Genomic DNA, 288,358 nt, shown 5'->3' with positions numbered 1-288,358 from the left:
CCAACTTAGAACCATTTTGGGAATCTATGTTGAGATCGTAACTAGATTCTGGTCTCGGTGAGACAGAATCTAATTACTACCTTTTTTATTGCGCTAACACTTTGTTTTGCAGGGTAATATAATTTACATTTATCTCGAACTAACATTTTCTTGTAGGAAATTGAGTTGTTGACAAATGGTGGTCCGGCGCCCGGAACGCAAATTCTATCCCGGCGCAATGTGGAGTGTGCTGATTGGCAAGGCCAACATCGCGCTCCAAGCGCTCAAAAGGGATTTGAGCGCTCGAAGCTTCCTATATAAGGAGGCCATCACCTGGAGCAAGAAACAACAACTTTTGCTACGATTGCTCTCGTGCGCGCTGCTTCCAAGACGCTCTTGCTATGCTGTAAAGATTCTCAGACAACTAACGATTTAGTCTTTACTTTCTGTTGTCGATAATTTCATTTTGCAAGTTCCTGTACTCATTTTGTAAACATCTTTTCAAATTATTAGTGATTGTCCAACGAAAGCACTCAATGAGTGCGGGCCTTGGAGTAAGAGTCGACGAATGCTCTGAACCTAGTAAAATTGGTTTGTGTTGACATTGTGTCTTTCATATTTCCACTGCGTACTCGACTCGATTTAATTATGAATTTTTTAGAATGCTATTCACCCCCTCTAGCATTTTCACGATCCAACAAATGGTATCAGAGCAGGTACTGCTCTGAATTGGTGTAACCACCAATCGAGCAAGGGGGGTTCTTTTTAAAAGAAAAATAGATATTATTTGTATTTAAAATGATTTTGAAATAATTGGGTACCACTCTGAATTTATTTTTTCCCTCCAAAATTATTTTTCAAAAATTCATTGTCATCTTTTCACCGTTGGTTAGTATTAGGAAAATATCACATTTACCAAAATTTAAAATAATATTTTATTATTATTTTATAATTTTTTTGAAATTAATGAAATACTATATTTTTTTCTCCAACACTGCTAATCCAAGACCAAGTCTTGGCACCTCTTTTTAGTTTTCAATCTTTAGTGCTTAATGGCTCAAGTCGAAGGATGAAGCATTCACGAACTACCTCCATATAAGATGTACAAGAGACATGAATTCAATCTATGGAGGATGCAGATGGAAACTTTTATTCTCATGAATGACTTCGATGGTGGCATGACACTGAGAAGATCAACACAAAGCTCGGAAGCAAACCAAAAGATAATAAAGTTAGTTTCAAATTTATTACCTAACAAAGTTAGGTGCAGGATAAGAAAGGTTAAGGATGCCCACGAGTTTTGGACCTGCCTGACCAACCTTCACGATGAGCTGTTGGAGTTAGACGATCAAGTCAAAATCGAATCCGGACTCGAGTAAGATCTAACGGAGAAGCCTACTGAATTAGGGATAGCGCTCAAGGTTAGTAATATTTATCAAAATACCTCTGCTAGTAGCAGTTTAAAAAATATACATATTAATTTGGATATTTCTGAAAATATATGTGAAAATAATGTATTTGAAAATACATGCAAAAAATACCCTATGATATTATCTGATAAAATAAATCTAATTAATTTAGAAAATTCAGAAAAAACTAAAAATAATTAATAATCCTAAAAATTCAAATGATAACCAAATCAATTTGAATGACTCTACCTCTAATAAAAAATTCAACTAATAATATTAAAAATATTACTTTACACAAAAATTTAAACAAATTAACAAATTCATAAATTTTAAATATTAAAAATTTAAATATAAACTTAAATAAATCTGAAAATTCATATGATAATGATGACAAGGTCAATATTGATCTAGATAAAATTAATAAATTTATTAATAAATTATTTAATAATCTAGACAATATCAATCTAGAAAATTCTATCCAAACCCAAGATAATTTAATTAACAAAAAAATAAATTTTAAAGATAAGACTAATCTAATAAATTCAACTAATCATATCAACTTAAAAGGTAAAAAAATATAAGGATAAAATCACGATAAAATCAAACACTTTGATAAAATCAAAACTAAAGTTAACAAACTTAAAATTAAATGTTAAAGATAATGTATTAAACAAAGATAATATAAAAATTTTAAAATTAACAATTAATAAAAGGTAAAAGATAAACTTTTAAAGAAATATAATTCAAACAATTCAATTAATTCAAATTTAAAAACTTAAACACTAAAAATCTTAACTTAATAAAATTAAAATTGAAAGAAAAATTAAATATTAAATATGCTCCTTTAAAGAAAGAAAATTTGACCAATTTAATTAATTCTAAATTTAAAATTTAAATTTAAATTAAAAATTAAAAATCTTAAAAGGAAAATCAATAATTTAGGGGAGGCTCTAAACTAGTTGGCACCTCCAAAAATAACCTACCCGGTAGGTAATGTCACGCCCCAAAGGAGTCACTGCCAGACAAAAATCTGGCAGAGTCTCCCCTGTACTAGTGACAATATGAAGCATCACTACAAGCAAAATACATCAGCCACATGCGGCTGGAATATTTATATACACAACCACGCAGTTATAATAACAGCCCACACAGCTGGAATGAAACAATCACAACCACGCAGTTATATATAAAACAGCCCACACGGCTGTACCAAAAACCAACACAGCGGAAAAACGAAAACGAAAAGCCTACACAAGACAAATAGATACAATGCATGCCGGCACGGCTTAAACACAAATACAACACCAAAAGAATAAGATAGTCACATGGCTAAACACAAATACAATGCCACGAATAAGAAAAGAATATACAATAGAAAATGAACACAATCTTCGGATGTGACGTAGGACCCGGCAGACAGGATACTCCGAGCGACACTCCAACCATCTACCTGAAAACATAAATGTATACATGCGGTGGTGAGTATAGGTAACTCAGCGGGTAATAGACAAGATAGTGCATGGTCAATAAACAAACATGGAGATCACAAGTATACAGTCTCAGTAGGGAATGAAGAACATGATCATACTATCATAATCAATGCATCTGAACATACCTGACATAATAACCTGACATAAACTGTACAAACCACAACTAACATAATGACAGATACATACCCAATCTGGAATCGACACATGGTACAATGATCAGTAAACTCACCGGATCTGCAACAGATATACCCGTGACACCTGTGCAATATAAGTACGACTGCATATACATGTAAAATAAATGACATGTATGCAGCATGGCAACCAAATGCAACAATCATATCGCAAACAAATGCAACATACCACAAACACATGCAACTAGTATCTAGTAGGCATGTATGCAAATATAACCCCCAGATGCACCGTGCATCATATGCAAGAGTGCATGCATGCTCCATGGTCACCCCCGCCACCTCTCCGAACACCACGACCCCTGTATGGCCGAGAGGCTTGGGTCTGTGACGACTGTACTACCCTCCAGCCCACTATATAGTGGTCGAGGCGGACAGTCCGCTAATAGCTATCTAGCTAAATAGCATCAGGGTCCCTGACTGCTCACAACGCCGGATCTCACTAAACCTCGTGACCGGGTGGCACGACAGGACTAGCAGCAACTGCTCCAACTACCACTACCCATGAGTGGCCGAGTGTGCGGTGCTAAACCAAACCAACTGATGACTCTCTCACCACAAGGGAGACAATGGTCATCAGATGCAATGAATGATGAACATGATATATATATATATAATCATCATCCATGCAATAACTCCAAACCTCATAAATACCTCCAACATGAGTATAATCGTCATGATACCTCCACGTATCCCACCAAACATATGTACACGCTACACATGTATAATCAACCAAAAATCTCCAAAAATCTCACCAGACACAGGTACACAAAAGATAAGTACAATCAACATGTATCCTCCAATAACAATACAACAGACATGTGTATATACTCTAAACATACAATCAACACAACTCCTCCAAAAGTACATGACAAATACGTATGTACACACCACATGTAAATGTACGGTCAACAAGATAACTCCTATGACACATACCCATCTATGTACAGTCCACATCATACACCCAATCAGCATGGTAATACCAACAACCCGACAATCCCTACAAGGCATACTCTACACGTGTAATCACAACAGAGTAGATATCAAGAGTAGAGACTGTATATGAATTAAATAGATCATCTCTAAGCTCAAGCAAAAGAAACAAGCAGGAAAAACAGCAACTGAACACGATATAGGGTAAAGTAACCTAATTCATCCAATAATAACCATGCACTAAGTATAAGAAAATCTACATAGAGGTCAAGGAAGAAATACCCGCCTTAAAATGTAGATCATGCCAAGTAATCTCTCGTCGAGACTCTCGTCCCGAATCCAAGTCCTGTGATCACATAGTATATTTAGCTAATTACATAGAAAGTAATTAACTAAACTACTTTCCCCCACCTAATTAGAATAATCCTAATCAAACATGATTATGGATTGATCCCCCAACTAAACTTAACCATAATACAACCTAATTAGATTAGGTTATATATGATATATCTCCAAAACTCCTCTAAAACAACACATTTAATCCAATAATAAATCTATTCTCTTAATTACCAACCCACCACATAATGATATCAACCACAAAACCTATCATAAGCTCAAATCTCCATCATAAATCCACATCAACCAAACAACCAAATCATCAACCCACCTCATCTGATAATTCAATCAACAACCAATCCAATGCTCCTAAAAATGATCACATAATAATCTATATCAACCAAAACAATACTTACCACTAGAGGCAAAACTTTAACCCTCAATCCACAATATCAACCAATCCACATCACACCACTCATAAACTAAGCAAGCACAAAACCCTATAACCCATTAGAAAAACTTAATTTAGCAACCTACAAATAAGTAACCCAGCAATACATCACTGTAAGGCATTTACCTTGACATAGGGCAGCAATCCAGTAGCTAACATCCATCCATCCACTATCCGGGAGCTACAACAGAATACCTACTCCAATTCTTCCAAAATTCAATCCATAAATCCAATCATATAGCAAAGGATTTATTGAAACCCTAACTCACAGTACCAAACTCACCTCAACAAATCCCTAACTCTTCAGCCGAGACCTCCACAACTCCAAGAAATGGAATTGCCAGTGATCGGCAACAGGAAACGTCCGGAACACACTGATTCGATCCTCCCTCTAATCTAGAACAGGAAGATCATCACAAAGGAAACCAATTAGGCAAAATCTTTGAAGCTTGCCTACCTTGATCGAATGCCTCAAGAGGGTGTCGTCTGATCCAATCCAGCAGGTGTGGAGTTGCCGGTCAAACTCCAACGAACAGATAAAGGAGGAGAACTAAGAGAGCTTGGTCTGCCGAGAGAGATGCAAATCAAATCCCCCTTCCCTTGCCATGCCCTAGCTCTGTCGTGTCCTAGAAGCCGAACAACCTCCGATCGCGAGCAAGAACAGCCACCGAGACGCCTGCTTAGTCGGCGATGATCGATACCCTTCAAGCTCCAGCGGCCCTTCTTCAGGCAACTTGGCGACGCCACGATCGCAGTGGAGGATGTGCACAGTCAGCGTCGGGTGCGTCGGATCGCCCGGGAGAGAGAGATCGAGAGAGGGAAATGAGAGGAGAGGAAGAAAGATCGGCTATTGGTTTCCCCCTCAAAACTCCGATGGTTGCTTTGCGCCGGCGACACCGAGAGAGGAAGGGGATCGCCAGTCGCTGGTCATGAGGAACGGAGGTGCGAAGAAGAGAAGAATCGGGGACGCGAACAGGGGAGGAGAAATTTAGAATTAAAGATTAGGTTTTTTTTTTTATTTAAATACTTAGGTTTAAGTTAATTAATCTTAAGTTAAATCCCTAATCAACTCCCATTTAAATGGGTATTCCAAACAGACTTTCTCTATACCCCGAATTCATCCTCTCAAAACGGGTCATACGGACTCCGTTTAAATCCCGAAAAATTTCTAAAAATTCCAGAAAAATCCAATAAGATTTTTCGTCCAATAATTTTTTATTATTTAATTTTTCCGATATCTTACATTCTCCCCCACTAATAAAAATTTGGTCCCCAAATTTACTGGTCAACTCAGGGATCCTCATCCAAGGATAACATCCAAATCACATATATATATACCACTCACTCCAAGCATAACAACCAACCATCATCCTCATCTACTACTCCAGCCTAGTATCCTAAACATATCTCCAAACATGACAATCCACCTCCAAGTGACTAGCAACAACTCTGTGAGCTATGAACTCACCCTCCTACTACTCCAACTCTGCAATCTAATCAACTACGGAATAAATCAACTACCTCTAAAATCCAAAATCTACCATCAACAGATCCTCAATTATCTGTATAGGACGCTCAAACTATCCATCAGTCTGAGTTGAAAATCGATACTAAGGTGAAACTCCTAATCCAAAGTCTGTTGTAACCACAGTCAAAACCATGATGTGAAATCGCCGATCTCCATCCAAAACCATACTCAGGGATACATCATCCAGTCCGATAATCCCTCTAGAGTATAATCCTACTACTCAATCCAAAAGAATTTATCCTACAAATCCATAGCTAGGAAGCAAGTCATCACCCAACCATGATTACCCAAACCATCATATCCCCTCCGAGGCTTGGGTAATCCCACAACAAGATCCATCATAACATACTCCCACTCCACTCCAGTATCCAAATCAACGGAGGCAATCCTACTAATCTCTGATGTTCCGCCTCCACTTACTGACATAATAGACATCAAGCTACAAAATCCGCGATGTCTTTCTTAATGTCATTCCACCAATAAGAACGCTCCAAATCTCCATACATTAGGTGTTAACCAAATGTATCACAAATCCATATCAATATGTTTCCTGCAGTAACTCCTCCCAGATAAGAAGTGACTCGGAAACACACATGATCTCCCACGAAAATAAAGAATCTCATTCTCACTACACGAGAATTCTCACTACTAGCACGAGACTACCCTGCTCATGCTATATCGGAACTGCACCGACTCCAAGTACGATACATCTGTGTAGAGTACAAATCCGTCTACACTAGAAAGCATAACTAAGACGGTGCAGTTAACACTTCTCGTTTCAACTCCTGGAACTGATCTCATAAGCGTTTATCCAGGAAAATTTCATACTCATCCTGAACAGTCCCGTCAACGACATAAATACTGGAGAAAACCCTCAACTAATCTCCGATAATATCCATCCTGACCACGAAAGGAACAGCGAATCCCCGGTATAGACTACGCCTACTCCCAACTGATAACAGCCTCTATCTCCTATGGATCCACCGATATCCTCTACTACACACAACGTGTCCCAGAAACTCGTAAAAGGACAATCACAATATGTACTACTAACTTCACATATAGACGTTCCCGTCGAAACATCCCTAGAACTATACGAAGCTAGTGTACGTGATCCACCTCGGATCGGGAATCGATCACAACATCACCAATAAAGACAATGAAAACTCATCCAAACACCCTAATGATACCAAGTACATCGAGTCCATAAAAAAAAACATCTAGGGTACTGTAAGCCTAAACGATAAAATCACAGACTCATAATATCCGTACAACAAACACTCTCAACCATAAGATCCCCAACAAATCTGTGATCTGATCACTAACTACAAATCACCAAATCCATAAATATCACACAAGTGCTACTCCTCATGTCTCTATCAACCTCAAACACCAAATAGTAGACCATCAAACCAAATATCCACCAATAGGTCATCAACAAATAACATATCATCACACCTGATCTCCTAATATCTATCAATCTCCAATCATCCTCAATATCAATCAATCATACCAGATAGTCTCCTAAATAATGATAGAGAAAAACGAAAGCATCCAACCCTCAACACCTACTGCCAACAAACTAACTGTATCCCAAAAGTCTGTCAAATCTCATCATCTCATCCTTTCTGATAATTAAATATCCATAGTAAAAGAATGTCAAACCAAAGTCAAATGGTCACACTACCTGCTGACTAAGAGTCTACCCATCAAGAAAGTATTTCCACAACTCACATCAACATCCTATATATGTCCCTCGACAAATACCGATGAAAGGTTAGACCCTCTAATATGAGATATAGACTACAAGATCTGATAAAATGATCACGTGGTCAAGGTCTTGAGCCACCTGATAGGGACAATGTTAGTTGAATCGTCTAACCATTGTCTTGTACCCCATCATACTGTGATTGCTCCACCCTAAGGTTCTGTAACCTCCAGTGTCGAGCAATGAACCCAAAGATAAAGGAATGCTACAACTAAATAGCTTATCAAAATGTCCTTCAATCAACGCTCTGCACCTCAAAGATCATCATCTGAAATTATACCTAGTTACGATCGGACCTCCTAGGTATTACTCAACTAACACCATTCCTCCACACCATTGCGGGGTATACATCACTAAGTACATCATGGATATCTAATCGTATCCAATAGTCCCCCATGAGTTAGGATCTCCCATGGGGCAACGATAGGCGAGTCTACTAGTCATCGCCGAAAGAGGTAGAGAACTACTCTCTCTCCAAAACACCTCAAATAAATCACTAAGTGATGACCGGATCTCCAAAAAGCATTCCCTGCTTCTTCCTTCACGTGGTACTGGGTCACGTAAAGGTTAAGCAGCTAACTTCAACTCTCTCCCGTCAGTACAAATCATATATCTAAATGTACTCTCCAACTCATACGCCCTAGCAATGGATGTATCTCATAAGTGTTAAGCACGTAGCTTTACACTTTTCCACACCGTGCGATATCCTATCTGAACGTACCTTCTAAGCCCCCCAACCAGGTACAGACAATCCATAGTCAAAGTCCCCATGGAATAGGATATGTCGATGCTCTATAGACTGACTAAGCCGATAATGGTATATGGCCAATTCAGTCCTTTCTACACCGGTACAAGTCAAAATATCTAACCAAGTAACATCCCAAAGATAGGAATCTCTAAAGATAGAGTAAGTCAGTCCCCTACTGGTCGGACCAACAACATAAATCGATCAACACTATCTGATCCAACAAGAGTAAATCAATCATCCACTGATGAAACTAACTAAGGTAAATCGATACCCAGCCACCAAAATCAACCTGGGTAAATCAATCCTCTACAGACAGAACTGAAAGAATCCAAATAAGTACTCTGCTGATCGAACTAACAGGAACACGGAACCAACTAAAATAAGTCAATCCTCAACTATCCAAGTCAACAAGGGTAATAAGTCAAACCATAACTACACAAGTCAACCAAGTAAATCAACCCTAAACTGACCAAACCAATAAGAGTAAACCAATACTCTACTAACTGGGTCAACATGAGTATATGGATATCATCCACTACCCCACTAATAGTAACAGACACTGGTATGTGACTCTAAATCTCAACCAACTAGTAGTAGCAGTAACTAACACAACTGGTAGTATGATATGGAGAATCCCTTGAGACTGTAATCCTTGATCTCCATTAGGTCAACCGTGATCAGTGATTGACCCAACACATGAAATGTATGGTACAAACAAATAGGCAAGTACTAACAAGAGAACACTAACACACATCATAACTATATATGGGCAACAATACATACACCAACAGAAATGCATGATAACAATATGCAAACATACCTCCTATAGCCTGGAGATGTCCTGCTGCTGCCTGGTCCCAAAACCCGAAAAGTCACATCAAGAAAACCGAAATACGAAATCCAAAACACGAATAACAGGCATCGTACCTGCTCTGATACCAAAAATTGGTATCAGATAAATCTCAAAAATCCAAAACAAAAACAAAACAGGCATAGTACCCACTCTGATACCAAAAATTGTCACGCCCCAAAGGAGTCCCTGCCAGACAAAAATCCGGCAGAGTCTCCCCTGTACTAGTGACAATATGAAGCATCACTACAAGCAAAATACATCAGCCACATGCGACTGGAATATTTATATACACAACCACGCAGTTATAATAACAGCCCACACAGCTGGAATGAAACAATCACAACCACGCAGTTATATATAAAACAGCCCACACGGCTGTACCAAAAACCAACACAGCGGAAAAATGAAAACGGAAAGCCCACACAAGACAAATAGATACAATGCATGCCGGCACGGCTTAAACACAAATACAACACCAAAAGAATAAGATAGCCACATGGCTAAACACAAATACAATGCCACGAATAAGAAAAGAATATACAATAGAAAATGAACACAATCTTCGGATGTGACGTAGGACCCGGCAGACAGGATACTCCGAGCGACACTCCAACCATCTACCTGAAAACATAAATGTATACATGCGGTGGTGAGTATAGGTAACTCAGCGGGTAATAGACAAGATAGTGCATGGTCAATAAACAAACATGGAGATCACAAGTATACAGTCTCAGTAGGGAATGAAGAACATGATCATACTATCATAATCAATGCATCTGAACATACCTGACATAATAACCTGACATAAACTGTACAAACCACAACTAAAATAATGACAGATACATACCCAATCTGGAATCGACACATGGTACAATGATCAGTAAACTCACCGGATCTGCAACAGATATACCCGTGACACCTGTGCAATATAAGTACGACTGCATATACATGTAAAATAAATGACATGTAAGCAGCATGGCAACCAAATGCAACAATCATATCGCAAACAAATGCAACATACCACAAACACATGCAACTAGTATCTAGTAGGCATGTATGCAAATATAACCCCAAGATGCACCGTGCATCATATGCAAAAGTGCATGCATGCTCCATGGTCACCCCCGCCACCTCTCCGAACACCACGACCCCTGTATGGCCGAGAGGCTTGGGTCTGTGACGACTGTACTACCCTCCAGCCCACTATATAGTGGTCGAGGCGGACAGTCCGCTAATAGCTATCTAGCTAAATAGCATCAGGGTCCCTGACTGCTCACAACGCCGGATCTCACTAAACCTCGTGACCGGGTGGCACGACAGGACTAGCAGCAACTGCTCCAACTACCACTACCCATGAGTGGCCGAGTGTGCGGTGCTAAACCAAACCAACTGATGACTCTCTCACCACAAGGGAGACAATGGTCATCAGATGCAATGAATGATGAACATGATATATATATATATAATCATCATCCATGCAATAACTCCAAACCTCATAAATACCTCCAACATGAGTATAATCGTCATGATACCTCCACGTATCCCACCAAACATATGTACACGCTACACATGTATAATCAACCAAAAATCTCTAAAAATCCCACCAGACACAGGTACACAAAAGATAAGTACAATCAACATGTATCCTCCAATAACAATACAACAGACATGTGTATATACTCTAAACATACAATCAACACAACTCCTCCAAAAGTACATGACAAATACGTATGTACACACCACATGTAAATGTACGGTCAACAAGATAACTCCTATGACACATACCCATCTATGTACAGTCCACATCATACACCCAATCAGCATGGTAATACCAACAACCCGACAATCCCTACAAGGCATACTCTACACGTGTAATCACAACAGAGTAGATATCAAGAGTAGAGACTGTATATGAATTAAATAGATCATCTCTAAGCTCAAGCAAAAGAAACAAGCAGGAAAAACAGCAACTGAACACGATATAGGGTAAAGTAACCTAATTCATCCAATAATAACCATGCACTAAGTATAAGAAAATCTACATAGAGGTCAAGGAAGAAATACCCGCCTTAAAATGTAGATCATGCCAAGTAATCTCTCGTCGAGACGCTCGTCCCGAATCCAAGTCCTGTGATCACATAGTATATTTAGCTAATTACATAGAAAGTAATTAACTAAACTACTTTCCCCCACCTAATTAGAATAATCCTAATCAAACATGATTATGGATTGATCCCCCAACTAAACTTAACCATAATACAACCTAATTAGATTAGGTTATATATGATATATCTCCAAAACTCCTCTAAAACAACACATTTAATCCAATAATAAATCTATTCTCTTAATTACCAACCCACCACATAATGATATCAACCACAAAACCTATCATAAGCTCAAATCTCCATCATAAATCCACATCAACCAAACAACCAAATCATCAACCCACCTCATCTGATAATTCAATCAACAACCAATCCAATGCTCCTAAAAATGATCACATAATAATCTATATCAACCAAAACAATACTTACCACTAGAGGCAAAACTTTAACCCTCAATCCACAATATCAACCAATCCACATCACACCACTCATAAACTAAGCAAGCACAAAACCCTATAACCCATTAGAAAAACTTAATTTAGCAACCTACAAATAAGTAACCCAGCAATACATCACTGTAAGGCATTTACCTTGACATAGGCAGCAATCCAGTAGCTAACATCCATCCATCCACTATCCGGGAGCTACAACAGAATACCTACTCCAATTCTTCCAAAATTCAATCCATAAATCCAATCATATAGCAAAGGATTTATTGAAACCCTAACTCACAGTACCAAACTCACCTCAACAAATCCCTAACTCTTCAGCCGAGACCTCCACAACTCCAAGAAATGGAATTGCCAGTGATCGGCAACAGGAAACGTCCGGAACACACTGATTCGATCCTCCCTCTAATCTAGAACAGGAAGATCATCACAAAGGAAACCAATTAGGCAAAATCTTTGAAGCTTGCCTACCTTGATCGAATGCCTCAAGAGGGTGTCGTCTGATCCAATCCAGCAGGTGTGGAGTTGCCGGTCAAACTCCAACGAACAGATAAAGGAGGAGAACTAAGAGAGCTTGGTCTGCCGAGAGAGATGCAAATCAAATCCCCCTTCCCTTGCCATGCCCTAGCTCTGTCGTGTCCTAGAAGCCGAACAACCTCCGATCGTGAGCAAGAACAGCCACCGAGACGCCTGCTTAGTCGGCGATGATCGATACCCTTCAAGCTCCAGCGGCCCTTCTTCAGGCAACTTGGCGACGCCGCGATCGCAGTGGAGGATGTGCACAGTTAGCGTCGGGTGCGTCGGATCGCCCGGGAGAGAGAGATCGAGAGAGGGAAATGAGAGGAGAGGAAGAAAGATCGACTATTGGTTTCCCCCTCAAAACTCCGATGGTTGCTTTGCGCCGGCGACACCGAGAGAGGAAGGGGATCGCCAGTCGCTGGTCATGAGGAACGGAGGTGCGAAGAAGAGAAGAATCGGGGACGCGAACAGGGGAGGAGAAATCGAGAATTAAAGATTAGGTTTTTTTTATTTAAATACTTAGGTTTAAGTTAATTAATCTTAAGTTAAATCCCTAATCAACTCCCATTTAAATGGGTATTCCAAACAGGCTTTCTCTATACCCCGAATTCATCCTCTCAAAACGGGTCATACGGACTCCGTTTAAATCCCGAAAAATTTCTAAAAATTCCAGAAAAATCCAATAAGATTTTTCGTCCAATAATTTTTTATTATTTAATTTTTTTTCGATATCTTACAGGTAATTAGGATTAGATTAAAAAGGGACAAAAGTTTAACTTAATATACAGTACTGGTGAAGTTTTGGATGATAATAGGCTAGGGAAGCTCAGTCTATGCATGTCTAAAAAGATATGACTTCGACTTGGTGCATTTGACTGAGTGGAACTAACTGAAGCTACCTCTTACAGATCCTAACAAGTTAGACCTAGATTTTGTACTAAGTTTAATGAATAGGACTATTTGGAAAATCTCAAAAGCATGGTTACTCTAATGATGTCCATGCGACTCGCCATAGCGCAGAAGTTTATCCAAAAAATGTCTGTTTATTAGGCCCAAAACTAAACCTAAATCTAACACAAAGTTAAACCAAACTCTAAAAATTGAACTTAACTTCATCTCACAAAAATTATATGATTCCCTGATTGAAAACATAGATCGGGTAAGATGATTAAAGATTTTAAATTAAATTAAATTTAAATTAAATTGAAACTAAAATTAAATTAAAACTAAGTTAAAAATTAAACACATATCTCGATGCGTTCCTCTTCCCCATCTCGATAAGTGGATAGCTCGGCTCGTACAACATCTGCTTCAGCCTTCGCGGTGTTTAGTTCAGCCCGTAAGAACTCTAGTTGTGTAAAATACAACACCTAAATAATATTTAAACAATAAGGTTATTGGACAAATAATCTTATTGGATTTTTCAAGAATTTTTAGAAATTTTCTGAGAATTTTTCGGAGTCCGTTTGGCGTAGTTTAAAGGGATCATTTATAGGCTAAGTGAAAGCCCGTTTAAAATACCTAAAAGTGGGAGTTGATTGAGGAAACCAACTTAGGGTTTAATTTATTGAACCTAAGTTAAAAAACCTCACCGTGCCCTAATCTCACGCCGACCACTCCATTTCCCTTCCTCCCTCTTGCTCTTTGTCGCCGAGACCTCACCACCGCCTCTCCCTCGCCCAGCTGCCCTTCATCGCCGACGACCACCCCCAGCTCCGATTCACTCCACCGCCGCACACCTCCTCCTATCCTCTATCTTGTGCCCTCTCCGCCAAACGTCGACGGCCAAAGCTGTGCCGATTGCTGCGAGCCTCATCGTCAACGTCATCCAACCCACTACCGACCCCAATTAAGCCACCTTTGCCTCTCCTTTGTCGAAGATTTGGAACCAAGAAGGCCGAAGCTAGCATCCTCCCATGCCCTAGTCTCGCGTCCACATCGCCGTCCACTCGACTGCTACCCGACGCCGCCTTATCATCGGGTGTCGCTGCCACCAGAAAGGGGGGGATGTGCTAGGGTTAACTTCTCCTCTATTTCGATTCTTTTGTTGCCATGTTCCATCGCCGCCCTCTGCCCTAAACCGAGCACGTTTCCTTTCTCTGCACAGGAGTCACCGCTGGTTTCTTGATAGCCATGAGCGAGGTCATCAAATTGTCGTCGAATGTTAAGAGATATCAGATTTGGCTTGAGGGTAAGTTACTCTTAGTGTTAGAGTTGTGTGGATTCGATTGCATACTCTGCTTGGGATGTTGAGTTCGGTTGTGTGATCGATTATTACAAATGTCGGGTTTCTTCGTTTGTTTTTAGGTACGTCTATATGATGGTGGGGAATTTCTGTACTGGTGTGGTTCTCGGTGAGTTCTGGAACTTTGTTTTGGATATGTGAGTTGGTGATGTTTTCTTGGATTTTCTTTGAACAGATGGGAGGTTTTCTATTTTTTCTGTCCCTGAGAAATATTTGGATGATGGGGTAAGCTATGTGTAGAATATAGGTTTTGTTGCTGGAATTGAGTGTTGTCAAGCCACTTATGAATGGAGATTGGTTATCATATTGGGGTGGTTAACGAGAATGGTTAACTAATTGAACTGGATTAATCCATAAGGAGATTAGTTGTGAAAGAAATGTTGGATCATTAAATGATATTAAATGTGAATTCTTAATCGGATTAGGATTGTTTTAGTTATTTAGCTATGATACAACTTAGCTATACTGTACATCGTGTGATTTGCAGGATTTTGATTCCAGATGAGCGTCTCGACGTGAGATCGTTTGGCAATATCGACATATAAAGGCAGGTACTTCTTGCTTTATCTCTTTAGTATTTTGATCCTAGTGCATGAGCTTTATGTTCCGATAGTTGCTGTATCTATCTTGACTCCACTCTTATTTTTCCTACGTTTGATACTTCCACTCAATCTTTGAGCTACTCGTTTCTGTATCTATACAGTCTCTCATTGCTATCGATGATATTTAGCAGATACTATATTACTAGGTATTAGATACCAGATACTTGATGCCAGACATTAGATATTAGGTATTGGATATATATAGACACCTGATACCATGTTTACATGCTTTGGTTGCTGTTTATTTACACACCTTACATAGCATGCTGGCTTCATGTAGCTTACCTGTTTCTGTTTATATATATATGATGATTGTTGCATTGTTCGCATCATGTCATTGCATGCATTGCCGATGATCCTGTCTCCCTTGTGGTTGAGGCGGTTGTTGGCCAGGGCCGCACGCTCGGCCACTCATGGGTAGTGGTAGCTGGAGTGTGCCGCTTGTCCTGTCGTGCCCCCACTCGCACACTCATGGGTAGTGATAGCTGGAGTCGCGGACAGCAGGGACCCCCGTCGCAGACGTAGCTATTCAGCTACTATGCACCTGTCCATCCGGTCACTCGAGAGTAGTGGCGGCCTTTGGGTGGTACAATTGTTATCGATCCGGCCTCTCGACCATACAGGGGGTCGTGGTGCAGAGAGGTGGCGGGGTGACCATCCGTACATACGCTGTTGTTATTATATCTACTGGTTGTTTATTTATGCTATTGTTGCTTATCTATGCTGCTGTTACTAGATTATGCTCTTGTTGTTTATTTATGCTGTTATGCTTACATAGGTTGAGATTTATACCTGTGATATGTGTTTAGACACTGACTTACTTACTGTTGACATGTATATACCTCACACGATACCATGTAGTTATGAGCAGTACTGTAGCAGGACATTGCTACACTTTACCTTTTACTACTAGCCTAAGATATTGTTTCAGGAATGGACACTTATTATGATATCACTATAGTATCTGCTATTTCCATACAAGACTGTATACCTTTGCATCTCTAGTTCTTTACTATACTCATGCACTATCTGTCTATTACCCGCTGAGTCTTTATACTCACCACCCCGTATATTGGTAATTTCACTAGGTAGCAGGTAAAGGATTTATGGAGTCGCCTGGAGATCCTGTCCGCCAATTCCACGTTACATTCGAGGACGACCTTACGATTTTGGTATTTCTTACGCTATTTGTATTTTGGGTTTTGTACTTGTTTATATATTTGAGTTCTCTTGTATTTGGTTTGATATTATTGTGTCAAGCCGAGCCGGCTCGCAGTGAGTTGCTTTGTGTTTTGTGATCGTTGTTTGTGCTTTCCGCTGTGTTGATGTTAGTACAGCCGTGTGAGCTGATTAATATATTTATATAACTGCGTGGTTGTGTTTATTTTTGTTCCAGCTGAGTGGGTTGATTATATAACTGCGTGGTTGTGTAGATATATTCCAGCCGTATGTGGCTGATGTATATTGTATGTATGTATGCCTCAGATTGTCACCTATACAGGGGAGATGCTGCCGAAATTTTTCGGTAAGGACTCCTCTGGGGGCGTGACAATTTATTGGTATCAGAGCCAGGTTTTATGAGGCCTATTTCCTGTATTTTGGTTTTTCGTGATTTGGTTTCTCGATGTGATTTTTCGGGTTTTGGGACCAGGCAGCGACAGGATTCTCCAAGCTATAGGAGGTATGTTTGCATATTGTTATCTTACATTTCTGTTAGTGCATGCATAGTTTTTATGTTAGTTATGTTATGTATTAGTATGCTTTTGTTAGTACCTGTCCAGTTGTTTGTAGCATACATCAAATGTGTTGGGTCAATCACTGATCACGGTTGACCCTACTAGAGGTCAAGGAATACAGTCTCATAGGACTTCTTTTACCATACCCCTAGTGTTAGTAATTTTTGTTATCACTAGTTTAGTAGTGGTTAGTATCTGCTAAATATCATATTGCTTCGGTTCGTGGAGAACCAATTTACTCGTATAGCCTTGGTTCGTAGAGAACCAATTTACTCTTATTGGCTTGGATAGTAGAGGATTAATTTATCCTAGTTGGTTCGGGTTGTAGAGGACCAGTTTACTCTTGTTGCTTCGGTTAGTAGAGGATCGATGTACCCTTGTTGACTTGCTTAGTAGGGTTGATTTACTCTTGTTGTTGTGGTTAGTAGAGGACCAATCTACCTTTGTTGACTTGATCAGTAGAAGATTGATCCGTTCTTGTCAGTGTAGATTGTAGAGTACTGAGTTAATTTTATTAGTTCGGTTGTAGGAGACCGACTCACTCTATTTTATAGAGATTCTGATCCTCGAGTTATGTGTGCTGGTTAGATAACCTAAAAGTTACATTTGAGTTCATGACTTGTACCGACGGAGAATTGACTGAGTTAGCTGCATACCATTGCTGGCTTGACTAGTCTGTAGAGGATCGATGCACCCTATTCTATGGAGACTTTAACCATAGACTATATGTACCTGGTAGGATGACCTTGAGGGTACATTTGGATAGATGACCCCCACTGACGTGGAAAAGTGTGGAGCTAGTTGCTTAACACTTATGAGATACTTTATATCTGTGGGAGGTTAGATGTGATCCTGAGTCACTTCTTATCCGGAAGGAATTTTTGTAGGAAAACACCTCGATATAGATTTGTGATACATACGGGTGACACCCGATGTATAGGGACTTAGAGCGTTTCTATTGGTTGAATGACATGAAAAAGACATCGCGGACTTTGTAGTTTGATGTCTAGTATGTCAGCAAGTGGAGGCTAAACATCGAAGGTTAGTAAGATTATTTCAGTAAATTCGGATACTGGAATGGAGTTGAGCGCAAGTTATAATGGACTTTATTGTGGGATTACCAAGAAACAAAGAGGATACGAAGCGTTGGGAAATCAGTGATTGGTTGATGAATTTGCTCTCTAGCTATTGATTTGTAGGATGGATTCTTTAGATCGAGTAGCAGGATTATATGGTAGAGAGATTACCGGATCTCAGGGTATATCTCTGAGTATTGAATTGGATGGAGATTCATGATTCACATCACGATAGTGGCAGTTTTACAGCAGACCATGAGTATAAAATTCTATTTTAGAACCGCTTTACATCTTTAGATAGATGAACCGACTGAGAACTTAATGTGGATGTTAGGGGTTTGCTGATAGTATGGGTTATAGATTTTGGAGGCAGTTGGTTTACCCACAGTTGACTAGATAGAAGTGTGGGCGTAGCGGAAGCAAAGTGAGCTCATAACCCACAGAGTCACCTCTTACGAATGGAGATTTGTTCTTGATACTCGGATGGAGTGATATATGAGTATGTTATTTGGTTGTTACCCTTGAATGATGATCCTTGAGTTGAGTAGTAAATTTGGGGACCAAATTTTTATTAGTAGGGGAGAATGTAAAATACATCACCCAAATAATATTTAAATAATAAGGTTATAGGACAAATAATCTTATAGGATTTTTCAGGAATTTTTATGAATTTTCTGGGAATTTTTCGGAGTCCGTTTGGCGTAGTTTAAAGGGATCATTTATAGGCTAAGTGGAAGTCCGTTTAAAATACCTAAAAGTGGGAGTTGATTGAGGAAACCAACTTAGGGTTTAATTTATTGAACCTAAGTTTAAAAACCTCACCCAACCTCACCGTGCCCTAATCTCATGCCGACCACTCCATTTCCCTTCCTCCCTCTTGCTCTTTGTCGCCGAGACCTCACCGCCGCCTCTCCCTCGCCCAGCTGCCCTTCATCGCCGACGACCACCCCCAGCCCCGATTCACTCCACTGCCGCACACCTCCTCCTATCCTCTATCTTGTGCCCTCTCCGCCAAACGTCGACGGCCAAAGCTGTGCCGATTATTGCGAGCCTTATCGTCAACGTCATCCAACCCACTACCGACCCCAATTAAGCCACCTTTGCCTCTCCTTTGTCGAAGATTTGGAACCAAGAAGGCCGAAGCTGGCCTCCTCCCATGCCCTAGTCTCGCGTCCACATCGCCGTCCACTCGACTGCTACCCGACTCTGCCTTATCATCGGGTGCCGCTGCCACCGGAAAGGGGGGGGGATGTGCTAGGGTTAAGTTCTCCTCTATTTCGATTCTTTTGTTGCCATGTTCCATTGCCACCCTCTGCCCTAACCCGAGCACGTTTCCTTTCTCTGCATAGGAGTCACCGCTGGTTTCTTGATAGCCATGAGCTAGGTCATCAAATTGTCGTTGAATGTTAAGAGATATCAGATTTGGCTTGAGGGTAAGTTACTCTTAGTGTTAGAGTTGTGTGGATTCGATTGCATACTCTGCTTGGGATGTTGAGTTCGTTTGTGTGATCGATTATTACAACTGTCGGGTTTCTTCGTTTGTTTTTAGGTACGTCTATATGATGGTGGGGAATTTCTATACTGGTGTGGTTCTCGATGAGTTCTGGAACTTTGTTTTGGATATGTGAGTTGGTGATGTTTTCTTGGATTTTTTTGAACAGATGGGAGGTTTTCTATTTTTTCTGTCCCTGAGAAATATTTGGATGATGGGGTAAGCTATGTGTAGAATATAGGTTTTGTTGCTGGAATTGAGTGTTGTCAATCCACTTATGAATGGAGATTGGTTATCATATTGGGGTGGTTAACGAGAATGGTTAACTAATTGAACTGGATTAATCCATAAGGAGATTAGTTGTGAAAGAAATGTTGGATCATTAAATGATATTAGAATGTGAATTCTTAATCGGATTAGGATTGTTTTAGTTATTTAGCTATGATACAACTTAGCTATACTGTACATCGTGTGATTTGCAGGATTTTAATTCGAGATGAGCGTCTCGACGTGAGATCGTTTGGCAAGATCGACATATAAAGGCGGGTGCTTCTTGCTTTATCTCTTTAGTATTTTGATCCTAGTGCATGAGCTTTATGTTCAGATAGTTGCTGTATCTATCTTGACTCCACTCTTATTTTTCCTGCGTTTGATACTTCCACTCAATCTTTGAGCTACTCGTTACTGTATCTATACAATCTCTCGTTGCTATCGATGATATTTAGCAGATACTATATTACTAGGTCTTATATACCAGATACCAGATGCCAGACATTAGATATTAGGTATTGGATATATATAGACACCTGATACCATGTTTACATGCTTTGGTTGCTGTTTATTTACACACCTTACATAGCATGCTGGCTTCATGTAGCTTACATGTTTCTGTTTATATATATATGATGACTGTTGCATTGTTCGCATCATGTCATTGCATGCATTGCCGACGATCCTGTCTCCCTTATGGTTGAGGCGGTTGTTGGCCAGGGCCGCACGCTCGGCCACTCATGGGTAGTGGTAGCTGGAGTGTGCCGCTTGTCCTGTTGTGCCCCCACTCGCACACTCATGGGTAGTGATAGCTGGAGTCGCGGGCAGCAGGGACCCCCATCGCAGACGTAGCTATTCAGCTACTATGCACCTGTCCATCCGGTCACTCGAGAGTAGTGGCGGCCTTTGGGTGGTATAGTTGTCATCGATCTGGCCTCTCGACCATACAGGGGTCGTGGTGCAGAGAGGTGGCGGGGTGACCATCCGTACATACGCTGTTGTTATTATATCTACTGGTTGTTTACTTATGCTGTTGTTGCTTATCTATGCTGCTGTTACTAGCTTATGCTGTTGTTGTTTATTTATGCTGTTATGCTTACATAGGTTGAGATTTATACCTGTGATATGTGTTTAGATACTGACTTACTTACTGTTGACATGTATATACCTCACACGATACCATGTAGTTATGAGCAGTACTGTAGCAGGACATTGCTACACTTTACCTTTTACTACTAGCTTAGGATATGGTTTCAGGAATGGACACTTATTATGATATCACTGTAGTATCTGCTATTTCCATACAAGACTGTATACCTTTGCATCTCTAGTTCTTTACTATACTCATGCACTATTTGTCTATTACCCGCTGAGTCTTTATACTCACCACCCCGTATATTGGTAATTTCACCAGGTAGCAGGTAAAGGATTTATGGAGTCGCCTGGAGATCCTGTCCGCCAGTTCCACGTCACATTCGAGGACGACCTTACGATTTTGGTATTTCTTACGCTATTTGTATTTTGGGTTTTGTACTTGTTTATGTATTTGAGTTCTCTTGTATTTGGTTTGATATTATTGTGTCAAGACGAGCCGGCTCGCAGTTAGTTGCTTTGTGTTTTGTGATCGTTGTTTGTGCTTTTCGCTGTGTTGATGTTAGTACAGCCGTGTGGGCTAATTAATATATTTATATAACTGCGTGGTTGTGTTTATTTCTGTTCCAGCCGAGTGGGCTGATTATATAACTGCTGTTGGTTAATCCTAGGAAAACGTACCGGTTCCACTGTACAAAAATTTTTGTACAAGTGTCGAACCTTTCCTTAAATAACCTATTGTGTTCTTTAGAAGTTAAATTAGGAATCGCAGACGGAACTTAACATCATTGATTCCAAATTTAACTTATCTGTTCTTAATGGTTTAGATTTGAATCGCAAGCGGAACTTAACACTATTGATTCAAACCTACCTAGATTATTAATTCCATAAATATTAATTTCCAAAATTGGCTTCCAGGACTGCATGGCGAGGCACATGGCCTTCTTGGATATGGGAGCAACCACCACCGCCTAGGCAAAGCCTTTTAAGGAAAGCTAATATTTATTTCCTTAAATAACTCTAGGTCAACCAAAAAGAACAATCAAAACACAAGTTCAAAAAAGAAGAAAACACAAACTCGAAAAACTATTTCGAAAAACTAGATCTAATTGCCTCTTGTATTTAGAATTCTTACAAAAAGAAAACTAGCATGATGCGGAAAACAATTGCTAATTATACCTTCTTTTTGTATGCTAATGACCTCAAGATCTTCTGCCGTATTCCTCGCCTCGCCTTGGACGTCGTGTGGGCGACGAACCTCCAAGATGAACACCACCCAAAAGAGTCCTTCTCCTCCTTGCAATATTCGGCCACCACCACCTCTAATAGAAAAGAGAGCAAAGGGAGAAGAGAAGGGAGAGGGCCGGCCACCAAGAGATCACCCAAGCAATGGAATAAGAGTTGTGTCTCATGAAGCCCCCCTTACCCCTTCTTTTATATTACTTGCCCAAGGCAAATAAGGAAAGATTTTAATAATTTTCCTTTTCCCTTTTTATTTTCCTTTTTCCTTCCTCTTGATTGAATTAATCATCAATCAATGGTTGAGATCAATCCTATTTGTTTTAGGATTGGGATTGAATCCTATTGGCCGGCCCTTGCTTGGGCACCAAGCAAGGTGGCCGGCCACATTAAAAGGCAAGGAAAAAAAAATTTTTATATAAAATTTTACAAGATAAACTCTTATAAAATTTTACAAGCTCTCTTTCCTAAAGTAGGAGTTAAAAAAGGAAAGTTTCTAAAATTAAAACCATGTTTTAAAATTTAAAAACTTTCTTATAAAATTTCTTTTTTTAACATGATGATAGAAAATTTTAATTTTAAAACTTATCTCCTTTTTTTCTTAAACCATGAGGATGGTTAAAAAAGGAAAGTTTTAAAACTTTTAAAACTCTCTATTAAAACATGTGGCCAAATTCAAATTAGGAAAGTTTTAAAAATTAAAATCTCTCTTTTAAAACTTATAGTTTTCTACAAAGAGAAGATTTTAAAAATTCAAAACAACCCTCCCTTTTTGAATTATTATGGCCGGCCCCTACAAGCTTGGTCACCAAGCTATAGGGGTCGGCTCCTTCAAGAGGATGTGGCCGGCCATTGCTTGGTCACCAAGCAATGGTCCGGCCCCCTTCTTGGACACCAAGAAGAGCCTTACATTTGGATGGATTTGAGGCTATAATGAGGCTACGACAGGGATCTAGAGGAGAAATTGGTTTTGGCCTTCCGATGAGCTTGAGTATCCCGTGTTCGCCCCGAACACACAACTCAAATTCATCGATAACAACTCATTCCACTAAAGAGTTATTACCGCACTACCGCACCAATCCCAAATTACATTATGGGCTCCTTCTTATCATGAGTGTGTTAGTATCCCTGTGTTTAAGATTATGAATGTCCACTAGTTAAGTAAGTTACTGACAACTCACTTAATTAATATCTAACTCCAAGAGTAGTACCACTCAACTTCATTGTCATGTCGGACTAAGTCCACCTGCAGGGTTTAACATGACAATCCTTATGAGCTCCTCTTGGGGACATTCTCAACCTAGATAACTAGGACACAGATTCCTTCTATAATCAACAACACACACTATAAGTAATATCATTTCTCAACTTATCGGGCATATTGATTTATCGAGCTAAACCTCACCCTTTGATAAATCAAAGAAATAAATATTAAATATATGTGCTTGTTATTATATTAGGATTAAGAGTACACACTTTCATAATAACTAAGGTTTAGTTCTTTTACTAAGTCAGTACAAAAAGAATTTACCTAAATGATCCTACTCAATACACTTAAAGTATATCAGTGTAATTTATTAGTTAAGATAAACTAATACTTAATTACACTACGACTATACTGATAGTTTGTTCCTTTCTATCTTAGTCGCGAGCAACTGTTTATAATTTATAAGGTACTGATAACATGATCCTCTGTGTGTGACACCACACACCATGTTATCTACAATATAAATTAATTGAACATCTACATTTGGTATATACAAATGTAGACACTTGACCAATGTGATTCTTATAAATGTATATACAAAAGCTAGGCTTTTAGTATACACTCCAACAATCTCCCACTTATACTAAAAGACTATGCTGCCATAAATGTTGCCATACATCTGATTCCCAACCCTTCAACATGCCCATCAAAAACTCTTGCCTTAAGGACCTTAGTGAAAGGGTCTATAGGTCATCACCTGATACAATCTAGGCAGCAACAACTTCTCCTTGTTTATACGATTTCTCGTATTGGGTGGTACTTGCGCTCTATTGTGTTTACTTGCCTTATAGACTTATGGTTTCTTCGAATTTGCTACTGCACCATTATTATTACAATAAATTGTAATAATCTTTGGACAAACCAGAAATCATATCTAAGTCTATCTTGAACTATCTGAGCCATACAGCTTCTATAGCTGCCTCTGAGGCTGCCATATACTTAGCTTCCATAGTGGAGTCTGAAAAAGTACCAATGCTTAACACTCCTCATATTTATGGCTTTACCTCCTAAAGTAAACACAAAACCCCGAGGTCGACTTACTATTGTCCCTATCCGATTGGAAGTCAAAATCTATGCAACCCACAAGGACCAAATTAACTGCCTTATAAACTAGCATATAATCTCAAGTGCCTCTAAGGTACTAATATATGCTTTACTGCAGTTCAATGTCCTTGTCCAGGGTTACTTAGATATCTGCTAACTATGCCCTCGACAAAATAGATCTCTGATCTCGTGCATAGCATACATTAGGCTTCTGACAGCCGAAGCGTAAGGAACTACCTTCATGTCCTTTATCTCCTTTGATATCTTCGGAGATATCTCTTTAGATAAAGTCGCTCCATGTCTAAAAGATAGAAAAACCTTTCTTGGAGTTTTGCATGCTAAAACGAGCTCATTGTATGAAGCTTGGGATAAGTACAACATTCTTTTCTTTGCGATCCTTGATCCCAAGAATATGTGCTCGTTCTCCTAAGTCCTTCATAGCAAATTGCTTGGACAACCATACCCTTACTTCCGATAACACCTTGATATTGTTTCCATCTACCAAAAATGTCATCTACATATAGTACAAGAAATACCACCATGCTTCTATCACAGTTCTTGTATACACAAGACTTATCCAGTAATATAATAAATCCATAGGTCTGGATTACTTTATTAAACCGGATATACCAAGACCTTGAAACTTTACTTCAGTCTATAGACTGTTTTGAGATTACACACAAGATGCTCTTTGCTCTTTGCAATGAACTATTCTGGTTACTTTATATGGATATTTTCTTCAAGACTTCCATTGTCTTGACATCCACTTACCAAATCTCATAGTCCATATAGATAAAAGAATCCGGATAGACTTAAGCATGACTACCAGCGAAAAAGTTTCCTTTTTCAACAAGCCTTGCTATGAAAGTTTCCACCTTCCTGTCTATCCTTCTTTTCCTATTGTGGACCTATTTACACCAAATGGATTTTACATCATTTGGTGGTTCTATAAGCTCCCAGATTTTATTAGAATAATGTATTCTAATTCTGTATTCATTGCTCTTTACAAAGATGTTGTATCTTTATCTTGGAGTGCTTTGTCATATATCTGGGAATCAGGTTCATGTTCACAAGGGATCAGGTCCAAAGACTCTCCCAAAACATGAATCTCTTAGGTTGCTTAACAACCCTCCCACTACGACGAGACACTTTCTATAACTTTGTATCATTTGTGATACGTGTTGCAGTTTCTTGTGATATTTCATCTTGTATAGTTGGTACTAGATTAAACGTGTCCTTTATTATTTCCTTAAGAACAAATTTACTTATGGGCTCGTGGTTTATTACATAGTCCTTTTCTAAAAATTGGTCATTTATGCTAATAATGACCTTCTGATTTTTAGGACTATAAACATACTTTCATTTCTCTAGGATAACCTACAAACAAGTGAATTCCTATCCAACTTATCATTGTCTCTCTTCAGCATATGTGCTGGACTACCCGAATCCGAATATGCTTCAAAATAAGCATACGCCTATTCAGCAATTCTATATGAGTAGAGAGTTCTGACTTTGGAAGGTACTATGTTGACTTCCGTTTCCAGAGTATATCCTTAAAATGAATTTGGTAATTTTCTGAATAACTCATCATCAATCTACTCATTTCCTTAAGAGTCTTATACCTTCTACTACACCATTCTGTTGGGGTGTACTAGGTGTAGTTAGTTTGGATTAAATCCTGACTTCTGATAAGTGACTCCTAAACTATCCTAAGAGGTACTTGTTACTACGATTTCACCGCAGTATCTTGATACTTTTACTTTGACGTTATTCCACATCAGCCTAGTATTCTTTGAACTAATCAAAGTACTAAGACTTGTGGCAAGTCAAGTAAATGTATCCTTATCTCGAATAATTGTCTATAAAAGAGATAAAATATTCGATACTACCTCTTGTCTAGATAGTCTTAGGATCACACAAATCAGAAGGAACCAATTCCAACATATCTTTGGCTCCATACCCCTTAGACTTAAAAGCTTCTTAGTTATTTTTCCTTCCAAGTAAGACTCGCAGGTTGGAAAGATTTCCACTACCAATGAACCCAAGAGTTCATTGGTTATTTTCCTTTGAATCCTACTCAAGTTAATATAACCTAGCCTTAAATGCCAAAGATATAATTGGTTCATTTCCGAAGGTTGCTTTCTCTTAAAGTTAGAAGATGTGTTATTTAATTTCCATTTATTGCATTATGGGAGTTATTGGATTTATAAATTGCCATCTAACGTACCAGAATAGATATCTTTCCTATTTTCTCGATAACAACTTTGTTATCAAAATAGACACAATATTTACTCTTTAAATAGTTTAGAAACTGAAATAAATTTCTTTCTAAACTTGGTACTTAAAAGCAATTTCTTAAAATCCATGTTTTATTCCTATCAAAGGATAAACATCTCCCACTGCAACAGCTACTATTTTTACAGCAATGCCCATGTGGACGGTGATTTATATAGTTGTCGGATTTTCTGGAACCCCTGCAATGAATTGCAGACATAATCAGTGGTTCCTGTATCTACACTCCAGGTACCGATAGATAACACCACTAAATATGTTTCAACGACTAACAAAATACACCATTATTGTTCTCAGTTCTGAGAGGACAGTCTACCTTAATGTCCAAGTTTTCCAATCATTACAATTGGAACTACTAAGTCTATTCTATAGTATAACAACTAGGGGATTGACTAACATTTGAAATCCTAAGAATCACAAAAAAATATTTGGTCAAGACCAACATCTCAAAAATCCCTGTGAATTTTATATGCCACGTTAGTGTGGACGTATACAAATTCTAAAAGAAGATTTTATCCATTAATTTTATTATCTTGTCAACCTATGACAAATAAAATTAATGGTTGGTCTGTCTTTGATCAAATATTTGGTCAAGACTCTAAATTTAAGATAATATTGATTCCTCAAACAATACTATTTAAATTTACCAACACCTCAAAACACCGTGATTTTTGCATGCCACGTTAGTGTGGACGTATACAAAATCAACATTTGTAAGAGGAGGGTTTTACCCATTGGCTGTCTTGTCAATATAACTTTTTGACAAATAAAATTACCTCAAACACCATGAATCTTGTATGTCACGTTAGTGTGGACGTATACAATTCAAACATTTGTAAGAGGGGTTTATTAATTTTATTTTCTTGCCAATTTAGTTTTATGACAAATCAATAGTTGGTTTCCCTTTGGTCACACAAGTGATAGTAGTGACTCCGTTGGGGAGGATACTATTAAATGTGTCTAAGTGTACATCATTACTTGATACTAAGTCCATTAAATAGAATTGTGCCCCTTCAGTTGGAGAAGATCACACACATCCTAAATAACTTTCTATAACCATCCATTAAGGAAGTTTGATCTAGTGATCCGCAAACAAACTCATCCGTTATGGAGGGAGGCACTCAGAGCCAACACGCAAGCTTGTTGCATCACTTACAAACCAGTAATGGAGACCGTGGGATTAATATACTAATCCCTCACCCACTTAGTTATTTAAAATTGAGGATTTTAACCTATGCTAGCATACATCACATGCATATAAATATCACAGCAATAAATTTGGAAATTAATTTTCCAACTATTATGGCCTTTTCCTTCACTGTCTTCGGTATGCTCCAACCCTAGCTGCTGCCATCTTTAGCCATCGGGTCGAGTTGTCGCATCCATCTTGCTTCTTATTCCGCTGCGCCTCTGGTGCTCCAAATGTACCACGCCTCGCAAGAATCCGATTCGCGACAAGAAAAGAATTTTACATATATCGATCCTATATTCCTCGAGGGAATGTACATGTAATCTAGATCGAAAAATAAAATTCTAAAAATAATACAGCTCCTGCTGTATTTTATACATACAATCATGCACACAAATAATGCCCTTGACATGTCCAAGGGTCCAATCACACATAATAACAATAAGCCATAATAGTTGGAGCCTACAACCAAAGAGTTAGCACATCCTACTATTTTCCTCCCTAAATTATGCATGACATGTGCATAACCTATTTGAATTCTAAAATTACACAGAGGCAAACCCTAGCTCTGATACCAATTGTTGGTTAATCCTAGGAAAACGTACCGGTTCCACTGTACAAAAATTTTTGTACAAAAATTTTTGTATAAGTGTCGAACATTTCCTTAAATAATCTATTGTGTTCTTTAGAAGTTAAATTAGGAATCGCAGACGGAACTTAACATCATTGATTCCAAATTTAACTTATCTGTTCTTAATGGTTTAGATTTGAATCGCAAGCGGAACTTAACACTATTGATTCAAACCTACCTAGATTATTAATTCCATAAATATTAATTTCCAAAATTGGCTTCCAGGACTGCATGGCGAGGCACATGGCCTTCTTGGATATGGGAGCAACCACCACTGCCTAGGCAAAGCCTTTTAAGGAAAGCTAATATTTATTTCCTTAAATAACTCTAGGTCAACCAAAAAGAACAATCAAAACACAAGTTCAAAAAAGAAGAAAACACAAACTCGAAAAACTATTTCGAAAAACTAGATCTAATTGCCTCTTGTATTTAGAATTCTTACAAAAAGAAAACTAGCATGATGCGGAAAACAATTGCTAATTATACCTTCTTTTTGTATGCTAATGACCTCAAGATCTTTGTCGTATTCCTCGCCTCACCTTGGACGTCGTGTGGGCGACGAACCTCCAAGATGAACACCACCCAAAAGAGTCCTTCTCCTCCTTGCAATATTCGGCCACCACCACCTCTAATAGAAAAGAGAGCAAAGGGAGAAGAGAAGGGAGAGGGCCGACCACCAAGAGATCACCCAAGCAATGGAATAAGAGTTGTGTCTCATGAAGCCCCCCTTACCCCTTCTTTTATATTACTTGCCCAAGGTAAATAAGGAAAGATTTTAATAATTTTCCTTTTCCCTTTTTATTTTCCTTTTTCCTTCCTCTTGATTGAATTAATCATCAATCAATGGTTGAGATCAATCCTATTTGTTTTAGGATTGGGATTGAATCCTATTGGCCGGCCCTTGCTTGGGCACCAAGCAAGGTGGCCGGCCACATTAAAAGGCAAGGAAAAATTTTTTTTTATATAAAATTTTACAAGATAAACTCTTATAAAATTTTACAAGCTCTCTTTCCTAAAGTAGGAGTTAAAAAAGGAAAGTTTCTAAAATTAAAACCATGTTTTAAAATTTAAAAACTTTCCTATAAAATTTCTTTTTTTAACATGATGATAGAAAATTTTAATTTTAAAACTTATTTCCTTTTTTTCTTAAACCATGAGGATGGTTAAAAAAGGAAAGTTTTAAAACTTTTAAAACTCTCTATTAAAACATGTGGCCAAATTCAAATTAGGAAAATTTTAAAATTTAAAATCTTTCTTTTAAAACTTATAGTTTTCTACAAAGAGAAGATTTTAAAAATTCAAAACAATCCTCCCTTTTTGAATTATTGTGGCCGGCCCCTACAAGCTTGGTCACCAAGCTATAGGGTCGGCCCCTTCAAGAGGATGTGGCCGGCCATTGCTTGGTCACCAAGCAATGGTCCGGCCCCCTTCTTGGATACCAAGAAGAGCCTTACATTTGGATGGACTTGAGGCTATAATGAGGCTACGACAGGGATCTAGAGGAGAAATTGGTTTTGGCATTCCGATGAGCTTGAGTATCCCGTGTTCGCCCCGAACACACAACTCAAATTCATCGATAACAACTCATTCCACTAAAGAGTTATTACCGCACTACCGCACCAATCCCAAATTACATTATGGGCTCCTTCTTATCATGAGTGTGTTAGTCTCCCTGTGTTTAAGATTATGAATGTCCACTAGTTAAGTAAGTTACTGACAACTCACTTAATTAATATCTAACTCCAAGAGTAGTACCACTCAACTTCATTGTCATGTCGGACTAAGTCCACCTGCAGGGTTTAACATGGCAATCCTTATGAGCTCCTCTTGGGGACATTCTCAACCTAGATAACTAGGACACAGATTCCTTCTATAATCAACAACACACACTATAAGTAATATCATTTCTCAACTTATCGGGCATATTGATTTATCGAGCTAAACCTCACCCTTTGATAAATCAAAGAAATAAATATTAAATATATGTGCTTGTTATTATATTAGGATTAAGAGTACACACTTCCATAATAACTAAGGTTTAGTTCTTTTACTAAGTCAGTACAAAAAAAATTTACCTAAATGATCCTACTCAATACACTTAAAGTATATCAGTGTAATTTATTAGTTAAGATAAACTAATACTTAATTACACTATGACTATACTGATAGTTTGTTCCTTTCTATCTTAGTCGCGAGCAACTGTTTATAATTTATAAGGTACTGATAACATGATCCTCTGTGTGTGACACCACACATCATGTTATCTACAATATAAATTAATTGAACATCTACATTTGGTATATACAAATGTAGACACTTGACCAATGTGATTCTTATAAATGTATATACAAAAGCTAGGCTTTTAGTATACACTCCAACAACTGCGTGGTTATGTAGATATATTCCAGCCATATGTGGCTGATGTATATTGTATGTATGTATGCCTCAGATTATCACTCATACAGGGGAGATGTTGCCAAAATTTTTCAGTAAGGACTCCTCTGGGGGCGTGACAAGTTGGGTCTCTCGACCATTTAGTTCTTCTTGTTGCTTTAATAACAAGAAATTCTTAGTGGAAAGTTCTTGAGTCAATTCAGGAGACCTAGAAGTATGTGAAACTCTCAACTCTTGTAATAAAGTACTCTTATGAGCCAGGTTTGAGAGGGTTTTGTCTTTCAGGGCTCTCTCCACTTGGAGCTTAGATTCGCTGCCATCTAACAAGAGCTCCAAATTTTTCTTGTCCATTTCTTGAGTCAACAGTAATTGGTGGCAGTCTTGTAAAGTTTTGTTCATACCCAAAATAGGTTCAGCCTGTGCCTCTATTTTTCCTTGTAATTGGGTCATCTCATTGGCAGGAATAGTGGAAGCAGCCTCCAGTTCCCCCACCCAATCCTTCAATACTTTATTGACCCTTTCCAGATCCTCAACCAGTTGGCCCATATGTAGGCTCGATGCATAAAACTGGATAGAATATTACTAAAGTTATATTTCACAATAGTAATCTAAGAAAACTCAATCATGAACTTACCACAATGGCATATCGATTGTATTCGTCAGCATACTTTGAAATTGTAGTCTTTTTGGCTTGTACGTGCACTTGTACCTAGGATTCAACTAACAAACCTTTCAATTTTAGTATCCCATAGGGTAGGGAAGAAGCAGGGTCCACACCTTATTGAGACGGTAACCCATGAGATTGCTTGAACGAGCAGAGAGATCTGGTTGAAGGTGTAGGCCTTGAAGGGAAAACAACAGGGAGCTCGGGCGATGGTAAATGAACAGCAGCTGATTGGACGGGTAGGGATGTTGATGCTTGATTAACTGGCTCAAGATTTTGCTCTAGCATTGGTCCTTCAGACACCCGAGTAGTTGATCTCCTACAAGGGGTTCACCTCGAGTGAGTGATAGCCGAAGGAATGATTAAAGTTTGTGTTAAAATTGGTTGAGTAGGTAGAAGAGCGGTCATTGTCTCGGGGGGCTGGATAACTGGGGAAATCGCATGAGACATAGGAATAAGAAGGCCTAGCCTCATCATAGCAATTTCAAAAAGAGAATGACTATGTTTTTGAGACCCCGGCTCTTTACCTCGGTCAAAAGAAATCTCGACCAGGGCAAGAGAAGGTTGTTGAGCAAGGGGTTGTTCAGAAATATCCGGGCTTGATGTTTCTTCTCATGGAATTTTGCACTGAACAACTAGAGGCATCTCCGAGTTCGAGGAGCTGGAAGAGGATTCTAGGATAGGCTCTGTGGGAAGGAGTAAATCGGCAAACGTAGAAGTCTGCTCAAATTGATGCTCCTTAAATAAATCTTCCCTAGCTTGTTTAAGACCGATCTGGTTAGCCGAGCATTTTTGTAAAGGAAGGTTGGAAGAATAGCCTTTGCTACAAAAATAAGCAAATGTTAGGATTTCATGTAATAAATGGTCAAGGAATCATAAAAGAAGGTAAGATATTTGCTCACCAAAGGTGACACTAAATTTTAAATTGATTGGAGTGAGCCAGAAAACATACAATAAGCCTTCTATAGTCAAGGTGGGTAAATTAAACTTGGCACCCCTTAACTTTTCTAGGGTTTCACGCAGGGTCGAATCTATGGAAATGTTACCCAAAGTAGGAAAAGGGGCAGATCTTATTGCCATGCCACAAAAGTAATGTGGAATAGACGAGGGGATGGGGGAACAATGAGTAAATGAAAAACAATGACAACACCACTTAGGATTCTAAGATAAGGGAACAAATTAATGTAACAGAATGTTAAAATATCGGCTAACATTAGTGAAGAAGGGATGAAGAGGGAGATGAAATCCTGACAGAACTTGTTCCCTAAAGATAGAAATACTCCCTAGTGGGGGACGATCAGGACGTTCCTCTGCAGTAGGAATAACTATGTGGGAAGGGATGCCACAGTTAAGGGTGAGGTCATAGGCTTCGTCAAGGGTGAAGTTGGAGGAACAATGCTCATACCATTCACCACCCTTCGCCATATTTGAAGAAGAATAGGTCACTAAAGCCAACAAAGAAAAGACACAGAAAGTTGAAGAAAAACCATTGAAGACGAAGGTGAAAAGAAGGCCTTAGTGTTTTTCCATAGAACCTTTATAATGATCCTGTGAAAAGATTTTCTAGATAGGAGTGTTAGATCATAACAATAAAAAAGGCGAGATCAATGGTGAGTCGTCGGATAGTTAGACAAAGCGGTGAGTATATAAAAGATCATACACCCTTTATCACACACACACACACACACACACGTGTCACCAATAAAAAATCCTCTGTAAACAATGAAGTGATGGGCACTTAGCTCAAAGCGTTACTATTTTTATTGAAGCCGGTTATCAAAGCAACCATGGTTTTTTATGTACATTCCTTAGGAAGCACTGTTTGTCATAAAGATTTTATGGTTTGATCAAAGAAATGATAGGGGTGTGTTCGTATGGGTTCTCGTTCGTTCAAGACTTGAGTCTAGACGGAAATAAGCATGAACAAGTTTTAATCTCGGTCGGTCATAAGTGTTGGTGCGGGAAGCATCCGACGATCGTGTTGGGTTTTAAAACCCAAGGCCAACGGATCCGTGCAAGGAAAAACAAAAAATAAATACGAGTACGAATTTGAAAAACCCTTTTAGATCTACTCCTAGATCTATGTGTTAAGAATATACCTTGAAGCGTGCCCTTTCGCATTCCCGCTCGTCCAAGAAGTTGCCGGATCTCTAGACCGTCAAGCGTCGGTCCTCTAGAAGTATCCACACGAACAATTCTTGATGGAGAAAACCTATACAAAGGTGTGCTAGCACCTTGATAGGTCACGGCAAGGAAGAGGAGGGAGAGCAAGGAGAGAACACAAGGAAGAAGAAGGAGTTACACCACTTGAATGGAAAAATGAATTCCCACTCCAACACAAAGTGGCCGGCCACTCTCAAAAAACTCCCAAATTAATTGCATTAATTGCAATTAATATGAAGCCATTAAAGAGAATGGCTTTGTAACTTCCATGAGGTGGCACCCATGATGATGTGGAACATCATTATTGGTCCACCTAATGCCAACTCACCAATGAGGTGGCAAAAGGTCAAGTCAAAATTGACCTTTGGTCTTCCTTCTCAAGTCAAGTCAAACTTGACCCAATCTCTACCATGGTTGATCTAATCTAACCATTTGATTCGAGCCAACTTAATATAATGAATCTAATTCATTAAATTAAATCGATTCAATGAGTCAAAATCTAAATTAGACTCATTGAACACATGAATCAACTTGAGTCAAACTCAAGTTAGCTCAATTAGGATTACTCTTAATCCAATTTGATTCATCAAATGAATCTAATCCTCTTGGTTCATCATATGAACCTAATCTCCATCTAATTGTCCTAAGTGTGTGACCCTATAGGTTCTTGTAATGTTGGCAATGCCCTAAACCCATTTAGGAGCATAAGTAATGAGTGGTATCTAGCAACACATCATTACTACCCAAGTTACAAGAATGTCGAGATCCGACATCACCTTGTGACTACTAATTGTGACTCCTCACAATATATGAGACATTGTCCTTCTATCCTAGATATCTAGATTGATCAATATGAGGCATAGACCGTGTCATCCTCTAATCAATCTAAATCTTGAACTCCAAGTAGACTCACTCGATCAAATGAGCTCAACATCTAATGTTGACTCATTTGGGCATGACCATGCACTTAGTGGTCTCACTCTATCAAGAATACCGATGTCGCTCCCGTCATATGGGAGGGATAGATCCCATCTACATCACTCACATCCCTCTACATAATTCGTTATATACCCAGTAATCGCCTTTATAGTCCACCCAGTTACGGGTGACGTTTGACGAAACCAAAGTACATAACTCCTTATGTAGGGATCCATGGTGACTTCAGGTCTAAGGACTAATAGTCATACTAATAGCCACATGAGAAAGTATATGACACTCATATAACGATCCATGATACTTTCTCATGGCGGGTCATTCAGTATACATTCTCCAATGTATACCCATGTGTCAGCTTGATATCTCTATATCCATGACTTGTGAGATCAAGTCATCGAGCTGACCTACATGCTAGTCTTATTGCATTAACATTGTCCCTGAATGTTAATACTCGACTAGGAATGATTTAGAGTAGTGTTCCCTATATCATCTCACTATCGATTCAACTAATCGATTGATATAGGTATGAACCTTCTACTCAAGGACGCTATTATACTTAGTCTATTTGGCACTAATACAAATAAGTATAATAACCAAACAAATGCATTTATTAATATACAAGAATATGATACACTGAGTCCATACAATCATCAAATGATTGGCTCTAGGGCTCTAACTAACAATCTCCCACTAGCACTAGTGCCAATCAGTATAGGCTCTAAGGACTAATGACCTAGTGTGACCATCATGCTTTCTCTGTGCCAAAGCCTTGGTCAAGGGATCTGCGATGTTAGCCTCTGTAGGTACTCTGCAAATCTTCACATCTCCTCTATCGATAATCTCTCGAATGAGATGGAAGCGCCGTAGTATGTGCTTGGTCCGCTGGTGTGAGCGAGGTTCCTTTGCCTGTGCTATAGCTCTATTGTTGTCACAATAGAGCTCAATGGGGTCAGCAATGCTAGGAACCACCCCAAGTTCAGTGATGAACTTGCGGATCCAAACTGCCTCCTTTGCTGCCTCTGATGCAGCAATGTACTCGGCTTCTGTTGTAGAATCAGCTACTGTATCCTGCTTCGAACTCTTCCAGCTGACAGCACCACCATTAACGCAAAATACGAACCCCGACTGCGATCTATAGTCATCCTGGTCGGTCTGGAAGCTAGTATCACTGTAACCCTTTACAGCTAGCTCATCATTGCCTCCATATATCAAGAAATATTCTTTAGTCCTTCTCAAGTACTTAAGAATATTCTTGACCGCTATCCAGTGACTTTCACCTGGATCTGACTGGTATCTACTCGTCATGCTCAAAGCATACGAGACATCAGGTTGAGTACATAGCATAGCGTACATGATCGATCCTATGGCTGAGGCATAAGGGATCTGATCCATGCGGTCTCTCTCCTCTCTAGAAGAAGGACCTTGAGTCTTCGAAAGACTCACGCCATGTGACATCGACAGAAATCCCTTCTTGGAATTCTGCATGGCAAACCGAAGGAGTACCTTGTCAATGTATGCACTCTGACTTAGGCCAAGTAATCTCTTAGATCTATCTCTATAGATCTGTATCCCTAGAATACGGGATGCCTCACCTAAGTCCTTCATTGAGAAGCAACTCCCTAGCCAAGTCTTGACAGACTGAAGCATAGGGATGTCCTTCCCAATGAGTAGTATGTCATCCACATACAATATGAGGAAGACAACTATGTCTCCTACAACCTTCTTGTAGACACAAGGTTCATCTTCGTTCTTGATGAAACCAAATTATTTGATTGCATCATCGAATCGAAGATTCCAGCTCCGAGAAGCTTGCTTTAGTCCATAAATGGACCTATGCAGCTTGCATACTCTGCTAGTATGCTGTGGATCTACAAAACCCTCAGGTTATGTCATGTACACATCCTCGAGTAGGTTTCCATTCAGAAACACGGTTTTGACATCCATCTGCCATATCTCATAGTCATGGTAGGCTGCAATAGCAAGCATGATCCGAATGGACTTAAACATTGCTACTGGAGAAAAGGTTTCATCATAGTCAATATCATGAATCTGCTTGAAACCTTTAGCTACCGAGCGACCCTTATAGATAAGTCCATCCATGTCAGTCTTTCTCTTAAAGACCCACTTGCACCCTATGGGTTTTACCCCTTCAGGTGGATCAACCAAAGTCCATACTTGGTTGGTGTACATGGATTCCATCTGGGATCTCATGGCTTCTAGCCATTTCTCGAAATCTGGTCTCATCACAGCTTCCTGATAGGTGGTAGGCTCATCCTCTATGAGCACAATGTCATCATGGTCAGATAAGAGAAATGAGTATCTCTCAGGCTGACGACGTACCCTATCAGACCTGAGAAGAGGTATGTCTACATGAACTGGTTGTTGTTCCTCAACTCCATCCACAACACTTTGTGGTTCCAGTTCAATTTCCATCGAAGCATCAGTGCTATTGTTCGCATCTTGAACTTCTTCAAGATCGAACGCGCTCCCACTAGTCTTTCTAGAAACAAAGTCCCTTTCTAGAAAGACCCCAGTCTTTGCCACAACTACCTTGTGCTGACTGGGAATGTAGAAATAATATCCCTTAGTTTCCTTGGGATATCCAATGAAATAGCACTTGTCAGATTTGGGTCCTAATTTGTCTGAGACTTGACGTCGTACGTAAGCCTCACAGCCCCAAATCCTCATGAAAGACACCTGGGCATCTCTCCCAGTCCATATCTTATATGGTGTCTTTATCACGGCCTTGGATGGAACTCGGTTGAGAATGAAAGCTGTCGTGTCTAGAGCATATCCCCATAGATATGTCGAAAGATCTATGTGACTCATCATAGATCGTACCATATCTAATAAGGTACGATTCCTCCTTTCGAATACACCATTCCACTGTGGTGTTCCAGGAGGAGTGAGTTGAGATAAAATCCCACACTCAGCTAAGTAGTCACGGAACTCATGGCTTAAGTATTCACCACCTCGATCTGATCGAAGTATTTTAATACTCTTGCCAAGCTGGTTCTGTACTTCATTCTTGAATTCTTTGAACTTTTCAAAGGATTCGGACTTATGTGTCATCAAGTACACATAACCGTATCTACTGAAGTCATCAGTAAACGTGATGAAGTACCTATAACCGCCTCTAGCAGCGACATTGAAAGGGCCACATACATCACTATGTATGAGTCCTATCAAATCAGTCGCTCTCTCGCTGTGCCCACTAAAAGGAGTCTTGGTCATCTTGCCTCGTAGGCATGACTCGCATATCTCATATGATTCAAAATCAAATGAGTCCAGCAAACCATCCTTATGGAGCTGGGATAAGCGCTTGTCATTTATATGACCTAAGCGACAGTGCCAGAGATAGGTGTGGTTCATATCGTTCGATTTGAACCTCTTGGTACTAACGTTATAGATAGGGCTCTCTAGATCTAGAATATAGAGTCCGTTTATCATAGGTGCACTACAATAGAACATATCGTTTAAATAGACAGAACAACATTTGTTCTTTATTATAAACGAGAATCCTTTCTTGTCCAAACAAGAAACTGATATAATGTTCTTAGTCAAGGCAGGCACATAACAACAATCATCTAATTCTTGTACAAGCCTAGAGGGAAGAGATAGATGATAAGTTCCTACAACAATAGCAACAACTCGTGCTCCATTGCCTACTAGTAGGTCTATCTCACCCTTCATCAATGCCCTGCTATTCCTCGGCACTTGTACATTAGTACAAATGTGCGAAGCACATCCGGTATCTAATACCCATGATGAAGAAATAGAGAGGTTGACTTCTATAATATGTATACCTGAAGTAGAAATCTTATTTCTCTTCTTCTTAAGATCTTCCAGGTATTCTTCGGAGTTCCTCTTCCAGTGCCTTGCTTGTCCTTGATATAGGTGACAAAGATGTTCAACCATATCGTAAGCGCCCATCAACTCATGTTGCTTCTGAAGCTCAGAGTTCATGGTCGCGAGCATAAGACAGGACACATCTAATGCGTCATCTTGATGCTTCTTGTAAGCATCCCGGTCAGCTCGCGTGGCAGTGGCAGGAGGAGCCTCCGGAATGGGCTGCTCCAGAACGTATAGTTTACGTTCCTGAGTGAGAACTATTCTCAGGTTCCTGTACCAGTCCAGGAAATTTGCTCCGTTGAGCTTGTCCTTCTTAAGGACAGAACGCAGGGAGAAAGAGTTCGTATTCGACGTCATGGTTATCTACAACATAAAATTTGCAGAAATAAATATCATATTCTTTTAAAATCATTTAATTAGGCCTTTAACTAAATGATGCTCCCACTGAATACTATAATTCTTGTGGGACAAGATCCACATCATACTAACCCTTGAGTTAGCTTTGGCTAATACGCCCAAGGCTTAGTATGATCGGTAGGTAACGATTACCAATTACATCTCTATGCAACTCTTGTTTATAGGATCAAGATCCATATTTATATTAAAATTCGAGTTAGCTTTGGCTAATACGCCCGAGAGTTAATATAAACGTGATTTTGTCCTATCTTTCCAACTATTGGAAGAATGCCTATAGTTGACTCGATCCAACCGAGTAACTAGGAATACTCAATCTAATTGAGTTTGTATTCACCCATGCATTGATAGGCGGGACCAAGATTGTCCCTCCGTACCCTACCAAGATAATATGTATTGCTCTGCTTTGGCAGATTCAACAATACATGTGATCGAGGTAGTGATAGGTATCACGGCACGGTTAGGCATTTAGAGTTGGTTCGATCTAGATCTAATCTAATCGAGAAGGATGCATCTTGTGCACGACTTAGATCTAATCTAATCGCAAGGGTGCATCATGTACACGACTTAGATCTAATTTAATCGTTAAGGCACTAATTAATTAATTAATTATTAAACATGCATCAGATACATAACAATTAATTAATTAATCTATTTGTGATTTAGTCATGGCCCTACTACGATCTTCTCAAGCCAATGAGAAGATCGAATGGTCAACCTAGGGTCAACAGCTTCTCCAAGCTCCTCCCTTTGACCACCTTGTGTTGCTCGTGCCCGCCTCGGAACTCCGTCTCGTGTGGACCCTCCACCGCTCCAATTTGTACATTACAATTTGAAACTCGAGTTACATTCGAGTCTAAATCTAATTTACAACCAGAATAAGAGAAAGGCACGACGCGCAGGCCGTGGAAAAAATAAAAATACAGCACACACAATCATATGACGGCACGCAGGCCATATTATGAATTACAACACAAATCCAATCTTATTGGGTATTTTGGGCCATGACTATCACAAATTAATATATAATTCAAAATTATATATTTTTCATAATTTTTCTGTAATTTTAAAAATAATTTTTACAATTTTTATGAGTAAAATTTCCCGGCGGTCCCGTTTAGCGGTTTCGGGCGCAATCGCGGAACGGATCCCCTTGCGGGGCCCAGGGGCAGCGCCCCTACCCGCGATCTAACCATCGCGAGGGTTCCTTTGCGATCCAATAGCGCCTAAACCCGCTGTCCCAAAACGATTTGGGTCGAGACATTGCCGTTTCGGAAAAATCTTCCCGGCGGATTCGTTTTTAGCGATTTCGGGTGCAATCGCGGAGCAAATTCCCTTGCGGGGTTAGGGGCAATGCCCCTACCCATGATCTAACCATCGTGAGTTGCTCCTTTGAGATCTAATGGCACCCGACCCCGCTGTCCCAAACGGATTTGGGGCAAAACGAAGCCGTTTAAAAGAAAACTTTCCGGTAGCCGAAGCCTACAAGTGCCGAGACACTTGTGCTTCGCTTCTACGGAAAAATTACTCATAAAAACTCTAAAAACTCAATTTTTACAGAAAATCACAGAAGGTATATTTTTCATAAAAATACAAACGAACTCGTACAAGTCTTTGCACGTGCCTCTGATACCATTGTTGGATTTTTCGGGCCGCGAAAACCGCTTTTCGCGTCGCGGAAACCCCGAATCACCCAAGGCCAACGGATCCGTGCAAGGAAAAACAAAAAATAAATACGAGTACGAATTTGAAAAACCCTTTTAGATCTACTCCTAGATCTATGTGTTAAGAATATACCTTGAAGCGTGCCCTTTCGCGTTCCCGCTCGTCCAAGAAGTTGCCGGATCTCTAGACCGTCAAGCGTCGGTCCTCTAGAAGTATCCACACGAACAATTCTTGATGGAGAAAACCTATACAAAGGTGTGCTAGCACCTTGATAGGTCACGGCAAGGAAGAGGAGGGAGAGCAAGGAGAGAACACAAGGAAGAAGAAGGAGTTACACCACTTGAATGGAAAAATGAATTCCCACTCCAACACAAAGTGGCCGGCCACTCTCAAAAAACTCCCAAATTAATTGCATTAATTGCAATTAATATGAAGCCATTAAAGAGAATGGCTTTGTAACTTCCATGAGGTGGCACCCATGATGATGTGGAACATCATTATTGGTCCACCTAATGCCAACTCACCAATGATGTGGCAAAAGGTCAAGTCAAAATTGACCTTTGGTCTTCCTTCTCAAGTCAAGTCAAACTTGACCCAATCTCTACCATGGTTGATCTAATCTAACCATTTGATTCGAGCCAACTTAATATAATGAATCTAATTCATTAAATTAAATCGATTCAATGAGTCAAAATCTAAATTAGACTCATTGAACACATGAATCAACTTGAGTCAAACTCAAGTTAGCTCAATTAGGATTACTCTTAATCCAATTTGATTCATCAAATGAATCTAATCCTCTTGGTTCATCATATGAACCTAATCTCCATCTAATTGTCCTAAGTGTGTGACCCTATAGGTTCTTGTAATGTTGGCAATGCCCTAAACCCATTTAGGAGCATAAGTAATGAGTGGTATCTAGCAACACATCATTACTACCCAAGTTACAAGAATGTCGAGATCCGACATCACCTTGTGACTACTAATTGTGACTCCTCACAATATATGAGACATTGTCCTTCTATCCTAGACATCTAGATTGATCAATATGAGGCATAGACCATGTCATCCTCTAATCAATCTAAATCTTGAACTCCAAGTAGACTCACTCGATCAAATGAGCTCAACATCTAATGTTGACTCATTTGGGCATGGCCATGCACTTAGTGGTCTCACTCTATCAAGAATACCGATGTCGCTCCCGTCATATGGGAGGGATAGATCCCATCTACATCACTCACATCCCTCTACGTAATTCGTTATATACCCAGTAATCGCCTTTATAGTCCACCCAGTTACGGGTGACGTTTGACGAAACCAAAGTACATAACTCCTTATGTAGGGATCCATGGTGACTTCAGGTCTAAGGACTAATAGTCATACTAATAGCCACATGAGAAAGTCTATGACACTCATATAACGATCCATGATACTTTCTCATGGCGGGTCATTCAGTATACATTCTCCAATGTATACCCATGTGTCAGCTTGATATCTCTATATCCATGACTTGTGAGATCAAGTCATCGAGCTAACCTACATGCTAGTCTTATTGCATTAACATTGTCCCTGAATGTTAATACTCGACTAGGAATGATTTAGTGTAGTGTTCCCTATATCATCTCACTATCGATTCAACTAATAGATTGATATAGGTATGAACCTTCTACTCAAGGACGCTATTATACTTAGTCTATTTGGCACTAATACAAATAAGTATAATAACCAAACAAATGCCTTTATTAATATACAAGAATATGATACACTTAGTCCATACAATCATCAAATGATTGGCTCTAGGGCTCTAACTAACAGATCGAACCTGAGTTTTGATAATGGCAAAGGATTCAAAGTTAAGGTGTGTTGTGAACTAACGTGCTTGATTGAGTGTTTCAGGTAAGTCTTAACTGTGGTTAGGCAAGGTAAAAACCCTAGGGGGTGGTAACCCTAGGTCATAGGGAGTGGTAACCCTATGCGGAAAGTCTTGGTGGGTCGAGAGCTTCAGGCAGAAGTTCTAGGGGGTGGTAACCCTAGGTGGAAAATCCTGGTGTCGCGAACCAGGTGGAAGACTGGACGGGTCGGGAAGCGGGCGTCCAGCAGAAAGACCGGAGGCATCGAACACCGAGCAAAAGTCCAGTCGATCTGGAGGATCACACTGGCAAAAGGTAAAATCTACTGAGTGGAGTAGGTGAGGACGCGTTCCCCGTAGAGGGAACAGTAGGCGTCGGGTCGACCTAGGGTTTCCGGTCAGAAACTCGAAGTCAGACCCGGTCAGTCCGATGACTGACAATTTTATTTATCATATTATCTTTTTGTTCTAACTCTGTTTTGCAGGAAACTAATATTTTCGTGCAGGGTTAAATATTTTCAACTTAAATATTTTTTTAAAATTAACTTAAAAATTTTCAACTTAAATATTTTTTAAATTAACTTAAATATTTTTTAAAATTAACTTAAATATTTTCAACTTAAATATTTTCAACTTAAATATTTTAAAAATTAATTTAAATATTTTCAAAATTAAAATCAACTTAAATATTTTTAAAATTAAGTTAAATATTTTTAAAATTAATTTAAATATTTTCAAAATTAAAATCAACTTAAATATTTTTAAAATTAACTTAAATATTTACAACTTAAATATTTTTAAAATCAACTTAAATATTTTTAAAATCAACTTAAATATTTTCAACTTAAATATTTTTTAAATTAACTTAAATATTTTCAACTTAAATATTTTTTAAAATCAACTTAAATATTTTCAACTTAAATATTTTTTTAAAATTAACTTAAATATTTACAACATAAATATTTTAAAAATTAATTTAAATATTTTCAAAATTAAAATCAACTTAAATATTTTCAACTTAAATATTTTTAAAATCAACTTAAATATTTTCAACTTAAATATTTTTTTAAAATTAACTTAAATATTTTCAACTTAAATATTTTTTAAATTAACTTAAATATTTTCAACTTAAATATTTTCAACTTAAATATTTTTTAAAATTAACTTAAATATTTTCAACTTAAATATTTTTTAAAATTAACTTAAATATTTTCAACATAAATATTTTCAAAATTAAAATCAACTTAAATATTTTTAAAATTAACTTAAATATTTTTAAAATTAACTTAAATATTTTCAACTTAAATATTTTTAAAATTAACTTAAATATTTTCAACTTAAATATTTTTAAAATCAACTTAAATATTTTTAAAATCAACTTAAATATTTTCAACTTAAATTAACTTAAATATTTTTAAAATTAACTTAAATATTTTCAAAATTAAAATCAACTTAAATATTTTTAAAATTAACTTAAATATTTTTAAAATTAACTTAAATATTTTCAAAATTAAAATCAACTTAAATATTTTTGAAATTAACTTTAATATTTTTCAAAAATTCTTCAATTAAACGACAAACCACCATACAAACACCCATAGAATTAACTAATTGTTAACTCAGATTGGGTAAGATGCAAAATTAAGGACTTACTTCAATCAAACTGTCTTTTGATCCATCAACTACTTTATGTGTAGGAATTTGATCAATGGATGTTGGACAGTGGATGCTCCAGACATATGACTGGAGATAGGTTGAGGTTCACTAAGCTAAAACTAAAGAACCTAGGATCAGTTGCATTCGACAACGATGGAAAACTGAAAGTAATCAGAAAAGGTAATATCGAACTTAACTCCGATTTTATTATTCGAAAAGTATTATTAATTGAAAATTTTAATTTCAATTTATTAAGTATAAGCCAATTATGCGATACTGGTTACTCAGTTAATTTTACCAAGTCCGAATGTATAGTCAAACATATTTATAACACAAAAATCATACTTAAGGGGACTAGGAAAGATAATGTCTATACCATTTATCTACCAACACCCTCTATAAAGTGTTTTCTAACACAACAAGAGGAAACTGAGTTGTGGCACAGGAGACTGGGTCACACTCACATGAGACTCATTTAAAAAATGAGTCAAAATGGACTAATCAGAGGGTTGCCCAAATTAAAAGTTATTGAAAATTCAATCTGTAATGCGTGTTAACAAGGAAAACAAACCAAGTCAACTTACAAGTCAATCAATCTAGAAAGAACTACTTGTTTACTTGAGCTCCTTCATCTAGACCTATTTGATTCACACGGAGTCAAGTCTCTAAGCAAGAACCAGTATTGCTTAGTCATAATAGATGACTTCTCCAGGTTCACCTGGGTAAAATTTCTAAAAACAAAAGATGAAACCTTTGAAATATTTAGTAATTTTTGCAAATTAACAGAAAACGAAAAAGATACTAAAATTAAAAGAATAAGAAGTGACCATGGAGGAGAATTTGAGAATCACAACTTTACTGAATTCTGTGAAATAAATGGATACAAACATGAATACTCCTGCCCTAGGACCCCTCAACAAAATGGTTTAGTAGAACGTAAAAACAGAACCCTACAAGAAGCTGCTAGAACCATGTTAAACGAATATAAACTATCTAATCAATTCTGGGTTGAGGCAGTTAGTACAGCATGTTACATTCAAAATAGGATATTAATTAACAAATTTCAAAATAAAATACCCTATGAAATTTATTATAATAAAATTTCCAACTTAAACTATTTAAAAGTATTTGGGTGTAAAGTCTTCATTTTGAACACTAAAGACTACTTAGAGAAATTTACATAAAAAATAACCCCAGAAATATTTTTAGGGTATTCAATAACCAGTAGAGCACATAGAGTGTATAACAAAAATACCCTAAAAGTAGAAGAAACAATAAATATAATATTTGATGAAGAAAATAAATTACCCAACACAATAAATGAAAATGAAAATACAGAAAATATTAACCCAATAAACAGAGAAGATGATGAAATTCAACCTGAACCTATTGAATCTGAAGAACAAATCACTAACTCAAATGGTATTCGACCAACTAGAACAAGCACAAATCACCCATCTGACCAAATTTTGGGTGACCCAACTGTAGGAGTCAGAACTAGATCATCTTATAGAAACCAGAGCCAAATAGCCTTGATTTCAAAAATCGAACCCAAAACCATAGAAGAAGCCCTACCAGACCCGAATTGGACTCTAGCAATGCAAGAAGAATTGGCCCAATTTGAAAGAAATCAGGTCTGGGAATTAGTGCCTAAAGCCGTTAATAAATCCATAATTGACACTAAATGAATTTTTAGAAACAAATTAAACGATCAAGGTGAAATAGTTAGAAAGAAAGCTAGGTTAGTAGCTAAAGGATTCAATCAAGTAGAAGGATTAGACTATGACGAAACCTATGCCCCAGTAGCAAGACTTGAATCCATTAGGATGTTGCTGGCCTATGCAGCACACAAAGGATTCAAGCTATTTCAAATGGACGTAAAATCCGTATTTTTAAACGGATTCATTAAAGAAGAAGTATATGTAGGTCAACCCTCAGGATTTGAGGACTTAGAATAACTAAATTTTGTCTTTAAATTAAAAAAGACCCTATACGGACTAAAACAAGCACCTAGGGCTTGGTATGAACGTCTGTCCAATTACTTAATATCAAAAGGATTTAACCAAGGTCAAATAGACCCAACCCTCTTCGTAAAAACCTTAGAAAATGACATTTTTATAGCCCAAATTTACGTTGATGATATTATTTTCGGTTCCATAAACTCAAAATTTCTAAAAGAATTTACCAAACTAATGGAAAATGAATTTGAAATGAGTCTAGTAGGAGAACTTAATTTCTTCTTAGGTTTACAGATTAAGCAAACTAAAGATGGAATTTACATTTATCAAATTAAATATGCTAAGGAATTAGTTAGAAAATTTGGCATGGAATAATCAATACACCAATGGCTATAAATGCTAAAATTGACTCAGACTTAAAAGGTAAATCAATAGACTTGAAGTACTATAGAAGTACGATAGGAAGTCTACTGTACCTAACTGCGAGTCGACCAGACATTATTTTTGCAGTAGGTATGTGTGCACGATACCAATCTTGTGCAAAAGAGTCTCACTTAACCGTTGTTAAAAGAATCCTTAGGTATATTAAGGGAACCCTAAATGTAAGACTATGGTACCCTAGATCTGGCACCCTTGACCTAAACGGCTACTCTGACTCAGACTATGCCGGATGCAAGCTAGATAGAAAAAGCACAAGTGGTAGCTGTCAATTTCTAGGACAATGCCTAGTAAGTTGGTCAAGTAGAAAGCAACACTGTGTTGCTTTATCTACCACTGAAGCTGAATATATAGCCTTAGGTGAATGCATATCTCAGTTGCTATGGATGATGCATACCCTTAAAGACTATCAACTGGAGTATCATAAAACTAAAATCTCAATTGATAATATAAGCTCAATAAATCTGACAAAAAACTCAATTCATCACTCAAGGACTAAACATATAGAAGTGAAACACCACTTTGTAAGGGATCACGTAGCTAAAGGTGATATTAAACTCAACTATGTTGAGTCTAAATCAAACCTAGCTGACATCTTCACAAAGCCCTTACCTGAACTTGAGTTCAGCGCACTTAGAAGGCAAATAGGAATGTGCTGGGTAGAATAGATATTAATATTCAAAATTCACTGTCTTACTTCAAAACTCATTCTTTTATTCTTTTCAAAATCTAGGAAAAATAATGATTTTAAAATCCCATTTTCTTAGAATTTTCAAAAATATGACTTAGCCTAGACTCTACCCTAGAAATCTTGTTCCCCTAGATTTAAGCCAGAGCATCTCACAAACACCTAGGTATACCTTGCTTGTGTTTGTAAAACATAGAATGGTGTGAGATGCATAGGGTACAGCCTAGACTCAAGAATGGTTATTTCTGTGCATTAGTATGAGTCTGGGCGTTAAATACTTTATTAACAGTAATCAAGTTAAGTTTTCCAGCCTTAGTCAAATCTAACTGGACTAAATGACTTTACTTGACTAACCAAGTGAAAGCTGTTGCCCTCTAGGCAATCAGCAAGTAACTAACGGTTAGACAGTTGGTGAAGGAAATGTTAAGCTTGAGCATGCTTATACTTTAGGGTTCTGATTCCTGATCAAAACAATTTAAATAATTTAACAACTATTTAACTTGACTCATGCTTGGACTTAAGGACCAACTGAATAAATAACCTAAATTAAATTTTAGTCATCCCAAAATTTCATAAAGTCTTCAAATTTTTTAAGTACCTTTTTCAAACTGAAACTAAATTTTCAAAATTTAATGTTTGCAAAAGGCTTAACTAAGTGGCACAGATAGCAACCTTCAAAATTAAACGCATTCTATACTTAGCTAAAGCTATTAAACACATATTTCTTTACTTGCAAAATTTAACTTATGATTTTCAAAATTTTTGCTAAGTAAAAAACTTAAAACTTGCTTTCAACTAGCTTATTTTTGATATATGACAAAGGGGGAGAGTAGGAAATTCAAAAGTAAAAGTAAAAATTCAATTAAAACTGCTTTTATTAAGGGGGAGAGTAGGAAATTCAAAAGTAAAAGGAAGTCCTGTATTAAGGGGGAGCTTCACAAAGTTGAAGTGTTAGTTTAAGTGATGCTTTTATTTTAATTTATATACTTAAGCTTGCTCACTTAAAATTTGTTAATATAGTTGTTTTACTTAACTTTGAATTTGGGTTGCCATAATCAAGAAGGGAGAGATTGTTGGTGGCGGAAGCATCCGACGATCGAACCTGAGTTTTGATAATGGCAAAGGATTTAAAGTTAAGGTGTGTTGTGAACTAACGTGCTTGATTGAGTGTTTCAGGTAAGTCCTAACTGTGGTTAGGCAAGGTAAAAACCCTAGGGGGTGGTAACCCTAGGTCATAGGGAGTGGTAACCCTATGCGGAAAGTCTTGGTGGGTCGAGAGCTTCAGGCAGAAGTCCTAGGGGGTGGTAACCCTAGGTGAAAATCCTGGTGTCGTGAACCAGGTGGAAGACTGGACGGGTCGGGAAGCGGGCGTCTAGCAGAAAGACCGGAGGCATCGAACACCGAGCAAAAGTCCAGTCGATCTGGAGGATTGCACTGGCAAAAGGTAAAATCTCCTGAGTGGAGTAGGTGAGGACGCGTTCCCCGTAGAGGGAACAGTAGGCGTCGGGTTGACCTAGGATTTCCGGTCGGAAACCCGAAGTCAGACCCGGTCAGTCCGATGACTGACAATTTTATTTATCGTATTATCTTTTTGTTCTAACTCTGTTTTGCAGGAAACTAATATTTTCGTGCAGGGTTAGAACTGACCGGGATCGGTCAACCGAACCTTGGATTCTGTCGACCGAACCTCCAATCTACCAGATCAGATCTCCAGAAGTTGGACCGGGCTCGACCAGGGATCGGTCGACCGGACCTCGGGATCGGTCGACCGAACCTTGGATAGGTATCGACTGGATCAAGCCGAGGTGTGCGGGTCAGAGGAGACTGATCGGTCAACCGGACCTAGGATCAGTCGACCGAACGTAGGGATAGAGTTTGACCAGATCGAAGCGGAGTGACAGATCGACGGATCAGATGCGGTGGAGATCATCTGATCGATCGACCGAACGTGAGGATCGGTCGACTGATCCGCTTCGGGTCAAAGCTGATCCCGAGACTTGGGGATCTGGATCAGACCTTGCAGAGCTATAAAAGGAGGTCTCGAGGTGCAACTCAGATCATCGAATTCGAACAAGAAAACTGCGCTCTTCCGTGTGCTGCTGCTAAAACGCCTCAACAACGCTCTGCTACTCCAACGAATCAACCCCAAAGTTCTCTATTCTTCTTTTCGTTGGTATAATTTCTTTATTGCACTAATTGTACTCTAGCTTGTAATAATTCCGATATTATAGTTGTTGCCCACCGAAAGCGGTCAAGGACCGTGGGCCTTCGAGTAGGAGTCGCTATAGGCTCCGAACGAAGTAAAACACTTGCGTCTCTGTGTGTTTACTTTCCTCTGCGTTTCTACTCTATGTTTTAAATCGATAAAATAGCCACGAGCGCTATTCCCCCCCCCCCCCCCCCCCCCTAGCGCTTTCGATCCATCAATAAGAATTGACAATTTTAGCCAAATAAAGGTTATGGAGGTAGTTCACCCGGCTTGCCTGGATGACCTTAAGTAGCTTTGTCCTCGCTCACCCGAACTTTTTCCCGGACGAAATTAGATTGCCTTTAATATATCACATACATATTAAAAACCGGGATGCCCCTACAATTAGGCTCTACAAAGGAAACATTAGGAGAGTTTAACTAAAAATTTAAGTATAGAATACAAATATAATAGAAAGTTAAAACCAATTCATTAATTGAACAGATAGCGAAGAACAATACACATTATAATAGCTTCGAGAGCAGGTTAGACGTGGAAGCACGAGCTATCTTCTTATGGTCCAGGAAACTAGCAAGGGGATCAGAAGCTAAAAATCTTCCTTCTTTTAGTTTCATTGCCCCATCTGCCTCGAGAAAAATTACTATGGAAATGGAGTTGGCAATTGGTACATTGAACTCGCGGGTGTTGAAAAGGGATATATTCCTCTTCTCAAACTGCTCATCTTCTTGTGCTTGGTAAGCAACCAACTCCAATCGAAGTGCTAATGATTCAATCTGAGTAGTCATTAGATCGAATAGCAGGGAATCCCGCTCAGAAGTTTGGGCTCTTAACTTAGACTTTTTGGAGATCAATTTAGCAGCATGTTTAGTCAACAATTCTTGTAGTTGGGCAGACAGTTGTGTATAGACCTATTCTCTCTCCAACTCCACGGGTACTCGGGAGTCGTGATATCAATCTTATTATTCTCTCCAGACTCAAACATAATTGCAGATCAAGTTATTCTCTCTCTGACTCCAGGGATACTTGTGAATCGCGGGATCAAGCTTATTATTTTCTGTCAACTTGAACATAGTCGCAAATTGACTCATTCGCTTCCAACTCGGACATAGTCACGAATTGAGCTGTTCTCTCTTCGATACCATGAGTACTCAAGTGTCGTGAGATCAAGCGCACTATTCTCCAGACTAGGATTTAATCGTGGATTTGTTTCTCTCCTAAGCTTCGACTAACTTCGACTCAATGTCTTCACACCAGGTCTAATCATATGCATTCCATTTTTGAATATATTTTGTAGTCCTCCCTTTCAGTTCTACCTTGAGGTACTCAGCCACATGGATCTGGATGATCATTGAACATAATACTTGTCTAGTCAGTCGACATACACCCTCCTTCGACTAAACTTGAAGGGGATGAAAAGATTAACTAGATGGAACTATTCTTGACACTTTCTTTCTTATTTATGTGCCCGGTGTGTCACAGCTAAGATTTCATCCTTTGATGCCTAGTTAACTACTTAAAAAACCTAACCGCTACACCATTATCACTGGGACAAATTCTTATGACTTTCTAACATATTGGGCCAAGGATCATGTTTGAAATCTTTGGCCCCTTAAGAATGACTTGTGGAACTCCTAGTGAAGCATAAACATATTGCATTATTATTTCAGAATCCATGATGGTAAGCTATTAATGAAGGAAATGAATTATATCTCTGCACATTATCTAAATAACCATTCGAATTTTAAAGTTACGTTGGGTTAATTTAGAATTTTATTTTATTTTAAAAACAATTTCAATATTTTGGTTTATTTGATTCAATCATGATTTTAAAATTCAGAAATTGATTAAACCAAATCGATATCAATCATTTTTATATCTTAAGTATTCAATTGATATACCTGAACTACTATCTGAAAGAAAATCTCTAAATTACGACTCGACTCTTGATCAGTGAGTCGTGGTTCGACTGTCCAATAGCAGTCATAGAATATGCAACATAAGTTGGCTGATATGAAAAGTTTCATTAATTTAATAATCGACTAAATGAATCAATTTTATATCGGATCAATTTGTTCAATTTTATTGACAAAGTTCGATCATTTTGATTTATCAAAAAAATTGATTAGATTGGTTTCGATTTGTTTAATTTGATTTTAAATTGATTGCTCACCCCAATAGTAACAAAGGATTAACATGTTATTCACACAGAATAACTAAGAAAATCTAAAAAAAATTAATAAACCCCACATCCAAATAAAAATATCAAACCACTCAGAAACTTTTAATGAAGTTAATGAAGCAAATAACCTCACACAGAAAGATTAAATTAAAGGTTATATAGGTGGCGTTTGGTTCTTTCTTAGGAATCAGAATGAGAATGAGAATCATAGTTGTTGGGATCTAGCGCGCTAAACACGCGGAAGCGCAACGGAAAAATATTAGATCCTCTTATCCAATGGATCCATGCGAAGGGAAGAAACATTTTCTGAAAATAATCTATACTAAGCTACATGATAGGATTATACCCTTGATGCGTGCACACGATCTCCCGACAACTTGGATCTCAGCACGATCACACGTCCGCACCTCTATGGTATCCACAGGAACAAGCCTTGTCTTTGCTTGTCTCACAAACAAAGCAAGATGGAGAAGAAATCACAAGGTTGTGCTAGCAACCATAATGGTGATTTTGGCCAAGAGGGGGAAGGAGGAAGAAGAAGAATGCCAAGGGTCTCAACACATGAAAACTCTCTTCAAAACTTATGAAAAAATATCATTCAAAATGATATTTATAACCATCCCATGGTATACTAAGAGTCTCCACCCTTTCATCTTCTAATCTAATGGCTCAAAATTAACCATTCAATCCAATGGTTCAATTTTAACCATTCAACTTTCTTGGCAAACTCAAGTTCACCCAATGAATCCAACCCATTGATTCTCAAGCAACTCGACTCAATCCAACAATTGGATTCCTTTGAGTCTAACTTAATTAGTCAAATTCGGATTACACTTAATCCATTGATTCATCACATGAACTCATCTCCATATCAACTTATTCTTTGTGTGTGACCCTATAGGTTCTCATAACGTTGGCAATGTACTCAAATCAACATTTACGATACATAAACAATGAGTGACATCTAGCAAGGCATCATTGCTACACAAGTGACAAGAAAGTCGAGATCTGACCTAACCTACGCTTGGCTATTATCTTGTATGACTTAGTCCCTCTATCCTTGATATCTAGATTGATCAATGAGGCATAGACCGTGTCATCCTCTTATCAATCTTTGTGTTTCTTAATCTCCAAGTAGACACACTCAAACAAATGAGCTCAATATCTCATATTGACTCATTTACGCATGGTCATGCTTTCTTGTGTCCTACTAATCAAGGGGCCCACAGATATCGCTTCTGTCATATGGAAGGGATAGATCCCATCTACATCACTCACATCCCTCCGCATAATTCATTGTATACCAAGTGATCGACTTTATAGTCCACCCTGTTATGGGTGGCGTTTGACGATATCAAAGTATACAACTAGTTATGTAGGGAATCTAGTGACTTTAGGTCTAAGGACTATTCATACCAATAGTCACATGAAAATATTTATGACACTCATACGACGATCCATGAAACATTCTCATGGCAAGTCATTCAGTATATATTCTCTAATATATACCCATGTGTCAACCTGATATCTCATATCCATGACTTGTGAGATCAAGTCATCCGTTGACCTACATGCTAGTCTCAACGCATTAATATTGTCCTTGTATATTAATGCTCGACTAGGAATAGTTAAGAGTAATATTCTCTACACTATCTCACTATCAATTCAACCAATTGATATATTGTAGATAAGAACCTACTACCCAAGGATAGTATTATACTTATTCAATTGGCACTGAACTGAAATAAATATAATAACCAACTTTGTCTTTTATTAGTAATGATATATGATACAAAATGAGCCCTTTACACTCATCTCATAATCGATACTAGAGCTAATACTAACAATAGTATTATGGAATAAAAATGAGTATGAGTATGGATATCACTCTTAAAAATAATATTTAGTCTGTTGAATATTTTCTATCAGAATAATTTAAAATTTCCTTTATACCTTTAGAGGGAAATAAGAAAAAAAATTTGATGTTAGAGAAAGTTGAATGTGAGAGAAAAATATGATGAGAGAGAAAGTGTGATGAGAGAGAAAATGAGGAAAATAAGAGAAAAAAATTGATGTTACAGAAAGTTGAATGTGAGAGAAAAATATGATGAGAGAGAATGATAAGAGAGAAAGTGTGATGAGAGAGAAAATATTATGGGAAAAAATGAAATGAGGGAAAGTCTGATGAGAGAAAATAAGGAAAGAGAGTGTGATAAGAAAGACCATTATGAGAGAGGATGAGGAGAGAGAAAATATGATGAGAGAGAAAGTGTGATGGAAGAGAATAAAGAGAGAGAATGTGTGATGGGAGAGAATGAATAGAGAGAAAGTGTAACGAGAGAAAATGAGGAGAGAGAGTGTATGTGATGGGAGAGATTGAGGAAAGTAAAAGTATGCTGAGAGAGAAAGTACGATGAGAAAGAAAGTTTGATGAGAGAAAAAGCATGATGAGAGAGAAAGTGTGATGACGAAAAATGAGGAAAGAGAGTGTGGTGGGAGAGAAAGCATGATGAGAGAGGATAAGGAGAGAGAAAGTATGATGGGAGAAATGAAGAGAGAGAAATTATGATAAGAGAACATGAAAAGAGAAAGTGTGATGGGAGAGATTGAGGATAAAGAAACTATGATGAGATAGAAAGTGTAATGAGAGAGATAACGTGATGAGAAAAAATAAGGAAAGAGAGTATAATGGAAGAGAAAGCATGATGAGAGAGGATGAGGAGAGACAAAAGCGTGATGAGAGAGAAAATGTAATGGGAGAGAATGAAGAGAGAAAGTGCGATGAAAAAAAAATGGGGAGAGAGAGTGTATGATGGAAGAAAATAAGGAGAGAGAAAGTATGATGATACAATAACAAGAGAGGAAACATGATGACATAGAACAATGAGAGAAAAAGTGATATGAAAAAAAATTGAATAAATATATTAAAGGTATTTACATCAGAGCCGTAACTTCCATAAGGCCAGAGAGGCAACCGCCTCAGGGCCCAGCCCAATGAAGGACCCATTTTTTTAATTATACCTAAAACAAAATGAGAGACATGGACCCTAAATGACCGCTAAACCTATTCTCACGGCTTCAAGGCACATACCGATGCACGACTTTTCTTTGAATGTAATTTCTTCTCTAATGTTGTTCTTCTTTGCACGTGATTTCTTCTCCAGCGTTCTTTTCTACCAATGCATAGATTCACTGAACAAGAGGTAATCCTAATTTTCTTCTTTGATCGTCTTCTTCGTCTTACAACACGCGACACCAACTGTATCATAATCATGCAACAACGACTGTTTGTGCGACCTAATCACGTCGATTCTCACAGTGGCTATCTCATGCAATACAGGCTGGTGGTTGGTCTTTGCTCGTGTGACCTAATTGTACGACGCGGTGACTATCGCACGCTACCCCGGTCGCTTGTGCGAACGACAATCTAATTGTATAGTGGTTACTGCTTGTCGTCTTGCTACTACTTGCACCCACCGCATTGGTCTCAATGTTACAGGATATACTAAATGAGCCATCAATGTTATAGATTGAGAAAGAAACAGTTGACAATTGGATTATTAAGATTTTATAAATTTTTTACCTCTAAAATAGCTAGACAAGTAGTGTTTATAATAATATATTATTTTTGATTTATTTATGTATTTAGTATATATATATTATTTGTAAATTAAACTTTATCATTATTTAGCAGAGTAAAAGAGTATTTTTTTAATATGCGCTTCAGGTCCTGTCGAATACAGGTACGACTCTGATTTTCATCCAAAACTTAATTTTCATTCTCATTCCCATCAAAATCCAAAGGAGGATGTGGATTTCTTCAATACCCAAATTTTTGGATTTCATTCCAAAATTTTAATTCTATTTCTATCAATCAAATACAAGATTTAGAATAAATCTATTTTTTTATTTCCGAATCCCTACACTGAATACCACCTTAATTTCAAAATATCTAAAATACAAGACAATATACTTTTTCTATAGACTCTGATAATAAATATAGGAATAAATATTTTCAATAAAATATACTATTGATAATAGATATTATAATTATTTATTATTAAAATAAAAATATTAATCATATATAAATTATTTTTTAAATTAATTATAATCTTATTTTTAAAAATTACATTTTTTTATTTATCATGTATAAATTTATTAATATATATTTTTTTTATTTATTTCTTTTCATCTATTGCCAGATTAAATTTTGCTTTTAAAATTTAACTCCGTCGTTTTGTCACAAGTGCATCATCTATAAATAAAAACATATCTATTTATAATAGATATTATAATTATTTTTATTTATTATTTAAATAAAAATATTAATTGTCGTATCATATGATATAAATTAATTTTTAATTAATTATAATATTTTTAAAAATATATATATATTTTTTATTTATCATGTATAGAATTTATGAGTTGTTTATTTCAAGAATAGGATGGATCCATCCATCTGCACTTATGGTTTTTATAAGGGATAGGGGAAATAGTAAAAAGTGCACAATCTCGATGAATTTCTTCTGAATAAATTAAGAAATTAAATGTAAGAACCATAGCATTTTGTGATTTATTGGTAAATCCACTTTGATTCTCTATCATCCAATAATGCGAGACCTTTAACATGGTTAAAGCTAAATTGTTTAAAGTCCGGACAAAACATGGTATTCTTTCTACCACTACGTTAGTAACCAAATATTATTTGATAATTTTTATTTTGTTTGGACGCATCAAGTTTCAACTCTAAGATCTCATGTGATAATATCTCATGTCTCAATTATCGTAACACTCCGAGAGGACTAAGCTATCATGGTACATCCTTGAAGAGTTTTTCATTCAAATGCAATCTTTAAACATGACTAATTATAATAATAAATTTTATATATTGTGAGAATTTCAAAAATATAACAATCTAAAGTTTTTTATTTTTCTTTTGTATAAAAAAAAGTAAGTGTAATATATATAACTAATTATATAAATTCTATATAGTTATATGATTCATATTAATATTTAATTCAATTAGGAAGGTATCATAAATTGGATAAATTTTTTTCCTTGACTATTTAGTAAAGCCATTATTTGACTTTTTTGTGAATATTTTATAATAATAGATTTATCAGGATATTCTTATAGCATTTATGGGTTACTCAATCTATAATTTATTTAAATATTAATGTATAATTACTATTTGCATCTTTGTCTCTGCCTTCAGCCTTCCCAATACACAGATGATAGAGCTGTCGGGTTCTAGAATTTGTTTAAATATTAATGTATAATTATTATTTGCATCTTTGGGTTATATTTATGTAATTATTATTTAGAATTTTTATTTATATATTAAATATCAGATTAATTATAATGAGTAGTTTCAAAACTTGGCACGTTCTTTGAATGACATTCTTTTCTAATTTTCCTTTCTCATTTACTCCGACTAGAAATAGATAATGTAATAAGACTTTCTTTTCTTAATTATTTGCCTTTCTGTTTTTTCCTCCCTCTCCAAGTAGCGCTATATAAACCTTCTTCGAGCATTTTAAATCCATTAGCAATTTCGATCCAACAACAATGACAAACGTAGTGAGGAAGGCCATAAGTCTACTTCTTTTATCCTGGTTCCTCCTCCCATGCCTAATGAATGGCTGGGTGAGATTCTCTCTCATAAATGCAAATTTATGTTATTTTTTTCAATCTTTTGCCAGATAAATAATTATCACTTGATTATTTGATCAAAGTTGAAACCACTTAGAATTTTTTCTTCGATATTTTCAACTCTATGTCTTGTCATCAAGATTGATCTAATTGATGAATAAATTAATGAATGTGACAGGCAGCGTTGGCGGCGAGACCGTGGTGCCTGTCCAAGCCGGGAACGACAACGGAGAAACTCATAGCGAATATCAACTATGCCTGTAGGAGCGGCTTAGCGGATTGCAGAGCGATACAGAAAGACGGCCCGTGCTACTCCACAGACATCATCAAAGTGGCAAACTACGCCATGAACGCCTACTACTACGGCGCTGGCCATAGGGACACCAACTGCTACTTCAATGGTTCCGGCCTCATAGTCTACGACGACCCCAGTAAGTCGACAATCAATTCTTTGATTACAACCACTAATTAATTAATTCGACGAATTTGCTCGCCCTCAGTGTTCTTGATTCTGATGCTTAGTTCACCTCTCACTATGGCAGCTTACGGGCACTGCATATATCCTTAATGAAGCAAATTGGATCCTTCATGAAGCAAGTTGGATTGCTGGAGGATATGATGGAGTTTGAGGTTTAGTTTTGTCTCACCAAAAATAAAACGAGCAAATAAATATAACTTTGCTTACTTGTTTCCATGTATTAAATTGATTAATAAAGCGATCGTTTATCTCATTTTTTTAAAAATTTTCATGCATCCATGGGATAAATATAAGTATATATAAGGTTAAACATATTAAAAATAATATCAGAGAGTACATATTTTTTTCTCTTAATACAAAAATCAAATCTAAAAACTCCACACACGTCTCCTATGTTAGAAATAAAAAATAATTTCGAAACCATTTTTATTGTATCCGACAATTGTAGAAATTTTGAAAAGGAATAAAATTTTTTATGGTTACTATTGTAAACTTCAATCTTGATGTTTTTTACTTTAGTTGTAGATAAGGCCATGTATTTTATTTTACTTTTTTGTAATTTTGACCGGCAAGAAACCGTTTGACTTGCAAAAGTAATGTAAGAAATATCAAGATCTATCGTTTTACGACTTATTACGTTTCCCTGGGATACGAGAGAAATCTACATGCAACTCCAACTGTCAAGATCTTTGTGAGTTAGGAGGGATGAAAAACTTTGATCGTTTCATCTGAATTGCAGACTCGTCATTTGAATGCATAGCAAAAACTGACGCTACATACATTACACAACTCCTTAGTTTTACTTGGTATGTGCCTCTTAAGGCAACAAATCCAAAGCCTAATCTTAATGATCTTCCTCTACTAAAATTGTTTCATTCTCGGATACCTTCCGGAGATAGAGGAGTATTTTACAACCTTTGATTACAACAATATAATAAGAATACAAGGGATGAAACTAAACACAATGAGCATGAATAATTTTATATGAATCTTGCTTTGGACGTTTTCTTGTTATTTGAATTGTCTTTTGTTGGTTCGGAAATGCAACAATACTTTACTCCAAAACCTCCAAGAACTGGAAGCCTCGATTTTACTTGAAACCATCTTTTAAATGTTGTCGCTCGATTGATTTTTCACCTACCTGTTGATTTATAGACTTCACTAACAACTTCTATGTTGGATCCGACTATTTAAACTTACATAACGACTCTTTTTTAGATCAATCAATTGCTTAGCAATGGGAAGATGAGGAGAGGGTGAGAGGGGAGAGCATACCGCTTGTTAGAGAAGAGAGATGCGCTGGATAGGAGAGGAGAGATCTCTAGGGAAGAGATCAGGCACATGGGAAGAAAATCCCAAAATCAAAACCCTAATGTTATCATAAATTAGAGATGAGATACAAATTCAGTCACTAATCTAGCAATTGAGATTAATTTCTGTCGCTAATCTAGAGACGGAGATTACATTCTGTCACTAATCTCTTCGGATTAACTATGGGTTTTTTTATTACTAATGACTGTTTTTGTGACGGATTTATATTTCACGTTGCTAATTAGCAGTGGAACTATATTTCCGTTGCTAGTTAATGATGAAAAGATAGTATCGTTGCTAACTAGTGACAGAAACTATAAATTAGTCACTAAATTAGTGATGGAAATATAGTTTCATCGCTAATTCCATCACTAATGAAAGAATTTTTTTGTAGTGAATGTACCCTCAAATTCTGCTTTTAAATCTATTCATTCTTGAGAATTGTTTGGGTCTCAACTTGACAACATCATGGTGAGTTAACTAACCTTTCAATTAAGGTTGGCACAACCAATACCCATTTAGTGTGAAAAGATCACACTTTTAGAAACTCAATATCTATTAGAGCTCCTTAGGTATACTAGATACTTAATATGGATAATCTCCCTAGATTTCTTTCTAATGACTCTCCTAGGATTCTTAAAAGCTTTAGTCATACTAGTCTCATCAAGATCAACACTAGGGATAGTCTCCCTTATAACCTTGACTTAACTCCTAGACCTAGAGTATTCTTCATATCTATATAGAACTATATGGTATGAGGTCATGCTTTTCTTGGATTTAGGTTCGTATCCCAAACTTTTCTTGTCCTTAGATGATTCTTGCCTATCTGATGCTAGATCTTGCTCCTTTGACCATTTAAATACATTTTTCATCTTCGACTTTTGACCTCAAAATTTCAAGTTTTAACCTCAAAACTTCAAGTTTGAACCTCAAAACTTGATTTTTAATTCTCAAATCCTCAAATTTTGATTTTTTTAATTGACTTTAATATTTTTCTTTCTAGACATATATTTAAAATTCTTATGGATACTGCCTAAGTTGCTTCTTCCTTTCTATCCTTAGGTAGAATTGTTCCGTGATATGATCTAAATTTATTCTATCCACAAGGAGAGTTGCAGAGAGAGCAAGGCAAATGGAGAGGAGGAGCTGAGAAAAAAAAAAGGAGGAAGGGATTTACTTCTATATTATCATGTAGTGGCCATTATATTTATATATCTTTTTAATTCATAGTGTTTGGTTGGTAAAGAGAGGTAGAGAGATTCCTTAGCCTTGCCTTTAAGCTTTTAAGGGTGGCATGCCATTACCATAAAGGGTAGAGATACTGTTCATGCAGGATAAGGAGGGGAGTGTGTTCATGTTGAAGGGTATCCTAAGGATTGTGAGGATAATTGTATGACACTTCACAGAAGATATATAATTGTAATCCTTGTCGACATGAATAGATAACATGTTTTGAAAGTTAACTCTCATCATCAAAGAAGTAATGTGTTTCATGTTTCGTGTTTCATGTTTCGTGTTTCAGTACATTTGGGTCGGGAAGTTTTTAAAATTCGCATAATGATATTATTTAATAGGGTTTAATTTTACCTCCTAACTTTTGTTAGGAATTAGAAAAATAGTCACACTTAATGTTATATGAAAATAATTTGTAGTTAAAGCTTAAAAAAAACACGTGGATGATCTAAGATAGAGATTCCTCCATATAAATTAAAAAGTACTCATAAAACTTTATCCAAATGATTACCATTCTTAAAAGGAACAATCCCCTACAATACTCAAAATTCAAATATTAGATTTCTAAATACATATTTCCACTATCAATAAAGTGTTCTATTTGCAAGATCTCCATGTTATTTTAATGTACTGAATATATTTATATTGCTTTTAAGGATGTGCATTAATTGATTCAAACCAAAATTTATGTCAAACGTACATAGGAGAATTCAACGAGTACAGGAGAAATTAGAGCTTACGTGCATTGTCTATTATATTATCTAAGTAGATTATTTCAATTAAATTTACAGTCATTTTAGATAAATATCCTATAATAAGAGAAACGATATGCACACTAAAAAATTTTAGAGAAAAGCTGATACATAATTTTTTTTTTATTTTTCATGATTGTCATTTTATATATTTATCCCTGAACATTTCTCTAGAATGTTTTCCTTATGGATATTATTTTTCCTATAATAATATACGTTTGCTCATAAAATATGAAACGACAGATTAGATAAAACAAAAACAAATTGAGAATGAATCTTGAACATTTATTTAAACCTCAAATGGGATCATAATAAAATAGTTCATTTTAATTTCATTCTATATGGTGGCATTTGCAGCTTTAAATGATTTCTATCCGATGACACAGCCGGTATTGAGCAGTCAATGTCTAGGACCCACAAAGAGGCCCCACGCGTCAATGACGAGGGCTGACCGGCGGTGTCGCCCGACAGCATCGCGTCCGTCGCGGGTGCTTAGTCGTACGAACGTGCGGCAAGGATGGTCACCTGGTGACGGGACCACCTAGCTGACGGCCGAGATGCACTGGGAAAGCAACTCCGTCTCTTTTCCCCATTTCTTTCGTCGTTGCTAGACCGGCCACCGGTTTAGTTAACATCTCGTACGGTAAATCGATGATTTACCCAGAAAAATTCAATCCAAAATTCTGGTATTATTCTGAATGTTTAAATAGAAATAAACAAACCATAACTTAGTTATCCGTTTGTTTTTGTTCGCAGGCTACTAGCCAATTCAGGTCATCACACGCTGCTTCAGAAAAGAAGCTTCTTTAAATAATCTATGGATTATATACTCTATGGGTTATATATTTCTTTAAATAATCTAGTCTAGTAAATCAATTAGTACAAGACTAAAGAAGTATCTATTATAATTGTAACAAGACCCAATAGTAATCATAATACTAATATCATTAACGATATTAATATCAAATGTGGATATGTAGTACAATAATGACACGAAATATGATCTATAAGTGTCTATTCTCAATAAGTCTACTTTATCACCCAAATCGGGTTGAAATTATATTTACCAAAACCTTATGCTAAACCATAGTGGTAAATCATGATTCTATTGGTGCACTTTGCACTAATAATAAAACTCAAATTTTGATGTATGACAAACATTAAAATTAGACTTGTGTTTTCTAACCTATTTACTAAGTGTGCAAGATTGACATACTTGATGAGACCTGACACCAGATTGAAGTACAATTAGAAACTGGTCGGAATACCGGATAAGTTGATATCTGGCAGGAAGTACAATTGGATCTACATGACCTAACAACTGACTGAAATCCAAATGGGAAATATGTAGGAAGACCTGGTGGGATAAAAGATCAAGGTTGAGAAAGTTTATAATGGTAAGTAAGGTAAGAATTTGTGGAGAGATCCAGTAAAGACGTATTCCCGGTTGAGGGAACAATAGGCATCGGTTGAACCTAAAGTTTCAGCGAAATCTAAAGTCAGGATCAGATAGTCCTGAGATTGTCAAAATATTTCTTTTTCATGTTATTGCATATTTTCCTAACTCTGTGGTGCAAGAAATCAAAGATAAAAGTTTGCTGGAAAAATGTGGTCCGGGCGCCCCAGAAGGGTCTAGGCGCCTAGAGGTTCGGGCGCCCCAAGTGGGTCCAGGCACCTGCATTGGATCAAACCCAGGCAAGCTTGCAGATTGAGTTGGCACTCTTCGATTGGCAGACACACATCAGTGTTCAGACACCTGGGAATGGATAAAGTCTACCAGATAGAGTTTGCCGAGGTGCAACCATATCACCAGTTCAAGCGACCGGAGTTGGATAACTCAACGTCGAAGAAGGATCGAATAGGCACAAGTGGAGGCGTCCGATGGTGGTCCAGGTGTCTAGAAAGGCCTATAAAAGAAGTTTCAACCAGCAGCATCAGAACACAAATTGCTGCAACTTTCGTACTCAAACATTGCTCCAAAAAGCTCTCTACGATGACGAACGCCACTCCGACGACTACACCCAAGCTTTAACACAAAGTCGTCGGCATATTTGTATTTACTTACTTACACTTTAATTTTCTATATCGTTGTAATTATTCGAGCTTGTAGTGGATTTTCCAACGAAAGCATTCAGCGGCGTGGACCTTAGAGTATGAGTTATTGAAAGCTCTGAACTAAGTAAAAAAAACTTGTGTTAGTCTGTTCTTTTTGTGTAATTCTTTTCCACAGCTTTCTCTAGTGATTTTATGAAAAAGTGACTCGCGCAATTCACCCTCTAGTACTTTGCGATCCTATAGATTCAACCTTATGACTCCAAACGAAGTCCACGTCATATTTATAACAATCAAATACAAAAATGCAACAGTAGATATGATATCCATATGTTAGAGAAAGATAAAATTATGCACACAAATAGAAAATCTACAATATATATAATAAGCCAAAATATGTGTTTATGAATATAGAGTATCACACAAAAAAAAGATTCCTACATAATGGATACTGTAGGACCGTTGGGTCGGCTAGAAGGGGGGTTGAATAGCCCTGAATAAAACACAACCCTTTCTCGAACAATTAAGCTAACACTTGAAACATAGATTAAGAAAAAAAAATAAAGCATAAAAACGAGGTACCGGATTTGACTTGGTTACAACCGGGGAGGTTGTTAATCCAAGGAAGATGGTTGCACTAAGAACTCCTTCAGGCGGAGAAGCCTCGTTTACAGCAGTGTAGGCACAAAAAGAAAGAAGTTAATCAAAGCAGTGGAAGCACACAAGTGTTGTTACAATTTCTGAACTGATGAAAAGCTTCTGGACCAAGGCTATATTTATAGCCTTGGTCGGGGCGCCTGGAAGGGTTCCGAGCGCCCTGGGGGGGATAAAATTTATCCCCCAACGGTTGGATCGAGTTAAAGCTCGATCCTGTGAAAAAGTCACTTCCGGGCGCCCCGGACAGTTCCGGGCGCCCCGGAGCCAAAAGTCAACCCAGTTGACTTTTGGTCCGTGCTCTCTTCTCCGGTTCAACTCGCCTCTCGTCCGGGTCTTTCTGCTCCGGCTCCGCTTGCTTGGGTGATCTTTGACATCCGGAATATGGCTCACCCGAACCCATCTTCCGGTCTTCTCGAGCATGCTTCCCTCCGGCTTCTCGTCCCTCGGAATTGCCGCGTGTCCCTTCTCGTCCACCAGCGTACTCATCCGCAGACTTCGTCCCTCGGTCGCACCCCGTGCCGACCTTCGCGCTAGCTGCGTCTCTTGCTCCCCGAGCAATCTTCCGCTCCGGCTTTCGTACCTCGGAACTACCGCGCGCACTTCCTTCTCGTCCGCCGGTGTACTCTTCCGCAGCACCTCGTCCCATGGACTATCGTCCTTCTCGCTAGCTGCGTCTTCCGCTCGACTACCTGTGTTCCTAAGCTCCTGCACACTTAGACACAAGGTTAGAAACACACAGGACCTAACTTAACTTGTTGATCACACCAAAACAACCTTGGGGTTCCAACAATCTCCCCCTTTTTGGTGTGATCAACCCAAGTTAAGCTAGGGTAAAATAGACTTTAAATAAAATTAAGTAACTTAACTTAATTTGTAATTTAAGTACAAAAAGATAGGAAAAAAATAACTCTATCTACCTCAGTAAAAATGATAGACAAAAAGTATAAATCTATCTACCTCCCCCTACACTTATACTTATCCTTCTCCCCCTTTGATCACAAAAAAAATGGGGTTCCAAGAGAAACAATCTAAGTCAATATTTAAAAAAATATTTCTAACTTAAAGAAAATTTCTAAGTAATTTGAGCATAAATTTCTAATTTCAGAAAATCTTTTAACTTAAGAAAGAAGGATTTTTGAGAATTTTTAAGCACATAAATGACTTAGTCAATTAAAAATTTCTAAGTAAGTAAATTTCTAAATTGAAATAAAATGTTTTGAATAACCATTTTTAAAGCACTAATTAATTCTTGTATTAATGCTTCATTAGTAAGTTAATTAAATATTTATTTCAATATTTTGGCTTCCAGGTCGTGGCGAGGCACGAGACCTTCTTGGTTATTGGAGCAACAACCACTTCCTTGACAAAACCTCATAAAGAAATTCTTTGTTTAATTTTCTCACTTAAAGCGCTAAATTTAATTTTAAAATTCAGTTTAAGCATGATTTAGGAACCCAATATAGGTTCCAACCTACTGGATTAACTAAAACATTTTTAGGAATATATTTTCTTGAAATGTTCCTAATTTGTCCAGGATGATATTTAAAGTACCAATTTAAATTATTAAATCTTCTACCATTGGTTTTAAATGAACATACATGGTTTTTCAAATTATCTACTTGAATTTTCAAGTCATTATTTTCAAGTTTCAATTTTTCATTTTCCAATTTTGATTTATCTAATTCTTCTAGAGGGCAAGACTTAGCTAAAATTATTTTTAAATTTTTTATTTCTTTTTCTAATTTACAGCAGTCTTTAGTTAATAACTTAACAAATTTATAAAGTTTATCGGGAGGAAGAGAACGTACCTGACTTACCTTATCGAGTTCGTTTTCCGTGTCTCCCCCTGAACTGCTGCTTTCTTCTGACGACGCTCCCCCTTCATCGATGCTCTCGATGCTTATTTCGGAAGAGCTTGACTCGTAGTCGTCGTTTTGATGACTTGCCATTAGAGCAAGTCCGGAGAATGCCTCGACTTCCGACTCCGACGACGTATCATCCCACGTCACCTTTAGGGCTTTTCGCTTTTCGATAGGCTTCTTATCCTTTTCCTTGTTCTTGCTCTTCAGCTTGGGGCAATTGTCCTTGACGTGCCCTTCTTCGTCGCAATGGTAGCAGCGGATCGTCCTTTTCTTCTTCCCCTGCGGATGGTTAGTAGATCTGGATTTACAAAGTTTCTTGAATCTTCTTACCATCATTACCATTTCCTCGTCGTCGAGAGAAGATTCCGACTCAGGTTCGTCTCTAGAAGCTTTGAGGGCGACGTTGTTCTTGGGCTCCTTCATTCCTGCACATCTTGTCTCATGCACTTCAAATGTTGAAAAAAATTCTTCTAATGAAATTTTTTCTAAGTCCTTCGGAATGTAAAAAGCATCGATGCCCATTTTGAATTTCTTGGAAATGAATTTAAGGCGTACCTGAGCGAATCTCGGTTACTTACCTTTTCTCCGAGATTCGTGAGTCTGGTGATGTTTTCTTTTATTCTGGAGTGCAGATGTGCGACTGTCTCGTCTTCCCCAAGTCGCAGGCTCGTGAGCTGATTGCGAAGCAGATCTCGTCTAGCGAGTTTGGCTTCGGACGTACCTTCGTGCAGCTCGAGGAACTTCTCCCAAAGTTCCTTTGCGGAGTTGTATTTACCGAGCCTGTTGACTTCTTGAGGCGGAAGAACGCTTAGCAGATGGTACTATGCTTTGTCGTTCGCCACGAAGTCATCCTGCTCCTTTTTTTGTCCATTTATCTATTTCCTTGTCCTCTGAAGCTTCAAAGTCAAATTTCATTGTTAAAAATAGTTCAATATATGTTGTAAGAAATACCTGCATCAGTTTTTTCTACGTAGAGAAGTCCCCTTCATATTTCGGCGGATGGATGCTTGGTCCGGCCATGACGTTGCTTTGTTCGGCGGTTAGTCCTCCTGAAGCGCCTCGGCTCTGATACCACTTGTAGGACCGTTGGGCCGGCTAGAAGGGGGGGTTGAATAGCCCTGAATAAAACACAACCCTTTCTCGAACAATTAAGCTAACACTTGAAACATAGATTAAGCAAAAAAAAAAATAAAGCATAAAAACGAGGCACCAGATTTGACTTGGTTACAACCGGGGAGGTTGTTAATCCAAGGAAGATGGTTGCACTAAGAACTCCTTCAGGCGGAGAAGCCTCGTTTACAGCAGTGTAGGAACAAAAAGAAAGAAGTTAATCAAAGCAGTGGAAGCACACAAGTGTTGTTACAATTTCTGAACTGATGAAAAGCTTCTGGACCAAGGCTATATTTATAGCCTTGGTCGGGGCGCCTGGAAGGGTTCCGGGCACCCTGGGGGGGATAAAATTTATCCCCCAACGGTTGGATCGAGTCAAAGCTCGATCCTGTGGAAAAGTCACTTCCGGGCGCCCCGGACAGCTCCGGGCGCCCCGGACAGTTCCGGGCGCCCCGGAGCCAAAAGTCAACCCAGTTGACTTTTGGTCCGTGCTCTCTTCTCCGGTTCAGCTCGCCTCTGGTCCGGGTCTTTCTGCTCCGGCTCCTCTTGCTTGGGTGATCTCTGACATCTGGAATAGGGCTCACCCGAACCCATCTTCCGGTCTTCTCGAGCATGCTTCCCTCCGACTTCTCTGTCACGCCCCCAAAAGAGTCCCTGTCCGAGAAAATTTCGACAGCATCTCCCCTGTACGGCGGACAATCAAAATTTTCTACAAGCACTAAATACTCAGCCACAGGCGGCTGGAATCATAACAATAATAAAAATCAATCACCACGCAGTTTATATATATATTCAGCCTCTAGCTGACACAACCACGCAGTAATAATACTCTGACTCAAAAACCACCCTACTCAACTACACTCGTAAAGCCCAAATCCGATTTTTCTTACCTCTTCTGCCGTCCAAGCAGGCATGTAGTAGAGTAAATCCAAATCATACTAAAAGTCCATCCAACGGAAAGATTCCATACAATATCCATATGTAAGTCCAAAACAAACTAAAACAAAGTCTGATAGCGAAAAGCTAAAATGAAACAACAACTCAAAAACCAGCAGCGGAGTAGTACTACGTGCAGTGGGGACTAGCGACTGGAACTCCCTCCTGACAGCATCAACCTGAAAATAACAACAATGGAGGCGGGGTGAGTCCAACACTCAGCAGGTACAGTTGATATGCAAAGTAAAGAAACAACACCTAGCACTAATCATGCGTACAGTCTCCTGATAAGAAAGATAAGAATGCATCTGAAATAAGCAGGAGAATACTGTACTAACCAGGTCCTGAGTATAAGGTCAAACAGTCCGAGGGATATAGGACTGTATGCATGTCAAACATAGGTATCCAAACAATATGCAGCATATAAATGCAGGAAACACAAACACAAGCAATAAATGCATCATGCATATGATGCCAATGATGCGTCTGGTCACCGACGCCAGCCGATCATCTCACACACAATAGTGAGGCCGAGTGGGTAGGGTTATGACAACTCTGTCGTCACTACTCCCGATGAGTGACCGAGTGGACGGGATCTTGTCGGAGTACACCTATCCTCCTACCCCAAATCATAGATGGGGAGCGTAATGCTCTCAACTCCCGGTACTCAAAGAGGAATCCCTGCCGGATAACACGTTGTGTCACACTACCCATGAGCGGACCAGCGGTGCCTAACGAGTCCCTGCTGCAACACACGGCCTGAATCGACCACTAACCCATGAGTGGTGGTGTGTGCGGATCCATGTAATCGGCGATGTGCTCAACAATAATGGAGCGGACTATCGCACAACATGCAATCATGCAAATGGTGCATGGCACTAACCACAAGAATATCCTGACCTAATCCACATATATATAAAAATGCATCAAAGGTCAACGAATCCAAAACAATCCAAAGGTATACAGAAGGTATAAAACCTAGGTCCTGAACATGGTCAAGCATGACATATCACTACCCCTATAAGCATGTATAAACAGGTAAAATATACCTGAGATGCAAAACCAATCAATTAATCAAGCATGTAAGATTTGGGTAGTGATTAACCGAAAACAGATAAGAAACACAATTAATGCAACATGTTAATTTAATTACTAAGCATATCAAATGACATAAGTCAAAAGTACCCGCCTCCGAAAATAGAATGGTCCAATCCGGTCCGAACACGACGTCGAGATACCCGTCTCATGTCAAAGTCCTGTATCACCAATACATATACATTTTTATTCAGCTAATTCCTATAAATAGCTAAATAAAAATCTCATACACAAATTTAGAGACAAAACCCTAATTAACACAATAGCATAAACCTTACCTTTCACTGATAACTAGGTTAACAATTATTGCTAATACAGTTTAGAAATCGAATTACCAAAATATATCAACTCCTACACCTCACCTTATGCAGTAATTAACTTAACACAAACCTTACCCAAATTTTCCGATGGCTCAACACTACTCAAATCCTGGAGAACTTACTGCCGAGATCCGGAGAAGCTGCTGCGAGAAATCAGTGACAAATACCACTGTAATCAGCCAACAAGTCCAACATAGGATCCCAAATCAACAATCTAAATACCTAACATGCCTTACCTACTCAATACCCCCCTTGTTTCCTCTCTGCCGGCGACTGGTGCGAAGAAGGAAGACCCGCCAGTGGAGTCTGAAACACGACAGATGGTTGCTGGACCCTGGCGTCGGCAGTGAACGTTGGGGCAGAAGGTAGAGGAAGAAAGGAAGGCTCAACTGCTAGGGCTGAGGAGAAACTGGTCGGCCGACACTGCTCAGAGATCAGTGCTAGGGTTCGGCTCCGGCGCTCGAAAGAGGAAGAAGAAGATAGCCGGCACTAGGTTTCCCATGGCCGGAGCTGCCTCGGAAAGGAGAGGGAAGGCCGACGCGAGGGCTGAAGAGCAACACCCGGCGATGTTAAGTCACAGGCGACGGCGGTCGGCGCTCGGAAGAGAGAAACCGCCGACCGGCGGTTAGGGCAGAGAGGAGGAGAATCGGCGGCGTCGGGGAGAAAGGCTCGGGCTCGCGGAAGAGGAAAAAGAAACGGAAATAAAAAGAAATTAAGAAAAGGAAATGTAAATATAAACATTTCCTCGCTTAAACGGGTCGCCTAAACAGGCTTTTCCGGATCCCGTTTTTATCCCCGTCAACTCGTCCGTACGAGCTCTGAAAAATTCCCGAAAAATTCTGAAAAATTCCTTTATTCATATCCGCCTATTTCCGGTATTTTACATTCTCCCCCACTAATAAAAATTTGGTCCCCCAAATTTCGTTATCTACCATCAGCAAGTACTACAACAGATATAGAAAGTATAAATGCTGAACGGTAAATAAATCACACACCTCAAGTGAAAAGATGGGGATATCGAGCTCGGATTGTATCCTCGAGCTCCCAAGTAGCCTCCTCGTCCGAATGATGCTGCCATCCGACTTTAACCAGCCGGATGGTCTTGTTCCGCAACTGACGCTCCTTCCGGTCGAGAATCCGTACCGGAACCTCCTCATATGTAATGAACTGGAACTGGAATATCTGCCAGCACATGCATCGGATCAAGTACGTATCTCCCCAGCATCGATACGTGGAATACATCATGAACGCCTGACAGGGACGGTGGTAGTGCCAGTCGGTAAGCTACTACTCCGATCCTCTCCAATATCTCGAAAGGACCAATATACCGCGGAGCTAACTTACCCCTGAGGCCAAATCTCTTCACCCCTTTCGTGGGTGAAACTCATAGAAATACATGGTCGCCAACAGAGAACTCTAGTGGTCTACGTCTCCGATCTGCATAACTCTTCTGGCGGTCCTGTGCCTCTGACATCCTCCGTCTGATAGTACGGACTAACTCTGCGTCCTGCTGAGCTCTCTGAGGTCCCAACAGCTGGGCCTCTCCAACCTCATCCCAAAGGACGGGTGTCTGACAAGGTCTACCATACAACGCCTCAAACGGTGCCATCTGGATAGCCGAATGAAAGCTGTTGTTGTAGTCAAACTCTACCAATGGCAGATGGTCCTCCCAACTGCCTCCGAAATCCATAACACATGATCTCAGCAGGTCCTCTAAAGTCTGAATAGTCCGCTCTGACTGTCCATCTGTCTGTGGATGGAAGGCTGTACTGAAACGGAGCTGTGTACCCAAGGCCTGCTGCAGACTCTGCCAGAAACGAGACGTGAACCGTGGATCTCTATCCGAAATGATACTCAACGGAACACCATGTAATCTGATAATCTCTCGACAATACAAATCTGCTAATCGATCCAGGGGATCAGTCCTCCGAATCGCTAAGAAATGCGCTGATTTGGTTAATCGATCAACGATTACCCAAATCGCATCATGGCCTCGTCGTGTCCTCGGCAACCCTACCACAAAGTCCATGGTAATGTGATCCCACTTCCACTCAGGAATAGGAATCCGCTGAAGTAATCCTGCAGGTCTTTGGTGTTCAGCCTTCACCTGCTGACAAACAAGACATCTAACTATGAAATCCGCGATGTCCTTCTTCATGTCGTTCCACCAATAGGAACGCCTCAAGTCTCGATACATACGGGTTCCGCCTGGATGGATCGCAAACCGAGAACGGTGTGCCTCCTGTAATAGCTCCTGTAAGACCGGATGAGACTGAGGTACGCATAATCTGCCTCGAAAGTATATAACACCCTCCTCGTCTCGTGTGAACTCGATGGTCACGCCCGTGGCTATCTCGATGATGAACGCAAATGCCGATCACCACCAGGCTCCTCTCGGATCCTCGTCTTGATCGACGACTGAGCAACCATGGTAACAATAATACCCTGCTTGGTCCTGCTCCTCAAGATCTAACTCCGAGAAACTCGAATCAAGTCCGTGATCGAATCCGGCAAGCTAAAGTCCTCTCGACTTCTGCCGAGTATTCGCAACCACATTAGCTTTCTCCGGTGATAGCTAATGGTACAATCGTAGTCCTTCAGAACTCCATCCATCTCCTCTGTCGGAGATTAAGATCCTTCTGAGTGAAAATATATTTGAGACTCTTATGATCAGTGAGAATCTCAAATGTGATATCGTATAAATGATGACGCCAAAGCTTCAGAGCAAAGATGATGGCAGCTAATTCCAAGTCATGAACAGGGTAGTTCTTCTCATGCTCCTTCAGGTGACGAGAAGCATAAGAGATTACTCTGCCGTGCTGCATCAGAACAGCGCCCAAACCCTGTAGAGACGCGTCGGTGTAGAGTACAAATCCATCCTCTCCACAAGGTAAAACCAAAACTGGAGCCGACACTAATCTCCGCTTCAGCTCCTGAAAGCTGGTCTCGCAATCCTCGGACCATATGAACTTCACGCCTTTCCGTGTAAGACGTGTCAGTGGCATAGCAATACGCGAGAAGCCCTCGACAAAACGTCGGTAATATCCGGCCAATCCCAGAAAACTGCGGATCTCCTGAACTGACTTCGGCTGCTCCCAACCGGTGACAGCCTCGATCTTCTGAGGATCAACTGAAATACCTCCAGAAAACCGATTGAGGATAACCAGAATGCACACTTGCTGAACTTCGCGTACAGCTGATGTCGTCGAAGAATCTCCAAGACTGTGCGAAGATGCTGTGCATGCTCCTCCTCGGAACGAGAGTAGACCAATATGTCATCAATGAAAACGATAACAAACTGATCCAGATACTCTAGAAAGATGCGGTTCATCAAGTCCATAAACACTGCTGGAGCATTGGTAAACGGGTCGCCTAAACAGGCTTTTCCGGATCCCGTTTTTATCCCCGTCAACTCGTCCGTACGAGCTCTGAAAAATTCCCGAAAAATTTCCAAAAATTCTGAAAAATTCCTTTATTCATATCCGCCTATTTCCGGTATTTTACATTCTCCTACACTAATGAAAATTTGGTCCCCCAAATTTCGTTATCTACCATCAGCAAGTACTACAACAGATATAGAAAGTATAAATGCTGAATGGTAAATAAATCACACACCTCAAGTGAAAAGATGGGGATATCGAGCTCGGATCGTATCCTCGAGCTCCCAAGTAGCCTCCTCGTCCGAATGATGCTGCCATCCGACTTTAACCAGCCGGATGGTCTTGTTCCGCAACTGACGCTCCTTCCGGTCGAGAATCCGTACCGGAACCTCCTCATATGTAATGTCAGGCTGAACTGGAACTGGAATATCTGCCAGCACATGCATCGGATCAAGTACGTATCTCCTCAGCATCGATACGTGGAATACATCATGAACGCCTGACAGGGACGGTGGTAGTGCCAGTCGGTAAGCTACTACTCCGATCCTCTCCAATATCTCGAAAGGACCAATATACCGCGGAGCTAACTTACCCCTGAGGCCAAATCTCTTCACCCCTTTCGTGGGTGAAACTCGTAGAAATACATGGTCGCCAACAGAGAACTCTAGTGGTCTACGTCTCCGATCTGCATAACTCTTCTGACGGTCCTGTGCCTCTGACATCCTCCGTCTGATAGTACGGACTAACTCTGCATCCTGCTGAGCTCTCTGAGGTCCCAACAGCTGGGCCTCTCCAACCTCATCCCAAAGGACGGGTGTCCGACAAGGTCTACCATACAACGCCTCAAACGGTGCCATCTGGATAGCCGAATGAAAGCTGTTGTTGTAGTCAAACTCTACCAATGGCAGATGGTCCTCCCAACTGCCTCCGAAATCCATAACACATGATCTCAGCAGGTCCTCTAAAGTCTGAATAGTCCGCTCTGACTGTCCATCTGTCTGTGGATGGAAGGCTGTACTGAAACGGAGCTGTGTACCCAAGGCCTGCTGCAGACTCTGCCAGAAACGAGACGTGAACCGTGGATCTCTATCCGAAATGATACTCGACGGAACACCATGTAATCTGATAATCTCTCGACAATACAAATCTGCTAATCGATCCAGGGGATCAGTCCTCCGAATCGCTAAGAAATGCGCTGATTTGGTTAATCGATCAACGATTACCCAAATCGCGTCATGGCCTCGTCGTGTCCTCGGCAACCCTACCATAAAGTCCATGGTAATGTGATCCCACTTCCACTCAGGAATAGGAATCCGCTGAAGTAATCCAGCAGGTCTCTGGTGTTCAGCCTTCACCTGCTGACAAACAAGACATCTAACTACGAAATCCATGATGTCCTTCTTCATGCCGTTCCACCAATAGGAACGCCTCAAGTCTCGATACATACGGGTTCCGCCTGGATGGATCGCAAACTGAGAACGGTGTGCCTCCTGTAATAGCTCCTGTAAGACCGGATGAGACTGAGGTACGCATAATCTGCCTCGAAAGTATATAACACCCTCCTCGTCTCGTGTGAACTCGGTCTGCTGCCCAGAAGCTATCTGACTGCTGATGAACTGCAAATGCTGATCACCAGCCTGTGCCTCTCGGATCCTCGTCTTGATCGACAACTGAGCAACCATGGTAACAATAATACCCTGCTCTGTCGGTCCCTGCTCCTCAATATCTAACTCCGAGAAACTCTGAATCAAGTCCGTGACTGAAATCCGGTGGCAAGCTAAAGTCCCTCTGGACTTCCTGCTGAGTGCATCTGCAACCACATTAGCTTTCTCCGGGTGATAGCTAATGGTACAATCGTAGTCCTTCAGGAACTCCATCCATCTCCTCTGTCGGAGATTAAGCTCCTTCTGAGTAAAAATATATTTGAGACTCTTATGATCAGTGAGAATCTCAAATGTGACACCGTATAAATGATGACGCCAAAGCTTCAGAGCAAAGATGATGGCAGCTAACTCCAAGTCATGAACTGGGTAGTTCTTCTCATGCTCCTTCAGCTGACGAGAAGCATAAGAGACTACTCTGCCGTGCTGCATCAGAACAGCTCCCAAACCCTGAAGAGATGCGTCGGTGTAAAGTATAAATCCATCCTCTCCAGAAGGTAAAACCAAAACTGGAGCCGACACTAATCTCCGCTTCAGCTCCTGAAAGCTGGTCTCGCAATCCTCGGACCATATGAACTTCACGCCTTTCCGTGTAAGATGTGTCAGTGGCATAGCAATACGCGAGAAGCTCTCGACAAAATGTCGGTAATATCCGGCCAATCCCAGAAAACTGCGGATCTCCTGAACTTACTTCGGCTGCTCCCAACCGGTGACAGCCCCGATCTTCTGAGGATCAACTGAAATACCTCTGCTAGAAACCACGTGTCCCAGAAAACCAACTGAGGATAACCAGAATGCACACTTGCTGAACTTCGCGTACAGCTGATGTCGTCGAAGAATCTCCAAGACTGTGCGAAGATGCTGTGCATGCTCCTCCTCGGAACGAGAGTAGACCAATATGTCATCAATGAAAACGATAACAAACTGATCCAGATACTCCAGAAAGATGCGGTTCATCAAGTCCATAAACACCGCTGGAGCATTGGTAAACGGGTCGCCTAAACAGGCTTTTCCGGATCCCGTTTTTATCCCCGTCAACTCGTCCGTACGAGCTCTGAAAAATTCCCGAAAAATTTCCAAAAATTCCGGAAAATTCCTTTATTCATATCCGCCTATTTCCGGTATTTTACATTCTCCCCCACTAATAAAAATTTGGTCCCCCAAATTTCGTTATCTACCATCAGCAAGTACTACAACAGATATAGAAAGTATAAATGCTGAATGGTAAATAAATCACACACCTCAAGTGAAAAGATGGGGATATCGAGCTCGGATCGTATCCTCGAGCTCCCAAGTAGCCTCCTCGTCTGAATGATGCTGCCATTCGACTTTAACCAGCCGGATGGTCTTGTTCCGCAACTGACGCTCCTTCCGGTCGAGAATCCGTACCGGAACCTCCTCATATGTAATGTCAGGCTGAACTGGAACTGGAATATCTACCAGCACATGCGTCGGATCAGGTACGTATCTCCTCAGCATCGATACGTGGAATACATCATGAACGCCTGACAGGGACGGTGGTAGTGCCAGTCGGTAAGCTACTACTCCGATCCTCTCCAATATCTCGAAAGGACCAATATACCGCGGAGCTAACTTACCCCTGAGGCCAAATCTCTTCACCCCTTTCGTGGGTGAAACTCGTAGAAATACATGGTCGCCAACAGAGAACTCTAGTAGTCTACGTCTCCGATCTGCATAACTCTTCTGGTGGTCCTGTGCCTCTGACATCCTCCGTCTGATAGTACGGACTAACTCTGCGTCCTGCTGAGCTCTCTGAGGTCCCAACAGCTGGGCCTCTCCAACCTCATCCCAAAGGACGGGTGTCCGACAAGGTCTACCATACAACGCCTCAAACGGTGCCATCTGGATAGCCGAATGAAAGCTGTTGTTGTAGGCAAACTCTACCAATAGCAGATGGTCCTCCCAACTGCCTCCGAAATCCATAACACATGATCTCAGCAGGTCCTCTAAAGTCTGAATAGTCCGCTCTGACTGTCCATCTGTCTGTGGATGGAAGGCTGTACTGAAACGGAGCTGTGTACCCAAGGCCTGCTGCAGACTCTGCCAGAAACGAGACGTGAACCGTGGATCTCTATCCGAAATGATACTCAACGGAACACCATGTAATCTGATAATCTCTCGACAATACAAATCTGCTAATCGATCCAGGGGATCAGTCCTCCGAATCGCTAAGAAATGCGCAGATTTGGTTAATCGATCAACGATTACCCAAATCGCGTCATGGCCTCGTCATGTCCTCGGCAACCCTGCCACAAAGTCCATGGTAATGTGATTCCACTTCCACTCAGGAATAGGAATCCGCTGAAGTAATCCTGCAGGTCTCTGGTGTTCAGCCTTCACCTGCTGACAAACAAGACATCTAACTACGAAATCCGCGATGTCCTTCTTCATGTCGTTCCACCAATAGGAACGCCTCAAGTCTCGATACATACGGGTTCCGCCTGGATGGATCGCAAACCGAGAACGGTGTGCCTCCTGTAATAGCTCCTGTAAGACCGGATGAGACTGAGGTACGCATAATCTGCCTCGAAAGTATATAACACCCTCCTCGTCTCGTGTGAACTCGGCCCACGCCTGTTATCTCGATCGCCGATGAACCGCAAATGCCGATCACCACTGCCTCTCGGATCCTCGTCTCGATCGACGATCGAGCAACCATGGTAACAATAATACCCTGCTCTGTCTGTCGCCTAACTCAGAAAAACTCGAATCAAGTCCGTGAGTGAATCCGTGGCAAGCTAAAGTCCCTCCGGACTTCCTGAGTGCATCTGCAACCACATTAGCTTTCCCGTGATAGCTAATGGTACAATCGTAGTCCTTCAGAACTCCATCCATCTCCTCTATCGGAGATTAAGCTCCTTCGAGTAAAAATATATTTGAGACTCTTATGATCGGTGAGAATCTCAAATGTGACACCGTATAAATGATGACGCCAAAGCTTCAAAGCAAAGATGATGGCAACTAACTCCAAGTCATGAACTGGTAGTTCTTCTCATGCTCCTTCACCGACGAGAAGCATAAGAGACTACTCGTCGCATCGTAGCACGCCCAAACCTCAAGAGATGCATCGGTAAAGTACAACCATCCTCTCCGTAAGGTAAACCAAAACCGAGCCGACACTAATCTCCGCCTCAGCTCCTGTCTCGCAATCCTCGGACCATATGAACTTCACGCCTTTCCGTAAGACGTGTCAGTGGCATAGCATTATGCGAGAAGCCCTCGACAAAACGCCGGTAATATCCGCCAATCCTCGAAAATCATGATCTCCGAATCGACTTCTACGCTCCCAACCGGTGATGACCGATCTTCCGAGGATCAATCAAATACCTCGCTAGAAACCACGTGTCCTGAAAACCAATCGAGGATAACCGACGCACACTTGTCAACTTCACAGACAATTGATGTCGTCGAAGAATCTCCAAGATCGTGCGAAGATGCTGTGCATGCTCCTCCTCGGAACGAGAGTAGACCAATATGTCATCAATGAAAACGATAACAAACTAATCCAGATACTCCAGAAAGATGCGGTTCATCAAGTCCATAAACATCGCTGGAGCATTGGTAAGCCCAAATGACATTACCAAAAACTCATAATGACTGTATCTCGTACGAAAAGCTGTCTTCTAGATATCTGAGTCTCTGACCCTCAACTGATGATATCCGAACCGCAGATCAATCTTAGAATACACTGATGTACCTCTGAGCTGATTAAACAAATCCTCGATCCATGGTAAAGGATATTTATTTCGATAACACTGAATTCACCTGCTGTAGTCAATACATAACCTCATGGTGCCGTCTTTCTTCTTGACAAACAGAATGGAGAACCCCATGGTGAAACACTAGGGCGAATAAATCCCTTGTCTAAAAGCTCCTGGAGTTGAACCTTCACTCGTTCAACTCTTTTGGTGCCATACGATACGGAGCTTTCGATGTCGGTGCGGTTCCGGAATCAGCTCAATAGCGAACTCCACCGGCCTTCGGGAGGCAAACCTGGCAGCTCCTCGGAAATACATCTGGGTATTCCGGACAACAGGAACGTCGGAGAGCTGACAGCCATGTGACAACAGCTTCTGAGCCTGAATCGCCGAAATAATCGAGATGCCGTCGTCTCTAATGCTAGTGAAACTCCACGAGGGTTGGTTCGGAGGCGGAAGGTGACCACCCTCGTCTGGCAATCAACGGTAGCATGATAAACTGATAGCCAATCCATGCCAAGAATAATATCGAACTCGACCATCTCCAATACTAGAAGATCTACCGTAAGTATCATGTTACCAAAATCTAACGGGCAACCTCTGATCTCCTGGGTGACGTCTAAAGTATCACCGGACGGTAGGGAGACAGTCAATCGTCGCAACCTAACAGTAGGTAATCTACCAATCTCCCGCATAAAGGTACGGGATATAAAAGAATGCGAACTACCAGTATCAATCAAAATATCAGCAGTAAATGCATAAATAGAAATCGTACCGCGGAAAACGGATCCGTCGGCCCGCTGAGCATCCTCTCTGGTAATCGCATGAACACGACCGCCTCCGGAGGAGGAGGTGGTACCGCCAATGGCCGCTACGGGCACCGAGGCGCCGACTATGTGCGATAAGACCGAGAGGATGGTGACCGACATCGGCCGGGACCGAGTCTCGACATCGCCTCGAGTCGGATAATAAAGTCCTCGAGCAAAACTGGGTGCTATGTAGCACCGGAGTACTCTGCCCAAGCATGCCAAATGCCGCCGCGGAGGGAGCCGCCTCGCCGACGCTGGAAGATTGGGCCGCCTCCTCGATATGCCTGCCTCGACTAGACTGCCCCTCTGACCGACCTCCGGCTGCAGGCCGAGCCTTCACCGACAATCTCGCTCAGGCCCGCTTGCAATAAAAGCAACCGACTGTCCCAGAGCAAGCCGGGTGAGGTGATCTCGGATCCACATCTCAAACAATGAGTATCACCGAAGGTGGTTGTTTGCTCACGAGAAACCGGAACGCCTCAAGAAGACCGCCGATTTCGAGGCCTACGAGACGCCCTGTAAGAACTCGACTGACTGCTCATGACTACTACCGAGGCCGCCCTGCCGCCGAGTCTGCTGGACTCGCCTCGATGTCGACCCAGATGCTTTTTCCGTCCGGATATGCCGCTCGAGCTAACTCTATCATCAAAGCTCGATTCAATGCATCAGAGTAGGATGTAATCCCTAATCCAGCAAGCTGTACATGCAGATAACCGTCCAATCCCTGTATAAACTGCATCATGCGAGTTCTGTCCTCCACAACTAACTCTGGACAAAACTGAGCCAACCGGAGGAATTCTGTATTATACTCGGTCACTGAGCGATTATTCTGCCTCAGACTCATAAAATCCTGTCGGCGAGCCTTCTGATAGGACAGTGGAAAGAAACGGCTCTCAAAAGCCTCTCTGAACCTGGTCCATGTGACGTTGCGCTCACCAATAATAGAACGCTGAGTAACCCACCAGGCATTAGCTTCATCCCGTAAATGGTAAGCAGCCAGCTCTGCTTTCTCCCACTCGGAGCAAGCCATATAAAAGAAAGTCTGCTCCATAGTCTCTATCCATGACAGAGCCATACTCGGATCGAGATCTCCGCGGAAAAGAGTGAAACGAGTCTTCATCGACTCAGCCAGTGCTGGAATCCTAGCTCGTGCAACGACAATATCAGTGATCTGTGTCGGGACGGCTACACTGGAGCTGATACTACAGGTGGTACCGCGGAATAAACCGGAGGAAGAACTCCGGGTGCTGCTGTATATACCGGAGCATAAGCCGTCGGTGGTACTGCCTGGGGAATAAAAGTGGTGGCAACTGGAGGTACAGTAGGAAAAGATACCGTATGTGGAGCAGCTGCTGCTACTGTAGGCACTGGGGGTACAGGTGCCACTGGTATAGGATAAACTGTAGATCCAAGTGGTGGTGGCACTGAATACGCCGTAGGCTGCGCTGGAGCAGATGTCGGGTACACCAATGGTACCCCTGATGGTACTGTATGTTAGGACCAAAAGTAGCTAGAGGGGGGGGGGGGTGAATAGCTCGTCGCGTTCGCTCGGTGCTCAGCGTTGCTTGTTCCTTCAAAGATGTGCAGCGGAAAATACAGAAACAAACACACAACGCTAACACGGTTGGTTTTACTTGGTATCCACCTCACAAGAGGTGACTAATCCAAGGATCCACACCAACACACACACCCTCCACTAAATAAAACTCTCCTTTATGGTAACTACCAAGGGCGGAGAAGCCCTACAAGACTCAATACAAGAAGAGAGGGAAAGGATACAAGAAATACAAGCTTACAAGCTTACAATGAGTACAAAACCCTAACCCTAGCTTCTCTTCTTGGCTTTGATCCGCCTCTTGACTTGGAGGGCTTCCAAGATCCTTCAAGAACTGGCGATCTGAGCTTTGTGAGCGCTGTGGAGGAGTTGGCGAGAGCTCTGGAGTGAATCGAGAAAGCAATCGTGCGCCTGCAGCCTTTATCGATGTCAACGGTCGGATCCCGATCGATTCGAATGTTCCCAATCGATCGGGAGGCTTTGGATCGATCCACGGATCGATCCGACCATTCTGGGACGTTCGGATCGATCCACGGATCGATCCAACGCTTATCGCGCGAAGCGACCCCCAATCGATCCATCGATCGATTGACCTCCGGATCGATCCACGGATCGATCCGGAGGCTCTCGATCCAGACAGATCCGGATCGATCCACCGATCGATCTGGATGATCCATCGATCGATCCAGCACTTGATTTTTGTCCAAAACCAAGTCCCAAACCTCCCAAACCAACATCCGGTCAACCTTGACCTGTTGGTATGTCATGCCTAGCATCTAGTCACTCCCTTGACCTGCTAGGACTCCCTTACCAAGTGTCCGGTCAATCCCTTTGACCCACTTGGACTTTTCTCTGTGCCAAGTATCCGGTCAATCCCTTTGACCTACTTGGACTTTTCTCTGTGCCAAGTATCCGGTCAATCCCTTTGACCTACTTGGACTTTTCTTTCATGCCAAGTATCCAGTCAATCCTTTGACCTACTTGGACTTCCCAGCACCAGATGTCCGATCATCCTTGATCCATCTGGATTTTCCCTTGCCTGGCTTCACTCACCAGGACTTTCACCTAGCTTCACTCACTAGGGTTTTCCATCTGCCTAGCTTCACTCACTAGGACTTTCACCTGGCTTCACTCACCAGGATTTCCATCTGCCTAGCTTCACTCACTAGGACTTTCACCTGGCTTCACTCACCAGGATTTCCATCTGCTTCCATCTGCCTAGCTTCACTCACTAGGTCTTTCATTTTGCCTAACATCCCAGTTAGGACTTCCCAGTCAAGTATCCAGTCAACCGTGACCTACTTGACTCTTCTTCAATCAATATCTTATTGTCAAACATCTAAACCTAAACCAAGACTCAGCTTGGTTACCCAGGTCAACCTTGACCTGAGGGATATTGCACCAACAATCTCCCCCTTTTTGATGTTTGACAATACCACAATAACACTTACAATCCCATATGTAAGTTAGGCTAATCCCATAGCCTCCTTCTTCATGCCACTAGGTAATGAAAGCATAAATTAAGCTCTTCATTCTCCCCCTAAGAGGGCAAACTCCCTCTAGGTAATGGAAGCCTAACTTACTCCCTTTCATGAGTCCTTTCATTCTCCCCCTATGACCTTCCCATAGGTAATGAAAGCCTAAACTTAACCATACATTCTCCCCCTATTGGCACACATCAACCCATCGTTGGACACGCATCAACCTATGCTCCAATTCTGGGCACACTTCAACAAATCCATTTGTTGAAGACTCTCCCCCTGAAGAGTTGCTCATCGTTGTTCACAACATCACTTGTTGTGATCAACACGATAATGAAGGTCCCATACCCTTCATTTATCCTTAACTTCTCCCTCAATGTAGACAACTACCCAACCTTGAGCCTTATCTAACACTTGAGTGTCCACTTGAAATAATGAGGATATCCACTCCCCATTTCTCCCCATTTCAAGTTTAAATGCTCAACCTTGAGCAAGTTCACAACAGAAGGTTAACCACCTTCCAAGGTTCATGAAAAAATAATTTTCATGTCTTTAAAGAGTCCCTCCCCCTAAAGACATGGTGGTAACTTTTGTCATTGCACCAACAATGACTTGGAATCCCTAAACCATTAGGAAACCCAAATTTAGAAGTTTTGAGGTTCAAATATTCAAAATTTGAAACAACCTCAACCTAAACTTCTACTTAGTCTTCGTTAACCAATCCATCCTTGTTTTCAACATGAAAACACCCTTTGTATGTATACAAATGTATTTAAGGGGTTTGGAATGGTTACCTAGACTCAAAGAGGTTCAAAGATGCTGAAATCAAGCCTTCCCAGCCAAAATCAGCAACTTGGATCGATTGGAGTTGGGTTCCAATCGATTGAACCTTTCTGAATCGATCCACTGATCGATTCAGACTCCCTGGATCGATCGGCTGATCGATCCAGCGAGCTTCTGCTCACGGGAATTGCCGTTTGAATCGATCCATGGATCGATTCAGAAACTCCAATCGATCCATGGATCGATCGGAGCTCTGATAGTTGCTGAAATTCCATTTCAGTCAACTTCAGAAACCCCTAGAAAATTCTACAAAAATCCAAAAATTATGAAATTTCGTGTAGACATTATTTAGGGCATACTTAATCATGGAAAAATAGTTTTCTATGAAAATACATCATATTTTCAAAGATTGACACAAACTTGAGAACTTACAAAAACTTTAGTGTTTTTCTTCAAGTTTGTGTCTAACTATTCAATGGTGATTACTATCAAAAGATAGCCTTCACCAAGGTTTTCCAAAAACATTTTTAAAACATTTTCAAAACCAATATCCCATCATGTTCCTTGGGCTTAATGCACATGATTTGTACATTAGCTTTCCCAATGATGGGAAAACACATAACTATGTGTTTTGATGAACCTAAAACTCAAACGAATGCACTAAATCAACATCTTGAGTTTTGTTCATCATCCTAACATCTCACTTGTATATAATATGCACTAAAACACATACAAGTCACCTTATAGTCTTTGTGAGATGTAGATTTTGGTTTTTGCCCTATTCTAGGGATCATGCATATCTATCTAGGCATTTTAGAGATATTAGACATCCACCCAGGATGTCACTTGTCAATAAGTGTCGTTAAATGCCATTCGTCCTTAATTACAAGGAATTAAACTTAATGCATGATTATGTTATGGCATACATCAAAAGAAAATAATTTTCAAAAGAAAATATCCTCTTACTACATGATGTATGAATGTCATGACATGGTATTTTTGGATTTTTCATAATAAAACATGAATGCAAAACTAGACATGATGTCATGGCATATTATGGGCAAACAATCATGGCAAGATTTAGCATAAATAAAATATACCTAGATTAACTATCTAAGTATCCTTAAAGTCTTAGCTAAACTTACACCTCAAACCTAGATTGCCTTAAAGTGCTTCAAGAGAATGCCAAAACCTAAATTGACATTTCTAATTTCCTTGATTTAATGTATGCCAATTGAAAATAAACATGTCCTCAAATGTTGGCATATTCCATGTTTCCTCAAGAGTAGCACTTTTAAATTTAAGGCCCGGTTGCCTTAAATTGCCTAAGAACATACCAAAATCCCAACTTGATAGTTCTTATGGTTTTCCCAGTTTGTGCCATTTTAAGATAAAAACAATTTTCACCATTTGGCACATTTTACTCTTTCAAGGAGTAATCAATAGGTCCATTTCATTTTCAAAGGTTAACTAAAACCTTGAAAATGCTCCTTGAGTGTCAATTTCCTCAAAGTTGGGTTAACTACCCTTTTAATCGGAGTTGACACTCTCTAACCCATCTATGGGGTAGAGAAGATGCTCCTAGGAACCCAACACCTATTGGTGCTCCTTGGATGCTCTAGGTACTCACTAGGGATAACTTCCCTAGATACCTTCCTAGTGACCTTGTTGGGCTTCTTAGAAGCCTTGGTCACATTTTCTAGGTCAACTCTAGGAATAGCCTCCCTTGTGACCTTGTTAGTGACTTTCTTACACTTCTTAGAAGTCTTAGTCACTGTGGTTGCAAAGATACTTTTAGGGATGACTTCCCTAGTATTTTTGGCTTGACCACTAGACCTAGGGTTTGTTCCATAACTATATGGAACTCTATGGTAAGAGGGCACATCCTTCTTAGCCTTTGGTTTGTATCCCAAACCTCTATGGCCATTGGATGGCTTTTGTACCCCTAAACCTAGGTTATGCTCATTTTGCCCTAATAGGATATTTTCCATCATTTTTAGGGTCTTTTCCATTTTATCAAGTCTTGACCTCAAGACTTGATTTTCTATCACTAAGTCCTTAGTTTTAGATTTTTCATTTGATTCATGAGCATATTTATTTTTGGGCTTGTATCTAAAATCTTTAGAGTTATTGCCCAAGTGTCTATCTACCTTCCTAACCTTAGGTTGGGTAGTTTTGGCATGTAGGGCCACATGTTTTTCCTTAAGGCCCTCATGCTTCCTATTCTTATGGTAAATCGCATTAAAATGATAAAAATTTGACCTAGCATGCTTTTTACCATTTTGCAAGGGAATAGGCTCAATGAAAGTTACCTTCCTTTTTACCTTGGAGGCTCCCCCTTGACTAGTGCCTCCTTGAGCCTTGACCATCTTCTTCCCCTTGGGGCATTGACTTCGGTAATGCCCTTTTTGTTGACACAAGAAGCACACAATGTGCTCCTTGCTCTTCTTTGTCCCGGGTGTTGAGTTTCTCCTTGCCCTTTTGTGCCACTGGCCTTCTTGGCCAAATTTAGGGCATTTGCTCTTGTAGTGCCCATGTTCCCTACACTCAAAACATATTATATGATTTTTATTATTAATTGAAACATTTATACCTTCTTGTATAGGGATGGCACTTGCTCCTCCATTTGATATTTCTTGAATTTCGGAGGTGGCACAATCTTCTTCTTCTTCACTTGACCCGGATGTAGAAGCTTCTCCTTCTTCTTGATCCGGCGTCACCAAGAATTGCTCCCCCTCAATCCTAGAGGTGGAGGCTTCATCATTTTGAATGTGAAACAAGGAGTATGCTCCCTCCTTGTTCCCTTCGGTGCATTCCCTTGAGGATGAAGCTTCTTGGATTTCCTCTTCTTCGGAGGTTGAGCATCTCTCAACCTCGGAGTCCTCCTCTTGGTCTTGATCCAATGAGTCGCCCTCTTTGGATTCTCCTTGATTTGATACAGTGGAGGGGATCTCATGAATTCTTGCCAATTTGCTCCAAAGCTCCTTGGCATCTTCAAACTCTCCAATTTGTTCCAAGATGTTGCTTGGCAATAAGTTGACCAAAAGCTTGGTCACTTTGTCATTGGCCTCACATCTTTGGATTTGGTCTTTGCTTCACTTGCTCCTTTTGAGTACTTTGCCCTTGGAATTTGTGGGAGCTTCAAAACCTTCCATGAGAGCAAACCATTGCTCTATCTCCATCATAAGAAAATTTTCGATTCTTGATTTCCAAGAATCGAAGCTTGTAGATGAATATGGTGGAGCCACCCTTGTGTCAAATCCAAGTCCATCTTGGAATTGCATCTTGAAGTTGAGCTTGATAAAGTCTTGAACTTGAAGAATTTGCTCCAACTTCTTCACCCTCTAGCTTTTCTTGATATGCTTGACCCTTCCGGCGATGATTCCGGTGAAGAGCGGCCTCGCTCTGATACCACTTGTTAGGACCAAAAGTAGCTAGAGGGGGCGTTAGCTCGGTGCTCGGCGTTGCTTGTTCCTTCAAAGATGTGCAGCGGAAAATACAGAAACAAACACACAACGCTAACACGGTTGGTTTTACTTGGTATCCACCTCACAAGAGGTGACTAATCCAAGGATCCACACCAACACACACACCCTCCACTAAATAAAACTCTCCTTTATGGTAACTACCAAGGGCGGAGAAGCCCTACAAGACTCAATACAAGAAGAGAGGGAAAGGATACAAGAAATACAAGCTTACAAGCTTACAATGAGTACAAAACCCTAACCCTAGCTTCTCTTCTTGGCTTTGATCCGCCTCTTGACTTGGAGGGCTTCCAAGATCCTTCAAGAACTGGCGATCTGAGCTTTGTGAGCGCTGTGGAGGAGTTGGCGAGAGCTCTGGGGTGAATACGTGAAGCAATACCGCAGCCATTGAACGCCTGCAGCTATAAACGACGCCAACGGTCGGATCCCGATCGATTCGAATGTTCCCAATCGATCGGGGAGGCTTTGGATCGATCCACGGATCGATCCGGAGTGCTACAGCTAGCCGCTGATCGATCCACGGATCGATCCAATGCTTATCGCTGGCACCCCCCAATCGATCCATCGATCGATTGGACCTCGATCGATCTACGGATCGATCCGGAGGCTCTCCAGACAGATCCGGATCGATCCACCGATCGATCCGATCCTGGATCGATCCATCGATCGATCCAAAGACTTGATTTTTGTCCAAAACCAAGTCCCAAACCTCCCAAACCAACATCCGGTCAACCTTGACCTGTTGGTATGTCATGCCTAGCATCTAGTCACTCCTTGACCTGCTAGGACTCCCTTACCAAGTGTCCGGTCAATCCCTTTGACCCACTTGGACTTTTCTCTGTGCCAAGTATCCGGTCATACTTGACCTTTCTCTCCAAGTATCCGGTCAATCCCTTTGACCTACTTGGACTTTTCTTTCATGCCAAGTATCCAGTCAATCCTTTGACCTACTTGGACTTCCCAGCACCAGATGTCCGATCATCCTTGATCCATCTGGATTTTCCCTTGCCTGGCTTCACTCACCAGGACTTTCACCTAGCTTCACTCACTAGGGTTTTCCATCTGCCTAGCTTCACTCACTAGGACTTTCACCTGGCTTCACTCACCAGGATTTCCATCTGCCTAGCTTCACTCACTAGGACTTTCACCTGGCTTCACTCACCAGGATTTCCATCTGCTTCCATCTGCCTAGCTTCACTCACTAGATCTTTCATTTTGCCTAACATCCCAGTTAGGACTTCCCAGTCAAGTATCCAGTCAACCGTGACCTACTTGACTCTTCTTCAATCAATATCTTATTGTCAAACATCTAAACCTAAACCAAGACTCAGCTTGGTTACCCAGGTCAACCTTGACCTGAGGGATATTGCACCAACACTGTAAACAGGGTAGGCGTGGATACCGTCGGTGTGGCTAAAGTAGGTATCTCTACAGGAGCTATCGGGATTTGAGAGCCCGATGCTCCCGCTGCATCCTGAGTCTGTCCCTGACTAACAGGCTCACTAACAGTGGGCATCTCTGGCATATCCAGAGATCCCGTGGTCCTCGCACGTGGTCGACCAGCACCACGTCTCGCAGCAATACGAGTAGATCGTCTCATATCTGTTAAATTAAATTACAGATATCAATACCAATATAACCAACATAAAATAACAACATACCTATTGGCCGTCTGGAGATGTTCCGTCGCTGTCCAGTCCCCAATTTGACCTCAAAATTCCGAACGAGAATATCGCCGGAAATCCAAATAAATCCGAAACGGAAATCCGAAACATAACCATATCGAAAATCCGAAAACTGCCCAGTTTGACTCGCAAACCTGGCTAACCCAAATATCCAGAATACCAACAACAGGTATCCGATAAATCTCCAGAACACCAAAAGCAGGTATCATAACCTGCTCTGATACCAAATAAATTGGTATCAGATAAATCCCGGAAATCCAAAATACGAAACAAAAGATCGTAAAACTGTGCTCTGATACCACTAAACTGTCACGCCCCCAGAAGAGTCCCTGTCCGAGAAAATTTCGACAGCATCTCCCCTGTACAGCGGACAATCAAAATTTTCTACAAGCACTAAATACTCAGCCACAGGCGGCTGGAATCATAACAATAATAAAAATCAATCACCACGCAGTTTATATATATATTCAGCCTCTGGCTGACACAATCACGCAGTAATAATACTCTGACTCAAAAACCACCCTACTCAACTACACTCGTAAAGCCCAAATCCGATTTTTCTTACCTCTTCTGCCGTCCAAGCAGGCATGTAGTAGAGTAAATCCAAATCATACTAAAAGTCCATCCAACGGAAAGATTCCATACAATATCCATATGTAAGTCCAAAACAAACTAAAACAAAGTCTGATAGCGAAAAGCTAAAATGAAACAACAACTCAAAAACCAGCAGCAGAGTAGTACTACGTGCAGTGGGGACTAGCGACTAGAACTCCCTCCTGACAGCATCAACCTGAAAATAACAACAATGGAGGCGGGGTGAGTCCAACACTCAGCAGGTACAGTTGATATGCAAAGTAAAGAAACAACACCTAGCACTAATCATGCGTACAGTCTCCTGATAAGAAAGATAAGAATGCATCTGAAATAAACAGGAGAATACTGTACTAACCAGGTCCTGAGTATAAGGTCAAACAGTCCGAGGGATATAGGAATCCTGTATGCATGTCAAACATAGGTATCCAAACAATATGCAGCATATAAATGCAGCAAACACAAACACAAGCAATAAATGCATCATGCATATGATGCCAATGATGCGTCCTGGTCACCCCTGACGCCAGTCGATCATCTCACACACAATAGTGAGGCCGAGTGGGTAGGGCTGTGACAACCGTGCACTCTGTCGTCACTACTCCTGATGAGTGACCGAGTGGACGGAATGTCGGAGTACACCTATCCTCCTACCCCAAATCATAGATGGGGGAGCACAATGCTCTCAACTCCCGGTACTCAAAGACGGGGAGGAATCCCTGCCGGATAACACGTTGTGTCACACTACCCATGAGCGGACCAACGGTGCCTAACAGAGTCCCTGCTGCAACACACTCAGCCTGAATCGACCACTAACCCATGAGTGGTGGTGTGTGCAGATCCATGTAACTGGCGATGTGCTCAACAATAATGGAGCGGACTATCGCACAGCATGCAATCATGCAAATGGTGCATGGCACTAACCACAAGAATATCCTGACCTAATCCACATATATATAAAAATGCATCAAAGGTCAACGAATCCAAAACAATCCAAAGGTATACAGAAGGTATAAAACCTAGGTCCTGAACATGGTGAAACATGGTATATCACTACCCCTATAAGCATGTATAAACAGGTAAAATATACCCGAGATGCAAAACCAATCAATCAATCAAGCATGTAAGATTTGGGTAGTGATTAACCGAAAACAGATAAGAAACACAATTAATGCAACATGTTAATTTAATTACTAAGCATATCAAATGACATAAGTCAAAAGTACCCGCCTCCGAAAATAGAATGGTCCAATCCGGTCCGAACACGACGTCGAGATACCCGTCTCGCGTCAAAGTCCTGTATCACCAATACATATACATTTTTATTCAGCTAATTCCTATAAATAGCTAAATAAAAATCTCATACACAAATTTAGAGACAAAACCCTAATTAACACAATAGCATAAACCTTACCTTTCACTGATAACTAGGTTAACAATTATTGCTAATACAGTTTAGAAATCGAATTACCAAAATATATCAACTCCTACACCTCACCTTATGCAGTAATTAACTTAACACAAACCTTACCCAAATTTTCCGATGGCTCAACACTACTCAAATCCTGGAGAACTTACTGCCGAGATCCGGAGAAGCTGCTGCGAGAAATCAGTGACAAATACCACTGTAATCAGCCAACAAGTCCAACATAGGATCCCAAATCAACAATCTAAATACCTAACATGCCTTACCTACTCAATACCCCCCCTTGTTTCCTCTCTGCCAGCGACTGGTGCGAAGAAGGAAGACCCGCCAGTGGAGTCTGAAACACGACAGATGGTTGCTGGACCCTGGCGTCGGCAGTGAACGTTGGGGCAGAAGGTAGAGGAAGAAAGGAAGGCTCAACTGCTAGGGCTGAGGAGAAACTGGTCGGCCGACACTGCTCAGAGATCAGTGCTAGGGTTCGGCTCCGGCGCTCGAAAGAGGAAGAAGAAGATAGCCGGCACTAGGTTTCCCGTGGCCGGCGCTGCCTCGGAAAGGAGAGGGAAGGCCGACGCGAGGGCTGAAGAGCAACACCCGGCGATGTTAAGTCACAGGCGACGGCGGTCGGCGCTCGGAAGAGAGAAACCGCCGACCGGCGGTTAGGGCAGAGAGGAGGAGAATCGGCGGCGTCGGGGAGAAGGGCTCGGGCTCGCGGAAGAGGAAAAAGAAACGGAAATAAAAAGAAATTAAGAAAAGGAAATGTAAATATAAACATTTCCTCGCTTAAACGGGTCGCCTAAACAGGCTTTTCCGGATCCCGTTTTTATCCCCGTCAACTCGTCCGTACGAGCTCTGAAAAATTCCCGAAAAATTTCCAAAAATTCCGGAAAATTCCTTTATTCATATCCGCCTATTTCCGGTATTTTACATTCTCGTCCCTCGGAATTGCCGCGTGTCCCTTCTCGTCCATCAGCGTACTCATCCGTAGACTTCGTCCCTCGGTCGCACCCCATTCCGACCTTCGCGCTAGCTGCGTCTCTTGCTCCCCGAGCAATCTTCCGCTCCGGCTTTCGTACCTCGGAACTACCGCGCGCACTTCCTTCTCGTCCGCCGGTGTACTCTTCCGCAGCACCTCGTCCCTCGGACTGTCGTCCTTCTCGCTAGCTACGTCTTCCGCTCGACTACCTGTGTTCCTAAGCTCCTGCACACTTAGACACAAGGTTAGAAACACACAGGACCTAACTTAACTTGTTGATCACACCAAAACAACCTTGGGGTTCCAACAGATACTTCATCAAAAGGAAGAACCCCCATGTTTAACACATGCTGATGAAACACCTTCGATGATAAGCCCTTGGTGAGTGGATCCACTAACATGAAATCTATCCTTATATGCTTTATTATTATTTGACCATTCTGAGCTATTTTTTTAACCACCAAAAACTCTATGTCATTGTATAGAGCTGTCAATTTAGGTTAGACCCGTCGGGTTGGCCCACCCTACTAAATAATTTAAGCGGGTTAGGTTGAATTTTTATCAACTCAAGCCAACTATGAGCCGACCCACCTAGGCCCGCGACTTGTACGAGTCGGCCCGTGATGGGCTTGGGTTGACCTGTAGGTTAAGAAACACATGTAAGCAAAGTTTTATGTCAATTTATTATCTTTTTTGTTATAATTTTGAAATAAAAATAGTACTTTTCATTAAACATGAACACTCGTTATGTCCATTTACATTTAAAATATATGTTTCTAGATACATTTGATTAATGAAACCTTTTTAAAATAAAGCATTGAAGATATGAAATATTTTTTAAAATTTTTGATGGGTCTGTGGGTTGACCCGTCTGAGCCGCAACTTGCCTTGAATTGGGTTGAATTGGGGATTTCCCAACTTGCCAAGATAATGGGTTGGCCCATCCCACCCTGCCAAATGGGTGGCCCACCACAGGCTAACCCGCCCTGCTTCAAGTTGACCCATTTGACAGCTCTATCAATGCTTTTAGACTTTAACAAACTGTAGTTATTCTTGGAATATAATTCTGTAGCTTTATTATCACATCAATGGTCTATTAATGCCCTCAATGATCTGTAAACCTGTGATAAGGTTTCACATCCATATCCCGTGGTTGGAAGTTTCATAACAGGCTATAAACTCTGCCTCCATAGTGAAAGTGACTATTAGTGTCTGTTTGACACTTTTCTGTGATATAGCCCCTTCTGCCATCATAAAGGTATATCCTGAGGTGGACCTTCTGTATCTAAGCATCCAGCAAAATCAGAGTTTGAATATCCAATGATTTCCAAATGACCTAATTTCCGATATATGAGCATATAATCTCTCATTTATTTTAAATACTAGATAACTCTCTTTACAGCTTTCCAATGCTCTAGTCCGGGATTACACAAATATCTACCCAATATTCCATAATGTACACAAGACCGAATGCGCACATAATTGAATATATATCAAACTCCCTACTCCTGATGCATAGGGTAATTACAATATTTCCTTAATCTCAAGTTTATGACGTGAACATTGTTGCAAGCTAAGTTCATCATCCTTTATCATCGGAGTGTCAGCGAGAGCACAATTCTGCATGCCATATCGAATGAACACCTTTTCTATACAGGCCTTTGTGATAATCCAAGTGTGTGTCTTAAAGGATCATGTACAATCTATATGTCTAAGATAAAGAATGCATCACTAAGATCCTTCATTTTAAATTCACCAGATAGAAATGACTTAGTTTCTAGTAACAAATTCTGATCATTGTTTGCCAACAATGTATCATTCACATATAAAACAAGTATAATAAATTTGCTCCCACTGAACTTGATATACAAACATTGATCAATTGGATTCTCTTTAAAATTGTATGAAGAAACCACTTGATCAAACTTCTGGTACCATTGATGAGGTGTCTGCTTTAAACCATAAATGGACTTTCTTAGTTTACATACTAGGTGCCTTGAATCTCCTAACATAAAGTTCTCCATTTACACCATATATATAGTTTCTCAATGTTGACATTGAGAAGCGCAGTTTTAACATCTATTTGGTGTAGCTCTCGGTCATAATGAGCTATAAATACCATGATTATCCTAAGGAAGTCTTTCGTCGAAATCGACGAAAATGTATCCTTGTAATCAATGTCCTCTTTTTGAGTGAATCCCTCAGCGACTAGTCATGCCTTATACTTTTCTACATTGTTATATGAATCATGTTTGATTTTAAATTTCTATTTATAGCTAACAGATTTTATACCTTCAGGCAATTTGACAAGTTCCTAAATGTCATTTTCCACCATAGACTTCATCTCTTCCTTCGTGACTTCAATCTATTTTTTTGGATGAGGGTATTGTTTAACTTCTTGGAAGGATGTGGCATCATCTTTCAACCCAATGTCAAACTCATTCTCTTGAAGATAACATAATCATGAGACATCATTGATCTCCTTTCTCTAATAGATCTTCTTAGTGGCACTTGATCTTGAGATGGTTGGGAGTCATTCTTAACAGTAAGAGGAAATTCCTCTATTTGAGATGACGTACCTTCCAATTGAATTGGAGAGGACATGAAAATATTGTGGTCAACTACCCCTTCCAGTTGTACAACTTCAACTTGTTTGTGGAATGATAATCATTTTACTATTAACTATATCGGTAGTTACCATATTAGAATCATTCATGTTCTCCTTACATGATATTTCCCTAACTTTATCACTCCTACCATCTTCAATAAATTTGATATTTTTCATCTCGAAAAAGGATTTACTCAATAGGTTAAAAACTTGAAACCTCTTGAGTTTTCAGAGTATTCTACAAAATAATAGCTAACGGTTCTTGAGTCTAATTTCCTTTTGTTAGACCTATAGGGTCTAGCCTCAGCTAGACAACCCCAGAAGTGTAGGTGCCTAAAACTAGGTGTTCTACCTGTCCATAACTCATATAGGGTTTTTATTACCATTTTATTAGGGACTCTATTAAGTAGGTAAACCACAGTCTTGAGTACCTCACTCTATAAAGACTCCGATAGAGAAGAAATATAATCATACTTCTCACCATATGTTTTAGGATTTGGTTTCATCGCTCTACTACACTATTCTGTTGAGGGGTCCCAAGCATGGTATATTGCGATACGATTCTACACTTCGCAAGGTAATCCGCAAATGGCCTAGGATGTTATTCACCTGATCTGTTAGATCTACCATAGTATTCACCATCACAATCTGATCTTACGACTTTAAACTTCTTACCAAGTTGATTTCCAACTTTATCTTTGAAAGTTTTGACCATGTCCAGAGATTGTCACTTCTCATGAATAAGATACAAATATCTGTATTGGGAATAGTTATCTATAAAGCTTATAAAGTATGCTTGGCCATTCTAAGAAACCTTAGGGAATGATCCACATATATCCATATATATAAGCTCTAAGACACCATTACTCTGCCTTAAACTCTTATTACTTTTGCTAGTCATTTTGCCCTTAATACACTCAATTCAGATTCTAAAATTTGATATATCAAGAGAATTGAGAATTGCTAGTGATATTAACCCTTCTAGGTGTTGTTTAGAGATGTGCTTTAAATGCATATGTCACAATAAGGATGAATTCTCATTTATCACACCGCACTTCATACCTATACTATACATCACAATATTATTCGTATAAGTTTTAGTGTTTAGTCTATATAGTTTTTCAATTAAGGAACTAGTACCACATAAGATAGAATTTTAAAAAATACTAAACTTTTTATTTCCAAATAAACAAGTGTATCCAGATTTTGTTGATGTGGGAAGCATTTAGCGATTGAACCTATGTTTTGATTATGTCAAAGGGTCCTAAGTTAAGTTATTTTGTTATCTAATAAGGTTCATTGAGCTTGTAGGAAAGTTCTAAGTTGTCATAGGTAAAAGTCCTAGTGAATTTTAGGCAGGGGGAAAACCCTAGGGGGTGGTAACTGTTGGAACCCAAGGTGTTTTGATGTGATCAAACAAGTTAAGTTAAGTCCTGTTTGGTTTAACCCTTGTGTCTAAGTGTGCAGAAGCTTAGGAGCACAGGAAGTCAAGCGGAAGACGCGGCTAGCGAGAAGGATGGCACGAGAAGAGAGCCGACGGACTCGGTACGTCTGAGGGACGAGGTGCCATGGAAGAGTACACCGGTGGACAAGAAGAACATACATGACGTTCAAGGGACAAGAAACTGGGGAGAAAGGATGCTCAAGGAGAAGGTCGGAACTTGGGTTCGGGAGAGCTCTATTCCAGATGGTCGAGATCACCCAAGCAAGTGGAGCCGGAGCGGAAAACCGGGACCGAGGAGAGCTGAACCGGAGCAGAGGGCCCGGATAAAAAAAAGTCAACTCTATTGACTTTCTTGGTCTGGGCGCCCGAAACCATTCCAGGTGCTCGGAACCCTTTCAGGCGCCCGGACCTGAATATTATCCAGATCACGGTTAAACGCGATCTATACGAGAAGGGATAAAGTTTTATCCCCTCCCAGGTGCCTGAAACCCTTCCAGGCGCCCCGACCAAGGCTATAAATATAGCCTTGGTCTAAGAAGTTAAACAACAACTTGTAATCCATATATATTTTGTTCTACTTTTCTTTGTGTACTGTTAACGTTGTAAGAGGCTACTCCGCCCGAAGGAAATCTTCATATAGTGAGCTTCATTCTCCTTGGATTAGCAATCTTTTGATTGCAAACCAGGTAACTCCTTTGTGTCTATTTCTTGTTTAATTAGTCTCTTTATTTTTAATTACAAGTATTCTTAATTTAGTTATAAGTCGAGAAATGGTTGATTTATTTTTTTAGGGCAATTCACCCCTCCCCTCTTGTCGACCTCCAAAGGGACCAACAGTAACCCTAGGTCCTAGGGAATGGTAACTCTAGGTGGTGGAAAATCTTAGCTGCGATTAGGCAGGTGGAAAACCCTAGAGGATGGTAACCCTAGGTCCTAGGAGGTGGTAACCCTAGGTGGAAAGTCTTGATGAGTCGAAGGCTTTGGGCAAAAACCCTAGAGTCAGTGTAAAATACCGGAAAATAGGCGAATATTAATAAGGGAATTTTCCAGAATTTTTGGAAATTTTTCGGAAATTTTTCGGAGCTCGTACGGACGAGTTGACGGGGATAAAAATGGGGTCCGGAAAAGCCTGTTTAGGCTACCCCATTTAAATGAGGAAAAGTTTATATATTTAATTTTCTTTTCTTTTTCCTTATTTATTTTCTTTTCCTCGTTACTGTGCCGTTCCCTTCTTCCTTCCCCGCGCGCCGATGCTCTCCTCCTTGCCCTAATAGCCGAGCCCTATGTGCCGACGTCCTCTCCTCTGCCGACGCCGACGACGCCGCCGCCGCCGCCGCCGCCGCCGCCGCCGCCGCCGCCGCCGCCGCCGCCGCCTCGGCCGCCACCACAGCGACGCCGTGCCCTAATTGGGTTGTGCCGCCGCCGAGAATTTCTTCACCGCCACCTACCTAGTGCTGCCGCCGGCCTTCCTCCGCCCTACAGCCGACTTCCACTGGTGTCTTGGCCACCCGCCGCGTGCCCTAGGCGACACCTTCTTCCCTTCACCGACGCCGATCCAGCCGAGCCCTAGGGTCGGCTGCCACCACTGTGCTGAGCCTTGGTTGGCTGTGGAGGTAAGTTGTGTGGTGTGGAATTTGGGTTATGGCTTGATCTGTGTTCATAATCTCAGTTCTTGATCTTGCTTGGACCAGTTGGTGGATTTCTTCTCTCTGTGTTGCTGCTGTGCCCTTGTTCACCACTGCCGGTGTCACTCTGTTCTTTACAGCAGAGTGGTGATCTTAGAGGTAAGGGGAATAGGGAGGACTTGCTGTGGTTTTCTTGGTTACGGCAGAAATTCCAACTAGTAGCACTCCTGTTCCAGCAATCAACAGGGTTGTGACTTCAAGGTATGTTGTAGGAATTTAGCTACGTGTGGTAGTTATATAATGAATTATGTGTTGATGGGTTATGTGAATCTGGAATTCGTTAATGTTAACAAGAGGTGCTGATTTAGTGGATTAACTGTGTTTAGTTGTAGATCAAGAATTAAATTGGATATTATGGTTAGTTGTTATTTATGGTTGGGTTATCTGGTGGTAAGTTGAAGACTGAATTGCCACTAGAATTGATTTAAGTATAGACTTAGATTTAAATGGAATTGATACTCTAGCTTCCTAATCGGATTAGGATTTAGTTTAGCTATTTTTGTTTATAATAAAAATTAGCTAAATTGTACGATTTATCACAGGACTTTGACGCGAGACGAGTATCTCGACGTCGTATTCGGACCAGATTGGACTTTTCGATTGGAGGCGGGTACTTTTGACTTATGTCATTTGATATACATAGTAGTGAATTTAACAAGTTGCATTAATTATGTCCTTTATTTGTTTCGGTTAGTCACTACCCAATATCTTATACAGGAATGATTGATTGCTTGATTTGCATCCCATGTATACTTTATTTGTTTATACATGCTTATTGGGGGTAGTGATATATCATGCTTCACCACGTTCAGGACCTAGGTTTTATACCTTCTGTGTACCTTTGATTCGATATGATTCGTTGACCTAGGGTGCACTTTTCTATATATATGGATTAGGTCAGGATGTTTTTATGGTTATTGCCATGCACCATTTGCATGATTGCATGCTGTGCGATAGTCCGCTCCATTATTGTTGAGCACATCGCCAGTTACATGGATCTGCACACACCACCACTCATGGGTTAGTGGTCGATTCAGGCAGAGTGTGTTGCAGCAGGGACTCTGTTAGGCACCGTTGGTCTGCTCATGGGTAGTGTGACACAACGTGTTATCCGGCAGGGATTCCTTCCCGTCACTGTGTACCGGGAGATGAGAGCATTGCGCTCCCCCATTTATGATTTGGGGTAGGAGGATAGGTGTACTCCGACAGCATCCCGTCCACTCTGTCACTCATCAGGAGTAGTGACCCGGCTTCACTATTGTGTACTAGTGTGCGTGTTATCCGACAGCTCTACCCACTCGGCTTCACTATTGTGTGTGAGATGATCGACTGGCGTCAGGGGTGACCAGGACGCATCATTGGCATCATATGCATGATGCATTTATTGCTTGTGTTTGTGTTTGCTGCATTTATATGATGCATATTGTTTGGATACCTATGTTTGACATGCATACAGGATTCCTATACCACTTGGACTGTTTGACCTTATACTCAGGTCCTGGTTAGTACAATTTCTCTCCTGTTTACTTCAGATGCATATTTTTATCTTTCTTATATCAGGAGACTGTACGCATGATTAGTGCTAGGTGTTATTTCCCTACCTTGTATATCAATTGTACCTGCTGAGTGTTGGACTCACCCCGCCTCCATTGTTGATATTTTCAGGTTGATGCTGTTAGGAGAGAGTTCCAGTTGCTGGTCCCTACAGACCTCGAGGATATGATTGGTTTTCTTTTGGTTTCTTTTCTGTTCTAGACTGTTTTGAACTTGTTATGTTTTGGATTATTCTACTTATGGACATTGTATGGATTTTATTATGTCGATGGATTTAGATTTGGATTTATTCTACTACATGCCTGCCTGGACGGCAGAAGAGGTGAGTTCATCTGATTAGAGCTTTACGAGTGTAGTGGAGTAGGGTTGATTTCGAGTCAGGGTATTATCTTTCTGTTTACTTATATAAACTGCGTGGTGATGGTTTATTTTGTTGTTATTATTCCAGCCGCATGTGGCTGAGGTATTTAGTGCTTGTAGAAAAGTTTCAGATTGTCCACCGTACAGGGGAGATGCTGCCGAAATTTTCTCGGACAGGGACTCCTCTGGGGCGTGACAATTTAGTGGTATCAGAGCACAGGTATACGATCTTTTGTTTTCGTATTTTTGATGTTTGGGATAACCTGATACCAATTTATTTACTTGGTATCAGAGCGCCAAGTTTGGCGATACTTGTTGGATTTTCGAGATTTATCTGATACCAATTTATTGGTATCAGAGCAGGTTATGGATACCTGCTTTTGGTGTTCTGGATTTTTGGATGTCTATTTCGGTTTGTACGGATTTCCATTATGGTTATGTTTCGGACTTCCGTTTCGGATTTATATGGATTTCCGGTGATTTTCTCGTTCAGAATTTTGAAGTCAGAAGTTGGGGACTGGACAGCGATGGAACATCTCCAGACGGCAAACAGGTATGATGTTTATTTTATGATAGTTAGGACATCTATTAGCACTTTATCTTTATTACCTGTCTGGTTGTTGTAGCCATATTACATGTGATGGGTTAGCCATTGAGCAGGGTTGACCTTAATAGAGATCAAAGATTATAGTCTCTGGTGACTTTTCATATCATACCATCAGTAGTTTTAGCTTCTGTTACTACTAGTAGGAGATGGAGGCACATACCAGCCTCTGCTATTGCTAGTTGGCTAATGGATGATACCTACATATTCCTTTTGACTTAGCCAGTAGAGTTTTTATACTCATATCTTTTGGATATTAGGGTATCCGATACGATGAAAATTGATCATTTGGGGAGTTATCATGTTTGATCATTGTTGAGAATGATTTGAGGTTGAGGAATATTGTGAGATCAGATATTTTGATGTGTTGCTTTCTAATGATTTATGAGAGTAAATGTTATGTGTTTGTCTGATGATCTATTACTAGATATTTGTTTTGATGATCTATTAGTGGATAATTATTTTGATGATCTATTATTTGGGTTGTCGTTGATAGTGACATAGTGAGTGTCATGCATGATATTCACAGGTTTGATGATTATAGTTGGTGATCAGATATAGATCGGGTGCTAGAGAGTTTACGGTTGAGTGTGCTTATGAATTTTAATAAATCTGGTTAGTTGTGGTTAGTTAACAGGATGATAAAATTGATATTTGCTTCTTCTGATATTGGACTATGTGGATAAATAATGATTTGATGTTGTGAATGCTAACTTGCTCTCATGGGGAGTAGAGATTTATTCATCTGATAATATGTGGGCTGATATTTTTGAGGATAAAAATGAGAGTGTCTTGATGATCTTGAATTCTGACTTTCTCTTTTGGGTCGTACACATTTATACATATGATATTATGTGGGCTTGCATTTTCTAGTTTGAGTTGAGGTAATTACTGTTGAATTGACCCATGAACTGATTTAGTTATTTGCCAATTTATTTGGGGTCAAGTTGTTATTTGCTCTGGTGTCTATAAGGGTGGATTCCTTCGAATAGTTCTGTATGGATTATGGATAAATGAACTGGTAGGATTTTTGTTGTGCTGCCTTTGGTTGTCATAGTTGAAAATTTTTCTGGGTCGGCTGAGTGGATACATGTATGGAACATGATATCTGGTTGATTATGATTGGATTGGTTGTGAATTCTGGCAAAAAAAAAATTTTTTTTGATCATATAACTCCATATGAAAGATTAGTAATGGTTTCAGATATTGAGGATTAGTAAGGTTGGATGAAAATGGTTGAGTATTGTGTTGGAGTTGGATAACATAGAAGGTAAAATATGGAATGTCAGGTTGATTGGATTAAATATGCTGATTAGGTGTATCTATGTGGTGTATACTTGATCAGTTATGATTATTGTGGGTGTCTAGTAGATTATACCTTAGTGGTTAGGCATTCATGTCTGATTGTTTATTGGAGGTATTTGTCAGTTAAAAACTATGTTGTGGAATGTGCACATATGTTTGAGTGTTTTATTGGATGTATCTTATCGATTTAATCTGAGTTGTGATATGTGCAGATGTATTCGGTTTAATATTTGAGGTATCTTATTGATTATATTTGATTTGTGGATGCGCTTGTGTCTATTAGGTTTTGTTGGAAGTATTACGTTGATTATACTCTTGGTATAGGTGTATATATGCCGTGTGAGGTTATTTGAGGTGTATTGTCGATTATACCTATGTTGATATATGCACGGGTTTGGTATGCATTGTTGGAGGTATCACGATGAATTATATCTATGTTATGAGTGTGTTTGGTGTGTACAAATTGGAGGATTATGTCAATTATACATATGTTGTGTGTGCATGTGTACCAGGTGTATGGTGGGTAGCATCATGATGATTCTACCTATGTTGAATGTAGAATACTGAGTGTCTACATTATGTTATTGGTTGTATAACTCTGTCAACTAATTCTCCTATTAGTGGGTGACCAACCCACTAGGATGATGATAGAGTTGATTATGGATTTGATTTGTTTACTAGGACTGTTATACCGTTGGCTGCCACAGTTATATGTGGTTGAGTGATCTCGTGCAGCCTCTAGTTGGATAGTTAGGTGCCCTGGACACTTAAGGATCATTTGTGGTGGAGCGGAGCTCCCACATATTATTGTTGGTTTGTGATAGAGCGTTGCTCTTACATATTTTGGATTGTTGTGGTGGAACATTACTCCCACCTATTACGGATTGTTTGTGGTAGAGCGTTGCTCCCACATATGTGGTATTGCGTGTGATGGAGTGTTGCTCTCATACTGGAGGATCTATTTTTTTTTTTTTTGGTGATTTATATCGTTGGTGATCAGATCTGTTTATTGTCGAGGATCTTATGGATTGGGAATGTCTGTGATACGGACATTATGTGTATTGATTTTACCATTAGGGCTTGCGGAGCCTTAGATGTTTTCATGGACTAGATGATTTGGGTATCCCTAGGATATTGGATCAGAATTCGTTATCGTTATTGACGACATGGTGTTTTATTCCTGATCTAAGGTGTATCACGCACATCATCTTTGCATAGTTCTAGAGATGTTTCGATGGAAACGTCTAGATGTGAAGATCAGTAGTGCGTATTTTGATTGTCTTCTGTGAGATGATTGAGACACACGGTCACCAGTAGGAGTATACCGTGGTTCCACAGGAGATCGAGGTTGTTACCGTTGGAAGTAGACGGAGTCTATAGAAGAGGCTCGCAACTTCCTTTGTTTGGTTCGATATTTCCGGAGATACGTTGAGGGTTTCTCTCGGATAGCTATGTCACTGACACGCCTTACCTGGAAAGGCGTGATGTTCACTTGGACTGAGGATGACAAGACCAGCTTCTAGGAGCTGAAGCGGAGACTAGTGTCGGCTCCGATTTTGGTTTTACCATATGAAGAGGACGGATTCGTGCTCTATACCGACGCATCTCTACAGGATTTGTGCACTGTTTTGATGCAGCACGGCAGGGTAGTCTTCTACTTCTCGGCAGTTGAAGGAGCATGAGGAGAACTACCCAGTACATGACTTGTGGCTGGCTGCCATTATTTTGCCTTGAAGATTTGGTAGCAGCATCTGTTCGGTATTACATTTGAGATTCTCACTGACCATAAGAGTCTCAAATATATATTTTTACCCAGAAGGAATTTAATCTCCGACAGAGGAGATGGATGGAGTTCCTGAAGGATTATGACTGTACGATTGACTATTACCGCGGGGAAAACTAATATGTTTGCCGACACACTCAGCTTGAAGTCTAGAGAGATTTTAGCTTGCTACCGAGTTGTGGTCACAGACTTGATTTAAGGTTCCACCGATTTGGGCCTTGAGGGGTAAGGAAAGACAGAGCAGGGTACTCTGGTTATCATGGTTGCTTAGTCGTTGATTAGGACGAGGATACGATAGCCCTAGGCTGCTGATCAGTATTTGTAATTTATTTGCAGCCATATAGCTTCCGGGCAGCATACCGAGTTCACACGAGACGAGGAGAGTGTTACACTTCCGAGGAAGATTATGCGTACTTCAGTCTCATCCGATCTTATAGGAGTTACTTCCGGAGACTCATCGCTCATGATTTGCTTTCCACCAGGCGGTACCCGTATGTGCCAAGATTTGAGGTGTTTCTATTGGTGGAACGACATGAATGACGACATGAAGTAAGACATCACGGATTTTGTAGCTAGATGTCTTGTTTGTCAGCAAGTGAAGGCCGAGCACCAAAGACCTGCTAGATTACTTTAGTGGATTCCTATTTCCGAGTGGAAATGGGAACATATTACTATGGACCTGGTGGTGGGTTTGCCGAGGACACGACGAGGCCATGATGCGATTTGGGTAATCGTTGATCGATTAACCAAATCCGTGCACTCGTTAGCGATCCGGAAGACTGATTTCCTGGTTCGATTGACAGATCTGTATTGCCGGGAGATTATCAGATTTCATGGTGTCCCTTTGACTAGTATTTAGGATAGAGACCCCGGTTCACGTCTCGTGTCTGGCAGAGTCTGCAGCAGGCCTTGCGAACGCAGCTCTGTTTCAGTACAACTTTCCATCCGCAGACAGATGGACAGTCAGTGCGGACCATACAGATTCTAGAGGATTTGTTGAGGTCATGTATATTGGATTTTTAGAGGCAGTTGGGAGGACCATTTGCCATTAGTAGTGTTCGCCTACAACAACGGTTTGCATTTGGCTATCCAGATGACACCGTTTGAAGCGTTGTATGGTAGGCCTTGTCGGACACCCACCCTCTGGGATGAGGTTGGGGAGGCCCAGTTGTTGGGACCTCATAGAGCTCAGCATGAGGCAGAGTTGGTCCGTACTATCAGACAGAGGATGTCAGAGGGATAAGACTGCAAGAAGAGTTATGATGACCGGAGTCGGAGACTCTTAGAGTTCTCTATTTGCGACCATGTATTTCTGCGAGTTTCACCTGCGAAAGGAGTGAAGAGATTTGACTTCAGAGGTAAGCTAGCTCCACGATACATTGGACCTTTCTAGATCTCGGAAAGGATTGGAGCGGTAGCTTACCGGTTGGCACTACCACTGTCCTTGGCAGGAGTGTACGATGTATTTGTTGGTTGCTACTCGGAAAACCTATAGGTTCCACTGTACAAAAATTTTGTACAAAGGTCTGAACCTTTTCCTAGCTACCATGTGTTCTTTTAAATTAAATTTTGGATCGCCTGCGGAACTTAACACGTTTGATCCAAAACTTAATCTATTTGTTCTTTTAGGTTTTCACTTGGATCTCCTGCGGAACTTTACACGTTCGACCCAAGCCTCCTTAAGTTATTAATTCCATTAAATATTAATTTCCATAATTGGTTCCCAGTACTGACGTGGCGAGGCACATGGCCTTCTTGGATATGGGAGCAACCACCACTGACTAGACAAAACCTTTTATAGAAAGCTAATATTTAATTTCCTAAAATAACTTTAGGTTAACCAAAGAGAACAATCAAATCACAAGGAAAAGAAAAAATAAAAGAACACAGCATCGAAAAAACATATTCAAAATTCTAGAACGTAAGCCTCTTGTATTTGGTATTATTTCCATAAATAACTAGCATGATGCGGAAATAAAAATGACTAGTTATACCTTGTAGAAAAACCTCTTGATCTTCTATCGTATTCCTCTTCTAACCTCGGACGTTGTGTGGGCAACGATCTACCGAGATGAGAAACCACCAACCACCTTCTTCTCCTCCAAGCAAGGTTCGGCCACAAAGGAAAAACTTCACCAAGGAGAAAAACCAAAATACTAACCAAGCTCCAAGAGATGCTAGCTTTCTCTCCTTCTTCTTCTTCTTCTCCAAGTAGTATCCGGCCACCACAAGAGCTCCAAGGGGGAGAGAGAGGTTCGGCCACCACAAGAGGAAGAGAGGGAGAGGATGGCCGGCCACACCAAGGAACAAAAGAGGGAGAGAAATAATAGATGCTGTGTCTCTTGAAGGCACTCTCACCCCTTCTTTTATATTCCTTGGCCTAGGCAAATTAGGAAATTTAATTACAATAAAATTTCCTTAATTTCCTTGACATGATTTAATTGAGAAAAATAAAATAAAATTTCCCCAATTAAAATCAAGTGGCCGGCCATATCAATGAAAACAAAATTGGACAAGTTTCAATCAACAATTAAAACTTCCTAATTTATTTCCGGAAATTTTAAAAAATAAAATTTCTCTTTAAATCTCTTCATGGTTGATAAAAAGGAAATTTCTATAATTTTAATCTTACAACATGTGAATAATTTTTAAAGAGAAAATAAAATATCTCACCAATCTACAAATAAGGAAAGAGATCTAATCTCTTTTTTTAATCTTTTGTAGATCTTTTACAAGAGAGATATTTTAATTTTAATTCTCTTTAATAAATTATATCTTCCACATAATAAAAATTAAAATTAAATTTCTTTTTTAATTTAATTTGGCCGGCCCTACTAGCTTGGGTTCAAGCTAGGGCCGGCCACCCAATCTTATACCTAGGCCGGCCCTAGCTTGTTCCCAAGCTAGCTTGGCCGGCCCCTATTGGGTGGGTATATAAGGTGGGTATAGGTGGGTATAGAACTCTATAAATAAGAGGCTACGATAGGGACCGAGAGAAGGAATTGGTTTTGGTCTCCCGATAAAATTAAGCATCCCGTGTTCGCCCCGAACACACAACTTAATTTTATCAATAATAATTCATTCCACTACAGAACTATTATTGAAATACCGCACCAATCCCAAATTACATTTTTGGGCTCCTTCTTATTATGAGTGTGTTAGTCTCCCTGTGTTTAAGATATCGAATGTCCACTAATTAAGTGAGTTACTGACAACTCATTTAATTAATATCTTAGTCCAAGAGTAGTACCACTCAACCTTATCGTCATGTCGGATTAAGTCCACCTGCAGGATTTAACATGACAATCCTTATGAGCTCCTCTTGGGGACATTCTCAACCTAGTATCTCTAGGACATAGTTTCCTTCTATAATCAACAACACACATTATAAGTGATACCATTTCCCAACTTATCGGGCTTATTGATTCATCGAACTAAATCTCACCCATTGATAAATTAAAGAAATAAATATCAAATATATGTGCTTGTTATTATATTAGGATTAAGAGCACACACTTCCATAATAACCGAGGTCTTTGTTTCTTTATAAAATCAGTATAAAAGAAATGACCTCAAATGGTCCTACTCATTACACTCTAAGTGTACTAGTGTAATTATACAGTCAAGATAAACTGATACCTAATTACACTACGACCTTCTAATGGTTTGTTCCTTTCCATTTTGGTCGTGAGCTACTGTTTATAATTTATAAGGTACTGATAACATTATCTTCTGCATATGACACCACATGCTATGTTATATACAATATAAATTAATTGAACTGTTGGTCCCTTTGGAGGCCGGCAAGAGGGGAGGGGTGAATTGCCCTACAAAATAAAACTAAAAACCCTTCTCGGATATTCAACTAACTTAAAAAAAACTTGTAATTAAAATGGCAGAGATTAATTAAGACAGAAAGTAGACACAGAGGTTTTACTTGGTTTGCAATCAGGGGATTGCTAATCCAAGGAATGTAAGCGCACTATCTGATTCTCATCTGGGCAGAGTAGCCTCTTACAGCGTTGAACGTACAAGAAGAAAAGTAAAGCACACAGAAGTTGATTACAAGTTCGTCGTTCTGATTTAATTGATTTGCTTCTGGACCAAGGCTATATTTATAGCCTTGGTCGAGGCGCCTGGAAGGGTTCCGGGCGCCCTGGGGGGATAAAACTTTATCCCCCAACGTTCAGATCGAGTTTGACTCGATCTGGTCAAAAACCTCATTCCGGGCGCCCCGGATGGTTCCGGGCGCCCCGGATCCCAAAAGTCAACTCTGGTTGACTTTTTCCGTCTGGTCGCTCCACTTCGGTTCAGCTCGTCTCGGTCCGGGTCTTCTGTTCCGGCTCCACTAGCTTGGGTGATCTCGGCCATCCGGAATAGGGCTCACCCGAACCCATGTTCCGCCTTCTCCTCGAAAGCCTTCCTTCCTGCTTCTCGCCCTCGAACGCCAAGACGCTTCTTCTCGCCCACCGGTGTACTCTTCCGGACACCTGCCTCGGACGCACCGAGCCCGCCGGCTCTCTCCCGTGCCGTCCTTCTCGCTAGCCCGACTTCCTGTGTTCCTAAGTTCCTGCACACTTAGACACAAGGGTTAAACAACGCAGGACCTAACTTAACTTGTCTGATCACATCAAAACACTTCGGGGTTCCAACAATCTCCCCCTTTTTGATGTGAGCAACCCAAGTTAAGCTAGGGAAAAACAGATGCAATAAAAACAATTTATTTGTAATTAAGTCCAAAGATATTTCATAAAAAAGTTTATATACCTCCCCCTAGACTTAACCTTCTTCTCCCCCTTTGATCACATTAAAAATAGGGGTTCTTTAAACAAGTCTAAGGTAAAGAAAATTTAAGTGAATTTTCATAAAACTTTCTAAGGCAATTAATATTAATTTCTAGGGTAATGTTTCAAAAGAGAATATTTAGTAAAAAAAAATCCTAAGTCAATATTCAGAATATCTTTTATCTAATTTCATAAAAGATTTCTAAGGCAATTTTCAAAGGAAAATGTCTAAGACAATATTCATAGAAAAATTTCTAAGTTAATAAAGAAAATATCTAAGTCAATAATTATCAAAAATTTTCTAAGTCAAAAAAAAAATTTATTATTATTATTATTATTTTTTAATATTTTCTAACACAAATTGAATAACTCTTTTAAAGCATTAGGTAAATTAAATTAATTCTTTTTCAGTTAGTCAATTAAACTTTTTATTTCGATACTTGACTTCCAGGTCGTGGCGAGGCACTAGGCCTTCTTGGTTATTGGAGCAACAACCACTTCCTTAGACAAAGCCTCATAATGAAATTAGTCGTTTAATTTCCTTGCTGAAAAATGCTAAGTCTAATTTTAAATTAAACAAGTTTTTGGAACCCAGTAGAGGTTTCTACCTACAGGGTTAACCAAGTATTTCCTAGGTACATAGATTTTTGATATATTTCTAATTTGACTTTGATGAAATCTATAGTACCAATTTAAACCTCTATAATTTCTAAAAGTAGAAATATTTGAACTTTTATATTTTTTCAATCTTTCTATTTCTTCTTTTAGTTTTTCATTTTCAATTTTCAATTTATCAAAATCCTCTATAAGACATGATTTTGCTAAAATTCTTTTTGTTTCCAAAATTTCATTTTTTAATTTGATATTTTCATTTTCTAATTTATACATGGATTTAGTCATTGCCTTAATGCCAGAATAAAGTTGATCAGGGGGTAAGAGGCATACCTCACTTACCATGTCGGACACTTGAATCTCCCCCTGCTTCACTGCTTTCATCCGAGGTCGCTCCCCCTTCATCGATGCTAGGTTCTGATATACTTTGTCTATCGTAGCTTGCCATTAGTGCTATCCCGGCATATTCTTGAGCTTCTGATTCGGATGAAGAAGTGTTGTCCTAAGTTGCTTTTAGGTTGTGTTTCTTGGGAGACTTCCTTTTGGCCTTTTTGAGTTCTGGGCAGTCTTCTCTCAGGTGTCCCTCCTTCTGACACTGGTAGCACCGTACCTTTCTTCTACCTTTTTGATTCTTTTGATTCTGCATTTTAAATTTATTAGATCTAAAAAACTTTTTAAAGTTTCTTACCATGTACGCTTCTTGATCGTCTTCGGATTCTGACTCGGGTTCATCCTTGTTGGTTGCGTTTAGCACCATAGTTGTGTCCTTTGATATCTCTGCATATCTAGTTTCGTGTAATTCAAGTGTAGAAAACAACTCTTCTAAGGTACTTACCTCCAAGTCTTTTGAGATATAGTAAGCATCGACGATTGACGTCCACTCCGGAGTTCTTGGAAACGCGTTGAGTGCGTAGCGTATAGTGTCCCGGTTTGTCACCTTTTCACCAAGGTTTTCGAGACCAGTAACTAGTTCTTTTACCTTTGCATGTAGACTGGCTACTTTCTCACCTTTCTCCAGATGGATGTTCATCAGTTTGTTGCGGAGGATGTCCCTTCTAGCGAGCTTTGCTTCGGATGTGCCTTCGTGGAGTTCCAAGAACTTCTCCCAAAGTTCTTTAGCAGATAAATAGTTTCCGATGCGGTTGACCTCTTGAGGCGGTAACACGCTCAGCAGGTGATGTTCCGCACGGCTGTTTGCTACCGACTCATTCTGCTCCTTCTTTGTCCAATCGCTCTCTTCTTTTTCTTTTCCATCTTTATCTGTTGGAGCTACAAAACCATATTTCATAATAAATCGAATTTCAAAATCTGTTTTTAGGAATACCTCCATACGACGCTTCCAGTCTGCGAAGTTCCCCTCGAATTTTGGTGGGACAATGCTTGGTCTGGCCATCGTGTTGCTTCAATCGGCGGTTAGTCCTCTTGAAGCGCGCCTTGCTCTGATACCACTTGTTGGTCCCTTTGGAGGCCGGCAAGAGGGGAGGGGTGAATTTCCCTACAAAATAAAACCAAAAACCCTTCTCGGATATTCAACTAACTTAAAAAAAAACTTGTAATTAAAATGGCAGAGACTAATTAAGACAGAAAGTAGACACAGAGGTTTTACTTGGTTTGCAATCAGGGGATTGCTAATCCAAGGAATGTAAGCGCACTATCTGATTCTCCTCTGGGCGGAGTAGCCTCTTACAGCGTTGAACGTACAAGAAGAAAAGTAAAACACACAGAAGTTGATTACAAGTTCGTCGTTCTGATTTAATTGATTTGCTTCTGGACCAAGGCTATATTTATAGCCTTGGTCGGGGCGCCTGGAAGGGTTCCGGGCACCCTGGGGGGATAAAACTTTATCCCCCAACGTTCAGATCGAGTTTGACTCGATCTGGTCAAATCTCATTCCGGGCGCCCGGATGGTTCCGGGCGCCCGGACCCCAAAGTCAACTCTGGTTGACTTTTTCGTCTGTCCCTCGCTTCGGTTCAGCTCGTCTCGGTCCGGGTCTTCTGTTCCGGCTCCACTAGCTTGGGTGATCTCGGCCATCCGGAATAGGGCTCACCCGAACCCATGTTCCGGCCTTCTCCTCGAGCAGCCTTCTTTCCCTGTTTCTCGTCCCTCGAACGCCGCGCACGTTCTTCTCGTCCATCGGTGTACTCTTCCGCGGACACCTCGTCCCTCGGACGCACCGAGCCCGTCGGCTCTCTCCCGTGCTGTCCTTCTCGCTAGCCGCGTCTTCCGCTCGACTTCCTGTGTTCCTAAGTTCCTGCACACTTAGACACAAGGGTTAAACAACGCAGGACCTAACTTAACTTGTTTGATCACATCAAAACACTTCGGGGTTCCAACATGAACAACTACAAAAAAATGTAGATAATTTGACCAAATGTGATTCTTTATTCAAGACAAATGTTTACAAAAGCTTAGGCTTTCAGTATACACTCCAACAATCTCCCACTTATACTAATGACTAAGCTGCCATATCTTCTACCATACATCTGATTCTCATTCCCTCCACATGCCGATCAAAAGCTTTCGCCGGAAGGGCCTTAGTGAAAGGATCTGCCAGGTTATCCGTTAATGCAATCTTGGCGATGACAACTTCTCCTCGCTTCACGATATCTCGTATCAGGTGGTACTTGCGCTCTATATGTTTACTTGCCTTATGAGCTCGTGGTTCCTTCGAGTTTGCAACTGCACCGCTATTATCACAATAAATTGTGATAATTTTGGGCAAACCAGGAATCACATCTAAGTCCATTAGAAAGTTCCTGAGCCATACTGCTTCTTTAGCTGCCTCAGAGGCTGCTACATACTCAGCTTCCATGGTTGAGTCCGATACGCATTTCTGCTTAACACTCCTCCATGAAATGGCTCCACCTCCTAAAGTAAACACATAGCCTGATGTAGACTTACTATTGTCCCTATCTGATTGGAAATCTGAATCCGTGTAACCCACAGGGATCAAATCGTCTGCTTGGTAAATTAGCATATAATCTTTAGTCCTTCTCAGGTACTTCAATATATACTTTATAGCAGTCCAATGTCCTTGTCCAGGATTACTCTGATATCTGCTAACCATGTCTATGGCAAAACAGATATCAGGTCTCGTACACAGCATTGCATAAGGCTTCCTACAACTGAAGCATAAGGAACTATCTTCATGTCCTCTATCTCCTTTGATGTCTTCGGAGACATCTCTTTAGATAAAGTTACTCCATGCCTAAAAGGTAAGAAACCTTTCTTGGAGTTCTGCATGCTAAAACGAGCAAGGATTGTATCTATATATGAAGCTTGAGATAGGCACAACATTCTTTTCTTGCGATCTCTTATGACTTTGATCCCAAGAATGTGTGCACATTCTCCTAAGTCCTTCATATCAAATTTTTTGAACAATCATACCCTTACGCCCGATAATACCTTGACATTGTTACCAATTAATAAAATATCATCTACGTATAGTACAAGAAATACCACTACGTTTTTGTTACACTTCTTGTATACACAAGACTCATCCGGACACTGAATAAATCCATACGACTGGATTACTTCATTAAACCGGATGTTCCAAGACCTTGAAGCTTGCTTCAGTCCATAAATAGACCGATTGAGCTTGCACACTAGATGCTCTTTGCCTTTTTCAATGAACCCTTCCGGTTGCTTCATATGAATGTTCTCTTCAAGACTTCCATTAAGGAAAGTCGTCTTGATATCCATTTGCCAAATCTCATAATCCATATAAGCAAGAATGGATAAGAGTATCCGGATAGACTTAAGCATGGCTACCGGTGAAAAGGTCTCCTCATAATCGATTCCCTCTTTCCGAGTGTACCCTTTCGCAACAAGCCTAGCTTTGAAGGTCTCTACCTTCCGTCTGTCCTCTTTTCCTTTTGTAGATCCACTTGCATCCAACGGCTTTTACACCATCGGTGGTTCTACAAGCTCCCAGACTTTATTAGAGTACATAGACTCTATTTCGTAATTCATTGCCTTTTGCCAAGATGCATCTATATCTTGGAGTGCTTCGTCAGATGTTCGTGGATCAGGTTCATGTTTACCCGGATCAAGTCCAAGACTCTCCTAAAAATATGAATCTTTCAGTCGCCTTACAACCCTCCCACTACGACGAGGCACTATCTCGTGGTTGTGTATCATGTGTGACACGTGTTGCGTCTCTTGTGGTACTTCATCTTGTCTGTTGGTACTGAAGTAGTCATGTCCTCTCTAAGTTCTTCTAAAACAACTTTACTAGGCTTGTGATCCATTATATAGTCTTCTTCTAAAACGGGCATTGGTGCTAACAATGACCTTCCGTCTTTAGGACTATAAAATAAACCACCTTTCATTCCTTTGGGATATCCTACAAACACGCAAACTTCTGACGGGATTCTAACTTATCAAGATCTGGGTTTCAGCACATGTGCCGGACTACCCCAAATCCAATATGTCTTAGACTCGGCTTTCGCCCATTCCACAATTCTATCAGAGTAGAAGAAACCGATTTAGAAGGTACTAAGTTCAGAACGTATACTGCTGTTTCCAGAGCATATCCCCAAAACGAATTTGGTAATTCTGAATAACTCATCATTGATCTGACCATCGCCATAAGAGTCCTATTGCTTCGTTCTGCTACACCATTCTGGTGTTCCAGGTGCAGACAATTGGGATTGAATCTCGGCCTCGATAAGTAATTCCTAAACTCTCCTAAGAGGTATTCGCCACCACGATCTGACCGTAGTGTCTTGATACTTTTACCTAGTCGTTTCTCCACATCGCCTTGTATTCTTTGAACTTATCAAAGCACTCGGACTTGCGCGTATTAGGTAAATGTATCCATATCTTGAATAATCGTCTATGAAAGAGACAAAATATTCAAAACCTCCTCTTGCCTGGATAGACATAGGACCACACAAATCAGAGTGAACCAATTCTAACACTTCTTTGGCTCTATACCCCTTGGCCTTGAACGGCCTCTTAGTCATTTTACCTTCCAAGCAAGATTCACAAGTTGGAAAATTTTCCAACTCAAATGAACTCAAAAGTTCATCGGCTATAAGCCTCTGAATCCTACTTAAGTTAATATGACCAAGCCTTAGATGCCAAAGATATGCTTGGTTCATCTCCGAAGGTTCTTTTCTCTTATTAGAGTTAGAAGATGAGTTATAAATTTCCATGTTTTGCTTTGTGGAAGAAATTGGATTTAAAGTATACAAATTGCCAACTAATGCACCAGAACAGATAATCACTTTATTTCTTTTAATAACTACATCGTTACTGAAAGAAACTGAATATCCATCTAAAAACAGTTTAGAAACTGAAATTAAATTCTTTCTAAAACTGGGTACATAAAGACAATTTCTTAAAATCAAATTTCTATTTCTACTAAAAGATAAGTAGACGTCTCCCACTGTAACAGCTGCCACCTTAGTAGCATTGCCCATGTAGACGGTAATTTCTCCTTCAGATAGTCGTCGGGTTTCCTGGAACCCCTGCAAGATGATCAGTGGCTCCCGTATCTACACACGGTGCTAGTAGATAACACCGCTAAACATGTTTCAACAACTAGAGTATGAGATATACCTTTGTTTTGGTTCCTACGAGGATAGTCCGCCTTCCAATGTCCTGCTGCATATGAAGCACTTGCCCTTCGACTTCTTCATTCCAGCTTTACGTGCACTGAGATTTATTCACTTTCTTTCTTGAAACTTGTTTCTTCTTCTTCTTCCTTTCGGTTTAGAAGTAGAACCATTTTCAGATAGTGAATTTGAGCATTGTGACGAAATAATCCTTCGCTTCTTGAAGTCAGTAGTTCCGCTAATGAATAAACCCTCTTATTCATATTATAGTTCAAGCGGAACTGCTCAAAACTTCTAGGTAGCATTTGGAGGATCATATCGATATGGGTTTCCCCATCAATTTCTCCTCCAAGGATCTGTATCTCGTTCAGATAAGTCATCATCTTTAGGATATGATCCCTTATAGGAGTACCCTCTTGCATGGTGGCTGTCATTATCTTTCTCATGGCTTCTTGCCTAGAAGCCCTATCCTGATGACCAAAGAGTTCCTTGAGATTGTTCATAATATCATAGGCTGTTGGTAAATCTTGATGCTGATGTTGCAATACATTTGACATTGAAGCCAAAATGTAACACCGCGCCATCTCATCTGCTTTTACCCATTTCCTATGATATTCAATCTCCTCTTGGGTAGATTCACCAGTAGGTGCATCAGGGCACTGCTCAGTCAGTACAAATTTATAGCTTTCAGCAGTAAGAACAATGTCCAGGTTTCTTTTCCAATCTATGTAGTTTGGTCCAGTAAGTCTATTCTGTTGAAGTATGATGGACAGTGGGTTGAAAGACATCCTAAGAATCACAAATAACTTTTGATCAGAACTCTAAATTTAGAATAATATTGATTCCTCAAACAATACTATTTTAAATTAACCAACACCTCAAAACACCGTGAATTTTGTATGCCACGTTAGTGTGGACGTATACAAATTCAACATTTGTAAAAGGAGGGTTTTATCCCATTAATTTTATTATCTTGTCAACCTAACTTTTTGACAAATAAAATTAATAGTTGGTGTCTTTTGGTCACACAAATAATAGCAGTGACTCCGATGGGAGGATACTATTAGATGTGTCTAAGTGTATACCATTACTTGACACTAAGTTCATTAATAAGATTATGCCCCTTCCGTTGGGGAAGATCAAACGCTCTTAATTAACTTCCTATAGTCATCCAAAAATGGAAGTCTGTTCTAGTGATCCACAAACAAGCTCATCCGTTATGGAGGAAGGCACTCAGAGCCAACGCGCAAGCTTGTTTGCATCACTTACAAACCAGTAATGGAGACCATGGGATTTATTTAAAAATCCCTCTCCCACTTAGTTATTTATAAATGAGGAATTTTAACTATGCTAGCCTACTAAAACTTGTAAACTAACATGCACACACAGCATAATATAAAAGCAATAAATAGAAAATTTAATTTTCAACTATTATGGCTTTTATCACTTATTGTCCTCCATGTGTTGTCATCCCAAGCTGCTGCCATATTTGGCCACCGCCACCGGATCTAGCTGTCGCATCCATCTTGCTCCTAGTTCCGCTGCGCCTCTGGTCCTTAGAAGGTTCCACGCTTTGCAAGATTCGATCCGCGACATAAATAGAATTTTACATTTTGATCCTATATTCCATAAAAGGAATGTACATGTATCTAGATCAAAAATAAAATCCTAATAAAACTAAATACAGCTCCTGCTGTATTTTAATACAATCATGCACACACAGATAAATGCCCTTGACATGTCCAAGGGTCCAATCACACACATAATAACTAAAAGCCATAATAGTTGGATCCTGCATCCACAAAGTTAGCACATCCTACTATTAACCTGCCTAAATTATGTATGACATGTGCATAATTAAACTAAATACCAAATACACAGAGGCAAAACCCTAGCTCTGATACCAATTGTTGGTTGCTACTCGGAAAACCTATAGGTTCCACTGTACAAAAATTTTGTACAAAGGTCTGAACCTTTTCCTAGCTACCATGTGTTCTTTTAAATTAAATTTTGGATCACCTGCGGAACTTAACACGTTTGATCCAAAACTTAATCTATTTGTTCTTTTAGGTTTTGACTTGGATCTCCTGTGGAACTTTACACGTTCGACCCAAGCCTCCTTAAGTTATTAATTCCATTAAATATTAATTTCCATAATTGGTTCCCAGTACTGACGTGGCGAGGCACATGGCCTTCTTGGATATGGGAGCAACCACCACCGACTAGACAAAACCTTTTATAGAAAGCTAATATTTAATTTCCTAAAATAATTTTAGGTTAACCAAAGAGAACAATCAAATCACAAGGAAAAGAAAAAACAAAAGAACACAGCATCGAAAAAACATATTCGAAATTCTAGAATGTAAGCCTCTTGTATTTGGTATTATTTCCATAAATAACTAGCATGATGCGGAAATAAAAATTACTAATTATACCTTGTAGAAAAACCTCTTGATCTTCTACCGTATTCCTCTTCTAACCTCGGACGTTGTGTGGGCAACGATCTACCGAGATGAGAAACCACCAACCACCTTCTTCTCCTCCAAGCAAGGTTCGGCCACAAAGGAAAACTTCACCAAGGAGAAAAACCAAAATACTAACCAAGCTCCAAGAGATGCTAGCTTTCTCTCCTTCTTCTTCTTCTTCTCCAAGTAGTATCCGGCCACCACAAGAGCTCCAAGGGAGAGAGAGAGGTTCGGCCACCACAAGAGGAAGAGAGGGAGAGGATGGCCGGCCACACCAAGGAACAAAAGAGGGAGAGAAATAATAGATGTTGTGTCTCTTGAAGGCACCCTCACCCCTTCTTTTATATTCCTTGGCCTAGGCAAATTAGGAAATTTAATTACAATAAAATTTCCTTAATTTCCTTGACATGATTTAATTGAGAAAAATAAAATAAAATTTCCCCAATTAAAATCAAGTGGCCGGCCACATCAATGAAAACAAAATTGGACAAGTTTTAATCAACAATTAAAACTTCCTAATTTGTTTCCGGAAATTTTAAAAAATAAAATTTCTCTTCAAATCTCTTCATGGTTGATAAAAAGGAAATTTCTATAATTTTAATTTTACAACATGTGAATAATTTTTAAAGAGAAAATAAAATATCTCACCAATCTACAAATAAGGAAAGAGATCTAATCTCTTTCTTTAATCTTTTGTAGATCTTTTACAAGAGAGATATTTTAATTTTAATTCTCTTTAATAAATTATATCTTCCACATAATAAAAATTAAAATTAAATTTCTTTTTTAATTTAATTTGGCCGGCCCTACTAGCTTGGGTTCAAGCTAGGGCCGGCCACCCAATCTTATACCTAGGCCGGCCCTAGCTTGTTCCCAAGCTAGCTTGGCCGGCCCCTATTGGGTGGGTATATAAGGTGGGTATAGAACTCTATAAATAAGAGGCTACGATAGGGACCGAGAGGAGGAATTGGTTTTGGTCTCCCGATAAAATTAAGCATCCCGTGTTCACCCCGAACACACAACTTAATTTTATCAATAATAATTCATTCCACTAGAGAACTATTATTGAACTACCGCACCAATCCCAAATTACATTTTGGGCTCCTTCTTATTATGAGTGTGTTAGTCTCCCTGTGTTTAAGATATCGAATGTCCACTAATTAAGTGAGTTACTGACAACTCATTTAATTAATATCTTAGTCCAAGAGTAGTACCACTCAACCTTATCGTCATGTCGGACTAAGTCCACCTGCAGGGTTTAACATGACAATCTTTATGAGCTCCTCTTGGGGACATTATCAACCTAGTATCTCTAGGACACAGTTTCCTTCTATAATCAACAACACACACTATAAGTGATACCATTTCCCAACTTATCGGGCTTATTGATTCATCGAACTAAATCTCACCCATTGATAAATTAAAGAAATAAATATCAAATATATGTGCTTGTTATTATATTAGGATTAAGAGCACACACTTCCATAATAACCGAGGTCTTTGTTTCTTTATAAAATCAGTATAAAAGAAACGACCTCAAATGGTCCTACTCAATACACTCTAAGTGTACTAGTGTAATTATACAGTCAAGATAAACTGATACCTAATTACACTACGACCTTCTAATGGTTTGTTCCTTTCCATTTTGGTCGTGAGCTACTGTTTATAATTTATAAGGTACTGATAACATTATCTTCTACATATGACACCACATGCTATGTTATCTACAATATAAATTAATTGAACAACTACAAACAAATGTAGATAATTTGACCAAATGTGATTCTTTATTCAAGACAAATGTTTACAAAAGCTTAGGCTTTCAGTATACACTCCAACAGTATTCCACGTATCTATACTGAGGAGATACGTACCCGAACCGACACATGTGCTGACAGATATCTCAGTTTCAGTACAGCCTGGCGTCACTTATGAGAAGATTCCGGTACGGATTTTAGACCGGAAGGAGAGTCAGTTGTGGAACAAGACTATCCGGCTTGTTAAGGTCGGATGGTAGTATCTTTCGGACGAGGAGGCTACTTGGGAACTCGAGGATACTATCCGAGCTCGATATCCCCATCTTTTCACTTGAGGTATGTGATTTGTTTACCGTTCAGCATTTATGCTTTATATCTGTTGTTGGTACTTGCTGATGGTAGATAATGAAATTTGGGGACCAAATTTTTATTAGTGGGGGAGAATGTAAAATACCGGAAAATAGGCGAATATTAATAAGGGAATTTTCCAGAATTTTTGGAAATTTTTCGGGAATTTTTCGGAGCTCGTACGGACGTGTTGATGGGGATAAAAATGAGGTCCGGAAAAGCCTGTTTAGGCTACCCCATTTAAATGAGGAAAAGTTTATATATTTAATTTTCTTTTCTTTTTCCTTATTTATTTTCTTTTCCTCGTTACTGTGTCGTTCCCTTCTTCCTTCCCCGCGCACCGACGCTCTCCTCCTTGCCCTAATCGCCGAGCCCTATGTGCCGACGTCCTCTCCTCTGCCGACGCCGACGCCGCCGCCGCCGCCAGGGAATAGAAAGCCGACCAACTCCTTCATTTTTTTTCCTCCCGAGCCGCACACCCGAAGCCTTCTCCTCTTCTCTCCTCGGCCGCCACCACAGCGACGCCGTGCCCTAATTGGGTTGTGCCGCCGCCGAGAATTTCTTCACCGCCACCTACCTAGTGCTGCCGCCGGCCTTCCTCCGCCCTACAGCCGACTTCCACTGGTGTCTTGGCCACCCGCCGCGTGCCTTAGGCGACACCTTCTTCCCTTCACCGACGCCGATCCAGCCGAGCCCTAGGGTCGGCTGCCACCACTGTGCCGAGCCTTAGTTGGTTTTGGAGGTAAGTTGTGTGGTGTGGAATTTGGGTTATGGCTTGATCTGTGTTCATAATCTCAGTTCTTGATCTTGCTTGGACCAGTTGGTGGATTTCTTCTCTCTGTGTTGCTGCTGTGCCCTTGTTCACCACTGCCGGTGTCACTCTGTTCTTTACAGCAGAGTGGTGATCTTAGAGGTAAGGGGAATAGGGAGGACTTGCTGTGATTTTCTTGGTTACGACAGAAATTCCAACTAGTAGCACTCCTGTTCCAACAATCAACAAGGTTGTGACTTCAAGGTATGTTGTAGGAATTTAGCTACGTGTGGTAGTTATATAATGAATCATGTGTTGATGGGTTATGTGAATCTGGAATTCGTTAATGTTAACAAGAGGTGCTGATTTAGTGGATTAACTGTGTTTAGTTGTAGATCAAGGATTAAATTGGATATTGTGGTTAGTTGTTATTTATGGTTGGGTTATCTTGTGGTAAGTTGAAGACTGAATTGCCACTAGAATTGATTTAAGTATAGACTTAGATTTAAATGGAATTGATACTCTAGCTTCCTAATCGGATTAGGATTTAGTTTAGCTATTTTTGTTTATAATAAAAATTAGCTAAATTGTACGATTTATCACAGGACTTTGACGCGAGACGAGTATCTCGACGTCGTATTCGGACCAGATTGGACTTTTCGATTGGAGGCGGGTACTTTTGACTTATGTCATTTGATATACATAGTAGTGAATTTAACAAGTTGCATTAATTATGTCCTTTATTTGTTTCGGTTAGTCACTACCCAATATCTTATACAGGAATGATTGATTGCTTGATTTGCATCCCATGTATACTTTATTTGTTTATACATGCTTATAGGGGGTAGTGATATATCATGCTTCACTACGTTCAGGACCTAGGTTTTATACCTTCTGTGTACCTTTGATTCGATATGATTCGTTGACCTAGGGTGCACTTTTCTATATATATGGATTAGGTCAGGATGTTTTTATGGTTATTGCCATGCACCATTTGCATGATTGCATGCGATAGTCCGCCCCATTATTGTTGAGCACATCGCCACATATGGATCTGCACACACCACCACCATGGGTTCGTGGTCGATCTGTGCAGTGTGTTGCAAGGACTCGTTAGGCACCGTTGGTCCGCTCATGGGTAGGGTGACACAACGTGTTATCCGGTAGGGATTCCTCCCCGTCACTGTGTACCGGGAGATGAGAGCATTGCGCTCCCCCATTTATGATTTGGGGTAGGAGGATAGGTGTACTCCGACAGCATCCCGTCCAGTCGGTCACTCATCAGGAGTAGTGACGACAGAGTGTACGGTTGTCACAGCTCTACCCACTCGGCCTCACTGTTGTGTGTGAGATGATCGACTGGCGTCAGGGGTGACCAGGACACATCATTGGCATCATATGCATGATGCATTTATTGCTTGTGTTTGTGTTTGCTGCATTTATATGCTGCATATTGTTTGGATACCTATGTTTGACATGCATACAGGATTCCTATACCACTTGGACTGTTTGACCTTATACTCAGGTCCTGGTTAGTACAGTTTCTCTCCTGTTTACTTCAGATGCATATTTATATCTTTCTTATATCAGGAGACTGTACGCATGATTAGTGCTAGGTGTTATTTCCCTACCTTGTATATCAATTGTACCTGCTGAGTGTTAGACTCACCCCGCCTCCATTGTTGATATTTTCAGGTTGATGCTGTCAGGAGAGAGTTCCAGTTGCTGGTCCCTGCAGACCTCGAGAATATGATTAGTTTTCTTTTGGTTTCTTTTCTGTTCTAGACTGTTTTGAACTTGTTATGTTTTGGATTATTCTACTTATGGACATTGTATGGATTTTATTATGTCGATGGATATAGATTTGGATTTATTCTACTACATGCCTGCCTGGACGACAGAAGAGGTGAGTTCATCGGATTTGAGCTTTACGAGTGTAGTGGAGTATGGTTGATTTCGAGTCAGGGTATTATCTTTCTGTTTACTTATATAAACTGCGTGGTGATGGTTTATTTTGTTGTTATTATTCCAGCCGCATGTGGCTGAGGTATTTAGTGCTTGTAGAAAAGTTTCAGATTGTCCACCGTACAGGGGAGATGCTGCCGAAATTTTCTCGGACAGGGACTCCTCTGGGGCGTGACAGTCAGGGGACTCTAGGTTGAAATCCTGGTGTCGCGAACCGGATGGAAGACTGGACGGGTCGTGTAGCGAACGCCCAGCAGAAAGTCCTGGAGATTCGGACGCTGAGCAAAAGTCTAGTTGGTCTGGAGGATCAATCTGGCAACAAGTAAACTCTCCTGAGTGGAATAGGTGAGGATGCATTCCCCGATGAGGGAACAGTAGGCGTCGATTCGACCTAAGATTTCCGGAGGTGAAATTTGAAGTCAGAACCGGATAGTCCAGAGACTGTCAAAATAACTTTCTATTCATCTTATTTTATTATACTAACCTTATTTTGAAGGGCATGCTTTGTTTATAGACTAACATGCCTTGTAGGACGGAAATTGCACAAGAAAAGCCTCAGATGAACAGTCCCGAGGCGCCCTCCATGGAGCTTGGAGGTGCCTTGGACGCTGGATGGAGGGCGTCCACCATGGAGCTTGGAGTCGTCCTCAGGCAGATAAGCAGCGAAGATGTAGGAGCTTATCGATGCTGCGATTTCGGCGGGGTTGGAGGCGCCCTCCATGCGGTTGGAGGCACCCTCAACAGGCTATTTAAGCCTGGTTCGAGCAGCAACTTACATGACACTTGAACTTGCGATTCTTCTTCCTTATGCTGCTCAAAGAACGATTTGACAAAGCTGTAACTTGACTCCGACGACCAGAAGCTTCAAGTTTACTAATTTTAGTCGTTGGTATATTTTACTACGTTTAATTAACTGTACTTAAAGTTGTAATATTTTGAATTGATAGTGATTGCCCAAAGTAAATACTCAACGAGTGTGGGCCTTGGAGTAGGAGTTGCCACTGGCTCCGAACCAAGTAAAATTCTTGGTGTTCAAGTATTGTTTTTATTTTTCCGCTACGTGTTTTACTTTAACGAACGTAAAGCCACGAGCGCTATTCACCTCCCCCCCTCCTCTAGCGCTTTCGATCCTACAATTGGTATTAGAGTGGGGTCGCTCTGAATCGGTACAACTACCATTCGAGCATTCTTATTCATTGCTTTTTTGTCCGTTTTTGTTAAAAATAAAACATTACGCCTTTCGTTTTTCCCTCCAAAACTATTTTTGAAAATACTATTTTCATCTTTTCACCATTGGTCGGTATTAGCAAAATATCGCATTTTTAAAAATTTATAATAATATTTTTAATATTTTTATTAATATTTTATTATTATTAATTTTTTTAAAAAAATTAGTGAATTGCTATTTCTATTTTTCTCTCGCATTACTAATCCAGGACCAAGTCTTGGGATATTTGGTTCTTTTTCTTTTGATGTGCGAGAGTTTCCTCTACAATGGCCCACCAAGAAGACTACAATATTGCACACTCGTCTCTATTCTCCGGAGAAGACTTCAGTTATTGGAAGAGCCGAATGGAGTACTATCTGAAGACCTAGGTAGAGATGTGGATAATCATCCAAACCGGCCATGCGCTTCCACTCGACGGTGCTGGCAAACTGGTATCATGCGAAAATTGGGACACGAGTCTAATGAAGAAAGTCGAGGCTAACACCAAGGTGACTCAAGCCCTACAATGCGGTCTAACAAAAGAAGAGTTGAACCGGATTGGTCCCTTCAACAATGCAAAGGAACTCTGGGAAAAACGGATTGAGCTGCACGAAGGCACTTCTGATACAAAGGTAAGCAAACATGATTTAATATTAAATAAATTGTATAATATAAAAATGCATGATGGTGAGTCAGCGAACCAGCTTCATGCTCGCATACAAGATCTCCTCAACGACTTCTATGCAATCAGACAGAAGGTGGAGAATCGAGACGTAATAAGGTACCCACTAAATGCTTTTCCGAGGAATACATTGTGTGCATCAATGGTAGGCGCCTACAAAGTATCTAAGGATATGTCATTAATTAAATTAGATGAATTATTTTCTGAATTTGAGTTATATGAGCAGTCTAATACTACAAGGGCCAAGAAAGGTATTACCTTGATTGCAGGTACAAGCAGAATGCGGGAATCAAAAGCAAAACGCATAACCGAACGCGAGTGCGAAGACGAATCAGACTCAGAAGACGATGACGATGAAATTACTGTCGAGCTCGTAAAACTAGTACGGAAATGTGCAAAGAGAAGAAGGTGACTCAATCGAATACGAAGGTCAAGTCTAGAGTTACATGCTACGGCTGCAACCAAAAGGGACACTATAAGCCAGAGTGTCCAAACCAGAAGCAACGAAGAAGGAATGCCTTGAAAGCAACGTGCTCCGAGTCCTCTAAAGATTTCGATGAAGAATACGAGCAAGCAAGCTTCCTTGCTCTATCGGTACAAGCATACGTTGTCGAAACCAAGTTCGAGTCTGATATCGAGAGCGAATCGAAAACCAAGTCTGAGTGAAGCCATAGATCCGTATCTGTTTCTGAAGGGCCTAACTCCACTGTAAGTTCTTTATTTGCCGGTACTCAAGTAGACGATCTAGAAAAGTTAATTTCTTACTTATTAAAGAAATTGGCAAAATCCAGAGTCCGGGTCAAGTTACTCCAAAAGGAGGTAACAATTCTTAAGGAGGAGACTAACCTAAGACCTTTGATTGAGCCAGTTCAAAATGAAAGTTTAACCCAAGTCCAACAACTTGAGGAAGAAAATTCCAATCTGAAAACTTAAGTTAAAGGACTTAATGACACATTGGAATGGTTCACCTTGGGTTTCAAGAATCTTGATCTGATTCTTGGAAAATAAAAAGTCGTTTACAACGAATCCGGACTTGGATTTAAGCCTAAACATAAATTCAGATCTTATTTGTCTCTAGTAAAACTCTCAAATAGAAACTTAGTTCAAGCATGGGCCCCCAAGTCAAACTTGATTAATCAAGTTAGACTTGGTCAATATTGGATCCCCAAGGATCAAATTCATTACCTTGATAGACCTTATCGAGGCTATGATCCAGGAGGAGCCAATAAAAGGACCATTTTTATCATAAAATAGAATTGTCTGATGTTTGATTTACTATTTTTTATTATTCATGCGTAGACTAGGATAGATAAAGACCTAAGCTTGATTCACACTTGACTAGTTAGACCGAGGAGTTTCAGAAAGGAAATTAAATATCTAATTTCTTCGAAAGACTTTGTTTAGAAGTGGTGGAAGATCTCATACCCAAGAAGGCCTAGTTCTTTGCCATGGTCTGGAAGTCAATCATCGAAATAAATATTTAATTGACTAATTGTAAAACCTTAGTCTAACTCAATTGTAAATCAATCCTTAGATTGGAATTTAAATTAAAGATTAAATTAACCATCTTACAAAACTATTAAGGTTTCCTGATTGAAAATCTAGAAAAGGGCGAGATGGACCTAGGTTTAAAGTAGTTAACCAAACCCAAATTAAGTTAACTTAATTAATTTCAAAATCTTAATTATTTGATTATTAATTTTCAAATCATAATTAAATTTCAAATTCTTAGATTTTCAAAATCTTAATTATTTTTAAAAAATAATTAATTTTTAAATCATAATTAATATGTAAGTTTATAATTTCTAACTTAATTAATTTTCAATATATTTTTAAAATCTTCAAAATTTTAGTTATTGTCAAATGTTTAACTCTAATTAAACTTATATTTTAAAATTTGAAATTCAAACTCATTGAAAATTCAAACTTATATTTTAAATCTCAATTTCAATATTTTTAAATATCGATAAAATTAAAATAAACTTAACTCCGTCTCACATAAACTTATAAGTTTTACATGCTTGATAATATAGAATGGGTGAAATGGAAAATCAGGAAAATAAATAATAACTTGCATGTTTTTTATTTACATGCTTGGACTCTAGGACCCTAAAAATTTGTTTTGCCATTAATTAGGGGGGTGTGTAAAGAAATTTAAGACATTAATTTTTATTTTAATTTTGTTAAAGCATTATTTTTCAAAGTTAAACTTTTCAAAAGTTGAAAATATTTCTGAAAAAGAAAGTTCAATTTTTTAAAAGAAAAATGAATTATCTTTGAAAAGATAGAGACTAAGTATTTACTAAAGTACTTTTAAGTATTTTTGCAAGAAAATATTGTTAAAGTTAAATTTTTTATTTAAAGCTAAAGTTTTTATCAAAATCATTTTTAAGTTGAGTACTTCTAACAATTTTTTTTTTCAAAACCTTTATTTTTAAAGCTAAGTACTAAATTTATCAAAGTCTTTTTAAAGATAAGTTTTTAATCAACTTCTTTTTGAAAGCTAAGTACTTGACAAAATAATTATTTTCAAAGTTTAGCTAAGTCTTTGTTAAAAATAAGTTTTTGTTGAAAAAATTAAGTATTTTCAAAGAATCTCTAATTTAGCTAAGCATTTTTTCAAAGAAATTATTTTTAAAGTTAAATTTCGCTAAGTGCTACCCTTCAGGTGGAGCTTAAAGTTAAATAGAATATTTTTTTTTTTACAACATTCCCTCTACTTAGTATTATTTTTTGATTTATGTCAAAGGGGGAGAGAAAAGTCAAAGTTAAGAATTTAACAAGTTAAGAATTTAAGATATAACATAATTTTTATGAAAGGGGGAGCATAAGGAAGGTTTTTTCAAATCATTGTATTGATGCTCATGCTTACATTCATTTATTATCTTGTTATGTTTTACTTAATTTTGAACCGTGTTGTCATAATAAAAAAGGGGGAGATTGTTGGTGCGGGAAGCATTCGACGATCGAACCTATATTTTGATTATGTCAAAGGGTTTTAAGTTAAGTTGTCTTGTTATCTAACAAGATTCATTGAGCTTGCAGGAAAGTTTTAAGTTGTCTTAGGCAAAAGTCCTAGTGGATTCTAGGCAGGAGAAAACCCTAGGTCCTAGGGGGTGGTAACCCTAGGCGAAAAGTCTTGGCGGGTCGAAGGCTTCGGGCAAAAACCCTAGAGTCAGGGGACTCTAGGTTAAAATCCAGGTGTCGCGAACCGGGTGGAACACTGGACGGGTCGTGAAGCGAACATCCAGCAGAAAGTCCTGGAGATTTGGACGTTGAGCAAAAGTCCTATTGGTCTGGAGGATCAATCTGGCAAATAGGTAAACTCTCCTGAGTGGAGTAGATGAGGACGCGTTTCCCGGTAAGGGAACGGTAGATGTCAGTTTGACCTAGGGTTTCCGGAGGTGAAATTCGAAGTCAGAACCAGACAGTCCAGAGACTATCAAAATAACTTTCTATTTATCTTATTTTATTATACTAACCTTATTTTACAGGGTATATTTTGTTTATAGACTAACATACCTTGTAGGACGAAAATTGCACAAGAAAGGCCTTGGATAAACAATCCCGAGGCTCCTTACATGGAGCTTGGAGGCACCTCGGGTGACTTGATCGACAACCCCGCAGTAAGGCGTGAGGGCGCCCTCCATGGAGCTTGGAGGCGCCCTAGACGCTGGATGGAGGGTGACCTCCATGAAGCTTGGAGGCACCCTCAGGCGGATAAGCAGCAAAGATGTAGGAGCTTATTGATGCTGCGATTTCGGTGGGGTTGGAGGCGCCCTCAACAGGCTATTTAAGCCTGGTTCAAGTAGCAGCTTACATAACACTTGAACTTGCGATCCTTCTTCCTTGTGCTGCTCAAAGAACGATCTGACAAAGCTGTAACTCGACTCTGACGACCAGAAACTTCAAGTTTACTAATTTTAGTCATTGGAATATTTTACTACGTTTAATTAACTGTACTTAAAGTTGTAATACTTTGAATTGATAGTGATTTCCCAAAGGAACACTCAACGAGTGTGAGCCTTGGAGTAGAAGTCGTCATAGGCTCCGAACCAAGTAAAACTCTTGGTGTTCAAGTATTGTTTTATTTTTCCGCTGCGTGTTTTACTCTAACGAACGTGGAAGCCACGAGCGCTATTCACCCCCCCCCCCCACTAGCGCTTTCGATCCTACAAATTCGTCCAAACATAAAATAAAAATTAAGCTCCACTTAAAAGACGGTACTACAAATGTATTTTCTAAATTTAAAAGTATATTATTCCTTAAACAAACTCTAAAGAACACTTGTTGCCTCCACTTTTACCTTCTCACTAGTTCCCGTATAAATGAATCTTCCAGCATCAATTAGCATTCGGCTCCTGAGGCAACAATGTATGGTTACACTTATGTGAGTAATTGCACCAATATCTATTCACCAAGTTTTATTAGGTATAGTAGCTAGGTTAACTTCTGAACTAACAAAGTTGAAGAGTTACCTTTCTTGATAAGCCAGTTGACATATCTGGGGCAATCCTTCTTCAGATAACCTTTCTTTTTACAAAAGAAACAAGTTAGATCTAGATCTTGTTGCTTTTACACCTTATGCCCTAAAGCCCTAGTCATTACAAGTTGATTACCCTTACTCTTACCATTATCCTGCTTCTTCTTCTTATTCGATATTGAGATGAGGATGCATAGTGAGCACTATGAGATGTGTCACCCGTCAATCTCTCTTCCTCTTGTACACAGTAGGTTATGAGCTCATTTATATTCATTTCTCCTTTTAAGTATTATAGCTAATCTTAAAAGGAGTGAACTATGTAGGCAGAGAGATTAGGATAAAGTTCACAAGGACACTTTCATACATGTCTAGCTTTAGTATCTTAAGTCATATAACTAAGTTCGACATCTCCATTATGTACTCTCTAATGTTACCTTTCCCATTGTACCGCATGGATACTAACTTCGTAAGAAGTGTAGTAGTCTTGACCTTTTTGTTTGAGATGAATCGGTTTGCTAATTCCTTAAGGAAGGTTTTAGCATCTTTATTCTTAGTTATTGCCCCCCTAAGTGATTCCGGAATAGACATCCTCATGATCATCAGACGCATGTGATTTGCTCACTCCCACTTGTTAAAGATCACTTTTTGATCCACAGTGGAATCATTAGTTAAAGGTGTAGGGCAATCATGCCTAAATGCAAAGTCTAGATCCATAAAGCCCAACAAAATTATAATATGCTCTTTCCATTGTCCAAAATTTGTGTCAATAAGCATGAAAATGTTGTTCAAATTAGCATATATTGAGAGTACTACATAAATAAAGTAAAGAACATAACTCAATTTATTAAATAAGACATGTATCTTTATAGTTGTGTGATATTAAAATACAACAAATAAAATATGCTACTATATGAGAATTAATAGAGATACCTTGTGCAACATTACATCAAATATGTGAACTAAATTGTAACTTGTTACTGGTACTCTCCAAACAACTTATAATTACCTTCATCTACCAGACAACTCGCATTCCTTTAGGCCGATGCATTATGTTGATGATACTTTATTTATGAGATTCCTTAGTTATCTTATGTTTTTAATTATCACTCATAATACTTCTATGCCCCTTCCTCTAGGCCGACATACTATGCGTATGACTTAGAAGTTCAACTTAATTTGTGAGCTTCCTTAAACATATATCTGACATAAAAATGACTTTCCTTTGGGCCAATCACACTTAGCATGAACATACATCCCTCTACGCTAATACTCCTAGTATCCCCAATAGTTCTTACTTTGACGATAGTATAGGTTCGACTAAGTAGCAAGAGCAAACAAGAATACAGGAAAAACTGGTTGAAAACTAAGGTAAATTCAATTATCAATCGATTGGTATCAGATATGAATCAATTGATGTCCTTAATCAATGAGCAATAGATGGGAATCGAATGTTAATCGATTGCCCACCATTGACAATCGATTAGTACATAGCAATCGATTCCCTAATCGATTTCGAAGGTCATTGTTCGTGAGTTCATCCACTGTAATAGATTGACAAACGTCAATTGATCCGTTAATCGATTCAGAAACCCTTTGTGGACAACCTAAATTCAGTAATTGATTGACCAATCAATTGATGAACATCAATCAATTCTGAGACCTTCTGTTCGCAATTCTAGGCATCCTAATTGATTGACCCTTATGCTAGTCGATTGGTAAACACCAATCAATCAACTAATCGATCTGAGAGCTCTCTGTTCGGTGTTCTAGTTATCCCAATTGATTGACTCTTACGCTAAGTGATTGGTAAATACCAATCGATCAGCTAATCGATTCGGGAACCCTTTGTTTGCAAATTCATGATTACCAATCGATTGGGAACCTTCTCCAATCGTGATTTTTCGGCTAAAAAAAATCTTAAAATCGCGTCGTGAATCGCATTTTTCACAGATAATGCAAAAAAAAAAAAACTCGATTCATAGGTTAAATCCTAATATATCTATGATACATTCAATGAATACACATCAATTTTACTCATCCATATGGAATCAAATGTAAAAAATCGATGTATATGTGTCAAAACGTTGAAAATTTTAAAAACTGATAAAAAGCTAATCCTTAGCTCTAATACCAATTATAAGAATTGTGATACATCAATAATGAACTAAATGATGCATCTATAACAAGATCTAGCTATCATCCATTTTTAAAGCAATATAGAAAATCAAAATAATAGCTAGCGAATAGCTAACCTGAATTCATTGCTAAGGATTATTGTTTCTTACTTGTTACCAGAGATCCTGCGAACGTAGCAGAAGTCTTCCATAGGATTGAGCTAGCAACCAAGGGTTCATCTCAATGGGGGAGAAGAATCAAGAGGAAGAGAGCACAATTCAACATGCCCTAATTGAATCAATCTCTTCCTTTATATACCCGATCCAACCTATAGCGACTATCCACCAAAAGTTTATCCCTCATTAACAACTCATTAATGTTAATAAACTAGATTATTAGATATATACATTGAATCCACATCTATTTAATCCAAACTCCCTTTATATGTAATCAAACATTAGATCACTTAATATTGGGATTTAGTTTCCTTAATATAATTAGTTGTGTGTGTTAATCAAATGTAAACTCATCTTATTAAAATTAAACCTATCCATATAGATTTAATTGGATTTAGTCTATCCATATAGACTTAATCCTATGATCTCCCCCGAATAACACTTCCCCACATCGAGCAGGAGCTAGCAGTTGTTCCGTGAAAGCCCAAGAAGATAATTTGTTTCTTTTCCTTGTTGGAAATCGATGAAAAGTGGATTTCTTTTAGCAATAGGCGGAGTAACACATTTTTTGTTCTTCCCCCTTGTCAGTTTGTGTTCATGGCAGCAGGCCTTGAGTACGCCAGGGCAGCTAGCTTGATTGCTCTAACTCTTATTTGTTATTTACTTCTGTGATAATTCTGCATGACTGCAATTATTCTTTGGCTTTGATAACATGTTAGATGTTGGACAATGTGATTGTATCTTTTTACAATAAACAGTCTGATTGTATGACTGCTGGACTCACTGCATGTGTGCTATGTTAGAGTTTATGAAATATATACAGAATTTGATTGCATAGTGATATGTAAATCATTGCAAAATGTTGGAGCTTTACACGTATTGATACATACATATGCAGTCACATGGACTGTTTTAGAAAGCATGTTCGGACTGTTTTAGAAAGCATGTTCATCGTTAGCTAAAGATTTATTTTATAATTTTTTTCTTTCAAAAGGTTGTTATCTAGAATGGCAATAATTCAGTGTGGAACGCTGCTAGCTTTGCAATGATTATCTAACTACTGTAGACTACTTTCTTTTAACTTTGAATAACTTGGCAACAAAAAGTAAAATTGCTATTCAGAAACTTCCATCATACGAATGAAAAGGGCAGGCCTTTTCAGGTTTTAAAAATTCCACCTTGTGTTTCTTCGCTTGCTATGCATGCCAATAGAGAGAATACGTTGCTAGGAACTTGTTCAGCATGTACCTCATGACAACAGCAGTTAGACAGCAATATTCAAACCTACCTCGAGGGGTATGAGATATTTCATATAGACTTCATCTTCCAATTACCCAGTAAGAATACGTTTTCAATATTTCACATATACAATTTCCATTCAAGGTAATCCCGAAGAACAGAGTTCTAATGCACATTATTTTAGCAACTGCAGCAAAAGATCTATCATAGTCAATGAGTTAAAATATATCTTTCAACGGTCTATTTTTAGACTGACAAACTTAATATCAGATAAGTTGTATATATAAAGCAACCTACGAACCAGTGATCCATGAGAAGAAGTCTATTTTTAAACTGAAAAGCTTCAATTATAACAGATACATGGTATATAGAATCTTATCAAGCAACCCGTACGTAATCCATGAGAGGCTACTGGACTGGGTACATTAGTCATACACAAGGCATTTCAGTTGTTAATTTTGATACAGAAAATTATCATACTTTTTCGTCTTCATTGCACAAGATGGCACATCAAAATGACAGTCATAGTATTCTAGGCTTCACTCCACGAATAGAACATCGAAACAAGCATAAATTTATCAGCTTATTTATATACAAAGATTAGGAACAACTTTTCAAGATCAAGAGCGATCAAGTAACCTCAGTTACAGATGATATATTGACTTTTGCAAGCGCCTGCACCAAGAAGCTGCCTCCACACTTTGAATCTTGGTTGCTGACTGTATACTCAACACCTTCAGTGCTGGATTTGCCATAGTCATTCAACAAGCCAGCCATCCTAGTAGACTGCAATCTGTTAAAAAACAAATTCTTACTCTTCCGAATGGAATTGAATTATGCATGGTATGTGATTATAAAATTTAAACAAAAATAAACCTAGCATTTAAGGATTCAGTCTTATTGTTGATAATATCCTTTTTGCAGTTCTTCTATCAATATTACTTGCCCGTGCTGATTTTGCCTTGTGCTTGTGCTTGTTATTATAATTTTTCCTTGCTTTGGGAAGTTGATGGTGATTATTCTTCATAGTGTGAGACAGCAAGGTGCATGGTGGATCATAAACAACAAGAGCCTATTTCACATGTAACTTGAGATCTGATGGTGAACCGTGCTGTACACGGCTTCCCTTCATGGCAGAAATGAGCTTTGGGGGCACCTGAAGAATAGAAGACCAGTAAATACATAAATACATTAAGGTTTGCAAACGTGAACGTGTATCAATATATGGGGCAAACCCATGATAGTAATTATAATTCAATGAACAAGTTCGCATTCGAAATTGACTAGCAAAATCATTTTGCAGACATGAAATCTGTTGTATTTATGTTTATACAAAGTGCAATTCTATCTTTTGAAATAAACCAACTAAGGAAGTTTAATCCATATGAAAAATTATGATGGGCTTATCTTCTTACTAAACTCTCTTCCTAATAGGCAAGAAAAAAATTACAGATTTGGAATAAAAAATAGAATTATCAAATTTTTTTACCTTTACCAACTAGATTGCATATCCAAATAGTTAATTGATGACTAGAATGTGATACTCAGAAATTAGAAAGTTTGTATGGTCTTTCACATGTAAATTTTCAGTATAAATCCCAAGTATTTAGACATAATTTGGAGAATCAGGAACTCACGGGAAGAGACATTGATCGTGCGTATGTAGGATTAGCCTATGTGGGGGAACACTGATTTGAAAATTCTGTGCTTAGTAAGCAACAAGTATCACCTATGTAAAGGTCACTGACATCTGCCACCAGTGTTGACGGAAATGTTGTAGATTTGGCCAAGGCTTTGGGTTTCCAATCAGCAGGAAGACATAAGTTTTCATGAGTTTCTGTCTTCTTGGGTTCAAGTATTTTCTCATCTGAAGTAATATCATCAATAGATAACTGTCCTTGAAGATCATTAATAGACAGAATCAAAGCATGAGAGCCATCAACTCCATGTATAGTGATCATGTTCTCACTACAGATAGAAGGAACATTTGGAATCCGGATGTTTGTGACCCCACTACTCTGATTATGATTCAAACAAGCACAAACTTTCACGGTTGCATGGGATTTCTCACAGCTGACACAGTAGTCATGCAAATCACCAATAGCATATTCAGGAAGTGTATCTAAACAAGAGAAACTTCCCATGCAGCTGCTAGTGTACAAAGGAAGATCTGCCAAGTCATAAGGGATTCACAATTGGTTAGACATGATGGTACTGCAACAGAAGCTCCTGTTCAAGACTGATGATGCACTTTATCATCAATTACATAGTTTAAAAATAATAAAAATATGCATACTTGTAATCAGAAGGCATTGAAGCTACTGCATGCATTTTTTTTTACACAATCTTAGACAATATCAAGAATCTTGCAACACTAATGCTCTAAGGAGAATATATAAACATTTAATAAAATAAACAAATGTGCCATGTGTGTCAGCTATTTTTCTAATAGAAAACAGTAACAACATATCTAGCTAAAAAAACACAAAAACATCAGCACGTTTATATTTATACATCAAACAATTGCACAGATCAAAGCATACTTAATTAAGAAAATGCAAAACGATGCAAGGTAATTCCCCTGAAACGCTTCTGCATAGGTAGATTTGTTATCTAAATTGGATAAAAAAAACACTTCATAGTGGAACAACAAAGAAAAAAAACAAACTACTTGATAATAACATGCAGTTTACCTTTCATCATCTAAAATGCTAAACCTGTGTCATGGAACAGATTATAATCCTATAGTTTTCTACTTTTTTGTACAATGAGCAGTGTTCTAAAACGCGGGCTAGGCGGCCTCCTAGGCGCCGCCTAGTCGCTGTGCGGCAGCAAGCCGCGCCGGAAAACCCCCAGGCGGGTGACCTCGGCGGCCCAGCCGCCTAGGCGGCTCTCGGCGGCCCTAGGCGGCCCTCGGCGGGCCTCGTCGGGCCTCCGCGACACGTTATTTAGGTTTCACTGTTTTGGTATTTTGTTCGAAATTTCCTGTTTACGCCTTCGTCGTCTCTCAGCGCCGCTTCATCTTCTCATCGTTGCTGCGTAGCTGCATCGTTGCGTCGAAGGCTTCGTCGCTCCGGTAAGTTTTTACGTTTTTAAGTTTTTACGTTTAGACTTGATACATCAACAAAAGAACAGTGTTGAGTCATCGTCGCGGCACGTCTCCGGCGACGCCGGACGCGTCCGCAGCCGCCGGACGCGTCGTAGGACGCGTCCGACAGCATCGCGTGATGCTTCCAGCGGCGCTGGAAGCTTTCCGCGACGCTTCCGGCGCCGCTGGAAGCAACGGCGGACTTCGCCGGACGCGCCGGACACGTCCGGCGGAGCTTCCGGCGGCGCCGGAGGCCTCCCGCGAGGCGCCAGTGGTGTCCACGCTGTCGCGCGAGTCGCGAGTCTCACGGCGTTTTTTGTTTTTTTTTTATTTAATAAATTCAAACAATTCCTTTAAAATTTAAATATATTTAAGATTTATTTTTTTAATAAATTTTATTAATTTATATAAAACAAATTTAAATATATAAAATTCCATTATTAATTTTATAATTTATTATTTATATAATCACTAATCAGATTTTAATATATAAATAATATATTTAACTTTTTTAATAAATAATATTAAATATTAATTTATATATTAACAGATTTAAAAATTATAATAAATATTATCATTTATCAGATATTCAGATTTAAAAAATAAAAAATATTTAAATTTTAAAAAAATATAATACATATTATTAATTTATATAAATCATATTTATAAATTTTATATATTATTAATTTATATTAATCGATTTTATAAATATTAAAATTATATTAAAATTCTAATAAATATTATTAATTTATATAAATCAGTTTTAAAAATATGAAAATTAAATTAAAATTTTAAAAATTCCAATAAATAATAAATATTATTAATTTATAATTATATATAACAGTATAAAACAGATTTAAAAATATAAAAAAAATATATTTAAAATTTAATTTATTTAAACACATATCTAATAAATTTTATTAATTAGATTAAGATATATAAAAAAATATTCTCAGACTGGTTAATGACTTAATGTTATTAAAATATTTTGTATTGTATGCCTGTATCTGTATAGTATAATTAAATATTTAAATTTTATTATCATGTTATGTCTTGTTAGTTATTAATATATATAATTTTTTCAGATTATATCTATTATCAATGGCAAGTAATCCATCTTCGACACCATCTGTCACTCAACCCGAATCCGGGATTCTTAGAAGAAAGTCTAATGACATCGGATGGGAGTTTGGGATACATTGGAAATATACCTGGAAATGTATCTGGTTGTCGAAAAGCATCTCAAGAAGACAAAAATAAGTGCAAACAGGCTATTTTAGAAGGGAGGAACAGAAAGAAGAACAAAATAATGGAAGAACAAAGTTGTAGAGCAGAGGTGGCTATTTCCGTAGATGAAGAAGAAGGTCTTGAAATTGAAGGGATGGATGGAGTTAAAAAACCTCTTCCACTTGGCCCCATGGATAGATATGCATCGACAATTGCTCCTGTAAAATACCGAAAATAGGCGATTATGAATAAGGAAATTTTCCGGAATTTTTGGACATTTTTCGGAAATTTTTCGGAGCTCGTATGGACGAGTTAACGGGGACCAGAACGGGGCCCGGAAAAAAAAGCCTGTTTAGGCTACCCTATTTAAGAGAGGAGAAGATTATATTTATAAATCTTTTTCCTTTTTATTTCTTATTCCTTTTTATTTACATTGTCGCCGAAAATCCCTCATTAATCGCCGTTTCTGTTCTTCTCCCTCGCGCACCCGAGCCCACTCCTCGCGCCGAGTTTCCTTTTTGCCCTAACTGCCGGCACCGGCGGTTTCCCCCTCTCCTCTGCCGACGCCATCCACAGAAGGCACCGCCGCCGAGTCTGTCTCGCCTACATCGAAGCCCTAGCCTCTGCCCGATTTTCTTCTTCTTCCTCTGCGCCTGCATCGCCACCGGTGAGCAGGGAGTAACGCAAGGATTCCTCTGCCCTAGTCGAGCAACACTGCCACCGATCGAAGCCTCTTTTCATCTTCCTCCTCATCCTTAGCGACGGCCTTCTCTACGCAGTGCCCTGGAATCTCCACAGCCGAACGATTCCTTTGTTCCTCCTTCCCGAGCAGTTCACAGAGCCATAAGTGGCTTCGATTGAGGGGGGTTGGGGATCTTTTGAGGTGAGTGATGATCCATGTGAATAGAGGTTTCTGGTGGAATGTTTGGTTGAAATCGTGACTTCTTGATCTCTCTTTTTGATTCGGACAGTGAATTGAAATCCAGTTGGTGGTTGTTTAGTGAATCCTCTTGATTCCAGCAGTGTTTCTATTTCTGGCAGCATCAACTGCTTGCACACTTGTTCTGCCGGATTCAACCAGACAGCAGTGAGGTGAGCAGTATCTCCTGATCAATTTGATTTGCTGCTATCTTTCGTTGTGTGAGATTTAATTTAGGAAGTGTGCATTTTCTGTAGAGGTCAGTAGAGATTATGCATGGTTTGATTTGTGATCATCTTGCCGGATCTCATCTTGTTCTGTTTGTGAAGAATTCCAGCCAAGAAAGGCTGTGCTGTGGACTTTCTGTTACGACATTTAAATTCATTCAGCAGCAACAGTGCTAGGAATCAAGGTAAGGTATTTGGTTTTTGGTCTTAGTTGTAGATCATAGTGTAATTCGATTATTTTAGCTAGATGATCATGTGTAGATGAATTTGTGTGAGAAGAATGAGGGTAATGTGATTAGGGTTTGCCCTAAGTTAGGATTTGAGATTTTATTTAGCTATTTGGAAGAGTTGTAGCTAAATAAAAATATATTTCTATTTGTGATACAGGAGTTTGATACGAGACGAGTATCTCGGAGTCCGGATTTGGACCATTTTATCGGAGGCGGGTACTTTGACTTATGTCTTTTGATATGCATGATAATATGTTTAACATATAACAGTAATTGTGTTACCTGTTTATTTCGGTTGGTCACTACGTGATTAGTACATGTTGTTTGTTTATTTATTCTGCACTGCATATTATCTACCTGATCACATATGCCTTAGGTAGTGACCTAACCACATGCTCTGTTATATTCTGGACCTAGGGTTTATTTGATACCCTCTTCGATTTGTGTACCTTCTATTTGATACGTCTTCTTGTGGTACACACTTTGTATCTATTTATATGGATCATGCCATGTTATTCATGAGATTGCCATGTTCAGTATCATGCATCATGATTGCATGTCGATTATCGGCTCTACTTTGGTTGAGCTCATCGCCTTACATGTACTGCACACATCACCCATGGATTTGTATATCCGGTGGTGTGTGGCGGTTCTGCTTGGCTCCGTGGTCGTGTGACTCGGCTGGTAGCCGGCGCCCGCCTGCTTGGCTCCGTGGCATTTAGGTAGCGCTGGTAGCCGGCAGATGGTGGACTTTGTTTGGCTCCGTTGGTCGGACTCAGCGTGGTAGCCGGCAGAGATATCCTCCCCGTCATACTGGGAGATGAGAGCATTGAGCTCCCCATTTATGATTTGGGGTCACAGGACAGGAGTACTCCGATAGCATCCCGTTTACTCTGTCATTGCACAGGAGCATTGATTTCAGAGTATGGGGTTGACATATGCATTTATTGCATTTTTATTTGCTTGTGATTGCTGCACTTATATGCTGCATTTGTTTGGATGCATTGATTGACATGCATACAGGATTATGACTCACTCGGTCTGACGACCTGTTACCTTTATACTTTGATCCGGTCAGTACAGTTATCTTCTGATTTCATTTCAGTTGCATTTATCCTCCTCATATTCAGGAGACTGTACGCATGATTAGTGTTGTCTGTTATTTGTTTTATTATGCATATCAGTTGTACCTGCTGAGTGTTGGACTCACCCCGCCTCCATTGTTGATATTTTCAGGTTGAGGCTGTCCGGAGAAGTTCCAGTCGCTCGTAGAGCTAGTTCTCTACTAGGTTGTTATTTGCTTTATTTTGGTTTTCTTCCATCAGACTATGTTTTAGTTTTGTTTTGGATTTTATTTATGGATATTGTACGGATTGTTACCGTTTGATGGTCTTTTGGATGGTTTGGTTTTTATTCTACTATATGCCTGCCTGGACGGCAGAAGAGGTGAGTTCGTTGGATTTGAGCTTTACGAGTGTAGTGGAGTAGGGTGGATTTCGAGTCAGAGTCCTATTGTTATTGATTATCTTTATTAACTGCGTGGTTGTGACAGCCAGAGGCTGAATATCTCTATACACTGCGTGGTGTTTGTTTTTATTTTTGTTATCATTCCAGCCGCTTGTGGCTGAAGTATATGTGATATGTAGAAAGTTTCATATTGTCCGCCGTACAGGGGAGATGCTGCCGAAATTTCTTCGGACAGAGACTCCTCTGGGGCGTGACAAATTTAGTGGTATCAGAGCAGGTATACGATACTTGCTATGTGTTTTGGATTTTCGTTGATTTATCTGATACCAATTTATTTGGTATCAGAGCATAAGTTTTACGATTCTTTGATTTCGTATTGTGGACATTTGGGATAACCTGATACCAATTTATTTGGTATCAGAGCGCCAAAGTTGGCGATACTTGTTGGATTTCCGTGTGTTGGATTTTTGAGATTTATCTGATACCAATTTATTTGGTATCAGAGCGGGTTATGATACCTGCTTTTGGTGTTCTGGTGATTTATCGGATACCTGTTTTTTTTTTGGGTATTCTGGATTTTTGGATTAGCCCAAGTTTGCGAGTCAAACTGGGTAGTTGTTTGAGTGACATGGATTTTTCCATTACGATTGAGTTTGGATTTCCGTTTCGGATTTATATGGATTTCCGGCGATTTTCTCGTTCGGAATTTTGAGGTCAGAAGTTGGGGACTGGACAGCGATGGAACATCTCCAGACGGCAAATAGGTATGATGTTTATTTTATGATAGTTATGGCATGTATTAGCACTTTATCTTTAGTACCTGTCTGATTGCTATAGCCCATATTACATGTGATGGGTTAGCCATTGAGCATGGTTGACCTTAATAGAGATCAAGGATTATAGTCTTTGGTGATTTTTCACATCATACCATCAGTAGTTTTAGCTTCTGTTACTACTAGTAGGAGATGGAGGCACATACCAGCCTCTGCTATTGTTAACTGGATAATGGATGATACCTACATATTCCTGTTGATTTAGCCAGTAGAGTTTTTATACTCATATCTTTTGGATATTAGGGTACCCGATACGATGGAAATTGGTCATTGGGGAGTTATCATGTTTGATCATTGATGAGAATGGTTTGAGGTTGAGGGATATTGTGAGATCAGGTATTGTGATATGTTAATTTCTAATGATTTAAGAGGATAAATGTTATGTGGTTGTCTGATGATCAAATACTAGATATTTGTTTTGATGATCTATTAGTGGATAACTATTTTGATGATTTATATTTGGGTTGTCATTGATGGTGACATAGTGAGTGTCATTTATGATATTCACAGGTTTGATGATTATGGTTGGTGATCAGATTATAAATTGGGTGCTGGAGAGTTTTACGGTTGAATGTGCCTATGAGATTTTAATAAACCTGGTTGGTTATGGATAGTTAACAGGATATATAAAAAAAAAAAAAAATTGATATATGCTTCCTCTGAAATTGGACTATGTGGATAAATAATGATTGATGTTTTGAATACTAACTTGCCCTCATGGGGAGTAGAGACTTATTCATCTGATATTATGTGGGCTGATGTTTTTGAGGATGAAAATGAGAGTGTCGTGATGTTCTTAAATTTTGACTTTTTCTTTGGGTCGTACACATATGTGGTTGGATATACCTTAGTTGCTTGTGGAGGATTAAGGTATTCTTGATTAGTTAGTAAATGAATGATTTAGTTTTGTTGGTTGATCAGTAGTGGATTGTCATACTCTATTTTTAGAGGTTTGAACCTTTAGGTTATTTGTGCTTAGTTATGTATCTAGAGCACATTTGAGTACATGTTTTGTACTGATGTGAAAATGACTGATTTAGCCATATATCATTATCGGCTTGGATAAGTTATAAAGGATCGATGTATCCTATTCTATGAAGATTTTGACCGTGGATTGTATATACCTGGTGGGTTAATTTAGAGGGTGTTTGGGATGTGACCCCGCTGATGTAAGGAAGTGTAGAGCTAATTGCTTAACACTTATGGGATACAATTGTTACTAGTGTATACTGGAAGAGTACATTTGGATTTATGATGATAAAATTTTTCCCATTTGATATAGTCTTGGGTAGTGTATAACATTGACTGGCAATGTTATACCATGGTGTGTATATCTTTCTTGTCCAATACCAGTTCCTTTGAACCTATAGCAAGGTTGTTACTGGATGATTAGACTACTCTATTTTGGGTTGCTTTTGATTGATGTATTCATGCTTGATCATATGCATGAATTTTGTTTAGATATACCGTTAACCCATGAGTGTTGGTAGCATAAGGTTGGTCTCTTTGATTGAGCTGGTATGCTGATTTTGCATGTCTATGTTGCATGTATATCATGATTGTTTTGGGTTGTAGGAGTCCTGTGGTAGACTGTCCATTTGCAAGTAGTATATGTATCCATGTTCTGATATGGTTTGAAGGCTCCTTGTGGATTATAGATATGTAGTTCGGAGTATGTATCCGGAGGTATTATTGAAGATAGCTTGTTGATTAAATCCGAGATGTAGTATAAGTACATCGGTGGTGTTTTGATGGAGGCATTTTGTCGATTTAATCTGAGTTGTGATATGTACATATGTGTTTGATGTGGTATCTGAGGTATCTTTTTGGATTATGTTTGATATGTGAGTGCACCTGAGTTTAGTATGCTTTATTGGAAGTATATGTTGGTTATACTCTTGGCATAGGTGAAGATATGTCATGTGAGGGTGGTTTGAGGTGTATTGTTGATTTTACCTACATTGATTTTGCACACGTGTTCGGTATGTATTGTTGGAGGTATCATACTGAATATACCTGAGTTGTGAGTATGTTTGGTGTATAATAATTGGAGGATTTTGTTGATCATACATATGTTGTGTGAGCATGTGTGCTAGGTGTATACATTGGTAGTAGTATGATGATTCTACTTATACTGAATGCAGAATGTGGAGTGACTGCATTATGTCATTTGTTGGATTAACCCATCAATTAATTTTCCTATCAGTGGATGACCCACTAGGATGCTGATAGAGTTGATGATGAATTTGATTAGTTACTAGGTTGTTATAGCCTAGGCTAACCACAGTGAATTGTGGTAGAGAGATCTTGTACAGCCTCTAGCTGGATAGTTAGGTGCCTTGGGGTACTTATGTATTATTTTGTGGTGAGTGTTGCTCCCACATATCACGGATTGCTGGTAGTGGAGCATTGTTCCTATATTTATTACAGATACATATTTCAGATTACTTGTGGTGGAATGTTGCTCCCACATATTGAGGATTTCTTGTGGTAGAGCGTTGCTCCCACATATGTGGTGTTTCCTGTGATGGAGCGTTGCTCTCACCCTGGAGGATTTATTCTTTGGTGATTTATGTTATTGATGATCAGATTTTTCGATTTATTATTGGAGATCTTATGGATAGGAATGTCTGTGATACGGACATTATGTGTATTGGTTTTTGCCATATAGGCTTACAGTGCCTTAGATGTTTTCAGGGACTCGATGATCCTGGTATGTCGAGGATGTTTGGATAGGTGTCCATTATCGTTGTGGACGATGTTGTGATCTATTACGGATCCGAGGTGAGTCACGTACACTACCTTTGGATAGATCTAGAGATGATTCGACGAGAACATCTATATGTGATTATCAGTAGTGCTGGTATGGATTGTCTTTTGTTATGATGTTTGGGACACACGGTCACCAGTAGGAGTGTACCGTGGTTCCACAGGAGATAGAGGTTGTTACCGTTGGGAGCAGCCGAAATCAGTGTAGGAGATCCGCAGTCTTTTTGTGACTCGCAGGATATTACAGACTTTTCGTCGAGGGTTTCTTCCACATAGCTATGCTACTTTCACGCGTGACCATGAAAGGCGTGAAGTTTACTTGGATTGAGGATTGCAAGATCAGCTTCTAGGAGCTGAAGCGAAGATTGTTGTCGGCTTCGATTTTTGGTTTTTACCTTCTGGAGAGGACGGATTTGTCCTCTACACCGACGCGTTTCTACAGGGTATGGGTGCTGTTCTGATGCAGCACGGTTGAGTATTTTTATATGCTTCTCGATAGTTGAGGGAGCCTGAGAAGAAAATACTCAGTTCATGATCTGGAGTTGGCTGCTATTATTTTTGCCCTGAAGATTTGGCAGCATTACCTGTATGATATTACCTTGAGATTCTCACTGATCATCGAATCTTAAATATCTGTTTTACTTGGAAGGAACTTAATCTTCGACAGAGGAGATGGATGGAGTTCCTGAAGGATTATGAGTGTACCATTAGCTATCACCCGGGAAAAGCTAATGTGGTTGCCGATGCACTTAGCCAGAAGTCCAGAGGGACTTTAACTTGCTACCGAGTGGTGGTTATAGACTTGATTCAGGGTTTCTCTGTGTTAGACCTTGAGGAGCAGGGACAGACCGAGCAGGGTAGTCTTGTTACCATAAGTACTCAGTCGTAGATCAGGATGAGAATCCGAGATGCCCAGTTGTTGGGACCTCATAGAGCTCAGCGAGGCAGAGTGGTCCTTACTATCGGACGGAGGATGTCAGAGGCATAAGACTGCTAGAAGTGTTATGCTGACCGGAGTCGGAGACCCTTAGAGTTCTTCATTTGCGACCAGGTATTTCTGCGAGTTTCACCCACGAAAGAGGTGAGGAGATTGGCCTCAGGGGTAAGCTAGCTCCGCGATACATTGGCCCTTTCGAGATCTTGGAGAGGATCGGAGCAGTAGCTTACCGACTGACACTACCACCGTCTCTGTCAAGCGTGCACGATGTATTCCACGTATCTATGTTGCGGAGATACATTCCTGACCCGACACATGTGTTGGCTGATATTCCAGTTCCAGTTCAGCCGGACATTTCTTATGAGGAGGTTCCGGTACGGATTCTCGACCGGAAGGAGCGTCAGTTGCGGAACAAGACTATCCGGCTGGTTAAAGTCGGATGGCAGCATCACTCGGACGGGGAGGCTACTTGGGAGCTCGAGGATACTATCCGAGCTCGATATCCCCACCTCTTCACATGGTGTATGTGATTTAGTTTACCGGTCTGCAATTATACTCTATATCTGTTGTTAGTACTTGCTGATGGTAGATAACGAAATTTGGGGACCAAATTTTTATTAGTGGGGGAGAATGTAAAATACCGAAAATAGGCGATTATGAATAAGGAAATTTTCCGGAATTTTTGGACATTTTTCGGAAATTTTTCGGAGCTCGTATGGACGAGTTAACGGGGACCAGAACGGGGCCCGGAAAAGCCTGTTTAGGCTACCCTATTTAAGAGAGGAGAAGATTATATTTATAAATCTTTTTCCTTTTTATTTCTTATTCCTTTTTATTTACATTGTCGCCGAAAATCCCTCATTAATCGCCGTTTCTGTTCTTCTCCCTCGCGCACCCGAGCCCACTCCTCGCGCCGAGTTTCCTTTTTGCCCTAACCGCCGGCACCGGCGGTTTCCCCCTCTCCTCTGCCGACGCCGTCCACAGAAGCCACCGCCGCCGAGTCTGTCTCGCCTACATCGAAGCCCTAGCCTCTGCCCGATTTTCTTCTTCTTCCTCTGCGCCTGCATCGCCACCGGTGAGCAGGGAGTAACGCAAGGATTCCTCTGCCCTAGTCGAGCAACACTGCCACCGATCGAAGCCTCTTTTCATCTTCCTCCTCATCCTTAGCGACGGCCTTCTCTACGCAGTGCCCTGGAATCTCCACAGCCGAACGATTCCTTTGTTCCTCCTTCCCGAGCAGTTCACAGAGCCATAAGTGGCTTCGATTGAGGGGGGTTGGGGATCTTTTGAGGTGAGTGATGATCCATGTGAATAGAGGTTTCTGGTGGAATGTTTGGTTGAAATCGTGACTTCTTGATCTCTCTTTTTGATTCGGACAGTGAATTGAAATCCAGTTGGTGGTTGTTTAGTGAATCCTCTTGATTCCAGCAGTGTTTCTATTTCTGGCAGCATCAACTGCTTGCACACTTGTTCTGCCGGATTCAACCAGACAGCAGTGAGGTGAGCAGTATCTCCTGATCAATTTGATTTGCTGCTATCTTTCGTTGTGTGAGATTTAATTTAGGAAGTGTGCATTTTCTGTAGAGGTCAGTAGAGATTATGCATGGTTTGATTTGTGATCATCTTGCCGGATCTCATCTTGTTCTGTTTGTGAAGAATTCCAGCCAAGAAAGGCTGTGCTGTGGACTTTCTGTTACGACATTTAAATTCATTCAGCAGCAACAGTGCTAGGAATCAAGGTAAGGTATTTGGTTTTTGGTCTTAGTTGTAGATCATAGTGTAATTCGATTATTTTAGCTAGATGATCATGTGTAGATGAATTTGTGTGAGAAGAATGAGGGTAATGTGATTAGGGTTTGCCCTAAGTTAGGATTTGAGATTTTATTTAGCTATTTGGAAGAGTTGTAGCTAAATAAAAATATATTTCTATTTGTGATACAGGAGTTTGATACGAGACGAGTATCTCGGAGTCCGGATTTGGACCATTTTATCGGAGGCGGGTACTTTGACTTATGTCTTTTGATATGCATGATAATATGTTTAACATATAACAGTAATTGTGTTACCTGTTTATTTCGGTTGGTCACTACATGATTAGTACATGTTGTTTGTTTATTTATTCTGCACTGCATATTATCTACCTGATCACATATGCCTTAGGTAGTGACCTAACCACATGCTCTGTTATATTCTGGACCTAGGGTTTATTTGATACCCTCTTTGATTTGTGTACCTTCTATTTGATACGTCTTCTTGTGGTACACACTTTGTATCTATTTATATGGATCATGCCATGTTATTCATGAGATTGCCATGTTCAGTATCATGCATCATGATTGCATGCTGTGCGATTGTCGGCTCTACTTTGGTTGAGCTCATCGCCAGTTACATGTACTGCACACATCACCCATGGATTTGTATATCTGGCTGGTGTGTGGCGGTTCTGCTGTTTGGCTCCGTTGGTCAGGTGACTCAGCGTGGTAGCCGGCAGTCAGTTCCGCTCTGTTTGTATATCTGGCTGGTGTGTGGCGGTTCTGCTGTTTGGCTCCGTTGGTCAGGAGACTCAGCGTGGTAGCCGGCAGAGATATCCTCCCCGTCATCGTGTACCGGGAGATGAGAGCATTGAGCTCCCCCATTTATGATTTGGGGTCACAGGACAGGAGTACTCCGACAGCATCCCGTTTACTCTGTCATTGCACAGGAGCATTGATTTCAGAGTATGGGGTTGACATATGCATTTATTGCATTTTTATTTGCTTGTGATTGCTGCACTTATATGCTGCATTTGTTTGGATGCATTGATTGACATGCATACAGGATTATGACTCACTCGGTCTGACGACCTGTTACCTTTATACTTTGATCCGGTCAGTACAGTTATCTTCTGATTTCATTTCAGTTGCATTTATCCTCCTCATATTCAGGAGACTGTACGCATGATTAGTGTTGTCTGTTATTTGTTTTATTATGCATATCAGTTGTACCTGCTGAGTGTTGGACTCACCCCGCCTCCATTGTTGATATTTTCAGGTTGAGGTTGTCCGGGTCGCTGGCCCCCATCTGCACGTAGAGCTAGCTCTCTACTAGGTTGTTATTTGCTTTATTTTGGTTTTTCTTCCATCAGACTATGTTTTAGTTTTGTTTTGGATTTTATTTATGGATATTGTACGGATTGTTACCGTTTGATGGTCTTTTGGATGGTTTGGTTTTTATTCTACTATATGCCTGCCTGGACGGCAGAAGAGGTGAGTTCGTTGGATTTGAGCTTTACGAGTGTAGTGGAGTAGGGTGGATTTCGAGTCAGAGTCCTATTGTTATTGATTATCTTTATTAACTGCGTGGTTGTGACAGCCAGAGGCTGAATATCTCTATACACTGCGTGGTGTTTGTTTTTATTTTTGTTATCATTCCAGCCGCTTGTGGCTGAAGTATATGTGATATGTAGAAAGTTTCATATTGTCCGCCGTACAGGGGAGATGCTGCCGAAATTTCTTCGGACAGAGACTCCTCTGGGGCGTGACAGCTCCAGAAAATGCAGGCTCCAGTGGAAGTAAAGTACTTCGCCAAAAAAATATAAATGAGGCTCTTTTCAAAGAGAGAACTCAACAAGTTCAACAATATGTTGGGAGATGAGTTTATGAAAATGGAATCTCATTCAATGCTGTTGATAATGATAGCTTCAAGCAACTAATGGAGGCAGTGGGTCAATTTGGACCAGGATTCAAGCCTCCAACTCAATATCAACTTAGGGAGCCACTATTGAAAGTCGAAGTTGAAAGAACAAAACAATTGCTGAAGAAACATGAAGAAGAATGGGCAAAGAATGGGTGCTCAATTATGACAGATGCATGGAGTGATAGAAAAAGAAGAAGCATCTTAAATTTATGTGTTAATTGCAAGGAGGGTACTACATTTTTAGAATCTAAGGAGTCTTCCGAAGAGGCACATACAGCTGAACTTATTTTTGAGTATGTTGACAAGTGTGTTGAACAAGTAGGAGCTCAGAATATTGTTCAGATTGTAACAGACAATGCCACCAACAATATGGCTGCAGCTAAATTGATGAGAGAAAAATGACCCGGGATCTTTTGGAGTTCATGTGCAACTCACACTATTAATCTCATGCTTGAAAGTATTGGCAAACTTCCACGATATAAAAAGGTGATTGAGCAATCCAAGGCTTTTACCATTTTCATCTATGCTCACCATAAGACTTTATCATTGATGAGAAGTTTCACGAAGAAGAGAGACATAGTCCGACCAGGAGTTACCAGGTTTGCATCAAATTTCCTCACATTGCAAAGTTTGATTGAAAAAAAAGCTAGTTTAAGAGCCATGTTTACAAGTGATATGTGGGAGAAATGTAAATGGTCAAAAACAAACAAAGGAAAATTGGCTTACTCTACAGTGATGAGCATGAGTTTTTGGAATGGTGTGACACTTTGTTTGAAAATATTTGCTCCTTTGGTAAGAGTTCTTCGATTGGTAGATGGAGATAGAAAGCCATCGATGGGGTTTCTATATGGGGAGCTACTTCAAGCTAAAGAAGATATCAAGGTGGCTCTGAATAACGTGGAATCAAATTATCAGCCTATCATAGTCATTATTGAGTCAAAAATGAAGGATAGACTTGATACATCATTGCATACCACTGCTTTTTTGTTGAATCCTTATTTTTACTACAAAGATAGTTATATTGCTCTTTATGAGGAGGTCGCAATGGGAATTTTTGAATGCATGGAAACTTTGCATGCCAATGAGTTAGATCTACAAGATACAATTATTAACAAGGAATTTCCAAAATATAGAAATAAGACTGGGTTGTTTGGAAAAACATTGGCAGCAAAAGCATGTGAAAAAAATGATGATACATTTGATCCATGTGCATGGTGGAGTACATACGGTGCTCACACACCTAACTTGCTAAGGGTGGCATTGAGGATACTTTCATTAACTACAAGTTCATCTGGGTGTGAAAGAAATTGGAGTACATTTGAAGGAGTAAGTTTTAAACTTTCAGTCTACTCTTTAATTAAATTAGTTATAATTTTTAATGTCTACTCTATATTCAGGTACTAACTATAATATTTACTTTCTCTGTTTTTTTTTAGATTCATACAAAGAAAAGAAATAGGTTGGATGCCAACAGGTTGAACAATCTAGTATTTGTCCAATTTAATGCTAGATTGTTGAACAAACAAAAAAGAGAAAAAGAAAGAAATGTTGATGTCCTTCTTGCAAAAGATGCTTCAAATGCACAAGGTTGGATTGTGGACGGTGGGGAAGATGATGAAGTTGAACTAGGTTCTGGGCTCACTTGGCAAATGGTTGATGAAGCAAGTGGAGCGGATGAAAATCTACAACCCCGAAGAAGCTCTAGAGTGAGAGAACTTCATGAAGATGATTTTGAATCTGAAGAAGAAGACGAGGATCACAATAATGATATTGAGTTTGTGTCCGATGAAGAACAAGTTATTGAAAATTATGGAGAAGAGGAAGCAGAATAAATACGAGTTTATGAGATATTATTAGTTGTGTAATTTTGAAATCATTTTGTTAAGACATGATTTACGTTATTTAACAATTATATTTTGCTTAGTGGTTACTGGTTACTGATTCACCATGCATTGTAATCTTGAATTGAACTATTGCTACTATTTTCCAATGTTCTACTGTTTGCTATATGATTATGATAACTTACTGCATGTTCTATTGTTTAACTGTTTTTTTTTAACTCATATTTACTAAGTCTAGTATATTTCCTTTGCACAAAACTATTAATTTTCTTTTATAGTTTTTCATTTTCTGGTATTGGAAAGTATGTATTTATTTCAGCATACATAGTTAGATCTCCATTGCTATGAAATTGTTTAAGACAACATTTAGATTTGTATATGACATTATCCACAGTCCACATGAAACAAGGAATACTGAGGAATCCGCCTAGCGCCGCCTAGTCCCCGCCTAGGCGGCCTAGGCGCTAGGCGCTGGTCCGCCGCCCGACTAGCGTCTAGCGAATTTTAGAACCTTGACAATGAGCAATCCAATACTGATCTTTTAACAAAAAAAAAAAAAAAAAATGGTAACTGTGAAATAATCCATATCCATGATTCCAATATGCATGGTTTCTTTTGGACGCTGCAACCAACTCTCCTTGCAAAATGTCATCGTTTTTTTTTTCTGACTCAAAAGCAAAACACACGTAATAGATTTTGTTGATAAAAGTATAAGAACCGTCTAAACAACCAACTACAATTAAACGGCAAAATGGTATACATCACGAAAGGCCTAAAATTTAACTACAGGAAGAAGCCTTCTGATAGTATAAGTTAAACGATAGCAGGGAGTGAAGTAGATAGATCACGAAAAGAAAGAAAGCAAACAACTACAAAGACGGTATCTTTCTCAGAGACAAGTAGAAAACAAGACAGATATCATCAGTTACCTCAGTCCGAAGAGACGATGGACCGTCTAAGACAAATCCCCAAGACAGAAGCCGGCGACGAAAACCAACACAGGCAAAAAAAAAAAAAAACGCAGAATATCTGAGGAGTCTCTTAGGTCAAAAAGAAAAGGAAAGGACCGTGAACGACTGGAAAAGAGAAGGAGAAGGACATCCAATAACTCGCAACGCCGAGGCCCGATCGTACTATTGAGTCAAATTACCCCGCCGAGTCCATTTCTCGAGTGGTTTGAGGCGTTGGGAGCAAGAAGCACCGTTGAACGAAGTCATCGATGGGATCATGACGGCGCGTCGAGGGAGGCGCCCTCCGACCACCGAAGGCATGATCGATGCACGCGGAGGTGAGGCCTAGACCTTGATATTTTTTCCGATAAACCCGTTTAAATTAGCCTATCCGGCGGGGAAACGGAGAAGAAAAAGATCAAGCTCGAGTGTAAAACCAAAGGAGACCTCTCTCTCTCACATGGGGCCAGCTGCGGGGATGTGTTACGGGCTCCATTACTGGGATTCTTAGATAGATTTCATTTTTAAATAGATAAGATTCATCCAAATCAAATGTCTATATTAATGGATCATCTTCTGTTCTATAATTTATGGATCAAAGAATCTCTACAGGAACATTTTGACCGGCGATAGAACACTGTTTTTTACTAGAGAAAATAAATTAAAAAAAAATCTTAGTTTGTATTCTGCGAAAGTAATTTATATGAGAGGTGCTTTTCTGCTGGCGATTTGATCGAAATATTGTATTGAATTGTAATTAATTCAACTCGATTTCGGTTTGGAAGTATTTTTAACTATAAATTGAATTTTTTAATTATTTAATTTCAATTTAATTATTATTTGGATAGTAAGAATAAATTCTGTCAAATAATAATTTGTATTTGTTTAAAAATAAATTTAAAAGAGTTGGCATAAGAGATAGTATTACTTGTGAGAATATTTTATACGATAAACATAATACTTTCAAAGAATATGCATCATTTATTCGATTGAATCAATCGAATTATACATAGAGAATATGTTTTGTTATCTTCATCCATTTACGATAACTCATGAGCCCCTAATGCTAATTACTTTTTTCAAAAATCATTTCATTTAGTCTAAATCTTAAATCTTAAAACTAAAGGTGGAAAAAAATTAATTTTAATGATTCTATATTGGGCAACCGTAGAGGGGAAAAAAATATAAAAATTCAGTATATTTATGGACACAAATATACTGAATCATATCAATATTATTAGTATACTAAAAATTTTACGATATAATATTATACCGAATCTTTCGATATTAGTATAAGATTTAATATCAATATATCACATATACCGTATTGATACTAAAATATTAATATAAACGATATGGAATTCATACTGATCCTGTCTGAAAATCGTGAAGAATACTAGCTGGATATGACTTCTGGGTTGACCGCGTGTAGAATCCGCTCTACTCTACAATACAAGAAACATCAGTGTCGAGCCAGGGGAAGGGGTCCCCGGCGTTGACCCTCCGACGCTCAAATTAGTCACTGGAAAGATGGAAAAAAAAAAAACAAAGCAACTGCAAGCACAGGCTTGAATAGTGAATAACGCTTACCTCCGTCGATGCATAGACCCCCTTTATATAGTGCCCTAATGGGCAATGCGCACGCTCTCCAAGGCACAGACACGTTTTTCCAACCATCCCATAAAAGATGTCAAAAAAGTGTCTCTGATATCATACCTTAACAAGATATGCAAATCTATGATGAGACAGTGGAAGCTTCCGCAGTACGTGTCACGCCCCAGTAGTCCCTGCCAGAAGAAATTTCGGCAGCATCTCCCCTGTACGGGGTGACAATATAAATCCAGATATACATATATCCATACCTCGGCCCATACTGCCGGAACAATACAATACAAATAATAAACAAACCACGCAGTTTATATAAACATTCCACACAGTTCAATATAATCAATCCACGCAGTTTAATATACAGCCTCTGGCTGACAACAAAATTTATAAAAAGGAAAGACAATCTAGAAATCATCGTAGATATATGTAAACTCCTACTCCACTATAACGAAGAAAACACAATCAACGAAATAATGGAAATACCGCAACGGAAAACATAAGAAGCAAACCCAAAGAGTTCAACATAAAGTCCTCAATACAAGAACCCACATCACCGGTATATAACGACATAGAATGAATATAAAACATCTACAACCGGAAATCGTCGCAACAATGGGCGGCTAGCGACTGAAATCTCCCAACGGCCTCAACCTGAAAAGTAGTAATGTAATAGTGTGAGTCCAAAGAACTCAGCAGGTAACCAATAAATATGTACATTAACATATAACTATCAGCAATAACCTATAGTACAGTCTCCTAACAGTATAATAGGTATGCATAGCTGAATAAACTGTAGTAACTAACAATAAGCATGTAATACAGTATACAGCAAGAATAATAAGAAATGCATAACTGAAATAAACTGTACTCACTTGCGAGGCTTGAGCAAATGACTGTGAACATACACAGATAAAAATAGTCAGAGCAAATAAGCATGTATCCTGTATGCATGTCGATCATATGTAGTCACCAAAATGCATCATCCAATATACAACAATCACAATAAAATGCAATCTGTGTATATAATACAATATAACATGGTCACCCCTGACGCTAGTCAGCCATCTCACACGCGATGGTGAGACCGAGTGGGTAGGGCTGTGACACCGTGCACTCTGCCATCACTACCCCTGAAGAGTGACCGAGTGGACGGGATGATATCGGAGTACACCTATCTTCCTACCTCAAACATAGTGAGGGAGCGCAATGCTCTCATCTCCCGGTACGTGATGACGGGGAGGGATCCCTGCCTACTACCACGCTACAGTCACACTATCCATGAGCGGACCATTGGAGCACTACAGTGCAACTTCCATACACACCCTGGGTGTTGTGCCACTACCCATGCAATGGTCACGTTGTATGTAGTCCCATGTAGCCGGCCGACGAGCTCAACAATAATGGAGTCATCAATCGCCCAGTATGCAATCATGCGGGATGGTGCATGATGCTACAGTATGTCATACCTGAACATAACCTCCTCCATATATGTGTGTGCCAAAAAGGTAAACGCATATATATAACCATGATATAAGCAGCATATATCCAAGAACATCACATATAACAATGGTATAAGTATCATGAATCTAAGGACACGTATCAAACATGTAAAGCAACTATTCCAGTATAGTGAAGCACTATAAATACATCTATCTTAATAAACACAGATACACATGGCAAGAAATAAAAGTATACCAGACTAATGTATAGCAAATAACAGTAGAAGCATGTATCAAGTATCATCTAAGCTAAAACTGGTGAAGTGCTTAATCTACCAATTACTACTAGTTAAATGTAAACTACATATATCATAAGACAATATCGAAAAGATAAGTCAAAGGGTACCCGCCTCAAATAGAAGGTACTATCAAGCAATCCAAAGTCGAGATGTCCGTCTCGAATCAGAGTCCTGCGTCAAATAATATATATATTTTATTTAGCTAAATCCATATGAATAGCCAAATAAAATCCCTAGAACTAAATTAGGGCAAAACCCTAATCAACTCAACCTCATTCTACCTAATTAAATCTAACGGTTAATTAGGGTTAGTTACCTAATCCCTAATCACCAATTAGATTAGAAATCTAAACTTAAATTAAATCCAATAGTTGACTAGGGTTAATTGCCTTAACCCTAATCATTCCATTAGATTAAATCTAAGCAAATAAATCTAATCACAATCAACAACTAATCATACCTAAATCAACACATAAACCTAATTCATCTAGTAATCCAATCTATCCCTAATCCAATACATAAACCTAATTACATCATGTATCAAAATCCCTACACATACCTCGATTCTCAGCCCCTATTGATTGCTGGATCAAGGGATGCTGCTGGAAATCACCTCACGATCACACTTCCAGCACCACAGCAACTGAACCTCACTGCTCTGATCGAGCTACTGTCCACCAACCAAATACCCTAGTACACAGAACCTCACCTCCTTGAATTCTTCCCTTCCGTTCGGTTCATGGTGGAACCAAGAAATAGAGATCACAAATCCAAAACAACACGTAGCAATTATACCCTAATAGCTCACTGATGGAAACAACTAGGGATGCTTACCGTGTGCAGAATGGAAACTAGAACCCACGACAGTAGACCCAAGTTGGCGATGAAGAGGAAAGGTCGAGGCTAGGGCTAGGACCCCCTTCTTGATTGAAGATCTGCTCACACGAAGCAGTGATCTGAATGCAAAGCCCCGACGATGAACCTAGGGCACGGTTCGAAGAGAATCAAGAGAAGAAAAAGAATCACCAACTGTGCTAGGGCACGAGTCGGAGGAAATCGAGGGAAAAGGAGGGAAGAAGGACCAAGAATGTCACTTACCCTCGAAGCCCTAAGGCACCTCCACACTGGCGATCGATGAATCTGGATCAATCCAGCGATCTGCAACCCGGAGAATGAAAAACGTCGGCCAAATCTGAGATCAATAGGCGTCGATGCCGGCGGAGAAGGATCGTCGGAGCTGGAGCCTTGCTCCCATAGTCGTCGCTCGTCCGCGAGAGAGAACAGAGAAGGAAGAGAGGGGAGATCGGGGAAGGAGAGGGTCGTTCGACGTTGGGTAGTTTGAGGGAAACGACGATTTGGGAAGAAGAAAATAAGGAAAAAGGAATTATATAAATAAACATTTCCTCACTTAAACGAGTATCCCAAATAGGCTTAATCCGCGTCCGTTAATTAGTCCCTTCAAAACCCGTCATATGAGCTCCGAAAAATTCTCAAAAAATTTCTAAAAATTTTAGAAAAATTCTATAAGGCTATTTCTCAAATAACCCTATTTATTTAAATTTTTTGATATCTTACAGTACGATTTGTCTGTTGACCATGCCTTGTGTCAGCAGCACTATCTCCCAGAAGGATACTAAAAGATATGTCAATGATCCCTCTGCTCGATTGAGCGAGGTAGCCGCTTGGCTGGGAACCCCTCCACTCAGTTATCTTCAGCTGCTCTTCCCTACGGTAACTGGGTTCCGTAGACTATCTCCGCCTGACCAGACAATTGCTCCGATTTCATTCGTCTATCCGTACTAAGTGCCTAACGATCTAACCGTAGCATTCTGCTCGGAGAAACCATCTACTGATCGGACATTACCTACCCCGATCGGCAATTGTAGTTGACCTCCGCTCGACCACTATGGGTGAGCCGTTGACTCTATGGCATTGACGACCTTGACTTTAATCTCCACGTTGACAGCTAACCCCGATTCTGACCCGAATTGGATGGGCCTCCCGTTACCACCGCATCACATACCATACCAAAAATTTAGTATATCAAAAATTTGGTATACCAAATCTTCTATATACTAAAGTGTTTATATTAAAAATTTAAGTACAGCATAGATACAAATTCTTTTATATCAAAATTTACAGTATGATATACAGCATGTTGGTTTAGGGTTCAGTATACTGTACCAAGCCACCCCTAGGTAAAGGTAGTTTTGGAACCATGTACAAAGGGATCTCGGTGGAACACTAATTGCTATGAAAATGAGTATATATGACTTGATGGGTCAAAATGGCCAACAAAATTTCAAAGCATAGATTAATGTTCTTAGGAAGGTTAGGCATCGGAACTTGGTTGCACTTCTTGGATACTGCGATGATGGCTATAAAGACTTTTGATGTATGAATTCATGTCGGGGGTACACTAGGTCAGCACTTGTTTAAACGGGATATCAAAAATGAACAACCACTTACTCATAAGCAGCGAATAGCTATAACACCCTAAATTTCCTTGCTCTGAGTTCTAAAAGTGCTTATAAATATTTAAAAATGCTTTAGAAATATTATAGAAATTTTTAGAAATTTTTAAATTATTTTTATAGAATTTTCGGAGGTCGTTTGGTATTTTTATCAAAAGAAATAAAGTTACGGTAAAAAATTGTTGAGCCGAGGTTTAACCCCGGAACCTCTTAGTAAGCAAAGTCTTAAGAATGTCAAGATGACCAGGTGCCCCAGCAGGGGTGTGCTGAAAGAAAAGAGAGCAAAATAATTTTATGCAGAGAAAAGTTAATAAATACCCTTAGGTATAAATAAAATAACTTAAATGAAATAAGGGGATTCTCGACCTAATTCCTCCTCTTTCTTTTGTGTGCCGAATTCCTCCTGGGTTTGGGAAAAAACAAAAGAAGCCTAGGGTTTCTTGTGGTGGCCGGCTAGGACAAGTTTCGAGGGAGCTTTTGGATATTTTCCGACTCGTCTCGACGAGAGGAACGCGTGGACATAAGCAAAGCGCGAGGATCTCAAGTTTCACCGGAATCCTAGAGAGGTTTCGCGTTAGTAAGTTCAAGATAATACGATAAGTACTGCTCACCTGCAGTAAGAGCTGTTCTCCGTTACTTTCTCGTCGTAGAAATATTGTATATGCAGATTTCTTCTGTGTTCTATGCATGATTGTGTGTTACCTAATTGATTTCACTTATAGATGCATATGAGAAAAAAAAATACTCTATCAGTATTTTGGGTTTAAGAAAAGTATAAGAAAGATAAAGAAAAGAAAGAAAAAGGCCAAGGCCTTAAGTAGATCCCAAAGTCAAGACTTTAGGGATTTTGGCACATAAGGTGCTTGTTAAAATGTCAAGTCATTTAAAGAAGAAGTAATTAAGATATTTTACTTTGAAAGGCCAGTACCCGACTTCTAAGGTTGTCGTAAATAAATCCAGGTGACCAATTCCGAGGTCTTGACCCTGGTAGACCAAGGTATGCTCTTTTAGGATTATTGCCTTGAGTTAAACATGTTTTAGTTCCTCTATTAGTACAAAAGTATTTACGCATGTTTATCTATACTATCAGTGTAAGTAATAGTAAAGATTCTGGCATGAAAAGTATTTTAAAAGCATGTTTGCACATTTCGAGATTTTTGTGAGCTAGATAGTACTTACTAAGCCTTGTTGCTTACTAGTTGCATTTCCTCTTACTGCAGATAAAGGAAAAGGAAAACAATAGTGAAGGAAGGTGACAAGGGGATGCGTGATGGTGTGTGTGTGATGCCTGGACTATGGAAAGCCTTGGAAATTCGTTGGGAGCATATTAAGATTTCTTTTTAAATTGCTAGTAAAATTTTAGAGATTTTACTTTCTAATTATTGTTAAGAGGATGTCATAAATTGTTAGTTTTACATAGGTCAAGTGTCATCTAGTATTTCTGTTATTAATGATTGAATAGACTAGTTTTGGTGGATGCTTGCTAGATATTATGATTCCATATTTTTCTGAGATGGATGTTTTTGGGCACATAAGATATACTATTTGATACATTGTATGTAGATTAGTTTTAAAGAGTGCCAGAAATTCATTATGATCCTTCGCATGCAATTATAGTTAGAAATGCTTTAACTACTTTAGAATTATGAGTTGAGTGTTGAAATGAATCATTTATGTTCCTTTATGTGTTGCATGTTTCGTAAGAATGCATTAAGAAGCTAGTAGTATTTATGCTACTTAACTGCATGTTATGATGTCGCTCACCGTAAGAACCAAATTAGTGGAAAAGTTCTGCATCTAAGTTTAGAAAATTTTATGTACTACTATCATTAGCGTAAGCAACACTAGTTAAGTAAAGTTCATAGATAATTACCGTTCACCTTAGAAAGCACTAGGAGGGTGGGCCTTTACAATAGCGATTTCTTTGGATATTGCTAAAGTTATTGAGTGCTTGCACAACTTTGCCAAGGAGAGTTTTATTCTCATATATTTGAAACTTTATAATATACTACTAGACAAAGATTTAAAGGCCAAAGTTTCTAAGTTTTAGTTAGTAAAACTTGTTACAAATAAAAAAAAAAGTCAATAATAACATGTTTAGCGGGAACTTTTAGATAAATTGCAGCTGAATAAGCAAGTAAATGAATTGTTTTACTTTTTAGCTGATATTTTATCTTTCAAATTATAAAACTCTAAATTGGGCCCTTTATTAATATCTCAAATCTTCTGATGGGAATTTTTAACATTGAGGATTTTAAATGCGCCCATATTTTTTTCCTTTAATATTTATCATTTAAATTTCCATTTTCGATCTCTACATTCAAAGTCCTTGAGTTTGTGACTTCATATTTTTGAACTATAAATATACAAATCTAAGTTTTTCCTTTGTTAATTTCTTATACCAAAAAAATTGATATTTTCCATCATATTTTTGACTTCATATTTTCCTTACAAATTTAAGTATTTTTAAAAACAATTAGTGTCCTAATTTTTTGTATGATATCAATTTCATATTGTTTATATTAAAATTTAATATAGGTACGGTATGTTGGTACCCCAAGATTATTTTAATGTGATCAAATATATTAGGTTTGGTCCTGTTATGTTTAATCATGTGTTTAAGTGTGTAGAAACTTAGGAGCACAAGATGTTGAGCAAAAGACGCAGCTAGCGAGAAGGACAGCACGGGAGAGAGCCGACGAGCTCAGTGCGTCTAAGGGACGAGGTGCTGTGGAAGAGTACGTGGGCGGACGAGAAGGAGGCGCGCGACATTTTCGAGGGACGAGAAGCCGAAGCGGAAGCTTGCTCGAGAAGGCCGGAAGTTGGGTTCGGGTGGGTCCTATTCTGAATGGCCGAGATCACCCAAGCAAGAGGAACCGGAGTGGAAGACCCGGATCGAGGCGAGCAAAACAGGAGCAGAAAGCCCAAACTCAGTCCGGGCACCCGGAATAGGATTTTATCCTGATCGCGTTTGACCACGATCCGTTGCGAAGGGGATAAAGTTTTATTTCCCTCTAGATGCCTAGAACCCTTCTAGGCACCCCGAGCAGGGCTATATAAACAGCCCTGCTCCCAAAGCTAAAGCATAACCACGAATATCCAAACAACACTTGTGCGCTTTTCCTTTTCTGTTTTAGCTTCATCTTGTTGTGTGTTCATTGCTGTAAAGAGGCTTCTTTGCCTGAAAGAGATTTTTTTAGTACGCTTTAACTTCCTTGGATTAACAACCTCCCCGATTGTAACTTCTCGGTGCCTCTTTCTTTTTAATTTCTTTATTATTCTTTTATGCAAGTGTTATATTAAGTTATAAGTTTGAGGAAGGTATTTTTGTTTGTTTTTATGCAGGGGATATTTGTTGGTGCAGTTAGCACTAACGGTTTAACTCAAGTTTTGATGAATGACAAAGTAGGCTAAGTTAGGTTTGTTGTGATCTAACACTTTGATTGAGTGTGCAGGAGAAGTCCAGCTAAGTCAATGGGCTGACCGGATAGCTGACTCGAAGCCTAGCTAGGTCAACAGGCATACCTGATAGCTGGCACAAAGTCCAAATAGGTCAACAGGCTGACTGGATGTCTGGCACAAAATTCAACTAGGTCGACGGGCTGACCTGATAGCTGGCACGAAGTCCAGACAGTTCGACGGGCTGACCGGATGTCTGGCATGTAAGTTAAGGTAAGTCACTGGAGGTGAGTGACTTGGTGAGAACGCGTTCCCCATTCGAGGGAACAGTAGGCATCGATCCAACTTAGAACCATTTTGGGAATCTAAGTTGAGATCGTAACTAGATTCTGGTCTCGGTGAGACAGAATCTAATTACTACCTTTTTTATTACACTAACACTTTGTTTTGCAGGGTAATATAATTTACATTTATCTCGAACTAACATTTTCTTGCAGGAAATTGAGTTGCTGACAAATGGTGGTCCGGGCACCCGGAATGCAAATTCTATCCCGACGCAATGTGGAGTGCGCTGATTGGCTAGGCCAACGTCGCGCTCCAGGCGGTCAAAAGGGATTCTAGTGCTCGGAGCTTCCTATATAAGGAGGCCATCACCTGGAGCAAGAAACAACAACTTCTGCTACGATTGCTCTCGTGCACGCTGCTTCCAAGACGCTCTTGCTATGCTGTAAAGCTTCTCAGACAACTAACGATTTAGTCTTTACTTTCTGTTGTCGGTAATTTCATTTTGCAAGTTCCTGTACTCATTTTGTAAACATCTTTTCAAATTATTAGTGATTGCCCAACGAAAGCACTCAATGAGTGCGGGCCTTGGAGTAAGAGTCGACGAATGCTCCGAACCAAGTAAAATTGGTTTGTGTTGGCATTGTGTCTTTCATATTTCCACTGCGTACTCGACTCGATTTAATTATGAATTTTTTAGAATGCTATTCACCCCCTCTAGCATTTTCACGATCCAACAAATGGTATCAGAGCAGGTACCGCTCTGAATTGGTGTAACCACCGATCGAGCAAGGGGGGTTCTTTTTAAAAGAAAAATAGATATCATTTGTATTTAAAATGATTTTGAAATAATTGGGTAACACTCTGAATTTATTTTTTCCCTCCAAAATTATTTTTCAAAAATTCATTGTTATCTTTTCACCGTTGGTTAGTATTAGCAAAATATCACATTTACCAAAATTTAAAATAATATTTTATTATTATTTTATAAATTTTTTGAAATTAATGAAATACTATATTTTTTTCTCCAGCACTGCTAATCCAAGACCAAGTCTTGGCACCTCTTTTTAGTTTTCTATCTTTAGTGCTCAATGGCTCAAGTCGAAGGATGAAGCATTCACGAACTACCTCCATATAAGATGTACAAGAGACATGAATTCAATCTGTGGAGGATGCATATGGAAAATTTTATTCTCATGAATGACTTAGATGGTGGCATGACACTGAGAAGATCAACACAAAGCTCGGAAGCAAACCAAAAGATAATAAAGTTAGTTTCAAATTTATTACCTAACAAAGTTAGGTGCAGGATAAGAAACGTTAAGGATGCCCACGAGTTTTGGACTTGCCTGACCAACCTTCACGATGAGCTGTTGGAGTTAGACGATCAAGTCAAAATTGAATCCGGACTCGAGTAAGATCTAACGGAGAAGCCTACTGAATTAGGGATAGCGCTCAAGGTTAGTAATATTTATCAAAATACCCCTGCTAGTAGCAGTTTAAAAAATATACATATTAATTTGGATATTTCTGAAAATATATGTGAAAATAATGTATTTGACAATACATGCAAAAAAATACCCTATGATATTATCTGATAAAATAAATCTAATTAATTTAGAAAATTCAGAAAAATCTAAAAATAATTAATAACCCTAAAAATTTAAATGATAACCAAATCAATTTGAATGACTCTACCTCTAATAAAAAAATTCAACTAATAATATTAAAAATATTACTTTACACAAAAATTTAAACATATTTAACAAATTCATAAATTTTAAATATTAAAAATTTAAATTTAAACTTAAATAAATCTGAAAAATCATATGATAATGATGACAAGGTCAATATTGATCTAGATAAAATTAATAAATTTCTTAATAAATTATTTAATAATCTAGATAATATCAATCTAGAAAATTCTATCCAAACCCAAGATAATTTAATTAACAAAAATTAAACTTTAAAGATAAGACTAATCTAATAAATTCAACTAATCATATCAACTTAAAAGGTAAAGAAAATATAAGGATAAAATCAAGATAAAATCAAACACTTTGATAAAATCAAAACTAAATTTAACAAACTTAAATTTAAATGTTAAAGATAACATATTAAACAAAGATAATCAAAAAAATTTAAAATTAACAATTAATAAAAGGTAAAAGATAAACTTTTATAGAAATATAATTCAAACAATTCAATTAATTCAAATTTAAAAACTTAAACACTAAAAATATTAACTTAATAAAATTAAAATTGAAAGAAAAATTAAATATTAAATATGCTCCTTTAAAGAAAGAAAATTTGACCAATTTAATTAATTCTAAATTTAAAATTTAAATTTAAATTAAAAATTTAAAATCTTAAAAGGAAAATCAATAATTTAGGGGAGGCTCTAAACTAGTTGGCACCTCAAAAAATAACCTACCCGCTAGGTAATTAGGATTAGATTAAAAAGGGACAAAAGTTTAACTTAATATACAGTACTGGTGAAGTTTTGGATGATAATAGGCTAGGGAAGCTCAGTCTATGCATGTCTAAGAAGATATGACTTCGACTTGGTGCATTTGACTGAGTGAAACTAACTGAAGCTACCTCTTACAGATCCTAACTAGTTAGACCAAGATTTTGTACTAAGTTTAATGAATAGGACTATTTGGAAAATCTCGAAAGCATGGTTACTCTAATGATGTCCATGCGACTCGCCATAGCGCAGAAGTTTATACAAAAAATGTCTGTTTATTAGGCCCAAAACTAAACCTAAATCTAACACAAAGTTAAATCAAACTCTAAAAATTGAACTTAGCTTCATCTCACAAAAATTATATGATTCCCTGATTGAAAACATAGATCGGGTAAGATGATTAAAGATTTTAAATTAAATTAAATTTAAATTTAAATTAAATTGAAACTAAAATTAAATTAAAACTAAGTTAAAATTAAACTAATTTAAAAATTATCCAAAAAAACTAATTTAAAATTTTTTTAACTTTAAAAATTATTTTAACCTAAAAAAATTTTAACCTAAAAATAATTTTAAATTATTTTAAAATAGAAATTACTTTAAAAATTATTTTTAACTTAAAAATTATTTTTAAAAATTATTTTAAACTTAAAAATTATTTTAACCTAAAAATTATTTCACATTATTTTAACCTAAAAAATACTTTAAAAATTATTTCTAACTTAAAAATTATTTTAAATTAAAATAAAATTCTAATTTAAAAATTATTTTATATTTAACTTAAAAATCTATTTTAAAAATTATTTTAAAATAAAATTAAAATCGATTTTAAAAATTATTTAAAAATTAAATTTAAAATCTATTTTAAATTTAACTTAAAAATCTATTTTAAAAATTATTTTTAAATTAACTTAAAATCTATTTTTAAAATCATTTAAAAATTAACTTAAAATCTATTTTTAAAATCATTTAAAAATTAACTTTAAAATCTATTAAAAATTAACTTAAAAATCTATTTTAAAAATTATTTTAAATTTAACTTTAAATTATATTTAAAAGTTTATTTTTAAAAATAACTTAAAAATCTATTTTAAAAATTATTTTTAAAATTAATTTAACTTAGAAACTATCTTAAAAATTATTTTAAGCTAACTTAATCAAATTTAAATTAACTAAAAATTAAATTAAACTAAATTAAAATTAAAATTAAATTAAATTAAACTCATTAAAATTATGTTAAATTTAAAACTTAAATTTAAATTAAACCTAAATTTAAAATTAAAATTAATTCTAATCTATGTTACTTAACTTAATCTTCTCCAAGACTGTGCGAAGATGCTACGCATGTTCCTACTCAAAATGCGAATAAACCAATATGTCATCGATGAAAACGATAACAAACTGATCAAGATACTCCAGGAAGACGCAGTTCATGAAATCCATAATTACCGCTGGAGTATTGGTAAGCCCAAATGGTATTACCAAAAACTCATAATGGTCGTATCTGGTACGGAATGTTGTCTTATGAATATCAGATTTTTTGACTCTCAACTGATGATATCCGGACCATAGATCAATCTTAGAATACACTGATATACCTCTGAGATGATCAAATAAATCCTCGATCCGAGGTAAGGGGTACTTATTTTTAACGGTCACTGCATTCAGCTATCTATAATCTATGCATAACCTCAGAGTACCATCCTTTTTCTTGACAAATAATATCGAAGAACCCCACAGAGAAGCACTAGGGCGTACAAATCCCTTGTCTAAAAGTGCTTGGAGTTGAACCTTCAGTTCGTTCAACTCTTTTGGTGTCATACGATAAGGAGCTTTCGATGTCGGCGCAGTTCCCAAAATCAACTCAATAGTAAACTCCACTTGCCTTCTGGGAGGCAAACCTGGTAGCTTCTCTGGAAATACATCTGGATACTCTCGGACTACTGGAACATCGGAGAGTTGAGAACTACTTCTATCTCCAGTATTAATCAAAGATAACAGAAAACCCTAACATCCTTGTGACAGCAGCTTCTGAGCCAGAATCGCCGAAATAGTCGATATGTCGTCATCTCTGATGCCAGTGAATTCCCACAGGGGTTGGTTTGGAGGTCGGAATGTGACCACCCTCGTCTGGCATTCAACAGTGGCATGATATGCTGACAACCAATCCATGCCAAGAATAACATCAAACTCGACCATTTCCAGTATTAGAAGATCTACTGTAAGTATCATGTTGCCAAAGTCTAACGGGCAACCCCTGACCTCCTGGGTGACGTCCAAAGTATCACCGGATGGTAGAAAGATGGTCAGTCGTTGTGGTCTAATAGTGGATAATCTGCCAATCTCCCTTATAAAGGTATGAGATATAAAAGAATACGAGCTACTAGTATCTATTAGCATATCAGTAAATAAGGCATAAATGGAAATCATACCATGGAAAATGGATTCGTCAACCCGCTACGCATCCTCTCTGGTGACCACATAAATATGCCCAGTCTCTGGCGAAGGTGGAGGTGGTAGTGCTACCAGCGGCTGCTGCATCTGGGCAGGAGCTGGGCACTGAGGTGGTGATGGATACGGGGCTAGAGGTGGAAGAGAGGACTGCGATTGATACTGTACGGGTAGTTGGGACTGCATCTGGTACTGAACCAACAGCTGGGGCTGCAGATACTGGACTAGGGGTTGAAGCTGCAGCTGATATGGTGATCCCACGAATGAACTTTATGGTACTATGAGAGCACTGGGGTGCTCCTGTCCATGCATGCCATAAGCAGTAGCTATAGGGGGAGCTATCCTCTGCTGGCGATGCGAAGTTCGGGCTCTATACCCTCCTCGCTGAGTCCCTGTTTGACTGAGCTGAACTCCATGACCAGAAACTCCAGAAGCAATATGCTGAGCCTTCAGCGAACAATCTCGGCTCATGTGCCCAAGTAGTTTGCAATAATAGCAAACTGACTGTCCCAGGGTGAAAGCTGATGTGGTGTGCTCTCTTGACCCACACCAGGCGCAATGAGTGTCATTGGCGGGCTATTTCCGATTCTGTTGAGAAGACCGGAAACGTCCTGATGAAGATCACCCTGACTTCTAAGGCTGCCCATAAGCCCTAGAAGTACTCTGACTTGGCTGACTGTGACCACTTTATTGTTGTCTGGTCGCCTATGCCTACTGGATCTACCCTGATTTCTGACCTATCTGCTTCCTTTTCTTGTCTGGATACATTCTCTGGTGAGCTGACTCAATTATAAGGGTTCGGTCCAATGCCTCTATGTAAGATGAGTTCCCAAAACTGGCAAGCTTTACTTGCAAATGTCCATCCAGTCCTTGGATAAACTGAAGCATGCAGGATCTGTCCTCAGCAACTAATTCTGGACAAAATCTGGCCAACCGATTAAACTCCGCATTGTACTCTATCACCGAGCGATTATTCTGTCGTAGAGTCAGAAAATCCTACCGACAAGTCATCTGATATGCCCGTGGGCAATACCGGCTCTCAAAAGCCTCTTTGAATTTTTCCCAGGTGATATTCTGCTCGCCAATAATGGAACGTTGCGTATCCCACCAAGTGTCGGCCTCATCTTGTAGATAGAACGCAGTCAGCTCTGCTTTCTCCCACTTGGAGCAAGCCATGTAGAAGAAAGTCCACTCCATGATCTCTATCCAGGACTGGGCCACACTCGGATCAGTCTCTCCTCGGAATAGTGTGAATCAACTCTTCATAGACTCTGCCAATGCTGGGATCCGAGCTCGTGCCGCGACAATATCAGTGTGGTGTGTAGGGATCGACGCGGGATATGGCGGAATCACTGGAGCTGGTGCTACAGGTGGTACCATTGGATATACCGGGGGAGGTACTCCCGGTGCCACTGTATAAACTGGGGCATATACCACTAGTGGTACTGCAGGGTCGATATGAGTGGTCGTAGTTGGAGGTACGGTAGGTGGTGGTACTAGAAATGGAGCAACCGGTACCGCTGGTGCGGGTGCTGGGTACACTGTAGGTATTGGGGGCACAGGTGCCGCTGGTGCCGGGTACACGGCAGGTCCAGGTGGCGGTGGTATTGGGTACACCGCAGGCTCTGCTGGTGGAGGTATCGGGTTTGCCACGGGTGGTACAGTGTATACGGTATGGGTGGGTACCTCCAACGAAGTCATCGGAGTCTGAGAGCCCGATGCACCCGTAGTATCTTGAGTCTGTCCCTGACCGACAGGCTCAAACCCAGTAGGGATCTCTGGTGAGTCTGTTGCCAGATATTGCAAATATTGGTGGTTCTAAAGATTTTCAAAGGGACAGGTAATATCTAGCAACAGTTAATAAATATTTAATTTCATTTCCGGTCAACAATTACATATAGTTATAGGACATGATGTATGGAATGAAAAACCCCAAGAGCTCTCTAAGGAGTCAATGTTGATCTATAGATTGTCTAAAAAGTTTTGGTGATAGATGACTACCCTCCTATAGTTGCTAGATCACTCCCCTCGCTGCGTGGTTAAGTGTGCCAAAAAATCTCGTAGTTAATTTCCTTTTAAAATCAATAAAGTCAAGGTAAGCCTTCCTCCCTATCTCGATGCGTTCCTCTTCCCCATCTCGATAAGTGGATAGCTCGGCTCGTACAACATCTGCTTCAGCCTTCGCGGTGTTTAGTTCAGCCTGTAAGAACTCTAGTTGGGTCTCTCGACCATTTAGTTCTTCTTGTTGCTTTAACAGCAAGAAATTCTTAGTGGAAAGTTCTTGAGTCAATTCAGGAGACCTAGAAGTATGTGAAACTCTCAACTCTTGTAATAAATTACTCTTATGAGCCAGGTTTGAGAGGGCTTTGTCTTTCAGGGTTCTCTCCACTTGGAGCTTAGATTCGCTGCCATCTAACAAGAGCTCTAAATTTTTCTTATCCATTTCTTGAGTCAACAGTAATTGGTGGCAGTCTTGTAAAGTTTTGTTCATACCCAAAATAGGTTCAGCTTGTGCCTCTATTTTTCCTTGTAATTGGGTCATCTCATTGGCAGGAATAGTGGAAGCAGCCTCCAGTTCCCCCACCCAATCCTTCAATACTTTATTGACCCTTTCTAGATCCTCAACCAGTTGGCCCATATGTAGGCTCGATGCATAAAACTGGATAGAATATTACTAAAGTTATATTTCACAATAGTAATCTAAGAAAACTCAATCATGAACTTACCGCAATGGCATATCGATTGTATTCGTCAGCATACTTTGAAATTGTAGTCTTTTTGGCTTGTACGTGCACTTGTACCTAGGATTCAACTAACAGACCTTTCAATTTTAGTATCCCATAGGGTGGGGAAGAAGCTGGGTCCACACCTTTCTGAGACGGTAACCCATGAGATTGCTTGAACGAGCAGAGAGAACTGGTTGAAGGTGCCGACCTTGAAGGGAGAACAACATGGAGCTTGGGCGATGGTAAATGAATAGAAGCTGATTGGACGGGTAGGGATGTTGATGCTTGATTAATTGGCTTGAGATTTTGCTCTAGCATTGGTCCTTCAGACACCCAAATAGTTGATCTCCTACAAGGGGTTCACCTCGAGTGAGTGATAGCCGAAGGAATGATTAAAGTTTGTGTTGAAATTGGTTGAGTAGGTAGAAGAGCGGTCATTGTCTCGGGGGGCTGGATAACTGGGGAAATCGCATGAGACATAGGAATAAGAAGGCCTAACCTCATCATAGCAATTTCAAAAAGAGAATGACTATGTTTTTGAGACCCCGTCTCTTTACCTCGGTCAAAAGAAATCTCGGCCAGGGCAAGAGAAGGCTGTTGAGCAAAGGGTTGTTCAGAAATATCCGGGCTTGATGTTTCTTCTCGTGGAATTTTGCGCTGAACAACTAGAGGCATCTCCGAGTTCGAGGAGCTGGAAGAGGATTCTAGGATAGGCTCCGTGGGAAGGAGTAAATCGGCAGACGTAGAAGTTTGCTCAAATTGATGCTCCTTAAATAAATCTTCCCTAGCTTGTTTAAGACCGATCTGGTTAGCCGAGCATTTTTGTAAAGGAAGGTTGGAAGAATAGCCTTCGCTACAAAAATAAGCAAATGTTAGGATTTCATGTAATAAATGGTCTAGGAATCATAAAAGAAGGTAAGATATTGTAACAACCCCCCTTTCTTACCACTACTCTCTAAGGAAGATTGTTACCTAACTATAACTTCCCTCCTAGTGGCACTGACTCTATAATTAGAGTCAGGTAGATTTTATCACAGTTCAGAGGGATTCCCACCGAAAAATTCGGCAGAGTCTCCCCTGTACCGGTGACCAAATCCACAATACATAAAAGATATACACAGCCACATGCGGCTGGATCACAATATTCTTCACAACCACGCATTAATAAATCATATTCTAATCAAAAACTAAACTAGCAATAAGAATTAAACTCAAAACTCTCAGAACAAAGCATAACAAGCTACAATGCACTTCAAACTCAAGCATAAACTCATGGTTTCATAATGGAAATAAGGAAAATGAACTAGACATAAACTCTAAATGAATAAGTCTTGCTAGTCCCCTCTGGATCCCTCCATAGTTCAGCCACCACACACATCCATCATCACCACCACCCTGTCGCCTCCCTTCATATCTTAGCTTTTCCTTTATCTGCAGTAGGAGGAAAGAAAACAAGATCTATAAGCGAAAATACTTAGTAAGTACTAATCTATCTCACAAAACTCGAAATGCATAAATGAAATGCATAAGTACTGAAACTGAAATACTAAAACTATCTGCATATGCTCATGGTATACAGAAAATGAACTAGATACAAATCATACTCAGTATCAAGCAGAATAACAAGAAACTAACTATGTAAACTTAGAATTAAGAAACTAACCATTCTTATTTATTCTAAGCATGTAACTTGTTTCATTTCTTATATCCTTGTGTTAGAAATTAACCTTTTAATTCCTATCTTTCACTCACTTCTTCTTTCTTTCTTTCTTAACTTTTCTTTACTTTACTTCTTTACTTTTCTTTACTTTGGTTTTCTTTTCTTGGGCCCAGGCTTAGTACCATCTCATGCGCGTTCCCTAATAGGTTGGGGTTGCGAGCCACCAATCCTAAAAGAGCAGACCTCGGTCTACCAGGGCCAAGACCTCGGAAATGGTCACCTGGATTTGTTTAACGACAAGCTCTTGGATGTCGGGTACTAGCCTCTTGCTTGACTTACTTGTTATCTTTCTTATTATCTTTTATTAAAGATTGTGGGAGTCCCTTAAATATACTTAACAAGTATGGGTGTATAATCAACTAACCATGCTATATAACAGAATAAAACAAGTAACTTAAAGCTTACTGATCATGCTATAAGTTAAACTAAAGAAAGCAATTTAAAGCCTTTGAATCATACGGTGAAAACATGGCAAAGGATGCTATTTTAGTGCTTCTAAACATGCTGTAAAATCAAGTATGGGATGATTCTAATCATGCTATAAATAAAGCAAAAGAAAGCTAATTCAGACTTACTAAACATGCTATAAAATAGAACAAAAGAAAGCTAACTTGGACTTACTAAACATGTTGTAAATAAGGCAAAAACGATCACCACATGCTTTAGATTAAAGAGCTATTAAAGCTAACTAACACAATATATGCATATGTATCAAAACAAAGGAACTGCTCAAATCTATAGCAATGAAATACAAACATGAAGCTGATCACATAGCAAGGCCTACTGAACTATAGTCAAAAACACAATCCTTCAGTTCGCTACAGCCGGGAACACCACAGCATGTCAAAAATAAATAAAACTATAGTCTAAACAGTAGGTTTACTAATTTTGAAATCAAAGATTTAACAAGCTACTGAAATCTACTAGAATGAATACAGGAATGCTAGACAAGGTAGCAAGACAAACAAATCCCAAATCCTTGTGATGTGGCTATTGGTACTAATCCAAATAAGCAAGGAAATTCAGAATATCACTGCTGGAAAGGAATAGGGCTGTTCGTGTTTGAGAATAGCATCAAAACTAAATTTTGATTCCACTTGACTACCCTACTGATCATGCCTACCAATTAATCCGACTTACCTAACTTGAAATGTTAAAGACTTAGGGTCGTTTATGCCCATCCGCATGGATCGGAAAGGAAACCACTTGCTGGAAATCAAAGAGCTGTTCGGGTCATCATAATGGAGGCATCTCAATCACAAAACTTGAAACTCTCATACAAATAGGTATGATTATTCGGCTTAACAGACAAAACAAGGGAAGCATGGCTCTAGCATAAAACTTTACTCGGCACAGCAAAATCCGCAAGCAAGGAAACAAACCAAAGCTCGGAGCAACTCCTACCGCAGGTGAGTAGTACTTACCTAGGGTTTTCCTGCACTTACAACCGAGAAGGAAGGAAGGAGGCTTTTAGGGTTCGGGCGAAGCTTCTCCGGCGTGTTCTCGGAGCTCTCGGGCTTCTCTCCGTCGGGAACAGCCACCGTGGATGAAGGACGGTTGGAGGGAAGCTTCGCCGGCGTCGGAATCTCCAACCCTAGCTGCTCCTGGTTTCCGCCGAGAGTACTTGCGCCGTCGCGAGGGAGAAGGCGAAGAGGAATTTAGAGAGGAGAAGTTAGGTTTTCTAAAATCCCAAAACTTATTTCCTTTTATAAGTAATCGGATATAACTCAACTATACTATAACCTTATTTAACTCTATTTGAGATTAACATCAATCCCTTATCCCAGCTGGTCAAGCCGGTTTGGCTTGGTTTGGTCCGACCCGAGGTCGCGGGTTCGAACCTCTTCTCCAACACTTTTTTGCTTAAACTTCTTTTTGTAAAAATACTAAACGACCTCCAAAAATTACGTAAAAATACTCTAAAAATTCCTAAAAATCTCTAGAATATTTTAACAGTATTTTCAAACATTTTTATGGACGTTTGAAACTCAGAATAGGGAAAATTGGGTCGTTACAATCCCCCATACCTTATAAAAAGTTCGTCCTCGAACTTAGAATAGCTCTGGATACTTCTGTCTCATACTGTCCTCCCGCTCCCAAGTGATTTCCTCGTGCTTCTGGTTCTGCCAGACGACCTTCACTAGTGGTACTTCTTTGTTTCTCAATCTCTTGACTGCTCTGTCTACTATCTGTGTAAGTCTGCTCTCATAACTAAGATCCTCTTGGATCTGCACTGACTGAGGCTGAATCACTTGGCTAGGGTCGTGGAGACACTTCTTTAGCATGGAGACATGAGATACATTGTGTATTGCCGACATGTCTTGTGGTAAGTCCAGCCTGTAAGCTACTTTCCCAATCCTCTCTATGATCAGGTAAGGTCCTACATAGCGAGGACTTAATTTGCCATTCTTGCCAAATCTCATCACTCCCTTCATAGGAGCGACCTTGAGGAAAACTGAATCTCCTACTTGGAATTCCAATGGCCTACGACGTGTGTCAGCATAACTCTTCTGTCTGCTCTGGGCAGTCTCAATCCTCTGTCTGATTCTCTGGATTGCTTGAGTAGTCTCATCTATCACCTCTGTCTGAATGCCCAACTCTGCTTCTATCTCTTTTCTCTCTCCTGCTTCTTGCCAGCATATGGGTGATCTGCATTTCCTGCCATATAGTGCTTCATAAGGTGCCATCTTAATGGTAGCCTGATAGCTATTGTTGTAAGCGAATTCAGCTAAGCACAAATACTTGCACCAACTTCCTTTGAAATCTAGCGCACAAGCTCGAGCATGTCTTCTAAAATCTGATTCACTCGCTCTGTCTGTCCATCAGGCGGATGGAAAGCTGTGCTGAACTTGAGTTTGGTGCCCAGTGCACTCTAGCACTCCCAAAAATGTGAGGTGAAGCGCCCATCTCTATCGAAACGATAGATTTAGGAACTCCATGAAGTCTGACTACCTCTTTAACATATAGCTGGGCCAACTGCTATGTCGAGTGGGACACCTTGATGGCTAGGAAGTGAGCAGACTTGGTCAATCGGTCTACTATTACCCATATCGCATCATATCCACTGGTGGTTCTTGGAAGACCTGTTATGAAGTCCATGGAAATGTCTTCCCATTTCCATTCTGGTATTGGAAGAGGCTGGAGAACTCCTCCTGGTCTCTGGTGTTCTGCTTTGACTCTCTGGCATGTCAAGCAGGTACCGACATACTTAGCTACATCCCTTTTTAGTCCTGACCACCAAAACCTCTGTTTCACATCTTGGTACATCTTGGAAGAACCAGGATGCATGGAATATGGTGTACTGTGAGCTTCCTCTAAGATCTTCTTTCTCAGTTCCTCATCATTGGGCACGCAAATGCGACTCCCGATAAAGAATCCCACTGTCTGCTCTATCTTCCTTCTGTATCCCTTGCTTGATCTTCGGATGTCCGGATCTTCACTTTGCTTTCTCTGTATCTCCACAAGCAAGGTAGACTCTAAGGTCAATGTAGAGAGCTGTCCTTCGATAATTTCAAGCCCAAAATCGACAACTCCTGGCAGGGCTAGTGATGACAAAGACATCGGTGATGCACTAGATTTTCTGCCGAGTGCATCCGCCACTTTGTTAGCTTTGCTCGGGTGGTAGAGAATTTCACAATCTTTGACCAATTCCAGCCACCTCACTGTCTCATGTTTAAGTCCTTCCGAGTGAAGAAGTACTTAAGACTATGATGATCTGTGAAAATTCTACACCGGACTCCATACAAATAATGTCGCCAGAGTTTAAGTGCAAAAATTACAGCTGCCATCAAGATCATGAGTAGGGTAGTTCTTCTCATAGTCTTTGAGTTGTCCGGAAGCATAAGCTATGACCTTTCCTTCTTGCATGAGTACAGCTCCTAAACCCATCTTGGAAGCATCATAGATGTCGAAACTCTTGTCGCTTCTGGAACAGTCAGAATGGGAGCACTGATCAGTCTCTTCTTTAGCTCCGCTCACATTTATCGACCATTCGAATCTCTTGTTCTTTCCGGTGAGGGTCGTTAGCGGAGAAGCTATCTGGAAAAATCCTCCACGAACTTCCTGTAGTACCGCTAGACCAAGGAAGCTTCGATCTCTCTGACGTTCTTGGGTCTACTCCAGTTGTTGACCGCTTCCACTTTGGCCGGATCCACTTGAATACCTTCTTTGGAAATAATGTGACCTAAAATGCCACTGATAACCGAACTCGCACTTTGAGAATTTAGCATAAAGTCGTTTCTAGTCTGCAGTACTATCCTCAAGTGCGTGTCATGCTCCTCCGGGGTCCTTGAATAGACCAGAATGTCATCGATGAATACAATGACAAATTTGTCAAGATATTCTCTGAACACTGTTCATTAGGTCCATGAAGACCGCAGTGCATTGGTCACTCCAAATGGCATAACTACAAACTCGTAGTGTCCATATCTGGTTCTGAATGTCGTTCTGGGTATATCTCTTTCTTTCACTTTCAGCTGATGGTACCCAGAGCGCAAGTCTATCTTTGAGAACACCGTCGCTCCTCTTAACTGATCAAATAAGTCATCGATCCTGGGAAGGGGGTACTTGTTCTTGATTGTCACTTGATTCAAAGCTCTGTAGTCTATGCACATCCGCATTGTCCCATCTTTCTTCTTGACAAACAACACAGGAGCTCCCCAAGGTGAGTGACTAGGGCGAATGAAGCCTTTGTCTAGTAACTCCTGTAGTTGCTCTTGTAACTCCTTCAGCTCTGCTGGAGACATGCAATACGGAGCTTTCGAAATTGGACCGGTTCCAGGAACCAATTCAATCTCAAATTCCACCTCTCTGTTGGGAGGTAGTCCAGGTAGCTCTTCTGGAAATACTTCTGGATACTCGCATACTACCCGGACCTCTTCCTGCTTGAGTCCCTTCTCCTCTTCTGCCTTTACTATGTATGCAAGAAAACCTGCACACCCTTTAGCTAACATCTGGTGTGCTGCTAGGGATGAGAGGAGCTTCTGGGTCTTCTTCCTTGGCACTCCTGTGAACTCAAAAGTTGGCTCACCTTCTGGACTAAAAATTACTTTCTTTCTGCGGCAGTCCACTGAGGCACTGTACTTGCTGAGGAAATCCATACCAAAAATGATATCGAAATCCTGCATGGCGAGGACTATTAGATTTACATATAGCTCTCGGCCTGCAATTCTAACCAGTACAGCTCGAAGCCACTGATTGGATTCCATGACTTCCCCAGAAGGTAGGGTTGTCAGGAACTTGGAGTTCATACTTTCTGTAGGCACCTGTAAACTACTGGCAAAAGGTATCGATACAAAAGAATGGGTCGCCCCAGTGTCAAATAGTACAGTAGCTATGTGCTGGAAAATAACTACTTGACCTGTTACGACCGTGGAGGCACTAGCAGCTTCTTCTTTGGTGAGGGAGAATACTCTGGCACCATCAAAGGCTGGAACTGGTGGGGCTTCTAACCTTCCTTGACTGATGTAGGGTCCCTCTAATGTCGCTCCCATGTGGTGCAACTGTGCAGGCTGGCCTCCATATTGCAATGGCTGTGGCTGAGGTGCTTTGAATTTATTAGGACACTCTTTAGCCATGTGTCCTTCCTGACCACAGGAGTAACATCCAGTCTTACCCAGAAGACAAGCTCCTGGATGTGTTCTCCCACATTTGGGACAGGGAGGGAACTTGGTCTGCTTGCTTGCTGGTCCTCCCTTCTGGCCACCTCCTGTGTTCCACTGCTTCCTTTTACCTTTGCCTTTCCAGTTCTGTTTACTTGACTGTGACTTCTGGCTTCCTGCTGTCTTGTCCTCTGTCTTCACTGGCTTATGTTGTGCTCGCTGTGCTTTGATGTTGTTCATGTAATGTTCAGCAATTAATGCTCTACCGATCAATTCTTCGCCAGTCTGGGGTCGATGAGCTCCACTGCTCACATTCAGTGCTATCTGTGGTCTCAGCATTCTGAGCATCAGCCTGACTCGCTCCTTCTCTGTACTCACTAGCTCTGGACAGAGACAAGCTAACCTGTTGAACTTCTTGGCTGCTTCCTCCACTGACAGGTCACCTTGCTTGAACTCTATAAACTCCTCGTAGTGCTTGTTGGTGATCTGCAGGTGAAAGAACTCTTCATAAAACTCTGACTGAAAATCAGCCCAACTCATCTGATCAGCTGCTCTCTTGGTCCTTATCCTCTCCCACCACATACGAGCATCTCCAGACAGGTAGAAAGAGGCGCACTTGACCTTCTCGACTTCTGGCCAGTCAAGAAGCTCCATAGTGCTCTCTAGTGTTTTAAACCAAGCCTAGGCATCCCAGGGCTCAGTCGTGCCTGAGAAGCTCTCTGGTTTCAGCTTCAGCCACTGTATAAGATAAGCTTCTGGTCTCTGGGGTGCTGTGACGGTTCCCTGAGTAGCTGGTGGGGTCTCAGTTACCACTGGGGTCTCTGCAGCGACAACTGGAGGAGGGGGAGGAACTGCTTGCTGGTTTGCCATCAGATTGGCAATCACTTGCTGCTGCTCTGCTACTTGCCTCTGGAGCTGAGCAACCACTTCAGAAAGGTTGGGCTCAGTTGCTCTAGGCACTTCGTTCTCTTGAGCTGGTTCCTCAGTGTGAGTAGCACGGGGACGTCCTCTTCTTGCCATCTAATTATGAAAGGTAAAGGCTTGATATCTTACTTTAACCCTTCTAATCATACTTAAATATGAATAAATAAAAGGGAAACTAAATCTTCTATCTTACTTTAGTACTAAAAAGGAAAGTACTCTATACTGCAGTAAAAATAAGGAAAGCAGAAATAAGAAAGGAATTTAAATACTTTCTTACTTGGAGACGGCGAGGATGATGCTGATGTGTGTGTGATGCTGGAGAATGGAACAGTGCTCTGATACCAACTGTAACAACCCCCCTTTCTTACCACTACTCTCTAAGGGAGATTGTTACCTAACTATAACTTCCCTCCTAGTGGCACTGACTCTATAATTAGAGTCAGGTAGATTTTATCACAGTTTAGAGGGATTCCCACCGAAAAATTCGGCAGAGTCTCCCCTGTACCGGTGACCAAATCCACAATACATAAAAGATATACACAGCCACATGCGGCTGGATCACAATATTCTTCACAACCACGCATTAATAAATCATATTCTAATCAAAAACTAAACTAGCAATAAGAATTAAACTCAAAACTCTCAGAACAAAGCATAACAAGCTACAATGCACTTCAAACTCAAGCATAAACTCATGGTTTCATAATGGAAATAAGGAAAATGAACTAGACATAAACTCTAAATGAATAAGTCTTGCTAGTCCCCTCTGGATCCCTCCATAGTTCAGCCACCACACACATCCATCATCACCACCACCCTGTCGCCTCCCTTCATATCTTAGCTTTTCCTTTATCTGCAGTAGGAGGAAAGAAAACAAGATCTATAAGCGAAAATACTTAGTAAGTACTAATCTATCTCACAAAACTCGAAATGCATAAATGAAATGCATAAGTACTGAAACTGAAATACTAAAACTATCTGCATATGCTCATGGTATACAGAAAATGAACTAGATACAAATCATACTCAGTATCAAGCAGAATAACAAGAAACTAACTATGTAAACTTAGAATTAAGAAACTAACCATTCTTATTTATTCTAAGCATGTAACTTGTTTCATTTCTTATATCCTTGTGTTAGAAATTAACCTTTTAATTCCTATCTTTCACTCACTTCTTCTTTCTTTCTTTCTTAACTTTTCTTTCTTTACTTCTTTACTTTTCTTTACTTTGGTTTTCTTTTCTTGGGCCCAGGCTTAGTACCATCTCATGCGCGTTCCCTAATAGGTTGGGGTTGCGAGCCACCAATCCTAAAAGAGCAGACCTCGGTCTACCAGGGCCAAGACCTCGGAAATGGTCACCTGGATTTGTTTAACGACAAGCTCTTGGATGTCGGGTACTAGCCTCTTGCTTGACTTACTTGTTATCTTTCTTATTATCTTTTATTAAAGATTGTGGGAGTCCCTTAAATATACTTAACAAGTATGGGTGTATAATCAACTAACCATGCTATATAACAGAATAAAACAAGTAACTTAAAGCTTACTGATCATGCTATAAGCTAAACTAAAGAAAGCAATTTAAAGCCTTTGAATCATACGGTGAAAACATGGCAAAGGATGCCATTTTAGTGCTTCTAAACATGTTGTAACATCAAGTATGGGATGATTCTAATCATGCTATAAATAAAGCAAAAGAAAGCTAATTCAGACTTACTAAACATGCTATAAAATAGAACAAAAGAAAGCTAACTTGGACTTACTAAACATGTTGTAAATAAGGCAAAAACGATCACCACATGCTTTAGATTAAAGAGCTATTAAAGCTAACTAACACAATATATGCATATGTATCAAAACAAAGGAACTGCTCAAATCTATAGCAATGAAATACAAACATGAAGCTGATCACATAGCAAGGCCTACTGAACTATAGTCAAAAACACAATCCTTCAGTTCGCTACAGCCGGGAACACCACAGCATGTCAAAAATAAATAAAACTATAGTCTAAACAGTAGGTTTACTAATTTTGAAATCAAAGATTTAACAAGCTACTGAAATCTACTAGAATGAATACAGGAATGCTAGACAAGGTAGCAAGACAAACAAATCCCAAATCCTTGTGATGTGGCTATTGGTACTAATCCAAATAAGCAAGGAAATTCAGAATATCACTGCTGGAAAGGAATAGGGCTGTTCGTGTTTGAGAATAGCATCAAAACTAAATTTTGATTCCACTTGACTACCCTACTGATCATGCCTACCAATTAATCCGACTTACCTAACTTGAAATGTTAAAGACTTAGGGTCGTTTATGCCCATCCGCATGGATCGGAAAGGAAACCACTTGCTGGAAATCAAAGAGCTGTTCGGGTCATCATAATGGAGGCATCTCAATCACAAAACTTGAAACTCTCATACAAATAGGTATGATTATTCGGCTTAACAGACAAAACAAGGGAAGCATGGCTCTAGCATAAAACTTTACTCGGCACAGCAAAATCCGCAAGCAAGGAAACAAACCAAAGCTCGGAGCAACTCCTACTGCAGGTGAGTAGTACTTACCTAGGGTTTTCCTGCACTTACAACCGAGAAGGAAGGAAGGATTTAGGGGTTCGGATGGAGCTTGAAGCTCTCGGGCTTCTCTCCGTCGGGAACAGCCACCGTGGATGAAGGACGGTTGGAGGGAAGCTTCGCCGGCGTCGGTATCTCCAACCCTAGCTGCTCCTGGTTTCCGCCGAGAGTACTTGCGCCGTCGCGAGGGAGAAGGCGAAGAGGAATTTAGAGAGGAGGAGTTAGGTTTTCTAAAATCCCAAAACTTATTTCCTTTTATAAGTAATCGGATATAACTCAACTATACTATAACCTTATTTAACTCTATTTGAGATTAACATCAATCCCTTATCCCAGCTGGTCAAGCCGGTTTGGCTTGGTTTGGTCCGACCCGAGGTCGCGGGTTCAAACCTCTTCTCCAACACTTTTTTTTTTTTGCTTAAACTTCTTTGGCTTTGTAAAAATACTAAACGACCTCCAAAAATTACGTAAAAATACTCTAAAAATTCCTAAAAATCTCTAGAATATTTTAACAGTATTTTCAAACATTTTTATAGACGTTTGAAACTCAGAATAGGGAAAATTGGGTCGTTACAGATATTTGCTCACCAAAGGTGACACTAAATTTTAAATTGATTGGAGTGAGCCAGAAAACATACAATAAGCCTTCTATAGTCAAGGTGGGTAAATTAAACTTGGCACCCCTTAACTTTTCTAGGGTTTCACGCAGGGTCGAATCTATGGAAATGTTACCCAAAGTAGGAAAAAGGGGAGATCTTATTGCCATGCCACAAAAGTAATGTGGAATAGACGAGGGGATGGGGGAACAATGAGTAAACGAAAAAACAATGACAACACCACTTAGGATTCTAAGATAAGGGAACAAATTAATGTAACGGAATGTTAAAATACCGGCTAACATTAGTGAAGAAGGGATGAAGAGGGAGATGAAATCCTGACAGAACTTGTTCCCTAAAGATAGAAATACTCCCTAGTGGGGGACGATCAGGACGTTCCTCTGGAGTAGGAATAACTATGTGGGAAGGGATGACATAGTTAAGGGTGAGGTCATAGGCTTCGTCAAGGGTGAAGTTGGAGGAACAATGCTCATACCATTCACCACCCTTCGCCATATTTGAAGAAGAATAGTTCACTAAAGCCAACAAAGAAAAGACACAAAAAGTTGAAGAAAAACCATTGAAGACGAAGGTGAAAAGAAGGCCTTAGGGTTTTTCCAGAGAACCTTTATAACGATCCTATGAAAAGATTTTCTAGATAGGAGTGTTAGATCATAACAATAAAAAAGGCAAGATCAATGGTGAGTCGTCGGATAGTTAGACAAAGCGGTGAGTATATAAAAGATCATACACCCTTTATGACACACACACACACACACGTGTCACCAATAAAAAATCCTCTGTAAACAATGAAGTGATGGGCACTTAGCTCAAAGCGTTACTATTTTTATTGAAGTCGGTTATCAAAGCAACCATGGTTTTTTATGTACATTCCTTAGGAAGCACTGTTTGTCATAAAGATTTTATGGTTTGATCAAAGAAATGATAAGTTAGGGGTGTGTTCGTATGGGTTCTCGTTCGTTCAAGACTTGAGTCTAGACGGAAATAAGCATGAACAGGTTTTAATCTCGGTCGGTCATAAGTGTTGGTGCGGGAAGCATCCGACGATCGAACCTGAGTTTTGATAATGGCAAAGGATTCAAAGTTAAGGTGTGTTGTGAACTAACGTGCTTGATTGAGTGTTTCAGGTAAGTCCTAACTGTGGTTAGGCAAGGTAAAAACCCTAGGGGGTGGTAACCCTAGGTCATAGGGAGTGGTAACCCTATGCGGAAAGTTTTGGCGGGTCGAGAGCTTCAGGCAGAAGTTCTAGGGGGTGGTAACCCTAGGTGAAAAATCCTGGTGTCGCGAACCAGGTGGAAGACTGGACGGGTCGGGAAGCGGGCGTCCAGCAGAAAGACCGGAGGCATCGAACACCGAGCAAAAGTCCAGTCGATCTGAAGGATCGCACTGGCAAAAGGTAAAATCTCCTGAGTGGAGTAGGTGAGGACGCGTTCCCCGTAGAGGGAACAGTAGGCGTCGGGTCGACCTAGGGTTTCCGGTCGGAAACCCGAAGTCAGACCCGGTCAGTCCGATGACTGACAATTTTATTTATCATATTATCTTTTTGTTCTAACTCTATTTTGCAGGAAACTAATATTTTCGTGCAGGGTTAGAACTGACCGGGATCGGTCGACCGAACCTTGGATTCGATCGACCGAACCTCCAATTTACCAGATCAGATCTCCAGAAGTTGGATCGGGCTCGACCAGGGATTGGTCGACCCGACCTCGGGATCGGTCGACCGAACCTTGGATAGGTATCGACTGGATCAAGCCGAGGTGTGCAGGTCAGAGGAGACTGATCGGTCGACCGGACCTGGGATCGGTCGACCGAATGCAGGGATAGAGTTTGACCAGATCGAAGCAGAGCGACAGATCGACGGATCAGATGCGGTGGAGATCATCTGATCGGTCGACCAAACGTGAGGATCGGTCGACCGATCCGCTTCGGGTCAAAGCTGATCCCGAGACTTGGGGATCTGGATCAGACCTTGCAGAGCTATAAAAGGAGGCCTCGAGGTGCAGCTCAGATTGTAAAATATCGAAAATAGGCAAATATTGATGAGGGAATTTTTCAAAATTTTTCGGAAATTTTTCGGAGCTCGTATGGATGAGTTAACGAGGATAAAATTTGGGTTCCGGAAAAGCCTATTTAGGCTACCCATTTAAGCGAGAAATTGTTTATTTTATAAATTTATTTTTCCTTTTTCTTATTTCTTTTCCTTTATTTTCTTTTTCTGTTTTCTTCCTCGCCGAGCCCCCCCCCCCCCCCCCGGCACGCGCCCGACGCCCTCACCCGCGTGCCCTATTCTCCCTTCTCCTCGCGCCGAGTCGCCGACTCCTTGCCCTAACCGCAGGCGGCATTTACTCCTCCTCGAGCATACAACCCCTCCGCCAAGCCCTTTCTTCTTCTTCTCCATTTTGTTTTCCTCCCGAGCCGCACACCCGACGCCATTGCCGCTGCTCTTCCTCCTCGCCGAGCGACGACGCCGATCACCGGCCAGCCGTTCCCCCCTCAACCCTAGCACCGTGCCCCTCTTCCTCTTAGCCTCTCCACCAACCGCACCCGAGCACCGGCCACCGACAAATCTCCCTGTGCCCTAGCTGTTTTCCCCTTGCCACGGGCTACTGCCGCCGCCGATCAGCAAGCACCCTCCAGCAACGCCGGCGTCCTCTCGTGCCCTAATTCCCGACTCAGTGTCCTAACTGTGATCGTGAGGTGAGTCCAGCAGAGAGGCTACTTTGCTGTTGGATTTTTCTTGGATCCGACAGTCACTCTTTCCAGCACCAGCACGACTGTGAAATTGAGGTAAGGGCTTAGGGTTTGGTTTCCGAGTTTGTGCTATGTTTCTTGCCCTACCGTGAGCAGCCCTTGTATAGGGTGGAGGTTATGTTAGCTAGGGATGGAGGTTTCTAATTGTAGATTCATTTTGCTGGTGGTGTTTCAGGTTTCTAGCAGCAGCTATTCCTTTCGGCAGCACTATCTCTAGTTGTGGATCAACATCTGTACTGTGAGAATTTAGGTAAGGTGTAGTGCAATTGTTTCTTTTGTTGTAGCGTGCACCAATTTGTAGGAAAGGACAAGAAATGAATGTCACAAAAATCTATTTAAGTCTAAGTTGTTATGAGTAAATGGATTAGGTTTGGAATTTATCTAATGGTATGATTAGGGTTTAACCTAATTTAGAGTTAAAGGTTTTATTTAGCTATTTATGTGAATTTTAGCTAAATAAATGTATGTATATCGGTTGACACAGGACTTTGACGCGAGACGAGTATTTTGACGTCGGATTTGGACTGATTGGACTTATCCTATTGGAGGCGGGTACTTTTGACTTTATGTCTTTGATATACATAGTAGTGAATTTAACAAATAGCAACAATTATGTTTCTTAATTGTTTCGGTTAGTCACTACCCGATACCTGTTACATGTTTGGTTGTTTGTTTGTTTTGCATCTCATGTTATTACTTACCTGATTACACATGCTTAGGGGTAGTGATATAACCATGTTTCACCATGTTCAGGACCTAGGTGTGATACCCTATCTGATCTGTGAACTCTTTATATGATTTATTGATTATGGTGCACATCATGTATGTATATAGATTTGGTTCAGTATATTACCATGCTTAGTGTCATGCACCATTCGCATGATTGCATGCTGTGTAACGACCCACCTTCTACTGACTAGGCTGTGAGGTCGATCGCTATATTATACTGTGCTAAATTACTATTGCGGAAATCTAGATTGATTAAAATTTTACTAAACTGATTACTGTAAAACTTGAACTTAATATTCTAGGTGTACCTAGGAGTTGTACACATGCTAGGGAAGATAATTTATGCTTCTCGGATGTCCTTCTAGCTGTAATCAGGAATTTCAATCGATCCATGAATCGATTGGGCTGTCGGATCGATCCAGTGATCGATCCAGCTTGATACTGGCAAGGAGAGAAACTCTGGATCGGTTGGCTGACCGATCCATAAGTTGATATGGCTTCTGTATGTGGCTGGATCGGTCTACCGACCGATCCAGGAGTACACTGATCGGTTGGCTGACTGATCCAGTGGCTCACTGATCGGTCGGCTGACCGATCCAGTGGCTCACTGATCGGTCGGCTGACCGATCAGTGAGCTTCTGTACCCTCTGTTCGCATCTGAATCGGTCGGCTGACCGATCCATAACAGACGCTAACTCTCTGTTCGCGACTGGATCGGTCAGCTGACCGATCCAGTGGCACAACCTAATTCTGATCGATCTGTAGATCGATCTGGGTTTCTGATTTCGAATCAGAACCCCTGATTTCAGCACTATATCGTGCCCAACTCATACATATCAAGTCTATAACAGCTAGAAACATTCTTAACATGTATTAGCTAACATTTTAAACATGATATCACGCATGGTTCACTAATTCATGGCATGCAAATGTACTATGTGTAGAATAATAAGGTTCTAACAGTTAACTAATTTTGCTGAAAGTTCTAATGCATAAATAAAGCTTGTTAGATCCCTAAGATCTTTTATTCCAAGATCCGTCCACACACATCTTCATCGCATTATCCTCCAGCCTCCGCTAGTCCATTTTCCCTTTACCTTTATCTGCAGTATAAGGAAAAAGTATCTGTAAGCTTAAAGCTTAGTAAGAAACCATCTACCTCACTAAAACATGCATTCGATGCAATATGCTTTTAAAACATGCTATTTGAAATACAAACTGAATATGCTAAACATGGCATGTTATCATACATAGAAATCAAAGCTAGTCATGGCATACTATCATCTAAACATGTGTAATAAAAACTGAACATAAACACCAAAACATGGCATACAAAGCTAACCATAACTATCATGTGTAACAACAAGGAAAACTGAGCTGAACATGAATTAAACTAGTCTGGAACTGAATTCAAACTCAACTAACATAACTGATCTTTGTGAGTTTTGAAAAACTATAATATAATAGATTAAAATACATAATCATACTGCTAATGGGCCCGGCAACTGTACATGTTATGCGCGCATCCTCAACTAAACCCGGGGTTGCAAATCCCGAATTTAGCAAGGTTCACTAGGTTATCTAAACCTAGGGACCGACTATGGGAGCCCAGCCCAATGGATATCTAATCCTGTACAGTGCCACTACTGAAAATAAAATATTGAATCATAGCTAATTAATTTACCTTGCTTCTACTAGGTTATCTGAACCCAGAGGCGACTGTGGGTGCCCACCCATTGGACCGTAGTCCCATATATGTTGTGGCAAGGCTAACTAAACTATTTAAATGCTTCTATTGCATTTACTGAGCTATTAAAATGCCTAAGTTGCATTTTTCTGTGCTAAATAATTTAATCGAACACTTAGTATGCACTAATTCGCATCCTTGTGCCGAAAGTCTACATATTACTAAACTAAAATATGGAATTCACACGGAAGCTACTTATACTGCAGGTGAGGGGTTTCTTACCTCCTGTTCATAATTTCTTACGATTCTAATCGCTAGGTTTCACGGAGGAGAGATCTCTTCGACGATCTTCTCGCGTCTATGCGTTCCTCTCGCGGAGGGGAGCGTCCTCGTGTCGAAGTCGTCGCCGGAAAGTGCCCTTGGGCCAAACCCTTGCTTGTTCTGGTGGTTGGCGCCGAGAGAGGAAGAGAAGGGAGAGGGTCGGCGGAAACTAGGGTGAGGAAAAGAGAGGTTGCCGATTAAAATCCTATCTCCCCACTTATTAATTCCTATTTATATTAAGGGATTAATTTCCCCAACTCTAATTTAAATAAAACTATTTCCCTTTCCTTTCAGCACGGCCCTGCTGGGTTCACTTGGTTACCATGGTTCACCATAAGTCGTAGGACCCAATAGGTCTCGGGTTCAATTCCCGCGTAGGCTATTTTACGGTCTTAATTATTTTTGCTACCTCCGCTACTCTAAAAATTCCATAAAAATATTCTAAAATTCCAGAAAAATCATAGAATATTTATAAAATAATTTTGAGAATTTTCGGGCGTTACAATCCCCCATACCTTATACAAAGTTCATCCTCGAACTTAGAATAACTCTGGGTACTTCTGTCTCATGCCAGCTTCTGTCTCCCAAGTTGCCTCTTCTGTTGTGTGATTTTGTTAAGTGACTTTGACTAATGGTACTTCCTTGTTCCACAATTTCTTAACTGCTCGGTCTATTATCTGAATAGGCCGACTGTCATAGCTGAGGTACTCGCGGATCTGTACCGACTGGGGCTCAATCACCTGGGTGGCATCTGGGATATGCTTCTTCAGCATAGAGACATGAAATACATTGTGGACAGCTGACATTTCCTGGGGTAGCTCTAGCTCATATGCTACCTTGCCCACTCTTCTGCTAATAAGGTATGGTCCCACATATCGGGGACTTAGCTTGCCCTTCTTCCCAAAACGCATTACTCCCTTCATGGGAGCTACTCTGAGGAACACTGAATCACCAACTGAAAACTCTAAAGGTCCACGCCGTGTATCAGCATAGCTTTTCTGGCGGCTCTGAGCTATCTCTATCCTCTGGCGGATCTGCTGTATAGCTGCTGTGGTATATGCCACTAGATCTGTCTGAAGTTCTAGTTCTTCAGCAGATTCGAGATCTACACCTCCGCCCATAGAGAGCCTCATAAGGTGCCATACCGATAGTGGCCTGATAGATGTTGTTGTATGCAAATTCTGCTAGACTCAGATATTTGCACCAACTTCCTTTGAAATCTAGGGCACATGCTCGGAGCATATCTTCGAGTACCTGATTTACCCGCTCCATCTGTCCATCGGTCTGAGGATGGAAGGCTGTGCTAAACTTTAACTTCGTGCCCAAAGCTGACTGTACACACTCCCAGAAGTGTGATGTGAATCTGCTATCTCTGTCTGATATAATGGTTCATGGGACTCCATGTAATCTAACGATCTCCTTGAGATACAATTGAGCTAGCTGTTCCATGGAGTAAGATATCCTGATAGCTAAGAAGTGGGCTGATTTAGTCAATCTGTCGACTATTACCCAGATGGTATCAAAACCACTCGTGGTTCTGGGTAATCCCACTATGAAGTCCATAGAAATGTCTTCCCACTTCCATTCCGAAATCTGAATAGGCTGCAAGACTCCTCCTGGTCGCTGATGTTCTGCCTTAACCCTCTGACAGGTTAGGCAGGTGTTGACATATCGAGCGATGTCTCTCTTCATCCCAGGCCACCAAAAACGTTTCTTCAAGTCTTGGTACATTTTGGTGGAGCCTGGATGCATCGCTTAGGGAGTCTTGTGAGCCTCATCTAAAATCTTCCTTCTGAGTTCTTCCTGATCTGGAACACATAATCTGTCGCCAAAGTACAACACCCCGCTAACGGACACTCTGAATTCTCCACTTTCTAATTCTGCTAATTCTTGCTTGATTTTCTAAATTTCAGGATCCTGCTCCTGAGCTGTCTGGATGTCACCAAGCAAGGTAGACTATAATGTCATAGTAGAGAGCTGTCCGACTATGAGTTCGAGACCGAAATCTATGATCTCTTTCTGCAGGGGTGGTGACATGGCTGCTAGAGATAATAAGGTAGCACTGGACTTTCTGCTAAGTGCATCTGCTACCCTATTTGCTTTTCCTGGGTGGTAGAGGATGTCTATGTCGTAGTCTTTGACCAGCTCTAGCCATCTGCGTTGTCGCATATTCAGATCCTTCTGAGTGAAGAAGTACTTCAGACTCTGATGATCTGTATACACTCTGCACTGAGCTCCATACAAGTAATGTCTCCAAATCTTGAGAGCGAACACTACTGCTGCAAGCTCAAGGTCATGAGTAGGATAGTTCTTCTCATAATCCTTGAGTTGTCTAGAGGCGTAGGCGATTACCTTGCCATCTTGCATCAGTACTGCTCCTAGTCCCAACTTAGAGGCATCACTATATATGTCAAACCTATCTGCGTTCTCTGGTAGAGTCAGAATAGGTGCACTGGTCAATCTCCTTTTCAGCTCGCTGAAACTGTTCTCACAGTCCTCTGTCCACTGATACTTTCTTTTCTTTCTAGTAAGAGTTGTCAGTGGGGAGGCTATCCTGGAGAAGTCCTCTACGAATTTTCTGTAATAGCCTGCTAATCCCAGAAAGCTTCTGATCTCGCTAGCGTTCTTGGGTCTCTTCCAATTGCTCACAGCTTCTATCTTACTGGGGTCTACCATAATATCATCCTTTGAGATGATGTGACCCAGGAAGGACACCTGATCTAACCAAAATTCACATTTTGTGAACTTGGCGTATAGCTGATTCTGCTGAAGGGTCTGCAATACTGTTTTCAGGTGCTCTGCGTGTTCTTCCTGAGTTCTGGAATAGATAAGAATGTAATCGATGAACACGATAACGAACTTATCTAAATATTCTCTGAATACCCTGTTCATAAGGTCCATGAAAGTAGCTGGAGCATTTGTCACGCCAAAGGGCATGACTACGAACTCGTAATGTCCGTATCTAGTCCTGAATGCTGTCTTGGGTATGTCCCCTTCTTTAACCTTCACCTGATGATAACCTGATCTGAGGTCTATTTTAGAGAACACTGCTGCTCCCTTTAGCTGATCAAACAGGTCATCTATTCTAGGAAGAGGATACCTATTCTTGATCGTGACTTGGTTCAGTGCCCGGTAATCTATACACAGGCGCATGCTCCCGTCCTTCTTCTTCACAAACAATACAGGTGCTCCCCATGGTGAGTGACTAGGACGGATGAAGCCCTTGTCAAACAGCTCCTGTAATTGCTCATGAAGTTCTTTCAGTTCTGCTGGGGCTATGCGATAAGGCGCTTTGGAAATAGGATTTGTGCCGAGAATGAGCTCTATCTCAAATTCTATCTCCCTGTCTGGTGCTAAGCCTGGTAACTCTTCAGGGAAGACTGCTGGGTAGTCACATACGACTCGGACCTCTGCTAGCTGTTGGTCCTTGTCCTGTCTGGTATTGACTACGTGTGCTAAGAATCTCGTACATCCTGAATCCATCAATTTCTGTGTCTTCATAGCTGAGAGAAAATTCTTGGCTTTTCTCCTGGGTTCTCCGACGAATTCGAACTGTGCTTCTGCTCCAGGTTGGAATATGACTTTCTGTTTACGGCACTCGATGGAGGCACCGTATTTGATCAAGAAGTCCATCCCGAAGATGACATCGTAGTCGGTCATATTAAGCACTATCAGATCGCAAAAGAGCTCTCTGTCTGCTATAATGACCGGCAATGCTCTGAGCCAGTGCGTGGACGCCATGATTTCTCCTGATGGTAGCGTTGTCAGAAACTGACTACTGAGTACCTCTGGGGGTATCGCTAATTTCTCAGCAAATGCCCTGGATATATATGAATGGGTTGCCCCAGTATCAAATAAGACAGTTGTACTTTGCTGTAAAATACTAATCTGACCTGTAACAACTGTCGAGGCATTCACTGCGTCCTCTCTGGTGAGTGAGTAGATCCTCGCATTGGTCGTAGCTAGAGGGGCTTCTAATCTGCCCTGGCTGATCTATGGACCTTCTAAAGCGGCATGCATCTGATGTAACTGAGCTGGCTGGCCTCCATACTGAATTGGCTGTGGCTGAGGAAGACTGGTCTTGTTTGGACACTGCTTGGCCATATGCCCTTCCTGTCCGCATTCAAAGCATCCTCGTGTGCTCTTATGACAAACTGCAGGATGGAATTTCCCACAAGTAGCACACTTTGGATAACTGGGCTGCTTGCTGGCTGGCCCTCCTTTTGGGTAACTCCCTGGCTTGCACTTGTTGCTGGAGTTCCCTTTCCAATTAGAGCCATGGGGGCTGTGGCCCTGCTGTTTCTGAGTGTCTGAGCCTCCTTGACCTTTAGCTTCTGAGAGAACTTGCTTCTGCTGCTTGATGCTATTCTGGTAATGCTCAGTGATTAGAGCACTGCTCACTAGCTCTTCTATGGTTTGTGGCCTATGAACACCACCAGCCACATTCATTGCTATTTCCGGCCTCAGCATCTTGAGCATCAACCGGATTCGTTCCCTTTCTGTGCTGACTAGTTTAGGGCATAGACGAGCCAATCTATTGAATTTCTTCACGGCTTCCTCAACTGATAGGTTGCCCTGACGAAACTCAGTGAACTCGTCGTAGTGGCGGTTGGTGACCCGCATGTGAAAGAACTCCTCAAAGAATTCCTTCTCGAAGTCAGCCCATGTCATCTGGTTCACTGGGCGCTTCACTCTGATTCTCTCCCACCACATGCGTGCATCTCCTGTCAGACAGAAGGAGGCGCACTTCACCTTCTCATGTTCTGGCCAGTCCAGAAGCTCCATCGTACTTTCCAGTGTTTTGAACCATGCCTGAGCATCCCATGGTTCACTTGCCTGAGAAATTCTCTGCTTGACTCTCCACCGGATCGATAGGCTTCTCTCCGCCTGCTGGGCTACCGTGCCGAGGTCGGACTGGTGGAACCTCTAAGACCACTGGTGTCGCTAAGTTAGGCTCCGGGGTGACAGTGGGAGTGTTCTGCTGACTAGCCTTTAAGGTGGCTATTTCCTGTTGCTGTTCAGCTAGCTGCTGCTGTAACTGAGCCACTAATGCTGTAAGGTCTGGGGGAGGCACTGAACTGTCTGCCTCATACTGGGGCTCAGTAGCTGGTGCCCTTCTAGCTGGGCGTCCTCGTGCCATTCTAAAGACATAGAGGACATACATGACTAACACAAGCATAATAGAGTAACTATTGTTATCATGTTAACTACTATCATAAACAAGCATGCTTTAGTTATATCTGAACATGTAAACAAGAAACATAACGAAAGTGAGAGATGTTCTTACTTGCAAGCTGTAGGTACAATGCTGATGTGTGTGTAGGAAATATGGAACTTGCTCTGATACCACTCTGTAGCGACCCACCTTCTACTGACTAGGCTGTGAGGCCGATCGCTACATTATGCTGTGCTAAATTACTATTGCGGAAATCTGGATTGATTAAAATTTTACTAAACTGATTACTGTAAAACCTGAACTTAATATTCTAGGTGTACCTAGGAGTTGTACACATGCTAGGGAAGATAATCTATGCCTCTCGGATGTCCTTCTAGCTGTAATCAGGCATTTCAATCGATCCATGAATCGATTACCGCCGATCGACATGTTGATCGATCCACTTGACATCGGCAAGGAGAGAAACTCGATCGGTCGACCGATCCATAAGTTGATATGGTCAGATGCGGTCGATCGGTCCATCGACCGATCAGAGTACACCGATCGCTCGCCGACCGATCGGTGGCTCACCGATCGGCCGACCGATCGCTGAGCTTCGCTCGTCAAGATCAATCGGTCGGTGACCGATCCATAACAGACGCTAACTCGTTACGATCGGATCGGTCACCGACCGATCCAAAGGGCACAACCTAATTCGATCGATCAGATCGATCCGGTTTCGATTTCGAATCGTAACCCCGATTTCAAAGACTATATCGTGCCCAACTCATACATATCAAGTCTATAACAGCTAGAAACATTCTTAACATGTATTAGCTAACATTTTAAACATGATATCACGCATGGTTCACTAATTCATGGCATGCAAATGTACTATGTGTAGAATAATAAGGTTCTAACAGTTAACTAATTTTGCTGAAAGTTCTAATGCATAAATAAAGCTTGTTAGATCCCTAAGATCTTTTATTCCAAGATCCTTCCACACACATCTTCATCGCATTGTCCTCCAGCCTCCGCTAGTTCATTTTCCCTTTACCTTTATCTGCAGTATAAGGAAAAAGTATCTGTAAGCTTAAAGCTTAGTAAGAAACCATCTACCTCACTAAAACATGCATTCGATGCAATATGCTTTTAAAACATGCTATTTGAAATACAAACTGAATATGCTAAACATGGCATGTTATCATACATAGAAATCAAAGCTAGTCATGGCATACTATCATCTAAACATGTGTAATAAAAACTGAACATAAACACCAAAACATGGCATACAAAGCTAACCATAACTATCATGTGTAACAACAAGGAAAACTGAGCTGAACATGAATTAAACTAGTCTGGAACTGAATTTAAACTCAACTAACATAACTGATCTTTGTGAGTTTTGAAAAACTATAATATAATAGATTAAAATACATAATCATACTGCTAATGGGCCCGGCAACTGTACATGCTATGCGCGCATCCTCAACTAAACCCGGGGTTGCAAATCCCGAATTTAGCAAGGTTCACTAGGTTATCTAAACCTAGGGACCGACTATGGGAGCCCAGCCCAATGGATATCTAATCCTGTACAGTGCCACTACTGAAAATAAAATACTGAATCATAGCTAATTAATTTACCTTGCTTCTACTAGGTTATCTGAACCCATAGGCGACTGTGGGTGCCCACCCATTGGACCGTAGTCCCATATATGCTGTGGAAAGGCTAACTAAACTATTTAAATGCTTCTATTGCATTTACTGAGCTATTAAAATGCCTAAGTTGCATTTTTCTGTGCTAAATAATTTAATCGAACACTTAGTATGCACTAATTCGCATCCTTGTGCCGAAAGTCTACATATTACTAAACTAAAACATGGAATTCACACGGAAGCTACTTATACTGCAGGTGAGGGGTTTCTTTCCTCCTGTTCGTAATTTCTTACGATTCTAATCACTAGGTTTCACGGAGGAGAGATCTCTTCGACGATCTTCTCGCGTCTATGCGTTCCTCTCGCGGAGGGGAGCGTCCTCGTGTCGAAGTCGTCGCCGGAAAGTGCCCTTGGGCCAAACCCTTGCTTGTTCTGGTGGTTGGCGCCGAGAGAGGAAGAGAAGGGAGAGGGTCGGCGGAAACTAGGGTGAGGAAAAGAGAGGTTGCCGATTAAAATCCTATCTCCCCACTTATTAATTCCTATTTATATTAAGGGATTAATTTCCCCAACTCTAATTTAAATAAAACTATTTCTCTTTCCTTTCAGCACGGCCCTGCTGGGTTCACTTGGTTACCATGGTTCACCATAAGTCGTAGGACCCAATAGGTCTCGGGTTCAATTCCCGCGTACGTTATTTTACGATCTTAATTATTTTTGCTACCTCCGCTACTCTAAAAATTCCATAAAAATATTCTAAAATTCCAGAAAAATCATAGAATATTTATAAAATAATTTTGAGAATTTTCGGGCATTACATGCTGTGTGATAGATTGCTCCATTATTGTCGAGCACATCACCAGTTTCATCACTGTTCGGTGCTCCGTTGTTGACGCTCATGGGTAGCGTGATGCAGCGTGGTAGTACGTCAGTTTGCTCGTTCGGTGCTCCGTTGGTCCGCTCATGGGAAGTGTGATTGCAACGTGATAGCACGTCGAGACCCCTCCCCGTCATTTTGTACTGGGAGATGAGAGCATTGCGCTCCCCCATTTATGATTTATGGTAGGAGTATGTGTGTACTCCGACAGCATCCTGTCCACTCGGTCACTCATCAGGAGTAGTGATGCAGAGTGCACGGTTGTCACAGCCCTACCTACTCGGTCCCACCATTGGGTGTGAGATGGCTGACTGGCGTCAGGAGTGACTATGACTGCATTGGCATCATACACATTGATGCATTTATTTCTTGTGATTGTGTTTGATGCATTTATTTGCTGTATATTGGTTGGATGCCCATGCTTGACATGCATACAGGATTTCTATACCTCTCGGACTGTTTATCCTAGTACCAGGTCCTGGTTAGTACAGTTTTCTCCTGTTTACTACAGTTTGCATTTACCTTTATTTCGTCAGGAGACTGTACGCATGATTAGTGCTAGATGTTACTTCCTTACTATGTATATCAGTTGTTACCCGCTGAGCGTTGGACTCACCCCCTCCTCCGTTGTTATTTTCAGGTTGATGTTGTCAGGAGAGAGTTCCAGTTGCTAGTCCCCTGCAGACCACGAGGACTTATTGATCTTTTGGGCTTTCTTCTTTACTAGACCATGTTTTGAACTTGTTATGTTTTGGATACTTTGGATCTTGTATGGATTGTTTACTTGTGATGACTTTTATTTGGATTTGCTTTTACTACATGCCTGCCTAGATGTTAGAAGAGGTAAGTTGGTTTTATCGCCGGTTTTGAGCTTTACGAGTGTAGTGGAGTAGGAATATGTTTTGAGCTTTATGAGTGTAGTTGAGTAGGGTTGTTTTTGAGTCATCGTACTACTGTTCAGTTTGATTATTATTAAACTGCATGGTTGTGTCAGCCAGAGGCTGAAACTTATATACACTGCGAGGTTGTCTGTGTGTTGTATTTTATTTTTGTTATTATTCCAGCCGCATGTGGCTGACGTATATAGTGCTTGCAGAAAGTTTTAGATTGTCCGTCGTACAGGGGAGATGCTGCCGAAATTTCTTTGGATAGGGACTCCTCCGGGGCGTGACACAGATCATCGAATTCGAACAAGAAAACTGCGCTCTTCCTTGTGCTGCTGCTAAAACGCCTCAACAACGCTCTGCTACTCCAACGAATCAACTCCAAAGTTCTCTATTCTTCTTTTCGTTGGTATAGTTTCTTTATTACACTAATTGTACTCTAGCTTGTAATAATTCCGATATTATAGTTGTTGCCCACCAAAAGCGGTCAAGGACCGCGGGCCTTCGAGTAGGAGTCGCTATAGGCTCCGAACGAAGTAAAACACTTGCGTCTCTGTGTGTTTGCTTTTACTTTCCGCTGCGTTTCTACTCTGTGTTTTAAATCGATAAAATAGTCACGAGCGCTATTCACCCCCCCCCCCCTTTAGCGCTTTCGATCCATCAATTGGTATCAGAGCGGGGTCATTTTGAATCGGTGCAACCACCATTCAAAACAAATTTTTCGTGGTATTTTCAGATTTTTCGGAGTCAATTGGAATTTGGCTTTAAACCCATATTCTAAATCTTTTCTTGAATCGATTTTTTGCTCAAGGTTGGTGCAACACCGCCCGAGTTCGTGTTCTATTCTTTTTATATAACGCACTACTAAGCTAGGACCAAGTCCTGGAATTTCCTTGTTATTTATTTTTTATTAGTTAAACTAAAATGACCCTTCAAGAAGGCTACAGTACAGCCCGCCCCCCACTATTCACCGGAGACGACTTCGGGTACTGGAAGGGTCGGACTCATTTTGAAGTCTGGATGATAGACAAAATCGGACTCCAACTACCAACTGATAGCGCCAGCAAACCACTACCATACGAGGACTGGGACGCATCTCTGATTAAGAAGGTGGAAGCAAATGCCAAGGCAACCTGCACCCTCCAGTGTGGCCTATCAAAAGAAGAACTCAACCGCGTCGGCCCCTTCAACAGTGCCAAGGAGCTGTGGGAGAAGCTCATTGAACTTTACGAAGGAACGTCTGACACTAAAGTAAGTAAAAGAGACCTAATCTTTAATAAATTATTTAATATCAAACTGCAGGAAGGTGAGACAGCTGCCTAACTCCACGCCCGGATTCAAGATCTGCTCAATGGTCTTCATGCAATTGGACAAAAGGTAGATAACCGGGACATCATAAGGTATTCTCTAAACGCCTTTCCGAGGAACACCTTGTGGGCATCCATGGTAGATGCCTACAAGGTTTCTAAGGACTTATCTACCATTAAGTTAGATGAACTTTTTGCAGAATTCGAACTTCATGAACAGACTAATGCACGCCCGACCGAGAAAGAGTTGGCTTTGGTTGCAGGAACAGGGAGAATGCGCGAATCAAAGATAAAGCGCAGAACCGAACCGAAGTCAGAAGAAGAATCAGATTCGGAAGACGACGACGAGCTTACAACCGAAATAGTCAACCTGGTAAAGAAACTCTGCAAAAAGAAGGGCTTCAACAAAAAGGATGTCAGAAAGGTCATCCAGTCCAAAGAAGCCCAACCAAGCTCGAAGGTCAAATTTGAAGTGACCTGCTACGGGTGCAATTAGAAGGGGCACATCAAAGCAAACTGCCCGAACCAGAAGGATCCAAAGAAACCAAAGAGAAAGAAAGCATTGAAGACAACATGGGACGAGTCCTCTTCCGAGGAATCCGACGACGAAGAACTAGAGCAGACGACTTTTCTCGCGTTGACAGCTCGGGACTACACCACCGGATCCGGAAGCAAGGACGAATCGGAAGCCGAGTCCGAGAGAAACCACGGATCCGCATCCGTTTCCGAAGGGTCAAACCCCTCTGTAAGTACAAACCGTTTATATAGCTTGATTAATTACTTAATGCATAAAGTAGCTAAGTCCAAAATTCGAATTAAGTCGCTTCTGAAGGAGGTAACTCTCCTTAAAGAAACTACTAATAACGAATCCTTGACTGATCCAGTTCAGACTGGAACCTCAACTCAAGTTCAAAAACTTGAGGAAGAGAATTCCAACCTGAAAAGTCAAGTCAAGGATTTGAAGACAACCTTAGAACGATTTTCCTTGGGATCCAAGAATCTTGACTTGATTCTTGGAACACAAAGGGCAATCTACAATAGAACTGGACTAGGATACAAATCGAAAAAGAAGTATAAGTCATATTTATCTCTCATGCAAAGAACAAATAGAAAAATGGTCCAAGCATGAGTTGCCAAGTCCAACCTGATCAATCAAGTTGGACTCGGACAATATTGGATTCCCAAGGATCAAATACATTACCTTGATAGACCATATTGAGGCTATGATCCAGGGGAGCTAAAACGATTAATATTCAAAATTAAAATCAAAAATTAAATTAAAAATTAAAATAAAAAATGAAATTAAAATAAAAAATGAAATTAAAATTTCAAAATTAAAATAAAAAATTCGAAATTAAAATTAAAAATTAAAAATTAAAATAAAAAAAAAATCAAAATTTAGAAAATTCAATTAAATCAAAATTCGAAATTAAACTTAACATTATAAATTCAATTGAAAATAGAAGAAGGATCTAGAATAGTTGGCGCCCGCAACTAAATTACCCGACTGGGTAACCAAACTTAATCTACCCGAAATGGGTAAACAAGAGTAGACTACCCGACAGAGTAATTTAAGTTAGATAAAATAGGCTAGGTTTAACTTGACCCACGGTACTGGTGAAGTTTTTGGATGATAGTACATTAGGGAAGCTTGGGCATCGCATGTCTAAAAAGATATGGCTTCGACCTGGTGCATTTGGCCAAGTGGAACTGATCGAAGCTACCCTTAAATGAATCCTAACTAGTTAGACCAAGAGTTTAGTATTAAGTTCAATGGGTAGGACTATTTGGAAAACCTCGAAAGCATGGTTACTTTAATGAGTTCCTTGTGACTCACCATAGCCCAGAAGTTTATCCAAAGAATGCTTACTTGTTGAACCCAAAGATAAACCTGAATCTAACACAAAGTTAAACACAATCCTAAAATTGAATCTCAATTCATCTCACAAAAATTATAGGAGTCCCTAATTGAAAATTTAGATCGGGTGAGATGACTAAGGAATCAAAATTAAAATTAATTTAAATATTTTCAAAATTAAAATCAACTTAAATATTTTTTAAAAATTAACTTAAATATTTTCAACTTAAATATTTTTAAAATTAACTAAACTATTTCCAACTTAAATATTTTTAAAATTAATATCAACATAAATATTTTAAAATTAATTTAAATATTTTCAAAATTAAAATTAACTTAAATATTTTCAACTTAAATATTTTAAAAATTAATTTAAATATTTTCAAAATTAAAATAAACTTAAATATTTTCAACTTAAATATTTTAAAATTAATTTAAATATTTTCAAAATTAAAATCAACTTAAATATTTTTTAAAATCAACTTAAATATTTTCAACTTAAATGTTTTTTTAAAATTAACTTAAATATTTTCAACTTAAATATTTTTTTAAATTAACTTAAATATTTTCAACTAAAATATTTTTTAAAATTAACTTAAATATTTTTAAAATTAACTTAGATATTTTTAAAATTAATTTAAATATTTTCAAAATTAAAATCAACTTAAATATTTTCAACTTAAATATTTTTAAAATTAACTTAAATATTTTCAACTTAAATATTTTTAAAATCAACTTAAATATTTTCAACTTAAATATTTTTAAAATCAACTTAAATATTTTTTAAATTAACTTAAATATTTTTTAAAATCAACTTAAATATTTTCAACTTAAATATTTTTAAAATCAACTTAAATATTTTCAACTTAAATATTTTTTAAATTAACTCAAATATTTTTTAAAATCAACTTAAATATTTTCAACTTAAATATTTTATTAAAATTAACATAAATATTTTCAACTTAAATATTTTTAAAATTAACTTAAATATTTTCAACTTAAATATTTTTAAAATTAATTTAAATATTTTCAAAATTAAAATCAACTTAAATATTTTCAACTTAAATATTTTTTTAAAATTAACTTAAATATTTTCAACTTAAATATTTTTTAAATTAAGTTAAATATTTTCAACTTAAATATTTTTAAAATTAACTTAAATATTTTCAACTTAAATATTTTCAAAATTAAAATCAACTTAAATATTTTTAAAATTAACTTAAATATTTTTAAAATTAATTTAAATATTTTCAAAATTAAAATCAACTTAAATATTTTCAACTTAAATATTTTTAAAATTAACTTAAATATTTTCAACTTAAATATTTTTAAAATCAACTTAAATATTTTCAACTTAAATTAACTTAAATATTTTTAAAAGTAACTTAAATATTTTCAAAATTAAAATCAACTTAAATATTTTTGAAATTAACTTAAATATTTTTCAAAAATTCTTCAATTAAACGACAAACCACCATACAAACACCCATAGAATTAACTAATTGTTAACTCAAATTGGGTAAGATGCAAAATTAAAGACTTACTTCAATCAAACTGTCTTTTGATCCATCAACTACTTTATGTATAGGAATTGGATCAATGGATGTTGGACAGTGGATGCTCCAGACATATGACTGGAGATAGGTTGAAGTTCACTAAGTTAAAACTAAAGAACCTAGGATCAGTTGCATTCGGCAACGATGGAAAACTGAAAGTAATCGGAAAAGGTAATATCGAACTTAACTCCGATTTTATTATTCGAAAAGTATTATTAATTGAAAATTTTAATTTCAATTTATTAAGTATAAGCCAATTATACGATACTGGTTACTCAGTTAATTTTACCAAGTCCGAATGTATAGTCAAACATATTGATAACACAAAAACATACTTAAGGGCACTTGGAAAGATAATGTCTACACCATTTATCTACCAACACCCTCTATAAAGTGTTTTCTAACACAACAAGAGGAAACTGAGTTGTGGCACAGGAGACTGGGTCACACTCACATGAGACTCATTTAAAAAATGAGTCAAAATGGACTAATCAGAGGGTTGCCCAAATTAAAAGTTATTGAAAATTCAATCTGTAATGCGTGTCAACAAGGAAAACAAACCAAGTCAACTCACAAGTCAACCAATCTAGAAAGAACTACTTGTTTACTTGAGCTCCTTCATCTAGACCTATTTGATTCACACGGAGTCAAGTCTCTAAGCAAGAACCAGTATTGCATAGTCATAATAGATGACTTCTCCAGGTTCACCTGGGTAAAATTTCTAAAAACAAAAGATGAAATCTTTGAAATATTTAGTAATTTTTGCAAATTAACAGAAAATGAAAAAGATACTAAAATTAAAAGAATAAGAAGTGACCATGGAGGATAATTTGAGAATCACAACTTTACTGAATTCTGTGAAATAAATGAATACAAACATGAATACTCCTGCCCTAGGACCCCTCAACAAAATGGTTTAGTAGAATGTAAAAACAGAACCCTACAAGAAGCTGCTAGAACCATGTTAAATGAATATAAACTATCTAATCAATTCTGGGTTGAGGCAGTTAGTACAGCATGTTACATTCAAAATAGGATTTTAATTAACAAATTTCAAAATAAAACACCCTATGAAATTTATTATAATAAAATTCCCAACTTAAACTATTTAAAAGTATTTGGGTGTAAAGTCTTCATTTTGAACACTAAAGACTACTTAGAGAAATTTACATCAAAAACAACCCCGGGAATATTTTTAGGGTATTCAACAACCAGTAGAGCATATTGAGTGTATAACAAAAATACCCTAAAAGTAGAAGAAACAATAAATATAATATTTGATGAAGAAAATAAATTACCCAACACAATAAATGAAAATGAAAATACAGAAAATATTAACCCAATAAATAGAGAAGATGACGAAATTCAACCTGAACCTATTGAATCTGAAGAACAAATCACTAACTCAAATGGTATTCGACCAACTAGAACAAGCACAAATCACCCATCTGACTAAATTTTGGGTGACCCAACTGTAGGAGTCAGAACTAGATCATCTTATAGAAACCAGAGCCAAATAGCCTTGATTTCAAAAATCGAACCTAAAACCATAGAAGAAGCCCTACCAGACCCGGATTGGACTCTAGCAATGCAAGAAGAATTGGCCCAATTTGAAAGAAATCAGGTCTGGGAATTAGTGCCTAAACCCGTTAATAAATCCATAATTGACACTAAATGGGTTTTTAGAAATAAATTAAACGATCAAGGTGAAATAGTTAGAAACAAAGCTAGGTTAGTAGCTAAAGAATTCAGTCAAGTAGAAGGATTAGACTATGACGAAACCTATGCCCCAGTAGCAAAACTTGAATCCATTAGTATGTTGCTGGCCTATGCAGCACACAAAGGATTCAAGCTATTTCAAATGGACGTAAAATCCGCATTTTTAAATAGATTCATTAAAGAAGAAGTATATGTAGGTCAATCCCTAGGATTTAAAGACTTAGAACAACCAAATTATGTCTTTAAATTAAAAAAGGCCCTATACGGACTAAAACAAGCACCTAGGACTTGGTATGAACGTCTGTCCAATTACTTAATATCAAAAGGATTTAACCAAGGTTAAATAGACCCAACCCTTTTCGTAAAAACCTTAGAAAATGACATTTTTATAGCCCAAATTTACGTTCATGATATTATTTTCGGTTCCACAAACTCAAAATTTTTAAAAGAAGTTACCAAACTAATGGAAAATGAATTCGAAATGAGTCTAGTAGGAGAACTTAATTGTTGGTGCAACCTTAGGTCAAGGTTGACCTGGTTGACCCGACTCGAGTTGACCTGACTCGAGTTGTATTTTGATGTTTGACGAGAATAGAAAAGTTGTATCTTGATGTTTGACAAGAATACAAACTTGGGAGATTGTGGGTGCAACCTTCGGTCAAGGTTGACCTGGTTGACCCGACTTAAGTTGACTTGATACGGAAAAGTCCAACAAGGGAGCTTGGCACGGGAAAAGTCCAAGTATGGAGACTTGGCACGGGAAAAGTCCAAGTATGGAGACTTGGCACGGGAAAAGTCCAAGTATGGAGACTTGGCACGGAAAAGTCCAAGCAGGGAGCTTGGCACGGGAAAAGTCCAAGTATGGAGACTTGGCACGGAAAAGTCCAAGCAGGGAGCTTGGCACGGGAGAAGTCCAAGTATGGAAGCTCAGCATGGGAAGTCGGAGAGGGCTCGGTAGCTCGTTCTCCGGACTAGGTTAGAGAGGGCTCGGGAGCTCGTTCTCTGGACCGGACGAAGTCGGAGAGGGCTCGGTAGCTCGTTCTCTGGACTAGGTCAGAGAGGGCTCGGGAGCTCGTTCTCTGGACCGAACGTGGAAGTCGGAGAGGGCTCGGTAGCTCGTTCTCTGGACTAGGTTAGAGAGGGCTCGGGAGCTCGTTCTCTGGACCGGACGAAGTCGGAGAGGGCTCGGTAGCTCGTTCTCTGGACTAGGTTAGAGAGGGCTCGGGAGCTCGTTCTCTGTACCGGACGAAGTCGAAGAGGGCTCGGTAGCTCATTCTCTGGATTAGGTCAGAGAGGGCTCGGGAGCTCGTTCTCTAGGCCGGACGTGGAAGTCGGAGAGGGCTCGGTAGCTCGTTCTCCGGACTAAGTCAGAGAGGGTTCGGGAGTTCGTTCTCTGGACCGGACGAAGTCGGAGAGGGCTCGGTAGCTCGTTCTCTGGACTAGGTCAGAGAGGGCTCGGTAGCTCGTTCTCTAGACCAGGAAGGTTTTAGGGTTTAGGCCGAAGTTTATATTGGATCGGTCCGTGACCGATCCGATACTCGATTGTCTAGATCGGTTCGGTGACCGATCGAACCAAAATGTTTCTATGGGTTAATCGATCACCGTAGTCCGATCGTAGGCGATGGACTTGAGAGAGCGATAGGAGGATCGGTGGACCGATCCATTTATAGTCCGATCGGTCCACGCCGATCGACCAAGCCAACTCTCGTGAGAGTTGGTTGATCGTCCGGGGACCGATCGGCCCGATCGGTCCACGATCGATCGGATTCTTGGACCGATCGGGATGGAGCCCGATCGTCCAGTTCAGCCGTTGAGACACAACGGCTAGATTTCTCTCTGTGTCTTCTTTGTCTTCTTCGCAGGTTCATATAAGGGGGTTTCTACAGGGAAGGGGTTCTCTCTGGCTGCCTCTCTTTTCTTTCTGATCTTACTGCAATCAGAGCTTTGCTGAGCTCTCATTTTCCTGAAGCTTCGTGGAAGCTTCCTTCGGCTGGTTCTTGCTGTTGTAGGTGTTTCGTGAAGTTGCTGCTTCATCCAGTCGACGAGAAGGCAAGCTGTGTTTTTACATTCTTACTGCCTTTGTATTGTGCTGTATCTTTATACTCCTATCTTGCTGTTGCAAGAAGTTTGTGGTGAGGTTTCTCCACCTAGAAGGAGTTTCTATTAGCCGGTTTTCCGGGGTCTCATCCACCGACGGATTGATAGGCTTCGTCCACCTTACGGACACGCCGAGGAGTAGGAGTTTCATCTCTGAACCTCGTTACATCGTCGAGTTTAAGGTTTGCTATTCTTTGTTTCATTTCCACATTGTATTTCCGCTGCGCTAACTAAAATTGTAGGAAGAAACGCGAATTTGGGGTCGGTTATACACACCCCCCCTCTCTAGCCTCGACCGTCGATCCTAACAAGTGGTATCAGAGCAAATGTTGCTTTTCGTCGGATTAACACCCGAGGGAGCACAAGCTAGAGAATGGATCAACTTGGAGAAGACATCATGATTCCACCCTTCTACGATCGCGACGACTTCGCATATTGGAAGGTAAGAATGAAGTATTTTCTTATGACTAATCTAGTTAATTGGAATTGTGTCCAAGTAGGTTTTACTCCTCCGGTGGATAAAGAAGGAGAACCTCTCGAGAAGAAGAAGTGGACGAAGGGACAAATCCACCAATCCATGATCAATGATGAGGTAACGAAAATTCTTGAATTTTCATTACGTAATGATATGTTGTGCAAGATAGGTGGATACAACAATGCCAAGGAATTATGGAACAACTTGGCTAAGTTCCATGAGGAGAGCTCCACTTCAAGTCATGAAGAGGAGTCAAGTGAGCCAAGTAGCTCACATAATGGAGGAAAGGAATTAGAAGTTGAGGGCTACTCAACATCTAAGGAAGAGGAGGAGGAGAGTTCTTCTTCAAGATTAGAGCAAGAAGAAGAAGCCTCTACTTCCGGAAGGGATGAAGAAGAAAGCATACAACCATCCTCAACCCTAGGTAACTCAAGCAATTTACTTTCAAGTAAATTACATATAATGTGCTTTGGGTGTAGGGAATTTGGGCATTACAAGAGTAAATGTCCAAAGAGGATTAGGAAGACTCCACCGGCGCCAAAGGTCAAGGAAGCCGGAGTCCCGATACGCAAGGGCAAGGAGCACGTGGTGTGTTTCCAATGCAAGCAAAGGGGGCACTATAGGAGCCAGTGTCCGAGGGGGAGGCAACCTCACAAGGACAAGAGACCGAGCACATCGATAGGGGGAGCTAAGGCAAACCCTAAGGTAACCTTTAAGGCACATTCTTGCAATTTGAATAAGACACATGTTAATAGTAGTTTTGTTGCAATTGTCAATAAAGATAGGCATGATAACAATAGAAATCAATACATGTGCTTAGGTGCCAAACATGTTAGCCTAGGTAAGGACAATTCTAGAAATGCTAACCCTAGAATTAACTCATCTAAGGCTAAGGAGAACCTAGGTAGAAATTCCAAAACAACTAGATATATGCCTAGGAATACCTCAAAGATAAATGACAAATTAAAACTTGAGGTATTAGAAAAGGAAAATCAAGTCTTGAGGTCAAGACTTGATAATTTAGAAAAGGCCCTTAAGAATTTAGAGAAGTCAACTCTAGGGTCTAAGGGTCAAAAACCAAAGCCCAAGGACATGAGAGGTTTGTGTCACAAACCTAAGTCTCAAGTAGTCAAGCCCACTTATCATGATGTTCCATTCGATTATCGAACAAGACCTAGGGCTAGGAAGACCATCACCAAGGTCACAAGGGGAGTCACCCCTAGAGTTGATCTTGATGAGTCTCAAATGACCAAGGCTTTAAAGCCTAGGAGGGTCATTAGGAGGGTTGCTAGGGAAGTCATCCCTAGTGAATATTTAGTGAACCCAATGAGCTCAAATATGTATTGGGTTCCTAGGAGTGTGATTCCATCACGCTAGATGAATTAGGGTGTGCCAACCTTAATTGAATAGGTAGTTAACCTAATCATGGAAAAAGGTGGCACTTTAGGAATGTTCAAGGTGTAATCAAGCCTTGAAAATGAGATTAAGAAATTATTCCTAAGGTGATTAGCATGTGCCAACCATATTCGAGGAATTCTCTAGGGTCAATCTAATTGGCACATAGTGATCTAAAAATCTTTAGTATATGATTTTAGGTCTATTACACTTAGGAATATGGAATTTATGGCAAAATGATCAAAATTATCAAAAATGGCAACTAAGGCTAGAATTAGGTATTTTCTATACCTTTATATGTTATTTGCCATATATTGTTTGCCATATGCCATGTCATGACATCATATCTAATTTACTATCATTTGAAATGTCATGATAATGCTTAGGTTAGTTATATGTCATGCCTTATTTAAGTTTCATACTTTATGCCATGACATCATGACATTGGCACATGTTTCCACTTATGATATTATTTTATGCCATGTCATCATCTCTTGCATGTATGATCAATTAAATTGATTTAAGGATAAAAACACAATTTGATATGGAAATCAAATTGTTGTTTAGAAAATGCATGAGAACTTAGCTTAAGATGACCTAAACCCATATCTCACATCAAAATTGTCTTGGATGTGTTTGATACACCTTAGATGTGTGTGAGATATTAGGATTATGAATTAGGATCAAGGTGCATAGTTCTTGTACCTAGATGAGCCTAATTCGAAATTGAGGATCATAGGGAAAGCTTGTGTACAAGTCATGTACATTTAGCCCTAAGATTGTGGTCCTAAATTGAATGGTTTAAAATCATTTCAAAATTGATTTGAAAAACCTTGATGAAGTTTTTCTAGTGATAGCATTCATCATTGAGCAAGTTTATACAAAGTTGAGGTAAACTTGAACTATTTCAAAGTTTTTAAACTTTGTATCAAGATTTGAAAATGGAAGTTATTTTCATAGAAAACTATTTTTCCATGATAGTATATGTTATGAGGAATGTATCCTCAAAATTTTATAATTTTTGGAATTTTCTGTAATTTTGTAGGGGTTTCTGAATTTCGGGAGGAAGAAATTCAGAAATCAGAAATCAGACATGTGTGACCGATCAGGAGGTTCCCTGATCGGTCCAGGGGATGCTGGATCGGTCACTGGACCGATCCAGGGAGCTCCTGATCGGTCTGGTGACCGATCGGGCGTGCCAAATTCTGTCTGAAATTTCTGAAATGTGCTGTCTGAAATTTCTGAAATTTCAGCTGATTAGATTGGTGATTTCTAAAGGGTTAAAACTCTCCAAGACATTGTTGGTGCAATGGTCAAGGGGGAGTTTTACCTATTGGTCAAGTGGGAGTTGACTTTTAGGGGGAGTTTTTACTCGATTTCTGAGGATGAGTGATATGGGATTATCACTATGTTGATTGTTGTGTTTAGTATCAAGGGGGAAATTAAGGGTTTCAATGAAAGGTATGGGACTTTCATTAGGAAGAAACTCTTGACCTTGATTCACTCTTTTTGATGTGTGTCAAAAAGGGGGAGAATGTTTAGAAAATGTTCAAGGAAGAACATTGGAGTTTGGGGAGAATGTTCAAGAAAGAACATTGGAGAACTATTGGAAAACCTAAGTTAGGTTATCGGGTTAACCTAACTTGATTATGATTTTTGTCAAACATCAAAAGGGGGGAGATTGTTGGTGCAACCTTAGGTCAAGGTTGACCTGGTTGACCTGACTCGAGTTGACCTGACTCGAGTTGTATTTTGATGTTTGATGAGAATAGAAAAGTTGTATCTTGATGTTTGACAAGAATACAAACTTGGGAGATTATGGGTGCAACCTTCGGTCAAGGTTGACCTGGTTGACCCGACTTGAGTTGACTTGATACGGAAAAGTCCAAGCAGGGAGCTTGGCACGGGAAAAGTCTAAGTATGGAGACTTGGCATGGGAAAAGTCCAAGTATGGAGACTTGGCACGAAAAAGTCCAAGCAGGGAGCTTGGAACGGGAAAAGTCCAAGTATGGAGACTTGGCACGGAAAAGTCCAAGCAGGGAGCTTGGCACGGGAGAAGTCCAAGTATGGAAGCTCGGCATGGGAAGTCGGAGAGGGCTCGGTAGCTCGTTCTCCGGACTAGGTCAGAGAGGGCTCGAGAGCTCGTTCTCTGGACCGGACGAAGTCGGAGAGGGCTCGGTAGCTCGTTCTCTGGACTAGGTCAGAGAGGGCTCGGGAGCTCGTTCTCTGGACCGGACGTGGAAGTCGGAGAGGGCTCGGTAGCTCGTTCTCCGGACTAGGTCAGAGAGGGCTCGGGAGCTCGTTCTCTGGACCGGACGAAGTCGGAGAGGGCTCGGTAGCTCGTTCTCTGGACTAGGTCGGAGAGGGCTCGGGAGCTCGTTCTCTGGACCGGATGAAGTCGGAGAGGGCTCGTAGCTCGTTCTCCGGACTAGGCCGAGAGGGCTCGGGAGCTCGTTCTCCGGACCGGACGGTCGGAGAGGGCTCGGTAGCTCGCTCTCCGGAAGTCAGAGAGGGCTTGGGAGCTCGTTCTCTGGACCGGACGTGGAAGTCGGAGAGGGCTCGGTAGCTCGTTCTCCGGACTAAGTCAGAGAGGGCTCGGGAGTTCGTTCTCTGGACCAGACGAAGTCGGAGAGGGCTCGGTAGCTCGTTCTCCGGACTAGGTCAGAGAGGGCTCGGTAGCTCGTTCTCTAGACCGGGAAGGCTTTAGGGTTTAGGGCTGGGAAGCTCTAAGGCATTGGATCGGTCTGGTGACCGATCCAGTGATACTCTGATTGTCTGGATCGGTCTGGTGATCGATCAGTAACCAAACAGAATGTTTCTGTGGGTTAACTGATCGGTCTGTAGTCCGATCAGGAAGCGATGGACTTCAGAGAGAGCGATAGGAGGGGATCGGTCTGTGGACCGATCCACCTATAGTCTGATCGGTCCACAAACCGATCAGACTTCGAAGCCAACTCTCTGTGAGAGTTGGTTGATCGGTCTGGGGACCGATCAGCCTAAGGCCTGATCGGTCCACAGACCGATCAGGGACCTCTTGGACCGATCAGGATGGAGCCTGATCGGTCCAGGTCTAGCCGTTGAGACAAAATGGCTAGATTTCTCTCTGTGTCTTCTTTGTCTTCTTCGCAGGTTCATATAAGGGGGTTTCTACAGGGAAGGGGTTCTCTCTGGCTGCCTCTCTTTTCTTTCTGATCTTACTGCAATCAGAGCTTTGCTGAGCTCTCATTTTCCTGAAGCTTCGTGGAAGCTTCCTTCGGCTGGTTCCTGTTGTTGTAGGTGTTTCGTGAAGTTGTTGTTTCATCCAGTCGACGAGAAGGCAAGCTGTGTTTTTACATTCTTACTGCCTTTGTATTGTGTTGTATCTTTGTACTCCTATCTTGCTGTTGCAAGAAGTTTGTGGCGAGGTTTCTCCACCCAGAAAGAGTTTCTATTAGCCGGTTTTCCGGGGTCTCATCCACCGACGGATTGATAGGCTTCGTCCACCTTACGGACACGCCGAGGAGTAGGAGTTTCATCTCCGAACCTCGTTACATCGTCGAGTTTAAGGTTTGCTATTCTTTGTTTCATTTCCACATTGTATTTCCGCTGCGCTAACTAAAATTGTAGGAAGAAACGCGAATTTGGGGTCGGCTATTCACACCCCCCTCTAGCCTCGACCGTCGATCCTAACATTAATTTCTTCTTAGGTTTACAGATTAAGCAAACTAAAGATGGAATTTACATTTATCAAACTAAATATGCTAAGGAATTAGTTAGAAAATTTGGCATGGAAAACTCAAAAATAATCAATACACTAATGGCTATAAATGCTAAAATTGACTCAGACTTAAAAGGTAAATCAGTAGACTTGAAGTACTATAGAAGTGCGATAGGAAGTCTACTGTACCTAATTGCGAGTCGACCAGACATTATTTTTGCAGTCGGTATGTGTGCACGATACCAATCTTGTGCAAAAGAGTCTCACTTAACCCTTGTTAAAAGAATCCTTAGGTATATTAAGGGAACCCTAAATGTAGGACTATGGTACCCTAGATCTGGCACCCTTGACCTAACCGGCTACTCTGACTCAGACTATGCCGGATGCAAGCTAGATAGAAAAAGCACAAGTGGTAGCTGTCAATTTCTAGGACAATGCCTAGTAAGTTGGTCAAGTAGAAAGCAACACTGTGTTGCTTTATCTACCACTGAAGCTGAATATATAGCCTTAGGTGAATGCACATCTCAGTTGTTGTGGATGATGCATACCCTTAAAGACTATCAACTGGAGTATCATAAAACTAAAATCTTAATTGATAATATAAGCTCAATAAATCTAACAAAAAACCCAATTCATCACTCAAGGACTAAACATATAGAAGTGAAACACCACTTTGTAAGGGATCACGTAGCTAAAGGTGATATTGAACTCAACTATGTTGAGTCTAAATCAAACCTAGCTGACATCTTCACAAAGCCCTTACCTGAACTTGAGTTCAGCGCACTTAGAAGGCAAATAGGAATGTGCTGGGTAGAATAGATATTAATATTCAAAATTCACTGTCTTACTTCAAAACTCATTCTTTTATTCTTTTCAAAATCTAGGAAAAATAATGATTTCAAAATCCCATTTTCTTAGAATTTTTAAAATTATGACTTAGCCTAGACTCTACCCTAGAAATCTTGTTCCCCTAGATTTAAGCCAGAGCATCTCACAAACACCTAGGTATACCTTGCTTGTGTTTGCAAAATATAGAATGGTGTGAGATGCATAGGGTACAGCCTAGACTCAAGAATGCTTATTTCTGTGCATCAGTATGAGTCTGGGCGTTAAATACTTTATTAACAGTAATCAAGTTAAGTTTTCCAGCCTTAGTCAAATCTAACTGGACTAAATGACTTTACTTGACTAACCAAGTGAAAGTTGTTGCCCTCTAGGCAATCAGCAAGTAGCTAACGGTTAGACAGTTGGTGAAGGAAATGTTAAGCTTGAGCATGCTTATACTTTAGGGCTCTGATTCCTGATCAAAACAATTTAAATAATTTAACAACTATTTAACTTAACTCATGCTTGAACTTAAGGACCAACTGAATAAATAACCTAAATTAAATTTTAGTCATCCCAAAATTTCATAAAGTCTTCAAATTTTTTAAGTACCTTTTTCAAACTGAAACTAAATTTTCAAAATTTAATGTTTGCAAAAGGCTTAACTAAGTGGCACAGATAGCAACCTTCAAAATTAAACGCATTCTATACTTAGCTAAAGGTATTAAACACATATTTCTTTACTTGCAAAATTTAACTTATGATTTTCAAAATTTTTGCTAAGTAAAAACTTAAAACTTGCTTTCAACTAGCTTATTTTTGATATACGGCAAAGGGGGAGAGTAGGAAATTCAAAAGTAAAAGTAAAAATTCAATTAAAAACTGCTTTTATTAAGGGGGAGAGTAGGAAATTCAAAAGTAAAAGGAAGTCCTGTATTAAGGGGGAGCTTCACAAAGTTCAAGTGTTAGCTTAAGTGATGCTTTTATTTTAATTTATATACTTAAGCTTGCTCACTTAAAATTTGTTAATACAGTTGTTTTACTTAACTTTGAATTTGGGTTGCTATAATAAAAAAGGGGGAGATTGTTGGTGCGGGAAGCATCCGATGATCGAACCTGAGTTTTGATAATGGCAAAGGATTCAAAGTTAAGGTGTGTTGTGAACTAACGTGCTTGATTGAGTGTTTCAGGTAAGTCCTAACTGTGGTTAGGCAAGGTAAAAACCCTACGGGGGTGGTAACCCTAGGTCATAAGGAGTGGTAACCCTATGCGGAAAGTCTTGGTGGGTCGAGAGTTTCAGGCAGAAGTCCTAGGGGGTGGTAACCCTAGGTGGAAAATTCTGGTGTCGCGAACCAGGTGGAAGACTGGACGGGTCGGGAAGCAGGCGTCCAGCAGAAAGACCGGAGGCATCGAACACCGAGAAAAAGTCCAGTCGATCTGGAGGATTGCACTGGCAAAAGGTAAAATCTCCTGAGTGGAGTAGGTGAGGACGCATTCCCCGTAGAGGGAACAGTAGGCGTCGGGTCGACCTAGGGTTTCCGGTCGGAAACCCAAAGTCAGACCCGGTCAGTCCGATGACTGACAATTTTATTTATCGTATTATCTTTTTGTTCTAACTCTGTTTTGCAGGAAACTAATATTTTCGTGCAGGGTTAGAACTGATCGAGATCGGTCAACCAAACCTTGGATTCGGTCGACCGAACCTCCAATCTACCAGATCAGATCTCCAGAAGTTGGACCGGGCTCGACCAGGGATCGGTCGACCGAACCTTGGATAGGTATCGACTGGATCAAGCCGAGGTGTGCGGGTCAGAGGAGACTGATCGGTCAACCAGACCTGGGATCGGTCGACCGAACGCAGGGATAGAGTTTGACCAGATCGAAGCGGAGCGACAGATCGACGGATCAGATGCGGTGGAGATCATCTGATCGGTCGACCGAACGTGAGGATCGGTCGACTGATCCGCTTCGGGTCAAAGCTGATCCCGAGACTTGGGGATCTGGATCAGACCTTGCAGAGCTATAAAAGGAGGTCTCAAGGTGCAGATCAGATCATCGAATTCGAACAAGAAAACTGCGCTCTTCCGTGTGCTGCTGCTAAAACGCCTCAACAACGCTCTGCTACTCCAACGAATCAACTCCAAAGTTCTCTATTCTTCTTTTCGTTGGTATAGTTTCTTTATTGCACTAATTGTACTCTAGCTTGTAATAATTCCGATATTATAGTTGTTGTCCACCGAAAGCGGTCAAGGACCGTGGGCCTTCGAGTAGGAGTCGCTATAGGCTCCGAACGAAGTAAAATACTTGCGTCTCTATGTGTTTACTTTCCGCTGCATTTCTACTCTGTGTTTTAAATCGATAAAATAGCCACGAGCGCTATTCACCCCCCCCCCTCTAGCGCTTTCGATCCATCAATAAGAATTGACAATTTTAGCCAAATAAAGGTTATGGAGGTAGTTCACTCGGCTTGCCTGGACGACCTTAAGTAGCTTTGTCCTCGCTCACCTGAACTTTTTCCCGGACGAAATTAGATTGCCTTTAATATATCACATACATATTAAAAACCGGGATGCCCCTACAATTAGGCTCTACAAAGGAAACATTAGGAGAGTTTAACTAAAAATTTAAGTATACAATACAGATATAATAGAAAGTTAAAACCAATTCATTAATTGAACAGATAGCGAAGAACAATACACATTATAATAGCTTCGAGAGCAGGTTAGACGTGGAAGCACGAGCTATCTTCTTATGGTCTAGGAAACTAGCAAGGGGATCAGAAGCTAAAAATCTTCCTTCTTTTAGTTTCATTGCCCCATCTGCCTCGAGAAAAATTACTATGGAAATGGAGTTGGCAATTGGTACATTGAACTCGCGGGTGTTGAAAGGGGTATATTCCTCTTCTCAAATTGCTCATCTTCTTGTGCTTGGTAAGCAGCCAACTCCAATCAGACTGCTAATGATTCAATCTGAGTAGTCATTAGATCGAATAGCAGGGAATCCCGCTCAGAAGTTTGGGCTCTTAACTTAGACTTTTTGGAGATCAATTTAGCAGCATGTTTAGTCAACAATTCTTGTAGTTGGGCAGACAGTTGTGTATAGAACTATTCTCTCTCCAACTCCACGGGTACTCGGGAGTCGTGATATCGATCTTATTATTCTCTCCAGACTCAAACATAATTGCAAATCAAGTTATTCTCTCTCTGACTCCAGGGATACTTGTGAATCGCGGGATCAAGCTTATTATTTTCTATCAACTTGAACATAGTCGCAAATTGACCCATTCGCTTCCAACTCGGACATAGTCACGGATTGAGCTATTCTCTCTTCGATACCATGAGTACTCAAGTGTCGTGAGATCCAGCGCACTATTCTCCTGACTAGGATTTAATCGTGGATTTGTTTCTCTCCTAAGCTTCGACTAACTTCGACTCAATGTCTTCACACTAGGTCTAATCATATGCATTCCATTTTTGAATATATTTTATAGTCCTCCCTTTTAGTTCTACCTTGAGGTACTCAGCCACATGGATCTGGATGATCATGAACATAATACTTGTCTAGTCAGTCGACATACATCCTCCTTCGACTAAACTTGAAGGGGATGAAAAGATTAACTAGATGGAACTATTCTTGACACTTTCTTTCTTATTTAAGTGCCCGGTGTGTCACAGCTAAGATTTCATCCTTTGATGCCTAGTTAACTACTTAAAAAACCTAACCGCTACACCATTATCACTGGGACAAATTCTTATGACTTTCTAACATATTGGGCCAAGGATCATGTTTGAAATCTTTGGCCCCTTAAGAATGGCTTGTGGAACTCCTAGTGAAGCATAAACACATTGCATTATTATTTCAGAATCCATGATGGTAAGCTATTAATGAAGGAAATGAATTATATCTCTGCACATTATCTAAATAACCATTCGAATTTTAAAGTTACGTTGGGTTAATTTAGAATTTTATTTTATTTTAAAAACAATTTCAATATTTTGGTTTTTTTGATTCAATCATGATTTTAAAATTCAGAAATTGATTAAACCAAATCGGTATCAATCATTTTTATATCTTGAGTATTCAATTGATATACCTGAACTACTATCTGAAAGAAAATCTCTAAATTACGACTCGACTCTTGATTGGTGAGTCGTGGTTCGACTGTCCAACAGCAGTCATAGAATATGCAACATAAGTTGGCTGATATGAAAAGTTTCATTAATTTAATAATCGACTAAATGAATCAATTTTATATCGGATCAATTTGTTCAATTTTATTGACAGAGTTCGATCATTTTGATTTATCAAAAAAATTGATTAGATTGGTTTCGATTTGTTTAATTTGATTTTAAATTGATTGCTCACCCCAATAGTAACAAAGGATTAACATGTTATTCACACAGAATAACTAAGAAAATCTAAAAAAATTAATAAACCCCACATCCAAATAAATATATCAAACCACTCAGAAACTTTTAATGAAGTTAATGAAGCAAATAACCTCACACAGAAAGATTAAATTAAAGGTTATATAGGTGGCATTTGGTTCTTTCTTAGGAATCAGAATGAGAATGAGAATCATAGTTGTTGGGATCTAGCGCGCTAAACACGCGGAAGCGCAGCAGAAAAATATTAGATGCTCTTATCCAATGGATCCATGCGAAGGGAAGAAACATTTTCTGAAAATAATCTATACTAAGCTACATGATAGGATTATACCCTTGATGCGTGCACACGATCTCCCGACAGCTTGGATCTCAGCACGATCACACGTCCGCACCTTTATGGTATCCACAGGAACAAGCCTTGTCTTTGCTTGTCTCACAAACAAAGCAAGATGGAGAAGAAATCACAAGGTTGTGCTAGCAACCAAAATGGTGATTTTGGCCAAGAGGGGGAAGGAGGAAGAAGAAGAATGCCAAGGGTCTCAACACATGAAAACTCTCTTCAAAACTTATGAAAAATATCATTCAAAATGATATTTATAACCATCCCATGGTATACTAAGAGTCTCCACCCTTTCATCTTCTAATCTAATGGCTCAAAATTAACCATTCAATCCAATGGTTCAATTTTGACGATTCAACTTCCTTGGCGAACTCAAGTTTGTTGGTGCAATTTCCAGTAGGTCAAGGTTGACCTAGTTGACCAAGCGTAAACCTTGGTCATGGTTTCGATGTTTGACAATACAAAAAGACATGTAGACATGGACAATGCAGGTGCAGCTGTCCATGCGGAGAGATACTGATCAGGGTCTGATCAGGTTGGATGAAGAAGAGTCAAGTAGGTCAAGGTTGACCGGATACTTGACTGGGGAGTCCTAACTGGAATGTTAGGCAGTTCAGAAAGTCCTGGTGAGTGAAACCAGGCAGTTCGGAAAGCCCTGGTGAGTGAAGCCAGGCAGTTCGGAAAGTCCTGGTGAGTGAAACCAGGCAGTTCGGAAAGTCCTGGTGAGTGAAGCCAGGCAGTTTGGAAAGTCCTGGTGAGTGAAGCCAGGCAGTCGGGAAATCCTGGTGAGTGAAGCCAGGTGAAAAACCTAGTGAGTGAAGCTAGGTGAAAGTGAAAGTCCTGGTGAGTGAAGCCAGGCAGTTAGTGAAAGTCCTGGTGAGTGAAGCCGGGCAAGGGAAAATCCAGATGGATCAAGAGTGATCGGACATCTGGTGTTGAGAAGGTCAAGTAGGTTAAGGGAGTGACCGGATACTTGACACGAAGAGAAAAGTCCAAGTGGGTCAAAGGGATTGACCGGACACTTGGTAGGGAGTCTTAGCAGGTCAAGGGAGTGGTCAGATGCTAAGCATGATGTACCAAGAGGTCAAGGTTGACCGGATATTGGTTTGAACTTGGTTTGGGCAAAAACCAAGACCTGGATCGGTCTGGTGACCGATCCACTGATACTGTGGTTTTCTGATCGGTCTGGAGACCGATCAGAAAGCGATCAGTGTGCCTCTTTGAGCTTACTGATCGGTCTGGGGACCGATCAGCAGGAAGCCTGATCGGTCCCCGGGACCGATCAGGGTACGCACAGAGAGTTGGGCAACTCTCTGTGAAAGCATTCTGATCGGTCTGGGGACCGATCAACACAGAGCCTGATCGGTCTCCATGACCGATCAGAAGAACCCTGGACCGATCAGGGTGGAGCCTGATCGGTCCAGGACTAGCCGTTGTGACTCAACGGCTAGGTTATTTCGGGCTTCTGTGTTCTGGCCTTTTTGCTTGCAGGTTCGCAGGTTGGCTCAGGATATCAGAGGTGATAAAAGGAGATCGAGGGCTGCTACTTTTTTCTCTTCTTCCTCTCTGTTTCTTCTTGCTGCTGCAAGTTCTTCTGCGAGCTTTGCTAAGCTCTTCGTTCCTGAAGCTTTTTGTGAGCTTCCACTCGGCTGGGACCAACTGATCAATTGCTGTTGCTGTTGTGGTTGGATCCGAGAAGCTGCTGCTTCATCCAGTCGAAGAGAAGGCAAGTAAGCGAAGGTGTTTCATACATTTGTATTGTATTTTGCTTCTTGCAGCTTTCTACTCCTGTATTGCTTTTGCAAAACATTGTGGCGAGGTTTCTCCACCCAGAAGGAGTGTTACATTAGCCGGTTCTCCGGGGTCTCATCCACCGACGGATTGATTGGATTCGTCCACCTTACGGACACGCCGAGGAGTAGGAGTTTCATCTCCGAACCTCGTTACATCGACGAGTTTGAGGTTTGATTTCTCCACTCTCGTTTCTATTATTTTTATTTCTGCTGCGCTAACCTTGATTTGTAGAACGAAACGAACGTTTTGGGGGCGGCTATTCACACCCCCCCTCTCTAGCCGAGTACGACGATCCTAACAAAGTTCACCCAATGAGTCCAACCCATTGATTCTCAAGCAACTCGACTCAATCCAACAATTGGATCCCTTTGAGTCTAACTTAATTAGTTAAATTCAGATTACACTTAATCCATTGATTCATCACATGAACTCATCTCCATATCAACTTGTTCTTTATGTGTGACCCTATAGGTTCTCATAACGTTGGCAATGTACTCAAATCAACATTTACGATACATAAACAATGAGTGACATCTAGCAAGGCATCATTGCTACACAAGTGACAAGAAAGTCGAGATATGACCTAACCTGCCCATGGCTATTATCTTGTATGACTTAGTCCCTCTATCCTTGATATCTAGATTGATCAATGAGGCATAGACCGTGTCATCCTCTTATCAATCTTTGTGTTTCTTGATCTCCAAGTAGACACACTCAAACATATGAGCTCAATATCTCATATTGACTCATTTACGCATGGTCATGCTTTCTTGTGTCCTACTAATCAAGGGGCCCACAGATATCGCTTCCGTCATATGGAAGGGATAGATCTCATCTACATCACTCACATCCCTCCGCATAATTCATTATATACCAAGTGATCGACTTTATAGTCCACCCTGTTATGGGTGGCGTTTGACGATATCAAAGTATACATCTAGTTATGTAGGGAATCTAGTGACTTTAGGTCTAAGGATTATTCGTACCAATAGTCACATGAAAATGTTTATGACACTCATACGACGATCCATGAAACATTCTCATGGCAAGTCATTCGGTATATATTCTCTAATATATACCCATGTGTCAACCTAATATCTCATATCCATGACTTGTGAGATCAAGTCATCCGTTGACCTACATGCTAGTCTCAACGCATTAATATTGTCCTTGTATATTAATGCTCGACTAGGAATAGTTAAGAGTAATATTGTCTACAATATCTCACTATCAATTTAACCAATTGATATATTGTAGATAAGAACCTACTACCCAAGGATAATATTATACTTATTCAATTGGCACTGAACTGAAATAAATATAATAACCAACTTTGCCTTTTATTAGTAATGATATATGATACAAAATGAGCCCTTTACAATCATCTCATAATTGGTACTAGGGCTAATACTAACAATAGAATTATGAAAGAGAAATGAGTATGAGTATGAATATCACTCTTAAAAATAATATTTAGTCTGTTGAATATTTTCTATCAGAATAATTAAAAATTTCCTTTATACCTTTAGAGGGAAATAAGAAAAAAAATTTGATGTTAGAGAAAGTTGAATGTGAGAGAAAAATATGATGAGAGAGAAAGTGTGATGAGAGAGAAAATAAGGAAAATAAGAGAAAAAAATTGATGTTACATAAAGTTGAATGTGAGAGAAAAATATGATAAGAGAGAAAGTGTGATGAGAGAGAAAATATTATGGGAAAAATGAAGAGAGGGAAAGTCTGATGAGAGAAAATAAGGAAAGAGAGTGTGATAAGAAAGACCATTATGAGAGAGGATGAGGAGAGAGAAAATATGATGAGAGAGAAAGTGTGATGGAAGAGAATAAAGAGAGAGAAAGTGTGATGGGAGAGAATGAATAGAGAGAAAGTGTAACGAGAGAAAATGAGGAGAGAGAGTGTATGTGATGGGAGAGATTGAGGAAAGTAAAAGTATGATGAGAGAGAAAGTAGGACGAGAAAGAAAGTTTGATGAGAGAAAAAGCATGATGAGAGAGAAAGTGTGATGACGAAAAATGAGGAAAGAGAGTCTGATGGGAGAGAAAGCATGATGAGAGAGGATAAGGAGAGAGAAAGTATGATGGGAGAAATGAAGAGAGAGAAATTATGATAAGAGAATATGAAAAGAGAAAGTGTGATGGGAGAGATTGAGGATAAAGAAACTATGATGAGATAGAAAGTGTAATGAGAGAGATAACGTGATGAGAAAAAATAAGGAAAGAGAGTATAATGGAAGAGAAAGCATGATGAGAGAGGATGAGGAGAGAGAAAAGTGTGATGAGAGAGAAAATATAATGGCAGAGAATGAAGAGAGAAAGTGCGATGAGAAAAAAAATAGGGAGAGAGAGTGTATGATGGAAGAAATTGAGGAGAGAGAAAGTATGATGATACAATAAGAAGAGAGGAAGCATGATGACATAGAACAATGAGAGAAAAATTGATATGAAAAAAAATTGAATAAATATATTAAAGGTATTTTCATCCAAAACTTAATTTTCATTCTCATTCCCATCAAAATCCAAAGGAGGATGTGGATTTCTTCAATACCCAAATTTTTGGATTTCATTCCAAAATTTTAATTCTATTTCTATCAATCAAATACAAGGTTTAGAATAAATCCATTTTTTTATTTCCAAATCCCTACACTGAATACCACCTTAATTTCAAACTATCTAAAATGCAAGACAATATACTTTTTCTATAGACTCTGATAATAAATATAGGAATAAATATTTTCAATAAAATATACTATTTATAATAGATATTATAATTATTTATTATTAAAATAAAAATATTAATCATCGTATGATATAAATTATTTTTTAAATTAATTATAATCTTATTTTTAAAAATTACATTTTTTTATTTATCATGTATAAATTTATTAATATATTTTTTTATTTTATTTATTTCCTTTTATCTATTGCCAGATTAAATTTTGCTTTTAAAATTTAACTCCGTCGTTTTGTCACAAGTGCATCATCTATAAATAAAAACATATCTATTTATAATAGATATTATAATTATTTTTATTTATTATTTAAATAAAAATATTAATTGTCGTATCATATGATATAAATTAATTTTTAATATTTATAATCTTTTTAAATATATATATATATATATATATATATATATATATATATATTTATTTATCATGTATAGAATTTATGAGTTGTTTATTTCAAGAATAGGATGGATCCATCCATCTGCACTTATGGTTTTTATAAGGGATAGGCGAAATAGTAAAAAAGTGCACAATCTCGATAAATTTCTTCTGAATAAATTAAGAAATTATATGTAAGAACCATAGCATTTTGTGATTTATTGGTAAATCCACTTTGATTCTCTATCATCCAATAATGCGAGACCTTTAACATGGTTAAAGCTAAATTGTTTAAAGTCCGGACAAAACATGGTATTCTTTCTACCACTACGTTAGTAACCAAATATTATTTGATAATTTTTATTTTGTTTGGACGCATCAAGTTTCAACTCTAAGATCTTATGTGATAATATCTCATGTCTCAATTATCGCAACACTTTGAGAGGACTAAGTTATCATGGTACATCCTTGAAGAATTTTTCATTCAAAATGCAATCTTTAAACATGACTAATTATAATAATAAATTTTATATATTGTGAGAATTTCAAAATATAACAATCTAAAGTTTTTTATTTTTCTTTTGTATATAAAAAAGTAAGTATAATATATATAACTAATTATATAAATTCTATATAGTTATATGATTCATATTAATATTTAATTCAATTAGGAAGGTATCATAAGTTGGATAAATTTTTTTTCTTGACTATTTAGTAAAGCCATTATTTGACTTTTTTTGTGAATATTTTATAATAATAGATTTATCAGGATATTCTTATAGCATTTATGGGTTACTCAATCTAAAATTTATTTAAATATTAATGTATAATTACTATTTGTATCTTTGTCTCTGCCTTCAGCCTTCCCAATACACAGATGATAGAGTTGTCGGGTTCTAGAATTTGTTTAAATATTAATGTATAATTATTATTTGCATCTTTGGGTTATATTTATGTAATTATTATTTACAATTTTTATTTATATATTAAATATCAGATTAATTATAATGAGTAGTTTCAAAACTTGGCACGTTCTTTGAATGACATTCTTTTCTAATTTTCCTTTCTCATTTACTCTGACTAGAAATAGATAATGTAATAAGACTTTCTTTTCTTAATTATTTGCCTTTCTGTTTTTTCCTCCCTCTCCAAGTAGCGCTATATAAACCTTCTTCGAGCATTTTAAATCCATCAGCAATTTTGATCCAACAACAATGACAAACGTAATGAGGAAGGCCATAAGTCTACTTCTTTTATCCTGGTTCCTCCTCCCATGCCTAATGAATGGCTGGGTGAGATTCTCTCTCATAAATGCAAATTTATGTTATTTTTTTCAATCTTTTGCCAGATAAATAATTATCATTTGATTATTTGATCAAAGTTGAAACCACTTAGAATTTTTTCTTCGATATTTTCAACTCTATGTCTTGTCATCAAGATTGATCTAATTGATGAATAAATTAATGAATGTGACAGGCAGCGTTGGCGGCGAGACCGTGGTGCCTGTCCAAGCCGGGAACGACAACAGAGAAACTCATAGCGAATATCAACTATGCCTGTAGGAGCGGCTTAGCGGATTGCAGAGCGATACAGAAAGACGGCCCGTGCTACTCCACAGACATCATCAAAGTGGCAAACTACGCCATGAACGCCTACTACTACGGCGCTGGCCATAGGGACACCAACTGCTACTTCAATGGTTCCGGCCTCATAGTCTACGACGACCCCAGTAAGTCGACAATCAATTCTTTGATTAAAACTACTAATTAATTAATTCAACGAATTTGCTCGCCCTCAGTGTTCTTGATTCTGATGCTTAGTTCACCTCTCACTATGGCAGCTTATGGGCACTGCATATATCCTTAATGAAGCAAATTGGATCCTTCATGAAGCAAGCTGGATTGCTGGAGGATATGATGGAGTTTGAGGTTTAGTTTTGTCTCACCAAAAATAAAACGAGCAAATAAATATAACTTTGCTTACTTGTTTCCATGTATTAAATTGATTAATAAAGCGATCGTTTATCTCATTTTTTTTTAATTTTCATGCATCAATGGGATAAATATAAGTATATATAAGGTTAAACATATTAAAAATAATATCAGAGAGTACATATTTTTTTCTCTTAATACAAAAATCAAATCTAAAAACTCCACACACGTCTCCTATGTTAGAAATAAAAAATAATTTTGAAACCATTTTTATTGTATCCGACAATTGTAGAAATTTTGAAAAGGAATAAAATTTTTTATGGTTACTATTGCAAACTTCAATCTTGATGTATTTTACTTTAGTCGTAGATAAGGCCATGTATTTTATTTTACTTTTTTGTAATTTTGACCAGTAAGAAACCGTTTGACTAAAGTAATGTAAGAAATATCAAGATCTATCGTTTTACGACTTATTACGTTTCCCTGGGATACGAGAGAAATCTACATGCAACTCCAACTGTCAAGATCTTTGTGAGTTAGGAGGGGTGAAAAACTTTGATCATTTCATCTGGATTGCAGACTCGTCATTTGAATGCATAGCAAAAACTGACGCTACATACATTACACAACTCCTTAGTTTTACTTGGTATGTCCCTCTTAAGGCAACAAATCCAAAGCCTAATCTTAATGATCTTCCTCTACTAAAATTGTTTCATTCTCGGATACCTTCCGGAGATAGAGGAGTCTTTTACAACCTTTGATTACAACATTATAATAAGAATACAAGGGATGAAACTAAACACAATGAGCATGAATAATTTTATATGAATCTTGCTTTGGACGTTTTCTTGTTATTTGAATTGTCTTTTGTTGGTTCGGAAATGCAACAATACTTTACTCCAAAACCTCCAAGAACTGGAAGCCTCGATTTTACTTGAAACCATCTTTTAAAGGTTGTCGCTCGATTGATTTTTCACCTACCTGTTGATTTATAGACTTCACTAACAACTTCTATGTTGGATCCGACTATTTAAACTTACATAACGACTCTTTTTTAGATCAATCAATTGCTTAGCAATGGGAAGTTGAGGAGAGGGTGAGAGGGGAGAGCATACCGCTTGTTAGAGAAGAGAGATGCGCTGGATAGGAGAGGAGAGATCTCTGGGGAAGAGATCAGGCACATGGGAAGAAAATCCCAAAATCAAAACCCTAATGTTATCATAAATTAGAGATGAAATACAAATTCAGTCGCTAATCTAGCAATTGAGATTAATTTCTATCGCTAATCTAGAGATGGAGATTACATTCCGTCACTAATCTCTTCGGATTAACTATGGGTTTTTTTATTACTAATGACTGTTTTTTGTGACGGATTTATATTTCACGTTGCTAATTAGCAGTGGAACTATATTTCCGTTGCTAGTTAATGATGAAAAGATAGTATCGTTGCTAACTAGTGACAGAAACTATAAAATAGTCACTAAATTATTGATGGAAATATAGTTTCATCGCTAATTCCATCACTAATGAAAGAATTTTTTTTGTAGTGAATGTACCCTCAAAGTTCTGCTTTTAAATCTATTCATTCTTGAGAATTGTTTGGGTCTTAACTTGACAACATCATGGTGAGTTAACTAACCTTTCAATTAAGGTTGGCACAACCAATACCCATTTGGTGTGAAAAGATCACACTTTTAGAAACTCAATATCTATTAGAGTTCCTTAGGTATACTAGATACTTAATATGGATAATCTCCCTAGATTTCTTTCTAATGACTCTCCTAGGATTCTTAAAATATTTAGTCATACTAGTCTCATCAAGATCAACACTAGGGATAGTCTCCCTTATAACCTTGACTTAACTCCTAGACCTAGAGTATGCTCCATATCTATATAGAACTATATGGTATGAGGTCATGCTTTTCTTGGATTTAAGTTCGTATCCCAAACTTTTCTTATCCTTAGATGATTCTTGCCTATCTAATGCTAGATCTTGCTCCTTTGACCCTTTAAATACATTTTTCATCTTCGAGTTTTGACCTCAAAACTTCAAGTTTTAACCTCAAAACTTCAAGTGTGAACCTCAAAACTTGATTTTTAATTCTCAAATCCTCAAATTTTGATTTTTTTAATTGACTTTAATATTTTTCTTTCTAGACATATATTTAAAATTCTTATGGATACTGCCTAAGTTGCTTCTACCTTTCTATCCTTAGGTAGAATTGTTCCGTGATATGATCTAAATTTATTCTATCCACAAGGAGAGTTGCAGAGAGAGCAAGGCAAATAAAGGAGAGGAGGAGCTGAGAAAAAAAAAAGGAGGAAGGGATTTACTTCTATATTATCATGTAGTGGCCATTATATTTATATATCTTTTTAATTCATAGTGTTTGGTTGGTAAAGAGAGGTAGAGAGATTCCTTAATTAGCCTTGCCTTTAAGCTTTTAAGGGTGGCATGCCATTACCGTAAAGTGTAGAGATACTGTTCATGCAGGATAAGGAGGGGAGTGTGTTCATGTTGAAGGGTATCCTAAGGATTGTGAGGATAATTGTATGACACTTCACAGAAGATATATAATTGTAATCCTTGTCGACATGAATAGATAACATGTTTTGAAAGTTAACCCTCATCATCAAAGAAGTAATGTGTTTCATGTTTCGTCTTTCATGTTTCATGTTTCAGTACATTTGGGCCGGGAAGTTTTTAAAATTCGCATAATGATATTATTTAATAGGGTTTAATTTTACCTCCTAACTTTTGTTAGGAATTAAAAAATAGTCACACCTAATGTTATATGAAAATAATTTGTAGTTAAAGCTTAAAAAAACCACGTGGATGATCTAAGGTAGAGATTCCTCCATATAAATTAAAAAGTACTCATAAAACTTTATCCAAATGATTACCATTCTTAAAAGGAACAATCCCTTACAATACTCAAAATTCAAATATTAGATTTCTAAATACATATTTCCACTATCAATAAAGTGTTCTATTTTCAAGATCTCCTTGTTATTTTAATGTACTGAATATATTTATATTGCTTTTAAGTATGTGCATTAATTGATTCAAACCAAAATTTATGTCAAACGTACATAGGAGAATTCAACGAGTACAGGAGAAATTAGAGCTTACGTGCATTGTCTATTATATTATCTAAGTAGATTATTTCAATTAAATTTACAGTCATTTTAGATAAATATCCTATAATAAGAGAAACGATATGCACTCTAAAAAATTTTAGAGAAAAGCTGACACATAAATTTATTTTTATTTTTCATGATTGTCATTTTATATATTTATCCCTGAACATTTCTCTACAATGTTTTCCTTATGGATATTATTTTTCCTATAATAATATACGTTTGCTCATAAAATATGAAACGACAGATTAGATAAAACAAAAACAAATTGAGAATGAATCTTGAACATTTATTTAAACCTCAAATGGGATAGTTGTAGTGGAGGAATCCAGTCGTGAAACATAACGTAGCCCCTACTTGTATAGCAGAAGAATCGCGTTACTGATAAAGGCAACATCAATAGAAAATCAAATTCAAGGTGTTGTCAGCTTGAACAGAACCACCAAAAGCAATTGTATCTGAAAAGAAAGGGAGTATTTGATGAATATTCCATCTAAAATGAAAAACAAAAGTAGCAAAAGGTAAAAAGACATACGGTGGAATGCAAACATCTCTCGTTCTCTGGACACTAGGTTCTTGGCTATAGGAGGGAACTAGGGTGCCGATCTTATATATGATCATTGGCGATGGTTATTAGGATTATGATAAATCAATAATAAACTAAAAGATACATCTACAACATAATTTATCTATTATCAATCTTTAAAATAATATAGAAAATTGAAATAATAACTAGTGAAGAGATGATCTGAATCTATCGCTAAGGACTATTGCTGCTTACTTGTTACCGAAAATCTTGCAAACACAGTGAAAGTCTTCCACGAGATTGAGCGTGCAACCAAAGGTTCCTCTCAATGGGGGAGAAGAATTAAGAGGAAGAGAACACGATTCAACATGCCCTAATTGAATCAATCTCTTCCTTTATATGCTCGGCCCAACCTATGAGCATTATCTATCATAAAGTGCATCCTCAATTAACATCCCATCAATGTTAAAAAATCAGATTATTGGATCTACACATTGAATCTACATTTATTTAATCCAAATCCCCTTTATATACAATCAAAAAATTAGATAACTTAACATTGCAATTTAGTTTCCTTAATGATAATTAGTTGTGTGTATATTAATTAAGTGTAAGCCCATCTTATGGAGATTAAGTCTACCCATGTGGACTTAATATTACAATTTTTCACTTGGGCTATACTTGATTCCTTATACACCACATAATCCATTAGTTGAACTCAACATGTTAAACCCTATGGCTTATGTACTTCTTTAAATAATCTAGTCTATTAAATCAATTAGTACAGGACTAAAGAAGTCATAGCTAATATAATTGTAACAAGACCAATAGTAATCAGAATACTAATATCATTAATAATATAGATATCAAATGTGAATATGTAGTACAATAATGACACGAAATGTGATCTATAAGTATCTATTCTCAATAAGTTTACTTTATCACCCAAACCGGGTCCAAATCATATTTACCAAAATCTTATGTTAAACCACAGTGGTAAATCATGATTCTATTAGTGCATTTTGCAATAATAATCAAATTCAAATTTTGATGTATGACAAACGTTAAACTTAGACTTGTGTTTTCTAACCTGTTTACTAAGTGTGCAAGATTGACAGACTTGATGAGACCTAACACCAGGTTGAAGTCCAATTAGAAATTGGCAGGAATACTAGATAAGTTGATATCTGGCAGGAAGTCCAATTGGATCTAGAGGACCTAACAACTGACTGAAATTCAGATGGGAAATCTACAGGAAAGCTTGGTGGAAGATCAAGGTTGAGAAAGTCTACAATGGTAAGTAAGGTAAGAATTTGAGGAGAAATCCAGTAAGAACATATTCCCGGTTGAGGGAACAGTAGGCATTGGTTCAACTTAGAGTTTCAGTGAAATCTAAAGTCATGATCAGACAGTCCTGAGATTGTCAAAATATTTCTTTTTCATGTTATTACATATTTTCCTAACTCTGTGATGCAAGAAATCAAAGATGAAAGTTGGCTGGAAAAATGTGGTCCGAGCACCCCAAAAGGGTCTAGGAACCCAGAGGTTCGGGCGCCCCAAGTGGGTCCAAGCGCCTGCGTTGGATCAAACCCAGGCAAGCTTGCAAATTGAGTTGGTACTCTTTGATCGGCCGACACACATCAGTGTCCAGACACCTAGGAATGGATAGAGTCTACCAGATAGAGCTTGCCGAGGTGCAACCATATCACCAGTCCAAGTACCCGGAGTTGGATAACTCAACGTCGAAGAAGGATCAAATAGGCACAAGTGGAGGCGTTCGGTGGTGGTCCAGGCGTCTAAAAAGGCCTATAAAAGAAACTTCAACCAACAACATCAGAACACAAATTGTTGCAACTTTTGTACTCAAACACTGCTCCAAAAAGCTCTCTATGATGACGAAATGCCACTCCGACGACTACGCCCAAGCTTCAACATAAAGTCGTCGGCATATTTGTATTTACTTACTTACACTTTAATTTTCTATATTGTTGCAATTATTCGAGCTTATAGTGGATTGTCCAACGAAAGCATTCAGCGAGCGTGGACCTTAGAGTATGAGTCATTGAAGGCTCTAAACTAAGTGAAAAAAAACTTGTGTTAGTCGTGTTCTTTTTGTGTAATTCTTTTCCACAGCTTTCTCTCGTGTTTTTATGAAAAAGTGAAAAAGTGACTCGCGCTATTCACCCCCTAGTGCTTTGCAATCCTACATATTCAACCTTATAACTCTAAACGAAGTCCACATCATATTTATAACAACCAAATACAAAAATGCAATAGTAGATATGATATCCATATGTTAGAGAAAGTCAAAATTATGTACACATATAGAAAATTGCAACATATATAATAAGCCAAAATATGTGTTTATGAATATAGAGTATCATATAAAATAAAGATTCCTACATAATGGATACTTCATCAAAAGGAAGAACCCCCATATTTAACACATGCTGATGAAACACATTCGATGATAAACCCTTGGTGAATAGATCCACTAACATGAAATCTGTCCTTATATGCTCTATTATTATTTGACCATTCTGAACTATTTTTTTAACCACCAAAAACAATATGTCTTTGTGTAGAGCTGTGAATTTAGGTTAGACCCGTCGGGTTGACCCGCCCGACTAAATAATTTAAGCGGGTTATGTTGAAATTTTATCAAATCAAGCCAGTTGCGAGCCGACCCACTTAGGCCCGCGACTCATACGGGTCAGTCAGTGATGGACTTGGGTTGACATGCAGGTTGAGAAACACATGTAAGCAAAGTTTTATGTCAATTTATTATCTTTTTGTTATAATTTTGAAATAAAAATAGTACTTTAATTAAAAATGAATACTCGTTTATGTCCATTTACATTTAAAATATATGTTTCTAGATATATTTGATTAATGAAACCTTTTTAAAATAAAACATTGATGATATGAAATATTTTTATTTTTTTTTAAATTTTTGATGGGTCTATAGGTTGACCCATCTAACCCGCAACCCGCCTTGAATTGAGTTGAATTGGGGGTTTTCCAACCTACCAAGACAATGAGTTGGCCCATCCCACTCTGCCAAATGGTTGGCCCACCACAAGCCACACTACAAGAAAATCCTCATTCAACAACACTCAAACGACAACGGTTTTATGCCAAACTGTTGTCTTTTTGCCTTTTAACAACGGTTTTAACAAAAACCGTTGTCTTTGAACAGTTTTTTTGGCTTACGACAACGGTTTTAAAAAACCGTTGTCTATTTATGTTTTTTTGGGGCTACGACAACGGTTTTTAAAGGCTACGACAACAGTTTTTGAAAACTGTTGTCTATGTGCGTATTTTTTTGAGATTACGACAACGGTTTTTGAAAACCGTTGTCTATTAAGTGTTGTTGAATATAGTTATTTTTTTCCTTCGCCTGTTTTCTCCCTTCGCCATTTTTTACCGCCTCGTTTTTTCTTTCCCAAATTGTTGCCGCCGCATTCCCCCCAAATTTTGGTCGATTTCTTCACCTACTTCACGTTTTTTTTCTCCTTTCCTCTCCAAGCCCTAAACCTGCCTCCCCTTCTCCTTTCCTCTCCAAGCCCTAAACCCATCGCCCCTTCACGACTCGTCGCGAACCAGTCGCGGGGAGGGAGAGAGATGGGCAACAGAGGCCACAAGTGTAAAATACCAGAAAATAGGCGAATATTAATAAGGGAATTTTCTGGAATTTTAGGACATTTTTCGGGAATTTTTCGGAGCTCGTATGGACGAGTTAACGGGGACAAGAACGGGACCCGGGAAAACCTGTTTAGGCTACCCCATTTAGGCGAGGAAAAGTTATTTATTTTCTTTTCCTTTTTATTTGTTTTCTTTTCTCTTTTATTCCTCTCCCCGACGCCGTTCCCTTCTTCTCCCCCGACGCAGAGCCGCACCCTCTCCTTGCCCTAACCGCCGGCGTGCCCTAACCGCCGGCCACTCGGCGGTTCTTCTCCTTCCTCTTCTCCTCTTCCTTTGCCAGCACAAACCACTCGCGGAGCAGCGTTGTCTCAACGCTGCCGACTTCTGCCGAGCCTCTTCTCTCTCGGGTCTTTGTCGAGCCGCCTTCTCTACCCGACAGCGACGCCGCCGCACGGGACAGCGCCGGCGACTCTCGAGCCAACGCAGCCGAGGACCCGACTCTAGCCTCTGCCCCGACTCCAGCGATGCCGTCCTTGTGCCCTAGTTCACCACCGCCGGCCCTTCTCCTAGCCTCCAGCCGCTGTGTCTAGCATTTGTTTGACATCAGTTCTTCCCGTTGTGCCCTAACCGAACTCCTTCCACTTCTGCCGACTCCTCCCTCTTCCTCATCTGATCCTTCAGATACTTTCACATCATCAGTTGCCGGAAGAGAGGATATCGAGTAGGTAAGCCTTATTGGGCATTTGGGATTTGATTACTTTGGTTTTTGCCTAATTTGGGAGTTTGGTATCAGAATTCTAATTTTGTTAATGGGAAGTTCTGGACTTAGGTTAATGTTGGCTGTGGATTCAAGCATCACCATTTGTAGGGCGTTAATTGGGTTTCCAGCAGTTACTCGGTTCTGATAGCCTCTCCATTCAGTGGCTACTGGTTCCTACGACGACTGTGAATCTAGGTAAGATGTAGGGTAACAGATCCTTGTTGTAAATGAGAAGTGTTAGCAAGAATTGTTAACTTGGGTACATGTGTTTGTTTGGGCAGCAACCTTTTGATTTACAGCAACAATTTATCTTTGCTAGCAGTAAAGTTTTGTTTTCCAGCAGCATCTTGGTCCAGCAGCAGTAAGGTAAGGGTTTAGTTTATGGATTGAGTTGGCACACTCTTGATACATGTTGTTTTAGGTATGAAATGATACATACATAATTTGGTATAGGGTGATTTAGGTACATTTCGATACATGATAAATTAGAGTCATGTTTCGAATTTGATATTAGTTATATATAACATATGTAATGGATAAATTACATATGTGATGTAAGATAGTGATTAGGGGATTTGATTTGGCCAACTAATTTATACGTGAGTAGCTAAATCTGTATATTGTGACACAGGACTTTGACGCGAGACGGGTATCTCGACGTCGTGTTTGGACCATATTGGACTTGTTGATTGGAGGCGGGTACTTTTGACTTTTGTTGTCTTTGATATGCTTAGTAATGGAATTAACATGTTTCATTAATTATGTTTCTTATCTATTTCGGTTAATCACTACCCAAATCTTACATGCTTGATTGATTGATTGGTTTTGCATCTCAGGTATATTTTTACCTGTTTATACATGCTTATAGGGGTAGTGATATGCCATGCTTGACCATGTTCAGGACTTAGGTTTTTATACCTTCTGTGTACCTTGATTTGATATGATTCTTTGACCTAGGGTGCACATTTCTATATATATGGATTAGGTCAGGATGTTTATATGGTTATTGCCATGCATCATTTGCATGATTGCATGCTGTGCGATAGTCCGCTCCATTATTGCTGAGCACATCGCCAGTTACATGGATCTGCACACACCACCACTCATGGGTTAGTGGTCGATTCAGGCTGAGTGTGTCGCAGCAGGGACTCTGTTAGGCACCGTTGGTCCGCTCATGGGTAGTGTGACACAACGAGTTATCCGACAGGGATTCCTCCCCGTCTTTGAGTACCGGGAGTTGAGAGCATTGCGCTCCCCCATCTATGATTTGGGGTAGGAGGATAGGTGTACTCCGACAGCATCCCGTCCACTCGGTCACTCATCAGGAGTAGTGACGACAGAGTGCACGGTTGTCACAGCCCTACCCACTCGGCCTCACTTTTGGTATGAGATGATCGACTGGCGTCAGGGGTGACCAGGACGCATCATTGGCATCATATGCATGATGCATTTATTGCTTGTGTTTGTGGTTGCTGCATTTATATGCTGCATATTGTTTGGATGCCTATGTTTGACATGCATACAGGATTCCTATACCACTCGGACTGTTTGACCTTATACTCAGGACCTGGTTAGTACAACATTCTCCTGTTTACTTCAGATGCATATTTATATCTTTCTTATAGCAGGAGACTGTACGCATGATTAGTGTTAGGTGTTATTTCTTTACTTTGCATATCAATTGTACCTGCTGAGTGTTGGACTCACCCCGCCTCCATTGTTGATATTTTCAGGTTGATGCTGTCAGGAGAGAGTTCCAGTTGCTGGTCCCTGCAGACCTCGAGGATAGGATTTGGTTTCCGTTTTGGTTTCTTTTCTGTTCTAGACTATTTAAAACTTGTTATGTTTTAGATTTATTCCACCTATGGACGTTGTATGAATTTTATGATGTCGATGAAATTGGATTTGGTTTTATTCTACTACATGCCTGCCTGAACGGCAGAAGAGGTAAGAAAAAAATCGGATTTGGGCTTTACGAGTGTAGTTGAGTAGGGTGGATTTCGAGTCAGAATATTATTACTGCGTGGTTGTGTCAGCCAGAGGCTGAATATATATATAAACTGCGTGGTGATTGATTTTATTTATTGTTATGATTCCAGCCGCCTGTGGCTGAGTATTTAGTGCTTGTAGAAATTTTTGATTGTCCGTCGTACAGGGGAGATGCTGCCGAAATTTTCTCGGACAGGGACTCCTCTGGGGGCGTGACAATTTAGTGGTATCAGAGCACAGGTATACGATCTTTTGTTTTCGTATTTTTGATGTTTGGGATAACCTGATACCAATTTATTTACTTGGTATCAGAGCGCCAAGTTTGGCAATACTTGTTGGATTTTTGTATTTTGGATTGTCGGGATTTATATCAGAGCAGGTTATGGATACTTGCTTTTGGTGTTTTGGAGATTTATCGGATACTTGTTGTTAGTATTCTGGATATTTGGGTTAGCCAGGTTTGCGAGTCAAACTGGGCATTTTCGGATTTTCGATATGGTTATGTTTCGGATTTTCGTTTCGGATTTATTTGGATTTCCGGCGATGTTTCTCGTTCGGAGTTTGAGGTCAAAGGTTGGGGACAGGACAGCGACGGAACATCTCCTGACGGCAAATAGGTATGATGTTTATTTTATGATAGTTAGGACATCTATTAGCACTTTATCTTTATTACCTGTCTGGTTGTTGTAGCCATATTACATGTGGTGGGTTAGCCACTGATCTTGGTTGACCCTCATAGAGATCAAGGATTATAGTCTCTGGTGATTTTTCATATCATACCATCAGTAGTCTTAGCTTCTGTTACTACTATTAGGAGATGGAGGCACATACCAGCCTCTGCTATTGTTAGCTGGGTAGTGGATGATACCTACATATTTCTGTTGACCTAGCCAGGAGAGTTTTATACTCATATCTTTTGGATATTAGGGTATCAGGTACGATGGAAATTGGTCATTGGGGGTTACCATGTTTGATCATTGTTGAGAATGATTTGAGGTTGAGGGATATTGGAAGATCAGATATTGTGATGTGTTGATTTCTAATGATTTATGATAGTAAATGTTATGTGGTTGTTTGATGATCCATTATTAGATATTTGTTTTGATGATCTATTAGTGGATAAGATTATAAATCGGGTGCTAGAGAGTTTATGGTTTAGAGTGCCTATGAGATTTTAAAAATCTGGTTAATTGTGGTTAGTTAACAGGATGATAAAATTGATATTTGTTTCACCTGATATTGAACTATGTGGATAAATAATGATTTGATGTTTTGAATGCTAACTTACCCTCATGGAGAGTAGAGACTTATTCATCTGATATTAGTGGGCTGATATTTTTGAGGATAAAAAAAAAAATGAGGGTGTCTCGATGATATTGAATTCTAGTTTTTTTCTTTTGGGTCGTACACATTTATTCATATGATATTATGTGGATTGACATTCTCTAGTTTGAGATGATGTATTAGTGTTGAATTGACCCATGAACTGATTTAGTTATTTGATAATGTAGTATACCATTTGATCGTGGTTTGATATACCTTAGTTGCTTGTGGAGGATTAAGGTATTCTTGATTAGTTAGTAGATGAATGATTTAGTTTTGTTGGTTGATCAGTAGAGGATTGTCATACTCTATTTTTAGAGGTTTGAACTTTTAGGTTGTTTGTGCTTAGTTATGTATCTAGAGCACATTTGAGTACATGCTTTGTACTGACGTGGAAAGGACGGATTCAGCCGTATATCATTGTCGGCTTGGATAGTTTATAGCGGATCGATGTATCCTATTCCATGAAGACTTTGACCATGGACTGTATATATCTGGTGGGATAACTTAGAGGGTGCTTTGGGATATGTGACCCCGCTGATGTAAGGAAGTGTAGAGCTAATTGCTTAACACTTATAGGATACAATAATTACTAGTGTATACTGGAAGAGTACATTTGGATTTATGATGACAAAATTTCCCCATTAGATATAGTCTTGGTAGTGTATGATATTGACTGGCAATGTTATACCACGGTGTGTATATTTTTCTTGTCTGATACCAGTTCCTTTGAACCTAGAGCAGGGTTGTTACTGGATGATTAGGCTGCTTTATTTTGAGTTGCTTTTGATTGATGTATTCATGCTTGATACATATGCATGAATTTTGTTTAGATATACCGGTAACCCATGAGTGTAGTTAGCATAAGGTTGGTCTCTTTGATTGAGCTGATATGCTGATTTTGCGTGTATATCATGATTGTTTTGGGTTGTAGGAATCCTGTGGTAGACTGCCCATTTGCAAGTAGTATATGTATCCATGTTCTGATATGGTTTGAAGGTTCCTTATGGATCATAGATATGTAGTTGGGTGTATGTATCTGGAGGTATTATTGAAGATATCTTGTTGATTAAATCCGAGATGTAGTATAAGTACATCAGTGGTGTTTTGATGGAGGCATTTTGTCGATTTAATCTGAGTTGTGATATGTACATATGTGTTTGGTGTGGTATCTGAGGTATCTTTTTGATTATGTTTGATATGTGAGTGCACCTGGGTTAAGTATGCTTTATTGGAAGTATATGTTGGTTATACTCTTGGCATAGATGTATATATGCCATGTGAGGTTGTTTGAGGTGTATTGTCGATTTTACCTATGTTGATTTTGCACACGTGTTCGGTATGTATTGTTGGATGTATCATACTGAATATACCTGAGTTGTGAGTGTGTTTGGTGTATAAGAATTGGAGGATTTTGTTGATCATACATATGTTGTGTGAGCATGTGTGCTAGGTGTATACATTGGTAGCAGTATGATGATTTTACTTATACTGAATGCAGAATGTGGAGTGACTGCATTATGTCGTTTGTTGGATTAACCCATCAACTAATTTTCCTATCAGTGGATGAACCACTAGGATGCTGATAGAGTTGATGATGGATTTGATTAGTTTACTAGGTTGTTATAGCCTAGGTTAACCACAGTGATTTGTGGTAGAGAGATCTTGTACAGTCTTTAGCTGGATAGTTAGGTGCCTTGGGGCACTTATATATTGTTTTGTGGTGGGGCGTTGCTCCCACATATTACGGATTGCTGGTAGCGGAGCATAGCTCCTATATTTATTGCAGATACCTATTTCAGATTATTTGTGGTGGAGCGTTGCTCCCACATATTGAGGAATTCTTGTGGTAGAGCGTTGCTCCCACATATGTGATGTTTCCTGTGATGGAGCGTTGCTCTCACTCTGGAGGATATATTCTTTGGTGATTTATATCGTTGGTGATCATATTTCAGATTTATTGTCAGGGATCTTATGGTTAGAAATGTTTGTGATACAGACATTATGAGTATTGGTTTTACTATTAGGGTTAGGAAGCCTTAGAGGTTTTCAGAGACTGGATGATTTTGGCATTCCTATGATGTTTGGATCGGTTTCCATTATCTTTGTTGACGATGTTGTGATTTATTTTGGATCCACGGTGAGTTACGCACTTCATCTTTGCATAGTTCTAGAGATGCTTCGATGGAAACATCTAGATGTAAAGATCAGTAGTGCGTATTTTGGTTATCTTCTGTGAGATGTTTGAGACACACGGACATCAGTAGGAGAATACCGTGGTTCCACAGGAGATCGAGGTTGTTACCGTTGGGAGTAGACAGAATCTATAGAAGATGCTCGCAACTTCCTTTGTTTGGCTCGATATTTCCGGAGATACGTTGAGGGTTTCTCTCGGATAGCTATGTCACTGACACGCCTGACCTGGAAAGGCGTGAAGTTCACTTGAACTAAGGATGACAAGACCAGCTTCTAGGAGCTGAAGCGGAGACTAGTGTCGGCTTCGATTTTTGGTTTTTACCTTCTGGAGAGGACGGATTTGTCTTCTACACCGACGCGTTTCTACAGGGTATGGGTGTTGTTCTGGTGCAGCACGTTAGAGTATTCTTATATGCTTTTCGATAGTTGAGGGAGCCTGAGAAGAAAATACTCAGTTCATGATCTGGAGTTGGTCGCTATTATTTTTGCCCTGAAGATTTGGCGGCAGTACCTGTATGATATTACATTGAGATTCTCACTGACCATCGGAGTCTCAAATATCTGTTCACTCAGAAGTAACTTAATCTTCGACCGAGGAGATAGATGGAGTTCCTGAAGGATTATGATTGCACCATTAGCTATCTCCTGGGAAAAGCTAATGTGGTTACCGATGCACTTAGCTAGAGGTCCAGAGGGACTTTAGCTTGCCACCGAGTTGTGGTCACAGATTTGATTCAGGATTTCTCTGTGTTAGACCTTGAGGAGCAGGGACAGACCGAGCAGGGTAGTCTCGTTACCATAATTGCTCAGTCGTCGATCAGGATGAGAATCCGAGAGGCCCAGTTGTTGGGATCTCATAGAGCTCTGCGGGGCAGAGTGGTCTTTACTATCGGACGGAGGATGTCAGGGGCACAAGACTGCCAGAAGAGTTATGCTGACTGGAGTCGGAGACTCTTAGAGTTCTTCATTTGCGACCATGTATTTCTGTGAGTTTTACCCACGAAAGGGATGAAGAGATTTGATCTCAGAGGTAAGCCAGCTCCGTGATACATTGGACCTTTCCAGATCTCGGAAAGGATTGGAGCAGTAGCTTACTGGTTGGCATTATCGCCGTCCTTGGCAGGCGTTCGCGTCGTATTCCACGTATCTATACTGAGGAGATACATACCCAATCCGATACATGTGTTGATAGATAATCTCAGTTCCCTTTAGTTTGACGTCACCTATGAGGAGGTTCCAGTTTGGATTTTTGACCGGAAAGAGCGTCAGTTGCGGAACAAGACTATTTGGCTGGTTAAGTCGGATGACAGTATCATTCGGACGAGGAGGCTATTTGGGAGCTCGAGGATACGATCCGAGCTCGATATCCCCATCTTTTCACTTGAGGTATGTGATTTATTTACCGTTCAGCATTTATACTCTATATCTGTTGTTAGTACTTGCTGATGGTAGATAACGAAATTTGGGGACCAAATTTTTATTAGTGGGGGAGAATGTAAAATACCAGAAAATAGGCGAATATTAATAAGGGAATTTTCTGGAATTTTAGGACATTTTTCGGGAATTTTTCGGAGCTCGTATGGACGAGTTAACGGGGACAAGAACGGGACCCGGGAAAACCTGTTTAGGCTACCCCATTTAGGCGAGGAAAAGTTATTTATTTTCTTTTCCTTTTTATTTGTTTTCTTTTCTCTTTTATTCCTCTCCCCGACGCCGTTCCCTTCTTCTCCCCCGACGCAGAGCCGCACCCTCTCCTTGCCCTAACCGCCGGCGTGCCCTAACCGCCGGCCACTCGGCGGTTCTTCTCCTTCCTCTTCTCCTCTTCCTTTGCCAGCACAAACCACTCGCGGAGCAGCGTTGTCTCAACGCTGCCGACTTCTGCCGAGCCTCTTCTCTCTCGGGTCTTTGTCGAGCCGCCTTCTCTACCCGACAGCGACGCCGCCGCACGGGACAGCGCCGGCGACTCTCGAGCCAACGCAGCCGAGGACCCGACTCTAGCCTCTGCCCCGACTCCAGCGATGCCGTCCTTGTGCCCTAGTTCACCACCGCCGGCCCTTCTCCTAGCCTCCAGCCGCTGTGTCTAGCATTTGTTTGACATCAGTTCTTCCCGTTGTGCCCTAACCGAACTCCTTCCACTTCTGCCGACTCCTCCCTCTTCCTCATCTGATCCTTCAGATACTTTCACATCATCAGTTGCCGGAAGAGAGGATATCGAGTAGGTAAGCCTTATTGGGCATTTGGGATTTGATTACTTTGGTTTTTGCCTAATTTGGGAGTTTGGTATCAGAATTCTAATTTTGTTAATGGGAAGTTCTGGACTTAGGTTAATGTTGGCTGTGGATTCAAGCATCACCATTTGTAGGGCGTTAATTGGGTTTCCAGCAGTTACTCGGTTCTGATAGCCTCTCCATTCAGTGGCTACTGGTTCCTACGACGACTGTGAATCTAGGTAAGATGTAGGGTAACAGATCCTTGTTGTAAATGAGAAGTGTTAGCAAGAATTGTTAACTTGGGTACATGTGTTTGTTTGGGCAGCAACCTTTTGATTTACAGCAACAATTTATCTTTGCTAGCAGTAAAGTTTTGTTTTCCAGCAGCATCTTGGTCCAGCAGCAGTAAGGTAAGGGTTTAGTTTATGGATTGAGTTGGCACACTCTTGATACATGTTGTTTTAGGTATGAAATGATACATACATAATTTGGTATAGGGTGATTTAGGTACATTTCGATACATGATAAATTAGAGTCATGTTTCGAATTTGATATTAGTTATATATAACATATGTAATGGATAAATTACATATGTGATGTAAGATAGTGATTAGGGGATTTGATTTGGCCAACTAATTTATACGTGAGTAGCTAAATCTGTATATTGTGACACAGGACTTTGACGCGAGACGGGTATCTCGACGTCGTGTTTGGACCATATTGGACTTGTTGATTGGAGGCGGGTACTTTTGACTTTTGTTGTCTTTGATATGCTTAGTAATGGAATTAACATGTTTCATTAATTATGTTTCTTATCTATTTCGGTTAATCACTACCCAAATCTTACATGCTTGATTGATTGATTGGTTTTGCATCTCAGGTATATTTTTACCTGTTTATACATGCTTATAGGGGTAGTGATATGCCATGCTTGACCATGTTCAGGACCTAGGTTTTTATACCTTCTGTGTACCTTGATTTGATATGATTCTTTGACCTAGGGTGCACATTTCTATATATATGGATTAGGTCAGGATGTTTATATGGTTATTGCCATGCATCATTTGCATGATTGCATGCTGTGCGATAGTCCGCTCCATTATTGCTGAGCACATCGCCAGTTACATGGATCTGCACACACCACCACTCATGGGTTAGTGGTCGATTCAGGCTGAGTGTGTCGCAGCAGGGACTCTGTTAGGCACCGTTGGTCCGCTCATGGGTAGTGTGACACAACGAGTTATCCGACAGGGATTCCTCCCCGTCTTTGAGTACCGGGAGTTGAGAGCATTGCGCTCCCCCATCTATGATTTGGGGTAGGAGGATAGGTGTACTCCGACAGCATCCCGTCCACTCGGTCACTCATCAGGAGTAGTGACGACAGAGTGCACGGTTGTCACAGCCCTACCCACTCGGCCTCACTTTGGTATGAGATGATCGACTGGCGTCAGGGGTGACCAGGACGCATCATTGGCATCATATGCATGATGCATTTATTGCTTGTGTTTGTGGTTGCTGCATTTATATGCTGCATATTGTTTGGATGCCTATGTTTGACATGCATACAGGATTCCTATACCACTCGGACTGTTTGACCTTATACTCAGGACCTGGTTAGTACAGCATTCTCCTGTTTACTTCAGATGCATATTTATATCTTTCTTATATCAGGAGACTGTACGCATGATTAGTGTTAGGTGTTATTTCTTTACTTTGCATATCAATTGTACCTGCTGAGTGTTGGACTCACCCCGCCTCCATTGTTGATATTTTCAGGTTGATGCTGTCAGGAGAGAGTTCCAGTTGCTGGTCCCTGCAGACCTCGAGGATAGGATTTGGTTTCCGTTTTGGTTTCTTTTCTGTTCTAGACTATTTAAAACTTGTTATGTTTTAGATTTATTCCACCTATGGATGTTGTATGGATTTTATGATGTCGATGAAATTGGATTTGGTTTTATTCTACTACATGCCTGCCTGAACGGCAGAAGAGGTAAGAAAAAAATCGGATTTGGGCTTTACGAGTGTAGTTGAGTAGGGTGGATTTCGAGTCAGAATATTATTACTGCGTGGTTGTGTCAGCCAGAGGCTGAATATATATATAAACTGCGTGGTGATTGATTTTATTTATTGTTATGATTCCAGCCGCCTGTGGCTGAGTATTTAGTGCTTGTAGAAATTTTTGATTGTCCGTCGTACAGGGGAGATGTTGCCGAAATTTTCTCGGACAGGGACTCCTCTGGGGGCGTGACAACAAGCATAGGAGCAACCAAGGAGGATTAGCAACGGAGGTCGCATGATCCAGAGGACGACTCCAGGAACGAACGGTGTGGCCAAGCATCATGGCCATGGAGGCGCGGTCACGGCAGCAATGACGGCAGCGACGTGAGGTGGGAGGGTTGCATGGAGTTCGAGGAAGGGTCGGATGGGGGATCTGATGGAGGAGAGAGCCTTGCGAGGATGAGAAGCCTCATGGACGGCGACCTGGAGGAACTCAAAGGGTGATTAATTTTGTTCGAGACATTTAGAGACAAGATTGGAAACTTCGAAGTTCGCTGTGAGAACCAGATCAGAGGGCTTCTGAGTCTGTACGAAGCTTCCTACATCGAGAAGGAAGGAGAGGCTGTGCTAAAGGAAGCCATGGATTTCGCGACTGAGCAGCTGAAAGAATTCATGGAGGAAGGATCTGTTCCTGAGGCTGGCGATCTCAGAGATCAGGTAGCCCATGCGCTGCAGCTTCCACTGAATTGACGGCTGGAGAGAGTGCAGCACAGGTGGTTCATTGAAGCATTCCGTGGAGACGACACCATCAACCCTCTCCTCCTGGAGTTTGCTAAGCTCGACTTCAATATGGTTTAGGATGCGTACAAGAGTGAACTCAAAGAGCTCTCCAGGTAAATTAACTGCATCTAATTAATCAAACTTTCGATGTTTTTATAATAACAATTTCAAAGTTTAATTACTTTTTAAATGCAGATGGTGGTCCGGGCTCGGGCTTTCAGAGAAGCTGCCATTTTCTAGGAACAGATTAACTGAGGGCTATCTGTGGACAGTTGGTTTCACTTATGAACCAGATAACCGGAGATGCAGAATGATGTAAACAAAGGCAATCTGTTTTATTACAGTGATTGATGATATTTACGATGTTTATGGAACCTTGGATGAACTCCAGCTCTTTACTGATGTCGTCGACAGGTGACAGCAGCACATTCACCATCATCGTCAAGTCATGTATATATGTTTTATCACGAGTATCGATCTAAGATCGAGTGAGTTTTGTTGCAGATGGGACTTAACTGCCATGGACAAGCTTCCAGAGTACATGAAACTATGTTTCTTTGCACTCTTCAACATGGTGCACGAAGAAGGCTACTGGGTGATGAAGGAGAAAGGCTTGGACATTGTGCCTGGCTTAAAGAAAGAAGTAAATTAAATTATAAATACTATTTCAATTTTCTTCGTTTTGCTTCTTTGTTATTAATCAATTGTTGGTATATTAATTTTCAGTGGGGAAATTATGCAAAGCATACTTTGAGGAAGCAAAATGGTTCCACCATGGACAAACTCCCAAGCTCCAAGAGTACTTGGAGAATGGTTGGGTATCAATCTCTAATCCGATCATGCTATTTAATGCTTACTGCATGGGCAAAGACTTAACTGGAGAGGCCTTGATGTGTTGTATCCACTTTTTTCTTTCCTTGAACCTTTGTTGTTTCCATACCTTAATATTAGAAACTTTATTCATATATTGGTTTCGACCAGAACCTGTAGCCAGGTAGAACTCTAACTCATATACTGACTTTAGGTTCTTTATGGTGCTGATTTTGACACTGGGGGGTTTTCAGTTGTGGCTTTCTCAAAGAGTGATCCTCTGCGAAGGTATGAGCACTAGGGGATTAGTATATGAGTTCTGGATGGAATTTAAATAACATCATGGCATGCTATTATTTCCTAAGAAAAACTGTGTACTAGTCTATTATGTCACAAAATTGTGTTTACATCATTTAATAAGTATCAAATGTCAAGTCATATTTATTCTTTTCCCTTTTAACAAAAAATGTATTTGTATATATAAGGTGAAGTTTCTCTATTAACACAATGCTTCTACAGTAGTTTACTGGAAACTTTTACTGTCATGTTCGAAGAGTAAATAGTTTCATTCTCTAGTTAATTAGAATTACCTTAGTTCAAAGATGGATTTTTTTTTCAAATTATAATAAAAATCCAGACATACTAGGTTATAAAGAATATTATAGTAAAGAATATTATAGTTACATAAATCCAGACATACTAGGTTATCTCCTGTGTGGAAAAATCAAGTCATTTAATGAGAACTTTCAACTTCTTGGATTAGGTTTTGCTAGTAACTATCTAATTATATATTATTGTATTTTTGTCTTATTTCATATGCACATTTCAGTGTATGCTTTCTTCTTGGTATCTGTACTAAGAACTCAATATTAAGAGTTAATCAATATGCTATTGCAGGGGTAAAGTTGCTGAAGGTATAGATTTTGATCGACACTATGGAAGACTTGTTATCATGTTTGGGGTTCCTTTCCAATATACACAGAGTAGTTGATCTTAAGGTTAATTGTCATGTCATCACTAAATATGGATCCTTCCCATCTAGCTTCTCTAGTTTGATTGATTGGAATGAGGAAATTCTGAAACACCTTTGCTCAATCATCACTTTGGATGTTGTATGAATTAAGGTTATGAATTGAGCGATAGTTTTCATGGGCAATATTTCTAATTTGACACTTTGTTCCTTACCGAGGCCATTCCTATTCTTATTTTCCTTGCATGGTTTGTTTGTTACCTTAAAGCTGTCTCTACTTGAGAAGATGGGAGCTTAAATAGAGCAAGAGAGGAGTGATAGTAATCATTTCCCTTGTCTACTTAGGTGGTAGGGCAAAAAGGGTAAAGAAGGGAACAACTTGGCTCTTTTTTCCTCACATTTGATTCCTTCCAAAATGGTTGTAACAGGGGGAAAGACTGAAAAACAGTTGGAAACAGTGGTTTAACCTTGCAACGCTTGTGGTTCTATTTGTTTTTATTTTTATTTTCAATTACCATTTTTCAATGTCGTTGAGGAATTCAAATAACTTCCTTTTGTTTTTTCCAGAATTTTGCTTGCTAGGTTATTGTATTTGCGTGAGAGATTCCAGATAAAAGAGGGTGCTTTCTTACTTTTGATGCTTTGGTATGTCCAATTTGGCCCTTTTATTCAGGTCTTATACAATTAGCTATTTTCTGTTGTCAGTCTTATTATTGGGGTACTTTCTGAATTATTTTTAGAGTTCAACCATGTGGAAGGAAAATGCATTTGGTAAATATATATACAACACGACAGAATATGTTGCAATTATGCTTGTCTACAGAGATTTTCAGTTTATTTGTATTTCTTATATTCTCTGTATTATTATTCCTATATTCTCTGTATCACTTATTTATTTTTTATTTTTCTGCCAAGTTACTTTATAATATTTTACTGTTACTTTTTGTGCAGGGACTTTCCGTTCCCAGATGCAATCAACAGACGAAACCAATGAAGACAAGAAAATATTTTATACTCTATTTCTTACAAAATAGACAAATATTTCTTCACCAATCGGTACAAAGACAACAATTGAAAGTTGTAACTATCTGATTGATAAGTCCTAGGCTATTTGGTTGAGTTCAAGTGATCATTGAAGCATTTTCAATGTTTCATTATATTAATGTTCAAGCTACATAGTAATTTGCATGCCTAGATGTTAAGCCTACCTAGGGCTAGACTGATCTTTGATCTTTAGTTTTTTTATATTTCATTCCTGTATTTTGTAATACCTTTTATGCATAGATCTTGATCTATACAACTTTTTATTGGTATGTTAAAAACATTTTGCTCAATTCATTTTTTTCCAATTAGCGTAAATTAAATTCCTTGACGTTTGCAACTGTTGCACCCATTTCATAATTGATGAAATTAATTGTTTTGTTTAAAGCAAATTTTTATTAGATGTTGTCATTTTTCCCTGGTTATTATTCAATTCTTTTTTTTAATGCATCTGTTGTAGTGATGTGGAGATGAACATTATGTTGGAGAGCTCCTTGAATGCAAAGGAGAAAATAATCTCTGAGTTGAATATGGAGCTTCATAACATGGAATCCACATTATTAAAGGGGAGGGAGCAGCATTTGAATGAGATAAAGAAGTTGAATGCACTAATCAATGAAAAGGTTTCAGTTCTTTGTTTATACCTAATTTTTTATACGATAACTGATATGAAGTATAAGTTGCACCATTTTGGCATTTGAGATGACCAACAATTATAGTTCAATTAAAATTTTATCACAATTTCTCGGGCACAACAATATGATCTTGGACATGTTTAAAGCTATCACATCCTTTATTAACACAATTAGATTTGATAAAATAGCAATGCTTACAGTTCCTAATCTCTATATCTCTATTTTCTTGCAGGATAGTGCTCTTTTGGAGATAAGAAGAGAACTTCAAGAAAGACCAACCACAAGATTAGTTGATGATCTGCGTAAAAAAGTTAAAATTCTTCAGGTCCATAAAATGCAATTGACCATTGGATTCACCTTCCTAACATTTGTGCACATGCATTCTTCTTTTGGATTCCTTTATACTATTTGATATTGCATACTCAAGAGCCACGCTTAAACAATTTTGCAATATAACTATACTTTTGAAGATCCACTTAGGTATTTAGCCAGTAGTTGTTTCAGTTCATCTACATTCTTCCTTTCTTTATTCTTAGTAGTTTGTTCCTAATTGATGATGTATTTAGCCATGCTTTGCTCCCAGTGTAATTATTTAGAGAGATAGTTTAACATACTTGTAGTTTGTCCATTGGAGGATTTTTGACGGTACAGTTCAATGCTACAAATTTCACTTATTAAGTGTACATATGGTGTTATTCCATACCAATGCAACAGTGAAATCAAAGGTCCATTTTCAATGCTTTGCTCTCAAGTTGTTTCGGTTAGTAATGATCCTAAAGATAACCTTTTATTCTTACAAGATTGTTCCAGATAGCCTCTGTCACAATATTATTTACAATTTTCCTTTATCATGACTATTTCAGATATATAATTTAACATAATTTCAATTTATTAAGTTAAGTCACAGTCTTACTTGAGTGTACTAACAGGCACAATGCATTCAGCAATACAATTTAGTTGCTCAGGAAATAGTTGAAACAAATGCATTAGCTTGTTCATTGATATAGGATATGGTGAAACAAATGCATTAAATGAAACAAGCTATCACATCCTTTATTAAACAGGAAAATACATTTTTATTATTCATAGGCATTTAGTTTAGATCAAGTGACATTTCTTTATCTTCTTCTTACAGGTGGAGTTTGAAGGATTAGGAGAATTAAGAAGCAAGGATGAAGAAGATGAAGGATTAGGAGAATTAAGAAGCAAGGATGAAGAAGATGAAGGCATTTAGTTTATCTTCTTTCTTTATCTACTTGGTCCACTTCGATCCAAGTACGATGCAAACATGGCAAGGATGAAGAAGATGAAGGATTAAGAGAATTAAGAAGCAGTGTTTTGTTACTCTTCTAGTGTTGTACATGGTAAAAGTAGTTCAAATGATCCAACTCTTCAAAACTGGATATCAAGATTAGGATGTTGTGTTACTCTTCTAGGATTAGGATGTTGTGTTGTTCTACCTTTGTTTTAATAGTGTCGTTGTCATTTTGTTGGTTGCTTTTGAAATTTCTTCGGAATGTTGTAAATATTATTTTCGAATGTTAGAAAATTATATGTTAAATTTTATTTACAAATTTAGTATTTTGAATGATTTATAATACTAGAAAATTGTATAATAAATTTTAATATTTTTTTTATTTTTTATCAAAAAAAGACAACGGTTTTTCATTGTTATCGTAAATAGTTTAAAACTGTTGTTGAAGACCCTGTTATTAAATGTAGACGCTCAAAGACAACGGTGAAAAACTGTTGTCTTTGAAGGAAAAGACAACAGTTTTTCACCATTGTAAAAACTGTTGTCTTTGTCTTCAAAGACAACGGTTAAAACTCGTTGTCTTTGGGTATCCCCTTTAACAACACAGCCTTTAACAACAGTCTGAAAGTGGCTACGACAACGGTGAAAAACCGTTGTTGTAAGGTTTTTTTCTTGTAGTGCCAACCCATCCCGCTTCAAGTTGACCCGTCTGACATCTCTATCAATGTTTTTAGATTTTAACGAATTGCAGTTGTTCTTGGAATATAATTCTGCAGTTTTATTATCACATCAATGGTCTGTCAATGACCTCAATGATCTATAAACCTGTGATAAGGTTTCACATCCATATCTCGTGATTGAAAGTTTCATAACAGGCTATAAACTATGTCTCTATAGTGGAAGTGACTATTAGTGTTTGTTTGACACTTTTCTATGATATAACCCCTCCTATCATCATAAAGATATATCCTGAGATGGACCTTCTGCTATTTAAGCATCCAGTAAAATCAGAGTCTGAATATCCAATGATTTCTAGATGACCTAATCTCTGATATATGAGCATATAATCTCTCATTTATTTTAAATACTATATAACTCTCGTTACAGCTTTCCAATGTTCTAGTCTAGGGTTACACAAATATCTGCCCAATATTCCACAATGTATGCAAGATCCGCATACGTACATACTTGAATATACATCAAACTCCCTACTCTTGATGCATAGGGTAATTACAATATTTTCTTAATCTCAAGTTCATGACGTAAAGACTGTTGCAAGCTAAGTTCATCATCCTTTATCACTGAAGTGTCAGTGAGAGCACAATTCTACAATGCATACCGAATGAACACCTTTTCTATACAAGCCTTTGTGATAGTCCAAGTGTGTGTCTTAAATGATCACGTACAATCTATATGTCTAAGATAAAGAATGCATCACTAAGATCCTTCATTTCAAATTCACCGGATAGAAATGACTTAGTTTCTAGTAACAAACTCTTATCATTGTTTGCCAATAATATATCATCCACATATAAAACAAGTATAATAAATTTTCTCCCACTGAACTTGATATACAAACATTGATCAATTGGATTCTCCTTAAAATCTATGAAGAAACCACTTGATCAAACTTCTAGTACCATTGATGAGATGTCTGTTTTAAATCATAAATGGACTTTTTTAGTTTACATACCAGACGCCTTGAATCTCCTAACATAAAGTTCTCCGTTTACACCATATATATAGTTTCTCAATGTTGACATTGAGAATCGTAGTTGTCATAATGAGCTATAAATACCATGATTAACCTAAGAAAGTCTTTCATCGAAATCGACAAAAATGTCTCCTTACAATCAATGTCCTCTTTTTGAGTGAATCCCTTAGCTACTAGTCATGCCTTATACTTTTCTACATTATCATATGAATCCTGTTTGATTTTAAATTTCTATTTACAGCCAACAGATTTTATACCTTCAGGCAATTCGACAAGTTCCTAAATGTCGTTTTCCACCATAGACTTCATCTCTTCCTTCATGACTTCAATCTATTTTTTTAGATGAGGGCATTGTTTAACTTTTTGGAAGGATGTGGGATCATCTTTCAACCCAATGTCAAACTCATTCTCTTGAAGATAACATAATCACGAGACATCGTGGATCTCCTTTCTCTAATAGATCTTCTTAGTGGCACTTGATCTTGAGGTGACTGAGAGTCATTCTTAACAGTAAGAGGAAATTCCTCTATTTGAGATAACGTACCTTCTAATTGAATTAGAGAGGACATGGAAATATTGTGATCAACTACCCCTTCCGGTTGTACTTCTTCAACTATTTGTGGAATGATAATCATTTTACTATTAGCTATATCGGTAGTTACCATATTAGAATCATCAATGTTCTCCTTACATGATATTTCCCTAACTTTATCACTCCTACCATCTGCAATAAATTTGGTATTTTTCGTCTTGAAAAAGGATTTACTCAAGGGGTTGAAAAACTTGAAACCTCTTGAGTTTTCAGAGTATTCTATAAAATAACAACTAACGATTCTTGAGTCCAATTTCCTTTTGTTAGACCTATAGGTCCTAGCTATAGCTAGACAACCCCAAATGTGTAGATGTCCAAAACTAGGTCTTCTACCTATTCATAACTCATATAGGGGTTTTATTACCATCTTATTAGGAACTCTATTAAGTAGGTAAACTACAATCTTGAGTGCCTTAGTCTATAAAGACTCTGATAGAGAAGAAAATGTAATCATACTTCTCACCATGTGTTTTAGGATTTGGTTTCATCGTTCTGCTACACTATTCTATTGAGGGGTCTCAAGCATGGTATATTGCGCCACGATTCTACACTTCATAAGGTAATCCACAAATGGCCTAGAATGTTATTCACCTAATCTGCTAGATCTACCATAGTATTCACCATCACAATCTGATCTTACGACTTTAATCTTCTTACCAAGTTGATTTTCAACTTCGTCTTTGAAGGTTTTGAACATGTCCAGAGATTGCCACTTCTCATGAATAAGATATAAGTATCTGTATCGAGAATAGTTATCTATAAAGCCTATAAAGTATGCTTGGTCGTTCCAAGAAACCTTAGGGAATGATCCACATATATTCGTGTATATAGCTTCAGACACCATTACTCTGCCTTAAACTCTTATTACTTTTGTTAGTCATTTTCCTCTTGATACACTCAATTCAGATTCTAAAATTTGATATATCAAGAGAATTGAGAATTCCTAGTGATATTAACCCTTTTAGGCATTGTTTAGAGATGTGCTCTAAATGCATATGTCACAATATGGATGAATTCTCATTTGTCACATAACGCTTCATATATATACTATGTATCACAATATTATTCGTATAAGTTTTAGTGTCTAGTCTATATAGTTTGTCAATTAAGGAACTAGTACCACATAAGATAAAATTTTGAAAAATACTAAACTTTTTATTCCAAATGAATAAGTGTATCCAGATTTGTCCCAACATAAAATAAAAATTAAGTTCCACCTAAAAGACAATACTACAAATATATTTTTGAAATTCAAAAGTATATTGTCCTTAAACAAACTCTAAAGAACACCTATTGCCTCCACTTTTATCTTCTTGCTAGTTCCCGTATAAATCAATCTTTCAGCATCAATTAGCATTCGGCTCCTAAGTCAACACTACATGGTTACACTTATGTGAGTAATTGGACCAGTATCTATTCACCAAGTTTTATTAGGTATAGTAGCTAGGTTAAATTCTGAACTAACAAAGTTGAGGAGTTTACCTTTCTTGATACGTCAGTTGACATATCTAGGACAATCCTTCTTCAGATGACCTTTCTTTTTACAAAAGAAACAAGTTAGATATAGATCTTGTTGCTTTTACACCTTATGCCCTAAAGCCCTAGTCATTACAAATTGATTATTCTTACTCTTACCATTACCCTTCTTCTTCTTCTTGTTCGATATTGAGATGAGGATGCATACTGAGCACTATGAGATGTGTCACCCCTCAATCTCTCTTCCTCTTGTACACAGTAGGTTATGAACTCATTTAGTGTTCATTTCTCCTTTTAAGTATTATAGTTAATTTTAAAAGGAGTAAACTGTGTAAGCAGAGAGATTAGGATAAAGTTCACAATGATACTTTCAGACATGTCTAGCTTTAGTGTCTTAAGTCATATAACTAAGTTCGACATCTCCATTATGTACTCCCTAATGTTACCTTTCCCATTGTACTGCATGGATACTAACTTTGTAAGAAGTGTAGTAGTCTCGACCTTTTTGTTTGAGATGAATCGGTTTGCTAATTCCTTAAGGAAGGCTTTAGCATCTTAATTCTTAGTTATTGCCCCCCCCCCCCCCCCCCCCCCTAAGTGATTCTGGAATAGACATCCTCATGATCATCAGGCGCATGTGATTTGATCGCTCCAACTTGTCAAAGATTATCTTCGATCCACAGTGGAAGCATTAGTTAAAGGTGTAGGGCAATTATGCCTAAATACAAAGTCTAGATCCATAAAGCCCAACAAAATTATAATATGCTCTTTCCATTGTCCAAAATTTGTGTCAATAAACATGGAAATATTGTTCAAATTAGCCGATATTGGGAGTACTACATAAATAAAAGTAAAGAACATTACTCAATTTAATGAATAAGGCATGTATCTTTATAGTTGAGTGATAATAAAATACAACAAATAAAATATGTTACTATATGAGAATTAATAGAGATACCTAGTGCAACATTACATCAAGTATTTGAACTAAATAGTAACTTGTTATTGGTACTCTCCAAACAACTTATAATTACCTTCATCTGCCAGACAACTCGCATTCCTTTAGGCCGACGCATTATGCTCATGATACTTTATTTATGAGATTCTTTAGTTATCTTATGTTTTTAATTATCACTCATAATACTTCTATGCCCGGCCGACACACTATGCGTATGACTTAGAAGTTCAATTTAATTTGTGATCTTCCTTAAACATATATCCGACATAAGAATAACTTTTCTTTGGGCCAATCACACTTAGCATAGGCATACATCCCTCTACGCTAATACTCCTAGTCTCCCCAATAGTTCTCATTTTGGCGATAGTATAGGTTCGACTGAGTAGAAAGAGCAAACAAGAATACAGGAAAAATTGGTTGAAAACTGAGGTAAATTCAATTATCAATCGATTAGTATCATATATCAATCCATTGATACCCTTCTTAATCGATGAACAATAGATGGGAATCGAACGTTAATTGATTGTCCACCATTGACAATCGATTAGTACATAGCAATCAATTCCCTGATCAATTTCGAAGGCCATTGTTCGTGAGTTCATCCACTATAATAGATTGACAAACGTCAATTGATCCGTTAATCGATTCAGAAACCCTTTGTGGACAACCCAAATTCAGTAATTGATTGACCAATCGATTGATGAACATCAATCGATCAGTCAATCAATTCTGAGACCTTCTGTTTGCAATTCTAGGCATCCTAATTGATTGACCCTTATGCTAGTCGATTGGTAAACACCAATCAATCAACTAATCGATCTAAGAGCTCCCTGTTTGGTGTTCTGAGTATCCCAATCGATTGACCCTTACGCTAATCGATTGCTAAATACCAATCGATCAGCTAATCGATCCGGGAACCCTTTGTTTGCAAATTCATGATTACTAATCAATTGGGAGCCTTCTCCAATCGTGATTTTTAGCCAAAAAAAGTCCTAAAATCATGTCGTCAATCGTATTTTTTTACAGATAATGCAAAAAAAAAAAAAAACTCGATTTATAGGTTAAATCCTAACATATCTATGATACATTCAATGAATACACATCAATTTCACTCAGCCATATGCAATCAAATGTAAAAAATCGATGTATATATGCCAAAACATGGAAAAATTTAAAAACTGACAATAAGTTAATCCTTAACTCTGATACAGATTATAAGGATTATGATACATCAATAATGAACTAAAGAATACATCTATAACAAGATCTAGTTATCATCAATTTTTAAAGCAATATAGAAAATCAAAATAATAGCTAGCGTATAGTTAACCTAAATCCATCGCTAAGGACTATTGTTTCTTACTTGTTATCAAAGATCCTGCGAACATAACAGAAGTCTTCCACATGATTGAGCCAGCAACCAAGGGTTCATCTCAATGGGGGAGAAGAATCAAGACGAAGAGAGCACCAATCAACATATAATTGAATCAGTCTCTTCCTTTATATACCCGACACAACCTATAGAGAATATCCACCAAAAGTGCATCCCTCATTAACAATCCATTAATGTTAATAAACCAAGTTATTAAATATATACATTGAATCCATATCTATTTAATCCAAACTCCCTTTATATGTAATCAAATATTAGATCACTTAATATTGAGATTTAGTTTCCTTAATATAATTAGTTGGGTGTATTAATCATGTAAATCTATCTTATGAAGATTAAACCCATCTATATAAACTTAATTGGATTTAGTCTATCCATATAGACTTAATCCTATAAGGATCTCTCCGTATGGCACTTCCCCACATCGAGCAGTAGCTAGCAGTTGCTCCGTGAAAGCCCAAGAAGATAATTTGTTTCTTTTCCTTGATGGAAATCGATGAAAAGTGACTTTCTTTTAGCAATAGGCGGGGTAACACATTTTCTGTTCTTCCCCCTTGTCAGTTTGTGTTCATGGCAGCAGGCCTTGAGTACGCCAGGGCAGCTAGCTTGACTGCTCTAACTCTTATTTGTTATTTACTTCTGTGATAATTCTGCATGACTGCAATTATTCTTTGGCTTTGATAACATGTAAGATGTTGGACAATGTGATTGTATCTTTTTACAATAAACAGTCTGATTGTATAACTGCTGGACTCACTGCATGCGTGCTATGTTAGAGTTTATGAAATATATACAGAATTTGATTGCTTAGTGATATGTAAATCATTGCAAAATGTTGGAGCTTTACACATATTGATACATATGCATCACATGGACTGTTTTAGAAAGCATGTTCGGACTGTTTTAGAAAGCATGTTCATCGTTAGCTAAAGATTTATTTTATATTTTTTTTTCTTTCAAAAGGTTATTATCTAGAATGGCAATAATTCAGTGTGGAACGCTGCTAGCTTTGCAATGATTATCTAACACTGTAGACTACTTTCTTTTAACTTTGAATAACTTGGCAACAAAAAGTAAAATTGCTATTCAGAAACTTCCATGATACGAATGAAAAGGGCAGGCCTTTTCAGGTTTTAAAAATTCCACCTTGTGTTTCTTCGCTTGCTATGCGTGCCAATAGAGAGAATACGTTGCTAGGAACTTGTTCAGCATGTACCTCATGACAACAGCAGTTGGACAGCAATATTCAAACCTACCTCGAGTGGTATGAGATATTTCATATAGACTTCATCTTCCAATTACCCAGTAAGAATACGTTTTCAATATTTCACATATACAATTTCCATTCAAGGTAATCCCGAAGAACAGAGTTCTAATGCACATTATTTTAGCAACTGCAGCAAAAGATCTATCATAGTCAATGAGTTAAAATATATCTTTCAACGGTCTATTTTTAGACTGACAAACTTAATATCAGATAAGTTGTATATATAAAGCAACCTACGAACCAGTGATCCATGAGAAGAACATCGAAACAAGCAGAAATGACAGTCATATCTTTCAACGGTCTATCAAAATGACAGTCATAGGATTTTCGGCTTGACTCCACCAAATAGAACATCGAAACAAGCAGAAATTTATCAGCTTATTTATATACAAAGATTAGGAACAACTTATCAAGATCAAGAGCGATCAAGTAACCTCAGTTACAGATGATATATTGACTTTTGCAAGCGCCTGCACCAAGAAGCTGCCTCCACACTTTGAATCTTGGTTGGTGACTGTATACTCAACACCTTCAGTGCTGGATTTGCCATAGTCATTCAACAAGCCAGCCATCCTAGTAGACTGCAATCTGTTAAAAAACAAATTCTTACTCTTCCGAATGGAATTGAATTATGCATGGTATGTGATTATAAAATTTAAACAAAAATAAACCTAGCATTTAAGGATTCAGTCTTATTGTTGATAATATCCTTTTTGCAGTTCTTCTATCAGTGTTATTTGCCCGTGCTGATTTTGCCTTGTGCTTGTGCTTGTTATTATAGTTTTTCCTTGCTTTGGGAAGTTGATGGTGATTATTCTTCACAGTGTAAGACAGCAAGGTGCATGGTGGATCATAAACATCAAGAGCCCATTTCACATGTAACTTGAGATCTGATGGTGAACCGTGCTGTACACGGCTTCCCTTCATGGCAGAAATGAGCTTTGGGGGCACCTGAAGAATAGAAGACCAGTAAATACATAAATACATTAAGGTTTGCAAACGTGAACGTGTATCAATATATGGGACAAACCCATGATAGTAATTATAATTCAATGAACAAGTTCGCATTCGAAAATTGACTAGCAAAATCATTTTGCAGACATGAAATTTGCTGTATTTATGTTTATACAAAGTGCAATTCTATCTTTTGAAATAAACCAACTAAGGAAGTTTAATCCATATGAAAAATTATGATGAGCTTATCTTCTTAATAAACTCTCTTCCTAATAGGCAAGAAAAAATTACAGATTTGGAATAAAAAATAGAATTATCAAATATTTTTACCTTTACCAACTAGATTGCATATCCAAATAGTGAATTGATGGCTAGAATGTGATACTCGAAATTAGAAAGTTGGATGGTCTTTCACAAGTAAATTTTCAGTATAAATCCCAAGTATTTAGACATAATTTGGAGAATCAGGAACTCACGGGAAGAGACATTGATCGTGCGTATGTAGGATTAGCCTTTGTGGGGGAACACTGATTTGAAAATTCTGTGCTTAGTAAGCTACAAGTATCACCTATGTAAAGGTCACTGACATCTGCCACCAGTGTTGAAGGAAATGTTGTAGATTTGGCCAAGGCTTTGGGTTTCCAGTCAGCAGGAAGACATAAGTTTTCATGAGTTTCTGTCTTCTTGGGTTCAAGTATTTTCTCATCTGAAGTAATACCATCAATAGATAACTGTCCTTGAAGATCATTAATAGACAGAATCAAACCATGAGAGCCATCAACTCCATGTATAGTGATCATGTTCTCACTACAGATAGAAGGAACATTTGGAATCCACATGTTTGTGACCCCAGTACTCTGATTATTATTCAAACAAGCACAAACTTTCACGGTTGCATGGGATTTCTCACAGCTGACACAGTAGTCATGCAAATCACCAATAGCATATTCAGGAAGTGTATCTAAACAAGAGAAACTTCCCATGCAGCTGCTAGTGTACAAAGGAAGATCTGCCAAGTCATAAGGGATTCACAATTGGTTAGACATGATGGTACTGCAACAGAAGCTCCTGTTCAAGACTGATGATGCACTTTATCATCAATTACATAGTTTAAAAATAATAAAAATATGCATACTTGTAATCAGAAGGCATTGAAGCTACTGCATGCATTTCTTTTACACAATCTTAGACAATAACAAGAATCTTGCAACACTAATGCTCTAAGGAGAATATATAAACATTTAATAAAATAAACAAATGTGCCATGTGTGTCAGCTATTTTTCTAATAGAAAACAGTAACAACATATCTAGCAAAAAAAAAAACAAAAACATCAGCACGTTTATATTTATACATCAAACAATTGCACAGATCAAAGCATACTTAATTAAGAAAATGCAAAACGATGCAAGGTAATTCCCCTGAAACGCTTCTGCATAGGTAGATTTGTTATCTAAATTGGATAAAAAAAAACACTTCATATTGGAAGAACAAAGAAAAAAAACAAACTACTTGATAATAACATGCAGTTTACCTTTCATCATCTAAAATGCTAAACCTGTGTCATGGAACAGATTATAATCCTATAGTTTTCTACTTTTTTGTACAATGAGCAATCCAATACTGATCTTTTAACAAAAAAAAAAAAAAAATGGTAACCGTGAAATAATGCATATCCATGATTCCAATATGCATGGTTTCTTTTGGACGCTGCAACCAACTCTCCTTGCATAATGTCATCGTTTTTTTTTCTGACTCAAAAGCAAAACACACGTAATAGATTTTGTTGATAAAAGTATAAGAACCGTCTAAACAACCAACTACAATTAAACGACAAAATGGTATACATCACGAAAGGCCTAAAATTTAACTACAGGAAGAAGCCTTCTGATAGTATAAGTTAAACGATAGCAGGGAGTGAAGTAGATAGATCACGAAAAGAAAGAAAGCAAACAACTACAAAGACGGTATCTTTCTCAGAGACAAGTAGAAAACAAGACAGATATCATCAGTTACCTCAGTCCGAAGAGACGATGGACCGTCTAAGACAAATCCCCAAGACAGAAGCCGGCGACGAAAACCAACACAGGCAAAAAAAAAAAAAAAACGCAGAATATCTGAGGAGTCTCTTAGGTCAAAAAGAAAAGGAAAGGACCGTGAACGACTGGAAAAGAGAAGGAGAAGGACATCCAATAACTCGCAACGCCGAGACCCGATCGTCCTATTGAGTCAAATTACCCCGCCGACTCCATTTCTCGAGTCGTTTGAGGCGATGGGAGCAAGAAGCACCGTTGAACGAAGTCATCGATGGGATCATGACGGCGCGTCGAGGGAGGCGCCCTCCGACCACCGAAGGCATGATCGATGCACGCGGAGGTGAGGCCTAGACCTTGATATTTTTTCCGATAAACCCGATTAAATTAGCCTATCCGGCGGGGAAACGGAGAAGAAAAAGATCAAGCTTGAGTGTAAAGCCAAAGGTTACGGATCAAAAGATCTCTACTGGGCATTTTGACCGGGAATAGAACACTGTTTTTTACTAGAGAAAATAAATTTTAAAAAAATCTTAGTTTGTATTCTGCGAAAGTAATTTATATGAGAGGTGCTTTTCTGCTGGCGATTTGATCGAAATATTGTATTGAATTGTAATTAATTCAACTCGATTTCGGTTTGGAAGTATTTTTAACTATAAATTGAAATTTTCAATTATTTAATTTCAATTTAATCATTATTTGGATAGTAAGAATAAATTCTATCAATTAATAATTTGTATTTGTTTAAAAATAAATTTAAAAGAGTTGGCATAAGAGATAGTATTACTTGTGAGAATATTTTATACGATAAACATAATACTTTCAAAGAATATGCATCATTTATTCGATTGAATCAATCGAATTATACATAGAGAATATGTTTTGTTATCTTCATCCATTTACGATAACTCATGAGGCCCTTATGCTAATTGCTTTTTTTAAAAATCATTTCATTTAGTCTAAATCATAAATCTTAAAACTAAAGGTGGAAAAAAAATAATTTTAATGATTCTATATTGGGCAACCATAGAGGGGAAAAAAAATATAAAAATTCAATATATTTATGTACACAAATATACTGAATCATATCAATATTATTAGTATACTAAAAATTTTACCATATAATATTATATCGAATCTTTCGATATTAGTATAAGATTTAGTATCGATATATCACATATACCGTATTGATACTAAAATATTAATATAAACGGTATGGAATTCATACTGATCCTGTCTGAAAATCGTGAAGAATGCTAACTGGATATGACTTCTGGGTTGACCGCGTGTAAAATCCGCTCTACTCTACAATACAAGAAACATCAGTGTCGAGCCAGGGAAGGGGTCCCCGGCGTTGACCCTCCGACGCTCAAGTTAGTCACTGGAAAGATGGAAAAAAAAAACAAAGCAACTGCAAGCACAGGCTTGAATAGTGAATAACGCTTACCTCCGCCGATGCATAGACCCCCTTTATATAGTGCCCTAATGGGCAATGCGCACGCTCTCCAAGGCACGAGCACGTTTTTCCAACCATCCCATAAAAGGATGTCAAAAAAGTGTCTTTGATATCATACCTTAACAAGACATGCAAATCTATGATGAGACAGTGGAAGCTTCCGCAGTACGTGTCACGCCCCAGTAGTCCTGCCAGAAGAAATTTCGGCAGCATCTCCCCTGTACGGGGTGACAATATAAATCCAGATATACATATATCCATACCTCGGCCCACACTGCCGGAACAATACAATACAAATAATAAACAAGCCACACAGTTTATATAAACATTCCACACAGTTCAATATAATCAATCCACGCAGTTTAATATACAGCCTCTGGCTGACAACAAAATTTATAAAAAGGAAAGACAATCTAGAAATCATTGTAGATATATGTAAACTCCTACTCCACTATAACGAAGAAAACACAATCAACGAAATAATGGAAATACCGCAACGGAAAACATAAGAAGCAAACCCAAAGAGTTCAACATAAAGTCCTCAATACAAGAACCCACATCACCGGTATATAACGACATAGAATGAATATAAAACATCTACAACCGGAAATCGTTGTAACAATGGGGGGCTAGCGACTGAAATCTCCCGACGGCCTCAACCTGAAAAGTAGTAATGTAATAGTGTGAGTCCAAAGAACTCAACAAGTAACCAATAAATATGTACATTAACATATAACTATCAGCAATAACCTATAGTACAGTCTCCTAATAGTATAACAGGTATGCATAGCTGAATAAACTGTAGTAACTAACAATAAGCATGTAATACAGTCTACAGCAAGAATAATAAGAAATGCATAACTGAAATAAACCGTACTCACTTGCGAGGCTTGAGCAAATGACTGTGAACATACACAGATAAAAATAGTCAGAGCAAAAAAGCATGTATCATGTATGCATGTCGATCATATGCAGTCACCAAAATGCATCATCCAATATACAACAATCACAATAAAATGCAATCTATACATATAATACAATATAACATGGTCACCCCTGAAGCTAGTCAGCCATCTCACACGCGATGGTGAGACCGAGTGGGTAGGGCTGTGACACCGTGCACTCTGCCATCACTACCCCTGAAAAGTGACCGAGTGGACGGGATGATATCGGAGTACACCTATCCTCCTACCTCAAACATAGTGAGGGAGCGCAATGCTCTCATCTCCCGGTACGTGATGACGGGGAGGGATCCCTGCCTACTACCATGCTACAGTCGCACTACCCATGAGCGGACCATTGGAGCACTACAGAGCAACTGCCATACACACCCTGGGTGTTGTGCCACTACCCATGCAGTGGTCACGTTGTGTGTAGGCCCATGTAGTCGGCCGACGAGCTCAACAATAATGGAGTCATCAATCGCCCAGTATGCAATTATGCGGGATGGTGCATGATGCTATAGTATGTCATACCTGAACATAACCTCCTCCATATATGTGTGTGCCAAAAAGGTAAACACATATATATAACCATGATATAAGCAGCATATATCCAAGAACATCACATATAACAATGATATAAGTATCATGAATCTAAGGACACGTATCAAACATGTAAAGCAACTATTCCAGTATAGTGAAGCACTATAAATACATCTATCTTAATAAACACAGATACGCATGGCAAGAAATAAAAGTATACCAGACTAATGTATAGCAAATAACAGTAGAAGCATGTATCAAGTATCATCTAAGCTAAAACCGGTGAAGTGCTTAATCTACCAATTACTACTAGTTAAATGTAAACTACATATATCATAAGACAATATCGAAAAGATAAGTCAAAGGGTACTCGCCTCAAATAGAAGGTACTATCAAGCAATCCAAAGTCGAGACGCCCGTCTCAAATCAGAGTCCTGCGTCAAATAATATATATATTTTATTTAGCTAAATCCATATGAATAGCCAAATAAAATCCCTAGAACTAAATTAGGGCAAAACCCTAATCAACTCAACCTCATTCTACCTAATTAAATCTAACGGTTAATTAGGGTTAGTTACCTAATCCCTAATCACCAATTAGATTAGAAATCTAAACTTAAATTAAATCCAATAGTTGACTAGGGTTAATTGCCTTAACCCTAATCATTCCATTAGATTAAATCTAAGCAAATAAATCTAATCACAATCAACAACTAATCATACCTAAATCAACACATAAACCTAATTCATCTAGTAATCCAATCCACCCCTAATCCAATATATAAACCTAATTACATCATGTATCAAAATCCCTACACATACCTCGATTCTCAGCCCCTATTGATTGCTGGATCAAGGGATGTTGCTGGAAATCACCTCACGATCACACTTCCAGCACCACAGCAACTGAATCTCACTGCTCTGATCGAGCTACTGTCCACCAACCAAATACCCTAGTACACAGAACCTCACCTCCTTGAATTCTTCCCTTCCGTTCGGTTCATGGTGGAACCAAGAAATAGAGATCACAAATCCAAAACAGCACGTAGCAATTATACCCTAATAGCTCACTGATGGAAACAACTAGGGATGCTTACCGTGTGCAGAATGGAAACTAGAACCCACGACAGTAGACCCAAGTTGGCGATGAAGAGGAAAGGTCGAGGCTAGGCCTAAGACCCCCTTCTTGATTGAAGATCTGCTCACACGAAGCAGTGATCTGAATGCAAAGCCCCGACGGTGAACCTAGGGCACGGTTCGAAGAGAATCAAGAGAAGAAAAAGAATCACCAACTGTGCTAGGGCACGAGTCGGAGGAAATCGAGGGAAAAGGAGGGAAGAAGGACCAAGAATGTCACTTACCCTCGAAGCCCTAAGGCACCTCCACACTGGCGATCGATGAATCTGGATCAATCCAGCGATCTGCAACCCGGAGAATGAAAAACGCCGGCCAAATATGAGATCAATAGGCTTCGATGCCGGCGGAGAAGGATCGCCGGAGCTGGAGCCTTGCTCCCATCGTCGTCGCTCGTCCGCGAGAGAGAACAGAGAAGGAAGAGAGGGGAGATCGGGGAAGGAGAGGGTCGTTCGGCGTTGGGTAGTTTGAGGGAAACGACGATTTGGGAAGAAGAAAATAAGGAAAAAGGAATTATATAAATAAACATTTCCTCACTTAAACGGGTATCCCAAATAGGCTTAATCCGCGTCCGTTAATTAGTCCATTCAAAACCTGTCATATGAGCTCTGAAAAATTCCCAAAAAATTTCTAAAAATTTTAGAAAAATTCTATAAGGCTATTTCTCAAATAACCCTATTTATTTAAATTTTTTGATATCTTACAGTACGATTTGTCTGTTGACCATGCCTTGTGTCAGCAGCACTATCTCCCAGAAGGATACTAAAAGATATGTCAATGATCCCTCTGCTCGATTGAGCGGGGTAGCCGCTTGGCTGGGAACCCCTCCACTCAGTTATCTTCAGCTGCTCTTCCCTACGGTAACTGGGTCCCGTAGACTATCTCCGCCTGACCAGACAATTGCTCCGATTTCGTTCCTCTATCCGTACTAAGTGCCTAACGATCTAACCGTAGCATTCTGCTCGGAGAAACCATCTACTGATCGGACATTACCTACCCCGATCGGTAATTGTAGTTGACCTCCGCTCGACCACTATGGGTGAGCCCGTTGACTCTATGACATTGACGACCTTGACTTTAATCTTCACGTTGACAGCTAACCCCGATTCTGACCCGAATTGGATGGGCCTCTCGTTACCACCGCATCACATACCATACCAAAAATTTAGTATATCAAAAATTTGGTATACCAAATCTTCTATATACTAAAGTTTTTATATTAAAAATTCAAGTACAGCATAGATACAAATTCTTTTATATCAAAATTTACAGAATGATATACAGCATGTTGGTTTAGGGTTCAGTATACTGTACCAAGCCACCCCTAGGTAAAGGTAGTTTTGGAACCATGTACAAAGGGATCTCGGTGGAACACTAATTGCTATGAAAATGAGTATATATGACTTGATGGGTCAAAATGGCCAACAAAATTTCAAAGCATAGATTAATGTTCTTAGGAAGGTTAGGCATCGGAACTTGGTTGCACTTCTTGGATACTGCGATGATGGCTATAAAGACTTTTGATGTATGAATTCATGTCGGGGGTACACTAGGTCAACACTTGTTTAAACGGGATATCAAAAATGAACAACCACTTACTCATAAGCAGCGAATAGCTATAACACCCTAAATTTCCTTGTTCTGAGTTCTAAAAGTGCTTATAAATATTTAGAAATGCTTTAGAAATATTATAGAGATTTTTAGAAATTTTTAAATTGTTTTTATAGAATTTTCGGAGGTCGTTTGGTATTTTTATCAAAAGAAATAAAGTTACGGTAAAAAATTGTTGAGCCGAGGTTTAACCCCGGAACCTCTTAGTAAGCAAAGTCTTAAGAATGTCAAGATGACCAGGTGCCCCAGCAGGGGTGTGATGAAAGAAAAGAGAGCAAAATAATTTTATGCAGAGACAAGTTAATAAATACCCTTAGGTATAAATAAAATAACTTAAATGAAATAAGGGGATTCTCGACCTAATTCCTCCTCTTTCTTTTGTGCGCCGAATTCCTCCTGGGTTTGGGAAAAAACAAAAGAAGCCTAGGGTTTCTTGTGGTGGCCGGCTAGGACAAGTTTCGAGGGAGCTTTTGGTTATTTTCCGACTCATCTCGACGAGATGAACGCGTGGACATAAGCAAAGCGCGAGGATCTCAAGTTTCACCGGAATCCTAGAGAGGTTTCGCGTTAGTAAGTTCAAGATAATACGGTAAGTACTGCTCACCTGCAGTAAGAGGTGTTCTCCGTTACTTTCTCGTCGTAGAAATATTGTATATGCAGATTTCTTCTGTGTTCTATGCATGATTGTGTGTTACCTAGTTGATTTCACTTATAGATGCATATGGGAAAAAAAAATACTCTATCAGTATTTTGGGTTTAAGAAAAGTATAAGAAAGATAAAGAAAAGAAAGAAAAAGGCCAAGGCCTTAAGTAGATCCCAAAGTCAAGACTTTAGGGATTTTGGTACACAAGGTGCTTGTTAAAATGCCAAGGCATTTAAAGAAGAAGTAATTAAGATATTTTACTTTGAAAGGCCAGTACCCGACTTCCAAGGTTGTCGTAAATAAATCCAGGTGACCAATTCCGAGGTCTTGGCCCTGGTAGACCGAGGTCTGCTCTTTTAGGATTGTTGCCTTGAGTTAAACATGTTTTAGTTCCTCTATTAGTACAAAAGTATTACGCATGTTTATCTGTACTATCAGTGTAAGTAATAGTAAAGATTCTGGCATGAAAAGTATTTTAAAAGCATGTTTGCACATTTCGAGATTTTTGTGAGCTAGATAGTACTTACTAAGCCTTGTTGCTTACTAGTTGCATTTCCTCTTACTACAGATAAAGGCAAAGGAAAACAATAGTGAAGGAAGGCGATAAGGGGATGCGTGATGGTGTGTGTGTGATGTCTGGACTATGGAAAGCCTTGGAAATTCGTTGGGAGCATATTAAGATTTCTTTTTAAATTGCTAGTAGAATTTTAGAGATTTTACTTTCTAATTATTGTTAAGAGGATGTCATAAATTGTTAGTTTTACATGGGTCAAGTGTCATCTAGTATTTCTGTTATTAATGATTGAATAGACTAGTTTTGGTGGATGCTTGCTAGATATTATGATTCCATATTTTTCTGAGATGGATGTTTTTGGGCACATAAGATATACTATTTGATACATTGTATGTAGATTAGTTTTAAAGAGTGCCAGAAATTCATTATGATCCTTCGCATGCAATTATAGTTAGAAATGCTTTAACTACTTTAGAATTATGAGTTGAGTGTTGAAATGAATCATTTATGTTCCTTTATGTGTTGCATGTTTCGTAAGAATGCATTAAGAAGCTAGTAGTACTTATGCTACTTAACTGCATGTTATGATGTCGCTCACCGTAAGAACCAAATTAGTGGAAAAGTTCTGCATATAAGTTTAGAAAATTTTATGTACTACTATCATTAGCGTAAGCAACACTAGTTAAGTAAAGTTCATAGATAAGTACCGTTCACCTTAGAAAGCACTAGGAGGGTGGGCCTTTACAATAGCGATTTCTTTGGATATTGCTAAAGTTATTGAGTGCTTGCACAACTTTGCCAAGGAGAGTTTTATTCTCATATATTTGAAACTTTATAATATACTACTAGACAAAGATTTAAAGGCCAAAGTTTCTAATTTTTAGTTAGTAAAACTTGTTACAAATAAAAAAAAAAGTCAATAATAACATGTTTAGCGGGAACTTTTAGATATATTGCAGCTGAATAAGCAAGTAAATGAATTGTTTTACTTTTTAGTTGATATTTTATCTTTCAAATTATAAAACTCTAAATTGGGCCCTTTATTAATATCTCAAATCTTCTGATGGGAATTTTTAACATTGAGGATTTTAAATGCGCCCATATTTTTTTCCTTTAATATTTATGATTTAAATTTCCATTTTCGATCTCTACATTCAAAGTCCTTGAGTTTGTGACTTCATATTTTTGAACTATAAATATACAAATCTAAGTTTTTCCTTTGTTAATTTCTTATACCAAAAAAATTGATATTTTCCATCATATTTTTGACTTCATATTTTCCTTACAAATTTAAGTATTTTAAAAACAATTAGTGTACTAATTTTTTGTATGGTATCAATTTCATATTGTTTATATTAAAATTTAATATAGGTACGGTATGTTGGTACCCCAAGATTATTTTGATGTGATCAAATATATTAGGTTAGGTCCTGTTATGTTTAATCATGTGTCTAAGTGTGTAGGAACTTAGGAGCACAAGATGTCGAGCAAAAGACGCAGCTAGCGAGAAGGACAGCACGGGAGAGAGCTGACGAGCTCAGTGCGTCTAAGGGACGAGGTGCTGTGGAAGAGTACGTGGGCGGACGAGAAGGAGGCATGCGACATTTTTGAGGGACGAGAAGCTGAAGCGGAAGCATGCTCGAGAAGGCCGGAAGTTGGGTTCGGGTGGGTCCTATTCTGAATGGCCGAGATCACCCAAGCAAGAGGAACCGGAGCGGAAGACCCGGATCGAGGCGAGCAAAACAGGAGCAGAAAGCCCAGACTTAGTCCGGGCGCCCGGAATAGGATTTTATCCTGATCGCGTTTGACCACGATCCGTTGCGAAGGGGATAAAGTTTTATTTCCCTCTAGATGCCTAGAACCCTTCTAGGCACCCCGAGCAGGGCTATATAAACAGCCCTGCTCCCAAAGCTAAAGCATAACCACGAATATCCAAACAACACTTGTGCGCTTTTCCTTTTCTGTTTTAGCTTCATGTTGTTGTGTGTTCATTGCTGTAAAGAGGCTTCTTTGCCTGAAAGAGATTTTTTTAGTACGCTTTAACTTCCTTAGATTAACAACCTCCCCGATTGTAACTTCTCGGTGCCTCTTTCTTTTTAATTTCTTTATTATTCTTTTATGCAAGTGTTATATTAAGTTATAAGTTTGAGGAAGGTATTTTTGTTTGCTTTATGCAAGGGATATTTGTTGGTGCAGTTAGCACTAACGGTTTAACTCAGGTTTTGATGAATGACAAAGTAGGTTAAGTTAAGTTTGTTGTGATCTAACACTTTGATTGAGTGTGCAGGAGAAATCCAGCTAAGTCAATGGGCTGACCGGATAGCTGACTCGAAGCCTAGCTAGGTCAACAGACATACCTGATAGCTAGCACAAAGTCCAAATAGGTCAACAGGCTGACTGGATGTCTGACACAAAATTCAACTAGGTCGACAGGCTGACCTGATAGCTGGCACGAAGTTCAGACAGTTTGACGGGCTGACCGGATGTCTGGCAGGTAAGTTAAGGTAAGTCACTGGAGGTGAGTGACTTGGTGAGAACGTGTTCCCCGTTCGAGGGAACAGTAGGCATCGATCCAACTTAGAACCATTTTGGGAATCTAAGTTGAGATCGTAACTAGATTCTGGTCTCGGTGAGATAGAATCTAATTACTACCTTTTTTATTACACTAACACTTTGTTTTGCAGGGTAATATAATTTACATTTATCTCGAACTAACATTTTCTTGCAGGAAATTGAGTTGTTGACAAATGGTGGTCCGGGCACCCGGAACGCAAATTCTATCCCGGCGCAATGTGGAGTGCGTTGATTGGCTAGGCCAACGTCGCGCTCCAGGCGGTCAAAAGGGATTCTAGCGCTCGGAGCTTCCTATATAAGGAGGCCATCACCTGGAGCAAGAAACAACAACTTCTTCTACGATTGCTCTCGTGCGCGCTGCTTCCAAGACGCTCTTGCTATACTGTAAAGCTTCTCAGACAACTAACGATTTAGTCTTTACTTTCTGTTGTCGGTAATTTCATTTTGCAAGTTCCTGTACTCATTTTGTAAACATCTTTTCAAATTATTAGTGATTGCCCAACGAAAGCACTCAATGAGTGCGGGCCTTGGAGTAAGAGTCGACGAATGCTCCGAATCAAGTAAAATTGGTTTGTGTTGGCATTGTGTCTTTCATATTTCCACTGCGTACTCGACTCGATTTAATTATGAATTTTTTAGAATGCTATTCACCCCCTCTAGCATTTTCACGATCCAACAAATGGTATCAGAGCAGGTACCGCTTTGAATTGGTGTAACCACCGATCGAGCAAGGGGGGTTCTTTTTAAAAGAAAAAAGATATCATTTGTATTTAAAATGATTTTGAAATAATTAGGTAACACTCTGAATTTATTTTTTCCCTCCAAAATTATTTTTCAAAAATTCATTGTCATCTTTTCACCGTTGGTTAGTATTAGCAAAATATCACATTTACCAAAATTTAAAATAATATTTTATTATTATTTTATAATTTTTTTGAAATTAATGAAATACTATATTTTTTTTCTCCAGCACTGCTAATCCAAGACCAAGTCTTGGCACCTCTTTTTAGTTTTCTATCTGTAGTGCTTAACGGCTCAAGTCGAAGGATGAAGCATTCACGAACTACCTCCATATAAGATGTACAAGAGATATGAATTCAATCTGTGGAGGATGCAGATGGAAACTTTTATTCTCATGAACGACTTCGATGGTGGCATGACACTGAGAACATCAACACAAAGCTCGGAAACAAACCAAAAGATAATAAAGTTAGTTTCAAATTTATTACCTAACAAAGTTAGGTGCAGGATAAGAAAGGTTAAGGATGCCCACGAGTTTTGGACCTGCCTGACCAACCTTCACGATGAGCTGTTGGAGTTAGACGATCAAGTCAAAATCGAATCCGGACTCGAGTAAGATCTGAGAAGCCTACTGAATTAGGGATAGCGCTCAAGGTTAGTAATATTTACCAAAATACTCCTGCTAGTAGCAGTTTAAAAAATATACATATTAATTTGGATATTTCTAAAAATATATGTGAAAATAATGTATTTGACAATACATGCAAAAAAATACCCTATGATATTATCTGATAAAATAAATCTAATTAATTTAGAAAATTCAGAAAAATCTAAAAATAATTAATAACACTAAAAATTCAAATGATAACCAAATCAATTTGAATGACTCTACCTCTAATAAAAAATTCAACTAATAATATTAAAAATATTACTTTACACAAAAATTTAAACATATTTAACAAATTCATAAATGTTAAATATTAAAAATTTAAATTTAAACTTAAATAAATATGAAAAATCATACGATAATGATGACAAGGTCAATATTGATCTAGATAAAATTAATAAATTATTTAATAATCTAGACAATATCAATCTAGAAAATTCTATCCAAACCCAAGATAATTTAATTAACAAAAATTAAATTTTAAAGATAAGACTAATCTAATAAATTTAACTAATCATATCAACTTAAAAGGTAAAGAAAATATAAGGATAAAATCAAGATAAAATCAAACACTTTGATAAAATCAAAACTAAATTTAACAAACTTAAATTTAAATGTTAAAGATAACATATTAAACAAAGATAATCAAAAAAATTTAAAATTAACAATTAATAAAAGGTAAAAGATAAACTTTTAAAGAAATATAATTCAAACAATTCAATTAATTCAAATTTTAAAACTTAAACACTAAAAATCTTAACTTAATAAAATTAAAATTGAAAGAAAAATTAAATATTAAATATGATCCTTTAAAGAAAGAAAATTTGACCAATTTAATTAATTCTAAATTTAAAATTTAAATTTAAATTAAAAATTAAAAATCTTAAAAGGAAAATCAATAATTTAGGAGAGGCTCTAAACTATTTGGCACCTCAAAAAATAACCTACCCGCTAGGTAATTAAGATTAGATTAAAAAGGGACAAAAGTTTAACTTAATATACAGTACTGGTGAAGTTTTGGATGATAATAGGCTAGGGAAGCTCAGTCTATGCATGTCTAAGAAGATATGACTTCGACTTGGTGTATTTGACTGAGTGGAACTAACTGAAGCTACCTCTTACAGATCCTAACTAGTTAGACCAAGATTTTGTATTAAGTTTAATGAATAGGATTATTTGGAAAATCTCGAAATCATGGTTACTCTAATGATGTCCATGCGACTCGCCATAGTGCAGAGGTTTATCCAAAAAATATCTGTTTATTAGGCCCAAAACTAAACCTAAATCTAACACAAAGTTAAATCAAACTCTAAAAATTGAACTTAACTTCATCTCACAAAAATTATATGATTCCCTGATTGAAAACATAGATCGGGTAAGATGATTAAAGATTTTAAATTAAATTAAATTTAAATTAAAATTAAATTGAAACTAAAATTAAATTAAAACTAAGTTAAAAATTAAACTAAGTTAAAATTAAACTAATTTAAAAATTATCCAAAAAAACTAATTTAAAATTTTTTTAACTTTAAAAATTATTTTAACCTAAAAAATATTTTAACCTAAAAATAATTTTAAATTATTATAAAATAGAAATTACTTTAAAAATTATTTTTAACTTAAAAATTATTTTTAAAAATTATTTTAAACTTAAAAATTATTTTTAAAAATTATTTTAAACTTAAAAATTATTTTAACCTAAAAAATTATTTTAACCTAAAAATTATTTCACATTATTTTAACCTAAAAATTACTTTAAAAATTATTTCTAACTTAAAAATTATTTTAAATTAAAATAAAATTCTAATTTAAAAATTATTTTATATTTAACTTAAAAATCTATTTTAAAAATTATTTTAAAATAAAATTAAAATCGATTTTAAAATTTATTTAAAAATTAAATTTAAAATCTATTTTAAATTTAACTTAAAAATCTATTTTAAAAATTATTTTTAAATTAACTTAAAATCTATTTTTAAAATCATTTAAAAATTAACTTAAAATCTATTTTAAAAATCATTTAAAAATTAACTTAAAAATCTATTAAAAATTAACTTAAAAATCTATTTTAAAAATTATTTTAAATTTAACTTTAAAATATATTTAAAAGTTTATTTTTAAAAATAACTTAAAAATCTATTTTAAAAATTATTTTAAAAATTAATTTAACTTAGAAACTATCTTAAAAATTATTTTAAGCTAACTTAATCAAATTTAAATTAACTAAAAATTAAATTAAACAAAATTAAAATTAAAATTAAATTAAATTAAACTCATTAAAATTATGTTAAATTTAAAACTTAAATTTAAATTAAACCTAAATTTAAAATTAAAATTAATTCTAATCTATGTTACTTAACTTAATCTTCTCCAAGACTGTGCGAAGATGTTACGCATGTTCTTACTCGAAACGCGAATAAACCAATTTGTCATCGATGAAAACGATAACAAACTGATCAAGATACTTCAGGAAGACGCAGTTCATGAAATCCATAAATACCGCTGGAGTATTGGTAAGCCCAAATGGTATTACCAAAAACTCATAATGGTCGTTTCTGGTACGGAATGCTGTCTTATGAATATCAGATTTTTTGACTCTCAACTGATGATATCCGGACCATAGATCAATCTTAGAATACACTGATGTACCTCTGAGATGATCAAATAAATCCTTGATCCGAGGTAAGGGGTACTTATTTTTAACGGTCACTGCATTCAGCTGTCTATAATCTATGCATAACCTCATAGTACCATCCTTTTTCTTGACAAATAATATCGAAGAACCCCACGGAGAAGCACTAGGGCGTACAAATCCCTTGTCTAAAAGCTCTTGGAGTTGAACCTTCAGTTCGTTCAACTCTTTTGGTGTCATACGATAAGGAGCTTTCGATGTTGGCGCAGTTCCCGAAATCAACTCAATAGCAAACTCCACTTGCCTTCTGGGAGGCAAACCTGGTAGCTTCTCTGGAAATACATCTGGATACTCTCGGACTACTGGAACATCGGAGAGTTGAGAACTACTTCTATCTCCAGTATTAATCAAAGACAACAGAAAACCCTGACATCCTTGTGATAGCAGCTTCTGAGCCTGAATCGTCAAAATAGTCGATATTGTAGGACCGTTAGATTCGATAGAGGGGGGGTGAATATCGATTCGAAAAAACAAGAGTTTAAACGCAGCGGAAAAGTAAACGAACACAGTTGTTTTTTACTTCGTTCGGAGCCTGTGACGACTCCTACTCGAAGGCCCGTGGTCCTTGACCACTTTCGTTGGGCAATCACTATCAATTCGAATATTACAGAGTTAAGTACAAGAATTGACAGATAAAGAAAATACCGACAATAGAATTGAAACAAAACCAGCACTGAGTCGGAGAGCTTTTCGTAGCGTCGCAAGAGCACAGAGCAGCAGATCTTGGATTCTTAGTTGATATGAAGCTCCACCCTTGCCCCTTCTTTTATATGAAGCTCAGGGCGCCCCGGATCCCTTCCAGGCGCCCTGGTGAGACGTGGCAGGTCCAACCAGTGAGCTCCACGTGGCGACGCGCAATCAGGATAAAGTTTGCCTCCCGGGCGCCCGGATCCCTTCCGGGCGCCCGGACCTCCGGGCGCCTGGATTCCTTCCGGGCGCTCGGACCCTGTTTTCCCGCAGAATCCGTCCTGCAAGACAAACGTTAGTCCGGAGGCAAATATATATCCTGTAAAACAGATTGTTAGCACAATTAAAGTTCAACAAAGTAATAGCAAAGAGTATGACTTAGATTCCGTCTTTCCGAGACCGGAATCTAGTCACGATCTCGACTTAGATATCCGAAATGGATCTAAGCCGGATCGACGCCTAATGTTCCCTTCCCGGGAATGCGTCCTCGCAGTCACTCCCCTCCAGTGACTTACCTTACTTACCTGCCAGACGTCCGGTCAGCCCTTCGACCCGTCTGGACTTCTCGCCAGCTATCCGGTCAGCCCGTCGACCTAGCTGGACTTCTCGCCAAGCGTCCGGTCAGCCCGTCGACCCGCTTGGACTTCTCGCCAGCTATCCGGTCAGCCCGTCGACCTAGCTGGACTTCTCGCCAGCTATCCGGTCAGCCCGTCGACCTAGCTGGACTTCGTGCCAGACATCCGGTCAGCCCGTCGACCTGTCTGGACTTTTCCTGCACACTTGATCAAAGTGTCAGACAACAACACAACTAACTTAACCTATTTGTCATTCATCAAAACCTGGGTTAGACCGTTAGTGCTACCCGCACCAACAATCTCCCCCTTTTTGATAGAATGACAACCTGGTTAAGTTAGTGAAAACATATGCAAGAAACAACATGCATTTATGTGGTTTTAAAGTTTGTTAGTTTGTATTTTCAAATTGGTTTAGCTAACTTAACCACCTAACCCTCCTCCCCCTTTGGCATTCATCAAAAAATGAACAAAGGTAAATAATCATAGTGAAGACTTACTGTAACAGGTAATCAAATTTTGAAAGATAACTAAGTTTGGTTCAAAATTTGAAAGATAAAAGTGCAATTTTTAACACCAAGTTAAAAAATAGTCAAGTTGACTTGGGGTAGACAAGTTGAGTTTTGAAAAGTTAAAGTTAATCAAGTTTAACTTTTCAAGCGTGTAGAAATTTTCAAGACAGGTTTTTCAAATTTACTTTTTCTGTTTAAGTAACATTTAATTTTCAAAAAGGTAAAATTTTCAACTTCGATTTTTTAAACAAAGCAAAAATTAAACTTTTCAAGAAATAAAATTTTTTGCCAAAATTAATTTTTAAGGCTAATTTTGGAAATAGTTAATTTTTCAAATCAGGTTTGAAAATTAGGTGGGATTAAACTTAGTTAAATTTAACTTTTTGAAAACTGGTGTTTTAAAAATAAGTTAGTTTTAAAATAGATGTAAAAAAGTATTTTTCAAACACACAAAATTTTAATTAATTTCTCCCCCTGAACTTGATACTTAAAAGTTTGAAAATATTTGCTAAAAATATTCAAAGTAATTTTTTTTTTAAATGAGGTAGAATTTTCTAGAGAGATTTTAAAGAGAAGATTAAAAAAATAACGCTTAAGGAGATAATTAAAAAATAAACCTCCCCCTGAATTTGATATTCCTTTAATTTGATATTCCTTTAATTTATTAATCCTCCTTATTTATTAATTTTTCTAGGGGATTTAAAAGAAATTGAACCTCCCCCTGAATTGGTTACTCCCCTTAATTTAATATCTCCCCTTTAATACTAAGGTTTGGTTGTGTTAAATTTCAAAGCCCTAACACATTTGTCTAATTTAGTAATACATATATTATTATCTCTGTATCCTTGGTATAACTGTTTATTTGAATTTGATTAATCAATTATTAATTAATTTTAGATTCAGGTGCTTAACTTTAGTTTAAGGTTAAATAAGATAAGATTTTATTAATTCAATAACAGTTAAGCATTATCAATAATTTATTGATTAGTTTTCACTTGATTTAATAATTTAATACTTAGTGAAATAATTTAAATTTCATATTACTTGATTGAGCTGGTCAATGAAAGTGTTAGTTATAATTATGATTATTAAAAAATTTTTAAAGGGATTACTAAAACAGCATTTAAAAGGAATTTAAAACGATTTTTATAATATGTTTTATGTCAATTAACATATGTTTGATTCAGTTTTGATTTTAGATTTAAATTAATATTAGTGGTTAATTTAAGTTTAAGTTTAATTTCAAGTTCTAAGTTAAAAATTTTAATTTTAATTTTAATTTCAATATTAAGTTTTAATTTAAGATTTAATTTTTAGTTAAGTCAAATTAAAAATTAATTTTAAGGTTAAAATGATGTTTAAGATTAAAAATGAGTTTAAAGTCAAAATAATAATTTTTAAAGTGAAAATAATCTATAGAAATAATTTATTATTACTATTTTTAAGTTAACAAAATTTCATTCAAAATGATACAAAATTTTTAGATAGTTTTAAAATGATTTTTAAAATATTTTTTAAATGATTTTTAAAAGTTTTTTTTTTAAATAATTTTTGAAATAATTTTTAAGTTAAAATAATTTTTAAAATAACAATAATTTTTAAAAGGTTTTAAAAGAATTTTTTAAAAGAATTTTTTAAGTTTTTTTTAAAATGATTTTTAAAAGAGTTTTTTAAAATAATTTTTAAAAATGTTTTAAAATAATTTTAAAAAAAAATTTTTAAATGATTTTTTAAAAGAGTTTTTAAAATAATTTTTAAAATGTTTTAAAATAATTTTTTAAAGAGTTTTTAAAGAATTTTTTTAAAAGTTTTTTAAAGAATTTTAAAAAATTGTTTTTAAAGAATTTTAAAAATAGTTTTTTAAAGAAATTTAAAAATAGTTTTTAAAGAATTTTAAAAATAGTTTTTAAAGAATTTTACAAATAGTTTTTTAAAGAATTTTTCAAATAATTCTTAAAGAATTTTAAAAATAGTTTTTAAAGAATTTTAAAAATAGTTTTTAAAGAATTTTTAAAATAGTTTTTAAAGAATTTTAAAAATAGTTTTTAAAGAATTTTAAAATAGTTTTTAAAGAATTTTAAAAATAGTTTTTAAAGAATTTTTAAAATAGTTTTTAAAGAATTTTTAAAATAGTTTTTAAAGAATTTTTAAAATAGTTTTTTTTAAAGAATTTTTAAAATAGATTTTAAAGAATTTTTAAAATAGTTTTTAAAGAATTTTTAAAATAGATTTTAAAGAATTTTTAAAATAGTTTTTAAAGAATTTTTAAAATAGATTTTAAAGAATTTTGAAAATAATTTTTAAATATAGTTTTTGAAGAATTTTTAAAATAGTTTTTTTTTAATGAATTTTTAAAATAGATTTTAAAGAATTTTTAAAATAGTTTTTAAATAATTTTTAAAATAGTTTTTTTTAAAGAATTTTTAAAATAGATTTTAAAGAATTTTTAAAATAGTTTTTAAAGAATTTTTAAAATAGATTTTAAAGAATTTTTAAAATAGTTTTTAAAGAATTTTTAAAATAGTTTTTAAAGAATTTTTAAAAATAGTTTTTTAAAGAATTTTTAAAATAGTTTTTAAAGAATTTTTAAAATAGTTTTTAAAGAATTTTTAAAATAGTTTTTTTTAAAGAATTTTTAAAATAGATTTTAAAGAATTTTTAAAATAGTTTTTAAAGAATTTTTAAAATATATTTTAAAGAATTTTTAAAATAGTTTTTAAAGAATTTTTAAAATAGATTTTAAAGAATTTTGAAAATAATTTTTAAATATAGTTTTTGAAGAATTTTTAAAATAGTTTTTTTTTTTTAAAGAATTTTTAAAATAGATTTAAAGAATTTTTAAAATAGTTTTTAAAGAATTTTTAAAATAGTTTTTATTAAAGAATTTTTAAAATAGATTTTAAAGAATTTTTAAAATAGTTTTTAAAGAAATTTTTTTTTAAAAAAAAATAGGTTTTTAAAGAATTTTTAAAAATAGTTTTTAAAGAATTTTTAAAATAGTTTTTAAAGAATTTTTAAAATAGATTTTAAAGAATTTTTAAAATAGTTTTTAAAGAATTTTTAAAAATAGTTTTTAAAGAATTTTTAAAATAGATTTTAAAGAATTTTTAAAATAGTTTTTAAAGAATTTTTAAAATAGATTTTAAAGAATTTTTAAAATAGTTTTTAAAGAATTTTTAAAAATAGTTTTTAAAGAATTTTTAAAATAGATTTTAAAGAATTTTTAAAATAGTTTTTAAAGAATTTTTAAAAATATTTTTTAAAGAATTTTTAAAATGGTTTTTAAAGAATTTTTAAAATGGTTTTTAAAGTTATTATAATTTGAATTTGAAATTCGAAATTTAATTTTAATTAAATTTAATTTAATTTGAAATTTGAAAATTAATTTTAATTTAATTTGAAATTCGAAATTTAATTTTAATTAATTTTAATTTAATTTGAAATTTGAAAATTAATTTTAATTTGAAATTCGAAATTTAATTTTAATTAATTTTAATTTAATTTGAAATTTGAAAATTAATTTTAATTTGTAAATTATTTAATTTAATCCTTATTCATCTCACCCGATCTAGATTATCAATCAGGGAATCCTATAATTTTGTGAGATGAATTAGATTTAATTATAGAGTTTGGTTTAACTTGTGTTATATTCAGGTTTAGTTTTGGTCTCAACAAATAGGCATTCTTCAGATAAACTTCTAAGCTTGGTGAGTCACCTGGACATCATTAGAAGTAACCAACCCTTCGAGGTTTTCCGAATAGTCCTATCCACGGAGCTTAGTACCAAACCTTGGTCTACCTAGTTAGGATCCGTAAGGGGTAGCTTCGGTCAGTTCCACTTGGCCAAATGCACCAGATCGAAGCCATATCTTTCTAGACATGCGATGCCCAAGCTTCCCCAACGTACTATCATCCAAAACTTCACCAGTACTACTTGTCAAGTTAAACTTTTTGTCCCTGTTTATTCTATTCCTAACTACCCTGCCAGGTAGGTTGGTTTTTGGGTACCCTACCGGGTAAGTTTGTTTTGGTTACCCTGTCGGGTAAATTATTTTTGGAGGTGCCAGCTATTCTGGAGCCTCCCCCTAAATTGTTGATTTTTATTTTTAAGATTTCTTGTATAATTAGAGTTAGTTTTAGTTAAGTTTTAATGTTTAATTTGTAATTTAAATTTAAGTTTTTAATTTTGAATTAATTAAATTGGTCAAATTATCTTTCTTTAAAAGAGTATATTTAATATTTAAATTTTCTTTCAATTTTAATTTTATTGGGTTAATTGACTTATCTTTCTTTAGTAGCTTATTTTTAAAGTTTAGGTTTTTATTTAATTTTGAGTTAATTAAATTGTTTGAATTATATTTCTTTAAGGGTTTATCTTTTAACTTTTTATTAATTGTTAATTTTGAATTTTCTAGATTATTTTTGCTTAATATGTTATCTTTAACATTTAATTTTAAGTTTGTTAACTTCCGTTTTGATTTTATCAAAGTTTTTGATTTTATCAAAGTTTTTGATTTTATCCTTATATTTTCTTTACCTTTTAAGTTGATATAATTAGTGGAATTTATTAAATAAGTCTTATCATTAAAATTTAATTTTTTGTTAATTAAATTATCTTGGGTTTGGATAGAATTTTCTAGATTGATATTGTCTGGATTATTAAACAATTTATTAATTGTGTCTAGATTGATATTGACCTTGTCATCCTTTTTGTTTGAATTTTCAAATTTGTTTAGGTTTAAATTCGAATTTTTAGATTTATTAATTATTTTCAGATTTTCTGTATTTTCTAAATTAATTATATTTGTTTTATCAGAAAATATCCTAGGGGTATTTTCTGTATTTTCTGAATTAATTATATTTATTTTATCAGAAAATGTCCTAGGGGTATTTTCGCAAGTATTGTCATGTACACTATTTTCACATATACTTTCAGATATATCCAAATTAACATGCACATATTTTAAACTACTACTAGCAAGGATGTTTTGGTAAATATTACTAACCTTGAGCGCAACCCCTAATTCAGCAGGCTTCTCCGTTGGATCTGACTCGAGTCCGGATTCGACTTTAACTTGATCTTCTAGCTCCATTGGCGTCTCGTGAAGCTTGATCAACTGGGTCCATAGCTCATATGCATTCTTGTATTTTTCTAGTCTGCATATGATATTGTTAGGTAAAATATTACAAATAATTTTACTTAAGTTTTTATTCAGTTCCGAGTTCTGAGAAGGTTTTTTCAATATTAGCATATAATCGATATCTACGCTTCCTAAGAAGCATTCCATTCTTCGCCTCCAGTAGTTGAAATCTTCATCGTACGGTGGTGGTTCATTGGGGTTCCATCCTTCTTGAAAAGACATTGTTCTTGCACACAATGAAACAAAGACAAAATCCCAAGACTTGGTCTTGGATTAGCAGTGCTGGAAAAAATAATATTTCACTAATTTTTTTTTAAAATAATAAAATATTATTAAAATATTAATAAAAAATATTATCTCAAATTTTTGAAAATGTAATATTTTGTCGATACTAAATAATAGTGAAAAGATGACGATGTATTTTTCAAAAACAGTTTTGGAGGGAAAAAACGAAAGGCGTAAGGTTTTATTTTAAAGACAAACGATATTTAATTTTTCTTTCAAAAAGTCCCCCCTTTGCCTGATTGGTGGTTGCACCAAATCAGAGCGGTACCTGCTCTGATACCACTTGTAGGACCGTTAGATTCGATAGAGGGGGGGTGAATATCGATTCGAAAAAACAAGAGTTTAAACGCAGCGGAAAAGTAAACGAACACAGTTGTTTTTTACTTCGTTCGGAGCCTGTGACGACTCCTACTCGAAGGCCCGTGGTCCTTGACCACTTTCGTTGGGCAATCACTATCAATTCGAATATTACAGAGTTAAGTACAAGAATTGACAGATAAAGAAAATACCGACAATAGAATTGAAACAAAACCAGCACTGAGTCAGAGAGCTTTTCGTAGCGTCGCAAGAGCACAGAGCAGCAGATCTTGGATTCTTAGATTGATATGAAGCTCCACCCTTGCCCCTTCTTTTATATGAAGCTCAGGGCGCCCTGGTGAGACGTGGCAGGTCCAACCAGTGAGCTCCACGTGGCGACGCGCAATCAGGATAAAGTTTGCCTCCCGGGCGCCCGGATCCCTTCCGGGCGCCCGGACCTCCGGGCGCCTGGATTCCTTCCGGGCGCCCGGACCCTGTTTTCCCGCAGAATCCGTCCTGCAAGACAAACGTTAGTCCGGAGGCAAATATATATCCTGTAAAACAGATTGTTAGCACAATTAAAGTTCAACAAAGTAATAGCAAAGAGTATGACTTAGATTCCGTCTTTCCGAGACCGGAATCTAGTCACGATCTCGACTTAGATATCCGAAATGGATCTAAGCCGGATCGACGCCTAATGTTCCCTTCCCGGGAACGCGTCCTCGCAGTCACTCCCCTCCAGTGACTTACCTTACTTACCTGCCAGACGTCCGGTCAGCCCTTCGACCCGTCTGGACTTCTCGCCAGCTATCCGGTCAGCCCGTCGACCTAGCTGGACTTCTCGCCAAGCGTCCGGTCAGCCCGTCGACCCGCTTGGACTTCTCGCCAGCTATCCGGTCAGCCCGTCGACCTAGCTGGACTTCTCGCCAGCTATCCGGTCAGCCCGTCGACCTAGCTGTACTTCGTGCCAGACATCCGGTCAGCCCGTCGACCTGTCTGGACTTTTCCTGCACACTTGATCAAAGTGTCAGACAACAACACAACTAACTTAACCTATTTGTCATTCATCAAAACCTGGGTTAGACCGTTAGTGCTACCCGCACCAACAGATATGTCGTCATCTCTTATGCCAGTGAATTCCCACAGGGGTTGGTTTGGAGGTCGGAATGTGATCACCCTCGTCTGGAAATCAACAGTGGCATGATATGCTGACAACCAATCCATGCCAAGAATAACATCAAACTCGACCATTTCCAGTATTAGAAGATCTACTGTAAGTCTCATGTTGCCAAAGTCTAACGGGCAACCCCTGACCTCCTGGGTGACGTCCAAAGTATCACCGGATGATAGAAAGATGGTCAGTCGTTGTGGTCTAATAGTGGATGTAACGACCACCCTTCTTACTACTACTACTACTCTCTAAGAGTGACCGTTACTTATCTACTAACTCTACTTAACCGGTTTATTAAAAATCTCTAGGAAAACCCTACCGAAAAATTTCGGCAGAGTCTCCCCTGTACCGGTGACCATTTCCCATAATACAAACAAATAATAAACCATCAGCCACATGCGGCTGGTATAAATACTTCACAACCACGCAGTAATAATATCACAATAACTAAAAGGAAACTATTCTAGCAATAGTAAACAAATAGAACTCCAACGATAAGACATACCAAACTACAAGTGCGGAATAGACTCAATTACAATCTCAACTTCATCATAGCATTAAAAGAGAACTAAAATAACTAAACAGAAAAGTCTTGGCAATTTGCCAGCTCATTCTGGATCTCTCCATAGTCCAGCCATCACACACCTTCATCACCACCACCTTGTCGCCTTCCTTGCTAAATCTTTTCCTTTCCTTTATCTGCAGTAGGAGGAAGTGCAGTCTATAAGCATAAAGCTTAGTGAGCGCTATCTACTCACAAAAACTCGATATGCATGTATATAAATAAAAACATGCTGAAACTGAATGCTAACATATAAAACTACTCATGCTCATATATAGCAAAGGAAATCATGCTAACTGAAATACTAAACATGTATAGCTAATCATGCTCATAAGAATGAAACTATAAAAGAAGCATACTAAACATGTAAAGCTACTAAACATGTAAAGCTACTAAACATGTAAAACTACTAAACATGTAAAACTTCTAAACATGTAAAACTTCTAAACATGTAAAACTACTAAACATGTAAAACTACTAAACATGTAAAACTTCTAAACATGTAAAACTAAACATGCTCATAAGACTAAAACTATAACAGCATGCTGAAAGCAAATAAAACTAAACATGCTGAATAATCTAGTAGCAAGAAACAAATAAAACTACTACTGAATGCTTCAAACATCAAGAACTAAACTTTCTAATTCTAAACATATTTGAAGCTTGTTTCATTTATTTTAAAACTTATACATTAATACTTCAAAATAATAATAAACTTCTTTTGGGTCCGGCATTGTACCACTTTGCGCGCATTCTTAATAAGAATCGAGGTAGGTAATCCCGAAACTACTAAGATACTTCTAGGCCTTGTGCCTAGGGGCAACTTGGAGCCCATCCCTTGGACCTTGTGTCCGGTACATGCCCTTTAAAAGTAAAATACTTTTTATCTTTAAATACTTCTTATAATAAAATGCCTTGGCATTTATTTAAGCACCTTGTGTGCCAAAATCCCTAAAGTCTTGACTTTAGGATCCACTTAAGGCCTTGACCTTTTCTTTCTTTTCTTTAGCTTTCTTATACTTGTTAATACTTCTAAAAGAATACTTCTTTTAAAAGAAACTGAAATGTTTAAGCAAATTCTAACTTTGAAATGCTTAAACCAAAAATCTGCATACTGAACTAATAAAAGTTATGCAATATTAATGCTCAACAGAAATCTTCACTAATACTTAATAAAAATCTGCTTATTAAAGTCTGCACACTATGCTTAACAAATCTGAAATCTTTAGGCATGCTACAGCAGAAGTAAATCAAAGAAAGAAAGATCTGCATTCTTTAAAAGGAAAACTGCATACACTTAGAGAGTAGCTGTTCATGCTTGTTAAAGTAGCGAATAAAAACAACTTTGAGCTTACTAATCATGCTATAAAATAGAGCAAAAGAAAGCAACTTTAAGCTTACTAATCATGCTATAAATAGAGAAAAAGAAAGTAACTTTAAGCTTTCTAAACATGCTGTAAAATAGGGCAAAAGAATGCAACTTTGAGCTTTCTAAACATGCTGTAAAATAGGGCAAAAGAATGCAACTTTAAGCTTTATAAACATGCTGTAAAATAGGGCAAAAGAATGCAACTTTGAGCTTTCTAAACATGCTGTAAAGTAGGGCAAAATAAACTAACTCTGAACTATTATAACAAGGTTATTCTTGCCCTTAAAACAGTAACAAATAATCTATCCAAACTTACTAGTATACTAAGTTGTGCATGCTCATTAAGTGACAAGGAAACTAAACCGTACAGGGCTGTTCATATTCATGGAGGTAACAAACAAAACAGAACTGCATACTAATAATTAAGGGCTGTTTATGCTCATTTGCACGGCCAAAATAGAAAGTAAACTTGCTGGAATGTATGGCAGCAGGTAGACCTACCCGGATTCAACATTTAAGAGCTAAAGGCGTGCTTAAAACACAACCACAGGCTGGAATTAGGGCTATTCGGCTTAACAATGAATTCGAAATAGAAATTCTAGGCAAGAAATGCTCTAATCTACATGGTATAAAGAGCTAATAACATAGGCAGAACTTGCTATTACTTAACCGCATAAGGATATTAATAGCATAAGCAAGAAATGCTACAATCTACCCGCTTATAAGGGAACTAACAGCACAAGACAGCTACATATCAAACTCGATACAGCCAATCTTAACAGAATTGAGCATATGATTCAATACAATAGCAAAATCGAGAATGACATCTCAACAAAGCAAGAAAGAAAAAAAACCCTAGCATATTCTTCTACTCGGCACAACAAGATCCGGAAGCAAGGAAACGAAATCCGAAAATTCGGAGCAACTCCTACTGCAGGTGAGAAGCAACTCACCTCGCTGTTCTTGGACTTACAACCGGAGAAGAGGAAGACTCTAGGGTTCCGGAGCGATGGAGATCTCGGCTTCTCCCTCATGCTCACGGCACTCCTCGTCGAGATGATCCCGATTCCGTGAAGCTCTTTCGAAAAGAGTCCCTCGCCGACCGCCGAAGTGAAGACCTAGGCCTGCTTCTTCGTTTCCGCCGCGAGAAGAAAACGCCGTCGGGAGAGAAGGAGAAGAAAGAATCGGGTTTTCGGCGAGAGAGAAAACCTAATCCCTTTATAACTAGGTTTTTCTATTACTAACTATACCTTAAATATAATTTATTCTTTCCTTAATTAACAAAACTCGCTAGCACAGCTGGTTATCTGCGTTTCCGCCGAAACCCCAGGTCACCGGGTCGAGCTTCGGCTCAGCCATTTCTCTGCAACCTTTTTTTTAAACTAAGGTATTTCGGTATCAATTACAACTTAAATATATCTCGTTGTAGGTTTTATTAAGAAACATTCGGCTGGTCTGTTGGTTAAGCGAATCTCTGCTTAACCCGAGGTTTCCGGTTCAAAACTTGACTTGGACATATTTTTGTCAAAACTTCTTTCGTTTTGTAAAAATATCAAACAACCTCCAAAAATTGCATAAAAATACTCTAAAAATTTCTAAAAATCTATAGAACTTTTCTATAGCATTTCTAAATATTTTTGAATTATTCTTGGGGCTCAGAATGAGGAAATTTGGGTCGTTACAATTCCCCATACCTTATAAAAAGTTCGTCCTCGAACTTAGAATAATTCTGGGCATCTCTGTCTTATACTATCCTTACGCTCCTAAGTGACTTCCTCGTGCTTCTGGTTCTGCCAGATGACCTTCACTAGTGATACTTCTTTGTTTCTTAGTCTCTTGACTTCTCTGTCCACTATCTGTGTAGGTCTACTCTCCTAGCTAAGATCCTCTTGGATCTGCACTGTTTGAGGCTGAATCACTCAGCTAAGATCGTGAATACACTTCTTTCGCATAGAGACATGAAATACATTGTATATTGCTGACATGTCTTGTGGTAAATCCAGCTTGTAAGCTACCTTCCCAATCCTGTCTGTAATCAGGTAAGGTCCTACATAGCGAGGACTTAATTTGCCCTTCTTGCCAAATCTCATCACTCCCTTCATCGGAGCAACCTTGAGAAAAACTGAATCCCCTACTTGGAATTCTAGTGGCCTACGGCGTGTGTCAGCATAACTTTTCTGTCTACTCAGGGTAACCTGTCTGATCTTCTGGATAGCCTGAGTGGTCTCATCTCATCTATCATCTCTGTCTGAATGTCTAGTTCTACTTCCATTTTTTTTTTCTCTTGCCTGCTTCTTGCCAGCAAATAGGTGAGCGGCACTTCCTGCCATACAACGCCTCATAAGATGCCATCTTGATGGTCGCCTGATAACTGTTGTTGTAGGCAAACTCAGCTAAGCATAGATACTTGCTCCAACTTCCCTTGGAATCTGACAACTTCTACAGTGGCAGGGCTAATGATGACAAAGACATCCGAGATGCACTGGACTTTCTGCTTAGTGCATCTGCCACTTTGTTAGCTTTACCTGGGTGGTAAAGGATTTCACAGTCATAATCTTTGACCAACTCTAGCCCCCTACGCTGTCTCATGTTTAAGTCCTTCTGAGTGAAGTACTTAAGACTCTGATGGTCTGTAAAGATTCTGCACTGGACTCCATACAAATAATGTCGCCAGAGTTTTTGTGCAAAGACCGTAGCTGCCAGCTCAAGATCATGAGTGGGGTAGTTCTTCCCGTAGTCTTTGAGTCGTCTGGAAGCATAAGCTATGACCTTTCCTTCTTGCATGAGAACAGCTCCTAGACCCATCTTGGTAGCATCATTATAGATGTCAAAACTCTTGTCACTCTCCAGAACAGTCAGAATGGGAGCATTGGTCAGTCTCTTCTTTAGCTCTTGGAAAACTCTGCTCATATTTGTCTGACCATTCCAACTTCTTGTTCTTCCGGGTTAAAGCCGTTAGTGGAGAAGCTATCCTAGAAAAGTCCTCCACGAATTTTCTGTAGTACCCAGCTAAACCAAGGATGCTTCTGATCTCCCTGGCATTCTTGGGTCTACTCCAATTGTTGACCGCTTCTATTTTGGCTGGGCCCACTTAGATGTCTTCTTTAGAAATAATGTGACCTAGAAACGCCACCTGATTTAACCAGAACTCGCACTTTGAGAATTTAGCATAAAACCGCTTTTGCTGCAGAATCTGCAGGACTATCCTCGAGTGCGTGTCATGCTCCTCTAGGGTCCTTGAATAGACTAGAATGTCGTCGATGAACACAATGACAAATTTGTCAAGGTATTCTCTGAACACTTTGTTCATCAAGTCCATGAAGACTGCAGGTGCATTAGTCACTCCAAAATGCATGACTACAAATTCGTAGTTCGCATATCTGGTCTTGGGAACTATTATGGGTGTATTACTTCCTTTCACTTTCAACTAATGGTCCCCAAAACGTAGGTCTATTTTAGGGAACATTGTTGCCCTCTTTAGCTGATCAAATAGATCATCTATTCTGAAAAGAGGGTACTTGTCCTTAACTATTACTTTACTCAGCGCTCTAAAATCCATGCATATCCGCATAGATCTGTCTTTCTACTTAACGAACAACTCTGGAGTTTCCCGGGGTGAATGACTAGGGCGGATGAAACCCTTGTCAAGTAACTCCTGAAATTGTTCTTATAACTCTTTTAGCTCTGCTAGAGAAATTTGGTACAGAGCTTTTGAAATTGGCTCCACTTCTCTGTTGGGAGGTAGTCCAGGTAGCTCTTCTGGGAATACCTCTGGATACTCACAGACTACCCGAACTTCCTCCTGCTTGCGTCTTTCTTGTTATCTTTGTCCTTCCAGTTCTGATTACTTGACTGAGTTCTCTGTTTCCCCACTGTCTTGTCTTCTACCTTGACTGGCTCGTGTTGCGTTTGTTGTGTCTTGTTGCTGTTCAGATAGTGCTCACTAATGCCCTGCTGACTAGCTATTCACCAATCTATGGTCGGTGAGTTTCATTACTCACATTAAGTGTTATTTCTGGTCTCAGCATTAGGAGCATCAGTCTAACTCGTTCTTTCACTGTACTTACTAACTCTAGGCAAAGGTGAGCTAGCCTGTTAAATCTTTTAACCACTTCTTCTACTGGTAGGTCACCTGGTCTAAATTCTATAAACTGCTCATAATGTTTATTGGTGATCCGTTGGCGGAAGAACTCTTAGTAAAACTCTATCTCAAAGTCAACTCAGCTCATCTGGTTGACTGCTCTCTTACTCTTAACTCTCTCCCACCACATGTGTGCATCTCCAGTCAGGCAGAAGGAGGCACACTTGACTTTCTCGACTTCTGGCCAGTCAAGAAGCTCCATGGTGCTCTCCAGTGTTTTGAACCAAGCCTAGGCATCCCAGGGCTCATTTGTGCCTGAGAATCTTTCTGGTTTCAGCTTCAGCCACTGGATGAGATATGCTTCTTGTCTTTTAGATGCTGTGGCGACTTCCAGGGCAACTGATGGGACTTCAGTCACCACTGGGGTCTCCACATTAATGGTTGGGGAAGTGGGAGGAGCTGACTTCTGATTGGCCATTAGATTGGCAATCACTTGCTGCTGCTCGCTACTTGTCTCTGAAGTTGAGCAACAACTTCAGAGAGAATAGGCCCAGAGATTCTGGGTTCTTCGTTCTCCTGAACTTGGTTCTCAGTATGAACAGTACGGGGATGTTCTCTTCTTGCCATCTAATTATGCAAAGAAAGAGACTTGCTATCTTCTCTATCATTTCTAACCAAACTTAGGTATATGAATAAAAGAGAAACAAACTTCTATCTTACTTAAGCACTTAAAAACAAATACTCTATACTGCAGTTAATAATAAGGAAAGCAGAATAAAGAAAGAATTTAAATACTTTCTTACTTGAAGACGGCAAGGATGATGCTGATGTGTGTGATGCTGGAGAATGGGAACTGCTCTGATACCAACTGTAACGACCACCCTTCTTACTACTACTACTACTCTCTAAGAGTGACCGTTACTTATCTACTAACTCTACTTAACCGGTTTATTAAAAATCTCTAGGAAAACCCTACCGAAAAATTTCGGCAGAGTCTCCCCTGTACCGGTGACCATTTCCCATAATACAAACAAATAATAAACCATCAGCCACATGCGGCTGGTATAAATACTTCACAACCACGCAGTAATAATATCACAATAACTAAAAGGAAACTATTCTAGCAATAGTAAACAAATAGAACTCCAACGATAAGACATACCAAACTACAAGTGCGGAATAGACTCAATTACAATCTCAACTTCATCATAGCATTAAAAGAGAACTAAAATAACTAAACAGAAAAGTCTTGGCAATTTGCCAGCTCATTCTGGATCTCTCCATAGTCCAGCCATCACACACCTTCATCACCACCACCTTGTCGCCTTCCTTGCTAAATCTTTTCCTTTCCTTTATCTGCAGTAGGAGGAAGTGCAGTCTATAAGCATAAAGCTTAGTGAGCGCTATCTACTCACAAAAACTCGATATGCATGTATATAAATAAAAACATGCAAACGAATGCTAACATATAAAACTACTCATGCTCATATATAGCAAAGGAAATCATGCTAACTGAAATACTAAACATGTATAGCTAATCATGCTCATAAGAATGAAACTATAAAAGAAGCATACTAAACATGTAAAGCTACTAAACATGTAAAGCTACTAAACATGTAAAACTACTAAACATGTAAAACTTCTAAACATGTAAAACTACTAAACATGTAAAACTTCTAAACATGTAAAACTTCTAAACATGTAAAACTACTAAACATGTAAAACTACTAAACATGTAAAACTTCTAAACATGTAAAACTAAACATGCTCATAAGACTAAAACTATAACAGCATGCTGAAAGCAAATAAAACTAAACATGCTGAATAATCTAGTAGCAAGAAACAAATAAAACTACTACTGAATGCTTCAAACATCAAGAACTAAACTTTCTAATTCTAAACATATTTGAAGCTTGTTTCATTTATTTTAAAACTTATACTTTAATACTTCAAAATAATAATAAACTTCTTTTGGGCCCGGCATTGTACCACTTTGCGCGCATTCTTAATAAGAATCGAGGTAGCTAATCCCGAAACTACTAAGATACTTCTAGGCCTTGTGCCTAGGGGCAACTTGGAGCCCATCCCTTGGACCTTGTGTCCGGTACATGCCCTTTAAAAGTAAAATACTTTTTATCTTTAAATACTTCTTATAATAAAATGCCTTGGCATTTATTTAAGCACCTTGTGTGCCAAAATCCCTAAAGTCTTGACTTTAGGATCCACTTAAGGCCTTGACCTTTTCTTTCTTTTCTTTAGCTTTCTTATACTTGTTAATACTTCTAAAAGAATACTTCTTTTAAAAGAAACTGAAATGTTTAAGCAAATTCTAACTTTGAAATGCTTAAACCAAAAATCTGCATACTGAACTAATAAAAATTATGCAATATTAATGCTCAACAGAAATCTTCACTAATACTTAATAAAAATCTGCTTATTAAAGTCTGCACACTATGCTTAACAAATCTGAAATCTTTAGGCATGCTACAGCAGAAGTAAATCAAAGAAAGAAAGATCTGCATTCTTTAAAAGGAAAACTGCATACACTTAGAGAGTAGCTGTTCATGCTTGTTAAAGTAGCGAATAAAAACAACTTTGAGCTTACTAATCATGCTATAAAATAGAGCAAAAGAAAGCAACTTTAAGCTTACTAATCATGCTATAAATAGAGAAAAAGAAAGTAACTTTAAGCTTTCTAAACATGCTGTAAAATAGGGCAAAAGAATGCAACTTTGAGCTTTCTAAACATGCTGTAAAATAGGGCAAAAGAATGCAACTTTAAGCTTTATAAACATGCTGTAAAATAGGGCAAAAGAATGCAACTTTGAGCTTTCTAAACATGCTGTAAAGTAGGGCAAAATAAACTAACTCTGAACTATTATAACAAGGTTATTCTTGCCCTTAAAACAGTAACAAATAATCTATCCAAACTTACTAGTATACTAAGTTGTGCATGCTCATTAAGTGACAAGGAAACTAAACCGTACAGGGCTGTTCATATTCATGGAGGTAGCAAACAAAACAGAACTGCATACTAATAATTAAGGGCTGTTTATGCTCATTTGCACGGCCAAAATAGAAAGTAAACTTGCTGGAATGTATGGCAGCAGGTAGACCTACCCGGATTCAACATTTAAGAGCTAAAGGCGTGCTTAAAACACAACCACAGGCTGGAATTAGGGCTATTCGGCTTAACAATGAATTCGAAATAGAAATTCTAGGCAAGAAATGCTCTAATCTACATGGTATAAAGAGCTAATAACATAGGCAGAACTTGCTATTACTTAACCGCATAAGGATATTAATAGCATAAGCAAGAAATGCTACAATCTACCCGCTTATAAGGGAACTAACAGCACAAGACAGCTACATATCAAACTCGATACAGCCAATCTTAACAGAATTGAGCATATGATTCAATACAATAGCAAAATCGAGAATGACATCTCAACAAAGCAAGGAAGAAAAAAAAACCCTAGCATATTCTTCTACTCGGCACAACAAGATCCGGAAGCAAGGAAACGAAATCCGAAAATTCGGAGCAACTCCTACTGCAGGTGAGAAGCAACTCACCTCGCTGTTCTTGGACTTACAACCGGAGAAGAGGAAGACTCTAGGGTTCCGGAGCGATGGAGATCTCGGCTTCTCCCTCATGCTCACGGCACTCCTCGTCGAGATGATCCCGATTCCGTGAAGCTCTTTCGAAAAGAGTCCCTCGCCGACCGCCGAAGTGAAGACCTAGGCCTGCTTCTTCGTTTCCGCCGCGAGAAGAAAACGCCGTCGGGAGAGAAGGAGAAGAAAGAATCGGGTTTTCGGCGAGAGAGAAAACCTAATCCCTTTATAACTAGGTTTTTCTATTACTAACTATACCTTAAATATAATTTATTCTTTCCTTAATTAACAAAACTCGCTAGCACAGCTGGTTATCTGCGTTTCCGCCGAAACCCCAGGTCACCGGGTCGAGCTTCGGCTCAGCCATTTCTCTGCAACCTCTTTTTTAAATTAAGGTATTTCGGTATCAATTACAACTTAAATATATCTCGTTGTAGGTTTTATTAAGAAACATTCGGCTGGTCTGTTGGTTAAGCGAATCTCTGCTTAACCCGAGGTTTCCGGTTCAAAACTTGACTTGGACATATTTTTGTCAAAACTTCTTTCGTTTTGTAAAAATATCAAACAACCTCCAAAAATTGCATAAAAATACTCTAAAAATTTCTAAAAATCTATAGAACTTTTCTATAGCATTTCTAAATATTTTTGAATTATTCTTGGAGCTCAGAATGAGGAAATTTGGGTCGTTACAGTGGATAATCTACCAATCTCCCTCATAAAGGTATGAGATATAAAAGAATACGAGCTACTAGTATCTATCAGCATATTAGTAAATAAGGCATAAATGGAAATCGTACCATGGAAAATGGATTCGTCAACCCGCTACGCATCCTCTCTGGTGACCACATAAATACGCCCAGTCTCTGGCGAAGGTGGAGGTGGTAGTGCTACCAGCGGCTGCTGCATCTGGGCAGGAGCTGGGCACTGAGGTGGTGCTGGATACGGGGCTAGAGGTGGAAGAGAGGGCTGCGACTGATACTGTACGGGTAGTTGGGACTGCATCTAGTACTGAACCAACAGTTGGGGCTGTAGATACTGGACTAGGGGTTGAAGCTGCAGCTGATATGGCGATCCCACGAAAGAACTTTATGGTACTATGAGAGCACTGGGGTGCTCCTGTCCATGCATGTCATAAGCAGCAGCTATAGGGGGAGCTATCCTCTGCTAGCGATGCGAAGTTCGGGCTCTATACCCTCCTCGCTGAGTCTCTGTTTAACTGAGCTAAACTCCATGACCAGAAACTCCAGAAGCAATATGCTGAGCCTTCAGCGAACAATCTCGGCTCATGTGCCCAGGTAGTTTGCAATAATAGCAAACTGACTGTCCCAGGGTGAAAGCTGATGTGGTGTGCTCTCTTGACCCACACCGGGCGCAATGAGTGTCATTGGCGGGCTATTTCCGATTCTGTTGAGAAGACCGGAAACGTCCTGGTGAAGATCGCCCTGACTTCTAAGGCTGCCCATAAGCCCTAGAAGTACTCTGACTTGGCTGACTGTGACCACTTTATTGTTGTCTGGTCACCTATGCCTACTGGATCTACCTTGATTTCTGACCTATCTGCTTCCTTTTCTTGTCCGGATACATTCTCTGGTGAGATGACTCAATTATAAGGGCTCGATCCAATGCCTTTATGTAAGATGAGTTCCCAAAACCGGCAAGCTTTACTTGCAAATGTCCATCCAGTCCTTGGATAAACTGAAGCATGCAGATCTGTCCTCAGCAACTAATTCTGGACAAAATCTGGCCAACCTATTAAACTCCGCATTGTACTCTATCACCGAGCGATTATTATGTCGTAGAGTCAGAAAATCCTACCGACAAGTCATCTGATATGCTCGTGGGCAATACTGGCTCTCAAAAGCCTCTTTGAATTTTTCCCAGGTGATATTCTGCTCGCCAATAATGGAACGTTGCGTATCCCACCAGGTGTCGGCCTCATCTTGTAGATGGAACGCAGCCAGCTCTGCTTTCTCCCACTTGGAGCAAGTCATGTAGAAGAAAGTCCACTCCATGATCTCTATCCAGGACTGGGCCACACTCGGATCAGTCTCTCCTCGGAATAGTGTGAATCAACTCTTCATAGACTCTGCCAATGCTGGGATCCGGGCTCGTGCCGCGACAATATCAGTGAGGTGGGTAGGGATCGACGCGGGAAATGGCGGAATCACTGGAGCTGGTGCTACAGGTGGTACCATTGGATATACCGGGGGAGGTACTCCCGGTGCCGCTGTATAAACTGGGGCATATACCACTAGTGGTACTGCAGGGTCGATATGAGTGGTCGTAGTTGGAGGTACGGTAGGTGGTGGTACTAGAAATGGAGCAACCGGTACCGCTGGTGCGGGTGCTGGGTACACTGTAGGTATTGGGGGCACAGGTGCCGCTGGTGTCGGGTACACGGCAGGTCCAGGTGGCGGTGGTATTGGGTACACCGCAGGCTCTGCTGGTGGAGGTATCGGGTTTGCCACGGGTGGTACAGTGTATACGGTATGGGTGGGTACCTCCAACGAAGTCATCGGAGTCTGAGAGCCCGATGCACCCGTAGTATCTTGAGTCTGTCCCTGACCGACAGGCTCAAACCCAGTAGGGATCTCTGGTGAGTCTATTGCCAGATATTGCAAATATTGGTGGTTCTAAAGATTTTCAAAGGGACAGGTAATATCTAGCAACAATTAAGAAATATTTAATTTCATTTCCGGTCAACAATTACATATAGTTATAGGACATGATGTATGGCATGAAAAACCCCAAGAGCTCTCTAAGGAGTCAATGTTGATCTATAGATTGTCTAAAAAGTTTTGGTGATAGATGACTACCCTCCTGTAGTTGCTAGATCACTCCCCTCGCTGCGTGGTTAAGTGTGCCAAAAAATCACGTAGTTAATTTCCTTTTAAAATCAATAAAGTCAAGGTAAGCCTTCCTCCCTATCTCGATGTGTTCCTCTTCCCCATCTCGATAAGTGGATAGCTCGGCTCGTACAACATCTGCTTCAGCCTTCGCGGTGTTTAGTTCAGCCTGTAAGAACTCTAGTTGGGTCTCTCGACCATTTAGTTCTTCTTGTTGCTTTAACAGCAAGAAATTCTTAGTGGAAAGTTCTTGAGTCAATTCAGGAGACCTAGAAGTATGTGAAACTCTCAACTCTTGTAATAAATTACTCTTATGAGCCAGGTTTGAGAGGGCTTTGTCTTTCAGGGCTCTCTCCACTTGGAGCTTAGATTCGCTGCCATCTAACAAGAGCTCTAAATTTTTATTGTCCATTTCTTGAGTCAACAGTAATTGGTGGCAGTCTTGTAAAGTTTGGTTCATACCCAAAATAGGTTCAGCTTGTGCCTCTATTTTTCCTTGTAATTGGGTCATCTCATTGGCAGGAATAGTGGAAGCAGCCTCCAGTTCCCCCACCCAATCCTTCAATACTTTATTGACCCTTTCTAGATCCTCAACCAGTTGGCCCATATGTAGGCTCGATGCATAAAACTGGATAGAATATTACTAAAGTTATATTTCACAATAGTAATCTAAGAAAACTCAATCATGAACTTACCGTAATGGCATATCGATTGTATTCGTCAGCATACTTTGAAATTGTAGTCTTTTTGGCTTGTACGTGCACTTGTACCTAGGATTCAACTAACAAACCTTTCAATTTTAGTATCCCATAGGGTAGGGAAGAAGCAAGGTCCACACCTTATTGAGACGGTAACCCATGAGATTGCTTGAACGAGCAGAGAGAACTGGTTGAAGGTGTAGGCCTTGAAGGGAAAACAACAGGGAGCTCGGGCGATGGTAAATGAACAGCAGTTGATTGGACGGGTAGGGATGTTGATACTTGATTAACTGGCTCAAGATTTTGCTCTAGCATTGGTCCTTCAGACACCCGAACAGTTGATCTCCTACAAGGGGTTCACCTCGAGTGAGTGATAGCCGAAGGAATGATTAAAGTTTGTGTTGAAATTGGTTGAGTAGGTAGAAGAGCGGTCATTGTCTCGGGGGGCTGGATAACTGGGGAAATCGCATGAGACATAGGAATAAGAAGGCCTAGCCTCATCATAGCAATTTCAAAAAGAGAATGACTATGTTTTTGAGACCCCGGCTCTTTACCTCGGTCAAAAGAAATCTCGGCCAGGGCAAGAGAAGGCTGTTGAGCAAAGGGTTGATCAGAAATATCCGGGCTTGATGTTTCTTCTCGTGGAATTTTGCGCTGAACAACTAGAGGCATCTCCGAGTTCGAGGAGCTGGAAGAGGATTCTAGGATAGGCTCTGTGGGAAGGAGTAAATCGGCAGACGTAGAAGTTTGCTCAAATTGATGCTCTTTAAATAAATCTTCCCTAGCTTGTTTAAGACCGATCTGGTTAGCCGAGCATTTTTGTAAAGGAAGGTTGGAAGAATAGCCTTCGCTACAAAAATAAGCAAATGTTAGGATTTCATGTAATAAATGGTCCAGGAATCATAAAAGAAGGTAAGATATTTGCTCACCAAAGGTGACACTAAATTTTAAATTGATTGGAGTGAGCCAGAAAACATACAATAAGCCTTCTATAGTCAAGGTGGGTAAATTAAACTTGGCACCCCTTAACTTTTCTAGGGTTTCAAGCAGGGTCGAATCTATGGAAATGTTACCGAAAGTAAGAAAAGGGGGAGATCTTATTGCCATGCCACAAAAGTAATGTGGAATAGACGAGGGGATGGGGGAACAATGAGTAAACGAAAAACAATGACAACACCACTTAGGATTTTAAGATAAGGGAACAAATTCATGTAACGGAATGTTAAAATACCGGCTAACATTAGTGAAGAAGGGATGAAGAGGGAGATGAAATCCTGACAGAACTTGTTCCCTAAAGATAGAAATACTCCCTAGTGGGGGACGATCAGGACGTTCCTCTGGAGTAGGAATAACTATGTGGGAAGGGATGACATAGTTAAGGGTGAGGTCATAGGCTTCGTCAAGGGTGAAGTTGGAGGAACAATGCTCATACCATTCACCACCCTTCGCCATATTTGAAGAAGAATAGGTCACTAAAGCCAACAAAGAAAAGACACAAAAAGTTGAAGAAAAACCATTGAAGACGAAGGTGAAAAGAAGGCCTTAG

The 288,358-nt window shown here is 38.8% G+C and overlaps 2 protein-coding genes across 3 annotated transcripts; one reads left to right on the top strand and one right to left on the bottom strand.

The window, feature by feature from the left end:
* Positions 1-217,092: 217,092 nt before the first annotated feature.
* LOC121999201 (glucan endo-1,3-beta-glucosidase-like) lies at positions 217,093-217,793 on the top strand. Its single transcript, XM_042553912.1, has 3 exons — positions 217,093-217,158; positions 217,343-217,595; positions 217,687-217,793. Exons 1-3 carry the CDS (start codon positions 217,093-217,095, stop codon positions 217,791-217,793), a joined length of 426 nt encoding a protein of 141 aa, XP_042409846.1.
* A 30,949-nt stretch (positions 217,794-248,742) lies between these two features.
* On the bottom strand, positions 248,743-251,912 carry LOC122000966. Of its 2 annotated transcripts, none has more exons than XM_042555487.1 (4): positions 251,668-251,912; positions 249,907-250,439; positions 249,148-249,427; positions 248,743-249,064 (listed from the first exon to the last, which is right to left on the bottom strand). In XM_042555487.1, exons 1-3 carry the CDS (start codon positions 251,786-251,788, stop codon positions 249,155-249,157), a joined length of 927 nt encoding a protein of 308 aa, XP_042411421.1. In that variant the 5' UTR covers positions 251,789-251,912; the 3' UTR covers positions 248,743-249,064; positions 249,148-249,154. The 2 variants fall into 2 exon arrangements, with proteins under 2 accessions (XP_042411421.1, XP_042411422.1); XM_042555488.1 differs by having other exon boundaries at positions 251,446-251,908.
* Between the last annotated feature and the right edge of the window lie 36,446 nt (positions 251,913-288,358).

The sequence above is a fragment of the Zingiber officinale genome, chromosome 7A, assembly GCF_018446385.1.
Source record: "Zingiber officinale cultivar Zhangliang chromosome 7A, Zo_v1.1, whole genome shotgun sequence".
Lineage (NCBI taxonomy): Eukaryota > Viridiplantae > Streptophyta > Magnoliopsida > Zingiberales > Zingiberaceae > Zingiber > Zingiber officinale.
Note: the sequence above shows the minus strand (reverse complement) of the source record. Positions and strands in the feature narration are given on the sequence as shown.

Excerpts from the sequence above, each read along its gene's own strand:
- LOC122000966 (XM_042555487.1), bottom strand. The coding sequence starts at position 251,788 with ATGCCTTCGGTGGTCGGAGGGCGCCTCCCTCGACGCGCCGTCATGATC. Across the intron at positions 250,440-251,667 it reads CGAGAAATGGAGTCGGCGGG|ATCTTCCTTTGTACACTAGC; the intron begins GTAATTTGACTC and ends ATGACTTGGCAG. Across the intron at positions 249,428-249,906 it reads CACGATCAATGTCTCTTCCC|GTGCCCCCAAAGCTCATTTC; the intron begins GTGAGTTCCTGA and ends TCTATTCTTCAG.
- LOC121999201 (XM_042553912.1), top strand. The coding sequence starts at position 217,093 with ATGAGGAAGGCCATAAGTCTACTTCTTTTATCCTGGTTCCTCCTCCCA. Across the intron at positions 217,159-217,342 it reads CATGCCTAATGAATGGCTGG|GCAGCGTTGGCGGCGAGACC; the intron begins GTGAGATTCTCT and ends TGAATGTGACAG. Across the intron at positions 217,596-217,686 it reads CATAGTCTACGACGACCCCA|TTCACCTCTCACTATGGCAG; the intron begins GTAAGTCGACAA and ends TCTGATGCTTAG.